This window comes from Muntiacus reevesi, chromosome 10 (genome assembly GCF_963930625.1).
Source record: "Muntiacus reevesi chromosome 10, mMunRee1.1, whole genome shotgun sequence".
Lineage (NCBI taxonomy): Eukaryota > Metazoa > Chordata > Mammalia > Artiodactyla > Cervidae > Muntiacus > Muntiacus reevesi.
This window is the reverse complement of record NC_089258.1, coordinates 58,108,258-58,396,615: the sequence shown is the minus strand read 5'-3', so window position 1 is coordinate 58,396,615 and position 288,358 is coordinate 58,108,258. Positions and strand designations below refer to the sequence as shown.

Here is a 288,358-nt window from a genome sequence, read left to right as displayed (position 1 = left end):
TTTTTTTCTTAAAGCAGTCACTTCTTTTTCAAAAAGTTCCTCTAGTTATGAACGTTGACTGTTTTCACACAAGTAGCAGAGGCTAATTTGAAAGAAAACTAACTTTTATGCTGCGTGAAGGGAGATGAAGTAGGTAAGTTCTCATAGTTTAAGAATGGAAAAGCACTACCTTTGGGGTCAGTTACGTTCTTGCAAAGTGTAACTCATTATGTAATATTTTCCCTGGGACAGCCCCCTCTTTGGGGTCATGAAAAAAACCTTTACCTTAAGTGATCAATTTGATCATCACCATTAAATAGCAAGACGGTGGTTTTGAACCACACACTCTTTCTAGAACAGGTGTACAGGATATATACAAATCTCACTTTCCTCATTCAAAATGAAAGCAGGCATAGAAAAGCAGCAAAGGATGTCAACTGACTGAACTCACCCAGAGGGAGAAAAGGGAAAAAAACTTATACTCTGAGGGGCTGGCTTTGAAGTGGTTGTTTCTTTATTAACCTAAGGGACACCCAGAATCTCTAGCATATCTCAACTAATCCAGGTTCTTGAAAAAAGTTCTGGATGTAATTCAGAAACAGCGAGCCCCCTGAGTGTAACATTTCCACAGCTGACTTGATTTGCTGGCTTGTGAGCCAGACATTAAAAACGTCTCCTGGATAAGCTCCACTGTGGCCTGGTACAAAAAACAGTCGCTCTTCTTTCCTCCACCCACGCTCCTGGGTGATACAGTCAGGAGTGAACTGGGGATTTGTGAAAAAGAGACTGATTCAACCTCCCCTTGTGAATTTAACTTCTAAATCTGATTTTGAGAAAAACTAAAGTGAGGCAGAAACAAAAGTGCCAGGGAAGAACTCAGCCCTTTGCACAGTTTCTCTCAGTAACCCCTTCCTAGCAGGTTTGTTTACAATCAAGGAACAGCGGAGACAACAACAAAAAATTATCTACCTTTGAGAGTTATCTAGAGATGATAGAATGAGCCCATTCACAACTGTTGGCCACTTAACAACAAGAGGTAAGTTATGCATATCAAGGGCTTCCCTGGTGGCTCAGATGGTAAAAAAATCCACCTGCAATGAGGGAGATCTGGGTTCAATCCCTGGGTTGGGAGGATCCCCTGGAGAAGGGAATGGCTACCCACTCCAGTATTCTGGTCTGGAGAATTCCATGGACAGAGGAGCCTGGCAGGTACAGCCCATAGGGTTGCAAAGAGGTGGACATGACTGAGCGACTTTCACTTCTTATGCGTATCAGTGTGGAAAAATAACCAAGACACTGTTAAGTGGAAAAAGCAAGTTGCAGATTAGGGAGGAATTGCTGAGTTCATTTGTGGGGGGAAAAAAAATTCATATCAATGTTTAACTTTCTGAAAGAATATGCATACACAGCTAATTGTCATCACTCAAGTCCAGGACACCACCACAGAAGCGCTGAGGACACTGTGTGCCGGATGACTCTTTGTTATGGAGGCTGTCCTATGCATTGCAGAATGTTTTATAGCAATTCTGGGTCCTCTGCCCTCTGCCCTAGTTGTGACAACCAATGTTTCCCATTGGCAACTGTCCCCTTGGAGGCAAAACTGTCCCCAGTGGAGGATCACTGCTCTGAGGAATGAAGATGAAGGGGAGATTTGACTTATCTCTCCTCTTCTGAACCATTTATTTTTATTTTTTGTTTGCTTCTTTGATTTTTGCATGAACATATACTACTTCTGTAAGAAAAAAAAAAAAGTTGATTTTTGTTTTGTTTTGTTTTTTTGGAACAAGGGAAGAAGTTTCCAAATTCACCTCATAGCTCATATAGAACCCAGAAGAAAAAATGAACTAAATAACTAATAAAAATGCTCCATAAAGCTGTGTTGCCACTTTGATTGATTTAGTAACTTCATGTAGTACATTTACTCTGAGGAGCTTAAGGCTCAGTTAAAAAAAAATTTTTTTTTCAGGAAACACATTCTAAAATTTTTATAGTAAAAAAAAAATGACAGTAACAGAAACAGTTACAGAAAGTGGCAGCCAAAATCAAGCTATTTAATGAATGCAATCAGGATGAGTATTCAAGGTTAGGAATTTATTTTCCACAGCTTAGAGCTAGCCCTCAGCAAAACTGCGAGAAATGGGCAAGGTCTTCAATACCCTTCCATCCTCTCCTGCCACTGCCCTCAATTATCGATTCATTTATTTATGCAAATATGCATGAGGATTATATGAGACTCTTAATTCTTTGGGATTTGAGAAGCACCGACTGCCTGGGGATAAATTAAATTATGATCTTATCCTTCCCGGTGACCTATGCACTTGAATATACTACTCAGAGACAGGAACGTTCTCCTGGGGCAACTTCAGAGACCAGAGTCTCCTGGCAGGAGTTCCAGGAGGAAGAGAGCTGCCCGCCAAGTTATTCTACAAAGGCAGCCGCCTTGGTGAGGCCGGGCGTGGCTGCGGGGCTCCCGGGAAGGGATGCGGGAAACCCAGGAGGAGAGGGCGGCCATGCTGTTGACTCAGCAAAGAGCAACTCTGGGGGAGGATAGGGAACCTAGAAACTTTAAAAAGAGAGAAGTGAAAGTGTCTGGTCCGAAATGAGAGGAAACCCAAGCAACACACCCAACAAGGTGAGGGAGGGGACGGGAAGGGAGGAGAGGGAGGAAGGCAGCCGACTATAGAAGACAGTATTATGACGGGGAAGGGTCCCAGGGAAACGAAGACGGAGAAGGAACGTGCCTCCCTGGTAGCGGAGCAGCAGATAGGAAGGTTAGAAGGTGGACTTGGTTAGACCTGGCACGCTCCTTAAGACAAAGGCTATTTCCTTAAAGCACAGAGCCAGTGTTGATTGTTAATGGTGGGGTAGATGAAGCACCGTTCCTGAAGGTCAGAGACATGGATAAGTAGGTTCTACTTAGAAAAAGAAAAAGAAAAAAGAAAAACTAGTATTCACCTTCTTCAAGTCACCATATTTTAACTTGACGGTGCTTATCCATTATTCAGCCATTCCTTTCACCAGTCTGCAGGCAAGACTTGAACTGCCATTTCCTGGTTCCGTGGGTGGTTAGGATAATGAGGGGTATTCTACCGCCTTGCTTCACTTCTGGCCTCCCTCCCTTTTGGAGGGTGTGGACTTTCTTTGCTCTGCTCCATAAAAGATACTGTCGCATAGAAGGCTGTCTGTGTGTGGCCCTGGAGCCCCTCCAGCCTTAATAATAACAGCAGCAGCCAGAAAAGGCAGAAAATGGATTATAAACCTCAATGTTAACGTTAGGACTAGCAGTGGCCATGGTGCTGGCACTCTTTGCTCCTGAAACAGAAACAGAAAGAATGAATGCTTAGGACTTGATATGAAATCATTATTTGCAAGAAGTTTTCTTCCTTCTTCCTCAAGTTGGTCACAATGTGGACTTATGAAAATATTAGGGTTCTTAATATTTGCAAAATCACAAAATCAAGAACTCTCCAATAAAAAAAGTCAACAAGACTTTTTATTCTTCCCTCACAATGTGATTTATGGCAGTGTTTAAATGGTTTACCTGAAATTGAAGCATCAAGAATTATGAATTTACAAACTGGAAGCTTTTATATAAACCACTTATAACAGTGGTGTCTGAGCTGAAAGAAATGGAGTTCCTGAAGGCATGTTCAATATTTCCAAGAGTTAAACAGAAATTGCAAGTTCACTTTCAATAAAGTTGCATGGGCTAATTGAAGTGTCAGGCACCTTTGATTCAGTGTGGAATTATATTAATGTAATGTGGCAACACTGGTTATCTCTTGCTGATCGGAATTTCTGTTACAGAGACAAGGAGAGAGAAAGGAGAAAACAGGGAAGGAGGGAAAAGGGAGAGAGACAAGAGGAACAGAGCCAGATTTCGTTCTAGACTTGCATCAGTCCTTGTTAAATTGGGTGATGTTTAATCTCAACGGCCCTCAGTTTTCTTATCTGTAAATATGGCATAATTTTATATCATGCCCCTATTAGTGTTGGGAATGATCCATGTAAGCATTCAGGATACTTAGAGAGGAATCACCAGTCTTTCTTGGGCGCTTACTACATCCTTGACACAATTTTGGGTGCTTTCCCTTTATTCAAGACAACATTATGAAGTTGCCACAATTATCCCTTTTCAGATGGGGGCTTGAGACACAGAACAGTTTTTAAAAACTTATCTAAGACCACACAGCTAATGAACTGGGGTCTTAAACAAAGCAAACTGGTTAAGAGTCCATGGCTCTTCATTACAAATCCACACTGTTAACCACTCTGCTTCATAAGCTTTATATGTATTTAAACCTAATGTGTGATGATTTCTAGCACCATTATTCTATGTCCTTGTTATTAAAAGTGAGAAAAAGACATTGCTATCAAAGAAGTAGTGCTTAGTAGACAACATTCTTCAGAGCTCAAGATCTGTGTTGGTTAAAATGATTAGTAATCATTGCTCCATAATGAGGAGCTTGACATTTTATGGTCAGTCATTAGTTTAGTTACTAGAATGACTTTGATACAGAGTGACCCTCCTGTCATTCACTCTTTTTTCCAGGCATTCACTCATTCACCAACCACATGTGGGGCACTCTACACTATACTGCTATTTTAACAGATTCAAATATAGTATTATTTTGAAGTTACAGTGTACCTATAATACACATTTTTATGCTCACTAAATATAAAATATACTTTTAGATTAGTAAGTGGATACTCTGAAATCACAAACCCTTTTCTTGATCCACTTTCCTCTTTGTTCTGTATTACTTAATTTTTAATTTATTTATGTACAACTACATACAAAAATGTATATTTTCACCCTCCTCCTTTAACTTATATGCAGAGTACATCATGCGAAATGCAAGGCTGGGTGAAGCACAAGCTGGAATCAAAATTGCCGGGAGAAATATCAATAACCTCTGATATGCATATGCTACCATTCTTATGGCAGAAAGAAAAGAAGAACTAAAAAGCCTCTTGATGAAAATGAAATAGAAAAGTGAAAAAGCTGGGTTAAAACTAAACTCAGCATTCAAAAAACAAAGATTATGGCATCTGGTCCCATCACTTCATGGCAAATAAATGAGGAAACAAAGGAAACTGTGACAAACTATTTTCTTGGACTCCATAATCACTGCAGCCATGAAATTAAAAGACACTTGCTCCTTGGGAAAAGAGCTATGACAAACCTAGACAGCAGGTTGAAAATCAGAGACATCACTTTGCCGACAAAGGTCCATCTAATCGAAGCTATGGTTTTTCCAGTAGTCATGTATGGATGTGAGAGTTGGACCATAAAGAAGGCTGAGCTCCAGTGAATTGATGCTTTGAACTATGGTGTTAGAGAAGACTCTTGAGAGACCTGTGGACTGCAAGGAGATCAAACCAGTCCATCCTAAAAGAAATCAGTCCTGAATATTCATTGGAAGGACTGATGCTGAAACTGAAGTTCCAATACTTTGGCCACTTGATGTGAAGAACTGACTCATAGGAAAAGACTCTGGTTATGGGAGAGACTGAAGGCAAGAGGAGAAGAGGATAACAGAGAATGAGATGGTTGGATGGCATCACCAACTCGATGGACATGAGTTTGAGCAAGCTCCAGGAGCTGGTGAAGGACAGGGAAGCCTGGCAGGCTGTAGTCCATGGTGTCACAAAGAGTCAGACACAACTGAGTGCTGAACTGAATTGAATATACAAAAAATGCATTTCTCAAATATATACAAGGTCACATGATTCTTCAGAGAAAATGTAATCTGAATTGAATGAGTGTAATATAAATAAAAAGGAAAAATAACTCCTAAATAATCCTTACATACTAGTACATAATACTAGTACATAGTACATTTGTACTATGTACTAGTACAAAAATTATATATGGCACATGATAATCCATCTCCCTTGTCCTGATATGCAGTCCTTACAAAACCAATTTGTAAAAAGTTTAAAAATAAAAAGCTTCTTCTAACTACAACCAATTACAATGCAATTAGCTACAGTGAATGGTCTATTCCTGACTGCCCAAAAGCAGGTTATTCAGTTTATGGATTAACCATACTCATTGTTCTACCATTTTCTCATTTTATGCTTCCCTGCTTCTCTTCTTTAGCTTTTTACCTGTTCATTGACATGTGAAGATAACAGGCTCAAAGAAGAGTTTGGAGGTAGAACACAATGAAGCACTTGGATCCCTCATTATTATCTCTCATGGGGCTCTAATGAGAGAAGAGAGACAGTACAATGAGCTACATTAGGTCTCATGTATCAAAGTAAAATATCCTCCTTTCAATAGTTCGATATCTTTACCTAGAAACGTTCTCCAGTTCAGTTCAGTTGCTCAGTTGTGTCCAACTCTTTGTGACCGCATGGACTAAAGCACCCTAGGCCTCCCTGTCCATCACCAACTCCCAGAGTTTACTCAAACTCCTGTCCATTGAGTCGGTGATGTGATCCAACCATCTCACCCTCTGTCGTCCCCTTCTCCTTCCACCTTCAATCTTTCCCAGCATCAGGGTCTTTTCCAGTGAGTCAACTCTTCGCATGAGGTGGCCAAAGGATTGGAGTTTCAGCTTCAGCATCAGTCCTTCCAATGAACACCCAGGACTGATCTCCTTTAGGATGGACTGGTTGGATCTCCTTGCAGTCCAAGGGACTCTCAAGAGTCTTCTCCAACACTACAGTTCAAAAGCATCAATTCTTCAGCCTAAACTTTCTTTGAGATCAAGAATTCCTACCTCCAAATTTAACAAGTGATATTATAACTAGAGCTAAGAGAAGGTAGGTGACCTGCTCCAGGCCACCCAGTTAGACAACATCATAGTCAAGATGAGAAACTAGGATTTGTCAGTGCCTCAACCTTCTCAATCCTCTCTTCTAATTTTCATCCAAACTCATGTTTTCCCAGTACATTATTCTTCTTCAGCATTTCATAGTAGTAAGGAATTGAATGAATTCAACTAAAAAAATTCCATTAATAATTACAATAAAATTAGTTTATTTGAGAACAGTTTTGATTCTTTCTTTCCTGTTGGTGGGATAAACCAGTGTTTATCCATCCGTTGTACAGCAGGTCCTTCCAAATCATTTAAACGAAGAATATAGATTGAACAGAATGGATGCCAAAAGTTCACTTTCCTCAAGAGCATTTAGTTTAGAGGTAAACACTTGAATGTTTTTGAAATGGCATATGAAATAGAAAAAGGAAGATAGGAAAGAAAAAAGGGAAAAGGAGGAGATGGAGATGCTAATGTTTTTACTTCAAGGACATGACAGTTTAATAGTATCATTGAGGGCCTTCTGTGGTAGCTGAGAGGTGAAGAATCCACCTGCCAATGCAGGAGACATGGGTTCCTCCCTGATCCAGAAAGATCCCCGACGCCTCAGAGCAACTAGCCTGTGCGCCGTAAATATTGAGCCTGGGCCCTAGAGCCCAGGAGCCAGAAATACGACTGAGTCCACGTGCAGCAACTCCTGAACCCCACATGCCCTAAAGCCCTTCCTCCACAACAAGAGGAGCCACCTCTAGGAGAAGCCCAGGCACTAGAGAGAAGCCCCCAGTCCACACCGAGAGAAAAGCCCGAGCTACAGTGAAGACCCAGCACAGCAGAAATAGATAGACAATTCTCAAAAATAACAGTGTCATTGAAAGTGATTTTTGGTGTAGACTCTTAGTTAGAATATCTTGTTAGAATATCTTATGATAGATACCTATGGCCTCTGCTTGTAATTATCTAAAATATATTCTTAGTAGATTGCAAGAGCAAATACCCTAAATTTGATACATTAAACAATCAGCTCCAAAATGAAATTCTTTCCCAGAGTTTGCCCACTGATGGATTTCTGCTTTAAGGAATATAGTGTAAATAATTCAGTATTTTAAAAATTGTCTGCAAAATTCAAGGAAGATAAATGATTATTATAATTCAATGTAATTAGTGCTTAGAACTATACATAAAATACATACTATATTCATGTATTATCTAAGATTTTGATGGTAATACTTTCCTAAACATTTTGCTCCTTTCATCCTCAAACTGCATTTATTTTAAAACTGGATTATTCAATTCACTAAATTTTTACTTATAAAATCTCTAAACTTGTCTTCAGTTGTCGATTTAATTGACAAGCGTTTCTTCAAACATTGCACCACTAAGAATTAAAAGCAACTCTTTTTATGTATCTTAAAAATATGAATAAGAAATGGAACAAAAAATACGCTTCATTTCATATGGATAATGCTAAATTAATTGTATTTTTCTAAAATTAAATTTTAATATCTCATAAGAAGCCAATGACATTTAGGGTACTTTTTAAATTTTTCTTCTTTTAAATATTTTTGTAGCATTGCTTTTAAAGATGCACCATTCTGTTTGTTAAGTATGTTTGTTTTTCTTTATTTATTAAGCTATCTGAAAACATGCATATAAGCTAGCTAGTCATTTTCAATAAAAGAAAAATAAGTGGAGAAATGATTATAATAACACTATAAGTGTTATAATTTTTTTAAGTAAAGTAAGTGTCTAAATATTTGAATTTTAGTCTCAGACAAAATTTCAAAGACTAATATTTACATAGTTTATTAAGTTATATTTCTGGGGACATTCATGTTGTTATTATAATTATTATTGTATTTTGACTATGGCATGCCTTTATAAGGAGCAACAACAACCAAGAAAAGTTAAAATAAGTACTTAACCAATTCCCAACCACTCTACTGAGGGCTTTTTACTTGTTTATTTTCACAGTTCTATGAGGTAGCTGTTTTTATTAGCCTCATGTTACAGAAGAATAAAAGGTTTACAAGTTAAACAACTTGCCCCACAGCTCATATTGAATAAGTGGCTGAGCTGAAATTTGAAGCAAGTTCTGGCTCTGAACTCCTTCCGCAGATAACAGGCACTTTGTCACTTGGCAACACAATATATAAGTTTACTTACAGAGTAACTTTATAAAATCTATCTAAAGGTCAAAATTCTTCAGACTTGTGTACCCATGCAAAAAAACAGAAAAGGTCATTCTCTGGATAACTGAAGAAAAAGCTTCTTTTAATCTAAATTGACTAGCTTACTTGATACGAATTTCCATATTATTAATTCAGTTGCCCTCTTTGCAACATAATCTTTGAAATGAAGAAATGGGTTGGAGAATAGGATTTTCTGTGCATCAGGCTAAGAAAAATGGATTGAATTGATTGAGTCAATGAAATAATTTTTTAGTTAATTACATTGAATATTTGGAGTTTAAGTGGTCAAAAATAAATTTATAATCAGTATTTTTCTGATTCTAATAAATAGCCTTCAACCCCACACACATAGTAATTCTGGGTATCTTTCACAATCTTCATCTTTACCAAACATCAAAAATCTCTCCCTCTCTCTCAAAATCTCCAATCTTCTTTTGCATTTCTCTTTATTTATTTATAATCACTGTAAGTTAGGGGAAGCAACCAATTCTCTATCAATGCTTTACATTTTAGATAACCCAACTGTTCTGCCCTACAATAATTAGAAGTCAGAGATGTAAGAAGGAGAGAGGAAGGTCACACATGATGCAGACACAGACCAGATAAAATCAACTTGGCATTTAAGACCAACAAAGACCTTCCAGGCAAATGCGTACCACAGAATTTTTACTGCTTCATTGCTATGGCAGGATTCCCAAACTTCAGTAAAAGTCAGAGATGTATGAAATCAGAGATGATACAAAAATGGAAATCCAGAGGAAGTCTACAAAATCTGAGGAATAGACTTGCCCTTTCTATTTCCTCTGGAAACAAAGAACACAGTAAAAAACTTTATCTAGATGCTAAGGGGCGAGATGCTCCCAAGAGCACACTGGAGCTACCATTGGTTTCGAGAATACTCCATCCTAAAATAAGTTACTGAGTCTTTAGAAAAAGGCAAAATAAGACACTAGGAGCTTCATGCTTTGAGAAGCAAAGATGGTCAATTAATAACAAAAAGGCAAAAACAGTTATTCTAAATATATAAGTGTCACTGGCAAAGCTCATTAACAATTTCTGGGAAATAAAAATTGAACCTGAGTAATAAAATAAAGTCTAAACTTTTTTGTCCTCTATGTTTAGTGTCAGTTACTCACAGGGGGGACGTGTGCAGAGGTCTCACACCCAGCCGTTCAGATGAGCATTCCTGGTATGAAACAGTGGCGCCAGTACCTCAGGGAGTGGGCCGTGTACTTGCTCTGAGAATGGATCCTCCATTCAAGATGGCATTTGGCGAGTGGCTCCTGGAGTCAAGATGAAGTTGGCATCCACATGCCCAGCAGACACCACACCGTGTGCAGAGATGCTGTGCCTCCCACTGCAACCTGGAGCGTAAGAAGTGCACCTGCAGTGGCGGGGGGCGGGGGGCAGGTGGGAAGTACTCCAGCCCCTCACCCATCCTCCAGGCTGACTGCAGACAATTGGATAAAGAATTCACCTGTCCATGTATGCTCTAGAGCAGGTGCCCCCAATCTCTGGGCCACAGGTCAAGACCTCCTGTCAGATTAACAGCAGCATTGGATTAGAAGCAAAGTGGGCAATAAATGTAATGCGCTTGAACCATCCCAAAACCATCCTCCCTACTCCTGGTTCTTGGAAAAAAGGTCTTCCATGAAACTGGTACCTGTGCCATGAAGGTTGGGGACCGCTGCTCTAGAGCGAGCAAACACCTCTCCACTCTCTGATCAGACAGAGAACAGAACTTTGCTGAGCCAGACTCTCTCTTGTTCTATTGGCTCCAATGACACATGAGCAGAAGGACCTTTGTATGCTGTGTCACACTGGACCCTTAACAAGAAAAACAAAATAATTACTAAGAGCATTACCACTTTAGAAAACTGCTTCAGGCTATGTCTTCCTGCTAACTGTTTGGACAAACATTTTTTTCTTTTTTATTTAATACATTTCCAAGTAAAGATGGTTCATCGTGAAATGGAGCAGGATACTATGGTCCTTGCCCCTCCATGTCCTCTGCCTGCCCTTTGTCTGTGGAAAACTTCAGTCAAAGGATAAGTGTACTCAGAGAAATGAGAACATGCAAAAACAAAGGAAAACAGCCCCAAGGAGACCAAATAATAATAATGTAGTCATTAAGTACAGTCAAGGACCTTTAGTTCCTTCTCAAGGGCCGTAGATAATATTCTGAGCCATCTCCTGTGAGCTGTCTTATAGATACTGAAACCCCTGCCAGGTGGAAGAAATTAACTACGTGATGAGCAGACTGTAGCCATGACTTAAGCTGCCACAATTCTGAGAATTGGCTTCAAAGAAATGGAAACAAACTGACCCTGGAACTGAAGATTCAGTTCAGTTCAATCGCTAAATCGTGTCCAACTCTTTGCAACCCCATGGACTGCACAGGCCTCCCTGTCCGTCACCAACTCCCGGAGTTTACTCAAACTCATGTCCATTGAGGAGGTGATGCCATCCAACCATCTCATCGTCTGTTGTCCCCTTCTCCTCCTGCCCTCAATCTTTCCCAGCATCAGGGTCTTTTCAAATGAGTCAGCTCTTCACATGAGGTGGCCAAAGTATTGGAGTTTCAGCTTCAGCATCAGTCCTTCCAATGAATATTCAGGACTGATTTCCTTTCGGATGGACTGGTGGGATCTCCTTGCAGTTCAAGGGACTCTCAAGAGTCTTCTCCAACACCACAGTTCAAAAGCATCAATTCTTCAGCACTCAGCTTTCTTTATAGTCCAACTCTCACATCCATACAGAAGATGAACGAACTTAAAACAACCAAGATGATGCTGGTCAGACCATCAATGACCAATCTGAAGATGACTGTCAGAGATGACTATGTTGTTTCTGCATGTGGCCCCCTTAGCCTATAAAAGCTCTTGCGCCATGATTGTCAGTGGGGGGAGTCAGTCTTTGGATAGACACCCGTCCTCCCCGCTACCCCCCACCACCAGTACCAACATCTGAAATAAAGCAAACTTTCTTTTCCACAACCTGGGCTCTTTAATGGCTTTTGAGCAGTGAGCAACCAGACCTCCACCTTTTGGTAACAATAGAACCTGGTTTAAATTTTGAGGTTTTCATGTAAGTCGGGAAACTTGATGCTTGGTGGGGAATATTCTTCTCTTTGCTTTATCTTCACAGCCATTTACGGGCTATCCTCCTACCACAAACACACATATCTGTTCATTTTTCATCACAAACTACTTCAGAGCACAAAGTGTAGCTGAGACCAGGAGCTGTTAGATTCTCTCTGCATGAAGCCGGTTGCTGTGCTAATGAGTCGAGTGACCTGTGGGCCAAGAGGATGTGAAGTGGGGCACAAGAAGGGTCAATACAACCCACTCCCTGCATCACTCAGATCCACTTGGACTTTCCATTGAAATGGGCCTGTCAAAGAACCTTTAAGGTGTGACCTGACCACAATCCCTCCCACAGACCTAGCATAGTAAAGACACGGGAGGAGAGGAAAGCACGTTTCAGTAGCCACTACTCCACACCTGACCCCTCCTCCAGCACTCATCCCAAATTGCCATCACTTTTGGCTACCCCTTTGGTCGCTCTTGATCTTGCCTGGTGGAGCAGCCCTTCATCCCTAAAAGGACCTTTGTCCCTAAAACAATCTAGTACCTAGTTGCCTCATCCTTGTCGGGTATTTATAATTATTGCTGGTCATGCAGGCATCCAGACATCTCACTGAGTTTCCTGGGCTCCAGGCACACTTCCTCTTGCCTCTACTGAGGAGCAGCAACTGTAACTCCTCATGGTAATGAGTATGTAACTGCTTTCTTTGCCTTGTGAAATATCCAAAATGACCAGGCAGTGGCCACAGTTTCAAATTCTGGGCTGTGCTTGTTGTCCCATCCAGGATAAGTGCTCCTGGGAACCAAGACCTCTCATCCAATAGAGCCACAAATTGGCAAGGACAGGAAACAGTAATTCTGCAAATGGGTCACTGGGAAGGATTCCTGAACCTTTGTATTCTGTTGGAGATGAAAATACACATGCCTCAACCCGAGGACAGCACCCAACCCTGTAAAATGTTCTCAAGTTGGTGTCTTAGATGATTCTTCGGTGAGTCATTTTTTCCCTCTGTTAGGCCGACTGCTCCCAGGTCGTGTTTGTACATGATGCAGGGGGTCCCAAGTTCATTTACCCAGTGTTGCATTTCCTTGCCAAAAACACAAGGGGGTTCTTTGATCTGAAGCACTGTTGTGAAAAACCAGTGCTGGTGAGTTAAGCAATCTGAAAGCCCTCAGATGGTGGATCTGGACGAGGCACTGCAAGCAAGGAAGGCAAGCCCAAGTCCAGCATTGACATCAGTTCTAGTAAAGAAGAAATATTGCCCCTGCCAAAGTGGAGGGCTCAAAGTCATCAAAGTGCAACCAAGTGGCCAGCTGGCCTCTTCACAGCAGTTCCAGCCTCAGTCTCTGCTGTCGACAGGCTGGACTGTGAAAGGCTGGGCAGTGAGTAACTAGCTCAGCCTGGGCCCAGGAATAGACCCCACACCAGCCACGAGGGCCCTGCTATCCATAGGCCTCTTGAATAAGAACTCTGTAGCCAAGGACAGAGGCCACTTAACCTACACTGGCTGAGTCTTCATATCCAACTGGTTATTCAAGACTCTTGGTGTTGATGCTCTCTGAGGGCATTACCTTAACTCACAAAGATACACACATCTTGTGCCTGTCCCCGATTATCCAGCAATGTGCTTTTCCCCCAGATGTCCTCATCTCCAATGTTCCACCTTTGCCCCTCTCAGATCCCTGACCAACTAGCCAAGCTATTCATCACAGCCCAAGAGTACACATACATCCTATGGTTCCATAAAATATGAATAATCTAGGGCCTGCATTTCTGTCCACTGGGAGGAGTTCCCTCCCTTACTGCCCTTTGAGGCTCCCCTGAAGCGGTTCTATAGAACCGCTTACAAGAGGTTCTCTTGTCCTTTTACAAGAGGACAGCTAGTCCATGGTTAGCACCGAGATAATGAGCCAGGAGACGCAGCTCAAGGTCACCTGTGTTTCTCATCACCGTGCTCCCTCCGTGCCAACCAGCAGGAAAACATGGAATCCTTCTCAGACGTGAGATTTCACCAGCTACTTCTTCTGCCACATCTTTTCTGATTTCAGGTAGAGAAAATTCTCCTCTTTTAAGTGCTCATGTGATTAGAATGAGCCCACCTGGGTGGTCCAGCATAATCCTTCTGTTTGAAGGCCTGTAGCCTGAATTCCATCCGTAAAATCACTTTTTGCCATGTAACGTAACATAGCCACAGGTTCTGGGGAATAGATATCTCGGGCGGGGGCCTACAGTACCTACCACAGGGACGACCCTAGCAGGTCTGGATAAGGAGCAGAGTAGGATACGAGTGTACTTAGAGATGGCAGGTGGAGCCACAGAAGCTGGAAGCTCTGAAGTTTCCTGTGATGGCCCCTGTTTTTCCAGCAGCTGGGAAACAAGGACAGGAGGTAAGGGTAGAGCTTAGAGTCAGAGGTCCTACAGGTTTGAGAAGAAAGGAGGCATGAAGTAACAGTGGGGAAATGACTGCACTTCATGTGTCATTTCCAGGCAAAATGAAGGATTCAGCTGATGCTCATGGCCAAGAATTGAAAGAGAGACTAGTCAGCCCTGGAGTTGTTGAGCCTGAGAGCAGTAGAATTGAAAAGAGAGAACAAAAGAAAAAGAGAGATGATAAACTTGATTACTTAACGAAAACATAGGAAAAGGAAGAAGCCCTATTTAGGCAGTAGGTAGCATTTGATTAAAAAATAAGACACATTTCAGAAAAATAAGGATGTCAGAGGTTCAGGAGAACTAATTTGGTGGGGATAAAGAGGGTTGGGATTCCCAGGTGGAAGGTAGTGGTAAAGAACCTGCCTGCCGATGTTAAGAGACACAGGTTTGATTTCTGGATTGGGAAGATCCCCTGGAGAAGGAAATGGCAGCCCACTCAAGTATTCTTGCTTGGAGAATCCCATAGACAGAGGAGACTGGTAGGCTTACAGTTCATAGGGTCACAAAGAGTCGAACACGACTGAATTGACTTAGCATGTACGTGAGGGGAGCTTAATAAATTCTATATCTGATAGTTTGTGTTTGATGGAGCAGTGAGGGCACCTGTCATCCAGGAAGAAATGTAGACTTGCAGACTGAGAGAGTGGTCAGCTCAGATACACAAAGTGGGGAATCTTTGAGGAGCTGAAAGCTGGAGCTGTGAGAAGAGCTCCATTTTCTAATCATCTCATCATAGGATTGCTATAATGATTATAGATAATGTTCTATAGATAATAGATAATGATAATGGGTAATGCTCTATCCATAGCATCTCGCATACAGTAAGTATTCAGTAAGCATTAACTCAATGTTATTTTCATTATTGTTACAAAATGGTAGTGCTAGAATGAAAACCCAGTTCTTTCTGACTCCAAATGCTATTTCTCACCTAAATGCTACATTTATGTTAAGGATAAACAAGCTACAGAACTCATTTCACATGGATTACCCCTCTTTTATTTGTCTTTTATTTTACTTTTAACAAGATCTTTGTTTGAAGGGCGATAGACATGTTACTGATAATACCAAAGGGACTAATTAAAATTCTGTAAACCCAATCAATATTTATTTATGGATATATAGATGTATACACATATAGATGTATGTAATGATGCATGCTAACAAGTTGAAATAATCAAATATCATTTCTGACCCCAGGGTATTTTGTGCTTTCATGGCAGTCTTTGTTTGGCATGAAAATATTAGCGATGTCAATTTGACATATTCAAGAGTCTCAGATCTCTGTTCCAGAAGCCATTTGAATTTTTACTCAGAAACCACATGAAGTACAATCGTAGGCAATGCATCGACTGGAGAATTCATACAAATTGTGCTTTCTATGGTCTTCTTATGAAATGTCATGAGCAGCAAAACATTTTTATTTTGAATGTCTCTGGCTAGGTACTAACCACTGGGCCATTATTCATAAAAGGCATGGAACTGCAAATTTGTGATGCCCAAGTCAGTTGTCACATCACAATTCAAAGCACCCTCAGTTGGCGTAGCTTTGGCTCCTTCCCCATGGGGCTAACCAGCTGCCTCCCATCAAGACAGTCAGCACCCTTCTTCAGGGTCTGCTGCCATTCTACTTGCTGGCTCTTCTCTGCTTCTGCAAAGATGCCCATCAGTCCAGGACTTTCTAAACCCATCAGCTTCTGTGCTCATGTGTCTTTTCCCCCCTCTTGCTAGAGGCAGATGCTTGCCTGATTTCCCTGATCATACATCTTTTTGTTTAACACAGAGGTATTTTTTCAAACTTGCTAGTGTGTGTGAAACAAACGGAGTTCCACACGCTTGCCGAACATTATGAATTGCTCCATCCCAGTAAATTTAAAGCAAGGCCTCTGAGGCAACTCCCTTCTTAAGTGAGTTCTAGAAGATGCTGTCATTCCTTTGTGCACATTCTAGAAACTTCATTCAACCAGATCAAGAATTTATACCATTAACAAGGGAGTCCAGAGACTTCTCTGGCGGACCAGGGGTTAAGACTTTGCCTTCCAGGGTAGGGGATGGATGCAGTTTTCATCTCTGAGAGGTTAAGATCCCATGTGACTCAGGGCCAAAAAAAAACAGAAGCAATGTTTTAACAAATTCAATAAAGACTTTCAAAATATGGTCCACATTAAAAAAAAAAATCTTTTTTAAAAAAGGGAGTCTTCTTCATTGTTTTTAATCCATAAAAGATGATGAGGACATGATGATGAGAGAGAATAGAGAAAAGTGTCTAAATGAACAGCCCCATCACATCAACATTTTAAAATCTCACAATACTATTAGTTTTTTCTTTCCTAAGAAGTAATGTTTTCATTTCCCTGGTGAGTGTGTGGTGTGTATGGGTGTGTTTGTGTGAGTGTGCTGGGTGTGTATATGTGTGAGTGTGGTGTGTGTGCATATAGGTGTGATCATGACCTAACCTCTTCCAATACTCTAAGATTTCTTTATCTCTCCACCCATACAAACCTAATTTCCAGAAAAAAACTAAAGTCATAGGGATTAAAGTGAAAATGCAAGTTAAAATCCATAGTATTTACAACATACTTTTATAATGCTTTATGGTTTAAAAGACAATAAAATATAATATCTGGTTTATGCCTGACCACCACCCAGAGTAGGGCACTATCTTCATTTTTCAGCTGATAAAACCAGCTCGTGAGGATAAGAAGCTTGCCCACTGTCACCTACAGAGGATTAGGTAGAACAGTAAGCAATTGACAATATTTAACCACAAATTACAATTTTACTTGGTTCAAACGAATAGGTAATAAGTAGGACTCTCGTCCAAAGCTTTTCCTCACATATCCCAATGCCTGGACTCTTAGTCTATGTGATTTTTTTAATACTATAACATTGGAAATGGTTAGATCATTTCTGTAAAGCACTTGAAAATTGTATTGCTGGCCACTTGTTATGCCTTGGCCTTAAGATGAACTTGATTATGCGGTCATAAGTTAAGAAGCTTTACACACTCACCAGAATAAGCAGTAAGGAAAAAGGAGGTAAAATATACAAGTTCATAGGTTTCATTTGGAAACAGAAATTTCATGACTTACTGTTTCATAGGAATAAGAACTAAATAAATGATGATATTTAAGCCATTAGATCAATGAGTGGAATATATATAATGGTTAGGAGAGACAGTTGCTGGGTTTCTAAAAATTGGGTTTATTAATTCCTGTTATGTGGATCTTCCAATTTCTACCATTTACACCTTTAGTAGTAAACACTAGGGGAAAAAAAGTTATTTTTACTTAAATTCCTAAGGTAGTCCATTGTTCTATAGCAATATTACTAAAGTCCTTGTTTATTCATGTGTCAACAAACTGGAAAAAGGAAATAAAAATTTGTAAATGAGGAGCATAAATATGTTAAGGCACATATTTAGCCAATACAGCCTGGGTTACAGTGATAATGGTTCAATTTCAGCTCAAGTTACACCACCACCATTTCTGGAAGGTAAGAATAATATCTTTATATAGATGCTGCAAGGTAACGTGTCTGTGTAAGTTGCTTCAGTCACGTCCGACTCTTTGTGACCCCATGGACTGTAGGCCACCAGGCTCCTCTGTCCACGGAATTCTCTACGCAAGAATACTGGAGTGGGTTGCCATGCCTTCCTCAAGGAGATCTTCCCAACCCAGGGATGGCACCCTGGTCTCCTGCATTGCAGATGGATTCTTTACCTCATGAGCAACCAGGGAAGCACTGCAAGGTAATAGCTTTAGGTAAAACACTGGATCGCAGTAGCATTATTATTATTTCACATAAAAAAGGAGCATTTCCAACTCTTTTAAAGTATTAACAATTAAATAATTAGTTCTAACAATGAAAAAAGAGATAGAACTCAGTGGAATTCTAAGATTACTTTTATCCAATGGAATGCTAAAATCTCACATCCCTGATGTTAAACATTGGTAACAAAGTTAGCAACTAGCTAGGCTATCCTCACTCTCATTTTGCAAAGGACATGGCTGACCACTAGAATGCAAACCAAGGGATTTTTTTTATCAGTTTAAAATTTTACCGCATTCTCTGCACTCAGTTCCTACCTCCAGCTTCCTTCATTATCAACTTCTATCACCATTAAATCTTGCATCAATTAAATAGATACAATAATAATGATCAAAACTGAGTGTTTTTGGCTCATTTTCTCACTTTTTCCTCCTTAGCCTAAAGATGTAAGGAAAAAGAAAAGACTTTATCTCGCCATATCTTAGCAAGAGTTCTAAAGCATTCCATTAGAAAATACACAGGATTGCTGGATGAAATACTAACAATACCCTTACAAATAAATGGTTGGGCTTGGAGGGAAAAAAAAAATGAAGAAATTCCTGGGGGACTAGAAATGAAGTTAAAACAACAGCCCTTAAGCCAACCATTGACCTGGGTGCATCTACCAGTTTCAGATGACCTTCAACTTTGGTTCGATTTCTACAATCGGAGACCTCTGCCAAAAATGAGGACCCAGGAACGCATCAATGATAGGGTGAACAGGGTAAAAACCACTGTGAGAGGCAGACAAAATTGATGCATAAAACAAACTGCAAAGAGACAATACAAACTACGCATTCCAACTATAACTCAATACAGATAGAGACTAGCAACGGTGACAAAAAAGGGTTGAAAAATCCCAGGCATTTGGAAATTGAGGACTGATACAGCTTCATCTGAATGACTGCTTCCACTTCTCAAGAATAAAGTTTGCTAAATGCCTCACCTGAAATTTGATTGCACTAATTAGCCTGTAAATCTGTTATGAAGTTATTGTGTGGCATAAGCATAATACTGGCTCTGTATGTTCTAATAATTCTCTATGTGAGGACTTATTTTTTTAAACTATATGAAAAATTTTCAAAGCAAAATGCAAATTAGTATTTTCAGCCAGGAGTCTTGATGTTTTCTGAAAAGAGAGCAGGAACAACCATCTAACATTAAATCAAGGTGGTTCTTCCATTTGATTCACTCATACACCTCACTCTTCCTTTTATTATAAGTAATTTTCTCTAAGTTATTCATAGAAGTTTCTCTGATGTTCTCTATAAATTGTCTTATCACCACAGACCTTCTTGAAAGATTACACTGCATGCTCTACTCAACAGACAAGACCTGCCGCCTTTAAGCACTGTAAAAATGAAGTTATTATTTCCTGAAAACCTAGTCACCTTTTTTCATTGCAACAGTTATTCAGTCACTTCGCTCACTGGGGTCATTTATATTCATTCATTCATTTACTGCACAAACATTTCATGATATAAACTATGTGTTTTGTATCTCGAGCCATGAAGGATACAGTGATGAAGAGACACATATAGCTCTAGCTATGATAGAGCTTGAGTGAAAGTTGCTCAGTCATACCTGACTCTTAGCAACCCAATGGACTATACAGTCCATGGAATTCTCCAAGCCAGAATGCTGGAGTGGGTAGCCGTTCCCTTCTCCAGGGGATCTTCCCAACCCAAGAACCGAACCAGGGTCTCCTGCATTGCAGGCAGATTCTTTACCAGCTGAGCTACCATTGTAGCGAAGACACATTATACATAATATGCATGAGTTATTTAGTTAACTAATTAAACATGATAAATCTGTTCTTAAAATTGATTTAAATTACAGTATAGAAAAATAGCACATGTAGTTTATCAAAGTTGGCCCCCAAAAATCTGTATTTACAGAGAACTAACAAGTTGACTTTGTATAGAAATAACAGATATCCTTTTGATTTCATAATATGTAATCACAGGATAAAGCAGCAAACTGTTGCTTGCTTTGCACAAATGTAGAAGTAGTCTTCCTTGAAAGAACATACAATAGCCTTTTGAAGTATGATGAGCTAACTTTAAAGATGAAGTGCCCAGAGGAACAAATGACCCATTCTATTCAAAGACATATTGTGCCCTTGGACAGTTGTTATAAGAGCGTGTAATCCCCCCTAGAGAAAACTGTGAGGATTTTCCTTCACCTCCACCAAGAAAAAAGTCAATTTGTCTGTACTGGGTATTCGACCATGACCTATTGGTATAGCATCATTCCCAAGATAATGCAACTCACAAATGTGCCCATTTGCTGGACTCGCGGGTTGGAGCCAATCTTTTAAAACTTGAAGTGGTGAGGGGAGCCTCTGGGGATTTACATAGTTGGGAGACAGAATCTAACCCTTCACAGTACACTGCCTGCCTACCGAAGTTGTCCAGGGCAATTCAGCAGTGCAGACCAGGGACCGCTGCAGCATCTGGGCAGGTTGACTGATGACAGGACATCCTGGGAGCTGGCACTTCAGTGCCATCCACGGCTCCCAGTCACTTCTTGAGAGACGTGGAGGTACATCAAGAGAGACAGAGAGAAATTCTGTATCTAACTGCAGTGCATTCCTCCCATCCAAGAAGGAGGGAGATGAAAAATGGTTTGGCTTTTCCACAGCAATCTATGCAAATGATTTATCTTAATTATTTTTAGATTGCAATATGTTGCTTCATATGTCAAACGTACATTAAAGAGCAATTAGCTTAAATGTCAGCATTAAACGATTCACTACTTAGCATTTCAGGCACAGAAGCAAAAATAATGAATCCAAGTGTCAGTGTACACCAATCTGAGAAGTTTCAACAGCAGTATCCTTTTCTTTCAGCTTTGAAACTGAAATAAGGCTTGCTGTCTTAAGTCCCACCCAGGAGAGAGTCATGAGGGAGTAAAAACAAAACAAAATCCAAAAGACAGTCACAGGAGTTAATTAACAGAGTGCCATAAGCCAATCAGGCCTGCCACATGCTTTTGTATATAAAGTTTTATTGGAACACAGTCTTGCCCATGGTTTACATACTGTAAATGCTCTCAGGCTGTAATGGCAGAGTTGAATAGTTGCAGCAGAAACCATATGGCCTGCCAACCTCAAATATTTACCATCTGGCCCTTAGCAGGAAACGTTTGCCAACCCCATGTTTATGAAGTGCGCATCATTCTATAAGGTGTATCCTTGGCATTGATGCCCAGGTACTGCACACAGGGGACCATGGAGGTGGGCATGGAGCCTCCTTGAGCATTAAGCAGAGTACTGAACAGTACCAAGCCACCCAAGACGAGGGTAAAAATCTTTAAAAGGTTTAGAATGAGCCCTGCCAGGCCATCACACAGAGACAGAAAATAGTTCCTGTTCCTATCAGCCACACTGGAAAACATCATAATCCCAAGGCATTGAGTGGAATACTCAAAAGGATATCGCCTTAACAGGAAAAGACATTTTTTTTACATACGCAGAATGAAATTAACCACAGACTATCCATTGCAGAAGAAAATGCAGAAAAATTTACTGAAAATCAATCCCAAGAAAAAAAGATAATTAAGTGAAAAAACACCAGTGAATCTATGGCACAAAATCAAAAAACCTCATGCATGTTTCACTGGAGTCCTTGAGAAAGAGGAAAGGAGGAAACCAAAAATATTTGAAGAAACAATGACCAAATATTTCCAAATCTGATTAAAACTATAAAACCACAGATTTAAGGAGCTCAACAAATAACAAACTCAAAAAACACAAAGGAAGCTAAATCAAGGTTGTCTATTTTCACTATTTCTATTTAAGATTGAACTAGCAGTTCTACTCAGTACGATAATGCAAGACGCAGAAATAAAATGCAATAGGATTGGAAAGGAAGAAGCAAAGCTGTCCATATTCACAATTGACAAAATTATCTATGCAGCAAATTCAGTGAAATCTACAAAAAAGCTCCTAGCGCTAATAATTGATTTCAGTAAGTTTGCAGCATGCAAGATCAATATAGAAAATCAACTTCACTTCTATACACTAGTGAGAGACAATTAGAAACTGAAATTTAATAAGCATTGCCATTAATAATAGCATCAAAACATGAAATACACAAGGACAAATATCTGTACACTGAAAACTACAAAACACTGCTGAGAGAAATTAAAGAAAACCAAAATAACATGAGAAATGTATTGTTTTATGGGAATAAAAGACTCAATATTGTTAAGATTTCAAGTACCCCCAAAAGAATTACAGATTTTATATAATCTAAAAAAAAAAAAGCCCCTCCTGGTAGGCCCTTTTTATAGAAACTTTAAAGCCAATGCAAAATTTTGTATAGAATTCAAAGGATCTAGAATAATCAAAACAATTTAAAAAAAAAGAAAACTGGAACAATGGAACAGAATAGAATAGTGGCTCCTCTCATTGCTAACATGAACCAATGCCCTGTAGCTGTGTGGCGGCATTTCGATTTTAAACTCGAAAGCCAAGGGTGCTGCTCTCTCAATACACTCTGCCTCACCGACAATCCTGTTGTTTGTATTTTTTTTAATTTTTAAATTTTTTTTTAAATTTATTTTTTGGGCTGCACGAGTTCTTTGTTGCTGCAGACTTTTCTCTAGTTGCAGCAAGCAGGGGTTACTCTCTAGCTGCAGGGCTTGGACCTCTCATTGCAGTGGCTTCTCTTACTGCAGAGCATGGACTCTAGGCATGCAGGCTTCTGTAGTTGCGGCTCCTGGGCTCTAAAGCACAGGCTCAATAGTTGTGACTCATGGACTTCCTTGCTCAGCGGCACGGGCATGTGGGATCTTTCCAGACTGCGGATCAAAACCATGTCTCCTGCATTGGCAGATGGATTCTTTACCACTGAGCCACCAGGGAAGCTCCAACAGTTCTCTCTTAATAAAGAATTACTAAATATTAATTCACCACACATCCTGATTCTCTGGAGATTCTCCAGTGGCTCAGACAATAGAGTCTGCCTGCAATGCAAGAGATCAGAGTTCGATCCTTGAGTTGGGAAGATTCCTTGGAGAAGGAAATGGCAACCCACTCCAGTATTCTTGCCTGGAAGATCCCTTGACTGGAGGAGCCTGGCGGGCTACAGGCCATAGGGTCGCAAAGAGTTGGACACGATTGAGGGACTTCAATTTCAGTTTTCATACATCCTGAGATGTTTTACAGTCTCAACTGATGGAAGACAAGTTCTAATTTCAATATTTATAACTCAAGCATACTAGTTCAAAGTTTATCATGACATAAAATCTTACATGTAGCAGCATATTAGAAAGAAATTTCCTTAAAAAAAGTAATAGCTATTTAGGAAAGGATTGACTTTCTTATGAGGCAAGAGGAGGAGCCTCATAAGGCTCCAGAAGGAGCCTGGAGGGCTACAGTCCATAGACGGGCAAAGAGTCGGACATGTCTGAAGTGATTTAGCATACTCTTAGATACAACATAAACTGAAGCCTACTTCACAGAAACGTTTATCACTATCTAAAGGTCCTACACTGGAGAAGGAAACGGCAACCCACTCCAGTATTCTTGCCTGAGAAATCCATGGACAGAGGAGCCTGGCAGGCTAAGTCCATTGGGTCACAAAGAGTCGGACCTGACTTAGTGACTAAACAAAACAAAGGTCCTACATGTAGCAAGGTGCTAAAAAGAAATTTGCTGATGTTTATAGCTATTTGATAAAGAAGCAGTTCTCTTATGAAGTACAATACTTTGTTTTTCTTTCCCTATAATATTCTTCTCCTATAAGAAATTAGTAGAGCAATTCAGAACTTTTGAGTCACTGAGGGTTTCACGACTTTTAGTCACTGAAGGTTTCAAACTGGAAGATTAATACCATCCCCTTCTACGTCTTTCTTCATTCCAATCTGCCACATCAGTTCAGAAAAACAAACTATTGAAATTTTGAGCCAAGTAAGTCATTGTTTTCAATTATAGGAAGTTTGCAAACCACCCCATGTGTTTGCTCAGTTTATTTAAATAAATGAAATTTTCTAAAAACTCAATTAGCCTTGCCATATTGTCTCTCCTTATGGATCTCCAAACATTTCATTAGTTGAGAATTTTACAAAGGCACAAAGATTGTTTTGTTTTTCTATTTCACAAGGAAAAAGAAAGAGAGTGAAAACAAAATCTCTAATTACCACTCTTTAGATTTCTTAAATAGATACAAGATCTCTTGAAAGACAGCTTCTTTCTCATCCAATTCTATGGTTACAACCTCTGTCCAGACCAGCCCGATTTTACTTACATTATCAAAACCTGCTGGAAAACAAGACCTCTGGCTGCTTTAGATAGAGATGTAAACCCTAGAAAATATTCCATGAGGATGTCTTAGCGACTCACAGATTAAATCAAAGGTGTCTAATAGAATCTTCAATCTCTTTCACTTTTAGTTTATTCCAAAACTCCTCTAACCCTGAACAGCTTTACTTATTCCTGGCAATTGGCCTATTATTAAAGCCTCAGTGACACCTAAAATACTGCATTGCTCCTAATAAACACTGGATTCATTTATATTAGATAAATATATAACAGCACAAATAAGTTTATATGTTTCATAACACACACAGACAGAGATAAACACAGAGCCAGAACAGAATATAGTTCTGGAAGTGGAGATGAATTAGATGTAGACAAGAATAGAGTTACCGCTACAGATGCTAAATTTACAGATGCTACAGATACAGATTGCAATTTATATTTTTTTCCTAAATTGGAAGGGAATTTAGAGATCTCAAATTTCCATAGAATGTAGGAATTCCTTCTTCCACATCTCTAATTTTGCCTGGAGCACATCCAGTGACAGACAGTGCATCATTTAAAACCACTGTTCCTTTGTGGGACAACTGAAATTTATAGAAAGTTAATCATTATAGTTAGGCTGAAAGCCATTTCATATTTTCTATCCATTAGCCTTAGATCAATCATCTGAAGCTAGAATGTCTGTTCTTTTATGGATGGAGGAAGGAAAAGGCAGTCTAGTAGAAAGAAAAGTGTGAAGAAAAAAAAAAAAAGAACATGTTGTGCAGTGAAATAACCACTGGGTAAACTAATGATTAATAGGTTATGAACTAATTTGAGAAGGCTCTTTCTGAGAATAATGACAAGAAGGATGTTTCATTAAGCTGGATGTGCCACTTTCTGGGCTCAGAATCTCATTTATAAAAATGATTTAACTCATCAAGGGTTTTGAGCTCAAACACTATCAAGAGGCAGAGAGGAAACATCAATGAACATAAGATCATAGGACTATTTGGGGACTGTGTGGAACTGAAAAACACTGTCCCTCTAATGACATTCATATTCAATTTAAAAACCACCCTACTGAGATCCCGAATAGACACATCTACACCATCTGGCTCTCAGGCTGCTCGTTCTCTCCCTTGAACTAGAGGGCTTTTCAACCGACGTATCTGGTTCCTTCCACCTACAGGGTCCACAGATTCACCGTAAGCTGACCCCTCACCACTCTGGTCTTCTCTGAGCATCCTGCTCTTTGCAGCCTCTCTCAGGCTGTTTGCAGTACTTGTTCAGAGGCATGGGGAAATGTATATGTTACCTGCTCTTTCTGCTTTTGTGCATTTCACCACTCCGACTCACTTCTTCCAGCACGTTATTCCCATCCCCTGGAAACTCATTCCCACTATCATTTTAAAAACATTCCTGCTTTTCCAAGAACATCTGTGTTTTGACAAGGAGTCTCAGGAAGACTCCGTTTAACCCAAAGGTACAGAGGTAGAATGATGACAATCCAGGCATGATTCAGGACAAGGCAGGATGAATATTTGAGGAGGGGGTCAAGGTTGTAGTTCTCAGTGTCCTGTAAACCCCACTGTGTATGTGGCCTTCCAGGTTTTTAAAACTGATATCAAATTTTAAAACAAGACATAAAAGTTTCCTGCTGGTGTTAAGCCTATGATTAAATTGGAAGCATCTGCCAAAATGTTGGTGACTATTTTTGAACTTTTTAGTTAAAACTAGCTGTGGTGAGCAGAAAATAACACTGAGTATAGGAAATTAAAAAGACACAAGGTCCTTCTCTGCCCCTTGGCATATTGGTCTTTTGCAAGAGACTTAATTTACCAGACACTAGTCTCCTAATCCACGAAATAGAAATATTGATGCACACGTTGCTTAATTCACAGAATTGCTGTGAGAATACAAATGAAGATATCATATTTAATTTGTAAACTATGGAGAATTATTTAATGCAACATATAATTAAAATGAATTTACTTGACCTCTGCTTCCATGATGTAGAAGCCAATGCTCCTACAACAAAAGTAGAAAGAGAGAGAGAAAGATGTTTTTAATGTTCATAACAACATCAGAGTAATGTTCATAGCAACATTAGAGAGCTGTGAAAAGAACAACAGTAAACCAACTACCATTCAGGAAAGGTGGAAATATTATAAGTGTACCTTGCGAAAAGTCAGGCCTTCACTGTTCTAGGTTCAGGCTAAGTGTAGGATAGGATAGGTCCCAACCAGAGATCATTATCATGGAAAATAGGAACCAGAAAAGCATTCAGCAGTTGGGCAATGCTAGAGGACAAATTGGAAACTTGAGGAGACCCAGAAATGCTGTTATTTTATCTCGGGAGACATTTGTTGAGCTCTGAGGCTACACAGATGGTTGTGGAGCGAGGCCTGAGCTCCTAAGAGGCAGATGAGATTTCCTGCCGTTTCTTAGAGCTTAGGAAGCACACGTGCCAGGGGAGAGAACTTCCTAAAGCACGTGATCAGTCTTTCCCTTAAGACTTTGCCGTTTCTTGAAGTTGCCTGGGAGAGGTGGCTTGGGAACTGCACTGGGAACTTTCACAGCAGAGAGCTGAGTCTCATGCAGGCTTTTAGTTCTGACTGAAGAGAGAAATCATTAATAGGCTTTCAATCCAAATACCATAGAGCCATATTCAAAGAATGGGAGCAAGCAAGACATTGAATTTTACCAACACTGAATTCACCTAGCCACCACACAATCCAACCTCTGATTGATTAAAGAGATGCTCCCCTTACTATAGTCCATGGAATCGCAAAGAATCAGACACACCTGAGTGATTCTCACTTTCACCTTCCCCTTGCTCTACATCTACTTGCCTACACTTGGTGGAAGACAAAGTCAGCTAGAGCTTCTCTGGTTCTTTTAAATATAATGTACAGCATAAAATAAAAAATTACTAGATATATAAGAGCCAAGGAAATATGACCCAGTCATCAACAGGAGAAAATAAAACAATGGATGCAGACTATTACAGATTATTTCAATATAAGAGTTGGCAAATACTTTTATTAAACAACTGTGATAAACTTGGTTTTTAGGGCAACGATATACACAACAGAAATGCCTAGATATATTGACCAAAAAGCATGTACATTGATGTTTATAGCCCTGCTGTTCACAATCATTAAAACTGGGACCACCCAAGAAAGAGTAGAATGGATAAATAAATCATGATGTATTCACACAAGAAAACACACATAGCAATGAAAATGAACAATCTGAAACTACTCATGATAATATAGATGAATCAATGTCAAGCAAAATAAGCCCAACCCCAAAGAATACATTCTCTATGACTCAAGTTATATAAAGTTTAAAAATCAAAAATTATCTATAATTGAGAAGTAAGAAGATAGCGGTTACCTCGGGAGTGGGAAAAGTGTTTGGAAAGAAATGCAAGCAAATATCCTCAGATACTGGTAATGTTACATTTCTTGATGTGAAGGCTGGTTGCCTGCAAGCATGCTCAGTCACTTTAGTCGGGCCTGACTCTTTGTGACCAACTGGACTGTAGCCCATCAGGTTTCTCCAGGCAATAATATTAGAGTGGGTAGCCGCTTCCTCCTCCAGGGGATCTTCCTGACTCAGGGACTGAACTCGCGTCTCTTAAGTGTCCTGCATCGGCAGGCAGATTCTTTACCACCAGCGCTGCCTGAGAAGCCCCTGAGGGCTGGATACTACAGTGAAAATTCTGAAAACCCATCAAGCTGTGTAGACTCAGAATATGTGCACCATTCTGTATGCACTACTGGGATGAATATTTTAAGACTGAAAAAATATATAAATAAATGTACTTATTAACTTCAACAAAAGTTCCCAAACTGAATATGTAGACACAGCCTCAGTACTTAGAGAATTTACTTACAACCTATTTTGTGTAAAACAAATTCGCCAGAGACAACAGTCCAAAGGCAATATTAAATGTCTTACCTGCCAAAGCCAATCATTTCTACAAATCACATTGTCATAGTTTCCCCTTACTTCTTTATTATTTGATTAAAAAAAAAAAAAACCTCTCAACACATTCTTTCATAGAAATGTTTTCTCATACCAGGGCATTTGTGTGTATAGTAAAACATTCCTCTAAATCTCTTGCAATTTTTTTGACTGTATAAAAAAGAGGTATATTTTTTTTAATTAAATGTCTTATTTTATATTGGAGTATAGCTGATTAATACTGTTGTGCTAGTTTCAGGCAAACAGCGAAGGGACTCAGCCATACATATAAATGTATCCCTCTTCCCCCAAACTCCCCTCCCATCCAGGCTACCACAGAACCTTGAGCAGAGTTCCCTGTGCTATACAGTAGGGCCTTGCTGGTTATCCATTTTAAACACAGCAGTGTGTACAGGTTCATCCCAAACTCTTTGACTATCCCTTCCCCTCACCCTTACCCCTCTCTGTAACCATAAGTTTGTTCTCTAAGTCTGTGGATCTGTTTCTTTAAAACTCTTAAAATTTCAAAAGACAGTCCAGCCCATGACCAAATATGTTACAGGACATTTAGAAGGCAAATGACAACATAGAGATGAATTTTTCTCCTAGGTATTTTAACTTGGTCATTTTGCCTGGCACTGTAATCCTTGACTAAAAGCCTCTAACTGAACATCATCCATTCATAACATCATGAAAGGCCTCTGTTATCCCACTTGTAGTTGGCTTGATCTGGATCTGCCAGAACTAGTTGCCACTACGTCAGAAATTCCTTGTATCAGGGATATAGAATCCTTTACAGGTTCAAAACTTACTCATTCAATTGTATATAACAATATAGTTAAACCTGAAATATTTGCAAACTGCAGCAATTTAAATCAATTTTATTATATATATATAATCTGCTAAAATGATAATTAGCAAAAAATTGTATTAGAGTAACAGCTGTCCTATAGATATTACCATGTACTTGTTTTTCAGAAAAAACAAAAACAAAAAGCATTTTATACATTTCAGAAAGCTGTACTGTATCTTTCAATGGAAAACATGTCTGTGCTTCCACAAAAACAGATACCCCGAGAATCTTCTCAGACTTAATGAGTATATGAGCCATTTTTAATTACTCTGCTCTAAAAGCCATATTTTTAAAGTTGATAACATTCTAGGGTAGAACAAAATGTAAATAAATAGAGAGAGCTGACCAGAATGCATCATGTATTGTGGAATATGTATTCTATTAGCAGGGTCGCTGCCAGGATTTTTGTAATTAAAACTCTATTGACCCATCTCTTTTTCTTCCAAAGCTGAGAAAGATTATTTACTAGGTCATAAATTTAAAGGTCATCAGATCTAAGACTACAAATGAGCAGAGAGCAGCCAGAAATTCTCTCAAAACAAGCATTTCTCTGATGAGATCAGAAGCACACAGCAAGAACGAGTCTGGAGGACATATTCCATATTTATAGTTTCATCACTAAATAAAAATACTTTTTTTATATCTAAATTCAAGTTTGTGTTGAAAACCATCTCTGAAAGCATATAAATATATTTAGCAAACACACCATAGTGCATCACTGTGTAATTTGTGGCCCTTTTTTCTTTCCCCCCTGTCATTTAGGAACTGAATGACTAAATGTAGGGCTTCACTGTAGCTACTACAGGGACAAATTTGTGGAAAATGCATTCCTTAATCCGTCTCTTATTAGCAAGATCATTAGTAGATTTTATAAATAGCAGCAGTAGGCTTGTTTACCAATTCTTCTTTTTCCTCTGTATATAAGATTACTTATCTGTGTCCTCAGCATTAAAAGTTTTCAAATGTCAAGCCTCATTTGAAAGGCACATATTATAAAATCTTTCCTCATGTTTCAAAAGTTTAACTTTCCCTTGAGCCAGAAAAAAAAACAGCTATGGACTCCAGCAATCTTGAGTCCACTTGACACTTCATAAAACCTGGGAAAATGCAAATAGTAAGGGTTAGATCATTTGTTGACTGTTACAAATTAAATTTTTTCAACATTTGAGAAACAAGTTAGACCACCTTCCAGGAAATGTCCTTTGAAAACAAATCTAAGCCTAAAGATGTATTTTTGCTACCAGCAAAGAAAACTTACTTCACCCTAAAAGGGAAAGAAAGTTGCATACAGATCTCCAGGTTTCAGTTCGTCACAACTGATCACAACTTAAAATATTCTTTCCTTGTATGTCCACAATTGAGTTTGTATTAGGCTCTTCTATAAGTTTGAAAATATAATAAAAAGTCATTTTGATTTAGGATCTTCCCAATTCACCCAGGGATAAAAATTAATCAGAAAATGTATGACAAATTTCTATCAGACTGAAATAAATTGTCTTTGCTCTTTGGAACACATTCATTTGGACTTATATATCATATTTTAAATATAATATTATAAAATCCTTTAGACCGAAGGACTAGCTTTGCAAGGAACAATTATACAATTTAATAATCTGTTATAACAGAAGCTAATAGTAAGCAAATGTGAGATATATAGAACATATTTATTTTTAATTGCAGACAATGAAACAATTTATAACAACTTCTTTGAAGTGAGTTGCCAACTTTAAATGAATTGTGAGGTTTTACATTGTTATTGTTGTTGTTTGAATTAACAGGAAGACAAAGTTCATGTTTAATGTTACAGTTAATGATTGATTTCTTACCCTGACATAAAATCTTTTTTTCTCTCTCTTTCTTTTCTCTATTCTTCAACTTTCTTTGGTTTTCAACTTTGAAGTATTTGCTTTATGAAACCAAGTAAAAATGCACAAGGACTCCTTTAAGTATTGACCCTACTTCTGGCAGATTTCTTTTGTTCCACACAGGACAATCCATTCTTATCCTTCATTAATTCTAATAAACTCAGACAGGTGGCTGGCCTTCTCAAAGGACTTGCTTTAAAAATGTAACAAAACTTGTGTTGACACGTATCAAATGAAGCGAAGAATGAAGCTACCTTTTGCTGAACTCAATTAGTGTGGGCAGCCAACCTTGATTATGTAGAGGAAGAAGAAAAAAAACAAACAAACATATTTTCTTCAATAGGCAGTAAGATCTGACTGGAATTATCCAGATTAGGGGGTCAAAAAACTGTGATTCACAGGCAAAATAAGGCCCACCTCTTGTTCTTTTAAATAAAGTTTTATTGAAACATGGGTGTGTTCATTCATTCACGTACTATCCAGATATCTTTCCTGGCACAGTAGCATAATTGAGTAGTTGTGACAGAAACCAAATGACTCACAAAACCTAAAATATTTACTATTTGGACTTCTACAGAGAAAAATGTGCCAACTCTGATCCAGACAAATCTCTCAACTTTTACTTCGTTTTTACCTCCATTGTTATTGTTGTTTAATCACTAAGTCCTGTCCAATTCTCTTTGATCCTATGGACCATAGCCCACCAGGCTCCTCTGTCTGTGAGATTCTCTAGGCAATAATAATGGAGTGCCTTGCCATTCCCTTCTCCAGGAGATCTTCCCAACTCAGGGACTGAGCCTGCAAGGCCTGCCGCCACTCCTGCATTGCAGGCAGATTTTATTTTTTTAACGCTGAGTCACCAGGGCAGCCCATTTTACTTCCATAGGAGTAGTCAAAACTGTGAGAAAATAGGCCTTTGGGCAGCTCAGACTAACACGGTTTCTGTTGAATTTCTGTGACTCTTTATTTTAAAGAAGATGCAAATGCAAAGCATTTCAATCAGGACTTATTTTCATATGCAGATGTATCTATTGGACTCCAGTTTTGCTAAAGTCTCAAAGAGCATGTGATAGCACCCTCCCTGTAAATTGCATCTTCCTCAGTTAAAGGCACTTACTGGTTTGATATGTGTGGGCTTTCTCTTTAATTGCTGCAGGGATTTGAATTGCAGGTGAATTAAAATTTAAAATTCTGATCATTTTGCAAACTTGTCATTATGCATGCTATAGGCAAGTTAGTAGATTTAGTTATGCCAATGATTGAGAAAAGATACATTATTGCTGCATTATAATGCATAAACAGGTTTTATGTTCCTCTGCATAATATTAGAAACTCAAATTTATGGAGTCACCGAGCTGTGATGATCATCCAGTTTTTAAATAAGGAAGCAATTGGTGATTTATATCACACATAAAGAAGTTTCCTTGTCAAGGCACTTGCTGATCCATGGCATATAATTTGGATAAACGATATAAACCTTTGATAGGGTCATTAGGAATTATTTGCATTCAGGGGTTTTTCTTAAGTGTTTTTTGTTGTGGTTAATCTCAGGTGGCATTTACCTACTCTCTCTCAACCAATTTTGCTTCCTCAGAAAATCCATTTCAATAGGTTTTACACCAGAACTTTTGAAATTAAAATATGTGTGTGAAAATTTAGGCATTGTGCAGCAACAGCTGTTACGTTATAATAAGAGGACTCACCAGAAGTTTTGGGTCTCCTAATGAAAAAACACTGCATCTCTGAAGAAGTCTTGTCAAAAAAAAAAAAGAATTAACTTCATCTATGAAGCTACCAATTTATAAGAGATATACAGAGGAAAGGAGTGAAGATGTTGAATCACATTCTGAGGCTTTAGCTCCCAAAATTTAGACTGAGGGAACTCTATCAGATAATGACCCAGTGTCCTAACCAAATAAATTGCAAGGAAAAAGAGTGAGATCAAGTGAAAACTAGAGACTAATAAAGACTTAAACATATCAGGCAACTGCAATGTATTTACCTTATTTGGGTCCAGACTCAAATAAACAATTAAAAATCTATTTTTGACATTGAGGAGATAATTACAAAATTGAGCCTTGGCTAAATATGTAATGAAAGAATTACTGTCAATTTGTAAGCATTATAACAATATTGGGGGTATGTTTTTTCCCAAATAATCCTCATTTTTAGAGACACATGCTGAAATTTGGAGGATGAAATAACAATCTTGGGGATTTGCTTCAAAATAATAATAAATAATAACAAGGGGAGAAAATTAAACTTTTAAATTTAGAAAATAATAAGAAAAAGGGTAAGATGAAACAAGATTGTGATGAGATAATAAGTGTTGACACTGGATGATGAGTACATTGGGGTTTATCATGCTTAGTCTACTTTTGTGTATATTTAAAATTCCCACACTAAGAAGTTAAAAATATATGTAGGATAAAATATAAAATAAGATACCTCTTTATAACTAATTTTACTAATTCTTGATGATAAATAAAAGACAAAAGTAATTTACTTAGGGATAGAATTACTTCTGGTACCAGCTTACACCTTGGAAGAAAAGCTATGACCAACCTAGAAAGCATATTGAAAAGCAGAGACATTACTTTGCTGACAAAGCTATGGTATTTTCCAGTAGTCATGTATGGATGTGAGAGTTGGACTGTGAAGAAAGCTGAGTGCAGAAGAATTGATGCTTTTGACCTGTGGTGTTGGAGAAGACTCTTGAGAGTCCCTTGGACTGCAAGGAGATCCAGCCAGTCCATCCTAAAGGAGATCAGTCTGGGTGTTCATTGGAAGGACTGATGCTGAAGCTGAAACTCCAATACTCTGGCCATCTGATGCAAAGAACTGACTCATTGGAAAAGATCCTGATGCTGGGAAAGATTGAAGGCAGGAGGAGAAGGGGACGACAGAGGATGAGATGGTTGAATGGCATCACCGACTCAATGGACGAGTTTGAGCAAGCTACAGGAGTTGGTGATGGACGGGGAGGCCTGGCATGGTGCAGTCCATGGGGTCTCAAAGAGTTGAACACGACTGTGACTGATTTGACGAACTTACACAGAATATGATTCACTGTCTGGTTAATGGTAATAAACAGAGATTTTTCTTAGGAAAAAAAAAAGCAAACCTAAATAGCTTTGTTTAATGAGTTTGAGAAGTATAGAATTTGTATTTGTGTTTATCTATCTGTTCAGTATGGCTTATATTTTGTTCTTAAAACTCAAAATCCTCCACACACTTCTACATAAACCTTAGAACACTTATCACGAGTCTCCCATGTGTTAGGCAGTTTAGCTTAAGTTCAGTGGGGCCGAGTTTCGTGTCTTCCTTCTCCATTTCCTCCTGGGAGGAGGAAGGATTTCTCTGCCAGAGATTAATTCAGGAAACGCCCTCAGAGAACCCTCACATACTTCCATACTTCATATCTCACATTTCCATTATATTCTCAACCTACCAAACTAGCATCCCCCTCTTGTCTCAGGCTGCTTGTTAAATCTCACCTATTATGTGAAGCTTGCTGCCCTTCCCCCGGTAAAGCTTCTGCGGGATGTGACTGCATACACCTGCAGACTCAACCAAATCAATAAGGACACACACACTTGTGCGTTAGGCTTCCCACGTGGCACTAGTGATAAAGAATCTGCCTGCCAATGCAGGAGACGTGGGTTCGATCTCTGGATCAGGAAGATCCCCTGGAGGAGGGCATGGCAACCCACTCCAGTGTTCTTAACGGGAAAATCCTGGCGGGTTACAGTCCGTGGGGTTGTGGAGTCAGGCAGGATTGAGTGACTGCGCACAGATGCACACACACACATAGGAAATATGTTGGCATTGATCACTCACAGATCTAATAAAGTCAACTAGACGGAGGAGGTAGATTTTTTGATCCTTTCAGAACATTTGTATTATGACGAATTTGACACCCTTAAGAGTGAACAGAAGCCTTTTCCCCATGTTCTAAAATCTAATTAGCAAGATTCCTGTGCCTTTTTAATTCCAATATTTTTTTTTCCTCCTATGAGCATAACTTTTGGACTTTTCTACTAATCTTCTTGGCCATAACTTTTATTGTTTAAGTTTTAAATGCCTTTCTAGAAAATAAAACCATGTGAGTTAATAGAGGAGAAAGCCTGAATTTCTGTGTGAGAGCAGTGAGCAGCTGGGTAGCCATCTGCTGCCCTCCATCACCCCTGACACCAGCAGAGGCTCAGCCCTTCTTAATTCTTGCCTAGATGCTCACAGCAGCTTCTGAAGTCGGTCTTCCTCTGCTGTGTGTGCTTAGTCATTCAGTCATTCCTGACTCTTTGTGACCCGATGGACGGTAGCCCGCCAGGCTCCTCTGACCATAGGATTTTCCAAGCAAGAATACTGGAGTGGGTTGCCATGCCTCCATGGGATCTTCCCCATCCAGGGATCAAACCTGCATCTCCAGTGTCTCCTACACTGCAGGTGGATTTTTTACCCACTGAACCATCCTACCTGTGGTAATTCTTGACCCTAAACTGTCCTTCCCAATGCTACTGGAATGACTGGTATTTTCCCAGTTTCGAATCTGTTATTGTCCCTCCATCACTTACAGTGGTATCAATAACAAACAGTAAAAGTTTCATTTAAAAAAATAAACATTATTCAAGTACTGTTGAACAATTAATTTGATTAAATCCTTGCCATCTCGCTAAAGAGTCTGTGCCTTGTGACCATTCCTCCACTAATTTGCACAAAAACGTGCTTACATATTTTCATGGGACCTGTGGGTTTTGTGTTTTCTGTTTCAAATTCAGTGACAAGCATACACCTTCTGTCTCAGAGCACAAGGGCTTGACTCTACCTGGTTCAGTTTTGTAATCTGCAAAGTGCAGGGCAGTTATCTTACACAAAGTGCCAAACATTTATCAAACAACTGACTGAATTATTACAGAAGATATTAGCCAGGAATTTGCCAGATAGACCAAGCATTCAGGGGCTTCCCAGGTGGCACTGGTGGTAAACAACTTGCCTGCCAATGCAGGAGACATAAGAGATGTGGGTTCGATCCCTGGGTTGGGATCTCCTGGAGGAAGGCATGGCAACCCATTCCAGGATTCTTGCCTGGAGAATCCCATGGACAGAGGAGTCTGGAGGGCTACAGTTCATAAGTCACAAAGAATTGGACAAGACTGAAGCAACTTAGCATGCCTGCACACCACATCATTCACATTATTTGTTTATTCATTCAACAAACACTTGATGAAGGTTTACTGTGTACCACACGGTGGAATGAGAGCCTGAGATATAAAAGGAAATACAGTTGCTAGAATTAAAGGAGCTTATAAAATAGCAGACTGACATTTAGCAAATAAATTACCATGTAGTGTGATATATCAACAAGGTAGGAAGTGATGGCGTGTGGCCGATAGTAAAGATTTCCTGGACTAGAGGATGTTATTTCTGAGCTAGGAATTAAAGGATTACTATGTGTTTATGAAGCTGACCTCTGTGTGTGTGTGTGTGTGTGTGTGTGTGTGTGTGCGTGTGTGTTGTATTCCAGGGAGAGAGAGTGATCTGGGCCCTCTGGGAGGAGAAACAGCAAGGCTTCCTTGAGGCAGGCTTAGTGGGAGAGAGGATACTAGCAGGAGGCATGATGAGAGATGAGGCTGAGAAGCTGTGGGCAGAGGTATCAATACTACCCTTTTAGTTAATGTTCAAAAACAAGTTCTTATAGCTTAGAAATAAAAAGCTGAAAAAATGATAAAGATGTTGTAGCCTTACTGCCTATTTTATAAAGGAAAAATAAAAGCAAAGCTAGATCTTGGGCCCTCTTTCTTCCATTCTGCAACTCTTTCCACAATGATAAACTGTCTTGAATTTTAAAAGCCAGCTCTATATATTTTGCTATTTGATTGTACAGATTCCAAAATATGGATAGAAAAAAAAAAAACTTAAAACTAAGTTTTCCAGGTGTGTATGAGTATAGAGACTTATTTTAAGTTCGTTTCAAAATTTGCTTCTCTATTGCTATCTTTTTGATTTAGGTCATACCTGAATGGTCTAGTGGTTTCCCCCACTTTCTTCAATTTAAGTCTGAATTTGGCAATAAGGAGATCATGATCTGAGCGATAGTCAGCTCCTGGTCCTGTTTTTGCTGACTGTATAGAGCTTCTCCATCTTTGGATGCAAAGAATAGAATCAATCTGATTTTGGTGTTGACCATCTGGTGATGTCCTTGTGTAGAGTCTTCTCTTGTGTTGTTAGAAGAGGGTGTTTACTATGACCAGTGCGTTCTCTTGGCAAAACTCTGTTAGCCTTTGTCCTGTTTCATTCCGTACTCCAAGGCCAAATTTGCCTGTTACTCCAGATGTTTCTTGACTTCCTACTTTTGCATTCCAGTCCCCTATAATGAAAAGGACATCTTTATTGGGTGTTAGTTCTAAAAGGTCTTGTAGGTCTTCATAGAATCGTTCAACTTCAGCTTCTTCAGCATTATTGGTTGGGGCATAGACTTGGATTACCGTGATACTGAATGGCTTGCCTTGGAAACGAACAGAGAACATTCTGTCATTTTTGAGACTGCATCCAAGTACTGCATTTCTTTTGCTGGACTCTTTGCTGACTATGTGGGCTCTTCCATTTCTTCTAAGGGATTCCTGCCCACAGTAGTAGTTGTAATGGTCATGTGAGTTAAATTCACCCATTCCAGTCCACTTTAGTTGGCAGATTCCTAGAATGTCAGTGCTCACTCTTGCCATCTCCTGTTTGACCACTTCCAATTTGCCTTGATTCATGGACCTAACATTCCAGGTTCCTATGCAATATTATTCTTTACAGCATCAGACCTTACTTCCATCACCAGTCACATCCACAACTGGGTGATGTTTTTGCTTTGACTCTGTCCCTTCATTCTTTCTGGAGTTACTTCTCCACTCTTCTCCAGTAGCATATTGGGCACCTACTGACCCAGGGAGTACATCTTTCAGTGTCCTATCTTTTTGCCTTTTCATACTGTTTTAATTCTGATAGACACAGTGCCTGATAAACTGTGGACGGAGGTTCTGACACTGTACAGCAAAACCATCCCCAAGAAAAAGAAATGCAAAAGAGCAAAATGGCTGTCAGAGGAGGCCTTACAAATAGCTGTGAAAAGAAGAGAAGCCAAAAGCAAAGGAGAAAAGGAAAGATACTCCCATTTAAGGCAGAGTTCCAAGAATAGCAGGGAGAGATAAGAAAGCCTTCCTCAGTGATCAGTGCAAAGAAATAGAGGAAAATAATAGAATGGGAAAGACTAGAGATCTCTTCAAGAAAATTAGAAATACCAAGGGAACATTTCATGAAAAGATGGGCACAATAAAGGACAGAAATGGTATGGATCTAACAGAAGCAGAAGATATTATAAGAGGTGGCAAGAATACACAGAAGAACTGTACAAAAAACGATCTTCATGACCCAGTTAATCACGATGGTGTGATCACTCACCTAGAGCCAGACATCCTGGAATGTGAAGTCAAGTGGGCCTTAGGAAGCATCACTACAAACAAAGCTAGTGGATGTGATGGATTCCAGTTGAGCTATTTCAAATCCTGAAAGATGATGCTGTAAAAGTGTTACACTCACCATGCAGGCAAATTTGGAAAACTCAGCAGTGGCCACGTGACTGGAAAATGTCAGTTTTCATTCCAATCCCTAAGAAAGGCAATGCCAAAGAATGCTCAAACTATTGCACAATTGGGCTCATCTCACACACTGGCAAAGTAGTGCTCAAAATTCTCCAAGCCAGGCTTCAGCAATACATGTACCGTGAACTTCCAAGTGTTCAAGTTGGTTTTAGGAAAGGCAGAGGAACCAGAGATCAAACTGCCAACACCCACTGGATCATTGATAAAGCAAGAGAGTTCTAGAAGAACATCTATTTCTGCTTTATTGACTATGCCAAAGCCTTCGACTGTTAGATCACAATCAACTGTGGAAAATTCTGAAAGAGATGTGAATACCAGACCACCTGACCTGCCTCTTGAGAAATCTATACGCAGGTCAGGAAGCAACATTTAGAACTGGACATGGGACAACAGACTGGTTCCAAACAGGAAAAGGTGTACAGTCAAGGCTGTATATTGTCACCCTGCTTATTTAACTTATATGCAGAGTACATCATGAGAAATGCTGGGCTGGAAGAAGCACAAGCTGGAATCAAGATTGCTGGAAGAAATATCAATAACCTCAGATATGCAGATGGCACCACCCTTATGGCAGAGAGTGAAGAAGAACTAAAGAGCCTCTTGATGAAAGTGAAAGAGGAGAGTGAAAAAGTTGACTTAAAGCTCAACATTCAGAAAACTAAGATCATGGCATCCAGTTCCATCACTTCATGGCAAATAGATGGGGAAACAGTGGAAACAGTGGCTGACTTTATTTTTTGGAGCTCCAAAATCACTGCAGATGGTGACTATAACCATGAAATTAAAAGACACTTACTCCCTGGAAGGAAAGTTATGACCAACCTAGGCAGCATACTAAAAAGCAGAGACATTACTTTGCCAACAAAGGTCCATCTAGTCATGGCTATGGTTTTTCCAGTGGTCATGTATGGATGTGAGAGTTGGACTATAAAGAAAGCTGAGCACTGAAGAATTGATGCTTTTGAACTGTGGAGTTGGAGAAGACTCTTGGGAGTCCCTTGGACTGCAAGGAGATCCAACCAGTCCATCCTAAAGGAGATCAGTCCTGGGTGTTCATTGGAAGGACTGATGCTGAAGCTGAAACTCCAATACTCTGGTCACGTGATATGAAGAGCTGACTCATTTGAAAAGACCCTGACACCCGGGAAAGATTGAGGGCAGGCAGAGAAGTGGATGACAGAGGATGAGATGGTTGATGGCATCACTGACTCAGTGGACATGAGTTTGGGTGGGCTCCGGGAGTTGGTGATGGACAGGGAGGCCTGGCGTGCTGTATTCCACAGGGTCACAAAGAGTCGGAAATGACTGAGCGACTAAACTGAACTGAACTGATTGCTATCTTTTAAGTATTTTATACTTAATATATTAAGTATTATATACAGATAAAAATGAAGATGAATACCAGATATATATGACTTAACTCCTATAATAAAACTAAAGTTATTTGAAGTATGGATAATACGTAACATTTTGCTTCTTTATGGACTTTTAAGTGTTTGGCAAATTACAGACTCATACTGACAGAAAACAATGTATGATTTTATACAATACATACTTGTATAGTTTGTATTGGTAAATAAAACTGATACGAACTGATACAGATAAAACCGATGACATCTTTGAGTTCTATGATTCAAAGATATTATTTAGTGTCTTTCATGTTTCAGGCATAGTAGTATATAAACAAAATAATCTTTTTTACCTCTTAATACCTACACAAAAATTGAAATTAGATAGCCTCCTTCTGCCTGTCCTCTTTGGGAGTTACATTTTATATCTGAAAACAACATTCTGTACCCAGACTTTATAAATTCATTCTATTTTGTTCATATCAGAGTCTTCTTCCATAACTAGCATTTGGCAAAACTCTGCATTGTATCTGTTTTATTGTGCATTTCACTAAACAGCTAGGTGGAGAAAAGATATAACAACACCCTAATGGAACATCTGGGACCATATAAAAATCACCATTTATACTTCTGCTGATGATTAGATTTACCAAGGGATCTTCTTCTGATGAAAACAGTAGAGAAATATACAGCCTCAATTCATCATAAACTACAACTCAAAACTAAACCTTGTGATGTAATCCTTCAACTCCCAATTCAGATAATTATTTAAAAATTGGAAGAAGGTGTTGAAAACATCTCTTAAATTTGTGGCCTGAGTCACATTCAGGCTTGAGCAGTAGCATTTGTAAATCACACCTTGAGATGAGATGAGGTGAGAACCACAAGACAGACCAATCTGATGAGCATCATCCCTTGGAGTTTAACCCACATGGTGATTCTCTGGGGGATGAGTATGGAAGTCCTAAAGCCACGATGCATGGCCAGGTGTGTAGAGGGTAGATGCTGGATAAAAGATAATGGCCAATTAGAAACTTGACAAGTGATGCCTTATCACCTATTTGATGTGAAAAATCACCTGTCATATTCTTGAAAGAATTTATAATCTCTGTTGCCAAGTGCGTTCCCTTTCAGAGAAATCTGGAAGGATGGAAATAGGTTTTACGTACAGTTGTGCCTGCCAGACTTTGAATTTCATAGATCAATAAAATTTCAAATATGAATTTAGGGATTAATGTAGAGCTACTGACCATTAAAAGCTTTTGTCAGGTAAGAAAATTTTTTAAAATAAAAAAAAATCATTATAATGACAATCATATCTCAAAAAAAGTTCTAGTCAAAATGGTAGGAAGGGCACAATATCAGATTAAGGAAAAATCTTTCAAGATAAAAAAGAGCAACTTGGTTTAAAATCCACCATGTTATACCAATTTTCCTCACTTCAGAAAATATCAATTTTCCTCACTTCCTCATCTTCAATTCACTGGAGAAGATTAAGAACAAATATTCTTCAACTTACAAAGGCATTACATCCTAAAAGACCTACCGTAAGGTAAAAATAAAAGACAGGTTTTCTTTTAAAATTCGAAGAGTGTTTTTGCCTGTATATCAATCAGAAAATAAATACTTTAGGAAAAGGTGGTCATAGCTAAGAGAAAGAAAAAAGAAAATATTGTAAGTAAGAATTGCATTTAACGTACTTAACCTACAGAACATCATGGCTTACTTGGGCCTACGCTGAATGTGCTCAGAAGACTTCCATTACCCTACTGTTCAGCAAAACACACAGTCTGTTTTATAATAAAGTACAAAACATCTCATGTGCTTTATTGAATGCTGTACTGAAAGTGAACCAGACTGGCAGTCTGTACAGAATGGTTGTGTCCGTAGCTTCCTCTCATGAATGAATGTCGGCCTGGGCTCTGTGGCGGCTGCAGTTACTGAGCATCACGATCGAGGAGGGGATGGAGTGTCACTAGTCGGGGGGATGATCAAAATTCAAAATTTGGAGTACCGCTTCTACGGCGTGTACTACTTTCACACCATCACAAAGTCAAAAAATTTTAAGATGAACCATCATAACTCAGAGTAATTAGGAACCACTGAAGGAAGGGAGGAAAGACCAAGAGGATTCAAGGAATTTAACAGAGTACGAAAGTGGGCCAATAATATCTTATTTTTGAAAGCACTTGTTTTCTAGAATTAAGAGCTAGTTTTTTTATTCACAGATTCCCTACTGGTACAGAGCTAAGCAGGTTGTATAGCCAGCTCAGGACTCTCATGAAAGCCCCACACTTCAAGTCTTAAAGGAACCGTAGATATTCCTGGGCGTATTGTAGCATTTATGCTAAAGCACTGCTTATTTTCTTGGCAAATAGTAAAACAGGACCTAAGATATTTGGGGCTTAATAATGCTGTAGCTTTCTTTGAAAGGCTCCTAGGAAAGATTTTTTAGACTGTCTTCCTAAGATATATTCAAGAAGAAAACTGCTGACTTTATGTACCACTTGACTACAGAGCATCAGCAGTCTTGTTCTCCCAGGTCTACCCAGCTGACGTTCTTGCAGCACCTACAATATCACCTGAGAGGCAAGTGCCAGGCATTGCTGATACCAAGACAAGTCCTGGTCTATAGGTGACTTAAAGCCAGATGCGCACATATCTGATACTCAGAGTGATAAAAATAAATAAATAAATAAAGCATAATTATTCCTTAACAACACTGCAAAATGGCACAGAAACTTATCCTTAGGATTTTAGTCCCCAAACTGTTTCAATGTTGGTTGTTGCTGCAGGACCCCTAAACCATCTTATTAGCTGACAATAAGAACAATGACGATTGTTATCCTGTGTGAAAAACAATACGCCCAAGCAAAAAACTGCTGATATAATAGGATGATTCAAAAATCTTTGGAATATATATATAATACTCCTCTTACCCTGTGTTTTCCTAAATTTTGAAAGTTTCCCTCTCTTATTATACTAGTTTTTAGCAATGTACAGTTTATGGCAGTAGTATGATCTGTATGGAGCCACCAAGATGTCAAAATAAGGATCATGAACACATCCAAATGGCCTCAAAGAATAATATGACCAAAGCACAACTAAAAATTTACAGGTCATATCACATAGGGCTTCCCAGGAGGCACAGTGGTAAAGAATCCACCTGTCAATGCAGGAGACACAAGAGATGCATGTCTGATCTCTGGGTTGGGAAAATCTCCTGGAAGGCACTGGCAACCCACTCCAGTGTTCTTGCCTGGAGAATCCCATGGACAGAGGAGCCTTGTGGGTTACAGTTCATGGGGCTGCAAAAGAGTCAGACACGACTGAGCACACACATGCACACATCATACACATGCAGTCAAATAGTGCATATGAAAGAGCAAATCCTATACACTATTGTTAGGAAATTATTGATAGATAATTCTTGAATTTTGGAGAAGCATGGTGCATACATGTTAAGTATGTGTCAGTAAGGGATCTGCCTTTACATCAAAAACACTTCTGAGTTAATGGTGGTGGCTTTCACATGCCATATATAATGTGAGTGTCTCGAGAACACTTTGGCAGAAATAGGACCACTTAACTTAGCACACTTTTTGTCCTTCACATATCCTTTATTAAGAAATAAATTACTGTACTAAAGAAAGGAGTTTGAGATATTAAATTAACAGATATAAGCTAAGCACTTCGGTTGGAAATGCCATCTTTGGAGTTATATCCTTTATAAATTGTTATTGGAAGTTCAGAAAAATCAATTTTAACCTTGTACAGGAAATAAAAGCAAAATAATTGTGAAGTGTATGGAGACAAAAAGGGACCATCAGCCAAAAAAGAGAAAAATGTGAACTTTAGAGAGGGAAAACAATAAATCTTAGATACACTGGTCCAATTTCAATAGTAAATGAGCTTTTGATTATTTATACTCTGTGTGCTTTTCTACCATTATTAAAACAATAAATAACATCCAAGAAGAGAAGCAAAGATTTCCATCTAAAAAAATCTTTTTTTTTTAAGAGAAAAAAACATAATTAATATTTTGGAAATGCAGGCCACTCTTTGGCCCAAATGAATGTACAGTGTTTGATGCTTGTAATTCACTTAGTCTTCAAAGAAGAATTCAGTTATTTTATGAGAAATTAATGTCCCATTGTGCATGCCTGTGTGCAATTCACTTCAGTTGTATCTGACTCTGCAACCCTATGGACTATGGCCCACTTCATGGAATCAGTCTGAAGATTAAATGAGAATATATTTGAATGCTATCACACAATAAGCATTCAAAAGGACCAATAGGAGAAGTAATGAGGGAGGAAAGGAACAAGTCAAGCTGACTGCATCTTGAAGAAGAAGGAAACTCCATCTTACACTTTCAGTGAGCTTTGGACTATGTGCCTGGTAGCAGTGGGGATAACATACCTACGGCCAAACTGGCCTCCTGGACTGATAAGCACCAGATTCCATACCAAGATTTCCCATCACCAAAAAGAATGGAATAATCCCCTGTGTAGTCAGTCACCATTGTATTCTTTATGGCACCCATCAGTGTAGGCTACAACTACAACTACTAGTGTAGGCTATAACTAGCTGACCCTTCTGATTATGAATCATGGCTGTAACCTGATTGTAGCTCCCTTTAACACTTTCCACACTAGGTTTAAGGAATTTGGGGATGTGGGCTTGAGCAGTGCACTTAAGGTATGTAAGGTTTTCACAAAAGTCTGTCGGGGTCCTTGGCTAAGAGGAGACTCTGCCTTGGGCCTGCCGATGTAATAAACTGCACCCCACTATCTGCATTGTCCTTCTGAGTGAGTTTGTTTCCCAAAACGCGTGGCTACAACAGTAACAGTAGGAAGAATTGTAAGGTCAAGATACACAAATCAGAATGAGGGAAAGGAACTGAATTAAATATTTATGGCATGAGACATGACCATCTGATTCATCATTCTCACAAGTGGATGGTGTTGCCAATGGGATTCAAACAGTCTATGCAGAAAGACATTCTGCAACCCATCCTATTAGGGATGCCCTTTCTAATAGGATAGGAATAGCTGAAGACTCTTCTCCCTTTGAGAGTGATTGGCTGGCTTGGCCATCATTTGCTTCTTTTACTTCCATTTTTCTAGGCCTCCACTATTACCTGGCCTCTCTTTTGATAGAAATCCTTGCTACTCTTCCCTTAAACATGCTAACACCCGAAATAGAGTTATAGTCTCTCAGACCCAAAAGTCATTCTCCTTTCTCCCTATATGAGATGGTCAATTAAGGAATCAGTCTTACAATTTGACTTCCTAGAGGTCAGTCTTTATCTCTGTTTCAAGTTGAAAAAGTGACACCCCCAAGAATAGTCAACAGGAATATCTCTGAAAATACGATTATTTTCACTTTTCACATTTTTATATAAGTGTAGTATGAAACCCAGTTTAAATCTAAGTTAGGATAAACCTAGGATTGACATGTCTGAACCTGTCTGGAAGACTAGTCAGGTCAACCTAGCAGAATCTATTTAAATGACAGGTAGGAAGTTTCTTTGAAACAGATGAACTCAGTGGACATGAGTTTGAGAAAACTCCAGGAGATAGTGAAGGACAGGAAAGCCTGGCATGCTGCAGTCCATGGGGTCACAAAAGTCCAACACAACTGAGCGACTGAACAACATCTTATGTTGAATTGGTTCATTGCTTTTCAAGTCTACTTTATCCTTCTACTTTTCTGTCTATTCATCCTATTAATTTTGAGAGTTTGATATTGAAACTTCAACTAAAAATCTTAATTTATCTACTTCAAAAAATAATTGTAATATATAGTGGAACTGTATGCAACTTTGTTCTGTATTTTCCAAGTCTCCTATAAATAGGTTATCATACTTTCACAATTTAAAAAAGAAAGAAGAAAAAAAAGGAGATTAAAAATGATAAGAAAAGGATAATGGCTGAGAACTCTGACAATAGGAATGATTCTCAAGACTGAAGAAAAACTCTGCCACACTTGAGAATTGCTAACTTTGCAAATGTATGGCAACCTGCAAGACATGAGGTAAAAGGAAATGAAAGAAATGGGCAGCTTTTGAATAGGCAGCTTGTCAGCATGAACTCTGGATGCACCTTAGACTAATGTAATTAGAAGTAGAGTTCAGTTCAGTTCAATTCAGTCGCTCAGTCGTGTCCAACTCTCTGCGACCCCATGAATTCCAGCACGCCGGGCTTCCCTGTCCATCACCAACTTCCGGAGTTTACTCAAACTCATGTCCATCGAATCAGTGATGCCATCCAGCCATCTCATCCTCTGTCATCCCCTTCTCCTCCTGCCCCCAATCCCTCCCATCATCAGGGTCTTTTTCAATGAGTCAACTCTTCACATGAGGTAGCCAAAGTATTGGAGTTTCAGCTTCAGCATCAGTCCTTCCAATGAACACCCAGGACTGATCTCTTTTAGGATGGACTGGTTGGATCTCCTTGTAGTCCAAGGGACCCTCAAGAATCTTCTTCAACACCACAGTTCAAAAGCATCAATTTTTTGGTGCTCAGCTTTCTTCCCAGTCCAACTCTCACATCCATACATGACTACTGGAAAAACCATAGCCTTGACTAGACAGACCTTTGTTGGCAAAGTAATGTCTCTGCTTTTTAATATGCTATCTAGGTAGGTCATAACTTTCCTTCCAAGGAGTAAGCGTCTTTTAATTTCATGGTTCAATCACCATCTGCAGTAATTTTGGAGCCCAAAAAGATAAAGTCTGACACTGTTTCCACTGTTTCCCCATCTATTTGCCATGAAGTGATGGGACCAGATGCCATGATCTTAGTTTTCTGAATGTGAGCTTTAAGCCAACTTTTTCACTCTCCTCTTTCACTTTTATCAAGAGGCTTTTTAGTTCCTCTTCACTTTCTGTCATAAGGATGGTGTCATCTGCATATCTCAGATTATTGATATTTCTCCCAGCAATCTTGATTCCAGCTTGTAGAGTAGGAGTTACTTATTCAGTCTGCCCCATAAATATTTGTTGGACATCTATGATGTGCCAAAAACTCTTCTATATACTGGGGATAGAGCAGTGAACAAAACTAAATCCCAGCCCTCACGGAGCTTTTTGTCAATAGGAGAAATGAATGACAAACATATTTATTGAGTGCTGTTAAGTACTCTGGAGAAAAATAACAGGGCAACTGAATCAGGGTGTCACAGGGTGGGTAGAGTATAGGTATTTATGTTCAGTGGTTGGGAAGACCTCTCAGACAAGGTAGCTTTGATCACAAACCTAAAGGAAGTGAAGACCTACAAGTTTAAACACAATGAACATGCTCCCAATAAAACTTACTGAAATTTTAAACATAAATACTAATAAATACGTACATAAATAAAACTGTCAGAAAAAGAAATATACTCGTTTGTTAGTTGCTCAGTCATGTCCAACTCTTTGTGATCCCATAGACTGTAGCCAACCAGGGCTCCTCTGTCCATGGAATTCTCCAGGCAAGAATGCTGGAGTGGAGAGCTATTCCCTTCTCCAAGGGATCTTCCCGACCTAGGATTTGAACCCGGGTCTCCTGCACTGCAGGCAAATTCTTCCCCAAGAGAGCCACTAGGGAAGCCCCCATCTTAAGGGATGACTTATTCAAAATATACACGTTTACTGAAACAACAGCAGAGTGGGTTGTACAGGTGATTCTGAGCACAAGTAGCTCCTGTCACTTACATGGTCTTCAGTACAAGTTCACCTGTATTAAGCTCTAGGAAAAGGAGCTGCAGTAAAGCAGTGAGTAAAACCCAAAAGACCCATTTATTACAATCCCATTAAGGATAAAAGCACTACTAGACCGTACTATTTTATCGTTTTCTGCAAGAGTGTAACTCAGTTTGGAGTGTCAGAATTATGAACTCAGGGAATGGAAGCAGGTGGCTGGACAACCACTGCCAGTATCCAAAGTGTGGACAAAATTTATTATTATTACTAATAATCAAGAAATAATGCTTTGAGTCATGAATAACCCTATTAAGATAATTTTCAGGGTCTTATTCAGTGCCCATCAAGAGCTTAGATTGTGGAACACTGTACATTCTTGGCTAGAAAATCGATAGTATAAAATCATGCAGAAATAGTCACTTGAGGATTATTTCCCACTTGGAATAGTTATCACCTCATGTTCTCAAACTTCTATAGGACAATTTCGATAAGTATAGCTGTAATTAAAAGTATATCTATTTACAGTCACATATAAAAAAATATTCATTTGAGGACAATTTCAGTTTGCAACTCTGCAGTGTAATATGAATTAAAGATCTAAATGCAAGACCAGAAACTATAAAACTCTTAGAGGAAAATATAGGCAGAACACTCTCTGACATAAATCAGCAAGATCTTCCATGATCCCACCTTCCAGAGTAATGGAAATAAAAACAAAAATAAACAAATGGGACCTAATTAAAGTTAAAAGCTTTTGCACAAGGAAGGAAACAATAAGCAAGGTAAAAAGGCAGCCTTCAGAAGGGAGAAAATAACAACAAACCAAATGACTGACAAAGAATTGATCTCCAAAATATACGAGCAGCTCATGCAGCTCAATACCAGAAAAATGAACAACCCAATCAAAAAGTGGGCAAAAGGACTAAACAGACATTTTTCCAAACAAGACATACAGATGGCTAACTCTGTAATGTAAAGTCATCATCCATTGTTTTATCTGATGTCCCTGACTTTCGTACCAGCAAGTGTGCTCTCCAGAAGAACTTCTGTGCTTCCATTTGGGGAGGACAATGGAAACAGCAGAATCTTTGTCTCTCCTTGGTTATGAACTCAGGACTAAATTTAGGACTTGGCTGCTATAATATACAAACCCTATACCTGACGTATGTACTTCCTCATTCTGTTTAACTAGAGTTCTTTTGTTTTCTTTTTAATTGTCCTGCTTATTACATTTTTGCATATTCAAAGCAGAATCAAATCTATGTCAGAAGAAATTGAGCTTAGACATCATACAAAACCAGATTATATTAAAAGCAATTAAGGGGCTTCCCAGGTGGTGCTAGTGGTAAAGAATCTGTCTGCCAATGCAGGAGGCAAAAGAGACAGGAGTTCAATCCCTGCATCAGGGAGAAGCCCTGGAGTAGTAAGCCACTCTACTAGATACTAGATTCCACTCTAGTATTCCTGCCTGGAAAACTCCATGGACAGACGAGCCAGGCTGGCTACAGTCCATGGGGCAGCAAAGAGTCAGACATGATAGAGCACACACAAAACCTATTAAAATTCTTGTCCCAATTCATAAATCAGTGGCAGGTATTTCAGCATCATTCTCAGCTGCACCATGGTCCATGTTCAACTAAACATGGCATGAGAAAGGGTCCAAGAACAATTTACTACCAAGTACTACATAGAAAAATGGTAACCTGGCTTCCGTGAGCAACTACACAGTGCAAAATACTTGGGTGAATTATTAATCTCTGTATATGGGTAAACTCCGGGAGCTGGTGATGGACAGGGAGGCCTGGCGTGCTGTGGTTCCTGGGGTGGCAAAGAGTTGGACACGACTGAGCGACTGAACTGGAACTGGATGGGTATAATTTGAATTCAAGAACTACTGTCTAAAAAAGATAGTTCATTCTTTAAACCAGTGATTGTTTCCACTGAACTGGTAACTTAAAGAGAAAAGTAATACCCTGTGTTCAGTCAGTTCAGTTCAGTTGCTGATTCATACCCGACTCTTTGCAACCCCATGGACTGCAGCACACCAGGCCTCCCTGTCCATCACCAGCTTCAGGAGTTTACTCAAACTCATGCCCATCGAGTCAGTGATGACATCCAACCATCTCATCCTCTGTCGTCCCCTTCTCCTCCTGCCTTCAATCTTTCCCAGCATCAGGGTCTTTTCCAATGAGTCAGTTCTTCACATCAGGTGGCCAAAGTATTGGAGCTTCAGCTTCAGCATCAATTCCTCCAATGAATAGTCAGGACTGATTTCCTTTAGGATGGACTGGCTGGATCTCCTTTCTGTCCAAGGGACTCTCCAGAGTCTTCTGCAACACCATAGTTCAAAAGCATCAATTTTTCGGCGCTCAGCTTTCTTCCCAGTCCAACTCTCACATCCATACATGACTACTGGAAAAACCATAGCTTTGACTAGACGGACATTTGTTGGCAAAGTAATGTCTCTGCTTTTTAATATTCTGTCTGGGTTGGTCATAACTTTTCTTCCAAGGAGCAAGAGTCTTTTAATTTCATGGCTGCAGTTACTATCTGCAGTGATTTTGGAGCTAAAAAAAAAAAATCTCTCACTGTTTCCCCATCTATTTGCCATGAAGTGATGGGACCGGATGCCATGATCTTAGTTTTCTTACTGTTGAGCTTTAAGTCAACTTTTTCACTCTCCTCTTTCACTTTCATCAAGAGGCTCTTTAGTTCTTCTTTGCTTTCTGCCATAAGGGTGGTGTCATCTGCATATCTGAGGTTATTGATATTTCTCCCGGCAATCTTGATTCCAGCTTGTGCTTCATCCAGCCCAACATTTCGCATGATGTATCTGCATATAAGTTAAATAAGCAAGGTGACAGTATACAACCTTGACGTACTCCTTTTCTGATTTGGAACCAGTCTGTCGTTCCATGTCCAGTTCTAACTGTTGCTTCTTGACCTGCATTCAGATTTCTCCGGAGGCAGATAAGTTGGTCTGTGGGTTGGTTAGGGTGCAGGAATTCTCATATACTTGTGATGACAGTGTTAACTGGTACAACTTTTCAAAGGCAGCATGCTGAGTGGTTAGCAATAAGAGTGCAGTGTCAGGTGGGTGGGAGGGGAGTTTGGGGGAGAAGGGATACATGTACCTGTGTGGTTGAGTACCTTTGCTGTCCACACCATCACACACTTAATCGGCTATGAAAGTGAAACTGTTAGTAAGTTGTGTCCTACTCTTTGCAACCCCGTGGACTGTAGCCTGCCAGGCTCCTCTGTCCATGGAATTCTCCAGGCAAGAACACTGGAGAATCCCTTCTCCAGCGGATCTTCTTGACCCAGGGATCAAACCCCAATCAACAGCATTGCAGACAGATTCTTTACCGTCTGACCTAAATCCCACTTCTGCTTTTTTTACTTACTGGTTGTATGATCTTATGTCCTTTAACCCTCATTTTTTATCAACTTTAAAATGGATATACTGATAAAATTAAATTAGTCATGCTGTAGTGAAGATTGAGATGTACTTACCTAGCACACTGTAAGCATTTATGTGTTCAATTTCTTTATGTATTAATATTACTTCTCAGTTTTGAGGTTTGGCAATACAAACAAAGCCTTTAGATTAAACATTAGCTTCTGACCCTGAAATTCCACTTTTCAGAATTTAGTCTAAGGAAATTAGGCCACCCACAATGTTTTAGTTGCCAGGATATCTCAGAATTCCAGTCATTAATCTGAACATCAGCTGTAGGTGTGTGTTGAGTCTTGAAACTAGACAGAGAAGGTACAAACTGAATCTTACTTGCTGATAATTAACCTTTTAGTGGTTCTTTCTAAGTGAAATAAAGAATTAAAATATTTGATTATTGTATGAGAATAATGTTATCTGGAATAGCAGTCTTGAAATTTAGAGGAAAAATTTTAGAAAACAATCTGCTATTTTAAGGTTTTGCTGAAGTTTTGAGTTTGAGGGTTTTTTTAATTCTCATCTCCAGTGAAGAAAGGCTTTTAGCTGACAATAGCTAATTAATAACAAGATTAGCCCCAGGGCTGTGTTTACTTGGCGTGATTCCCTAAACCCCCTGCATTAAAATCCACTGGTTTGTTTGTTAAACACGTAGATTTCTGTGTCCATTCTGGTCTGCTAAACAGAGTCGTGGCAGAGGCTTGGAAATCTGCACATTTTAAAAGCACCCAGAGGTTAAACAGGCTAAAGCTTTGGTTCCAGTTCCCCTGGAGATGAAGAGCACCAGTCTACCTAGGAGAGTAGTTACAGATCTTCTCTGGTTAAAAGATTCAAGGTTGTGGCCTTATTATTTTGGAAAAACAAGCATCAAAATAAAAGACTTTTTAAAGGGAAATGGAAGAATACAGTGTTTATTGCACTTTTCTGACTTCAGATGATTTTAAACATCACCTTTTGTGTTCACATATGTTTCTGTACATGTACATTTACAGGATTCTGTCGATGGGTTTTTCTTTAAAAGTAAAGAATGCCATATAAGCACTCCATCCTTTGAGGAGCACTTTCTTATAAACTCTTATATCCCTAACAAAAAATAACAGCTGTCCAGCCAAGCTCTGGCGAAAGGTTTCATCTTTCTCTCTCTTCTCTCTTCGTTGGTGTAAGCATTAAATTTATTGTCACAGATGAGTGCAGTTGAAAGATTGGCTTTCAAAAGGCAAATAGGGTCCACTCCACGGCAAGCATTCTGTAGAGGAGGAGGAATTCTGCATTCTTTCTACATTGTAAATTGTTTCTCTCTTAGGTTGTGTGAAATGACAGTAAGGAATTCCATGATTCATTTTTAACTTCTATACTACCATTTCAAGCAATTCAATTAAAAAAAAATAAAAGAGCAACATCTTACCCACACTCTACAGTTATGGACCTACTAACACGAGGCAGTCACACTGCGTCAGAGACTCCCATACATAATGTCATGGGAACCAGGTGTTTAAGGATGACGATGGTCAAAGAAAATGACTGATGGATGAAAGAGAAGGAGGTAGCAGTTTCAGCTGATATGAAATTTCCTAGTTGGCCAAACAGGTACAATGTGTGTGGGTATTCCATTCATATGTGTTAAATATGTGTGCCTATCTTTGTACAGTAGAATATGCATACATCTCATACTAATTATTAGACGTACATGTTAAGAGAGAATTGCATTAATGACAAAAATGAAAATTTATTTTAATGCAAATCAGAGTTTTACAGATTGCTTTTCCGTATTCCAGTATCCAAACTCTGAGTCTAATATGTAAAGTCTGAAACCATGTACTTTTTGGGATCTCGGTCTGTCTTGCACCAGCCTCAGCACCCTGACGCTAGGAAAAATTGAAGGCAAGAGGAGAAGGAGAGGAGGGCAGAAGAGGAGGAGATTGTGAGACATCTCCTATCTGAAGGACATGAATTTGAGCAAGCTCTGGGAGATAGTGGAGGACAGGGAAGCCTGGCGTGCTGCAGTCCATGGGGTCACAGAGAGTTGGACACAACTGAACGGCTAAACAATGGGCACCAACCGGTCCCACCCGTGCCAACCTAGCTCCCATTCTTCCCTTTCACACACAAATTCTCCACAAATAAAAAGGCAAGGACTTCTGATAAAATTTCTCAGCAACTGAGATTTCCTCTCTCCACGCTAAGCTGTCATATCTAGATGCCCCAATGCTGAGACTCCCTGTGGTTCGTAAAGCATCGTAAGCTACTACCCAGAGTCTACCTGTCTGTCACATACCAGAAGCATCCTTGGAGCATGGAAGAGTGAGAAATTCTGGCAAGGGGTCAAGGGGCTAGAAAGAAGAGAAGGACACCAGGTGAATGTTCTCCTGGCATTTGCGGATCTTGAGACAAAGAGATGGGGTGGGGGAGCCAGATTGGAGAAGCAAGGAAGGGACAGTCTATAGAGACAGCTTAAAAATAATAGCTAAAGCTGCAGATGTGTATAGAAGCCTTAGCACTGAACTCCCAGCACCTATATTCAGAAACCATCCTTTAGACAAGTGGGGAGGCTGCAGAGAGACATTTATCACATGTTCTCACCCAGTCTTCCCAGCGTTATTTGAAAAGTTGTTTTCAATGTTTTCACTGCCTTAATAACCTGCAGTTCTTATTTACAAATTTAAAATTAAATGAATCTATTGTACAATTTCAAATTTAAAGTTCTTTCAAAGACTTTGGCAAAATCACATTTTTTTTTTAACAAAGAGCCAAATAACTATAATTAGAGTTTGTCTTATTTTTAATTGAGAGAATTTTCTGTAGCTAGACATAAAATAGGAGCTGAAACAGGAGTAAGGAAATAGAAGGGATACGCCAAAGGCATCTGACACAACCTCCACTGGGCTACTTCTTAGCTTTCTCACGGACCCGCCTATCTCTCTGTTGATGGAAGATATGTAGATGCACTTTCGGTATCTAATATTCAACCTGGGTGGGAACAGAGTGTGCTGGCCTGCACTCTGCCCGGCTTTGCCCAGGCGTGGCAGATGCCTCTACCCTGCTAGGTCAGTACTGCCTAACAATTCAAGAAAGCTCCTGCGACATTCGCATGTCTGCACACAGAACAAGACACGATTATGTCATTCACTTGGAAATTCAATCTCACATCTCTAGTCTTCCTTTGAAGTTGCCTTTTCAATTTACCTTCATTCCTCCAGCCACCAACTTTATTACTTCCTCAGTCCCCAAACAGGAGTTCTGTCTTGGGCTTCTCACTCTGCCCACTCTTCTGGAACCTTCTCATCCCTTCCCATGGCTTCCATTATGATCTTCCTACCCAAAGCATCTTCACCTGTGTTGTTGTCTTAGAGTTCCCTCCTGAGTTTTAGACCCTAATGTCCAACTGTACACTAGCCAACCCCTCTGAATATCCAGCAGACATCTCCAACACCAACGTCAAGGATGGAACTCATTATTGTTTCCCACCCCCATGCCCCCAAAGGCTGCATTCCCCATATCAGCACGCAACACCATTACTATTTTCCTGGATCAACAACCTGGGGGCCACTCTGGGCTTTTCGTGCTCATTCACACAAGTATCCTCTCTCCCCCATAAATCACATCAAAATAATTACTTAATCCAGCCATCCTAAAGAATTCCACCACTCTTCACTCCCTGCTTCCAGCCTAGTCCAAGCTAACATCACCTCTTTCGTCCGTTAAAGAAACATGAGGTTTCCATATTCCCTTGCATTCTCTTTAGTTCCCACTGGAAAAATCCAGAGTGTTCTAAAAAGGTAAAACTCATGAAGTCAATACACCATGAAAGTATGCTAATAATTTCCAGGGTTCATGGATTCAAATCTAAAAGTCTTAATGTTGCATGAAAGTCTGCTTATCCTTCTTGACTTAATAAAGAACTATCCTTCTCTCTTTCTGTCAGCATTAGTTTCAATTTATTCTCCTTTACATGCTTTAAAGTACCAAGTTCCAACTTATCTCAGAAATGACCTTCATTCCAGGTGTGTGTGTTTCCCCCCGCCCCCAGCTTGAACTCTTGCTTTGGCCTGGCCACTTCTTAGTATTAGTAATAATATTATTTTGTAAGATTGGCCTGGAATCATATTCAATATCTTATAATAACCTGTAATAGAAAAGAAACTGAAAAAGAATATATACACAACTAATCACTTTGCTGCACACTTGAAACTAACACAAAATTGTAAATTAACTATACTTCATTTTTTTATGATTTAAAAAAAAGATTGACCTTCCCCTGCTTTCAAACTAGTTAGATCCCTGTGGCAAGCATGGCTATTTCCCTATAACAATTTCACTCAAATCATCTTTCACAATAACACAACCTAGATTATGTTCTATGTGGTAATGTGACCAGCTATTAGCTTCTGTTTAGAAGTGGTCATGTGACCCAGTCCTGACCATTCAGAGTTCATCAGAAGTCTCCTAGGTAGACTTACAAAAACAATTTGTTTAGGAGAAACTTGGTTGACATGTGTCTTTGCCTTTTGCACTTTGCCTTGGTCTTTCTTCTTTCTGCTTGAATTCATAGATGATGTCAGGATACGAGCTAAAACCCAACATTTTAGGACCATGAGGACAAAACTCACATTATGATGGTGGGACAGGAAAAGAAATGGAGCTTGAGTACTTTGTGGTTTCTCTGGACTCTGATATATCAGGGTGGAAAACCTCTTATATTTTTAAGCTTACTGTTTCGTTCATTACTATCTGCCTCGAATAATGCCAGACGCAATGTAGAAACAAAAGCTATGGAGTGAATAGAGATGAAGAAGAAAAATCAAATGCAGCAGTTTCTGAGGGTAGTGGATATGAACTCCTCCTAGACTCTATCTCTTCAGTCCTTTTAAACGCTTAAAGTGTTCAAGATTCTATGGAACCTTAACTATAAATGCTTGGACATGAATATCTAATGTTCTCTCACTGATCATTTATCTGATTTGAAACTCAAAAAGATTGGTTAAAATGCAGACATTTTATGGGTAAGGAAAGAGATCATTCATATCAATCCTCAAATTAGTTTATCAAGTCATCCATTTACAGCACTCTCTTATACCTGGGAAGACTAGGACCAGGACCCTACATAAATGTTCACAGGGAAAAGGAAGAAAATTGGAGATAATGAGAAGGGGGTGTCAAAATACAGTCTGAAATATAGTGAAGTGCTCCTGTACCAATATCTGTGTTGGCAAAAAATATGGATGCTTTCTAATTTCACACAGGACAGCTCTCCAAGGATCACCGGGTATAATCTGATATCTCCTTTACATGTGAAGCATTGGTTCCACTGACACAGCCGCCAAAGGAGTGATACCATTTTTACTAAATGAGATCCAGTTAAAAACAGCTTCAGGGACATCTCTGGTGGTCCAGCAGTCCATACACTGGGCTACCACTGCAGGGGGCCTGGGTTCAACCCCCTGGTCAGGGAACTAAGATGACTCATGCTATGCAGCATGCAGCGTGTCCCCCCCACCCCCCATCCCCCGGCTCAAAAAATGGCTACAGGATACCCAGGATAGTGATTCAGAGTTGTAGTTGTGGTTAGAAGTGTTGATGGGAATGAAAATACTTTTTCTTCCAGTTGCCAATCTAGGGTATCATCCAAGGAAATAATGACAGACTGCCATATAAAACTCAATTTACACCTGCTTAATAAGCAAAATGGGCTTCCCACATGGTGCTAGTGGTAAAGAATCCTCCAGACAATGCAACATAAGAGATTTGAGTTCCATCCCTTGGTGGAGTTCTTCCCTAGGTCGGGAAGATCCCCCAAAGCAGTAAGTGGTAACCCACTCCAGTTTTCCTGCCTGGAAAATTACATGGACAGTGCAGCCTGGCAGGCCACGGTCCATGGGGGTCACAAAGAGTCAGACAGACTGAGCACAACATGCATAGTAGTAAGTATAGGGCGGAAAAGGTAAAAAGATTAAAATAGTGTCTTCTGAAGGATGTTACTTAGCATGTGACTTTAAGAAAGAAACAAATGAAATTGTCACAAAGTTAATTCTTAGTGTCTAAGAAAAGAAATTGAATGCTTACTGAACTTCCTTGAAAACAGTCACTGAAAAGGTAGACAAGTAACAAGCAGACAGAATACAGAGAGAAAAGAAACAGGTGGAGAGTCTTCTAGCTCTTGGATGTTAAGTCTACTTTTAAAAAATTCTAACTATGTAAGGAATAAAGAATTTTTTTTTTTTGCCAGTGGCGAAAAAGTACAATATAATGAAAAGTAAATCAGAAATACTGACAGCTGACACATTATCACTTTAGGTGTTATACATGAGCCAAAGTAAATAAAATATAGGTTAATTGGGATTACAGTTTTCAAAAGTACTTTTGTTTGGATTTCAGAAGTGAAGAATCTCTGAATTCAGACAATTAAATTAAAATGATAGGCCTTTTCTTTTTTATTTGTTCTTTATAATGAAAGACATTTCACTAATGGTCTTCATTTCCTGAAGAGCTACAGCGGTTGTCTTCCCAGGTTAAGCAATGTGGTCTGTGAGTTTAAAAAAAAAAAGACATGTGGAAACGTCAACCTCTCTTAACAATCGAAGTACTGTTAGCAGCAAAGAGACAAGCCTCAACAAGACAAGCTAGGTATGGCATTTATCTTCCTTTTGGAGGAAAATAAACAATTTGGATTGATTAAAGAAAGAGATTGAAAATGTACTGAAAGACAAATGGAAGACCAAATAAAAATGTGACAAACACTTGTCCTTTGTTTGGGAAGGTAAACTTTATATCTTCCATCGGAAAAAATGTGGCTCAGAATCTAGCCCCAGCAAGCCACGGTAGGTGTTAAGGATCGCTGAAAGGCCAGTTCCAGGGGAAATCTGCCAGGCTTCGCTCCTGAAAAGGCTTGCAAAGAGTAAAAAGCCCTGAGGCCTGGCTAGCAGGTGTGTGACCACCTTCTCATCACAAGAAAGACAAGAGAAGAAAGAGTCTCTCTCAAATTTGTTTGCAAAATGATATTTCTAACCTACCACCCTAAATATGCATGGTTGATGATGACTTCAAAGTGGAGTCTCTACAGGCAAAGACGATACTGATTGATTGAGTCATTCGCGATTTAGTGGCTGATAAATTGCCTCTACGTGCATTGCGATGTCTGAGGCCCAATGTAAGATTTATCTGCATGGGCAAAATATTTTCAAAAGACTAATTCAGGAAAATTTGCAGCCTAAAAAATGCCTTTTTTTTTTTTTAACAGAAGTTCCAATGAAAGATTGATGAGGCAATAGGACAAGCGTCTGACTCTAGCAAGAGCGCACAGGCTTCCCTGCAGTCACTCTGAGTCAGTCACCTCGGGCAGGCATGGTGCACATCATCCAAGCACTGAAGGGAATGAAGAAAAAAAAAAAAGGGTCGACCAGATGAACATTGCTTTCTCCACCTCCTCAAACTTTCCTCCAGGTCTATACTGAGCACACGAAGTCAGGGATCCAAGATCCCCTTCTTGGGTACTAAGCCTGACTGCCAACAGCCACCTCAGGCATACACTTTCTCTTTGACCATAACGTGGTCAGAAGGGTAATGAAATAAAGATCTGGTTGCAGTCCTGGGAGAGAAGGGTGGCCGAAGTCCTTTCTCCTTCCCGGCCTGCATCATCTTCTCCCAGAAGAGTCACAGGCAAGTGAAACGATGACATCATGGGGTTTTAGGTTGGGTATCAACTCTAAACAATGATGCCAAGTACAGCAGAAGCATCATAATTATTAGGCTAGGCTATGAGGCATTTCCTGCTTCCTTGAGCCACAGTTGATCATTCCCTGATAATTACAGCCTCAGGACTTTATATCTACTTTTATTGCAACACTTAATGAGTTGAAGTTAAATGATTTATTTATATGTCCATCTCTTCACTGCCCTATGACGTGTTAAATTATGAGTCCTCCACAGCACAGCTAATGTCTTATAGGTCCTGTCTCCTCTCTCCGGCCCATCCCTCTCCCCCTCTGTCCCCAAACCAGCAAGCGTCTAGCACTTATGTGGCACTTACTAGACAGTCGTAAAACATTCACTTGTTGAACAAAGAAATGGACAACTCGCAAATCTGAGCCAACACAGTAAATGGAGAAAAGTTTCTAAAGAGAACATCAAAAATGACCCTGTCACCTTTTCATCCTCAAGTATTGAAATATATTAACTTCAAAGTCCAAAAATAAAGGAACTTGTATGAAAAAATATGGAACATTTCACGGGCATGTGGTTACATAGGTAGGCATTTTCCTCCAGGTATAATATTTTGAGTCTAACAATGCCAATAGCATTCTTCTGAATGAAATGAAATATTACACTTCTGTTTGTGAAACTGTTTCCCACTGGATATTTGAGCAGATGAGTACACTGCAAAACGTGTATGTAACAGCGGTCCAAACCAGGAGCAAACATTGCACCTGAGATCCAGGGTGCAGTAAGTGCAGCTAGGAAGGAAACAAAGAGCCAGCAAAAGAGCGAAGGCCCTCAAGTCTAATAAATGAAAGAAGGGGGACTCACCGGTGGTTTAAAGTGAAATCATGCTCCTCCAGGGAAGTGGGTACCTGAGCGTGTCCTCTGTCATTTTGCTTGGAACTTGGGAGGATAACTCTCAGTCCTGCTTAACTAAACTGCTGCTCCTCACCTAGCCCTTCCAAAATCAGGTATATCCTCACATCTGTGGACTAGCCGCTTAGAGGAACACGATAGAAAGGTGGTGTTGCTCAGAGGAGAAGCCAGAATCCAGCATCAGGGGGATAAGCCTGAGCTGGGCTAGGGGAGAGGTGGGGAGAGTGAGCTTGAGAAGGGGTGGACTCCCAGGGCCCAGGGAAGGGTGGGTGTGATGCATATACAAAGGCAAGACCCCCACACTCCCTTCTAAGAGGATTGCAGAATCACATTCATATTGCTTCCTCTCACCTCCTCTCCTTTTAACAACTGATATGCCAACAGGCAACATTTTACTTTAAAACTTGTTGCAGAGGCACCTCTTGTGGAAGCACTAGAGAAGAAAAGCAAACATCCACCTGTTCCGTCCCTCCTGTGTTTTTTGGCGCTGCCGATCTGAAGGAGAGGTTAGAGATTAGCAGAGGCAAGTAATGCAGAGGCCTTCCTAATAGCAATTCACAGAGGAGAGTCTAGAGAATTCCAAGCCTGGTAGAGAAAACTAAAAGAACACTTGTGGAGTAGAGGTGGTCCCAAATATGGGATTTTTTTTTAAGATTTTTTTTTTATGTGGACCATTTTTAAGGTCTTTATTGAATTTGTTACAATATCACTTCTGCTTTATGTTTTGGGTTTTTTATGCCAGGAGCCATGAAGGATCTTAGCTCCCCAAGCAGGGATCAAATCCACATCCTCTGCATTGGAAGATGAAGACTTCACCCCACTAGACCACCAGGTAAGTCCCCTAAAGAGGGGTTTTTATAAGCAGCAGTCTGAATGAGTACATGAAAGACAACTATGGATGTCTCCTTTAATTGTCTTTGCATATGTCAGGGAAGAAAGACTGCGATGAGGCAGAGGGTGGACAAGGGGTGCTGGCAATTCCTGTTCCCATGTCATTGGAGAGACTTAACAGTCATTCATCAGTTTCAAATGTTAAATACAGCTCATTTTGTTAACCAAAAATAGTCAAAATTCTAAGTTTCTTATAATCAAATGTGCCCATTTGGACAAAAATACACCTTTTTTCTCATTTTAGCATAAATGAATTTCTAGATTGTTTCATTAGAAATAAGCCTGTTAGAGAAAAAAATTACAGATAAAGCACTCAGTCTTTGGTTGTGGCATTTAATTTTGAAGCCTCTTAGCAGAGATCAGATGCCTTGTTTCTTCTAGTTTGTCTAACTCTTATTCATCCCTAGAGAATGTTAATGACTATATTTTTATATGCCAATTTGCCTCCTGCTGAAAATTGTCTTCTAATCCTCTTTAAAAATTCTCTTATTCTAATCAACCTCTGGAGGAATTTATTGTCTGAACAGAGGTGTTCTTGCTTTGATTTACACAAATCACTGTGCAATGTCAACAAATGCCTGGCTGATGACTTGGCTTGCACAAATTTGCCTGGAAATTATAAATACCAGGACGTTCCAAAGGAATTGATATGTCCTGTTGTGGCATTTCCTCCTGCATTTCATCTTGGTTTTTTAAAAAATGAAATGAAATGAATAAAAATTATTTCATTCAAAGTGTGTACCTAAAGTATTTTAGGTATTTTAATATTTAAATGATAGCACACTTGTGTCCACTTTGTTCTCCCTTATTCTAAAGATTAATGTGTAGTGATTTTGAATCTTAAGTAGTATAAATAACATGAACTATCAAACAAAAATGGGCTTCCCTGGTGGCTCAGCAGTAAAGAATCTGCCTGCAAAGCAGGAGACACAGGTTCAATCCCAGAATCAGGAAGATCTCTTGGAGGAGGGCACGGCAACACACTCCAGAGCCTGGAATGGGAAATAAACCTCTACTAGTAAAACAATCTATAAATTGATATATCCTAAAATAAGAAAAAGATGTATTTTGTCCAAATGGGCATGTATGATTCTTGCCAGGAGAATCCCATGGACAGAGCAGCCTGGCAGGCTATAGTCCACAGGGTTGCAAAGAGTCAGACATGATTGAAGTGACTGAGCATGCACACACACATGCATCGAACAAAAATAAAGGTTCTTAAAACTGTTTCTTTACAATCAGCTGTCCAGTATTAGACCATCTGAATGTGTTACCTGAACTTTCTTTTTTTTTTTTTTAACCTGAACTTTCAGTTATCATTTTAATTCTAGGGTTTTTGTTGTTGTTGTTCAATAAATACTTATTAAGCAAGTTCTATACTCGTTTGCAATTATTTCAGAAGAGAAGGAAAAAACCTTAACACATCATTCCTATTTCTAAAAAGCTTAAAAAACATTTGGAGCCATCTTGAACACATGGCTGTCAGGGTCTCTCTGAGCATCACCAGTGGCCCAGAGACAAAAAGTGGCTCTTGAGGAAGTTGGGTGGAACTAAAGACCTCACTTCCATACACACTGCTTTGATGTGTCCCGGGGACACAGTTCCTTGCTGGGGGCTTGGAAAAAGTAATCCCTCGCTGGACAGTTACAGCCCAGCTACGGTTCTCTTTCTAAGGAAGAAGATGAGAACAGATGTTGGTGATGAACTAAACATTTTGGCCACAAGCGTCTTTAAAAAGAAACTCTTAATTGTGGCTTGTGCTCTAGCACACATTCTTCTAAACAAGATTATAGAAAGGCTTTGCTCTTGAGGAAATCTCTCCCAGTTGTAAAGAAATAAGCCTAGAGAAGAGAAATAAATGATAAGTTTATTTCTTACTGGCTGAACTCTAGATAACTCCCCACCCCCCACCCCCCAATTTGGAAGGACAGATAAAAGTCCAATAGATTATATATGCCTATTAATTATTTACATAAGCAACACTCACTATCCCTCATTTATGTGATCTGAAAATTCTCTGGGTGCAATTAATTAAAAAATGAGATCAAAGTTACATATTCCCTTTGATGTCCTATTTATATAATTTATTTCTGTCAGTAGAAAGTAATCACAATGTCATGTGTGCCGTGTGAATACAAGCGAGCCCTTTCTGACACTGTTGTTTTTAATTTCTTAGCTTTTCCTCCTGAAGGGTATGTTCTGTGATGTGACATCTTGTCTATTCTCACTGCTTCCTTTTCTACATACAGACTTGGTGGTCTTTCTAACTGTTTAAGTGTTCTGGCTTATTTTTACTTTATTGACATAACTTCTCCAGACTTCACATTGTTCCCTTGAAGCTCTGAGATCTGGAGTCTATTCCTAGGTAAATAGCACAGTAAAGAATACACTGGTAGTATTTGTAAATGTGCTTAAATTGCAATCCTAATGCTTATTACCTATATTCACTCCCTATATCATGTCTTGGCATTTTCACAGGATAAAGTTGCACATTTAAAAAGCTAATTAGACATATTATTGAGTATTTGGAAACTAGTTATTTCTAATTCAAGCAGTTGCCTGCCAAAAAGTTAATAACCTATCAAATGTTCTGAAAATAACCAACTGTGAGTTATCAGCAAAACTCTGCTCTTTTAGTGCATCTGCATAAAGTTGATTTCAGGTTCGGCCCTGCCATGAGATAGTTCTATCATTTGAATACCTGTTACATCCCAGCAAATGGAAATAGTGCCTTTCCACCCTGCCTCATCAGGTGGTTAGAAATTTTTAAAAATCAAGGTTATTTCAGAGGCAGAATCATAAGCATCGTCATTCCTCAAAATGATTTCAATTTATTGACATATCTAAAAGAGTAGCAAGAATTAACAGAAGAGTTAACACCAAGAGATCACACCAATAATTGCTGGTAAAAATTCTGATTTCAATCTAAGGATTAGGAAAATCATATTAAGACATTTTTTCCTCTAAGGCAGAGAAACCAGAACATCTCAATATCAGTAAGAAATAGGACTCAGAATGAAAAAAATAAATTTTTCTAAAACTATCACTCATTTTAATTTGACCTTTTTTCATTAAAAATCAGGTAAGATTTAAAATCATTTAAAAATCAATTAAAATTGATTTTGAAATGGGAATCTACACTAACAGAATACAAGGACAACATTAGTTATTTATTAGTTAGGTACAGGCTGTGTTGCTGTAACAGAGACCCTGGATACAATAGTTTAAATAAGATAGTTTATTTCTTACACAGTAATAGTCCAGAGATGGGCAGACAGTCCAGCCTGGCAAGACAAATGAGCTTATATACTCATTCAGGGATTCATGGTTCTTCCGTCTTCTGGCTCTGACTTCCTTTATGGCAGCAGTTCTCAAACTTTTTAGTCTCAGAATTGCTTTACATTTTTGAAAATTACTCAGGACTTCGAAGAACCTTTGTCTGCAAATATTATACCTATAAGTATTTCTTGTATTCAAAATGAAAACAAGTTTAATTAACTCATTGATTTCTCATTAACTAAGAAATAATTCTTATAAAAATAAGACAAAAAAAAAGACTATATTAGTTTTCAGTTTCTATTATAATAAATCACCACAAATGTAGGGACTTAATACAGCATTATTTTTCTATGGTTCTGGAAGTTAAAAGTCTAAAGTTAAGGTCATGGCAGGGCAGCTTACTTCTGGAGGCTTCAGAAAAGAATCCATCTTCTTATCTTTTGCAGCTTCCAAAAGTTGCCTACATTATGTGGATACTGGCCTCTTCCTCAGTTTTCAAAGTATATGACTCCAGACTCCAGTTCTTTCATTACATCTCCTTTTTCTGCTTCTGACCCTTCTGCCTCCCTCTTGTAAGGATCCTAGTGACGGCATTGTGCCCACCTATTTAATCCACATCTCCCCACCTTCTTAATATCTGCACAGTCTCTTTTACCATATAAAGGAACATATTTACAGATTCTGCCCACTGGGATGTGGTTATCTTTTGGGGGGTGGGAGTTGTCATTATTCAGCCTACCCCCATCCCCCCTCCTACACACACAAGCCATTAATTTTAAAATAAATAACTGTATCTTCCAAGACTAAAACTGAAGTTTAGCCAGAAGAGTGACGTTGTTTTACATTTTGCAGATCTCTTCATTGACTTGATAACTAAGTCAATGAAGACAGCTGGATTCTCATATCTGCTTCTGCACTCAATCTGTTCTGATGTGTTATTTTGGTTGAGGTATAAGAAAAATAAAAGGGCTTTGCAGGTGGCACTAGTGGTAGAGAACTCGACTGCCAATGTAGGAGACACAAGAGACTTGGGTTTGATCCCTGGGTCAGGAAGATCCCCTGGAGGAGGGCATGGCAACCCACTCTAGTATTCTTGCCTAGAGAACTCCATGGATAGAGGAACCTGGTGGGCTACAGTCCACGGGGTTGCAGTCTGATGTGACTGAAGCAATTTAGCATGCACCCATAAGAAGAAAATTGATCTTCACACAGTCACATATTTGTAAAAAGGAGGGGTATTTTAAATGGCCTCTCAGATAATTGTGGATATGTTTATTTCACACTCTACCACAACTTGAAAAGCGGCAGTTTTTTAAAGGTTGGCTGCAGTAGAGAATCTGAAACTTTTAATGAAGTTTTCATATTCTGCCATGTGAAAATTCATGTGACACTTTGAACTCTCTTGCGACATCATATCGTCATTATTTGGAAAATCCTGATTCACTAGATTGTGCCTATCTTTTGATTATTAGAACATTTTATCATACAATATTTAAAAACATTTAGTATATCACCACTAATCTCATTAGAAAAGTCTTTAAACCTTGGGAAGCTATTAAGCTCCCTGGAGAAGACACAAGCTTTCCAATTCTAGGTTTGTGTTTTTTTTCTTTAAATCTTGAATCTTATCTGTGGCAACACGTACTACCACTGGTTTTCCTTGAAGCACTAGGCTTCCTTCGTTCATTTTCAAGAAAATGTCTGCCAAGGACCCACGTCTGAATAACCGTGGTTTGTCTGTGAGCTGTTTCTTCAAGTAAAAAATGGTGTGACATTTTAAAAAATACTAAGTGAACAGTCCATTCCTCATCTCAAACAGTTGCATGAGGGCTTCTCTTCAGGACAAGCATCACCCCTCCGTGGGCACAAGAGTTATGTGCATATTTCTTGGTTCTTTATACCTGCTATTGAAAAGTCATTTAACAATAATGACCATGTTGGTGCTTCATCAAGGATATTTTTTAATGAGTCTGCCATTTTTTTCTTCTGTGAGAGTACGGCAGGAGGCATGCCAGGACCACTTGTTTTAACTACCGCTTTGGTTCACACTAAGGCGCTGGCCTTTCCATCCGTCATTGCTTTAGTATCATCAGCGCCGATGTCAACTCAGTGAGTAAGGTGAAAAACAACCCAGTATTATTACTGAAATCGGTTTTGACAATGCAGACTCTCTGAAAGTGTCCCTGGGACCCGTAGAGGTCTGGGGATAGCAGATTCAGAGCAACTGCCTTAGGGTATTACCTTTGCCTGCCTCTAACTCAATGCTACCTCCACAATCCAGCTTTTTAGAAGGAAGATCAGAAGTGGAAAGCAAGTGATTTCTTCTCAGAGAAGTGACAGAGCAGTGATGCACACTCCATTAGTGAAGACTTAGTCACATGACCACACTGCACTGCTAGGGATGATGGGAAATGTAGTCTCCAGCTAAGCAACCCCGGGTTTAGAAAAAGCCAGATCACTATCAAGGGAAGAACACTATTAAGGAGACAAGGAATTTTCTGCTACACGAATCCCATCAAATTGTATTATTCAAGTTGCCATATAATTAGCTTTCTACATATTCATTTTAGCTCATGTGTATCTTAAAAAAAAAAAAAAACACATAAGTTTTCTAAGTAATTCTTCTTAGGAGTTAGGTTTTCCTGACAAACATCTATAAAAATGGTGCAAATCTGAGATTGAAAATAGTAATATTAATCCAATTGAGGCATTCTTAGAACTAGGACAAGTCCTTGACAGTTATTCCTAGGTGGAAATAAGAAGATAAGAGTGGTAGTGAAGCATAATTTTCTGTAGATGGAACAGGACTGAAATAAATATCAGGATACTTAAATTTATTTTTTTAAAGAAAAAAAAAGAAATGTGTTCTTTCTTATCCCATACGCTTTTCAAGACAAGAGCATTTATAGTAATGAAAGAAACATGGGCTTTATGTATATTCAGTTCACTCACTCAGTTGTGTCTGACTGTTTGCGACCCCATGGACTGCAACATGCCAGGCTTCCCTGTCCATCACCAACTCCTGGAGCTTACTTAAACTACTGAAACTCATATCCATCAAGTCGGTAATGCCAAAAGTCATCTTATTCTTTGTCATCCCATTCTCCTCCTGCCTTCCATCTTTCCCAGCATCAGTGTCTTTTCCAAGGAGTCAGTTCTTCACATCAGGTGGTCAAAGTACTGGAGTTTCAGCTTCAACATCAGTCCTTCCAATGAACACTCAGGACTGATCTCCTTTAGGATGGAGGTTGGATCTCCTTGCAGTCCAAGGGACTCTCAAGAGTCTTCTCCAATACCACAGTTTGAGAGCATCAGTTCTTGGGTGCTCAGTTTTCTTTATAGTCCAACTCTCACATCCATACATGACTACTAGAAAAACCATACCTTTGACTAGATAGACTTTCGTTGACCAAGTAATGTCTCTGCTTTTTAGTATGCTGCCTAGGTTGGTCATAGCCTTTTTAAAAGGAGCAAGCATCTTTTAATTTCATGGCTGCAGTCACCATCTGGAGTGATTTTGGAGCCCCCCAAAATAAAGTCTCTCACTGTTTCCCCATCTATTTGCTATGAAATGATGGGACCAAATGCTATGGCCTTAGTTTTCTGAATGTTGAGTTTTAAGCCAACTTTTTCACCCTCCTTTTCACCTTCATCAAGAGGCTCTTTAGTTCCTCTTGGCTTTCTGCCATAAGGGTGGTGTCATCTGCATATCTGAGGTTATTGATATTTCTTCTAGCAATCTTGATTCCAGCTTGTGCTTCATCAGGCCCAGCATTTCTCATGATGTACTTTGCATATAAGTTAAATAAGCAGGGTGACAATATATAGCCTTGATGTACTACTTTCCCGATTTGGAACCAGTCTGTTGTTCCATGTCCAGTTCTAACAGTTGCTTCTTGACCTGGATACAGATTTCTCAGGAGGCAGGTCAGGTGGTCTGGTACTCCCATCTCTTTAAGAATTTTCCACAGTTTGTTGTGATCCACACAGTCAAAGGCTTTGGCGTAGTCAATAAAGCAGAAGTAGATGTTTTTCTGGTACTCTCTTGCTTTTTTCAATGTTGACAATTTAATCTCTGGCTCCTCTGCCTTTTCTAAATCCAGCTTGAAAATCTGGAAGTTCACAGTTCATGTATTGTTGAAGACAGCCCTGCCACATCCATTAGCAGAATATTGGATAAAAGATTTACTGAGCATAGCCCTGCCCAACAGAAAAAGACCCAGTTTCCCACTCAGTCTCTCCCTTCAGGAAGTTTCCATAAGCCTCTTATTCTTATCCATCAGAGGGCAGACAGAATGAAAACCACAATCACAGAAAACTAATCAAACTGATCACATGGACCACAGTCTTGTCTAACTCAATGAAACTATAAGCCATGCCGTGTGGGGCCACCCAAGATGGACAGGTCATGGTGGAGTGTTCTGACAAAATGTGGTCCACTGGAGAATGGAATGGCAAACCACTTCAGTATTCTTGCCTTGAGAACCCCATGAACAGTATGAAAAGGCAAAAAGATAGGACAATGAAAGATGAACTCCACAGGTCAGTAAGTGCCCAGTATGCTACTGGAGAAGAGTGGAGAAATAACTCCAGAAAGAATGAAGAGACAGATCCAAAGCAAAAACAACACCCAGTTGTGGATGTGACTGGTGATGGAAGTAAAGTCCGATGCTGTAAGGAACAATATTGCATAGGAACATGGAATGTTAGGTCTATGAATCAAGCATATTGGAAGTGGTCAAACAGGAGACAGCAACAGTGAACATTGACATTTTAGGAATCAGTGAACTAAAATGGTGGAATGGGTGAATTTAACTCAGATGACCATTATATCTACTACTGTGGGCAGGAATTCCTTAGAAGAAATGGAGGAGCCTGCAAAAGAATCCAGCAAAAGAAATGCAGTACTCGGATGCAGTCTCAAAAATGACAGAATGATCTCTGTTCATTTTCAAGGCAAAACATTCAATATCATAGTAATCCAAGTCTATGCCCCAATCAGTAATGCTGAAGAAGCTAAGTTGAAAGGCTCTAAGAAGACCTACAAGACCTTCTAGAACTAATACCCAGAAAAGATACCCTTTTCATTATAGGGGGCTGAATACACAAGTGTGAAGTCAAGAGACATCTGAAGTAACAGGCAAATTTGGCCTTGGAGTACAAAACGAAGCAGGGCAAAGACTAACAGAGCTTTGTCAAGAGAATGCACTGGTCACCGCAAACACCCTACTCTGACAACACAACAGAAAACGCTACACATGAACATCACTAGATGGTCAATACCAAAAACAGATTGATCACATTCTTTGCAGCCAAAGATGGAGAAGCTCTATATGGTCAGCAAAAACAAGACCAGAAGCTGACTGTGGCTCAGATCATGAACTCCTTATTGACAAATTCAGACTTAAATTGAAGAAAGTAAGGAAAACCACTAGACCATTCAGGTATGACCTAAATTAAATCCCTTATGATTATACTGTGGAAGTAACAAATAGATTCAAGGGACTAGATCTGATAGACAGAGTGCCTAATGAACTATGGATGGAGGTTCGTGACATTGTACAGGAGGCAGTGATCAAGACCATCTCCAAGAAAAAGAAATGCAAAAAGGAAAATGGTTGTCTGAGGAGACATTACAAATAGCTGTGAAAAGAAGAGAAATGAAAGGCAAAGGAGAAAAGGCAAGATACACCCATTTGAATGCAGAGTTGCAAAGAATAGCAAGAAGTAAGAAAGCCTTCCTCAGTGATCAATGCAAAGAAACAGAGGAAAACAATAGAACAGGAAAGACTAGAGATCTCTTCAAGAAAATTAGAGATACCAAGGGAACATTTCATGCAAAGATGGGCTCAATAAAGGACAGAAATGGTATGTGTTATAAAACGCCGTGGGATGAAAGAGCCACCTCTAAGGACTGTTGGTAAAGGCCTTTAATGGGCGGTCGCTCTCAGGCAGAACTCCCGGGGGGGGGTGAGCAAGGGGACAAAGGGAGTCTGCGAGGTATGAGAGGTGGGGAGAGGTTTTATAGCCAGGGCCGGCGTCCAGGCCAGGTCCTTCCATGTAAGGAAGAAAGTGCGGGCTACAGCGGCGGTGGGTGTCCAAGGGCTCTGTGTCAGCTCCTGATTGGACCAGGCTGCAGGGGGTCGGTCCCCAGAAGTTTAGTCAGCCTCCGGAACTTGTCTGCGGCACTTTCTTTGGGGCATGCCTCAACATACCCGACCTTTCAGTATGGACCTAACAGAAGCAGAAGATATTAAGAAGAGGTGGCAAGAATACACAGAAGAACTCTACAAAAAAGATCTTCATGACCCAGATAACCATGATGGTATGACCACTCACCTAGAGCCAGACATCCTGGAATGCGAAGTCAAGTGGGCCTTAGGAAGCATCACTAGGGACAAAGGTAGTGGAGGTGATGGAATTCCAGTTGAGCTATTTCAAATCCTAAAAGATGATGCTGTGAAAGTGCTGCACTCAGCATGCCAGCAAATCTGGAAAACTCAGCAGTGGCCACAGGACTGGCAAAGGTCAGTTTTCATCCAATCCCAAAGAAAGGCAATGCCAAAGAATTCTCAAACTACCGCACAATTGCACTCATCTCACATGCTAGCAAAGGAATGCTCAAAATTCTCCAAGCCAGGCTTCAACAGTACATAAACTGTGAACTTCAAGATGTTTATTTACATAGAGAAAGAAAAGAAAGTTCTTTTCTCAGGTTTCACATTTGAAAAGGGTGATAAATAATACCTATCTCATACTGATATTGTGATGAATTAAATGAGAAGCTGTGTCAACAAAACTGTGATGCAAATCACTAGGCAAGTAAGTAATTTTCCTGGTGGAGCCAAAGCTGAGGATACTGAATTATCTGGGGTTTTCTAGTTCTGGCACTGCCCTTCAATGATTGAAGTCAATGTGCAACAGGAGTTAGCATCTCAAATATCCCCAGATAATTAGGTTACAGAGACACTTTCCAAGGTCGAAATGTCCTGGACCAGAGGGTAGACTTCATCCCTGATTGGTTTGAATCCAGTGCTTCTATAAATGTGCTTTAATAGCCTCTGCACATATAAGGAAATGGATCTTTTAGATCATATCTGTTAATCCACCCAGCACTCTCTCTGTAGGGATGAGAAATCAAGAGAGTGGCCAAAGCCAGAAAACAACCTGTAAGAAGGGATCTTGCCAAGTGCTCAGGAACACAGTCTCTCTGTGGAAGTAAATGCTAGTCATTTACTTATCCAGGGGGGTGTGTTTCTCCCCAGCAGCTAGGGAGCTGGCCTGGGGGTGGGGGCTGGGGGTTGTGCTTACTTAACAGATCCTTATCAACCCCTCAGGCCCAAACTCTGCCTTTTGTTAATGTAAACTGAGAAAATATCTACCACCTGCTCAATAATTTCCACACAATGTGAACCTTTGGGGACAAAGATGAATTTCTTTTCAATTGCTTGGGGATTCTGTGAATTGATCAATGAAAGACTGAATGCTTCGATTGTGTAAGAGAAATAGGGTTTATAAAGAACTTGGAGGTGGGGTTTGAGGCCATTTCCCTTTAGGACTGCCAGCAGGGTAGGGGCAGAGGCAAAGGAAGACCTGTCATTCCCTGGGCGATCCTGAGGATCTGGGAAGGCGAGGCCATCCTAGAGCCCCACGGCTACCACTACCACAAGTGCACTGAGCACATCAAAAGGAAGTCGGAATGTGAGAGAGATAAAGCACTAACCAGACCACTGCTGAAAACAAATGTGATTAGTTCAGTTTAGCCCTGACAGCCTTCAGGATGAATAAACAAAACAGGGAGTTCGGGTAGCCATTCATACTAATCGTGAAGAACAGGATACAGTGACTACATCTTGTGTGCTGCATTTTAAAAAGTCTGCACCAGCAACATGAAGGCTCAAAAAGATTTTCTCTTTCTAAAAGGAATGAAGCAAGCTTACAAGAGACAGGAAAATGGCTATTCCTTTTGACTTATATGTGATGACATGAAATGGAGCATAGAGCATAGACACACATAAATACAGGGGCAACCCCAGTTCATCTTTGCAGCGCCCGCATTCACAGAGGCAGCAACCACCAATGCTCAGAGCCCCTGGGGAATCCACATGTACTGGTGGTTGGCATACTCAGGATGGTTGGAGGACTGGGTAATAAGAGGACCTTGGCAAACCAACCACTAAGAGTTTCTTAAAAATCTTGAAGAGTTCCACAACGGCCAAAGGATAGTGGTATTGTCTTAAGTTGCTGTTGCAATAATGATACTACTCATTATTCCATAATTCAGTAAATAAAAATCAACAGGTTGTAAAATCAGAGTTTATGGAAGCACAAATAGGGAACCAGAGTGTATTAGGAAAGCATAAATAATTCAGAAGTGGTTACTACTTAAATTCTTTTTCAAAGTTTTAAGGGATGGTCATATTTCATAATAATTACAGATCTCAATGTTGATTTACTTTTTCTAGTACCATCCTGTCTCCTTATACTCTATTTGGAGAATACATGTAGCCTATTTTAAAACATTACAACTGAATGGAAGATTCTTCCCCTCTGCCCAGGTTGAAAATTGTCAAACATTTCCCCTCATTGTTTGCTTTAAAAAACACTCTCATTCAGATAGAAAACTAAAGATTAAGATTCAAAAACAATTCTAAACCTTCCAGATATGCATCGATTTGTAGTAACTTGCTTCTTTCTTTTTCCTAAACAGTTATATTCTCTGGACATGTGAATCCTACAGTTTCTTTCCATTCTTCTCACAGGTGTTCATTTCTCAGATTAGAGATCAGAATGCTTATTTCATTCAGCCCAGTGATGTCAAATTATTGGTACTCAGGAGATTATTATTCCCAAGTCAGGCAGAGAGAGTACTTCCTTTTCTCCATACCTGAAATGGAAATCACATAGTTTAAATGAAATTTCCATCAAGATTAGTGATTAAGTCAACATGTAATTATTTGGGATTTCAAAACTTTTTTCTGTTCTTTGTAAATAGAAAATCTACAAATGAAAACTTGTTAAGAAGTTGAAATCAGCCACACATCTCACTTCCTCATGCTGGCCAAAGGAGTCCACTCTATTTCTGGGTCTCCTGGACTCCTTGTAGGAAAGTTCCACCATGTTTAGGTCTGTAGACTGTCCCACTGCTATACCCCCACTTGGAATATAGTAAGCACCCAATTAATGTTGACGGTTACTATTATAATGATTAGGATCAAAATCTAGAATCTATCCCATTTCTTCAAAGACCGAACCTAGGCAACTTACTGTCTTAGCCATCTTGGGCTTTCACAACAAAATCTTGTAGACTGAAAGGTTTAAACAACAGACATTCATTTCTCCTAATCCTGGAGGCTAGGAATTCCAAGATCAAAGAGCTAGCAGATTCACTTCCTGCTGAGGATTCTCTCCCTGGCTTGCAGATGGTCACCTTCTCACTGTGTCCTCATCAAGTGGGGAGAGAGAGCAAGAGGATGGAAGTTCTCTGATGTCTCTTATTATAAAAGCACTATTCCCATCGTTAAGTCTGCCTGTGGCTCATATGGTAAAGAATCCACCTGTGATACAGGAGATACAGGTTTGATCCCTAGGTCAGGAAGATCCCCTGGAGAAGGGCATGGCAACCCACTCCAGTATGCTTGATTGGAGAATTCCATGGACAGAGGAGGCTGGCGGACTACAGTCCATGGGGTCTCAAAGAGTCAGACACGACTGAGTGATTGAGCATGCACATTCCCATCATGAAGGCCCCACCTCAAGACCTCAACTAAACCTAAATTACCTTCCTCACTAAACCTAATTACCTTCCAAACGGTCCATTTCCAGATACACTGGGGGTTAGGGTTTTACATGTGAACGCTGGGCGGGTAGGGAGCCATAATTCAGTTAACAACATTCAATTCCTGCTGCTGCTGCTGCTAAGTCACTTCTGTTGTGTTTGACTCTGTGCGACCCCATAGACGGCAGCCCACCAGGCTCCGATGTCCCTGGGATTCTCCAGGCAAGAGCACTGGAGTGGGTTGCCATTTCCTTCTCCAGTGCACGAAAGTGAAAAGTGAAAGTGAAGTCGCTCAGTCCTGTCCGACTCTTCGTGACCACAGGGACTGCAGCCTACCAGGCTCCTCCGTCCATGGGATTTTTCAGGCAAGAGTACTGGAGTGGGGTGCCATTGCCTTCTCCTTCAGCTTCTGACCCCCCCCCCCCAATTCATATATTTCTCATATGCAGAATACATTTATTCTATCTCAATAGCCCTAAAAGCCTTAACCAGCATCAAGTCTAAAGCCTAAGGTCCATAATTTCACATAAGTATCATCTGAATCACCTATGGGTGAGACTTGAAATATGACTGATCCTAAGACAAAATTCCTCTCCAGCTGTGAACCTGTAAAACCAGACGTGCTTCCCAAATTCAGTGATGGGCTGGGCATAGGAGAGAAGTCCTCATTCCCAAAGGAGGAAATAGAAACTAAGGGTGACGAATCCCTAGTAAACCCAGAAGGTAGCAAAGCAGATTCTGTTCTCTCTTAAGGCTCAAGAATCCTCTTTGGTTCCAGCTTTATCCTCTGAGTCCCCTGGAGAGGCAGTGTCACCCCCACCTCTGACACTGAGGAAGCTTGAACGAGGCGCCCTCTCCCCAGAGCTCCACGGGGCCTGCTCCCATGTGTCTCTGACAGGGGTCCCTCCCCTGAGGCACAGGGCAGGGGCAAGCCGATCACTACTCTGATGGTCAAAAACCAGGCTGACATTTTGTACCACATTCTTATTCTCTTTAAAGTAGGCTCTGTTGTATCTATAATGTCCTAAACTTAAGCAGCAGGAATTTCAAGTTCACCAGTAAGTAGAAGCTACCCTTTGGCAAAGATTCCCAATGCAAGGGAATAATCAGAAAGGACAAAGGTTAGTGATCCATTGTGATTTTTAGGTTTCCTGAAGCATTTCATAGCCCACTGTTAGATTAAGATGTGCAAATGTCTCTCAAAGCACTGCTCAGTTGTAAGAGATAAGACTCACTTCCTTTTGCTTTTCATGGCCTGGAATATCTGACTGCTCATGCTTTAAATTCTTCACCTGACAATGAATATACCCTGGGATAACAGTCATCTCTCAGGCAGCACACATCAAACATTTTTAATCCCTATCTTTGACATGCACCATACACCTCATGAATAATTAAGTAATGACTCACAATTGGCCCGTTTTTCTTCCCCTTCTTACTTTGCAGACTTCAAAGGACTTTTCTACAGGTAGAAGGTGAGGCTGGTGGTAAAAATCAACCTAAATTATCTTCTCCCTCAGTATACGTTTTTGCTAAGGAGAACTTCATTCTTCAGTCATGATGAGAGAAAGCCAAATCTTCAGCTTCAAAGCTTTCAAGTCTTGAACAAATCCCTACTCGCTTCAAACCATCATTCTGAATTCCACCTGCAACCACTCACTCATCTGGGCCAGTCTGTGTGCAGTTACTGAAACCGTCACTAACCAAAGTGGGATCCTCCTACTGAGCAAAGCTGTGCAAGTGGAGACCAGATTTTCCAAGGTCAAAACACGTGGTTTCCACAGCAGCAGGGCGGTGTAGGAACGCATAGGGAGATGGAGTCAGGGCAGTGTATGATAAAAGCTGCAGTGCAGGCTCTCCATTAAAAATTTTAATGGCTTGGTTTTCATGGAAAAAAAAAGCTAACTGAAAGTAATCCTTAGAACAAATCCTCAGCGAATCAATTCCCTTTGAAAAAAAGAAAAAGTCAAGTGACTCACTGCTCTGCGGTGATCTAGATGGGAGAGAAATTCAGAGGGGAATGAATATGTGCAGACATAGGGCTGAGTCATATTGCTGTGCAGGAGAAACTAGCACACCCTTGTCAAGCAACTATGGCCCAATAAATAAATTTTTTAAAAAAATGTCATGAGATACTGCTGCTGCTGCTGCTAAGTCGCATCAGTCATGTCCAACTCTGTGCGATCTCATAGATGGCAGCCTACCCCGCCGTCCCTGGGATTCTCCAGACAAGAACACTGGAGTGGGTTGCCATTTCCTTCCCCACATGAGATGCTGAATTGAATCCAATTGCAGTGAAAACTAAAACAAAGCATACTTCAGAAACGTGCTGCAGACATTCATTTAGTGTTGATGATGGCCTTCATCATCATTTAGGCCATCAAGGATGGCCTTCATCCTTCATTTAGTGTTGATATTTGCCCTTCAATGGGCCATGTTCAAGGGCTTCCCAGGAGGCACTAGTGGTAAAGAATCCACCTGCCAATGCAAGAGACACAAGAGATGCGGGTTCGATCCCTGGGTAGGGAAGATCCTCTAGGGGAGGGAATGGCAACCCAATCCAGTATTCTTCCTGGAAAATTCCATGGCAGAGGAGCCTGGCAGGCTACAGTCCATGGGGCTGCAAAGAGTTGGACGTGACTGGGCACAGCAACATGTTAGGTATTTACTTATTTTATGAGACTTTTGGATTTAACTTCTCTTATTTCATTATTTTAATCCATTGTTCTTAATAAGAGGGGGAAAATGTGTTCAATGCCCATGAATAGGATTAAATTAGCTTTCCTGCAAATCCATGTTGGCCGCTGGGTCTCACCTTGGGAGGGATCCCCATAGGGACTGACGTTGACACTTACTTGGTTGTTCTTGTATTCCACCAAAGGCACAGCACATAATCTGGCACCTTCCCAGACAAGTTCAAGATGAACATGGGCCTGGTGCACATCCCTTATGAGTAAACAATTAGTACCTTCCCTGTAGGATTGTCTTGCCCGTTAAATGTCATGCAGATTAAATGAGTTCATTCACAGAGAGTGTTCAGAACAGTGCCTGGCACCAGGGAAGCATTCAGCGAATAATCATCATTATTTGGTTAATACCGTTGCTCTTCCTGTTTTTGCGTCAACCCATGAAAGGACAATTAGGGCAACAAATCTTTGTGTATCTTTGGTCCTTGCTGAAACAGGTGACGTCCTGTATGGTGTGGGCACATCCAAGGGGAAGACACTTCAATAGAACACTTGATATTTTTACAATCAATTTCATGTGGAGATCTCAGAGAAAACCTTTCATAACACACAATATATGATTGAATAAAGGCAGCAGAGAGAGAGGTCACTGTGTCAAAATAAAAAACAAACTTCTATTTCAGGTTCTCAAGTTCTGAATGAGTGTGTGGCCAAAGCAGATAAAAGAAGCTGTAGAGAAGGAAAGACTGGAAGAAAGAGAATAGAGTATAAATTGAGAGAAGGAGGAATTTAGGGAAGTATCCTTTTTAATAGGACAGAACTGGGCATATAACATTTCATTCATTCACCATTCATTCTGAATTTTCCAAGAAAATCAAACCTGAATTCTCAACTGAATTCCACTATCCTCCCAAAATAATTCAGTCCGCCAAAGCACACCTTCCAGGGTTTACTAAATCTATATGCAGTCATTTCATTAGTCAAGGAATCCCATTTTCCCACTTATTCTTTCCCAACACCTGAATATGAAATACTTTACCATACCAGCCAATGAATGAAACTTGCACTTCACAATCAGGGTTTATGCATGATGTCTGAGTATCTCTGATTCCCTTTGACTTTAAAATTCAAATTAACTTACATGTTGCTGAGTTCAGAGTGTTTCCAGGAAGCACACTTTATTTATTTTTTTAATTTTTGGCTGCACCCCACAGCAGGTCGGACCTTAGTCCCCTGACCAGGGGTTGAACACCCCCTGTCTTCTGCAGTGGAGGCAGAGTCTTAAAATCACTGCATCACCAGGGAAGTCTCTGGAACCACATTTTGGTAGTAGCAGAGAACAGAGATGCTAGGCTTAAGTGGCAATGGGGTGGGAAGAGTGGGTAACAGGTGAATAAAAAGTCACAGTAAAGGCTCAGGACCCACAGACAAGTTAGTAGTCTTTCAAGATATTCAAACATTAGACCTAGACAGGTGTGCTGGTTGAATAAGAATGACAAGGTGCTGAGGTATAAAATCAAGATTAAATGAAGGCTCCAGATAATATCAGGGCTTCCCTTATAATTCAACTGGTAAAGAATCCACTTGCAATGCAGGAGACCCCAGTTCAATTCCCCAGTTCCATTCCTGAGTCTGGAAGATCCACTGGAGAAGGGATAAGCTACCCACTCCAGTATTCTATGGCTTCCATTGTGGTTCAGCTGGTAAAGAATCTGCCTGCAATGCGGGAGATCTGGGTTCAATCCCTGGATTGGGAAGATCCCCTGGAGAAGGGGATGGCTACCCACTCCAGTATTCTGGCCTGGAGAATTCCATGGACTGTATAGTCCATGGGGTTGCAAAGAGTCCGACACAACTGGGTGACTTTCACTTCACTGTGTAATATGAATATTCTCTAGGGACATAAAATGGGTAGCAGAGGCACCAGTTCCATTAAATCCTCAGGGAGAGGGCAGTTGTGTCCAGAGAGCAATTTGCTGGTGATCAGTTCACAGAGCTAACAGAAATAAGGGCTTCTGAGTACTTTTCCTTAAACTAAGCCCCACGAGTCAATCGCACAGTCCCCCTGGAGTGACTAATCATAAGAGAGGAAGAGATTCTCTCTCTGCCTTGGTGGAGTATAAACCCGGACTTGGAAAGGACAAGTGACATTGTTTTTCTAGAATCCATTTTTTAAAAATAAAGGATTTATTTTTTTAGATGTCCTTTTTAATTTATTTTTTAGATGTCCTTTCCAGATAAATCCTGTGTCTCTTCACTGTACTAAACCCCTCATTAACTAAAGCAATTGCATTTAGTTACCCACAAATGTTGGAGCCACTTGGCAGATGGTCCAGGATCAGTATGTGTTTCATGAGGAAGTTTGTCATGTCAATACCTTTTAGAGGCCCAAGTAACATCCATGCAACGTTCAATTAATATTTCAGTACTAATCCCAAGAGGCTTCCCTGGTTGCTCAGCAGTAAAGAATCTGCCTGCCAGTGCAGGAGATGCAGGAGACTTGGGTTCAATCCCTGCCAGGAAGATTGCCTGGAGGAGGAAATGACAACCCACTCCAGTAATCTTGCCTGGAGAATCCCATGGACAGAGGAACCTAGAGGGCTACAGTCCGTGGGGTCGCAAAGAGTCGGACATGTAAGTGACTAAACTGAAACTGGACTAATAATCTCAAGCAAATCTTTCATTTCTAATACCTTTGGACTTTGATCATCTATAAAAATTCATCCCCTTAACAATTTAATTTAATATCAGTGGGTTGGAGAAGGACATTTATTTACATATAAATAAGTGAAATTCAAGTCCTGGGTATTTGTATGTTAACTTCCTTCAAAGCAGAAAATAAAAATAAGTTGGGAAGTTGTGTGGTAGAGAAGTCCAAAAAGGAGGGGATATATGTATACAAAAATAGTAATACTAAAATTTTAAATTTAAAAAATAAAAAAGTGATATGCATATAAAACACCCACATAGTGAAGAATAGCCTACCCCAACCTACAGAATCAGGGATGATCCAGAACAGGAGGGAGACTGCCACTTCTGATCCGGTCCCACAAAAAAGAAGATGGGGAACAAGAGGCCTGGCAACTTCTGAGGGCAAAGTGTAGGGTCTTTGAAAGACAGACTGTGAATCTTTGATGAATGGATTGAATCTACCCTAGGAAGCTGTTGGTGTTTAGTTGCTAAATCGTGTCTGACTTATTTGCAAGTCCATGGACTGTAGCCTGCCAGGTTCTAAATGAGCATTCTAAATGAACTTAAACTCAATTTCCTCAGAGATCCAACTGTCAAGTGGTTATTCTATCTTCAGTTTAATACGTGAATAAACTGGGGCTCCGGAGGTAGACCGATTCACTTAAAGTCATACAGTAAGTACAGGAAATGAGATCTGAGCTTAGGCCTGACTGCCTGAAAAGTCATGTTCTTTCCAACCTACTATGTCACCAAATGTAAGATGTGGCCTCTCTGATGATTAGATTAAGCTTCGTTTAGTTTGCAGACATTCCATTCGTATGTTCTTCATCCCATATTTTATGATTCAGTTAATTTAGTAAACTTGAACGTGAATCATGAGTGAATTTTTTTTTTATGGGCTGCTATAAATAAAAAATAAACACCACTGTCTGTAGTGCTTGTTTGTTGACCAACTATAAATAGTTCCTCATTTTTTTTGCAAATTGAATGCCATTATGAAAAGATGATTATTTTTTGTTTCTCCACCTTGTGGTCTTTATCCCTGGTCCTAAATATTCTTCCAGGACAGAACTAGCATTAGGATCATGATGGTAAGTCAACCACAGGAATATCTTCGATGACACGGTTAACTGAGTTGGAATGTCTTCTGAACAGCTTTCGCTCTGCAGCTCCAAGTGTGTCGCTGGGCTGAGACCAGGAGGACATCAGAGGACCAAGGTTCTTCAGATGAGGGAGCAGCCAGCCTCCTTTTCAAGCAGTGAGCTTTCAGAGCTTCACTGAGGGGATTAGAGAATTTGAACCTTAGCAATGCAGCCTTCTTTTTTTTTTTTTTTTAAACACTATCCCATCTGTTGGCCTCATGCATGGACAGCTGCATGAGGGCCCGAGTATCAACATTCTAATGTCAAGGGGCTGTGAAATTTTACTATTATGACAAGAAGTCTTCAGGGCCATAATTAACAGAGGAGGGAATTTCAACCCAAATATTATAACGTCTTTAAAACTATGCCCATCTGCTAGCCTTATGTCCTCAGTTGAGCTTAAGTCCTGAAAGCAGCAGGAAAAAAAAATCACAAAACATAATGTTTTTCAAAAAGGTTTTTTTCTAGGGTGTCAGGGTAGTGAGGAAGGAGGGACTAGGTGTTGTTCACAAAGAACAAAGGAAGTCAGCAGAACTATGATCATTGGATTTCTAGTCTGCACTTTCTATTCCAGCACTGATTTAATGGGGTAGAGTTAGCAAAGTTTAAGTTTTCGTTACTGCTGTTGCCTCCTCTTCCCTTTCTCCCCCTTACCCCATTCCTTTCCAGGCTTCCCCAAAATTTGCAAACCAACTTTAGTTTCCTTCTATGATGTAGTCATATAGATAAGTGTTATAGCAATACTTCCTGTGGCCTAGGAGACAGTTCCAATAATCTGTCAAGGGTATAGAATCTAGCTGTGTTACATGGCTATCTTTCTTATCTTCTTTTTCTCTAGATCTGTATATCTAGGTTTTCATGTTTTTTCCCCTCAGAATTGAGATCATGCTGAAAGCATTTATTAAGCACCTATGCAAGGAACAGGGGATATAAAGATGAATAAGACATACTCTCAGGACTTCCCTTGGTGGTCTAGTAGTTAAGACTCCATTCTTCCAATGGAGAAGGAAATGCCAATCCATTCCAGTATTCTTGCCTGAAAAATCCAAGGGACAGAGGAACCTAGCAGGCTACAGTCTATAGGGTTGCAAAGAGTTGGATATGACTGAGCATGAATGCACTTCCAAAGCAAGGAACATATTCCTGGTCGGGGAACTAAGATCCCACATGCTACTCGGTGAGGCCAAAAAAATTAAGAATTAAAAAAGGAAAAACAGATCATCACATAATGATTTTTAAAAAAAGATGCAGTCTCAGTCCTAATGATGAGACACATAAGAGTTAAATAGATCATTTCAGCCCAGGGTGACAAGGCTACAGTTAAGGAGGGTCCAGAAAATAAGAGAAGTGGAAAGCAAAGGAGAAAAGATAGACCCATCTGAATGCAGACTTCCAAAGAACAGCAAGGAGAGATAAGAAAGCCTTCCTAAGTGAACAGTGTGAAGAAATAGAGGAAAACAATAGAATGGGAAAGACTAGAGAAGACAAAGGGAAGGGACTGTCATCCAAACTATTCAGTGGTTAGGTTCAGTTCAGTTCAGTCGCTCAGTCACGTCCAGCTCTTTGTGACCCCATGGACTGCAGCATGCCAGGCCTCCCTGTCCATCACCAACGCCCAGAGTTTACTCAAACTCATGTCCATTGAGTTGGTGATGCCATCCAACCATCTCATCCACTGTCGTCCCCTTCTCCTCCTGCCTTCAATCTTTCCCAGCATCAGGGTCTTTTCAAATAAGTGGTTCGGTTAAAACTGCATGTGATTGTTCCTTACCTGTAGGAATTACAAGAGAGTTATCTAGATTACCACCGTGAATGAGATGATAATGATCTAATGAATTTAAGCAAACTGTGACAGACAAGGAGTCTGTCTGGATGCAGTGAGGACAGGTGAAAGCTGAGTTCAGTTTTCTATATTTCCTACTGAAGGTATAATATATGCAAGGTTGGTAGAAATACAGCTTCAGTTCAGAAAGAGCAGTAGAGATGCAAATGTAGGATTTATCTGCATATAAGTGAAAACCTTCAGCGTGGAGGAAAGGATCCATAAAGAGTATATGAAATAAGAAGAGATGCAGTCAATGAACCCTAGAGACCTCATGCCTCAGCAGCCCCCACAGTGTCAAATCCTGCGGTCAACATGGTGAAGGGACTCACTGAACACCTGTTTAACCATAAATCAAGTTGTATCCACACTCAGAGGACGATAGATAACGTAGGCATCAGCCTTTCCTGAAGGGTGATTCCCTGTGTGTTGACTGAATGCATAAGTCATTCATCCATTTGTCAAATATTTGTTGAGCTCTCTAAGGCAGGTGACAGTTTAAGACCCTGGGGATGAGGGCATGAATGTAATGGTTGTTAGGATATTGAAATATTTCCGTGCTTCCCTGGTGGTACAGACAGCAAAGAAACTGCTGCAATGGAGAAGACCTGGGTTTAATCCCTGAATCGGAAAGAATCCTCTGGAGAAGGGAATGGCTACCCACTCCAGTATTCTTGCCCAGAGAATTCTATGGACAGAGGAGCCTGGTGGGCTACAGTCCTTGGGGTCGCAAAGAGTCAGAGACACGACTGAGCGACAAAAAGGCAGGTGACAGTTTTAGACCCTGTGGATGAGGGCATGAATGTAACAGTTGTTAGGATATTGAAATATTTTTGTGCCAGATATTATAAAACTGTAGTCCTCAGCCTCCCAGGAGACGTTTGACAATCTCTGGAGACATTCCTAGTTATCACAACTAAGGGGGCAGTGATCACAGAACCCAGTGAGGAGAAACCAGATACACAGTTGAGTACCCTACAATGCAAAGTGCAGGTTCCAACGACAAAGAATTACTGATCCCAAAATGCCAGCAGTGCCAAGGCTGAGACACCCTGGTATGTGTGTGTATATATATATAGTCACTAATATGAACTCCATTGCAAGTTTCCTCCTCTCTCTTCATCGCTTTTGCTTTATCCTCTCCGTCCCCCTTCTCAGGATCCAGCAGTCAAAGGGTTAACATCTGCCCCCAAAGGGACCTGCAGGACTTTGTTCAGATTTATGGCTCCTGCATGTTCTGATTGGCTAGTGCCCTAGCCTTATCAGTTGTCAAATATTTGGAATATTTTATAAATATTTATAAATTATGGTCTCTCTGGTCCATAAGTTTACCTGAATCATCTCAATGATGATTATTATTTTCTTTAGAGATCATGCCTTTTACTGAATAATTTGTATCCCCTGAAAAATGAAGATTTGAGACATCAAGCTGTTTGTGAAGGGTGGCGAAAATGCAAATTAGTGATACATGATGGTACAAGACAGCTAATAACATGCCTATTGGTAACACAAAGGGAAATCTGGACAAAGTCTGAGAATTTTAAAAGGAAACCACCTGGACTTAGTTTATCCCAAAGTATATGAAGGTATAAAGATTTAAATATAGCAGGTGATAATAGGAAAGAAACTTCCCTTAAACCATTGTTGAGCCAATAATTTTCCACCCTTAAACTTTTATTTAAATGTTATTAAAGGTGCAGTACAAATACTACTTGGCTAAGCTGTACAACATTGAAAAGCTTTAATATAAACATTTTAAAAATGAAATATCTCAAGAAAATTACATAGCAAAGAAAGTCTGTTTTGAACATGTTGCTGCTTTCAAAACATCTTCACATATTGACATGGTTACTGACTAAAGATAAACATAAAATATTAATCAGCCACCTACAGTGTTGCTTTCTGTTCGGTGCTACTGGGAATTAAACAACTGAATTATGCTCATTAAAATGCACTATAAATTAGAAAAACAGTTTTGTAAAGACATAATCTTCATGGTCATACAATTTAAAACAGGGCAGCATGCCTTTTTATTTACCTGCCCTCAAAGTTCCCTTTAATCTCACCAGAATATTCAGACCTAAAGAGGTGGCATTAATATGAAAGTTTTCCCCAAAGGAAACAGTGTCAGTATTATAACTATAAACTGCCTAAATAATGTACAAATGTGTGCTGCCTCCAAAGTGCCCTTCTATTTCTTTCATTATATTATTTTTAGCAGGAAGACACTATCCCCCTACAAAACTGGGTTTGTCCATTTCCCACTTAAAATTCAAGCCAACGTTTACATGAATATGTCATCAAGAATTGATATTAAAAGTTAAGTGAGATATAATTAAAGTGCTTTGAAAAGTATAAAGTAAAAAAGAAAAACAGGTATCTTTACTCTCACTGCCACTGTGGATGTTAAATCTTTAGAACAATACAGATCTGGTTTTGCACAAGAAAATCCACAAAGAACCAAGTATCTATTACCCTTCAAATAATAACCTGATTTATTGCCACCTGAAATCTTACCTGCTCAAATGGCCTTAACCTTGTCTACTTTTTACCTTAACCTTGTCCTCATGTTAGCTTTAATTCAATATTTACTTGCTGAGCACCTCAATTATACACAAGGTTCTGTTACGTAGCATAAGTAGTTTGGCATTTTGAGCTTTCTCAGAGACGCCAGCATGTTGATTACAGAGACAGAATGCATTGGGTGTGGTCTAACAACGCTATGACCCTGGAAATCAGGTAGATAACAAGCTCCATCCTAGGACACCTGGACAGCAACTGATTCCCATCCTATCCAGGTGGCTTTTGAACCACACTAACGATTCAAATTCATTTGGAACAAGGAGGTGCAGAGCGAATGCTTGTGTGTGCTCAGTGAGTTCTATCAAACTCATCCTGCCAGGCTCCTCTGCCCATGGGATTCTCCAGGCAAGAATAAGGGAATGAGTTGCCATTTCCCACTCTCCGGGGGGTCTTCTCGATCCAGAAATTAAGCTTCATCTCCTAAGTCTCCTGCATTGGCAAATGGATTCTTTGCCACTTACCTATCTGGGAAGGCAATGGCAAATGTTTACTAAATACTTGAGTGAGTGAGTGCATGAAAGTCTCTCAGTCATGTCATGTCCGACTGTTTGTAACACCATGGACTATACAGTCCATGGAATTCTCCAGGCCAGAATACTGGGGTGGGTAGCCTTTCCCTTCTCCAGGGGATCTTCCCAACCAAGGAAGCGAACCCAGGTCTCCCACACTGCAGTTGGATTCTTTACCAGCTGAGCCACAGGGAAGCTAAATGAATAAATTTGGTCTTTTAAAATTTAAAGATATTTTGTTTATTTTACAATACATCTTAGACATACTATATACTATTGATTCATTTAAAGTCCTTGAAATTTTAGGAAACTTATTTTTCACACATCAGTTCAGTTCATTTCACTTGCTCAGTTGTGTCTGACTCTTTGTGACCCTATGAATCACAGCACACCAGGCTTCCCTGTCCATCACAAACTCCCAGAGTTTACTCAAACTCGTGTCCACTGAGTTGGTGATGCCATCCAGCCATCTCATCCTCTGTCGTCCCCTTCTCCTCCTGCCCCCAATCCCTCCAAGCATCAGGGTCTTTTCCAATGAGTCAACTCTTCGCATGAGGTGGCCAAAGTATTGGAGTTTCAGCTTCAACATCAGTCCTTCCAATGAACACCCAGGACTGATCTCCTTCAGGATGGACTGGTTGATCTCCTTGCAGTCCAAGGGACTCTCAAGAGTCTTCTCCAATACCACAGTTCAAAAGCATTTTCACACATATACACACACAAATCCAGCTGGAAAGGAACATATTTTATAGAAATGCTCTTATTATATTTTAAAAATGATAGTTCATATTGAGATGCAAAATTTTAAGACTGTTAAGACAAATCAAACTTCTCTAATATTTTAGCTTACAATGATTTCAAATGTCTAAGTGCATTAAGCCTCAGCAACTAATAGTAAACAACAGTACACATAGGAAAAGCCAAGGACTGGATATTTCTGTAAGAATGAAAATCAGGTCACACCTAAACTTTCATTGTTCATTATTTACAGATTACTTACTGTCTCTATCCTCAGTTGCTACATCTGTCAGCTGTGAATAATAAAACTTCCAATGTCATAAGTCTGTTAGTAGGAATAAATAAAACTGTGTAGGCAAAGGAATGAGAACATTTTTTAAATTCACAGATAAATAGAATTTTATAGCTGGAAGGACCTCAGACATTTATTATGTTTTTTGTTTAGAAAAGAAAAAAAAAAAATGAACCTCAGAGGGAGTAACCTGAAGAAAGTCACACGCCTTGCAAGTGAAAGATCCAAAATCAAAACCTGATCTCAGGACATCCAGCTCAGTGCTATTTCCATCGCATCTTATGAGCTAAATTAACTTGGAAATAATTAATAGTAAATGTTGGTGTCATAAAACCATGAAGTTCTACCCTCAAGCTAGCCACTCATCAAAAAAAACGTATCTTATTTTGGTTTGTAATGCAAGCCCTCAACAGTGACTAATTTGATTTATTTTCTGGATTAGTTACCATAGATGCTTTGCAAAATGCTTTTCCACAGGCTTTTCATGGAAATAGCAGCTAAATATTAATACCCATTAATCTTTTTCTCAGATCAGAGAAGGAATTCTATTAAAATTCTATTAAAAACTTCCAACTATAACATCACGCAAGTATTCCTGCATCCTGAGTTCTTCTGTATTGTCTGCCCATCATTAAAACTGAGAACCCTTGAGAGAAGGAGAGTGACTGGGAACTGTTTCAGGCGTGGGGGGTGGGGGAGATGGGGGGAGGGTAGCATTAGTTAATCACTCAGTCATGTCCGACTCTTTGCGACCCCATGGACTGTAACCCACCAGGCTCCTTCATCCAAGGAATTCTCCAGATAAAAATACTGGAGTGGGTAGCCATCCCCTTCTCCAGGAGATCTTTCCAACCAAGGGATGGAACCCAGGTCTCCTGCATTGCAGGCAGATTCACTGCCGTCTGAGCCACCAGAGGTAGTGGTAGGGGGAGGGGTTATTCCAGCCTCTCTACACTTGCCCCTACCATTATTCCAAGGTCCTCTCCACCTAAGTGATTCTCAAAGCTGGCTTACTCTACAGAACCCATGTTGTACGTTTGTTCAAAAAAGAACTTGTTCGTGTATTTTCATTTTTTTAACTTTTTTTATGGATTTTTCAAACATACACAAAAGTAGTGATAACAAAATAATGAAAGCCACATATTTCCACCCAAGTTCCACAAGCCAGCAACATTTGTCCCTACTTTCTCCTCTATTCCTTCTCGCTTTTTTTTGCCCTCTTCTGGATCCCAATTATCATATGGTTTCATCCATAAATACTTCAGAATATTTAACAGATGAAGACTTAAAAAAGATGTAATCAAAATGACACTATCATACTGGACAAAATTAGCAGCAAGTCTTTACTACTGTTTAGGGCGCAGGAAGGCCGAGAGGAGCTACTCCACATTCAAGGTCAGGAGGGGCGGCTGTGAGGAGATACCCCTCGTCCAAGGTAAGGAGCAGTGGCTGCGCCTTGCTGGAGCAGCCGTGAAGAGATACCCCATGTCCAAGGTAAGAGAAACCCAAGTAAGATGGTAGGTGTTGCGAGAGGGCATCAGAGGGCAGACACACTAAAACCATAATCACAGAAAACTAGCCAATCTGATCACAGGACCACAGCCTTGTCTAACTCAATGAAACTAAGCCATGCCGTGTGGGGCCACCCAAGACGGTCGGGTCATGGTGGAGAGGTCTGACAGAACGTGGTCCACTGGAGAAGGGAATGGCAAACCACATCAGTATTCTTGCCTTGAGAACCCCATGAACAGTATGAGAAGGCAAAATGGTAGGATACTGAAAGAGGAACTCCCCAGGTTGGTAGGTGCCCAATATGGTACTGGAGATCAGTGGAGAAATAACTCCAGAAAGAAGGAAGGGTTGGAGCCAAAGCAAAAACAATACCCAGTTGTGGATGGGACTGGTGATAGAAGCAAGGCCTGATGCTATAAAGAGCAATATTGCATAGGAACCTGTAAGGTTAGGTCCATGAATCAAGGCAAATTCGAAGCGGTCAAACAGGAGATGGCAAGAGTGAATGTCGACATTCTAGGAATCAGTGAACTAAAATGGACTGGAATGGGTGAATTTAACTCAGATGACCATTATATCTACTACTGTGGGCAGGAATCCCTTAGAAGAAATGGAGTAACCCTCATAGTCAACAAAGCTGTCAATTAACAAGCTGTTAATATTTGCTGAAAAATGGGTTGTTTGGTCTTTGGGGATTTCCCTTATTCTGAATTTGGTAGATTGCATCCTCAAGGTATCAGTTTATATATGCTCTTCTGTCCCTCACATTTCCTGTCAACTCCTAGATCAAGATGCTTAATTAGATTCAGGTTCAGTTTTCAAGACACAGATATTTCACAGCAGGTAGTTCGTGTCTGGCTGCCTGCTCACTTTCAGTGGTAAGATTGATCAGTGGGTTCTGGTATCATCAGACTGCCCCATCCCTCATGAAGTTTACCCCTTAACCTTTTATCTAATGGTTTGAAGAGCCTTTGTTTATCACTGCCTAGACCCACTAGTTTATTAAAGTTTGCAAAATAAGCATTATCAAATTCTATCACTCCTTCTGCATTTTCTTTCTTTCCAGCTCTACTGAGATATAACTGACATACAACATCGGAAATGTTTAAAATGTACTGCATAATGACTTGACCTATATATATTGTGAAATAATTACCACAGTAAATTTAGTTAACATCCATTTCCTTATATAGTTACCAAAAACTTGGGGGGACTTTCCTAGCAGTCCAGTGGTTAAGACTCAGTGCTTCCATTGCAGGGGCACAGGTTTGATCCCCGGTTGAAGAACTAAGATCCTGCATGCCAAGTGGCACGGCCCCTACAAATTTTTTTCCTTGTGATGACAGCTTTTAGGATCCACCCTCTAAGCAGCTTTCAAATATACCACACAGTATTAATTATAGTCACCATGCTGTAATGACATCCCCAGTCCTTATTTATCTTATAACTGGAAGTTTGTCCCTTTTGACTCTACCAAATTTCCCCAGCATCCACCCTTGCTTCTGGCAACCACAATTAATTCTTTAGACCATTACTATTAATTCATAAAATTTTCTTTATATGTTTGTTGCGTTGTCATCCGTCACACTCATTCTTTTTGCTCCTGAAATTATCATGCAATGTTTATGCGCGCATGCTCAGTCCCTTGATTGTGTCCAGCTCTGAGACCCCATGGAATGTAGCCCTCCAGGCTCCTCTGTCCATAGAACTCTCCAGGCAAGAATATTGGAGTGGGTTGCCGTTTCCTCCTCCAGGGGATGATCCTGACCCAGGGATCGAATCCATGTCCCCTACGTCTCTTGCAATGGCAGGCAGAGGTTTTACCTCTGGGCCATCTTGGTCAACAGGTGCTCTCATATGAGCACTGGCATCTATGTGACAAGACCCACGTCTGGCAGCCTCCTTACTTTCCGGTACAAAAGGCCACAGAATCAGCCTCTCTGCTGCCTGTACTGCAGATTAGGTGCAGTGGTCCCAGGTCTGTGCCTCTCAGGGTTTCCTTGGTCATCGTGTTTGGTTAGCACTGTTGAAGACCATGCAAGAAGGCCCAGACTGGCACAAGAACAGCCAGAGAGAAACTTCAGTTAAGAAAGTCTCATGGGGGTGGCGAGCTGGGGGAGGCTTAAGAGGAAGGGGATATATGTGCATAGCTGACTCACTGTGCTATAGAGCAGAAACACAGAACACTGCAAGGCAATTATCTTCCAATTAAAGAAATTTTTCAAAAGCCTCATTAAGCTTCATTACCACCTCGGGGTGGAGGCCAGTCACTGCAGCACCCTCCCGCACTGGGCTCACTGCAGTTGCTTCCTGTCCTCTAAGTCAGGGGTCTCCAACCTCCAGAATCTAATGCTTGATGATCCTAGGTGGAGCTGATGTCATAATAATAGAGATAAGGTGCACAATACATTTAGTGCACTTGAATTATCCCCAAACCATCCCTCCACTCCCCTGTGCCCCTGGTCTGTGGAAAAATTGTCTTCCATAAAACACACATACATACACACAAATATACATCAATAAAAGGTTAGCATTTAAGTTTTAATCATAAAATATATTAATATTTTCATAAATGCCAGCAAAACATTAATTTTCAATTAACACACAAATGGGGACATCCATGTTGTTCCAGTGGATAAGAATCTGTCTTGCAGTGCAGGGGACACAGGTTCAATCCCTGGTTGGGGAACTCAGATCCTACATGCCACAGAGTGACTAAGATTAGGTGCCGCAAGTAAGACCCAACTCAGCCAAAAAAAAAGCAAAACAAGATAAAGAGGAAACACAGATATCTTTCATGGCCCGGCACAGCTGGTCAACCCAGCGGCCCAGCCCACAGAGGCCAAGTCGGGTAGGCGCACAAGAAAACCTATGTAACAGCCACTATGGAAAACAGTGTGGAGATTTCTTAAAAAACTGGAAATAGAACTGCCATATGACCCAGCAATACCACTTCTGGGCATACACACTGAGGAATCCAGATCTGAAAGAGACACGTGCACCCCAATGTTCATCGCAGCACTGTTTATAATAGCCAGGACATGGAAGCAACCTAGATGCCCATCAGCAGATGAATGGATAAGGAAGCTGTGGTACATTTACACCATGGAATATTACTCAGCCGTTAAAAAGAATTCATTTGAATCAGTTCTAATGAGATGGATGAAACTGGAGCCCATTATACAGAGTGAGGTGAGCCAGAAAGATAAAGAACATTACAGTATACTAACGCATATATGCGGAATTTAGAAAGATGGTAACGATGGCCCTATATGCAGGGCAGAAGAAGAGACGCAGAAGTACGGAACAGACTTTTGAACTCTGTGGGAGAAGGGGAGGGTGGGATGTTTCGAAAGAACAGTATGTATATTATCTGTGGTGAAACAGACCACCAGCCCAGGTGGGAGGCATGAGTCAAGTGCTCGGGCCTGTTGGGCTGGGGGGATCCAGAGGAATCGGGTGGAGAGGGAGGTGGGATGGGAGACCGGGATGGGGAATTCGTGTAGCTCTATGGCTGATTCATATCAATGTATGACAAAACCCACTGAAAAAAAAAAAAAAAAAAAAACAAAAAAAAAACCTATGTAACAGGTTATCATTACAACAATTTCAGTTTCAAAGACACCAGTTTCCAAGTCAGTGTCCTCCCAAGCTCTGAATTTCCATACTCTACACCTTGAATGGAAGAGTTAAGATATTTTTAAAAGAAGGCTTACATACCCAGGGAACAAAGATACTCTAAGCATAGCTACAAGGAATTTTCTACATATGCCAACTTCTAAATGAGGTTCAGCATCTGGGGCTCAGTAGGGTAAAGTCTATAAGTGGGTTGCTCTCCTTTTAACAGACCTACGTAATTTTATAACACTTGTGTAAATTGATTTATATTTAACATTCCTACTTTATTTATTGGTTTGCTTTGTTTTTAGCATTTGCTTACTGCTTTATAAGGTAGAAAAAAATGAATGATACACAGCAGTGAGTGGTAAATCAGAAAAGAAATTCTCAACTGGTAGAAGTTAGGGAGATTTTGGTCCCATGAAGGTAACAGTGAATGTAGAAAGCTTTTAAATAAATGAATGAGTGAACAAATGAATAAATAAACAGATTCTCTGCCTCATATTTGGAAAGTACAGATTCACTAGGATGTGAGATGGGGCCTGGAAAACTGTGCCTTTCAAAAGCTCTCCAGATTATTTGGCTGCTCTCCATAGAGTTTTTAAAGCAACACTACCCTTTTGCCTCCCTCCTGAAGGGAAACTAAGGAAGTGTGTAAAGTTTTGAAACAGTCACACCCACCCAATTATCCTCCTTTGTTGTCTCCAGTAAACAAACAAACAAAAAAAAACGAGAGAGAGAGAGAGAGAGAGAGAGAGAGAGAGAGAAACGAAATTGGACTCCATGTGTAACCTCTGAAAGCCTAGCCCAGCATTTTTAACAAATTAAAATCAGTATCAAATGTTCCAACAGAGTAAATAAATCAGCATTCAAGAAAAAGGAATAGCTGGTAAGCATGCTGACTGCCACTACGTGCCCAGGTTTAAGACCGATTCACAAATAGTTTGAACTGCTTATTTCTATTGTTTTGTTTTTATAACCTGGGAGAGTCTCAAAATTCCAGGCTTATTAGACTGCCACACAGTCTAGACTGGAGCTGCTAGACCCCATGAATTGCAAAACACATTACTAATGCAAGCTCCCTCCTTGACAAGATATATTTTATTGTGCTATGAAGAGCTCCAGTCATAAAAGAGAGTATACAGACCAGCACCTCCACATCCCCACCATCTAACTTTGCCCTATCTTGCCATCTAGTCCTCATTCTATGAAGAAACAATAACTTTGCAGTTACAGGTTCTTCACTCCTCTCTCATCTCATCCTTTTCACTCCCCTCTGACATGTAAATATTCTCCTGAATTTAGAATGTGTTATTTCATTCATATTTTAACCATTTCACTACATAATGCCCATAATACAGAGGAGTATTTGGCATTTTCTAAAATCTATGTAAATTACATTATACTACATGTAGCCTGCTGCAATATTTTTACCCTCATGACTGTTTTTAAGATTTTTATATTAACAAAGATGGTGTTTATTCACTCAGTTTAACTGCTACATTTTATACCACTTTCTGAATAGTCCACGATTTATTTATGCATCTTTTTAAATGACCATTTAGATCACTTTCAAGTGTCATTATTCAAATAATGCTACAGTGGACTGACACAGTGACCACCTTTTGATGGGATAACAAACAACCCCCAAACCTCAAAGGCTTACAACACAAAACGTTTTTCTATCGGTGGGACTATGGTTTGGCTACAGCTCTATTCTAAGACCATAAGCATGAAAGAGCAAAGAGAAAAAAGAAAGTAAATCAGACGGGGGAATCTCTGTAGGGTCTCTGAGCATCATTCATTTCCTTTCCTGTTCTTCCAGCTAGGGCAGCATCACATCACCTGGGGACTTGTTAGAAATGCAGATTCTTAGGCCTCAATCCAGGTCTACTGAATCTGACATTGAGGGTGGAGCCCAGCAATCTGTGTTTCAGTAAGTTCTTAGTGGTTCTGATGCCTGATAAAGTTTGCGACCCACCAGCACAGAAGAAGTAAGGGCTTACAGTAATTAACATTCTAAGATAAGTAAAGGGGGGACACGTGTGCTCCTTAAAGTGGGTAACTGGATACTCATTAAACAATGGAATCCTTCTACATTGCAAAGGTACGTTATAAAGTATTGCAAATTGTATAAACTGTGGAACATGAAGAGAAACCAAGAGATACTACACTATTTATTGACATATTTATAAATAATCCTGACTGATGTAGTAACTGAGTATATTGCTGCTGATTTATAGGAAGATTCTACTTTGATTTATGGTTTTGTTTTATTACCACTGACCTCTGTGTGATCCCATTTTGTGAGGAAGTTCTCTGGATCAGAGCACTACAGCATTGGTCTCTAAATAAATACTTCTACTGGAGTTCATTTTCTGGCTAATTTGCATCCAAATGGCCCTATCTGAAATACCGATAATAGGGCTAAAGATAGTTTAAAGATCCAAATCTTTGGAAGAAAGCTTATTATTAATAGAGTTTGATTTGAAGAGTTATATTGTTCTAGGAGATCAAATTTCCTATATAAAAATTTTCTAATCTATGTCTTTTAAAGATATAAAGTAGACTTTAAGATTATTGCTCAAATAAATAGAATTTGAATATGCTTTATATCAGTTAATAGATAATTTTTTTTTAAGAGAGAAAGCTGAAACCTATGCTATGTATCAGACTTTGTTAGGTACTAATACATGCTATTTCAACAACCTATTGGGGAAATATTATTACACACATTTTTAGATAAGAAAACTAAGGCTCTGAGCTCTTAAGTAATTTGTCCCTCATCACAAATAGCAGCCTACTCTAGGTCTGTCTGGCTGCAAATGCTATGAGCTTTTCATTGTATCACTTGTATACTTCAGCAAAACCATCTTTCCATAAACTTTCAACACATGAATACTGGGTAGAGGCACTGAAAAATAAGTCTTTCCACATGCAATGTGCAATATAAACTAGTCAAGCAAGAGGCAGATCTGAGCCTAAAATAAAGTCAATTGACAGGTAATTTCATAGAATGCAAAAAAACATTCACCATGTTTTAAAGTGGGTATTTCAAATCAGCTTTCCACATTTGACTATGTAATCTCATCCATAAATGAATTAGCGCTGCATGCCAAGATATTATGGGCTTCCCTGGTGGCTCAGATGATAAAGAATCCTCGTGCAATGCAGGAGACCTGGGCACAGTCCCTGGGTCAGGAAGATCCCCTGGAGAAGGGAATGGCAACCCATAGCAGTATTCTTGTCTGGAGAATCCCATGGACAGAGGAGCTTGCAGGGCTATAGTCCATGGGTTCGCAGAGCTGGACACGACTGAGAAAGTAAGCATGCACACACTCCAGCAGGACATCTCAGAACTAGAACATTTCTAGGGAAATGGGTCTGTAACTATCTATTCTACTTATCAGACAAAATTTAGAGACCTATCTCCCTGTTGCCTCCCTGAGACAACTAGAGACAACCAATGTACAAGTTCAAAAGAGAAAAAGTAAAACAATAAAGAGAGGTAAACCTCTTATTATTTAGGCTTATGTAGTCAAAGTATTCAATTTATTTCTATAACCTTTCATTTCACATCCAGGCAAATCTGATAGTAGGGAGTCAGCAGCAAATGAAATACACGTAAACACATTCAATGGCTGACTATTTAATCAAAAGGCAGTTTACGTCAGAGTCATTAAGAGACTTAATAAAGGAGGGTGTCCCCCCCCAAAAAATTAGAAGAAATAGCAATTTTTTGTCAAACTGAAGATTAAGCAATGAGTTTCTGCTAGGTACTATGGTCTGTGTAGTAAACATTAAATATTGAAGCCTAAAAAGACCTTAAGTCCTGGGAGCTGACCAGGTAGGTGGTGGTGGTAACAATATTGAATATAATACTATAAATAATTTATGAGGTCATGACAAAACTGTAGTTTTTCACAGAATCATTTTCAGTCCTTATCTGAGATGTAGAAAACTTCAGAGAACTGTTTCATCTGATGTGAAGAGCTGAGTCACGGGAAAAGACCCTGATGCTGGGAAAGATTGAGGGTGGGAGAAGAAGGGGACGACAGAGGGTGAGATGGTTGGATGGCCTCACTGACTCAATGGACATGAACCTGAGCAAACTCCAGGACAAAATGAAGGACAGGGAAGCCTGGGTGCTGCAGTCCATGGGGTCACAAAGAATCGGACACAACTCATCGACTGAAAAACAACAGTCCACAAAATTAATATCGTAAACCCTAGATCCCTAGTAAGCTACCAAGTTCTTTTCTAAACTCCAGCTACAAGACCCTGGTCTACTTTTGCCCTGACTTGAGTAATTAGCACATGCTGAAATTGTTTTGTTTATATGCTTTGTATCTCACTACCAAATTTAGAAAGAGTATGGGCTGTAGAATTAGATGATTATCCAATCAGCACAAATCTCTTCAATAGGATCACTCAGTTCATTAATCTCCAATAAAGTCACCTATTTAGGGCATTAAAATAGCCTTGAGTCACTTAACATCATGATATAATGATCCCCTGAGACTTGCCCCACATTAAATTCATCAAGAGGAAAAATTTTTCCCTATTTTTAAAGCTTCCCTCCTAAGTTCTTTCACTTCTACAGCTTGGGAGAATTCCATAAAAATAGACACATAGGCCAACAGAACAGAATAGAAAGTCCAGAAATAAACCTAAGCATATAGGGTCAACTAATTTTTGACAAGAGCACCAAGAATACACAACAGACAAAAGAGAATTTCTCTTTTGAGAGACACAGTGAGTCAAAATGGTGCTGTGAGAACTGAATAGCCACATACAAAAGAATTAAATTGAACCCTTACATTGTACTATACACAAAAATCAACTCAATGTGGAGTGAGTCTTAAACATAAGTCTTGGTAAAACTCCTAGAAGAGAACATAGGGAAAAGCTCCTTGATATCGATCTTGGCAATGATTTTCTCGGCTATGACACTGAAAGCACAGGCAATGAAAGTGAAAATAAACAAGGACTGTATCAAACTAGAAAGCTTCTGCTCATCAAAGGCAATAATCAACAAAATGAAAAGACAACCTACAGAATGGGAAAAATATTTGCAAGTCATTTATCTGATAAGCGGTTAATATCCAAAATACATAAGGAACTCATACAACTCAAGAGCAAGATAACAATCCAATGGAAAAAATGGACAGAAGACTTGACATTTTTCCCAAAGAAGGCATACAGATGGCCAACAGATACATGAAAATATGCTTGGCACCACTAATTATCAAGGAAATGCAAATCAAAACTATAATGAGATATAACCTCACACTTGTTAGGAGGGCTATTGTCAAAAAGACAAAAAGATAACAAATGTTGGTGAGGATGTGGAGAAAAGGGAATCTTTGTACACTGTTGGTGGCAATATACAACCATTGTGAAAACAGCATGGAGGTTCATCAAAATCTTGAAAATAGATCCAGTTATCCTTCTTCTGTGTATACATTCAAAGGAAATGAAATCAGTATCTTACCCATGTTCACTGCAGCATTATTCACCATAATCAAGATTTAAAACAACCTCAATGGATAAAGAAATTGTGGTACATTTAATGGAATACTACTCAGCCTCAAGGAAATCAGTCCTGAATATTCATTGGAAGGACTGATGCTGAAGCTGAAACTCCAATACTTTGGCCACCTGATGCAAAGAATTGATTCATTTGAAAAGACCCTGATGCTGGGAAAGATTGAAGGCAGGAGGAGAAGGGGACCACCGAGGATGAGATGGTTGGATGGCATCACCAACTCAATGGACATGAATTTGAGTAGCCTCCGGGAGTTGGCAATGGATAGGGAGGCCTGGCATCTTGCGGTCCATGGGGTCACAAACAGCTGGACACGACTGAGCGACTGAACTGAATTCAGCCTTTAAAAGGAGATCCTGGCATTTGTAACAAATGGATGGACCCAGAGGACATTATGCTAAGCAAAGTAAGTCTGACATAGAAAGAAAAATACTAGATGATCTCACTTACACATGGAAGCTAGACAAGTCAAAATTACGGAACCAGAGAGTATTGATAGAATGATGGCTTTCAGGAGTGGGGAGGTGGGAGGAATGGGGAGCTATTCATCAAATGAGAGAAGGGTCCAAGTTTCAATTACATAGGATGAAGAAGTTCTCAAGAACTTATATACAGCGTGGTGTCTACCGTGAATACTTCTGTACTGTAGACTAGAAATTTGCTAAGAGCCTAGATCCTAGGATCTGGAGAAGGAAATGGCAACCCACTCCAGTACTCTTGCCTGGAAAATTCCATGGACGGAGGAACCTGGTAAGTTACAGTCCATGGGGTTGCAAAGAGTTGGACATGACTGAGCGACTTCACTTAGATCCTCAGATGGGCTCTTACCAGACACATACAAAAGATAATTATTCTGTGAGGACATGGAGATGTTAATTAGCTTGACTGTAGTAATCATTTTACTATGTATATGCATACCAAAGCATCATGCTGTACATGGTAAGGAGCTACGATTTTTCTTTTGAACATAAAATATTGTCTTCAAGATGCTTCAGTGTCCATTGTGAATTCCTCATGCTAATGGGTCTCATGGTTTAACACATATAGAATCACCTACAAGGCTTCTTTTCTTAATTTTTGCTTTTTCTTTCTTTACATATATACACTGCTTTATTTATTTATTTTTGGCTGCTCTGGATCTTCATTGCTGAATGCAGACTTTCTCTAGTTGCAGAGAGCTGGGGCTACTCTCTAGTTGTGGTTCACGGGCTCTTCATTGTGGTGGCTTCTCTTTTGGGGAGCACAGGGTCTAGGGTGCACAAGCTTCAGGGGCTCATTAGTTGTAGCCTGTGAACCCCAGAGCATGCAGGCTTCAGGAGCTGGGGCACACAGGCTTACTTGCTCCGGGTATGTGGAATCTTCCCAGACCAGGGATCAAACCTGCGTCTCCTGCGTTGAGAGGCAGATTCTTATCCGCTGCGCCGAAAGGGCAGTCCCTGCAGGGCTGCCTGAAACAGGTTATTGTGCCCACCTCCAGGGTTTCAGACTCAGTAGGCCTTGGGCAGGACAATCTTTGGATTTCTAGCAAGTTCCCAGGTAATGCTGGTGAGGCTGCTCTGAGACAGCACTTTGAGAATCACAGCTCTATACTGACACCTTTGTTAACATGGAATACAGGCAAATAGTGAAGGGTAATAGCTGCCAGGAAACCACTCCTAGGATTGCCAACAGCTGGTTTGAGAGAGATAATTAATAGGCCTGCTTGTATCAGTTAGGGTCTCAACTGGAAACAGATGGCACGCTTCAAATAGGATAATTCCCGACAGCCAAGAAGTGAAAACCTTGTTAGGCCCTGGGGTTTTGCAATGAAGACCTAAGCATCCATGTACAAGATTGAACTCGGCCCACCTTCACACACAGTCATTTAGAACAGCTGACACAACGCAGGTTGCGAGGTTACCTCTGTATGCACGCTAGCCACAAGGCCCAAGGAGGTATCCTAGCTGTATGCTCCGACACTTTTATTTCTTTTCTCTCAGCACGCCTGGCAGCATTGCGCTCTTCAGCCCACTGTCGTCCTTCCCCAAAGCATGACTCAGGACTTCACCTGAGAAAGTCAAGTATCTGGGAAAGCTTTACTGATGTATACGAATTTCATCTGAGTAGTCTTATCTCCTTTCCTCTGATCAATGGCCCATTTTTCTTCTTCCTGCTGTAACAACTATTCTCACTTCAACATATATGCAGGGGGTTATTTTATATCTTTCCATTTCTATGTGTGAAGTTATGGGCTTCCCTGGTGGCTCAGAGGTTACATCTATTCTTCCATCTCTCCAGGTACCTGTCAAAAGGATACTCAGCAGACACACTGGCAGCTTTAGATTATAGATGATCTCTGTGTAGCCCTTGTTATTACAGCATTCTTCTTTACTTTTTGTTTTGATACTAAATACTTCTAATAATAATCTCTTTAAAAAAACTTATGTAACATATTTTTAGTTAATACACACAAAATGGATACAATTAGGGATCCATTCCCCTTCTCAGGACCAGAGTATTCTTGGACCAGCATATACCTCCTTTCCCATCACCAGTCTCCTCTCCCCCCAAGTAAACACCATCATTTTTTTTTTAAAAAGCATATGCTACAAAAAAAAAAAAAAAAAAAAAAGCATATGCTACATCTTATCTAGACTTCCATAAGCAGCATACTGTTTAGTTTTGTTGGACTCTGAGCAAACTTTTGCAGCTTCTATTCCTTACTCCATATTATATTTCTAAAAATTGTTTATACTGTTACATGTAACAATTGTATATTCATTTTCCCTGTGTAAATTTATAATGTGAAGATGCTTCAAATTATTCATTTCCCTGCTGCTAGACATCTGTGTCTTTTCTAGTTTTTGCTTTTAAGAACAAAGTGGCAGTGAGTTTTCTTGTGGATGTCTCCTACATGTTTCGGGGTCCCTCTTGAGTGTACTGAACCTAGTCATAGAATTGCTGGATTATAGGATACATACAGATTCATTTTCACAGGGCATTATGCATTTGTTTTCCAAAGTAACTGCACCAATTTACAACCCTACCAGTATGGCATAAGAGTTCTCATTGAGTCATATCTTTACCACCTGTGATATGATCAATCATCTTATTTTTTGCCAGTATAGTTTGTGTATAGGGTATTACCTGAGGTTTTAACTCCTGTTTGTTTAATCACTAGTGAAAGTATCTCTTCTTATGTATCATATCAGCTTCTTAGGGCTGCTGTAACAAATTTCCATACACTGGGTGACTTGAAACAACAGAAATGTTTTCCCTCCCAGTTCTGGAAGCCAGAAGACCAACATCAAAGCACGGGTGGAGCTGCGCTCCTTCTGAAAGCTCTCCGGAAGAATCCTTGCAGGCCTTCCTTGGCTTGTGGCTGAATAAGTCCAATCAAATCTCTTTCTTTGCCGTCATATGGCCTTTTAGCTCTGCGTGTCTCTCACCTGAATGACTCTCATAAAAATGCTTGTCATTGGATTTAGGACCTACCTGGATAATTTGATGTTTAGTCGCTAAGTCGTGTCTGACTCTTTGTGACCCCATGGACTATAGCCTGCCAGGCTCCTCTGTCCGTGGGATTTTCCAGGCAAGAATACTGGAGTGGGTTGCCATTTCCTTCTTCAGAAGATCTTCCTGACTTAGGGATCGAGCCTGTGTCTCCTGTGTCATCAGGCAGATTGTTTACCACTGAGCCACCTGAATAATTTAGGATGATCTTATCTTGAGATTCTTAATTATTTCTGCAAAAACCTTTTTTTTCCAAAAACGTCAAATTCACAGGTTTTAAGAATTAGGACATGGACATTAAGGATCAGGACATGTAGTTGAGGCACAATTTAACTCACTACAAAAAGAATTACCATTCATACTTTGTAAAACACAGGTTCATGTTTTTTTTCTCCCAATTTTCTATTGAATCTTTCTTATTTTCCTATTGAGCATTTTTCTTATTGATTTGTAAAACTTCTTTACATTAAAGATATTAATTTTTTGTCTATTTGGCAAACAAGTATTCTCTCAATCTGGGACTTACATTTTCACTTTTTAATATGGTGTCTTGATAAACAGAGGTTCTTAGTTTTTATGTAACTGAATTTGCCAATCTTTTCTTTTATGGTTGGAACATTTTATATCTTACGTAGTAAACTATTCCATAGCCACAAATAAATTTTCTTATATCTTCTCCTAAATATCTTGACCATTGTTCTTATACATTTACATCTTTCATTCATCAACAGAAAAATTTTGTGCACACTATATGAGATGAGGATCCAGTTTTACTTTTTTTCATGAATAATGGATAACGAATTCCCCCTCATCCTGTCTTGATCCATGTCTGGAGCCACAATAGTTATCTTAGGATAAAGTAACTACAAGCTTGAGGATGAAAGACATAATCTGACGTGATACAGGCACTTAGGATAGCACCAATATTTAAGTGACAGTCATATATCATTTAGAAAGAATAAGAAAATCCAGTTCAACATTCCTACTCAACTAACAGCATAATCTGCATGACATCCTACAAACCTTAACTGATACAATTTTATACACACTGAAGTCTATCTTTAGCCAGGTTTAACTATCATTGCAAGTAGCTTAGAGTAGCTGCTTTGCACTTGGGGTTACATATTTACCAAATGACATCACTGAATAAAGTGATGCCAAGAAACACCCAGGTTATTAACTCTCACTCACCCGCCAGGTGGATGAATCAGCAGTGCCTTGCACATTCTGGGTAACTGTGGGCACAGGTGGTTCCCTGCATGCCTCTTCCATCAATCATGAAAATTAGTCAACTGTGTGGGACAGTCAATTGAATCCATAATTTCAAGTCTAATAAATTTCACATGTACACACAAAAGTACAGCTACCTGAAATCTCAGAAAACCCAGTTTCACTAAATGCATCCATTTCACCATTGCCCTTTTTCTACACAAGGAAGGAAACAATTGCTTAACTGAAGTCAATTCATCATCTCCAGATCTCATAAACGATACAAGTCCTCCTTTAGAAAAGTCATCGTTGGAGAAGAAAACACGGCCCTGATTTTTCTGTACTGTGTTCTGACTGTTTTGGAATAGTCATTTGTGGGTTTAGAAACCTGTCCACACCTGTTCTGGCCAAAACAGTACCATTAGCCACCTATGACTATTTCCATTTACATGAATTAAAATAAAACGTTCAGCTCCGCATTTTGCACTAGCCACTTGTTCAGCACTCCATGGCCCCCTTCAAGACAACAAAGACAGAACATTTCCATCTTCACATAGAGTTCCTCTGCAGAGTGCTTTTCTAGACGCTTTCTTCCACTCTATTCACATTCACATCTAAATTCACGTCGTATTTTAAGCTCACTAAGTGCTTTCCGGTTCACGCTTTGACTGAGTGCTCACCCTCTGATTGGTGGAAAGGCATCATTCAAAGTGTCTTTATCTACTGTTGAGTAACACATTCCCCCAAAACTTAGCAACTGAAAACAACAAACATTTATTACCTTGTGGAGTTTCTGGGGTCAGTAATCTGGGAGCAGCTTGGTTGGGTAATCTGGCTCAGAGGCTGCAATCAGATATGCACTGGAGCTGGGGCCAGGTGGCTGTTGGAAGAAGCCTTCAGTTCCTTTTTCCTGTGGCCTTTCGACTTGCTCCAGAGTAAATAATTAGGAAGAGAGAGACGGAGGGGGCAGGGAAGGGAAGGAACGGAGAACACTGTCTTTTATGACCTGATCTCCAAGTTGACACACCATCACTTCTGGCTTATCCTACTGTTACACAGACCCTGGTTGGCAAGATACGGGAGGAGATCACACAGAGGAGTGACTGTCAGAAGCTGGCGATCATCTGGTCCATCTTAGAATTCAGCCAATCATGTTGCTCTTTAAGACGCTTGGGAACGTGTCAACCCACACAGCTGATAAACCTGAGAGAACATTAGAGGATAACATGCATCTAAAAGAATTCCCAGATGGTGCAGTGGTAAAGAACCCGCCTGCCAATGCAGGAGATACAGGAGTTTCCTGGGTTAGGAAACTCCCCTGGAGTAGGAGATGGCATCCCACTCAGGTATTCTTGCCTGAAGAACCCCATGGACAGAGGAGCCTGGCGGACTGCAGTCCATGGCGTTGCAGAGTTGGACATGACTGAACACGCACACACACACACACACCCTCTGACTTTTCACTCCTTTCTTCCACAGTACTCTGGCTTTACCCATCTGGGTGTTACTTCAACTTCCTTAAACAATTTGACTGTTTGTTTTTTTTTTTTTAAATAAACCAATGACACAGACTAATATCGTCACCCTGCAAATACTACAGCTGAGATTCAGGGAGTCACAGTAACAATTGCTCCTCTCCTTTGCTTTCTCAGGGAAAAAAAAAGAAAACAATAACAGGAGAGTAGAAGGAACAAGGAGCCTGTTCCTGACAAGCACTCTGTCCTAACCAAACTCTAGATTGGCTCCGCTTAGCCCCTTGACCTTGACCTTGACATCCATCTTTGTCAGTCCGGCATGGCCCAATTGTATCAACAAGTCTGTGAAGTTGGTTTAGCCAGAATGCCCCACCCCTGATATCTGACAAATTTTTTTTTCTCTCACCAAGCTCCATGCTGAGTCACTTCAGTCATGTTCTACTCTTTGCAACCCCATGGACTGTAGCCTACCAGGCTCCTCTGTCCATGGGGATTCTCCAGGCAAGAATACTGGAGTGGGTTGCCATGCCCTCCTCCAGGGGATCTTCCCGACCCAGGGATTGAACCAGCGTCTCTTATGTCTTCTGCATTGGCCGGGGGTTTCTTTACCACTAGCACCACTTGGGAAGCCCTTTCTTTCAGCACTCCCCACTCCCCGTGTAATATCTGATCAACCTGGCCTGCCTTCAGCAAGAAGCCTGTCAGGTCGGTTTATCCAGAATTCCCCTTTGCCCCTGATAGTCTCCTGTTAGTAATTTTCCATCCATGGACTCCCACCTTGCTCAAAAATTCCCACTTTTCCTTGCTGCATTTGAAGTTGTTTCTCTTTCCTGTTGCAAAAATGCCATCTGGTGACCCCACAGCCATTATAATGGTCCTGATTAAAGTCCGTCTTAGTGTCTAACAAGTGTCATGAGTACTTTTTTTTCAGTGCCTCTGCAGACAGCAAGTGGAGAGGAGGAAGTAAGAGGAAGATTTCTTTGTTCTCCGTCTCTCCCACACCTAACCACACAGAAGAGACTTCTACAGATTATTGCTCAAGAAAGGGTCAGAGGCAAACTGCCTCCCTTCCTAAAAATACAAAACAAACAAAACTGACAGTTTACACAGCACCTTACCTCCAACCATAGCACATCTTAATTTAAAATTTTTTAATAATTCTATTTCAAATCAAGGGCAAAGCGAAGAAAAAGTGGGCTATGGTGAATCTAAACTGATTTCACTTTTTGACTTGGCATTCAATATTGGCAGTCAGGGCTACAAGTGGATTCACATTCCAAATGCCATGGATTTACTGGCTGGGGGTATTCCAGCTGACTGCTTTATCCTTTGACAATTATTTGAAATCAAAGTTTGATTAACATTCACTGTCAATTCTAAGAAATTATTTCTGGAGTTTCTTAAACAAAGATACTGGAAAATATGCTAGAAATATTTTTGGATACTTGAGACGAAAGAACAGTAGGAATAAAGAAAAATCTTCTGGTCAAACAAATAAATTTTCAAATTTTTGTCTTTATTATGGTAGAAACATGGGCAGTTTGTAAGACTGAATCATGCTGCTTCTAAAAACTTTTTTCATCATTAAGGACTCCAAGGGTCCTTCCACTTGTCATTAGAGTCAGTCTCAATTCCTACTGACCAATGAGTTAAGGCGGTCCATCCATTTATCTTTTCTTTCAAAATAAGGCCTAGTGCTTTTAAAGGCTAGCTGCAGGAGATGATGTCAGGTAAAAGTAAGCCAAATCCTGACACAATCCAGCTTAAGTAAGATGAAAATGGATGCTCTCTCACACAAAGAAGTGTTGAGTTGGGATGGCTTTTGGAGATAGTTTAGGCTTCATCCTCAGCAAGTAATATGACAGTAGTAGTCCCAGGATGACATTCTGATCTGACAACATCCACAGGATGCATGATGTGTCTTGTGGCTCTCTCTTAGGAGGGAGGAATTTTTTTTCCCCCAGTGTCCTCCAGTAAGCATCCTGGATGCTTCCAGATATCTTATTGGCTACAATTGGTCTATTACTCATGACAAAGAGTACAGAACCACTACAATGGGCTTAAATAGATCATCTGTTAGAGAAAGGATGTTGGTGAACCATCACAATTCTTGTTTCCCAAATGGGAACCTCTTAGACTCTATATCGGGTTAGTTTTTATTACCAAAATATACTACCAGAAAAAGGATGTTGGTAGTAAAAAAAAAAAAAAAAAGTATAGATATGGAAAAGCATGAATTAAAGATGGAAAGGAGAATTGGAGAAAGAAATCCTAGTGGTTCCAGACCAGGAAAACGAAAGGCAGAATATAAATTGAAATGCTGATCATGAAAATCCTATGAGATAATCCTTGTCAGAATTTAGTGAGAATCATTAGTACATATTTTTTTGTTGCTCAGACCAAACAAGTTAAAGTCTGACAATGATTTCAAATCGCAAAGAAATGTGATCCAGAACTGGCATATCTACCTAGGAAAATAGGTAAGCCAAACAAATAATGGATGTATTACATATCTATTGTGAGACCAAATCAGTGGTACACTCCCTCAGTGATTAAAGGACGCTCTTTTAAACAATTTTTTGGTCCATATTTGGTACAGCTGGTACAAAGGAACATTTCTCTTCAATCATCATGTGAGTTTTTTGTTCTCCTCTTAGGTTGCTTCTTAAACAACAATATTGCTGACAAAGTCCTTGGTTCATAAAGAGTACAAACGCAGTGTAGGGTGTAAGGAGCTGGGGATGTTATGTTGACAAGTGTGTTAGCTATGAAGATAGTCAGCCTTGAGTTTCAGTCCAAAACATGACCCAGCATGAGTTATCCAATCTACCTCAACCTCACTATTTCATCTGGAACGAGGAGGTAGGTTATTAATTGCTAATACCCTACAGAATTTTGTAAGAACTACATGAAATGATACATATATACAAGCTGGAACAGAGTTCAGGCTATAATTGGCATTAAGTCAATGTTACTTATTACTATTGGTTCTCTAAAGCCTTGAAGCAGAGAGGGAGTGGTAGGGGGAGAAAGAGTGGGTAAATCTGAGAATAATGTGATTGTAGTTGTTATAGTCACTCTTTACTGTGTCTCTCACATCAGGTGAGGCAGGTTTTTGTTTTTTTGTTTTTTGTTTTTTTTTTAAGATCACTTTAGAAATGCATGTTTATGAAGGAAAGCAAGACTCCCAAAATTCAGTAATGAAAAGTACATTAGATTTCATGTGGCAAAGACAAGGCTCAAACCAGATTTATTGACTTTGGATCTAATGTTCTTTTTACTGCCTCTATTGAGAAAGTATTTCAACAGTTGCTGCATGATTCATTGCTTACTGTTCAAAAAGGTAGACTTGGAATCTTTCAGTCACTGAGCTGGGAAAGTGTCACAAGCTTTGGATGATACATATCCAGCAGAATCTGTTCCCAAACTACATGGGGAGGTTGATCTCATATCTGGAGGGACAGAAGGTCCAAACAAGCCTTTTCTACTATACTATTTATGCCTGGCATGAAGGTAAACGTTTTTGTTTGTTTTTAGTAGTTAGCCATCCAGTGTAACACTCCCAAATGTCCCCCGGCACCTGAATATTGGCGCTGGCATCTGGAATTTCACCATTAGAATACAATTTTATGACTAAGGTTTAGCTTTAAGAAAGCCCTTGTTATAACGGACTTGGAAGGGACCAGGAAAATGAACATAGACATACTCTAGTTAACCACTACTAATCCTTATCGGTTGGACTAGTTGTCTGTTCCAATGGTTCCCTTGGAAAGTGCAGTGCTTCTGTCTCTCTCCTGAGGAAGAGCTGTATTTGAACTCAAGGGATAAAATATGCCTCACCTTCAGGAAGTGTAGGGGGGAAGAGGGTGTAGATTAGAAAGCAGTAAAAAGGAGCAGAGAAGGTGGGAGGACAGAAATCAGTCAGCCTACCTACAATTATGTCACCCTAGGACTATTTTTAAAATGTCTTAGAATCCTTTCCTACTTTAAATTGAGTGACTCCCCCTGGTTTTCCTACTCAGCAATAGTTGGAGACAATGAAAAGGCCATTTAAGCCATGCTAATATTTCTTAATACCAAACACACCTAAGTCATTAAAGTTTGAATCCTTTATGATTTCACTTAGCATACTGTTAGTAACATGATAAAATCTGGGACATAAGTGAATCTTTCTGTGATAGTTGTTTTTTTTTAAAGGATTTGGAAGTAACTCAGTGTTGAATGTATCAAAACTATAATGCTTGATGTAGCCTTCCAAAAACAATAGCAAAGTCTGTAACAACATTGTCCAACAAAACCCTGTCATGATAAAAAATGTTCTTTCATTGGCCCTAAAGAACACAGCTGCCATTAGCCACAAGTGGATACTGAGTACTTGAAGTGTGGCTAGTGACACCAAGGAATTGGACTTTAATTTACTCAGCCACTTGTGGCTAGTGGTATTGGACTGTGTAGGTCCAGAGGTGGTTTTTATTTTTATTTATTTTTTGGTTGCACTGCCCCACCTATGGGATCTTAGTTCCCTGCCCAGGAATGGAACCCATGCCCACTGCAGTGGAAGCATGGAGTCTTAACCACTGGACTGGTAGGGAAGCCCAGTGTAGCTTTATTAAAAGTTTTCTGCTCTCCTCACTTTGTTTGTTTGTTTTCAAAAGGACCTATTTCAATTAATGCCATCATTATATACAAATTCCATTTGTATTTTTTTTCCTGTTGGAAAACGTTTCTTTACCTATGATAACTCCAAGGTGAGCAGAGCAAACCAAATTGCCTTGTACAGCAGCATCTGGGGCAACTTTATGTGTATCACTCATAAAATACTTGTAATGTGCGGTCAATCTCTAATGCCAACTATTGACATAAAGGGAGCGAGCCTGTGTAGATGAAAACAGTGAAGCAGGAGAGGCCTGTCCTCTGCACTGATGGGCTGGCCTTTCAGGTTAATTGTCCTTTGATTTCCTCCTCCCTCCTTGGAAATCTGGCACCTTCTGGGTGCCCCTGGGTCTGCAGACTCATGGTGCCCTTCCCTCCCTCCCACATCGAAATCATTTAAAATCATTTAAAACCTCCTTTTAACGCATCCTAATTGTATAGAGGAGAAACCCGAGTCATTGCAAAGAACCACGGAGGGAAAGAAAATGACTATTGATGAACTCCTAAGTGCTTGTGCTTAGTCGCTCAGTTAAGTCCAAGTATTTGCGACCCTACAAACTAGAGCCCTTCAGGCTCCTCTGTCCATGATTCCATGGACAAGGCATTCTCCAGGCAAGAATACTGGAGTGGGTTGCCATGCCCTCCTCTTGGGGATCTTCCCAACCCAGGGATGGAACCCAGGTCTCCTGCATTTCAAGCGGATTCTTTACCAGTTGAGCCCCCAGGGAAACCCCTACTATGTGCTTACTAGACACTTTATATGATGTTGGGGAAAAGGGTTGCCTGCTTGAATGCTGCTTCCCTGGCAAATAAATGACATTCAATAAACATTTTTAAATGGAAAAACACAAGAATGCAGTTTTACAATGTGAAACAGGTATCATGCCCTTATCAAGACGAGGGAACTGAAATGTAGAGAAGTTATATGACTTCCTTAAGGCTAAGTTCACCCAACGCGCCAACATTTAATCGTCTTTCCTCTAAACTGTTTAAGTCTTTGCCTTGCTTCCTGTATCCTAGGGGTGTTGCTCTTTGCCTTTCAAAGATAACACAAGCTAAATTGACCACTAGATATACACCAATGGCTGCAAAGGTATTAACAGAACCCGTTCCCAGCCGCCAGCCCTTTTCCAGGGGTCTTTGAATTTTAATGCCAACCTTCTGGGGACAGTGTAAACCCACAGAAATGGCTCCCTGGAAATTTCATGCTGTTGAGGAGAGATTTTTATTTTGGTACTTCAGCGGCATTAAAAAAATATATATATTCCACAGCAGATATTTTCCTGGAGTGGATGTTTCCATAAAGGAGTCTGGATGCTTCCATAGAAAGACGCATTTCACTTACAAATTCAACTTCAACAGCGTTTGCCTTTATCTGATCCTATATTATGAGTAGACGATTGATTCATTCGTGTATTAGCCCTTATCATGACAGATGACTTGTAAGAAACAGAAATTGGCTCCTCCCTCATCACCCCCCCCCCGCCCCGCCCCGCACCCCTCGGATCCTCGGATGCTTCAGAGTACGGTCTAAAAACGGAAGCGCTTTTGGAAAGGATTTGCACGTTAAAATATGGCTCCGTGATTTTTAACGCGCAGACCACAAACAGCGCTAGAGCCCGAGAAGTATTTAAAACACATCACATCCTGAAGTTGGAGGGCTGCAAAAAAAGTACAAGTCGTCCAGGCCAGTCTGGAGAGGCTGTTCGGGCTTCCGCCCTGCAAAAAACAAAAACAAAAACCGGGCAGGCGACACGTCGCGACGAAATCTCAGCGGCAGAAGGGGAAGAGCATCATCTGCAGTTGGAGGCGTTGGGAAACGCGGGCGGAGGAGGCCGGCGAGGAAGCCCGCCGAGAGGTGCGCGCCGCGGGGCCGCTCAGGTGCCGGGGCTCGGCGGCGCCCGGGGAGACGCGGCGCGGTGGAGAAGGGCGGACGCTCCGCCGTCTGGACCGCAAGACACCGCTGCGGCAGGGAGCCCGGCCCAGCCAGTCCGCTCGCCGCTGCTACTGTCCGGGAGGCGGACCCCGCCGGAGCACCCCGGTCCCCGCCGCGGGGCGGGGGGCGAGGCGGGGCGCTGACGTCACCTCCCCTCCCCCGCGGCCTCCGGGAGGGAGGGAGGGAGGGAGGAGCGCGGAGAGAGGCAGCGATCCGCCGCAGTTCCCGGCCGCAACTCCCAAACTCCGCGGCTCGGCTGCCCGGACAAGTCCCGACAAACTTGGTTTCTCTCCGGCCCTCGCGCACTCGCCTCCTTTTTCGCTGCTCAAGTTTTTTCCCCCCAGGACGGTAAGCCTCCCGAGATGCGGCCACCTGGGCGGCGCGGGCGGATCGCACCCTCGCTGGGGACATGGTGAAAATCGCAGGGAAGAAGCAAAGTTGGTACTTCAGACACGGCTTCTAACAAACATCCAGATCGCGTGGGGATTACGGAGCTGTCGGCACTTTAAAGCAGGGCCCCGAGGGCTCGGCTGGAACGGGTGAGTTCCTTTCGTGCAAGCCTTTCTGTCTTTTTAAGTTTAAACAGAAATGAAATGATGTGAGGGTGCTTGACTAGTACGGGGAACCGTGTGCATCCTACCGGCTTTCCGCTTGGGGAACGGGCACGGCACCCTCCCACCCCCCACCTCCCCCAATGGCTGTGCTTAACTCGGGCATCAAAGATCAGTATGCACAGGTTTTGGAATTCGTGAAATACTTGCAGAGCACTGTTCAAAAGAACTTGAAAAGCTACGATGTTTGTGCATTATTTCGAATGTAACTTATTATAGAAATGGTGCCCGGGGAGGGCGTCTTGGTCCGCGTGATCCGCAGTGGCGCAGCGCCCTCTAGTCCGGACACCCGGCGAAGCGCGCGCTCCCTGCGGGGTTCCGCGCGGACCGCGAACTTGGACCTGCCGGGTGCTTATATTGGACGTGGGCGTGAGGTCCCTGGCCGTCACCCTCGTCTTCACTTACCACCCACTCCGGCCCATTCTGTGTCTAATTTACAAATACCAGCTTGGGTGAACTGGATGCAGAAGCGGTGCTGGCAGAAAGCGTTTTTTTTTTTTTTTTTTTAAATTTTTGGGAACCCACCCCCATGCCCCTAATGTCCCAGAACCTCTGGGTACTGGGTTAGGGAGGGCTGACTATTCAGAGGACAAACGTGGAGCTTGAACTCCATCTCTCGTTCATGTGAAGGTAATTAGAGGGTAGCAAAGGCACCTCCTTTTCGTTCCTTTGGGGCTAAAGGATCAGTTAAAAACGTGGCAGCATCGGACTCTGAAATCTACATCGCTGGCTCTTGGCTGTTCCTGTGGCTACGAAGTGCGACTTCTTCCAGGCAATTAGGTTTCTCAGTGAACCTGGCCGGCAAATCGGGATTCCCCAACAGATGTTGTAGTTCAAGTAAGCGTTATTATTTATTAATGAATGGTAATTTTTCTCCAGGAATTCTTTTGCGCCATTTCAAAATCTTGTGATTGTATGTTATGGGATGGTGTCTTTTTAGCCTTTTTACTCACCCCCACCTATCCCCCAACCCCACATACTGCCCCTACCAACTGTTGGCGTTCGCGTGTGGCTGTGTTTCGTTTCGAGTTAGAATTCGCCCCGGGGCACCAACGAATTGAGCTTGGAGATCAGATCACCTACTTCCTAGGTGTTTCATGTATGAAACTGACCTGTAACCCCGGGAGCGCTTTGTGCAGTTATGGCCGTAGCCAAGTGTTTGGATGATGATGTTTGTTGGATGTGTGAATTTGTGTGTATTCTAAATAATACGCCGGGAATACACTACATACTCTTGGTGCCGCCAATCAGCACACTCATTCTGCAGGCGTGATTTCTCCTTCCCAGCCACGACCTGGTAGACACTTTTTTCCCCTAATCACTGTCTTTGAGATAGCGTAAGAGTAGGCTGCATTAACTTTGAACTAAGGCAGTTCCCTCTTTAACCCTAGACTCCCTCGCCCCCATTGGCCTGGTAGTTCCTCCAGCAGCCCCCTCCACCGGTTCTGGGGAAATGATCTCTCTTTGTCCTCACAGTGTTAACGTATTCTAGCTCCACAAACTTTCCGAGGTCACGTCCGCCCTCTTCCCCAGGCTGTTTCCCTACGCCCGGGAGCATTCCGGGCTGCGCTGAGCAGGCGCCTGGAGCTTTGCCCGCGCCGAGGATGGGCTCACAGCCCCGGGATACCCGGCCTGCGCGCTCGGGCTCGTGGCGGGGCGGGGAGTGGGGGGAGTTCCCCGAGGTTTCCCCTTCCCCCTAAAGAACCTGGAGTTTCACGTTATACTGCGTTCACTTTTTGCGGGGTGTACTCACCGGGTGGGAAAGAGCACGAGGCGGCACAAGCTGCCTTTTGTCCCCGCAGCCCTGGGGATCCGGGGGCGTGCGCCGGTGGAGGCCGGCCTTGGGGTTCGTAACCCGGGCCTGGGAGGTTCCGCGGTCTAACCTCTGCACAAAGAGGTCGCGGAGGAAGCGTTTTCACTTTCCTGGGGTTTCAGTGTAGATTGAAGAAGGAAGTAGCTTCCCATCAAACTGCATTCCTTTTCAGACCTTTTGTAAGACTTGATTCCGCCGAGCAAGGGCAGACCTGCAACCACGGCATTCAAATGCAGATTGAGGAATTCCCTCAAGGTACTCGGAAATCTAAAGGGGGGGGGGGAGGCGTGGGAAGCTTTTTCTTTAAACCCATAGCTGACTTTTTTTTTTGGGAGCTAAGCTAATGTTTCCCCTCTCCTAGCAGGGAACATTCCATATTAATTCCTTGCACAAATCTGTGCTGGCCATAACTAACCTCGGCGCTAGAGCGATTTGTTTTCTCCTCGCGGTGTCGCTAGATCTTCCTGGGCATTCACTGATCTCCTGGCAAGGAGCCGGTATCTGTAGCGGCCGGGAGCTGCCTGACCCCTTGGCCGGGCTTCGCGGCCCCGCGGCCCGGCAGGCTGGGGGACGTCCGGCCGCCCGGGGGAAAGTAGGGTCGAGAGTTTCCGCGCGGGAGAAACGAGCGCCGGCGCGAGCGGGCGTGGCCGGGAGCGGAGGGATATCCCCCGCGCCGGGTGCGTGAGCCGCGCGGGGGCTGCGCCGGGCGGCCTGGGAGAGCCGGGCGCGCGCGGGCGGGCGGCCGGGCGCTGCCTCGGAGCAGGGGCGCACCGAGAGCGCGGGCGTGCAGCTCGCAGGGACACGATGCGGCGTGGCGGCCCCAGCCAGGCGCCCGGCCGACCAGGACCCCGCCCGGGGGCGCGCTGAGGCGGCGAGGCGCGCGCCCCCGAGAACTCTGTGGCGGCCACTTGGGGCCAACTTTGCTGTAAGTTGGTAGGAGGCCAGAAGGGGCCCGGGGACTGTGGGCGAGGGGCGCGACGGCGCTCGCGGTGCCATCACCGGCCGATCGGTCGGGCACCTTGCTGCTTGCGGGGTTGGAGGGCTTCCACCCGGCTCGGCGGGGGTGGGTCGGGGGGACTGCCGCCCCGGAGTGTCCAGCCCAGGATCATGCCCCGCCGGCGCCTGGGAACGGAATGGAGAGAAAGAGACCCCCCGGATGGGTGGTAGGTGCCCAGGCGCCTGCTCGTTGGGAAAGTTCAGGGCAGGCCCCGGGGGGTTCGAGCGGGTGGCGCGGGGGAGGCGGAGAGGCGGGAGCGGGTAATTCGCGACGTGACCTGCCTGGTAATCACCGATTCAAGAGCTTGGATCGGGCGGGCGGGTGGCCGCCCCGGGCCGCTCCGGCTCTGGCCCCCGGAGCCATTGCTGGAAATCCGAGCGGCGGCCGCGGCGCGGGGCTCCGGGCGCCCGCGGGGCCGAGAACCTGCGCGCCGGCGCCCGGGAGCTCGGAAACTTCACGCGCGCTCTCCTCTCCGGTAACACGCCTGACTGCTGAGAACCTAGCGGATCTCGCTCCGCGGCTGCTGCTTCCGATCTGCGAGAGATTCCACGGCGTAGGTGTGATGGGAGGAGAGCCCAGCTGCTGAGGGATGGGGTTTTTGAAATGGAGTCGCCGGTTTCCTTGGATGTTGTGTGCCCTGGCGGGGTGGGGGGAGTGCTGCCGTGAGGTTTGAGTGGTAGCTGGTTGAAGGTAGGTAGAATAGGTGCGGTTGAGAAATCTCCGGACTAAACATTTGCAACTGTGTTTTCAGGGTGTTTCTAGCTTTTTTGGAAGTGAAACTTTAAAGCCTTTTTTTTTTTTCTTTCTTTTTTTTTTTTTTTTTAAGGAAGAGATTCTGGTTCTTTCGTGCGTTTTCTTCCACTAACTGCTTTCCTCCAGGAAGCTAACTTTCTCTAGTCTCTGAAGATATTTTTGTTCCCACGGATGTGAACTGCGGAACTTTGAAGACAAGGACGCAATTGTATGCATTAGGAAAGTAAACTCATAAATATTTTCTATGCAGTTAGAGGGGGTTTTTTGTTTTCTTTCTTTCCGCATGTGTCTGAACTGTGGTTTCATTAAATAGCTTTTGTTAAGCAACTCCCTGGTGCCTAGTAGAGGAGGGTTTTTTTTTTTTTTAAAGTTTAGATATTTACAGTGATTACGAAAATTGGAAAAGATCTAGAATGCAAGTGAACTTCAGTTATTTATGTATTTTTCACAAAAGCCGATTCTTAAGGCTTCATACATTCAGTTAGGTTTCAATAGTTTTAAGAAGATAGCTGCACGTGTTTAAACTGGATGATGGCGCTGTTTTTTCAGTTTACTGTTAGTTGTGCTTCTCCAACATATCCAGTACTGCAGTTACTCATAAAATCCAAGTACATAGGTGTTTCTCCAGCTGTATAGGTTAATTCTGATGTTGGGCTTTGCCTTCAGTGTTTCAGGACATCTCTAGTTCCAAAAGTGGAATTACCATCTCCCTTTCTTTTCTATAGGGCTGCCCTGGTGGCTCAGACAGTGAAGAATCTGCCTGCAATGCAGGAGACCTGGGTTCGATCCTAGGCTAGGAAAAGCCCCTGGAAAAGGGAATGGCTACCCACTCCAGTATTATTGCTGGAGAATCCCATGGACAGAGGAGCCTGGCTGGGCTGTAGTCCATGGGGTCACAAAGAGTCGGACACGGCTGAGTTACTAACTTTTCTTTGCTGTTTATTTAAGCTTTAAGATGGGTGAAAAGTGCTTAAAACATTCCATAATTTTTAAAAATAGCAACGGATATAACTTAGATTTATGTCAAACATGGTGTTTAACACATTCAGTGTAAGGTTTGGTCTGGGTAAAGTGTGTGATTGTGTACCTGTTTCTTGAAAAATGAATGCCTTAAATGAGCCAAATTCTTAGGCATTCTGAAAGGAAGTAAGATTATTAGAGGACTTCATAAAATATTTCAGGCCTCCTGTATATGTATTCATTTGTGTCTTAATTAGTCACTAAAAGTACTTCTGGTTGCTCAGTGGTAAAGGATCTGCCTGCCAAGGCAGGAGACTGCCAGTTTGATTCCTGGGTGGGGGAGATACCCCAGAGGAGGAAATGGCAACCCACTCCAGTATTCTTTCCTGGGAGATCCCATGGACAGAGGAATTTGGCTGGCTGCAGTCCATGAGGTCTCCAAGAGTCGGACATGACTTACTGACTGAGCGCGCGCGCACACACGTACTCCTAGTGGGTTCCCACCATGTTAATAGACCATTTAAATCCATGTTATGGACAGGTGCCAAAAAAGGGATCTAAAAATGATACGGAAAGTAATATGTTTTCCTTGCCCGGGTCCCATGACTTGCTCTAGTGTATGTGTTTGGACTTAGCTCCTAAGTCATCTCTGAAGTAGTCATTTGTTGAATGCCAGAAGTGAAAGAGATGTTATGGATTTTTTTAACTCTCTTATCCCTGTTTTCCCACCCAAGTTTGGCTGATTTTACTTGGAATCAGTAAACGGAATCAAATTAGTGCATTATTGTTGCATTAAATATCTCCATGGCCTAATTTGTGGCCTAAAGGACCTGATTTAATAGCAGGAAGCTGAAAGGCTGGGTGTCTATTTAATCTTTATGACTAGGAAACTGTAATAGGTAAGCTTTCTTTCGGACCAAATTATATAGTTGATGAAGCCAAGGTTTGTCTTTTTGTCTCAACTAATTGTTCAATTTGCAAGTGTTAGTTTGTCCCTAGGCGCTGGTAAGGAGTGTTTGAAGTGAGCGATGCAGATGATTCATTTAACTAACATCAGTAAGTTGCTGTTTTTTCCTCTTCTCATGTCTGAAAGCAACTTTTTATTTGAAAAATCTACTGAATTAAATGAGGAATCTATTTCGCAACATTAAAGTTTAAAAAATCATCTTTAAGTCCGAGATTTAATTATATTGCCCAAATTCTGGCTTACCTCGAAAGGTTTATTATATATGTGGAGATAAGTCTATAATTAAATGTCTTCTACAGGCCACTTAGGAAAATCAGTAATTATTTAATTCTTATCTTCATAGAATGTTCAAGCATAATACTTCATAATAAGCTCACTGATCTGGCGTCACCCGTAGCCACTTTGGAAGCATTTTGAGGTAGATGGTGACCCCTTTTTGAGCTGCTGGAAATTAGAGCCTTCTTCAGGGCACCTGTCTGCAATACTGTTACTGGCCAGGTGGTTGTGCCTGGATTTTCTGTTAGGTTTACAATGATGGATGTGTTAATTTTCCATGTTGTTCCTCCTTATCCCCCTCCCAGCAGCCTCGCTTCGGTCCTGCCTTCTGTTTTCCATCCCCGATCCTCATCCATCTGTCCATTGATGAATCTGAACAACTGTGGATCTCCTCTGTGCCAAACACTGAGCCAGATCCAGTAGACAGTGGTGAACAAAGCAAGTGTCCTGCCCTCAAGGAGCTTACAGTCCAGCAGGGGAGAAGGCCAAATGAACAGTGGTCTCCAGCGTGATAAGAGAGATCCATCCGGGTCAGAGTAGTCCTTCATAGCACCTCAGTGAGCTAGGGGTCTGGGATTGGGTGGGTATTAGGCTAGGGTGAGGTCTGCGGGAAGAGGGAATCCAGGAGGGAATGGTGCAGAGAGAGGACGTAGATGCAAAGCAAGTTGTAGAAATCTTAGCTGTGAACTTGATTTGTGGTTTGATGAATGGCGAGAAAAAAAGGCCAAAGCATACCAGTTCTGGGTTGATAGTGCCACCCCCCGCCCCCATTTTTACTGAAGAAAAGTATTAAGATGGCTTGAAAGGATTTAGTATGCACCCAGAAATAAACAAGACTTGCCCATTCATTTTTCAGTGTTGAGAATGAAAGCTTTTAAAACTACTGTCTGTGGCTATTATAATTTATTAGAAAAATGCAGGGTTTTTTCCTGTTGTGAATGTCACCTGGAAGCTGTGAATTGGTTATAGCTGAGTAACAAGCAGGCTTTGTACGACAGACAGTACTCTTTATTGACTCCTGTTAAGTGATTTTAGAGATCATTAAACATTTATTTAATATACAATATCTTTAAAAAGCTAGAGTCATTTACATTCCTTATTGTCTTTTGACAACTTCACGACAGTTCTCTTTGAAAACATAGTTATCTTCCTCACTATTTAGACATCTCTAGAAGATGCTTTCAAAATGTGACCCTATTCAAATTAAATAGGAAACTCTAAATTTCAGTAATAAGTTGAGTTCTAGTGATGTTCTCACTGAGGTAGATAGAAGATAGGAGTATGATGAGGGAAAACACGAAATTCTTGAATATTTCTGTGTAACTTTATTATAGTATATGGGATGGAGAGTGTGATCCTGCTTCCCTCTTAGATAGAGGGCTGGAATGGCTAATGATGTGCCTAAGAGTTGTGACTTTGAATAATAAATATGCAACATATAATAGAATGTATGAATTGCATCGTGCTGGGTCCCACCTAGTACTTCTGAATCTTCATTCAGAAGATTCAGATCTAAATACTAGATCTGGATACTTGATCTAAAACTTGCTCAGTATGTTCTCAGCATGGGGCTGTGTTCTGTTGTGTGAAACCTGTGTGGTCACAGGAATTGACTGAAACACTTTACATGGAAGTCTTGCTAATGAGGAAACATGAATGTATTAATACCTGACTTCTACCAGAAGAATGATCTTTCTTATTTATGGATTTTCAGAAATCTGTGCTAAAGATACTTAAGCTTTCGACCTGAGGCCCTTTTCCCTAAAGGCTGAACTAGGTAAACATTCTTTGTTTTCACTTTGGAAAGTTCACAGAAGAAATCCTGGATTACTATGTGTTCAAAGAGTGTGATCACCTGCTAAATATCAAGAGTGTAGCCTTTGGCTAAAATGGTTTTTGGAGTTTAATTTTCATAAGAATGAGCGCTAGGTAATACTGTACTTTTTAGATGAAATGGTATTGGTGTCTTTCTGAGATTTTTTGTGTGTATGTGTGTGTGTTTTCCAGCTTTGCTATTTGTTTTACCTAGAGTAGTAGCCACAGTTTCTTTGAAACCTGAGTTCTCAGTTAAATCACTGTAAGGTTAGCAGTAATTTCTTAGGCTTCCCTGATGGCTCAGTGGTAAAGAATCTGCCTGCCAATGCTGGAGACACAGGGAAACGAGTTCCATTCTTCCTGAGTCAGGAAGATCCTCTGGAGAAGGAAACAGCAATCTGCTCCAGTATTCTTGCCTGGAAAATCCCATGGACAGAGGAGCCTGGCAGGCCACAGTCCATGGGATTGCAAACAGTCAGAAACAACTTAAGTGACCCAGCAACAACAACATAATAGTATCTCTTAGAAAGTGGATTTTTTTTTTCCGATCAAAAACCTTTCATTTAATAATTTATTATGATTACAGTGACTTTGTATTAGCCAAGTTTGCAGAGTGAATTCAGGATTTTAAGAGGTCTCAGTTATGAACATGGCCCGAAAAGTTGATTCCAGCTGTGGTGTGTTCCCTGAGAACTGCCGTGGGTGAATTGTGAAGGGTGAGAGGTGATGGGAATCCAGCTGTGGGAGAAACGTGGGAGGCAGCAGAGGCTGCTGGGGCCGCTGGGCGTGGAGATGCTGTGGGGAAGAACAGCTGCAGTGCTTTGACAATCTGGAGCCTTCTCCTTGTGCTGTGGGGGTGAAGGGCGTGTCCAGGGTACCCATGGTGTAGGGATCAGCAGGGAACCAGCCAGTATAGACGAGTTGTTTTCAAGTTCTCATGTTAGGCTTCAGATCTTTAGAAAGATCCATTTACTTACCGTTGTCATTGTCACACCACTGCTTCTTGCTCCTGCCCCAGTGGCTGGTTCCTCTTCTCTTGTCTCCTCCATCTTGGAGGAGAGCAGGGCTCTGCCCTTGGTTTTCCTTTCTTGTCTGTCGGCGTCCTCTTTGTGGGTGATCTCATTTCGTTTTCTGCTTTTAAATATATTAATAGCATCTTCCACATTCCGACCACTGTTAGGCTTCTGTCTCCAGGGGTGGGCCTCTCCTGCATGTCTAACTGCCGACTGGAAATCATTACTTGGACAGCAATTGGCATTTCTGTCCTAACGTGTCCAAAGCTGAACCCCCGATTGTGCTTCCTAAAATCTGTTCCTCCCTCAGCTCAGGCTTTGCTCTCGCAGAACCTGAAGCCCACTTTCGGCTCAGCACACAATCTCCAGGATCTTCTTGGATGTCTCCCCTTTTCTCTCCTCCCGCCTCTACCCTCCAGTTCATCAGCGGGTCCTGAAATGGATCCAGAATGTCGCCCTCCTCCCCACCCCCACCATGACCAAATTTGGGGCAGAGCCACCAGGGTCTCTAACCTGTACTGCTGCAGTGTCTTCTAATTGGTCTCCCTCCAGTTTTTACCCTGGCCACCCTCCCTTCTGTCATCAACCCTGGTACCTGAGCAGCCCATTCAGTCCAGTTCAGTTCAGTCGCTCCGTTGTGTCTGACTCTTTGCGACCCCATGGACTGCAGCACGCCAGGCCTCCCTGTCCATTACCAACTCCCGGAGTTTACTCAGACTCATGTCCATTGAGTCGGTGATGCCATCCAACCATCTCATCCTCTGTCGTCCCCTTCTCCTCCTGCCTTCAATCTTTCCCAGCATCAGGGTCTTTTCAAATGAGTCAGCTCTTTGCATCAGGTGGCCAAAGTATTGGAGTTTCACCTTCAGCATCAGCCCTTCCAATGAATATTCAGGACTGATCTCCTTTAGGATGGACTGATTGGATCTCCTTGCAGTCCAAGGAACTCTCAAGAATCTTCTCCAACACCACAGTTCAAAAGCATCAATTCTTCGGCACTCAGCTTTCTTTACAGTCCAGCTCTCACTTCCATACATGACCACTGGAAAAACCATAGCCTTTGACTAGACGGACCTTTGTTGGCAAAGTCATGTCTCTGCTTTTCAATATGCTGTCTAGGTTGGTCATAATTTTCACTTTAGAGTCCAGCATATCACTCCCCTGTTCTCATTTTATTTGTAGTATTAATAGCATCCAAAGTCCTACAAATCACGTTTTATCCATGAAGCCACATTGATCAAAAGAAATGATAAGGACATAATTAGGAGAGGATAGCAGGTCTCCCTCGAAGAAAAACTAAATGATTTATGTTGCAGAACTCTCCGCCCTACTGGTGGACTGGGTAGTGACTTCCTTCCATAGGGTATTGTAGGGAAAGCAGGGAGCGAGTCTCCCACTGCAGAGAAAGCAGGCAAGCCCTGCTTCAGCCCGGTGACCAGGGTCAGCATCAGTACGGAGGCGATGTGATGAACATGGCACTTCACCCCCCGCTCAGCCTCCCCTCAACGCATAGCGCCAGGCTAATCATGCGAAAAACATCCGGCAAATTCCAGTCTGGGGACAGTCTGCAAAATACCTGACCAGTACGTCTCAAAACCGTCAAGGTCATGAAACACGAGGCAAATCAGAGAAACTGTTACAGTCCAGAGGAGTCTGGGACGATACGGTGACTGAGTGTAACGTGGCTGTCTTGGCTGGGGTCCTGGGACAGACAGAGGGCATTGGGACCAGACAGTGACTAACAGTGTGTTAATATTAGTTCATTAGTTGTGACAAATGTACCATCATCAGCTGAGATGTTAACAGTGGGGAAACGGTCTTTTTAGTTTTTCTGACGATCTAAAAGTATTGTAAAATGACGGGCATACTTAAAGAAAGAATTTCCCTTGCTTCGCTCCCCTCACCCACTGTGCCAAGCCACCAGCCTGTCTCTCTGTGGTTTCTCTAACGAGCACTTCTCTCCCGGACATGACTTTGAGCTTCAGGGGCCATTGGCACTGTCTGCAGACATCTTTTTTGGCCGGGGCTGCGGGAAGGAGAGGCTGTAGGCTTTTAGTTGGGTGGAGAGCAGGATTAATACTAAGGGATGCGTGGGACAGCTCTCTGCCCCACAGCCCCTCTTGCACAGTCAAGAATTATCTGCCCCGAATGTCCATACGGCCGAGGTTTAGAAACTCACATAGTTTTTCTCTTTTCCTTCCGTGCTTCTGACTGCCGTCTCTGTTTGTTTCTGCTTTATTTTTCTCCTTAGCACTCATCATCAGCATCTGTTTCCATGTTTGTTTATCTCTCACCAGGAACTGTACCTTCCGTGAGGAGTTGAAAGTTTGGTTCACTTATGTATCAGCAGCATGTAGAACTGTTCCAGACACGGTGGTGCGTGCATGCTCAGTAGTATCTGACTCTTTGCAACCCCATGACCTGAGCCCACCAGGCTCCTCTGTCCATGAGATTTTTCAGGCGAGAATACTGGAGTGAGCCTCTATTTCCTATTCCAGGGGATCGAACCTGAGTCTCCTGTGTCTTCTGCATTGCAGGCAGATTCTTTACCCGCTGAGCCATAGGGGAAAATGGGTATGGTAGGTGCTCATTAAACAGGTGTTGAATGAATCAAATAATGAAAGAAAACTGAAGTCATGATAATGTGTGTGTGTGTATATATGTATATGCTAAAAATTCACAGAGTAGAGAAAAGTGAAGGTGTAAACATTCCCCCAGCTGCGTACTCTCCAGAAGTTACTACTGTTAACAGTTTACTTCTTATCCATTCAGAGTTTCTCAGTCCTTTTTAAGCCCATCCATGAACTATGCACGTATTTATCTCCCCTTCCTTTTTGCAAACATAAATGGATTTGGTTTAGTTTTCCCTGTTACTATATCTGGACATCTTTACATGTCAGTGTATAGAGTGCTCTCTTACTCTTTTTGATGACTCCATAATATTTTATTTGTAGAATTAAGCAAAAATATTTTGCAGTAGAATCCTGGATTAATATTTTGTTGTAAAGTGGGTAGTGTTGATAGTAACACTGTGTTCTAAAATAAAGGTGCTTGTGCAAACATCATCTTTTTAATGGTTCTTTAAAGCATTTTCTTTACATTTTATCCCTGGTTTGTAAATGCCTCAGAACCAGGATCTTTGCCTTTTAAAATCATTCTATAAGTTGTTGAATTCCATGTAACTGGCACAGTCTGGGGCTTCCCTGGTAGCTCAGCTGGTAAAGAATCTGCCTGCAATGTAGGAGATGCCGGTTTGATTCCTGGGTTGGGAAGATCCCCTGGAGGAGGGATCAGCCTCCCATTCCAGTGTTCATGGGCTTCCCTGGTGACTGAGATGGTAAAGAATCCGCCTGCAATGTGGGCCGGACACGACTGAGAGGCTAAGCATAGCACACTGTCAGATTCTCAATACCTGTAGATTGAAATCAGTCATGAATCAATGTTGTCACTTGTTTTGATAAAATCCCCAGATTGTTGCATACTCCTCAAATTTCCCTTGAGTATTAGATCTGTGGACCAAATTAAGAGAGAGTTTTGGAGAAAGATCGTCTTATTTTGTTTAAATATCAGTTGTTCTAGAAGCCAAATATCTGTCTGCGTTCCTGACTTGATCTGCTGGGAAGACATGGTCACTAAAGAACAAGTTAGGCTGCCCGACTTCAGCGTGATTCAGTATCAGTTAGGCTTCTAATTGCTTTCAGCATATCAGCTTTTTTCTTTTTTTTCCCTAATGAAATGACTCATGGGGCAAAGTTGGCGGTCGCTGAGTTAAGCTCCTCTGAATTTAAGTTGCCATGCTAATTTCCCTTGGCTGTTTGGCCAGCCTTCCAGCCTGCCGTTTCTCTCTGCTTGGGGAGCTGTCCCATTTCCCAGTTTTTCATTGGAGAGGTCCTTTTCAGGGCCGCAATGCTGTCCTCTTGTGAAGCTGCCTTGATTTACCAAGTGAATGATGTTGGCCCCTAGGGAAACAGTTGGTCTGAAGGTAGTCATCCTGCTCCCCAGCCAGGCCGCAGCCCGGTGGACTTGGCTGCCTTCCCGCTGGTTCAGGGCACCCCTTTCTCAAATGTCCTCTTTCCTCCCACTTCACCCTTGGACCCCCTGCAGTGCCTGCCACCTTGCTGATCGGGCCCCCCTACATGTGATCGCTTGGATGATTTAGTTTTGCATGTGTTTGTGTTTTGTGTTCAGGGGACAGGTTAATCAGAGCCCTGAAGACGGTGGACCCTCTGAGCACTGGTTGTGGGCAGCAGTCCTCACACCCCAGTGCTGGTGCCAAGATCCGCGTCCCTGGTTGAAGGCAGGCAGGTCCTGTTGGACATCAAGCTCTTGGTCTTCTTTTTCTAAACAGACTTTTTTTGGCTCAGCTTGTTGGTTCAGAAATGACCTCAGTATTAAACTTGATGATATAATTATTTTAATACCTTTAAATAGTTACATAGTGCCAAATGAGATGCTAAGCCCTTGTATTATGTAGGGAGTGAACTTAATCATTCTTATAAAGAAATATAATTTCAGGATAAAGTTTGAAATGAGATTGTATGCTATCATTATGGGAGGTTATATAAAACCACCATTGAGACTTTTTTTGGTTGTTCTGATTTAGTTGTCCGAAGCTTCTCATGCTCAGGATACTGTAGTAGTGTTAAGTTCATGAGCTTTTGAGCACTTAATTTACTGTGAGAGTCCCTTGGACTGCAAGGAGATCCAACCAGTCCACCCTGAAGGAGATAAGTCCTGGGTGTTCATTGGAAGGACTGATGCCTGAATGTCTGACTCTTTGTGACCCCATGGACTGCAGCACGCCAGGCCTCCCTGTCCATCACCAACTCCCGGAGTTTACTCAGACTCATGTCCATTGAGTCAGTGATGCCATCCAACCATCTCATCCTCTGTCATCCCCTTCTCCTCCCACTTTCAATCTTTCCCAGCATCTGAGTCTTTTCAAATGAGTCAGTTCTTCACATCAGGTGGCCAAAGTATTGGAGTTTCAGCTTCACCATCAGTCCTTCCAATGAATATACAGGACTGATTTCCTTTAGGATGGACTGGTAAGATCTCCTTGCAGTCCAAGGGACTCTCAAGAGTCTTCTCCAACACCACAGTTCAAAAGCATCAGTTCTTCAGCACTCAGCTTTCTTTATGGTCCAACTCTCACATTCATACAGGACTACTGGAAAAACCATAGCTTTGACTAGACAGACCTTTGCGTACCTTGTTAGCAGTCAGTTATAGTTGCTTTCCCGAGAAGGAAACGTCAACCCACTCCAGTGTTCTTGCCTAGAGAATCCTGTGGACAGAGGAGCCTGGTGGGCTGCTGTCCATAGGGTCACACAGAGTTGGACATGACTGAAGCGACTTAGCATGCATGCATGCATTGGAGAAGGAAAGGCAACCCACTCCAATATTCTTGCCTGGAGAATCCCAGGGACAGGGGAGCCTGTTGGACTGCTGTCTGTGGGGTTGTACAGAGTTGGACACGACTAAAGTGACTTAGCAGCAGCAACAGCAGTATACTTGCCTTCAAGATTGAAATGCAGGAATAAATTTTGTTGTTACAGCTAGCAGATGGTCATTAAGATTGTTGGAGTCAATAAACTGAAAATTGTTCGTGACCTTAGTAATTCTAGAAATAGTAGCAGTGTTGATACTCCTATTGGAAAACCACTGCAGTTCCTCATCCTCTGTGTACATGGCGAATGCTATATTAAAATGTGAGGTCTGAAAGAAGCCTCAAGAAAAAAAATGTACACTTTTTGTTTATTTCCCTGAAGTAATGTTTCTTATTTGCTTGGCTCCTAGGTGCCTGACAGTTAAGAGATGGGGAGGCACTTGGCCTTGCTTCTGCTTCTGCTGCGCCTCCTCCAGCATTTCAGAGATGGTGATGGAAGCGGAACACTGGAACAGACACCCTTGCAGTTCACACATTTCCAGTACAACGTCACAGTGCATGAAAACTCTGCAGCGAAAACCTACGTGGGGCATCCCGTAAAGATGGGTATTTACATGACAAATCCACTGTGGGAGTTAAGGTACAAAATCATCTCAGGAGACAATGAAAACCTGTTCAAAGCCGAAGAATACGTTCTTGGAGACTTTTGCTTTCTAAGAATAAGGACCAAAGGAGGAAATACAGCTATTCTCAACAGAGAAGTGAAGGACCATTACACGTTGATTGTCAAAGCAGTAGAAAAAAATACGAACGCTGAAGCGCGGACCAAAGTCAGGGTGCAAGTGCTGGATACAAATGACCTGAGACCCCTCTTCTCCCCCACCTCGTACAGTGTATCTCTGCCTGAAAACACAGCCATAAGGACCAGTATCGCCAGAGTCAGCGCCACGGATGCAGACATAGGCACCAATGGGGAGTTTTACTACAGTTTCAAAGACCGAACAGACATGTTTGCCATCCACCCCACCAGTGGCACCGTCGTTTTAACGGGCAGACTTGACTACGCAGAGACCAGTGTCTACGAGATGGAGATTCTGGCCGTGGACCGCGGCATGAAGTTGTACGGTAGCAGCGGCATCAGCAGCATGGCCAAGCTCACGGTTCACGTGGAGCAGGCCAACGCGTGTGCCCCCGTGATCACAGCCGTGACCTCGTCACCGTCTGAACAGGACAGGGACCCCACGTACGCCATCGTGACCGTGGAGGACTGCGATCAGGGCGCTAACGGGGAGGTGGCTTCTTTAAGCATCGTGGCGGGAGACCTCCTTCAGCAGTTCAGGACAGTGAGGGCCTCTCCAGGGAGCAGAGAATACAAGCTCAAAGCCGCTGCTGGCACCATTGACTGGGAGAGTCATCCTTTCGGCTACAACCTGACGCTCCAGGCGAAAGACAAAGGAACTCCTCCCCAGTTCTCTTCTGTGAAAGTGATCCATGTGATTTCACCCCGGTTCAGAGCGGGGCCGGTCAGGTTCGAGAAGGAGGTTTACAGAGCGGAAATCAGCGAATTCGCTCCTCCCCACACCCCCGTGGTCATGGTAAAAGCCACGCCTAGCTATCCTCATTTGAAGTATGTTTTTAAAAGCACGCCTGGCAAAGCTAAATTCAGCCTGAATCACAACACTGGTCTCATTTCCATCTTAGAACCCCTGAAAAGACAGCAGGCATCCCATTTTGAACTCGAAGTAACCACAAGCGACAGAAAAGCCTCGACCAGAGTCCTGGTCAAAGTCTTGAGTGCCAACAGTCACCCTCCAGAATTTACCCAGACAGCCTACAAAGCATCTTTTGATGAGAACGTGCCCATTGGGACTACGGTCATGAGTGTGAGCGCTGTAGACCCTGATGAGGGTGAGAACGGGTACGTGACTTACAGCATTGCGAACTTGAATCACGTGCCGTTTGTCATTAACCATTTCACAGGCGCTGTGAGTACTTCAGAAAACTTGGACTATGAGCTGATGCCACGGGTTTACACTCTGAGGGTTCGGGCGTCAGACTGGGGCTCACCCTACCGCCGGGAGGTTGAGATCCTTGCCACCCTTACTCTCAATAACTTGAATGACAACACACCCCTGTTCGAGAAGATAAATTGTGAAGGAACGATTCCCAGGGATCTGGGTGTTGGGGAGCAGATCACTACCGTCTCTGCTATCGATGCGGATGAACTTCAGTTGGTGCGATACCAGATCGAGGCTGGAAATGAACTGGACTTGTTCAGCTTGAACCCCAACTCTGGGGTACTGTCATTAAAGCAGTCACTGATGGATGGCTTAGGGGCCAAGGTGTCATTTCACAGCTTGAGAATCACGGCTACAGATGGAGAGAATTTTGCCACCCCATTATACATCAACATGACCGTGGCTGCCCTTCGCAAGCCAGTCAGCCTGCAGTGCCAGGAGACGGGTGTGGCCAAAATGCTGGCGGAGAAACTCCTGCAGGCGAACAAGCTGAACAACCAGGGAGAGGTCGAGGATGTCTTCTTTGATTCCCACTCTTTCAATGCTCACGCGCCCCAGTTCAGAAGTACTCTTCCAGCTGGGATCCAGGTCAAGGAAAACCAGCCTGTGGGTTCCAGCCTGCTTTTCATGAATGCTACTGATCTCGACACGGGCTTCAACGGGAAGCTGGTCTATGCCGTTTCCGGAGGAAATGAGGATAGCTGCTTCATTATGGACATGGAAACGGGGATGCTCAAAATCCTGTCTCCCCTTGACCGTGAGACAACAGACAGATACACCCTGAACATCACAGTGTCTGACCTGGGCCTGCCACAGAGGGCTGCGTGGCATCTGCTGGAGATCCGAGTCCTGGACGCCAACGATAATCCACCTGAATTTTTACAGGAGAGCTACTTTGTCGAAGTGAGTGAAGACAAAGAGATAAATAGTGAAATCATTCAGGTGGAAGCCACAGATAAAGACCTGGGGCCAAACGGACTTGTGAGGTACTCTGTTCTCACGGACACAGACAAGTTCTCAGTCGACAGCGTGACTGGAGTAGTTAAAATCCTGAACACCTTGGACCGTGAGGAGCAGCACGTGCATTACTTAAAGATTGAAGCCAGGGATCAAGCCAGGGAAGAGCCCCAGCTGGTCTCCACCGTGATTCTCAAAGTATCCTTAGAGGATGTGAATGACAACCCGCCCAAGTTTATTCCCCCTAACTACCGCGTGAAGGTTCGAGAGGACCTTCCAGAAGGGACCATAATCATGTGGTTAGAGGCCCACGACCCTGATTTGGGTCAGTCTAGTCAAGTGAGGTACAGTCTCCTGGACCACGGAGAAGGAAGCTTTGATGTGGATAAGCTCAGCGGAGCCGTGAGAATCATCCAGCAGCTGGACTTCGAGAAGAAGCAGGTATATAATCTCACGGTGAGGGCCAAAGACAAAGGGAAACCCATTTCTCTGTCTTCCACTTGCTACATTGAAGTTGAGGTCATCGACGTGAATGAGAACCTCCATCCACCGGTGTTTCCCAGCTTTGTGGAAAAGGGTGCGGTGAAGGAAAACGCCCCTATTGGTTCTTCAGTCATGAAGGTGTCTGCCCGTGATGAGGACATGGGAAGAGATGGAGAGGTCCACTACTCCATCCGAGATGGTTCTGGTGTTGGCGTTTTCAGAATAGATGAAGAAACAGGTGAGTGTGTTGTCTTTATGCTGACTTGCTCTTCCCTCTCATTTCTCTTTAAACTAAATGCACCCTGTGTTGACTCCTTGACAGTTCCCCTTTGGCCCTTGGTAGGGCTCAATGCACATCCATGCTTTTTGTCTTGTTCCATGTGTCTTTGTGTAGTATGGAACCAGCGGAACCTGAATTGAAATCATGACCACCGATCCTGATCTCCAGGTTTGTTCTGTATTTTATCAAAAGCATCCCTGTGATTTTTCTGTAACTCTGAGAGGCCCTACTGAAGTTTTGCCAGCTGGTGCAGGTGCAGACACAGGCGACCACTCCGCTTCCTAGCGTGCTATTCAGACGTTAGTGCACACTTGCAAATAAGGGAGCCTACAGAGAGAAGACCTCGTGTACGTTCTCTAGGTTTCGTTTAAAGGGCAGATGTAGGCTCTGGAATGTGGAGTTGAAGGGACCTGGCTTTGAATCGTGACTCTTTCAGCTGTTAATTTGATGGTCTTGGACAAATGATTATCCTCTTAAAGTTGACTTCCTCCACCTATAAGATGGGGGCACTCCAATTTACTGAAAGATTTATGTGGGGATAAAGTGAAATAACATGTTAGAGTCTGTTATTTAGTGTCTTTTAGAAGTGGTGGCAATGCTCTGTTATGATATCCTTCCTCCTAGAATGAGGCCCTAAAAACAGAACATCTGGGACAGCCAATTTATGCTAGAGTATATATTTATTATTTTGCATTTTGTACATACCTCTAATTTAGCTGCTTTTCATGGATTTTATAGTTATATGTCAGTCTCCCCTGCTGGCGTGTGAACCATGTTATTAGTTTGCTGGGGCAGCCATAACAAAGGTCTGCCACAGACGGGGTGCTTAAACAACAGAAATTTATTTTTTCACAAATGCGGAGGCTGCAAGTCAAAGATCAAGGTGTTGGCAGAGTAGGTTTCTCCCAAGTCCTTTCTCCTTGGCTTGGAGTTGACCATCTTCCCCTGAGACATCACATGATCCTCTCTGTTTGTGTCTGTGTCCTCATCTCTTTGTATGAGGGACCGCCCCTTCATTTTAACTTCATTTTAACTCGTTTATCTCAGTTGGGGCCCTGTCTCTAAGGACAGTCATGTTTTGAGGTACTGGGGATTTAGGACTTGGACACATAAATTTTGGGAGACACACAATTCATCACAAAACTACCTTTAAGGACAGGCTTTTAGCGCATGTATTTTCTATCCTCAGCACCCACCAGATATTGCCTGTTAGAAGCTGCTTATTACATGGTAAAAGATTGAATGAGTAAATTAAAAATTGTTTTTGTTTTGAATGTCCTGCCTTCTGAAACTGCTAGGGCAAATAGAAGGAAACTGGGTAACCCCAGCAGTCATCGGCCATAGACGGGATTCGGTTTGTTTATTAATCTCACTGCTATTTCCTTGACGAATAGGTCCATTCTAAAAGGCATATTTTTTTCTTATTGTTTTAAACCTTCAAGTTTTTATTCAGTAACACCTCAAATAAGTTCTTCAGTCGGTACCCACCCCGGTATGCAGTTCCACATCTCATAGGTGTACAGCTCATGAAAAAATGTAATTAGTATCCTAGAAATAAGTGATTTCAGAGGTTACACAATTTTTAACGTGTTTTTGTTTACTCAGAGGATTCTTTCTCTAGTGAATTATATACCTCTAGTATGTGGGTATAGATCTGCAGACTACATGCCACTCATCTAAAATACCTGTAATGGTTTAATTCAAGAGAAAATAGCATTGCCAACAGCAGTTAGTAATCACCCACCTGAAGAGTAGAATGGATCTTTTCCCTTATCGTACTCTCTGATATGAATTAGTTTTCAGGTACAATGGCAACATAGAAAAATACCCAAAATTTAGTAACTGAAGCTGAAAGTATGAAGTGTTTTTATGAATTTCATAAGGACAATTTTTCCTACTTATTTTTTTCTTTTCCAAGGTGGGCTTTGAAAGCCTTGAAAGAGAACTGTCATAGTTGAAAGATGGAAAATAGAAACAAAATCTTAATTTACATTTCCTTTATGTCTTAAATTATGTGAGCACTTCCTTTTGGGTTTTTTTGTTTCAGTTGAGAAGAGCATTTCTATTGTTGCTTTTTAAAGACCTATTTAGAAGCTAGCATTTTTGGTCTATAAAGTGAGGAGACTGGAATATTCTTACTCTCGGGGGTGGGCGGATAGGGGAGAGGGTGTGCAGCCAGCCAGCTCAACAGGGTAGCATCCTGAAATAATTTTAGTCGTTTTCAAACTGAATGGCAGTGCCAGGCTTCCCAGGTGGTAATTTAGTGAGAGGCTGGGCATGGGTTGGGATTATGGGCACTGGGTTAGGAAAGTGTATGATCAGCTGTTAGGCATTGGTGGTACAAAGATTGAGATTTAAAGGTGAGAGAAAAATTGGATATTTCTAGGTCATCTCTTCTATAGTCCTTCTGTTACAGAGGAAAATGCAGCAGATTTATGTTTATATGCTTTTTGAAGTTGCATAAAGGTGATATAATAGTTCTTATGCATTTCCCTGGTATATGTTGCAAGAAATTTTCTTTTTGACAGTAGGATTATCAGCCCAAGTTTTTTTACAGAGATCTCCAGCAAGACACCTGGTATCATGGTGTCAGATTCCTTCATGAAAAGTCAGTATGTTTGTGCTATAGAAATCCTAAAATTAGATATGCCACTTTTTTGTTTGGGTTTTGTCTCACTGATTTTGAGGGCAGGTTGGAGTGTGGGGAGGTGCCTGGCAGATGAGGAAAAGTAGGGGCAGTTCTGAAACAGCAGTGGGAACCCCCTCGTACAAGGCAGGCAAACTCCAGCATGAGTTGGGGTTGGCCTGGCCCAGGTTGAGTCATTAGCATCTTTCTAGAAGGTCAGTATGGGCTTCCCTGGTGACTAAAGAATCTGCCTGCAGTGTAGGAGACCCAGTTCAGTCCCTGGCTTGGGATGATCCCCTGAAGAAGGAAATGGCAACCCACTCCAGTATTCTTGCCTGAAGAATCCCATGGATCGAGGAGCCTGGCGGGCTTCAGTCCATGGGGTCCTGAAGAATCAGACAAAGAGAACTTAAATCTCTGCTCCTCGCCCACTTCTGCTGAGCTCTCACCTTCTCCTCTAGTGATGCCTTTCACACGGGGCTGATGACTGTGGGCCTGTTCAGAGCTGCTGTGACTGTGAAGACCATGAACCTGCCCGCCTCATTGTCTCTTTGCTTCTTGCCTTTGACTTAACTTAAAACTACATCGTTGGCCGAATATGATAAAACCGAGTTTTTGTGGTGTTTTACCCATTTCAGTGTTGTTACATAGGGATATCATTTGTATGCTTTTCATAGAATAGAGGACAGCTGTCTGAATTTAGTTCTTACTATTTTTAAGATCCTCCCTTTTCCCTTAAACAAAAAATCTGCTTAAATTTGAAACATCCCCTGACAAGTTTTTTGTGTTTTGAAATGGAAATTCTGTGGACTACCTAAAATATGTAGTTGAGTGAACAGCCCTGTCTGCTCTGGGTGTTGTGCATATTTTGCTAATTGGCTTTGCAGGGAGGTAACACATACTTGCAGTGGAGGGGTGACAGTCATTTGACTCATCAGTTAATCTCTCACTGTGTCATATGCTTTTTCCTGGAGAGGCTTCTGGGTGTTAGTGAACCATTCTGACAAATCCAAGCCCACATGATTGAGGTTTGGAAGGGTTGAGTGTTGGGCGAAACATTTGGAAAGTCTGCCGTTAGAGAGTCAATCTCCAGTACTCTATAAAGGTTCTCCCCTTTTTGTCTCCTTAAAATCTGCAGTGAGGACTGTAAAGCAGGTTTAACAGAAATGTTAGAGGAGTAGGTATCTTGGAAACGTGTAATTTCACATTTCGGTTTTTATTTGCCCGACTTTATACTTCTTAGCATTCACCCCATTCTCACTTCTAGTACGTTCCTGGTTGCTCTGTCAGCAGCTTCCAAGTTGAGCAGAGTAGAATCTTAGGGCTTCCTCCTGGAGATTTGTGGAATTAATTCAGCTTAGTATTCTTGGCTGGTGAGGACCAAACCGAGTTAATTATTACTTGAGCACCAATAAAACGTTGCAAGTCTTTGCTCATTTTTAAAATAGGGTATGATTTTTAAAACTAGCGAAATGCTTGGCCAAGAGGTTTACTTTTTAAATTGTTAATAGGACCTCATATTGAAGCAGTGTTTAGTTGAGCCCTGTTCCACCCGTGTCTGTATTGTCATGAATGTCTTTTATGTGTGTTTTCCCTTCTGTCTGGAGCGCTTCAGTTGAGCTGTTACTGTAATGCAACCCAATAAGAGTGTTTCCCCCTTCTGACTCTTATGTATTTGGGGAGACTGTGTTTTTCACTAAGATAAAAGCAAATTTCTGAACTTCTTAGTGCTGTTAGAATACCAATTGTGGTTTCAGGATTGAAATTTACATTCCAGTGAAAAGACTTGGAATGAATTAACATGGAAGTACAGCTGTTTGCAACGGGATAAATCATCATTCATGAATTACGGGAGGGAGAGTAAGGACTACGTTTTTCTCAAGAGAACCCAGCTACAGTGTCATTCCAGGGGAGCGTTAACTGCACCATTCTTAGGTCTGGAGACTGGCTTAGGGGACGAAGGAGCAGCGAGTTGGCGCAGTGGAAACAGAAGGCAATTCCTGTCCAGGCTCACCTTATTGTTGACCTCAGTGAGGAGGGAGAATGCCTCTGGGGATTCGGTCTGGTTTGGTAGAGCTCCTGAGTGTTTTCATTATGATTTTAATTTATTCACTCAAGTTTAAAAAAGACCTTTTCCCATATTCTGCATACAGCCAGGGACCCATGATTTTTCCTACGGCCACTTCTCTCGGGAAAGAAAGTAGCGTGTAGAGGAGGAAGGAGGGCTATTAATGGGCTCAACCATGGGGACTGAGAAGCCTGTACGAATGGCTGAGGGCTGGGCGGTTCCTCGAAGTGTGATCTCCTGGGGTGGGACCAGTTACGCTGCTTGGAGCTGGTCTAGAATTGCTGGCAGCAGGAACTAAAATAGGGACTGGTGGGAGGCCCCAAGGGAGTGAAGAAATGTGCTGGTGAAAGGCCTTTTGTGTCGCCATCTCCTCCCTTGAGTGGCCGCAGCTGCTTTTCATGCTGTTGTTTCTTTCTGTTCTCCTCCTCAGAAAGGTGAGGAGAAAGGAAACTGGTTTTAGAGCCCCAGTGAGACCGAAAGTGGGGCTCTGTGACTCTTGAGTCAAAGGATGGAGGGCATGGGAGTCATTTCTGCTGGGGTGGGGAATCCTCTGGTGAGCCAGGAGGGTTTTAAGGTGAAAACAGGATCTCATTAGAAATCCAAAGGGAATTCCATTTTGGTGGGTTTTTTTATTTTATTTTTCACTTAAAAAAAATTAAATTTATTTATTTTTAATTAAAGGATCATCGTTCTACAGTATTGTGTTGCTTTCTGCCGTACATCAGCCTGAATCAGCCACAGGCACACATGTGTCCCCTCCCTCTTGAACATCCCTCCCACCTCCCACCCCATCCCACCCTTCTAGGTTGTTACAGAGCCCTGGTTAGAGTTCCCTGAGTCATACGGCACATTCCCATTGGCTGTGTGTTTTACATATGGGAATGTGTGTTTCCCATGCTAGGGAACAGGGGCTCAGCTTTCCTTTAGTTATTTGTACATTTAACAGGTTGATGCTTTAGGTGCCCGGGACGGTGGCTGGAGGAGGGGGCGGGGATGTAACCCTGAGCCCCGTGGTTCCGGGTGGCGTCCTGTTGCTGAGCAGCACGTGGTGAAGGTGTGCCGTGCCCTGATTCAATCCTGCTCGTGGTGTGTGAGAGCCAGAACCCGGAGGGACAGGCTGGAACCACTTGGAGGGTGCTCTCCGGCCTCAAGCCTTTGGTGAAAGTGACAGTCGTGACAGTGGACATTGTGGTAATAATGAACCACAGATGCTTACTGAGGTCACAGCCAGTGCTGCTCTGAGTCCTCTATGTGTGCTAACTTGTTTAATCCTCACGACTGCAACTCACAGTTGACTCACAACTGCGACGTCCCTGGTGCCTCAGACGGTGAAAGCGTCTGCCTACAATGTGGGAGACCCGGGTTCCATCCCTGGGTGGGAAAGATCCCCTGGCGAAGGAAATGGCAACCCACTCCAGTATTCTTGCCTGGAAAATCCCATGGACGGAGGAGCCTGGCAGGCTACAGTCCACGGGGTCACAAAGAGTCAGACATGATTTCACTTTTACTTTCACAACTACCAGATAGTTAGTCTTATCCCTGTGTTACCTATGAGGAAACATTCAGAAGTTAAATAACTTGCCTAAAACCACCTGGGGCTTCCTGGGTGACTCATTAGTAAAGCATCTGCCTGTGATATAGGAGACACGGGTTCAGTCGCTGGGTCAGGAAGATCCCCTGGGGAAGGAAATGGCAACCCACTCCAGTACTCTTGCCTGGAGAATCCCGTGGACGGAGGAGCCTAGTGATCTGCAGTCCATGTCGTCGCAGAGTTGGATGCGACTGAACACGCAAAACCACTTGAATGCTAAGTGGCAGGATTAGGGGGTGTGTGCATGGGAACCCTGCACTGAACTGCCGTCACTCGAGTGATCTCACCACGCTGTCTGTGCTTGTCGTGTCCAACTCCTTGCGACCCCCGTGGCCTGTAGCCCACCAGCCTCCTCTGTCCATGGCATTCTCCGGAGGGAGCCCATATAAAAACCACCAGTTGAGTAGGATTCTGGGCTGAATGGGGCTGGGCTGGGCTGTTCACTTCAATCCTAAATTTGAAGCTTGGTCTTGAAAGGAGTATTGACTCGGAGACTCTCCTTCCTTCATTTTTATTCTCAGAATGATGTACAGCTCTTTGGCACATTTAGTAGAACAGAGTTTCAGCGTTACGAGGTGGTGGCATTTAAACACTTTAAGATGGTTGCACCGAAGTGATCAGTATCGGGGGACTCGTGCTGAATGTAGACGGTAGTGAGCTTTGCTGGCTAGTGGCAGTGGACAGGTATCTCACCTGTGTTTGCAGTTGTGACAGTATGACCTTCCCATGAACAAAAACACCTCCTGCCTGCCTGAACTGTGTTGAACGCTAATTGAAGCCTCTTCTCATGGAAACATTGTTTTAGCTGGCTGTTGGGGTCCTGGTTAACCTTTAAAACCAGTTTAACCCACACAGCAGCTGGAGCCGGCTCAACCCACGCTTCCTCTTTGGATGGAGCTCCGCGTGTCATTGTCGTCTTGCGCTGTCCTCCTCGGCGCCCTGGCCTCAGCTGGTATCCTCGCCACCATGAGCTGTGTGGCAATGCCCTAGTGAACCTGTTCTCCTCCCCAGCCCTCTTGGCAGGGAACCGCCTTTATGTTCTGAGCGTGCTGAAGAGCTGAGTGTTCGTACTTTGAGTGGCCTGTGTGTCTAAAGATTTAATACCCCATTCACATCCAGGCTGTTCTTTGCATGTTGCCTGCCTTGCCCAATTATGAAAATTGAGTAGATCTTGAAACTCTAGTTGTTTGCTCAGGTTGGATTTTTTATTTTTCCTTAACCATTTAGTTGCTGTTGTTTTGACTTTGTGGATTATTTTCATTCACAAGCCTGGGTTTGTCAAGTTTTGAATTATCTATTAGTTTGTATTTTGTATGCTGCTTTGCTTCGCAGCTACCTTCATAGCATTTAGTTTTTTAAAAAACCAAACGTATTGGTGTATATAGTGATGCTCACCAGGCAGGACCCAATGCCACGAAGCACAGCCTTTCATGTCTTTGTTACTGAGAATAAATGGGCTTGGAAAGATTGTTATTCAAGGGCACATGTGGAACTTGTTGAGTTGGCAGTTATCCAGTTTAACAGCCTTGATAAAAGTGGAGGAAAGTATTCACATATATACTTCAAGGGCCAGTCTTATCAATTAACTTGCCTTGGGAATTGAAGTATGCCATCTCCTCTCGGAATGTCTGCAATCGTACTTAACCTGTTTCATTGCTAGGCTTCCATGTAGCTGACTAAACTGATCTGTTGAAAGAGATTCTGTAGAGTTATCTATTTATTTTATACTGGGGAAAGTCTACCAAATGTGATCTTTTTGATTTTAGCCTAGTTGATTTTTGCTTTTCTTTCTGTTTTTTTTTGTATTTTTTGATAAAGTTACCCAGCTATTTTCTGTGATTTCTTAAGACTCCTTTCTAATTTGAGCCAGTTTAGCCATATTGTACTCTTATTTCCTTCATCTTTATCACCATTGACACGTAATTGTAGTTAATATTCACTGACTGCTTTACCTGGTGGCCCAGGTAAAGAATCTCCTGCCATGCAGGAGACCTGAGTTCGATCCCCAGGTCGGGAAGATCCCCTGGAGGGGCGCGTGGCAACCCACTCCAGTATTCTTGCCTGGACAAGGACAGAGGAATCCCAAGGACAGAGGAGCCTGGCGGTCTCTGGGCCATGCGATTGCAAAGAGTCCAACATTACTGAGCTTAGAACTAACTTAACCCCACTGTGTACTAGCCCTATTTTAAGCTCTTTATTTTATTGTCTCATTCAGTTCAGTTCAGTCACTCAGTCTCTTTGCGACTCCATGGACTGCAGCATGCCAAGCGTCCCTGTCCATCACCGACTCCCAGAGTCTACCCAAACTCATGTCCATTGAGTCGGTGATGCCATCCAACCGTCTCATCCTCTGTCGTCCCCTTCTCCTCCTGTCTTCAGTCTTTCCCAGCATCAGGGTATTTTCAAATGAGTCAGCTCTTCACATGAGGTGGCCGAAGTATTCGAGTTTCAGCTTCAACATCAGTCTTTCCAATGAACACTCAGGACTGATGTCCTTTCGGATGGACTGGCTGGATCTCCTTGCAGTCCAAGGGACTCTCAAGAGTCTTCTCCAACACCACAGTTCAAAAGCACCAATTCTTCAGCACTCAGCTTTCTTTATAGTTCAACTCTCACATCCATACATGACCACTGGAAAAACCATAGCCTTGACTGGACGGACCTTTGTTGTCAAAGTAATGTCTCTGCTTTTTAATATGCTGTCTAGGTTGGTCATAACGTTCCTTCCAAGGAGTAAGCATCTTTTAATTTCATGACTGCAGTCACCATCTGCAGTGATTTTGGAGCTCCCCAAAATAAAATCAGCCACTGTTTCCACTGTTTCCCCATCTATTTGCCATGAAGTGATGGGGCTGGATGCCATGATCTTAATTTTCTGAATGTTGAGCTTTAAGCCAACTTCTTCACTCTCTTTCACTTTCATCAAAGGGCTCTCTAGTTCTTCACTTTCTGCCATAAGGGTGGTGTCACCTGCATATCTAAGGTTATTGATATTTCTCCCAGAAATCTTGATTCCAGCTTGTGCTTCCTCCAGCCCAGTGTTTCTCATGATGTACTCTGCATATAAGTTAAATAAGCAGGGTGACAATATACAGCTTTGATGTACTCCTTATTGTCTCATTAGATCATAATCATAATTCATGAGTAGAAATAGATGGGAATGTACTGTGTTCATCGAATTTTGAAGTGTTTATACACATATTTTTTAAACTAAGTAGTGTCATAGAAATTGGTGTGGTTTCGGTGTGACACAGGGCTTCCCAGGTGACTTCGTGGTAAAGAACCCACCTGCCAAAGCAGGAGACGCGGGGCTGACCCCTGGGTCAGGAAGATCCCCTGGAGAAGGAAGTGGCAACCCACTCCAGTATTCTTGCCTGGGAAATCCCATGGACAGAGCGGAGCCTGGTGGGTTATGTAGTCTGTGGGTTTAAAGAGTCGGCTGTGACTTACCGACAAAGCAGTCACAAAGGTGTGCTACATTGAGGGTATTCTGGGTAATACAGAGATGGTTCTTGACCAAGGGCTTCCGTCTCTTGTGAAATTCCTCATGAAAACCTTTCAAGTGCCTATTAACATGAAGCCCAGGCTCTCCAGTGTAGCCAGTGATGCCCTAGGGAACTCGCCTCCCTCCTCCTGTATCCTTTGCTTGTCCTCCATCATCAGCTCCCGCTCATCCTCTGCTGCGGCCACAGGGGGTCCCTCCTTTCCCCACCCGCCCACCTCTCTGCTTGCTGATCTCCTGTTCGGCCGATCTGCTGACTGATCTCCTGTTCGGCTCTTATTTTCTCACTCTGCTTAATAAATCTTTCTTGACAAGCTTTCTCCTTCATATAGAGCTGATTCTTTTCTTGCATGTGGCTTTTTTTATTTTTTACCCCCCACATTATTGTGAGTTTCACTCTAGTGTAATTGTTTATTTACAGTCCTTTTCTTCTCAGTTGTCAGCTCCTTGTGAGGGTGGATGCTAAACCTTTTATACTGGGTTCATGTCATAGGCACTCAGGAAATATTTCTTAGGTTGGCCTAATATGTTGCCTCTCCTGAGAAGCGTTTCCTGAGACCAGGTCATTAGTCTGATTGTCTTTACTCCCCTTTCTGTACGTATCTGACTCAGGGTGTTTTGTTTTTTGCTCTTTTTCGTGTGTGTGTCCCAGAACTCAAGGACAGAGCACGGTCTTACTCATTTTTCTGCTGCTTTTAATCACAGAGGCTGATGGAGCGCACGTAGCCTTTGTTCCACAAACAGGCTGATTGTACCAGATAATAATGGTATTCGTGAAAATGGTGTAAGACATTTCTTCTCCTACCCTCCTGAATACATGAGCCCAGATCTTCAAAACAAGCTTGTTTTCAGAACCACAAGAACTTGTCAGAATCTGCTGAAAGATTCACCAGTTTGCTTACCGAACCAGGGCCTCACAAAAGGCTACCTGTATTCAAGATCCTCAGTGTCCTTGGACCCTGGGTTTAAGTCCCTCTGTCCTAGAGGTTCCAGGGCAGCCAGTCCTCAAAAGTTCTCATGAGGGAGGACCAGAGATGGGAGGAGCAGTGATAGCAATGGTGACAGTAGAGATGACAGCGTTTGTATAATGCTCCACAGCCTGCGAGTGTCTCTACTTACAGTATATCACACTTAGTCTAATATGTGCTTCCGCAGTGGGTTTTATTTCTACTTTATAAATGAAGGAGGTAAACCTTTACAACGGACAAACAGAAATCACTTTTCTGTATGTTTGTGCATGTGCGTAAAATGCTTCAAGAGAATCTGTTACCCAAGTCTGTTTCCAAGTGAAGTAATAACCTGTAGTTTGTTGCAAACCTGTTATCTTCAGATATTCCTGTCTCCCCATTAAGGTTGATGAGACAAACGATTGTAGTAAAATGATAAGCAATATGTCCATCTTTAAATGAGCAACCCTCCGGACCAGGATTTGATATTTAGTATTGCCAGTTTATTCTTGCCTGGAAAGTTCCATGGACAGAGGAGCCTGGCCGGCCACAGCCAATGGGGTCTCAAAGAGTTGGACACAGCTGAGCACACACGGACATGCAGATGTGTGTGCACACACGTGTGTATACACAACAGCCAGCTCACTGTGGACATCCTCCATAGCTCAAATTACTAGTATGGCTTTGCTTATCAAAGTAAAACAGGGTGAGAAATGCGGACTTCTAATAACTGAACTGAACTTTCTTGACAGACTGGATTTTTATTTAAATGGCCTTAAAAATCAGAGCATTGGGGATTTAATAAACTATTTTAGTTTTGTAAGTAGTCTTTTATTAAAATATTTGGTGAATAATGCCCATTTCTAAGACTACTGTTTGGTGTAAAAGGAGCATTGAATAATTTTACAGTAAAAGATGAAATAAATGTGTGGCAATTTTCTGTTCCGTGTATGGGGATTCTCCAGACAAGAACACTGGAGTGGATTGCCGTGCCCTCTTCCGGTGAATCTTCCCAAGCCAGGGATCAAACCCAGGTCTCCCACATAGCAGGCAGATTCTTCACTGTCTGAGACACCAGGGAAGCCCTGTGATTTACAGGTATTGATATTCCTATCACTTCCAGTCAATATGTTTTGTCAGTTTTTGTAAACAGTGATTTTTAGAATCATTCATGAAGTAATATGTTTTCTTTATCACAAATTGAAAGCATTTTGTTAGTTGAAAACAGCTTTTTGAAAAGGACTTTAAATTTGAATTAACTTCTAAAGTATTTTAAAGCAGTTCAACCATAAATTCTTGGTTAAAAGATTCTCTGAGATCCATTTGCTTTTAGCTTCTCTTTCTTTCTTTTTTAATCTTGGCCATACCTTGCAAGACTAGTTCCTTGACCAGGGATTGAACCCTGGGCCACTGCAGAGCAGTGAAAGCACTGATTCCTAACCACTAGACCCCCGGGGAACCCCCTGCTTTTGGTTTTTTATTAACAGTTTTACTTGCCTGTATAGCCTGACAGCTGCGTGACACAAACTATCTCAAGCATCTTCGTTTATCTTTTCACAGTGCCTGGCACACAGTTAGTCATCAGTAAATACTTGTTCGGTGATGGTCATCTTTTGATAAAGCCAGTAAATGTTTGTTCCATGATGTTCTTCTTTGATTTGTTCCTCAGCTGAAGGTGCTCACATTTTTAGATGAAAAAAAAAGATGAGTTTGCCATGTAAAAAACAAGTTAGTTCACTGTTTGAGACATCTGAATGGAAATCCATTATCTTTAAAGGATAGAACTAAAACAGTTTAAGGATTCTTTCCTAAGAGAGTGATGACTTCATGCAGAAGATGAAAACTGATTAGAAAAGAGTGAACATGAATAGTATCCATGTTTGGTTTTAATTAGCTCAGTGTTGTTGGTTTTAGAAAGAAAGACTATCGCATCTACAGGATATAAGGTTTAAAGCCCATGAGTTTTCAAATAATGCGTTTTACATAAAGTGTATATTAGAACTATTCTAGCATATTTTTAAGAAAATCTGCTTTTGTCATTTCACTGACCGCGATAGTAGCTGATGAGGGCAGGGACTTGGTGGTGTTCTTGCTGTTGTTACTGGTGCCTAGAAGTGGGCCTGGCATGTAGTAGGCAGACAGTGACACTTGGTGGATGAGGACAATTTGGACTTGAAATAGATTACAGCTAAATAATAAAAGGAGACACGTAGGCTAAGTAACTATGATTGGGAAGGACCTTTTAAATTTGTTCTACCTGGAATATTGAGAGAAACTTCTAATTGGGATAGAAGGGTATCATATGTGCTATAGTTAAGACTGATCTTCCACTTAAAATACTGCTTTTTCCATATCTCTGAAATAATATAAAGCAAAAGAATTAGATTTACGGCCATAGCAAAATTTCAGTAGTGGTGCCAATTCCTTTTGTTATATTTTGCCTTCTCCAGAAGCAACTTCATTAGTCAGATTGAGTTACCAACACCTAGAAGTAGAAATCCTCACTTTTGTGGCTTCCTAGGTGAGGACACCTGCCTTAAGAATTGTTGTTTTCTTGGGCTGTAGCATAGCCTGTATAATTCTCTGGGTTGAAGAATATTTCTTGTTTTAAGTACTAAGAGATGAATATCCATTTCTATTGTCTGTTATTTGGCAAAAATTTGAACACTTGAAAGACTTTTAGATTGATAGAGCCTTTTTTTATTTGCGAGTATCGTTATTGATGAATTTCCTAGAGCTTGAAAGAAGTAATTACTTCTAGAGTGTTTTTGAAACTGTCAGCTTTCTGCAGTAGATTGAGCACATATAGACTGTACTCTTAAAAAGCCATTTGTTGTCTATTGTAAATCTCTTGGTTATTTCTGTTAAAGGGATACTGTTTACTTATAGCAAAACCTTTTTTAAAAGCATAGTAAAATTAAGGAGAAATTCAATGCTCTGACTGTAAAGAGAGTAATATATGCAAAAACCAAAACATATTCTCATTTAAGTGACTGCATCTAAGTGAAAAAAGTTTTTTAACTAACATTTGCTCTTTGTCTGTCTTTCTTGCTTATTTAGGCATCTGATTCCAAACCTTTCATCTCTATGAATAGATGGTTAGCAGTGGCCAATTCAGTTAACTTTTTTTTCCCCCTAACATATAAGTAACTCCTTAGCATGATTGAAGGAAGAGCAGAAAACCTTTGTGGAAGTTCTTCTCTGTTTTTGGGTAGAGATGTGTTCAGAGGAGGCACATTTGGTGCCTGAGAACAGTTGAGAGTTACAAGAAATGGAGAGATGATGTCTAGGTGAGGATTAATGAGGGAGATTAGAAGATTTAGTGGAGTAAATGCAGACAGATTCGAAGCTGAATTGAAACTTTCATCATCATTGGGCTGATTTGAAATACTGTGAGGGAAATCACGGAGAACTATGTACCTTTTTTTGGGAAGTAAACCGCCTTAAACTTAGTGGTTGCATACCACCACGGTTTATTTAGGTTACATTTCAGTAGGTTGGCAGTAGGGGCTGGATTCAGCTGGGTGTTTCCTTTGCTAATTTCGGCTGAGCTCTCATGAGTTGGATCATTTGCTGTCAGCATGATGGCTCAGCTTCTGGGAGTTGGCTAAGTGGTGGTTGAGGGCCAGGGCTATTGGCCCTATGTCTGTCATCACCCAGCAGACTAGCTTGAATTTGTCCTCATAATAGTCTCAGGGTTCTAAGAGCTTGAGAACGGAACCAGCAAGACTTCTTAAGGCCTGTGCTCGGAGGAATTCATCTGTTGCTTCTTCTCCTACATTCTATTGACTGAGCAAGGTGACTCAATGGGTAGGAAAATAGACTCCACCTCTCGACGGGAGGAGTTGCAAAGTATTGTTCATTTTTCAGTCCATTACAGTCACTGTACCTGACTTTTTTCCCTTTAAGGAAACTCCTTTTGCATATTAAGTGTAATAAGAATTTAAAGGCATCTGAAAATTGTGAAAATATCTATCTATAGTGCCTTGAAAATTTTCTCCCTTACATATTCATGTATACATAAGGTTTTTAATGCTGTTAAGATACTTCATAGTTTTAAAATGCTTCAAGCTGTTTAAAAGAACATTTTCATGTAAGCTAGAACTTGAGCAAAGATACCAAGAGTCTAAAGACATCAAACCCTTAGTCTTTATTCCCATTTATTATCACAAAGATTTCTGAAGTTGCTTGCCCCCAGGGGAATTTGAGGATCCCAGCTTTTGAACAGCATTTTAATGCCAAAGGCAGAGATACTGAGTGTCTGGTAAAGGGAGCCAGGAGTCTTCACAATAGCTTTTGGCTTCTGGATGTCGTTTTGTACGCCACTTGTCTTGTTGATTAATTTGTCACAAATTATTTCGTCCATTTATTACTTTTTCTTAGCGGAAGACTTGGGGAAATGGGAAATAGAGGGACGATCTGGGGAATATCGAAAGAGGGAGGGAATATATAGGAGGGTTGCTTTGCTGTCTCTTGGCTTCATGCATCTTCTTTATACTTCTGCACAGCTTAAGTAGAAATGTATTAAAATTAATTTAAAGATGTATTTTAATGCCACTTAGTATTATATTAAAGTTAACTTTTATTAGAGTTACGGGACAAATGCAACAGAATAAATTGGAAAATGCCCCCATGACATTTTAACTCTCAGGACGTGAAACCAACTTTTAAATGTACCGACTGGCAACAGACTCATAAATGGACTGACGACTAGGCATTGTGATGTTTCTGTCTGGAAATTTGGGAGATTAATGTCTTTGATCACATTGACTTATCCATGGAAAAGGAAATTTGTGGCTATCTTTTTTTTTTTTAAGAAGATATAATTAAACCCTGGTTAGTTTTGTTTTCTGCAAAGAGATTAGAAAAACAAGCTAGGAAAAATAATCTTCCTTAGAGAAGAAAAGAGTAAGTGACCTCAGTAAAGCACAAATATTTGTTCCTTGTTTATCTCTGTACAGTCATAATTAAATATCAAAATGAATGGTCTTGTTTCTAATAAAATTCTTTCATAGGAGGAAATTAAGGTTCTATAACAAGTTTAATTTAGGTTTCATTAGAAACCTGGTCTAGAGATGCTAACCTAAATTTTGGTATTTTAATAAATAGTGAATCTTAGAGTATATGGAAGATTGTTTTATCTAAGAGAATTTGCTGTTGTTTTGTTGCTGAGTCATGTCCAATTCTTTTGCAACCCCATCAACTGTGGCCCGATGGTTGCTCTGTCCATGGGATTTTCCAGGCAAGAATACTGGAATGGGTTGCTATTTCCTTCTCCAGGGGATCTTCCTAACCCAGGGATCGAACCTGCCTCTCCTTCATTGCAGAATTCTTTACCATTTAGCCACCTGGGAAGCCTCATCTAAGATACTAGCACTCTTAAATTCTCTATTTTGGGATTAGAGATGAACCTTCATTATAATATTAATGACATCGAATCAGTACAGTCTGTGTAACTACAAACAAATTCATGTCCCAGAGTAGACAATACAACCATTTATTGGAAATACCCTATTGTTTAAGCATTTTATTCCAATGCAAGTGCCTGTATGAAAAAAATGAGTCTGTTTTCACAGCTTATATTTGCACAATTGTATAAATTCTGCCAGTGTTTGCTTTTATTTTTCAAATATTTAATGAAAAATTAGTATACCAGTTGAGGCAATATTACTCAATAGGGCTGTCCATGTATATAAGTTGGTGCTAGTGGTAAAGAAACTGCCTGCTGATGCGGAGGGCATTAGAGACAAGGGTTCCATCCCCTGGTCAAGAAGATCCCTGGGAGAAGGGAATGGCTACTCACTACAGTATTCTTGCCTGGGAAATCCCATGGAGAGAGGAGCCTGGCGGGCTGCAGTCCACGGGGTCCCAAAAGAATTGGACATGGCCGAGCGCCTGAGCACGTGGATGCCACACACACACGTGAGATTAATTTTGCTAATACATTTTATTTAATCTAACATATATTTCAGCATGTAATCAGCATAAGTGTTGAGACCTTGCATTTTATTCACCTGAAGTCTTGAATTGATGTGTATTTGCACTTATATCACATCCCCGCGTGAACTTCCAGTGTCTCTTAACACAGTGCCGACGGAGAGATTTGTGTTCAGTTACTTTAAAGAATACTTGCCGCTTCAGGGCAAGGCCCAGTCACCCAGTGAGCTGACGGGCGCATGCCTGTTCCTCCGTGATTGGTGGGTGCAACTTACGGGGAAGGGTGGGCGGGAAGAGTGGAGTATTTCTCTTTGATGAGTTGAACGTCTGGGACGGTATTTAGTGAGGATGTTAAAAACCCGTTTTGCTGGTGTTGCAGAAAATTTCCTTGTCAAAGATGCTGATATAAAAATATTACAGTGAAGCAATTCTTGTGATGTTAAGCCAGTGTCAGAATAGATGGAAACTCATTTTGCAATCATTTGGCTTGGCCTCTCTCTCGCTTTATGTTAATGGACATTGGAAAACAAGCTCGCAGTTCATTTCAAATTAGAACTTTGCTTTCAATTAAAAACTGCCTAGTGATAGCTATTGTAAAATTCTCAGTCAATTAAGTGTCCTTTTTTTTTGCCCCAGGATAAACGTCTCTTATTAAGCCAGTTCCATTTTGTCTTTTTGGTGCATACTTGGAGTTGGTAACATAATTTAGTCCGATTTGACCTATGGGGCCCAAATCTTCTTCATGTGAACATGTATGATGTCTTAAGACAGTATTTTATAGATTGATTTTCCAAAGGCTGTGATTAGACCAGGTCTGCCATTTCCAAGTGAAGTGAAATCTGTGGTACTTCACAAAGAGTTCCTATGGACTTGTGAAATTGCTAACCTTTGTAACTTGTTCAGTCACTCAGTTGTGTCCAACTCTTTGCCATCCCATCTGCAGCACGTCAGGCTTCCTTGTCCTTCACCATCTCCCAGAACTTGCTCAAACTCATGTCCATCGAGTCAGTGATGCCATCCAACCATCTCATCCTCTGTTGCCCCCTTCTCCTCCTGCCTTCAATCTTTCCCAGCATCAGGGTCTTTTCCAGTGAGTCAGTTCTTCACATCAGGTGGCCAAAGGATTGGCGCTTCAGCACCAGTCCTTCCAATGAATATTCAGGGTTGATTTCCTTCAGGTTTGACTGGTTTGATCTTCTTGCAGTCCAAGGGACTCTCAAGAGTCTTCTCCAGTTACCACAGTTCAAAGGCATCAATTCTTTGGTGCTCAGCCTTCTTTGTGGTCCAGATCTCACATCCATACATGACTATTGGAAAAAACCATTGCTCTGACTATATATATGGACCTTTATCAGTAAAGTGATGTCTCTGCTTTTTAATACTGTCCAGGTTTGTCATAGTTTTTCTTCCAAGGATAAACATCTCTTATTAAACTAGTCCTATTCATGCTGTCTTTTGGGTGCATATTTGGGGTGGTAACATAATTCTAGTCTGATTTGACCTGTGGAGCCTAAATCTTCTTCATGTGAACGTGTATGATGTCTTAAGACAGTATTTTACAGAGTGATTTTCGAAAAGATGTGATTAGACCAGGTCTGCCATTTCCAAGTGAAGCAAAACCTATGGTACTTAACAAAAAAGTTCCTAGGGGCTTGTGAAATTGCTAGCCTTTGTAGCTTAAAACCTATACTTTTCATAATTCTCTCTGAGATGAAGGGCAATGATGATAAGCAGCCCTTCTGGAAATTTGCTCTTGTGTTACTTCAGTTTTAAATTCATCTCAGAGTTTAAAAGTTCACAGTTTCAGCTCTGGGGATTTTCTGTGTAAATTTTGGGATGTGTACCCTGGGATTTTTTTTTTTTTTCCTTCTGTCATATCCTAGTAATGACCCTCTTCAGGGTGTCTGAATGGACAGACCATTAAAACTTGCTATGCTGTATGTACCTCAACTGCTGACCTGGTATCTCACAGATCTACCTGTTTCCTTTGGGGCTTCAGCAGTTTCACATCAAAAGTTATGAATGAAGCTTAAGTAAATATGTTTATTTTGTGTTGGCTGCTGGCTGGGAATCCGCTGAAGCAGCTGGAGTTTCGCTGGTTTTTTTTTTTTTAACCCCTGCGGGGTGTGCCGTCACTGTGACAGGTAAATAGCATTCCTCAATAAAGCTTGAGCTCTCCTCCCGCCCCCCCTCGGGACTGTAGATTGGAGGGATTGTCCTGCTCGGGCCCTATTGATTAGGTCACAGGAAAACAGCGTTGCCCTGGGGCCACCTCACCGCAGGAAATTGGCTAAAGCCCTTGTGAAAGGGCCACATGCAGGTCTCCAGATTACCTTATGAACAGGAATCCGTTCAGGGAGCCGAGTCCTTATTAAGGACCTATTAACTTCTTCAGGCATTGAAAAGCACTTGGGAGCGAAGGAATAATAAAAGGAAATTGTTCCCCAAGCCACTGAGGGTGCATCTCGTCCCATCTCTGGGGGTGCATCCGTTCAGTTGCAAATTTATTTCCTGCTTGTGGTTTCTGTTAGCTTTAGAAGTCCCCTTTAAAGGTCTTGAAAGGGGAGTTTGAAAATGATTACATAATATTGATTCTTTTCTTTGAAGAATTGATTCTCCATAGCATTTGGGCAAAGTTGGCAGGGAACCACTTGCATTTTTAAAATGAGCTCTATTTTCCAATTAAAAGAAAGAAATATACAACCATTGTAGAGCTCTGGGAAAATGTAGGCTATTATAAAGAGAAAACACATCTTAAAGTTCTACTCTTTAGAGCATCACTGAAATGTTTTCCTAACTTGTGTACACACATCCCTATACAACTCCAAGTGCTGGATTCTTTAAAAAGTTAACTTAAACCGTACATATCCCTTTGTTGACTTTCTTTCAATATTCATATCCTTTTATGATTTTTAAATATTCTTTAAAAATTTTTAAATATTCTAATCTGTGAATCTAGAGAACTTGATTCTTGGTAAAGTAGTATGCCATCACAGAGGTTAATGGTAATATGTATAACAATACCCAATTTTTGAATACTTTTAAATTACTTCCTTGTGTGTGTATTGTTTCTCTGTTGCCCTAGCATGAATTGCAGGAAGTGGAATTACTAGGTCAGAAGAAATAAAAATTTTAAAAGCTTTTTGATACAGAACAAATTGCCACATGTTAATCCAGAAATGAAAGCTTCATCAGCAGTTTGAGAGAGTTCCTCTCTCTGCATTCTTGCTGCCGCTGACAGTCTGGGTTTAAAAACAAAAACCCAAAACATGCCAATATTGTTACTCCAAAAAACTTACTTCATTTAAGGAACTATCATAATTGAAATGGTGATTGTTATTTTGTGGCTATATTTCTGGTGTGTTTGAAGATTCTGATTTTTACAAGCCAACTTTTTGAGACTATACTCTGATTTAATTCAGCTTTTTTTTCCCCTTAAATAAAAGCTCTTTCTCCCCAGTGGCATCTTAATGCTTCTTTCTTTCTTTTTTTTAAAATGTATGTCTGCTGTGTGCTAAAGTTCCTGGGGGGTGAAAAATAACTCTAAAATGAGACTTTACTTTTTATTTCACTTGATCTGCTTCCTCTATAAAAGCATATGTTTAGTATGAGTTTCTAATGTTAGCTGTTGTGAGGCTTTTCAAATAAAAACTGTGATTTTGATGTTAAAACCAAGAATACAAGTTCTTCTCTCTTCCTTCCCTAAGTGGTCCTTGTAAATTAATTTACTAACACACATCCATAGTTGATATATACTCAGCAGCATAGGGATCGAATTAAACAAATTAACTTATTCATGGGATGATATGAGAACAGATTATCCAAGCTCTGTTATCAGGCAACAAGCAATTCCTTGACAGCTATTAACTCAAATTAAATACCTGGGAACAGCTCTTGACGCTGATAAAAGACACAGGATTCTGTTCAAAGAGAATTGTGTGAAGAATAGGTTTTTAGAAAACCAAAGTTTTGAGATAATGACTTAGGCAGTCGATCTGAGAATAAAATATTAACATTAGATTTGTAATTGAGGCAGAGTACTGCATTTAAACAGATTAGACCTGGATGTTATGAGGTTATTACTACATTGATTTAAATATGCCAAGGTGATTTTATTGAGCCCTTGGAAAAAAGAATACTCATTTGGAAATCCACAAATGTCTATTTTTTGTTAGCTTCCTGTTGCATACCTATAACTGCAGTAAATCCTAACGAGTACCTTTTAGAGTCTAATTTACCAATGAAATGATAAAGAGGGGAGGAAGTATGCAGAGAAAAAAGTCTTTACATGGTTTCTTCAGAATTTAGGTGGAGGAGAAAATTCACAAATAGTTATGTGCACAATGCCTTATGCATTGTGGGGGAGTTGTTCTAAAGGCGACAGTACTGAATGGATGCATCTTTAATCATCTGGAAGTAAAAATTCCATCATTTTTCTAAACCAGACAGTAGTTGTCTGTTTTAATGGAACAGTTGGTTGATTACAGCTCTTTGGGGCTCCATTTCCCAGTGCTTCCTTCCTGTATGTATTTGAATTCTAGCTTCAGGGATTGTCGTAAGTGAGTCAGAGAGTCAGCGGAGGTAGAGTAGGGATCGATCTGAGGTTGATTCATTTATTTTAGTAGGTTTTTTTTTTGGGGGGGGGGGCGTACATTGCACTCTCTTTCATCAAGGGAAGTAGACTTCCTTACAGCAGATTCCCACAGCCTGGGTGTTTTGAAATGGATGTGTGTACATGCTAGGTTGTTACCGTGTTTCCAAGTATTTGCAACCCTATGGGCCGTTGTCAGCTAGGCTCCTCTGTCGGTGGGATTCTCTAGGCAAGGATACTGGAGCGGGTTGCCATGCCCTTCTTCAGGGGATCTTTCCAACCCAGGGATCGAACTCACGTCCCTTACGCCTCCGGCGTTGGCAGGCAGTTTCTTTTGGAAAAGAAACTGGGAAGCCTGCTTCAAAATGGACTTGGATAAGTTACCAAGCAACCTGCCAAGTGGATCAGAGAATTCAGAGTCTGCCAGTGTTTTTTTATTCGAGAAAATAATGTTTCTTACCTAATTTGAAACAAATAAAATAGCCTATGGTAAAAGTTAACCCGAAGTCCTCACTGTGTAAGTAACCAAGTGTGTGTTGGCTTTCTGGAAAGCAGATTTCTGTTATCGTCACAGAATCCTATGTGTAGAAAGCCTTATACTGGCCAAATGTTACTGGCTGGAAAGTTACCAGCTAAATGCTTCAAAAAGGTCAAGAAGTTGTGTTCAAAAGAAAAGTTAACTGGATTTTTTTTTTTTTTTTAATGTTGACTGTGTAATCCTCATGTAAGGAATAGCTGGAGGCATTGAAGCCAGGCCGTTATTTGCTGGCTGCAAAATCTGTGATTTTAAGGAAATCTTTTTGCAGATTTTTCCTTTGAAATACGAAATTGCAGGTCTTCGTGTATTTGACGTTCTTACTAAAAAACGTGGGTGTTTAACTTTGCGGTTAACTGCCTCTCTTGCAGTGGTTAACGCTTTCTGTTGCAGTCCCATATTCTAGCAGCTCTTTGAAATTTTATGTAAGGACACAGACCAAAATGCTTCATTACAGCTTATTCATTCATGAAATGTCAGGCTTGTTCTTCCTTTCCCCTTGAGAAGAGCTCACATGTCTGCCTCTGCTGGTTCAGAATGCTTTGTTTGATCTGAGGGGAATGCCCTTGGACTGCCCTTCCTGTGTTGAAAGCAAGGTGAGGTGAATCAAAGTCAAGCCAGATAAGACAGGAATGTGATTCTCGGTGACTCCTCCGTCATTTCTGGCTTTGAGACTCCGGCTCTATACTTACCTTTCTTGCCCAGGGGATTAGGGCATTGGTTGACTTTCATCCTCTTAGATACAGTATTTTATGCACAAGCGGAGCTTGCTTGCTGCATTCCTAAAATTCACGACTTGACTCTGGACATAAAAGAAGTTGCCAAAAATAATGAGATCAACATTTTCAGTTAGTCAAAACTCGGAATAGTAAACGGAAACCACGCCTTCTTTATTTAATACGGTACCCTATCCAAAAGGGTTTTTTTTGTTGTTGTTGTTCAGTTTTTGTTTAGTTTTATTGTCATATACAGATGATTTGCCTGAAAGCATTTCACTGTGCTGCCTCTACTATTAGTGGGGTAATGGGACCTGTAATTTTTGGTTTTTTTCCATTTACCCCTCTTCCCCCCCACCCCTAGTTACCCCTTCTCCCCTCAAAAGTTAATGATTAACATGTGATCGTTCACTTGTGAAAGGATGTTGATTGCTTGGGAAAACGCTTGGTAATTATTTGAAGTTTCCTGAAGAAGTTTCTTAGTGATTTCATTCTGCTGAAAGTGGGCCAAGTATCATTTCCACCTTCTGTGCCTGGAAATGTGCAGGCGTGGAATGCAGGTGCCTTCTAGGTGAGAGGCACAGTAGCGGCTGAGTCTTGTCTGGGGGCCAGCAGGAAATTTACGCAAGCACTCTTTCTCCGTCGCACAGCCACAGGCCTGGCCTTCCTCAAACACCCATCACTCATTTCATGGTGCCAAGCAGAGACGCCCTAAACACACCGTACAGCGGAACCTTAGTCTGGGACTGGATCTAGTTCATCTGCATGAAGATTCAGTCTGTGTGTGTGTGTGTGTGTGTGTGCGCGTGTGTGTGTGCTGATCAGTGTATCTGACTCCTTTGACCCCAGGTACTGTAGCCCGCCAGGCTCCTCTGGCCATGGGATTCTCCAGGCAAGAATACTGGAGTGGCTGGCCATTTCCTTCTCCAAGGGATCTTCCCAGCCTAGGGATCGAATTTAGGTCTCCTTCATCGAAGGCAGCTACTTTACCATCTGAGAGGTTCCATTGAGACCTTTAAAAAAAAATCTTAATTTTTTTTTTTTTTTAAAAAGTCTTTCAAAAGTTTGTCTTTTCACAAAGAAGATAATGTAGCTGGAGGTGACTGGTGGGATGCACCTTCAGGCCAGAGAAGGGCATGACCCTGCCTCCCCCAGCAGAGGTCCAGCTTGCCTGCCCTCCCCGTTTGCTGCTGAGGCTTCTTTTTTCCATACCACCTGCTGCTCTACCCTGCGGAAGTCCCACTGTGAATTCTTATGCTCGTCCAAGCTTTATGCCTGGCTCCTCGAGGACCTCTGTGGTAGCTGGTAATCACTGGTGTCAAGGAAGAAAAGAAGAAAAAGGCTCTTACACTGTTGGTGGGAATGCAAACTTGTGCAGCCACAATAGAGAACAGTGCGAAGATTCCTTAAAAAACTGGAAGTAGAACTGCCATACGACCCAGCAATCCCACTGCTGGGCATACACACCAAGGAAGCCAGAATTGAAAGAGACACATGTATCCAATGTTCATCGCAGCACTGTTTACAATAGCCAGGACATGGAAGCAACCTAGATGCCCATCAGCAGACGAATGGATAAGGGAGCTGTGGTACATATACACCATGGAATATTACTCAGCCATTAAAAAGAATTCATTTGAATCAATTCTAATGAGATGGATGAAACTGGAACCTATTATACAGAGTGAAGTAAGTCAGAAAAATACCAATACAGTACAATAATGCATATATATGGAATTTAAAAAGATGGTAACGATGATACTATATGCGAGACAGCAAAGGAGACACAGATGTAAAAAACAGACTTTTGGACTCTGTGGGAGAAGGCGAGGGTGGGATGATTTGAGAGAATAGCATTGAAACCTGTGTATTATCATATGTGAAACAGATCACCAGTCCAGGTTGGATTCATGAGACAGGGTGCTCAGGGCTGGTGCACTGGGATGACCCAGCGGGATGGGATGGGGAGGGTGGTGGGAGGGGGCTCAGGATGGGGAACACATGTAAATCCATGGCTGATTCGTGTCAATGTATGGCAAAAACCACCACAATATTGCAAAGTAGTTAGCCTCCAATTTAAATAAATAAAAAAGAAAAAGGCTCCTTTCGGGTTTGATGGTGTGCCAAACCTGTTTTCCTCTTGGGTAATAGACTTTTCTCTTGGATATAAACCCTTGAAATAAGATTGCTGTTTCAACAGCTTAAAAACTACCATTGAAAGGAAGCTGATTTCTTTCAGAAGCAAGTTTTTAATTTCAAAGGAGTTTTTCTTTGTGCTTATACATCGTAAAAAGTCTGGATTAGAGATACTTTTGAGCTTCTCCTGGTGGCTCAGCAGTAGAGAATCCACCTTCCGATACAGGAGACACAGGTTCAATCCCTGGGTGGAGAAGATCTCTAGAGAAGGAAATGGCTATCCACTCTAGTATATTCTTGCCTGGGAAATCCCATCAACAGAGGAGCCTGGTGGGCTATAGTCTGTGGGTCGCAAAAGAGTCAGATACAACTTAGCGACTAAACAGCAGCAACAGTTTTTTGCAGTTTAGAAGTAAAATTAATGAACCTTTGAAAAGAATCTTGGGAGGGTTCTGCTTCATCTTCCTGTACTCAAGTCTTAGCTTAGACAAAGAGATCCTCTAATGTCCTTTATCTGCATATGATACTAACAGTTTTATACCTTTGAGGACAAAGGGATTAACTATAATATATAATTTTGTCTTCAAATTCTTTTTAATAATCATGTGTTCTAGTTTGATTTTTTCCTAGTTTTGATAATCACGTCATATTTGAAATGAGACTGTAGAGCATCTTCCTAAAGTAACTCTGTTCTTTACTGGGGCTCTGGATGAGGGTTTATAACAGGCCTCAGTGACCGCTTCTGCAGTCTGGATGCAAACATGTAACGTATTTTTTTGTACTGTTGATGTGCCTCTGTGTAAAGTGTGGACACAACAGTCTACTGGAGTCTCCTGCTCTGCAGTATCCCATTCAGGACACTCAGAGTGCTTCAGTCACCTGGTCTTCAAGTGATTCTAATATTTTGCTTCAAGCACTGCTTCAATATCATGTGGCTTCTGTTTGCTAGTTTGTCTCTGAAGTCATGGTAGCATCCTTGTAAAGTACAAAGTTAGGGATTAAGGTGTCATACCTGGAGAAGGGAACAGCTACTCACTCCAGTATTCTGACCTGGAGAGTTCCATGGACTGTGTAGTCCATGGGGCCTCAGAGTTGGACACGACTGAGCAACTTTGGGCTTCCCTGATAGCTCAGTTGGTGAAGAATCCGCCTGCAAAGCAGGAGACCCTGGTTCGATTCTGGGTTGGGAAGATCTGCTGGAGAAGGGGTAGGCTACCCACTCCAGAATTCTTGGGCTTCCTTTGTGGCTCAGCTGGTAAAGAATCTGCCCGAAATGTGGAAAACCTGGGTTCGATCCCTGGGTTGGGAAGATCCCCTGGAGAGGGGAAAGGCTACCCACTCTAGTATTTTGGGCTAGATAATTCAATGGACTGTATAGTCCATGGGGGTCACAAACATGACTGGGCGACTTTCACTTTCACTTTTCACCTCTATAAGAATCTTCCTAAATCTTGGCTTGGCTTTAGCTTCTCAAGCATCAGTATGGACTTAATAGTAGTCATTGCCTGTATTTTTTATACTAATCAAGTCATCCTTGAAACACATCTATCCTCCCTGTTTTATATGTCAGGAAACTGAGGCATTGACAGTAATAAATAACCATCAGTCACACATTTATTGAAGTGCAGAGTTGGGACCGTTAACAAGGACACTGTAAGAATGATTGATTATATAGCTTGAAGACTAGTATACTTTAGAGTGATGGATTTGAAGAACAGAGCCTACATTGTCTGAAAATCCCGTTGCCCTCTCTGGTTCTGAAATGAATAATACCCTCCGTCAGTGCTTGGGAAGTGTGGTTAAGTCAGAGTTGTGGAGAGCGGGGTAAGGTCGGGCTAGGAGTATTTCAAGCTCTCTAGTGGTTAACCTCGGAGAAGGCAATAATAGCACTCCACTCCAGTACTCTTGCCTGGAAAATCCCATGGACGGAGGAGCCTGGTGGGCTGCAGTCCATGGGGTCTCGAAGAGTCGGACACGACTGAGTGACTTCAGTTTCCCTTTTCACTTTCATGCATTGGAGAAGGAAATGGCAACACACTCCAGTGTTCTTGCCTGGAGAATCCCAGGGACGGGGTCGCACAGAGTCGGACACGACTGAAGTGACTTAGCAGCAGTAGCAGTAGCAGGGTTAACCTTGAGATTGTGTCACTGACGCTTGCTATTCCTGATACCAGTCATCTCCCACAAACCAGAAGCCACATTTCACTCCCACTGGAATTTGGGTTAAGACAGCCCTTCATTTCTCTACTAGGTACTGCTCTTGAAGGTAGGTTGGGGTTTCAGGAGATAGGGGTCCACTTAGGGCTTTGATTCAAGCTCTGCAGCCTAATGACACGTGTTTAATCTCTCGATCATGGCTTCCTCATCTGTAAAGTTAGAGGGTTGAATTAGGTGATTTTTATCACTTGTTTTTTAATTCTTTATTTATCTACTTTGGTTTGGTGGCTTAAGGTAACTAAGTACCATGAAAGTTCATAAAATGCTGTTTACTTAGGAAGTCAACTGCCTCCCTGTGCCTTTGTTAGAGGTATTTGGGAGTATGGATCCCATTATGTTTTCTTCCAGAGGAGTGGGGGTTGAGGGCCCAGGGAAAAGTGGTAGATGAGGAGAGAAACACTGCAGAAATGACGGCTTTATGGAAGCATGTTAAATGATTTATGATGGTATCATCAATAGTCACAAATATAATTCAGATCTCATGGTTATGCTATTATGAGTTCTCTTCTTTGAATCTTTGAATTAGCTGTTTTTCCCTATTAGAAAACATCAGTTCTGCTAAAGGAATCTTTTATTTTCACCCCTTGCAATTTCTTTTGAACAGATTAGGTTAGTCTGTTGGGTTATATTTCTCTTTTAAAGACAATAATTAAAGGCATGGCTATGCCAGCATTATTTCAGAATATGCTAGTAAAGTGAACATCTTTAAAATTCCTTCAATAGTTAGTTGAGACTAAATTTACAACCACAATTATTTTGCTTTTCTGATCTGGTACTTATATCATTTGGGAAATACATATGTATTATTTCCATTAATTGATATAGTTAGAAGTAAGTGGATTAGCTTACTGGATCTGTGAGTTATGCTTGAGGAGAAGTCACCAGATTATAAAGTGATCATTTATAAATTATTTCAGATTTTAAAAAATAGCTTGTTATAGCAAATCAACCAAAAAGTAAAATAACTGGAAAAGATATGATTGCTTTACTACATCTTTCATAAATGGTTGGATGAAGAGACAAATCTATCCAGGAGTTTAGGATTGAATCTCTTTTTAAAAAATCATTTAAAAAATGACGGAGTTGGTAAGAGAACATCTGGCCTCTTTCCTTTGAACTTATCTGATATTCTGTCAAGTGCTAGAAATAGTTGAGGTTTTTTAGAAATGCCAGTAATGTGTATGTCTCATGCTTCCCCCCACCTTGCATTTTGAATTTGTATTTAGTTTTGTGGGGGGGGGGGTGAAGAATTTTGGAAAGTAAAGATAATTTTCAAAACAAAATGTGAAAAACTTCCATTGTATTAGATTACAATTTACTTAACTATTAAGAGAGATGTGTTTTTAGTGTTTGGTACTTTTGGTCTGTTGTACCTTTAATCAAGAAGGTTTTATTTCTATTTATTTATGTTTTTATATCGTCTCTGAGACGTTTCAGTAACTGTTTAACTAGTTAATTGCGAGTAGTATGCGATGGTTGAATGACATCACCGACTCAATGGACTTGACTTTGAACAAATTCCAGGAGACTGTAAAAGGCAGGGAAGCCTGGTGTGCTGCAGTCCATGGGGTCGCAAGAGACATGACAGAGACTGATCAACAGAATGCTGTAATTAATTGTTGTGCACTTTTGACTGTATTTCTTCTAATTAGATTGTATATACTTTTCTAATATCTATGGCTGCGTGATGTCCCCGTACTTACTTTCTTAGTCTGTATCTTCTGTTGTTCCCCCCTTTTTAGCAGTGGTTAGGAGAACTAGAGAAGAAAATGTTTCACTTGTTGATGAAATGGTCATTACTACTTTGTTAAAGGACAACTTTGGTCTCAGATGAAGTTAAGAAAAAAAATAATATGAGAATACTGTGGTTATTTATTCTATACAGTTAATTGTTTTCCCAAATTCAGTTCTCTGCTTGAGTTTTTTTTTAGTGCAGACACATGATAGCTATTTGAGACCCCATCCATCTACTCTTGTATAGCCTCTCCCGTAAGAATTATGTCTCCATCATCTCTAAGGTAATGGATTACTGTTCCCAGTGTTTCAGAGCACTTCATGAAGTTTGTTTCCTATTTGCTTAGCATAGTGCAGACTATATAATTCTTCCCCTGTCTTTCGTGATTTAAAAAAAAAAATCAAATTAGGAATCTTCTGATCCATTGAAGTCCCTTCCTAAAACCTTTTCTTCATTTAAAGAAATGTGAATTCAGAAAATAGGTGAAGTTAGAGAGGGGATTATGTATAATACAAATTGATGTTTTGCCTTAGTATTCTTAGTAAGGTCTAATCAAATCTTGCAATGAGTTTAGGTCATTATTTATAGGTGTTTGATTTAATTTGTCAGCATAAAGCACAGTTCACCCACAGTTTATCCTAAGTCAGTGGCAGTGAGTGAGTTTGCAACTAGGTTAGCTTCACCTGCATTGTGAGTTCTTTTAGAGACTGGGATTTGGCAGCAAATTGGGTATTAAAAGTAGCTGAATATTACCTCTAAAGTGTAGCTTTTGAATTTGTACATTACTTTGAATTTTTTAATTTGAAAACTGCTGTATTTTTAAAATGGAATTTAATAGAGAAACAGGTTTTGTTTCATTCATGGATCAAAAGTAAAGGAAAATGCTGCCTGGAGTGGCTAGGAAAGGGGGAGATTTGTACAGTACAGGGGTTTTTATTTGCTTCAACTAGGATTCAGGTCATGTAAAACACGTGTACCCTTTGCATAGCTGAATGGCATAGCTGAACTGCATGCAGGTCTCAGGTTTTACTTTAAGAAAAAGAGTTGCACTTTTCTGCGTTTAGAATCTGTTTTCTAGAAACCTAAACAGACCTGAGGAGAAGGAACGCTTGCTCTTCTCCCAGCCCGGTGCCTTGCAGGACTCCGGAGACAACTGTCTGTTTTGGAAAGAGCTGTGTTTATACAGTGGCCACTGTAATTCTTGACTGTAGCCGAGGAATCTCATTCCATTCCTTCTTTAGCAAGGGAGTGCGTTAAGGAGCTTGGCATGAGGCGTAGTCCTCTCAGCTGACATTTGAATCCTTGAATAGTCCCTTGTCCTCTCCATGTTGGAGCACACTTTCCCGTACAAGTGTTTCAGCCAGTTGCTGCCCGGCTTAAGAAAACCTCGAAGTCACTCTTAACTTTTAAAGGTTGCTTTTACATTTCCGAAATTTCTCAAGTTCTAGTTGATACACTTTGGATTAATCCTTTATACATGTGCGCTAAAAGAAGGATTTTTATGCAGCACTTATGTAGTTCTTGTAGAAAAATTAGAAACTGTGAATACAAAGAAGAAAAATTTCACTTACCCTGTAATCTATCAGTCTTAGTGTATATATACATCTTCTCCCTGTCTTTTCTCAGAAAATGGAATTAATGTTATAATTTATTTTTAAAAATCATATATTACATGTTGCATCCTAAAATTCAGTCAGGCACTGATAACCTAGAAATGGATTTGCATGACTTTCGTGCAAGAGATAAAATAATAGAAAATAAATGTTCCGATAACTAGTCATTAAAATACTATGTTGCCCTTCTCAAAAAGGCAGTTTGAAGGAATACGTTACTATTTTGTTTAACTGCCTTTCCCATAATAATTTGTTTTACTTTTCTTGGTTTCTTTAGTTACTTCTTACTAAGCCTGGCAGTTTTAGGAACCCTGTGTTTGTTGAATGAATGAAAGAAGGTATAAATCAGTAATACCAGGTTCCAGAGTAATTTCTAGCAAGATCCAGGCCACCTTAAAAGATGGTAAATCCTTTTTGGTGAAACCAGTATTATAGAGTACAGTTTTTTTTTTTTTTTTTAATCTGTTATTGAAGTATTGGATATTGGTATAGGTTTTCTTAAGTATTGGAGTCTGGATTAAGATGTCACCAAGATTTCTTTTCCAAAGGAGGGTTTTATTAAAACAGTCAGTTTTTATCTGACACAAAATGTTTACAACTTGCTTTTAAGATTTAGAACTCCATCTCTACCTCTCAATAATTTAAGATTAATGACAGCACATTCACAACTAACTCAGTTATGATATTCTTACAGTGATATTCAGTAATTACAATGTCTATAACTTTATGCTTCATTTAGTGTAAATAAAGTCTGCACTTCTGTGTAACAAGATGCCATGATAAATATACTAATTTGATGGATACAGAACCCTGTCAATTCTTTTTTCTGTCCTTTTCCCTTTTTTATCCTAAACTGGGTCACATGGGATCCTTGAACTTTGTGTGGGGATCCGCTTGGCCCACATTTAGTTGGGTTTATGGGAAGCCCGTGGTGGCTCAGCTGGTAAAGAACCCGTCTGCCAATGCAGAAGACACAAGAGACACGGGTTCGGTCCTTTATACTTTAATTCTTTTCATTCCTCCCACTGTGGACAGGTGATGGTAAACTTTTGATGTGTTGATTTTTTATTTCCATCAATAGAGAGAGATTTATGAAGATCACCTGGTTGCTGCTTAGTCTTTAAGTCCAACTCTTGGTGACCCCATGGACTGTAGCATGCTAGGCTCATAGGATTCTCCAGGCAAGAATACTGGGCTGGGCTCCCATTTCCTTCTCCAGGGGCTCTTCCTGACCCAGGGATCAAACCTGCATCTCCTGCATTGGCAGGCAGATTCTGTTTACTACTGAGCCGCCAGGAAAGCCCATGAAGATCACCTTCCCAGGCTTTTGAGAAAAGAACTGTGGCTGGAAGAGTTGTCTGTGCCAGTTAAATCACATCTCTTCACCCGGTGAGAACAGGAAAAGCAGAAGGGAGCCCCCTGGTGGCTGTGAGTTTCAGCTGTGGACTAGTCAGCCAGGTGTTGGATTCTCGCTGCTCTGCAACTGGTTCGGTAACAAGGCAGCTTACTCAACTTTTGAGGCTTCGACAGGTTAGTGAATGTAAGTGCTTAGGTGACTAAGACTAAGGGAATTAAATTCATTGATGAATCTGTACTATGATGATGGCCTTGGTCCAGTGATTTTTCAGCTCTAACCCTCTGTCTGCATGTGGAAGATGAGGAGAGTCTGTCGAGCTTGCAGAATAATTGTGAGGATCAGCAAAGTGGCACATATAAACCATATGCTGAGTGTGCATCCAGTAATCATAAGGCAGAAAAAGTAATCCACGTTGAAATCGAAAACTTTTGAAAATGTGAAACAAACCGCTAGAAGCAGAGCTGTTGGTGTGTGATATGCATCCTCTGGATCCTAATCCCTCCAAAGGCTGTCTGGTGTACATAGTTTTATCGCAGTAGTATGTCTTCAGATGATACGTTTGATACCCAAGGATGATCCTTTTTAAACGAGCTTATCCATGAAAGTCCTCATTAACAATATTAATGATTCTGACATGGAAATCAGAACTTGGAACCATTTTCCACAAAGCATAAAAACATGATTTAGCAGGGCTTGCCATGGGAATGACTCTTTGCAAAGCTAAAGCAATCCCTGGACTTGAAACATGATGCTTAAAATCTGATTATGAACTTTAATTAATATGTTTTAGTAAGTTGGCAAGTCAAAAAGCTTCCTCAGCTGATTTTAAAGTTACTGCAGCAGCTTTAATTGAAAGAGTTGATAGATATACAGTTTAATTAAAATGATTTAAATAGGCAATCTAAATAATGAAAAAACAGATTGACAGTTACTGCATAAGAAGCTTTCCCTTTAATTGTTAACTTATGATCTAATTCAATGCAGTATACTTATATAATTTCCTATATATAATAAAAAAGACTTTTAAGCAGTCTTGTTCGTTTGTTTTTTAGTTCTCATTATAATGTACTTTGTTTCATAAAGTTGTACTTTGGTCTGGCCCTGTAAGTAGTTTCATATATATTAATAAATACTTTTGAATATTGAATCATTGAAGCTGTCAGTTGTTATCCATTGACTCAAATTAAATGAAAGAGATGAAAGTATATCTAAGCTATAAACAGAAAGTGAAAGAAGGTTATACTAGCAAAACTCTTAAAGGACAGTTGGTACTTAAGTTTGACTTGGCTTTTTATTGTATGCATGTTAAATATGACTTAAAATTCTTGGTTAGGGAAATTTACAGTTAAAAATTTTTTTAGTTCATTGATTTCCTTTATTGTCCCTCTGTCCTTTTGTTTATTCTGGACCTTCCCCCCTGCCCCCACACTGGGCATATACTTCTGTATTTGTACTTCTGGTGTTTGAAATAGGACTAAACCAAAGCAAGGTTGTACTCTATATATACAGTTTTATAAAGATTTACAATTTTGCTCAGTCTGTATATTGTTGACACTGTTCCTTGTAATTAATAGACATCACAAAATTAGCCACATCCCCTTTTTGTGCCCTCATGAAACATGCTTAATGTTTTAATGACACACAACAGCGAGGTTTTTGCAGCTTCAGATCTTTTGCGTAGATCCCCAAATGTTGGGAAAACAACAAAGCCAGTTTTTTCCATCTGGTCTCTCCATTTGTGCATTCTGTTGAATACAGGACTTTCCCAGGAAATGGCAGGCTGTGTTCAGTGGCCCTCATGCGTTTCTCCAATCAGAGGACACAGCCAGACTCAGACGTATCACAGAATGGCTGGAGCCCGACTCTTTGGGATTGAGCCCCAGTTCCACCAGTAATAAACTTAACTGTGTGACTTTGGGCAGGTGGCTGACATTGTTTCCTCATCTTTCCTCTATTAAACTAACTAACTACCCACTTCTTAGAGTTTCTAACTCTATTACCCACTTCTTAGAGTTTCTATAAAGATGAAAAGATGTGAGACATACTTGAAATCGTAGCTGGTGTATCGTGAGCTCTATATAATAGATAGATTTGCTGTTTTATAACAATATCACCATCATCATTACCATTTCACTTGACTTTGCTGTGTTCTTAGTCATAAATGGCTTCTCACAAAATAACACGGCAAGCTCCTGCTTTGGAAGTCTGGGTGATGGTAGCAGTCGGGACCATATCGTTCACCTTTGCGACAGGACTTACTCTCTTTAGCCGTGAGGGGACAGCGGTACTCATTGGACTGCTGTATGCTGATGTGTGCCTAGGGGCTTGCTTGGCCTGTGGGGGTTGTTTCTTGGTGGACTCATCCTGACCTTTTTTAAATTTATCAAAAGCATGGGATATTTATCCTATTTGTGTACTCTCGAGCATTTAAAATTTTAATTATGTATTACTCTCTTTTTAAAAGTATTAATTTTTTTTCCAGAGAATTTTTGTCTGCAAGACAAACTATTAAATATGACTCTGTCTATATTTTCCTTATATTTCATACTTACCAACATCAGTAAAAATACATGATAATATCTTATATCCTTGAGGTGAAAGGAAGTATGAAACTTTTATGTGACTACCAAAAGCATTTTTTCTGTGTCTTTCTCTAGGTGGACTGTCTAGCCATTTTAGCATCTGAAATGCCTTTAAAAGACTCTTATCTCATTTGTTCCTGTATTTTAGTTAGCAGTAACTATGCAATTTTGCCAAGCAACACAGAAACAGGCAGAAACATTAAATATATACATATTATATATTTACATTATGATCTACTGTACTTAATGTTTCTAAAAGAACTAAAGGGTTTTCATTTGTTAGATACTATTGCGTGTCAGGTTGGTATAGTCATTTTAAAGAGTCTTTGAATTTCAGAAATAGAGCTTTTTATATCAAGAAACTCAGTTTTATCACCGTTTCACATTAATGTTATCAAGGCAAAACTTAAGTGACAGCAAATCTTTCAATATTTACAGTAAATTTAGAAGTTACAATGTAAACAGATAATTGGATTGCTGTTTAAATCTTTAGCCCAACATAACAAGGTTTTTTCCTGTGGACACTCTAGGATGTCTCAAGGTATGGTATTCATAACATTATCAGTCTCAATCTTGTGTTTAATGAAAATGAGATTAAAAACAAAATTCAGAAAAGTTTTATCACTTAAAGAAGAAACAAATTGCATATTAATTACCCCTGATGGACATCTTTTGAAAAAATTCGGTAGATTACAGAAAAGTTGAGCAGCTAGTGTCCCCTGCCCCGCACAGTTTCCCCTATTATTGTCTATTTGTTATAATTAACAAACTAATGTCAATATGTTCTTGTCAACTAAGGCCCAGTTTACTCAGTTTCTTTGATTTTTATCCAGTGTGCTTTTTCTGGTCCAGGATTCTCCGCAGAACCCTGCATAACCTTTAGCTGTCATATTTCCTTACGTTACTCTTGTTTGGGACTTGTTTTTCATCCTTACCTTGTTTTTTGATGAACATCTGTTTTTCAACACATGCTTAATAAGCACCCCTTTACCAGGCCCTGAACAAAACAGGCAACAAATCCATGCCCTCAAAAGGTTTAGTTTTTAGGAGAGAGTTTATCGTTGACTCTTTAAAGACAAATGCCTTGTAGCACATTACTATTTAATATGACAATTGAGCGACTTCTGATTTTTCCATAATGAGCAGAAAAAAATGGAGTGGCCATTTGCAGATTAATTGCAGAAGCATAGCTGTTGTATCTCTAGTCTGTAGAAGATAGCTGTTCTTTTTAAGTGGGCATTGTTTTTACATTTGAGAAGACATTTAGTTCCAAAAGAGTTACTCTGTTTATGATGAGACTACAGAAATGGAGAAAAGAAGGGTCAACCCCTTGTTGCCTTCAGGGAAAATATCATCAAAAATTACATTTTACGTTGACATTTTTCTGGTGGTTGACCAAGAAGCTTTTCATACAATTGCTGCCATAAGCTTGGTTGCAGAGAAGTTAAAAAAAATAGGTGTGATAATATGGTATATCAGAGATGAGGGTAGGGTTTACAAGTTTATGTTGCCAGATTGTTGCTGATTATAGTACTTTTTAGTTGGAGTAGCTAAAGAAGCTGAAATAGCTTGGTTTTGTTGAAAGCTTTGGCACTAGAACTTGATATGGGGCCAACACCTGTTAAACCAAGAAAATAGGAAAATTCCAGGAAGAAAAGGTACTCTCTGGCCATGGAAATTTGGATCAGTTAAATTATTTCGGGCATTATAGTGACTACATACTGCTTTATTTTTGCCTGAAAGATTGCCGTGTTGAAAGCATCTTGCCGACCGGTGGCAGCTGGGGAGCTGCTGGACGTTCCTGTCCAAGGCCAGTGTTCAAGTTAACCGGCCATTGGCCATCAGGGATGGGCAGCAGAAAGGAGTTATTTTTGGAAACCTTTATTTACTTTGGGGCCGTTTACTTGAGCAATTAATACTGTATCCTACAGCCTTTCAATAATTGGACTGTGTAAGGAAGACACCATCAGTAACTGTCTAATCATGGGCCTGTTTAAATATATGGACATGAGTGAAACCTTTTTAAAAGAAATTTTGCTGTGAGCTATATTTTCAGCCACATTGGTCAAGCTCTTTGAACAGTTACATTGTATTTTTTCTTTCAGCTCTATTTTTCCACTGTACACACATTTAAAAGCAGTTTCCATAGTGACATCTGGTGGTAGTTTTGAAAATCCTAGAGAGTATGTTTGGAATGATAAATATTTTTATTTAATAGCTCCAGATTTCCGGCTTCTTTCAAATTTTTCAGCTTTTAACAAACTCCCCCTGAAAATGCCTTCATCGTATTCTTGAGATTGGAAAAACTGGGCCATCTCTTGTTTCTGTCACGTTTCATTAACGCTGAGAAATGATTCTTGTAGCATTGCTGGATGGTGCATATATACCAAGCTTGTCTGAACTTGTCTTCTGTGCTCAAAATGCACAGTGTCGAATCAGACAGCGGCATCCTTACCTTGCCTGCTGCTTGTGCACTGCTAACCTTTTGACAAGAAAGGTGTCATTTCCACCACCGCCATCTCACTGGCTTTCTCTGGTACATCACCGATGATCTCATCTGGCTGCAGGGAGCTCTGCGGCAGCCCTGGGTTATCACTTCTTCGTCTCTCCCAGCCCAGGCTTACAGATCATCTAGTTGGTTGCATGCCATTGTTGCTCTCCCAGACAGTGAAAGAGGAACAAAAAATAGGCCCAGAGAGGGAGGTATTTGAAGACAAGAGGGAGATCAATGGAACTCAGTGTATGGATGTATATATGTGCCAAATGGAGTATTACTGTGGGTGTGTGTTAAAAAAAAAAAAGCTCTTTAAAACCAGAGTTTAAGTATTTATAGTTTTGTTGGTTGTTTCAGGAAAGGTGAATTTATAACCCAGTGTGCAGAAAAGTAATTATTGAAAGCTGGTTTGGTAGAAGATTATGGACTGAGAAAAATGGAACTGGTATAGTTTTGAGAACTATAGTAGGTCTCTGAACACAGTAGGTCGATTCACTTCCAGCAATACCTGGGAGTCTTCAGTAGTTATTTTCCTGTGTTAAAGTACTTCATGATGGAATTTTGAAAACTTATTTCCTTTGAATGAATTAAGATAACTAAGTTACAGAAGAGAGCCATCTATGCATGCTGGTTGTGGCTCTAGGAAGGATGGAGAAAAGAATGGTGATAAGTGTATAAGGACTGAAATAATGACTGAAGGGATAAGGAATAAGTGAGTAAAGACTGAAAGAATAAAAACTGCTCTGGCCAGATTTCTTAGTAGTTGCTTTGTTCGTTGTCTCAGAAACGAGGACGCCTATAAAGAATAAATGAGATTCTGATGAGCCCCTGGTTAAGGAGGTACCTTACTCTGGACTCTTATAAAGAAAAGTGAAGTCGCTCAGTCGTGTCCGACTCTTTGCAACCCCATGGACTGCAGCCCACCAGGCTTCTCTGTCCATGGAATTTTCTAGGCAAGAGTACTGGAGTGGGTTGCCATTTCCTTCTCCAGGGGATCTTCCTGACACAGGAATCGGACCCAGGTCTCCCACATTGCAGGACTCTCATAAACACTCTGTAAAATTCTCTCTGCCGAAATATGGTCTATTCCCATCTACACTATGCTTTCAGAATAGTGGTTCGAATTAGAATCTGCAATTAAAATAGTGCTTAGGCACTGGACCCTGGACCTCTGTGACTAAGCGGAGCCCTGGAATCTTCTCTGCTTTATTGTCCTCTAAGTTTGGGAAAGACTCTGACCTCCACAATGGGAAGCTGCCTGTGGGTTCTCATCGTGGCAGCCCCCACCCACATCCGTGATAGCCAGCACCCTTGCTGTGGTCGTGTGTGTGACAGTGCATCTGTGGCTAATGATAACAGTACAGCCTGCTGGTGAAGAGCCAACGTTCTGGAATCAGACTGGCTCATTCATATCTCAGTTCTACCTTTTTAACTGTTGACTGACTACTTAATCACTGTGCTTCTCAATCACTCTAAGGCTAAGGCCATTTGCTTACTTTATCTAAACTTCTGCCTCCTCATTTGTGAAGCTTGGAAGAAAATCAAATGATTCCTGTGTTCTTTAAATGATTTAATACATGTAAGCACCTAATGAAGTCCTTGACATGCAGTAAATCCTTATATTGTTAAATTATAAATATAGCAAATTTACTCATGTTATTATCTAAGCATTTTTTTTTAAAGAAGAGATTATTCAATATGCCCTCCTTTCCCTTTGGAAGTTAAAAATTCACCTTATCTTTTAGTTACCTATTAGCTGTATTAAGTAATTTTGTTCTTTTACAAGGATATAATAAAATACATTAAAACATGAACGTCTCAGAAGTCACTATGAAATATACATAAAGATATACAGTTCAAGAATTCATGAAATATGAACACCTGAGTATCTCAATTGCTACTTCACGCAATTCTAGTTTCTCCCATATTTGAGTAGAGCAGCTTTAGTGTCTCGCTTTGAACTGATGGTAATATCTGGCGATTCCCTGGGCCTTGACACCTTCCCTCCAGACTGTGGCTCGGCAGCCAGGCACAGGTGGGGTCCCCTCAGTTGCTAGGTTGATTGGCAGAGAGGGCATTTCCCAGCAGAAGCATCCGTCTCATACATGTGCACTGCAGTCTGGACGCTTTCAGACCAGACTCCACGTGGGACTGAATAGAAAATCTAGAGCTGTTTTTGTCTGTGATTTAAATCTTATAACATATTTGCGTTTTCTGTCTCTTTTTTTTCCTTCTACCCTGACACTAAAAAAAAAAAGCTATTGTATGTGAATGAACACTTAATTCACGCCTTCTGAGTACTGATCTGCAAAAAAATGGACAGCATAGCACTGACTTGTCTTTTCAGACTTTTCACAGTAAATTTGGTTGACTGCACCTTTGTCATACTAACGGTAAAACTGATGGGATTTTGTTGGTACCCGAAGTCAGAGATTCCTGGTGTTTGAACTCCAGCTCTGCCATTGCCTAGGACCCTGGGAAAGCCTCATCTCTCTTAATCTGAGTTTTTCATTCACAAAATGAGGATAATAACACCACATATATGGGAAGATTAGATATAAGAAGTGAATAAAATAAGGCATGTAAGATAGTTATAGTGCCTGCTATATAGTAAAGATGAACAAAACTTTTCCTAATTATTGTTATTAAATGCCTACAAATGACATTGAGAGAGAGACACAGTTTTTAAAATGAACTAGTTGAGGATTAGAATTCAAAAGAGGTGAGTGCAAGTACCTTGTACCTGTCTTGAAATTTTCTAATAATACTTCACCTGCCAAGTGAATTATGTTACATTTTCATGACATGGCAGAAACAAGAGAAGCATTTGTGCATTCATTTGTTTATGTAATCCTCTTAGAACATTCAGTTATTCCCTGATGTCCTTTGTATCAATTGATGGGAGTGATAAAAAAGAAAAACTGGAAAAGATTACTTTCCCTTGGTTACTTAGGGCGCTCTTCTTTCAGGCTAATAACATATAATTTTGCTAATTTAGTGAACAGATTCAGTATGCATAGACTCATGTTTGGACAAGAGAAAAAGGAACACATGTTTGACTTATCTGCTGTACAGAGACCAGCTAACTCCTTTTTTATTTAAGAGTTCTGAGTCTTTGTTCCATAGTTTTAGGAGGAGATCCATTTTGAGGGTTTGCTAAGAATTAATGAAACAGTAGTCGGAATGCTTCTGAATAGCAGTACATATTCATTTTATGATAATCCAGTTCACATTTTAATATTTAGTAAATATTTTAATATTTAGTTCACATTTAATATTTGGTCTTTATAAGTTGGAAACCTTTTGGGGAGGGTTAGATATAATTATTTAGTATTTAAAATAAATGAGGTCTTTTTTTTTAATATTAATAACCTCAGATAAGCACATATTTAAATTTACATCATGATAAAAAAATAAGAAATACAGATATGTATTCAGTTAAAATAAATACTGCTTCATTTCTGAGCACAGATTAAATAGATATTTGTTACTTTTTCCATAGTAGTTTGCATTCAATGGAAAACTAGGGATTCTAGAGTTGTAGGATTTCCAAAGTTCAACCTGGATCATATTGAACAATGAAAATAGCCTTAATTCACAGTGATTCTCTTCCCTGGTGACTCAGATAGTAAAGAATCCCCCTGCAACGCAGGAAACCTGGGTTCAATCCCCGAGACGGGAAGTTTCCTTGGAGAAGGAAATGGCAACCCTGTCCAGTATTCTTGCCCAGAGAGTCCTATGGACAGAGGAGCCTGGTGGGCTACAGTCCATGGGTCATAAAGAGTTGGACTTGACTGAGTGACTAGTACACACACACACACACACACACACACACACTGCACAAGAGAAAAAAATGTAGTGATGTATTTTGGGAAAACCAAATGACAAGATCACACCATTGAATAAAAAGGTGGGGTTTGCCCAAGACAAGTGGACATTTCTGCTGTTAATAATCCTGAGATTAAGTATGCCTATGCGTGATTTCAGGGTTTGGGCCAAAATGTTACAGACATTCTAACCGTCTTCTTTGTAATTTTATAGCTCTGCCTCTCACTGGTTGACTTAATAAGAAATGTGTCCTAGTTTGGGCCCGTTTGAGGACTATTCTGTACCAAGTCCAGTTAAGATATACATTCATTCTTGTTCATTCATTTAATAAGTAGTTATATAAATAAAAAGTAGTAATGTGCTGGGTAAACTGGTATTTGACAAGGAGGCGGTCTCTGCCCCTATGGAGCTTGTAACACGGTGAGAGCATTGATGTTTTTAGCATCTTGCTCGTGTTGCCATTTGTTTAAGGCTATTCAAAGAAATGGAAGGATTTCAGGACGTAAGAGACCATATTTGCCCATTCATTTCTGCGGGCTCTTTTGAGACTTAAATCAGATAATTTTTGTAAAGCACTTCACGTGGTGCCTGGCACCTAATACCAGCGATGACAAAAACTTTTATGAGTGGTATTATGTGCCAAGTGCTGTATTTTAATCATTGTAAGTGTATTAGCTGGTTTTTTCAGCATACTGTTATTATCCCATTTTATAAAAGAGGAAACCAAGACACAGAGAGGTTCGTTTGCTTAAGATGGCTTAGCTGTGAGCCTTGCATAAGTCAGAGTTGTCATGTAGGCTGACACTTCCTCATAGTGACAAGTTGTTGTTGTTGACATACTGCTTCATGCTTTTGTTCTTCCCTTGCCTAGGTGTCATAGAGACTTCAGATCGACTGGACCGCGAGTCGACCTCTCATTACTGGCTGACAGTCTACGCATCTGATCAGGGCGTGGTGCCCCTGTCCTCCTTCGTAGAGGTCTACATAGAGGTGGAGGATGTGAATGACAACGCTCCGCAGACGTCGGAGCCTGTTTATTATCCAGAAATAATGGAAAACTCTCCCAAGGATGTATCTGTGGTCCAGATTGAGGCATTTGATCCAGACTCCAGCTCTGATGACAAGCTGACATACAAAATCACAAGTGGAAATCCACAGGGATTTTTTTCAATTAATTCTAAAACAGGTATGTGTTAATACTATTATGTATGAAATATTCATGCATATACCCGTTTGATTTGGGGAAATTTAAGAATTAAATTTCTTTATTTGCCACTTTTCTTTAGTTTTTGATAAATCATCTTCCTTTAGAATTATTCAAGACAAGCATTTATTCTCTGATGAAAATTTAGCCCCATTTTTTTTTCCTTTCAATTTGCTTTTATAAAACTACTTTGCTTCTTAGTAGAGTTTCACTTGCAGGTGAAAAAGCAAATATTGTAGTTTCATTAATAGCTCCTAAATTTAGTAATGTATTTTAAACTTAACTGCAGATTCTACTGCTGCTGCATTTTCCAAACTCTGCATTTTATGAAAACTATCAAAAGAGTTTATTTCACAGTTCACAGTGCTTTTTTTTTTTTTAATGTTGTTTTGGAATTTTTCCATAGAGCAGTGCTGTGTGTCTGCAGGCAGTAAAGGATCAGAATTCAGTAATTTTCAAATTGGGAGCAAATTCTTGAACTCACACGTCAAATTTTCCTTCTGACCATTTTTTTTTTCTCTGAACGTCCAACATTCTAAGAAGGTACTTCCTTGACTCCAAAGTCCTTATAAACTTCGAATGTTTGAACTTTTACATTTGACAGTGCATCAACTTTTTCCTTAAGTCTTGGTTCTCTTTATCCTATTGCACATACACATACACAGAGGTTCAGCATAGCTATCCTTTGTGTAGTAAAAAGTTAGCTACCATTTATGCATGAAAATTTGCAAGTGGAGTCTACAAGCTGTCTCGATCAGAGTTAAAACAGAACTCTCCACATGACCCCAAGAGGACTGTTCCTTTGTAGGAAGATAGAGCTTCTCTTGGAGGAGGTCATTGGCCTTTGAGTCTAGACTCTTCAGTGAGTCAATATTTCCCATAGAATCTAGTTTCCATAATCTAGATTATAAAGAGGTAGATTTATAACTTACATACCTCTGTCATGCCTTTGCTTATTATGTCTTATTTAGGGGAACTGTCCTGTTCAGTTATTGAGTTGTCTATTTGATATATCAAGGAAATATAAAAACCAAAATTAAGAAGGCATTCTCAGCTTCCTTGCCAGTCTTTGTTATTCCTTTTTTTTTTTTTTGTACTGTTCTTATTTTATAATTTACTTTGTTGAACTTAAAAGGAAGCAGTTTTTAAGGTGGAGAGAAGCTTGAATTCAATATCCATGTACTGAAATGCCTGTAGAAAGATGCTTGATAAGGGAGCATGTGTGTATGTAATATTTTGTGTCTTAAAAAAGGATGTTAAAAAATTAGTTTTTAAGCCTTTTGTCACCATATTCCAACCTGTCCTATAGACTGTCTTTCTTGATTAGTACAAGTAAACAAGATTGATTTTTGACTATACTTTTGCCTTGAGATTAATATGCTCTCGCTCTTTGGCCAAATTTTGATGTGTTTCTCTGATGGAGATTAAAAATGAGGTTTGGATTATTAGAAAACCGGTAGCTGATTAAGAATGATTGAGCCCTGTAAGAATTTAATTATGTGGGAGAGAAACAGGACTTGAGGGTCTTTGCTTTTGGAAGTGTTAGGAATAGGATACCAAGGGAGTTTCTTGAGCCTAAGAATGAGCGCTGGGATTAAGAGATTGTGTAAGAACAGCCTGGTGGCTCAGACAGTAAAGAGTCTAACTGAGGTGCAGGAGACCTGGGTTCAATCTCTGGGTTGGGAAGATCCCCTGGAGAAGGGCATGGCAACCACTCCAGTATTCCAGCCTGGAGAATCCTATTAATAGAGGAACCTGGCAGGCTATAGTCCATGGGGTTGCAAAGAGTTGGATTCGACTGAATGAATAACAGTTTCACTTTACTTTTTCATAAAGATTGGAATCATCATTACCTCTGGTTACTAAAGGCTTGTTTAAGCAGTGTCTTTTATACTGTTTCACAGCATTACTCATAACTCAGTTCAGCCTCATTTTTGGTGAAATAAAAGGAAAGAACTAAGAGCTAAAAAATTTAGAATGCATTGTCAAATATAAAAAGAAGAAAGATGAGATATTTATAAAAATTTCAGAGGAGGATTTCATAGTCAAGTAACTATTTGCTTGAAACGGGGACTGGTCACAGACCTTGAGAAATCTAGAAGCCACAGCCTCGAGGTAGTAATTCAGGAACATAACCACCCCTTTTAAACAGTTGCTTGTTTAGTTAGACTTTTAAATGTTTTCACTTTTCTTATATCATCTCTCTTTTAGATTAGATTAAATCCTCTGAAGAGACAGGCAAGCAAGCTATACATATGCCCTTTGCAATATCTGAGCAGATACCATATGTCTGGACATAATGTGTATTTGAGGACAGGAGAAAGAAACAGAGAAATTATATAAGTTAAAGCTACCGTGAGGAGCCTTGAAACCTCGGTTATCTGTCTCTGGCCTCTGAAATGATGAGGATACTGCTGTTGTGTTATGTCTTGAAGAAACGGGATTAATGTGGTATCGCCACTCCCTTTAAGTCTGTCTGTTCTGACAACTCTTTGGACGGGATGTTTGCTGAAACCTCAAAACTCTTCCTTTGGGGAGAAGAAATGCCATCTCAGACTCCATAGCTAGCTCCCAGACCCTTGGGCGGCATATAGATCCTGCTGATGAGACAGTGGGGGAAAATTCATGCAGATTCCCAAGAGGTTTTATTTATTTATGAGTTGAAGGCAGATAATAGTGGAGAATAACTATAGTTAGCACTCAGGAATATTTGTTGTGAAGCATGTAGTAAACTGTGTTTTGTAAAAATGTCTGATCATTCCACAAGTCACCTAAGTCTCTAAAAGTCTAGAAATAACCATATATTAGCATGGACACTGTAAAAGAAGATAGTAAATATACAGCCTCACAAGGTCCACCTCTGGATGCTTCTATTTCCTCAACTCAGCAGATAATTTGGGCATGACCTTCAGGGTCCAAATATATCCTCGAAGGATATATGTGCCTCAGAACTTTTAAAGCAGACTGGCTTTCAGTAGGCTGGTCAGTATCACTGGGGGCCGGATTGTGAAAGCTGGTGAAGACAGTCAGGTAGAAGAAAGTTTCCGTGATGCGCTGACCCATCACATCACCTGGGGTCCCAGAATCATGTTGCTTAATTATTAATGGCGGAGTGAGAAAATCACTGGGCAGGAAGGCATGAGATGTGGGCAATAGTGAGGTTTACCTCTGGGATCTTGGAGAAAACTGGCGTCCAGGTCCTGATGTTCTGTGAGTAGTGATGAGCATCTTTGCAGCTGGAGAGATGCCACGGCCTCTCCCATGTGCAGGGGTTAGTTACCTCTGTTAACACTGCATGAGATATCCAGGGTCTCAGTAGGTTGATAAAGGCATGCCTGTCCTTTGGATGAACAGATCTGATGAAGCAAAATGGGTCTACTTGCTTCTTAGTGGTTAAGAGAAATTTAGAAACCTGGTGATTATCACAACACCTAACAGACTAAAGGAAATCTAAATTCATTGCCATTCAAATCATTTTTTAACCCATCAGATGTTTACTGAGCTGCTGCTGTCTATTCAGCATGTTAAGAGATGCTCTGAGAGTTGGTAGTCTGCGTGCGTGAAATAGCAGAGAGAGACAGGTGAATGTGAGATGTGTGCCCAGGTGCTAATAAACGCCTCTGGAGGAAGTGGGAAAGTGATGATGACGGATGTGGTGGTGCAGGAAGGAGGATGAGGCAGGCCCCTTGGAAAAGTTAGGGTGCCGATACAGCAAGTAGTCAAGTGGATGGAGAGAGACGGGGTTCAGGGGTGTTCTCATTGGGACAATTAGAAGGAGTGGTGAGGCCAAGAAATCCAGTTCAGTGAGTGTATGAGAGAATGGCTGTGCTTGGTGGAAAGGCGTAAATACCAGAAGAGGTCAAGGATAATATTTATGTTATTTTTATAAATAATGACCTATTTTGGAGAGTCTCTGTGCAATCCCTTGGAATGTTCTGTATAAACTTAAATCAGGTGGCCTCACTGAGTCCTCCTGGAGAGGAGGAAACATCCCCCCAGAAACTTTTTTCTCTCCTGCTGTCATGGTGGGACGCCTATTTTTTTAAAAACGGAACCAAAAAACCTTGTCTAGGGCTGGGTTTGATCAGCTGAGTTGGGGATTCTCAGTGACAAGTTTGGATGAACGTTTTTGAATGTATTTTGTGCCTAGAACTGCCTTTCTGCGTCTCAGATGGTTCCCGTTATGTTGTTTTTAACTGGGGTGGCGGGGTGTTTCCTTTTAACAGAAGGTACAAGCAAAAGTCACTTGATCTTTTCTAATTGTTTCCTTTTCTAATACACACTTTGTTAACGCCAGAAGTCCTTATAACATTTTTTGTTTGATTATGCTCAGTATCAGGGCAAATCTGCTGCTTTTAACAAAAATCATGCAGTTGCTCGAGGTGGGAGAGAGGCAAGAGCAGAGAGCCTTAGATCGTCAGAGCCCTGGCAGCCTGGCTCCTGCATGCATATGCGTCACAGCTTCCTTGCAGAATGTCAAGGACAGAGAAGAAGGGGGCCGAACAATGGGGACCAGTGTGCACTCCCAGGCTCCGTTCTCCACAGGGAACCTCGGCAGACCGGAGCCGCCCCAGCAAAGTGTCTTTCTAGTCAATGCTATCAACGTGAACTTCTGAGGTCCGATAGGTCGCTTACAGTGGGCATGTAATTTCCAAGTGTTCATTCGGGGCCTGTGCATGCGTTAGAAACGACTGCAGTTTTACTCCCTTATCTCTGTGTTGGTATTTTCCAAGTTTTGGACACAAAGCAAGTATTGCTCTTTACTTTTAAAAAAGTTTTACTGGACTGTCGTTAACATACAGTAAATTGCACGCGGTTAAAGCCTGCGATTGGATGAGTTTGGACATAGCTACCCAGCTGTGAAACCATCCCGCAGTCAGACAGCACACGTACCCATCTCTCCCCCTAAGTTCCCCAAGCCTCTCACTTCTGTTGCTGCCTCCTCCCGCCCCCAGGCAGCCACTGATCTGCCTTCAATCACTGTATATTAGTTTGCCTTCCCTAAAATTTTCTATAAATAGACTCACAGAGTGTATACTGGGTTTTTTCTTTTTTTTTTTTGTAAAGGTTCTTACACTCAGCATACTTTCTTTTGAGAGTCACAGATGTTGTAGTGAGGACCGGAATCCGCTGAAATAATTCATACCAGCCAGTTCTAAACCTGCTTGAGCTGTAGCACCTTGCCCTTTCCACGGAAACCACAGGGAAGGTTGCGACCCACTCTTTCTCCTGCTCCTTCTGCCTCCTGACTGGCCCCAGTGCAGACCCGCTTGGCTGCGGTGAATAATAAACTCTTTTCAGTGACAGTGGTCTCCTGATCTAGTGGCCTCAGCATTCTGGAATGATAAGAAAGCCTGCATTTCCAAGCACTGTGAGGCAATTGCTGTTTGTACTTTCTTTTACTCATGTACAAACAAGCATGCATTACTTTTTTTTCTCGTCTTTTTCACAGGGGTGGTAGCATACTGTACACAGTGATAAACATCTTGGATTTTTCCCTTATTAGCATTAGAGGCTGTACCTTAGGAAAATTCTTTTACTGTAGTCATTGATGGGCTTGCCACCTTATTATAAGAGTGTAGGTACATATCCATGTACCTTTCATACCCATGTCACTGATCCGCTTATTTTACACTGTCTAGTAAATGTTTGTCAGAGAAGGCAATGGCACCCCACTCCAGTACTCTTGCCTGGGAAATCCCATGGACGGAGGAGCCTGGTGGGCTGCAGTCCACGGGGTCGCTATGAGTCAGACACGACTGAGCGACTTTACTTTCACTTTTCACTTTCACACATTGGAGAAGTAAATGGCAACCCACTCCAGTATTCTTGCCTGGAGAATCCCAGGGATGGGGGAGCCTGGTGGGCTGCCGTCTATGGGGTCGCACAGAGTCGGACACGACTGAAGCGACTTAGCAGCAGCAGCAGTAAATGTTTGTGGGTTTTTTTTTTGTTTTTGTATCTTCCCATTCATTGGGGGTACATCTTCCTGTTTGGGAACAAACACTGAAAAATAAATTTTTCATGGTTAAAAATAAATTCATCAGAAATGTGTATTAAGTAGAGGTGCCCTTTTTGAATATAGAGTATGTTTGTGGATGTGATTTCTGCGTGTCTACAAGAACATCTTCAAAGGGTTTAGGCTCTTTGACGACTATTGGATCTGTTTCCATCTGCTTAAAATTTTAAATGGTTTAAAAACTTTCTGGAGGTTGTTTCAGCTTACTGTTTTCCTAGCTTTTCCTCTATCAGTTCTGTAGAGTTAAAATTTCATGTGTTTTGGAGGCTGATCTCTACTCTAAATCTCTTATTATTAGATCTGGAGCACGTGGCCCCATTGGAATCACAGAAGCCACACGGGTCCCTCTCCTTGGGCTGATTTCTGTGAGACCGTCACATGCTTGTTACCTTTGAGAGTTGACCTTGAAGGAGATGGCCAAAGAGAAACCAGCAGCCCTTGGCTTTCCTTCTTTCGCTACTCTTCTGTGCTGTGTTCCGATCTTTCTTGTCCCACTCTTCCACCCCTGACCTCACTTTTAGATCAGGCTGAAATAAAACTTTCTCCGGGAGCCAGAAGGGCAGTGACAAGTATAGCTTATTAAGCATGTGGCACTTAATAAAGCACCCTCACGTAGTTGATCTTTACAAGAAACCCTGTGAGATAGGCAGAGACTGCAAATGCCAGCAGTCTGCTGTCTTCTCCATTTGTGTTTTCTCCAATTTTCAAGTAAATTATATGACTTCAGTGGAGAAGGAAATGGCAACCCAGCCCAGTATTCCTGCCTGTGAAATCCCATGGACGGAGGAGCCTGGTGGGCTAACATCCATGGTTGCAAGAGTTGGACACGACTGAGCAATTAAACCACCACTACATAGGGCTTGAGAGAGAGATAAAGGCCACCTGAGCTCAGAGCCAGGGAGACATGAGTTTCATGATTGCTGCTTCTGGTTGCAGGATCCCATGTTCACTTGATGGGCTTTCGGGTTTGGGATGTACATGTGGTTTCAGATATGTTTTTCCTGTACCTTCTCTGTTTTTTGCTGAATTACATGATGGTTGCTTTTTAGGCGAACCTTATTTCTAGTAATATTTTCAGACCGAAAAGCACAGAGCTTGTAAATAGCACTAAGTGTTTAAACTTCATTTTGTTAACCGTGTGTGGTGAGGATCGTTAAACCTTTGCCGTGAAGGGCCAAGTCTGAAATAATTCCAGCTTTGCAGGCCACAGAGTCACTTCACAGCCACTCAGCTCTAACACTGCAGAGTGAAAGCTGCCCTCGACAGCAGGGGAATTAATGAGAATCGCTGTGGGTGCCAATAAAACTTTATTTATGAGCATTGAAATTTGAATTTCATATACTTTTCGTGTGTCACAGTATATCCTTTTATTTCTGATTAAGAAGGTAAAAGCCATTCTTAGTTTGTAAGCTATACAAAATCAGTTCGGCAGTAGTTTTCTGACCTTTTATATGTTGATATATTTACTAGTTGGGCTGGTGGTACTACTGATTTATTTCTGAGAGGGTAGGCTACTTGATATTCCTGAAGTAAGAATTAAATTTATTTTCCATTACTCTAAGCAGTGAATATTTTAAAAAAGATGAGATCTGTATTTTGCTTCTCCAGGTTATTAAAATTGTTCTTTAAAGAATAGTAGTAGAATATTAGTTACCAAAGTTGAAATCTCAGAAAACATTTATCAAGTTAATGATAGACTATTATTCAGATCGCTTCTACTTTGAGAAATAGCTGTTTCTTGTTTGTTAGAAGATGCAATATTTTCAAGTTTTGAGATTTTCACACTTCTTTGTGCTATTATATCCTGTTAAAAATATTTCAGAGCTTGAAATTCCAGCTCTCGTAGTTGGTTATGTGTATATTTATCAGATCTTTACCATTTTCTCCATTTTTGTTCATCCCTTATTCTGCATTGAGATGTTCATGCTCAAATTAACCAAGTTACAGCTTCATATGCTTTGCAGAGGACAGCTTTATACAGGGACCTTTTATTCATTTGTTTATATGCAGAATAGAATAATGTAGCGTTATTTTATGTTCAATGTAAGAAATGTTCTTTAATTGCAGATAGAATAGTATATATGTGTGTATATATATACACATATATATATATAAAATATATACACACATCCATATATATATAGTGATGCCTAAAGCATGAGAAAGTCATAAAATGCTATAATAGTGAATAGGTATGCTGGGTAACCATCCATGTTCTAGGCAAGTGTCGTATTACAACTGTTTTTTCTCAGTCAAAGTAAATGGCATTTTATTGTGGCTGAACAAAGTGCAATAGGAAACAGCTATAGCTGCAAACAACTTCCGAGGGTTTCCGGTAACATTTGATAGCTGCACAGGAAGGAAATGAAGGGCCAGTCATTTTACAATGACAGGAATTCATTAAAAAAATAAAAAGTTTACTTATTTGTGGTCTTTTCCCAAATATTTGCAAATATTCAGGAAGACTCTATAGATCTTACCTGTTCTTCCTGCTTATTTTTTATTTTCCCATGAAGTATGTTATCCTTAAAGTCTAATAAAAATCAAATTTTATGCACTGCTTTTTCTGCACATATTGGAATAGATAAACTTTTTTACCCCAAAATCTGTTAATCTTGAATCCTTAAGATAAATTGTTTCAAGGAGTATTCTGTTCTTTTCTATGTTGCTGAATATCATTTGCTAAAATTACTTTGAGTACCAGTATTTTAAGATTTTGCATTTAAGTGCCTGAGTGAGATTAGTGTCTTTTACATCAACATGATGTTAACTTTATAAAATGGGTTGGGTTTCTCCCGTTTCTATCAGTGCTGTATCTGACATTTGTGGGAATGTCGAAGGCAATTCCTAGTAAATTGCATTTGGCTTTTGATCTTATGTTTATCTCATGTCTCAGCACCACCCATTTTTTCAGTGAGAAACAGCTAGTCAAGATAGACTTAAAGCCAGAAGAGAAGTCTGGCGATTTCAGGGTGCAAATTCTTGCTCAACCCCTGCTTGTGTGACTTTAGGCTGGTCATTTGATTTCATTCTTTGAGAGTTTTCCACGGGACTCTCAAAGTTTGAACTAAATGAGTTCCGAGCGCCCCTCCAGCCTTGACAGCCTATGAATAGAGTTCCATTTTTGGCTCCAAGCCTAATCCCGCTGGCACCAGGACTGCAGAGACAAACAATAGCTGCTCAGATGGCGGCAGCTGCCCAGAGAGCTCCAGACAGGCTGTGGTTACATGCAGCCTTAGAACACCACCTAAATAAAGACAGCGCCGTGCTGCAGAGGATCGCTGAGCCCAAGGGCCAGAGCTCCAAGGGGACGGATGCTGAGTGATAACTGTAGAAAAACTGGAAGTTCGCTCTTGGCCTGTCAGGCAGTCTGTATTTTTAGATGCGAACTCCGATAGCAATGCCCACCTCCTTGCCTGCCTTTGCAGGTCTGCTCTGCCTTTCCACTGCGGGCTCTCATCTCATCTTGCTTGTTCTGTGGTCATTCAGTCCTGGCTAAGGTCCTGGAGGGTCAAGGTGAGAACTAAGCGTGATACGGAGGATGTGGTTACTGCTTAGTACTTATTCTCCAGTTGACTTGTCTGAAAATTAGCAGAATTCATATGATTTCCATTTCACCTGTTGGAAGAGGAGTCTTAGAAATTTGAATAGGAAAACACTGTCCTTGGTCTGGTTTCTGTCCTCCCTCCTCCCGAGGTGTCCTCTGCCTACCTGCTCTCCAGACCTCAGTACTTTTTAGCTGTGCTCTTTGTAAATTGCAGTTAACAGCCTTGTTTTGCGAACACTGTCACTTTATTAAAAAGCTGGTTGGGCACAAAGATCTGTAGACTAGAAAGTCCCTTGGAACAGTATTTGTCATGTGCTCCACATGGAATTTTACAGTTAATGTCTCTTGCCTTCCTGTCTCACTGTCCTTTGCTTGCTTTAATACTTTATTTTAAAAATTAAAATGGTGGTGGCGTTCAGTCACTCAGTCGTGTCTGACTCTTTGGGACCCCGTGGACCCACCACACCAGATTTCCCTGTCCTTCACTGTCTCCGGAGTTTGCTCAAACTCATGTCCATTGAGTCAGTGATGCCATCCAACCATCTCATCCTCTGTCACCCCCTTCTCCTCTTGTCCTCAATCTTTCCCAGCATCAGGGTCTTTTCCAAAAATTAGAGTAAAAAATTAGAGTAACTGACATTTACTAATAATAATTACCGATGTAGTGCCTCCTTTATTTTCCATACATTTGATTAGTTCCTGTAGTTTTGTGATAGCTGAACAACTCAGAACAGGCACTGTGGAAACTTAAAAAAAAAAAAACCAAAATTGAACAGTATCAGCATCTCAAAATCTTGGCAAGTTTTGCTGTTTTCACTATTTAGAGTTAAGACAGCTGCTTGCAGAATTTGGATCTTAATATAACAGTATGTTTGCTATTGAAATACCGCTTCAAATTTTAACCACAGAAGAAGATTCTGACTATTGTGGATGTTAAAATTGGGTTTTGACATATATAATTTGAAATTGGAGATTCTCCAAAGGAATAGAGATGAGTTACATCATTTAAATTAATTTAAAAAGTCAGTGTTTTGTTCACACCAGCTACATTTCCAGTGCTCGGTGACCACGTATGCTGGGGCGGCTGCGCATGACGCAGTGCGCAAGGTGGAACTTGTCCATCATCGCCAGGAGTTCTGTGACCACAGCGCCTTTCCACAATGTATGTTGCTGTGGTTCATGCGTTTCTGTAAAATAAGCAGAAGGATGAAGAGTGGCTGCAGGAGTAATCAGAATAGTGGGAAATGTTAATTAGGTGAGCAGGCTTTTGTTCTCTTCCTTGATCTTTCTCCTTCCTCTGCTTATTTTCAAGTAGAATAACTGGAAAATGACTCAAAGCAAATTTCCTGCCAAGCAAGGTGAACGCATGACCACACAGCTTTTTTTTTTTTTTTTTTTTTTAAGAGTCAGGACTTTTTCTTTCATAGTTTTGGTTCTTTAAAAACTCCTTCTGCAGATCGCAAGTTATTTTCTCTCTCCAGGCAGTTGGACCTTAATCCTATTCAGAAATTCTGTTTTTTTGTTTGCTTTTTCTTCTCAGCTGCCATCTCATTGCATCCCTGGTGCTGATATTTCAAACCCTTCCTTCCAGAACCTAAGCCTTCCATTGTCCCTTCTTGGCTTCTTTCATTCTTAATGTGGCTTCAGGCTCTGATGCTCTGTGTTTACTCAACTCCCCTCACCCCTTTGCTCGGTGGTGTTGAGTAAGCAACTTAATTTCTGAGCCTGTAAAAATATTTATTTATTATGGTACAGGTATCGCCATATGTATGTATATGGATCGAGTGAGATAATACATTTAAAACTCATAGCACAATACTTGGGCATTTACTGAGCCAGAAAACAGTTAGAGATGAATGCATTTGATGCATTAGTTAACTTTTGTTTTGGAGCAAGGGCTTCCCTGGTAGCTCAAACGGTATAAGGAATCTGCCTGCAATGCAGGAGACCTGGGTTGCATCCCTGGGTTGGGAAGATCTCCTGGAGAGGGCATGGCAACCCATTCCAGTATTCTTGCCTGGAGAACCCATGGACAGAGGAGCCTAGTGGGCTACAGTCCATGGGGTTGCAAAGAGCCAGACATAACTTATCAAATAAGCAACAATAAACTGTATTTGCTCTCTCAGTCCATTTCTGTTTATAATGGCATTGGTCTACAAATGGGATGTTTTGTAGGGCAAGGAAATTTGTATTTTCATTTCTATTTTTAACTTAACAGAGTTCAGGAGAAAAGAAAGATAAAGACACAAGATTACAAGAGGCAGCCCTTGCCTATGCTTTTTTTCTGCCTTCTCCCACTCTTATTTTATTCTCTAAGGTGCCTTTTTGGACCTGTTAAATAACGAATGATTAACTGTTGCTGGTTTTTTTTTCTTAAACTTCACGTAAGTGACAGTTGAGAATTTTCAGAGAGTTGAAATACCAAAGTGCAGTAAATTATACAGTGTGATGTGATGGGGAGGGAGGATTAAAAACCCCAAGCCTCTCACCTGGGCTCCAGGAAAACTAAATTCTAATCCTGGCTTTGATGCTGATTTACTGGTGAATTGGAACAATTTAATTTGTCTCCGGCTCAGGTAGCTGAGTTTGATCATCTTAAAGGCTTCTCTCTATTTCTGAAGTAGCGCACTATTTCATGAAGTATAGCTGCTTCTGGGATTTAGTGGTAAACATTACAGATGAGCACCAGTGTTTAAAGAGAAAGAAATGGATACACTTACTAGATATTTCATCCCGACAGGGTTAATAACATGTATGTAGAAACGGTATACTCTGGATTCGCTTTTGAAAATAGATGTTTGTCAGGCAGGCAGGCAGGGTGGAGGATTAGCAGGCTTGAGATGTGAAAAATTACAGAGGTGAAGATGGAAGTGAACCGCATCATGAATTTCGAAGCTAGATGTCTCCTTGGATACCATTTCCGTCGTGTTCTGCTCCCAGTGTGGTGGCCTGCCATGAGGTCACGCGCCCCTCCAGAGAGCATCCCCGGGCTTCCTCGATGTTCCTGCTTCATTAGAGCATTTCGTTTTCTCTCAGAATTCGTTCTGTGTGGAAATCCACAGGAAGCACTCATTTTCTCCGAGGGGCGGCCCCGCCTCACACCTCCCCATGGACAGGCTTGCCCTGCCCTCCTTGATGTGGTGTTAGGGGCCAGGAAGCCGTGGCCCTCGGGATAGGCGTCCTTGGGGTGCAGGTGTGCAAACGTGGGAAGGAAGGGCTGGAACACCTTACATGTAGTTGGCCCGCAGCTCCTACTTTGGTTAGTCCACGTCTGGACCTTCGTCTTTCTTCCTTTGTGGTTATAATCACTCATCGCATACACTCTGTTAGCCTGCCGGACCGTCCCCTCCTCGTTAGAGAAATCCCTTTCCTCATCTTCTTCCTGCCTCCCTGGCTCTCGCTTGATCTTCTTTTCCAAGCTTCCCTGAAGTTACTTGGCAGAGGGAGACTTCCTCCTTTGCTTCTGAGGTTTCTTCATGGTATTCTAGACACTTCAATAAGGTTGGCCAACCCTCCTCTTTATTTTTCGGTAGGAGAAGGAAATGGCAACCTACTCCTCTATCCTTGCCTGGAGAATCTCGTGGACAGAGGAGCCTGGCAGGCCGTGGTCCATAGGGTCGCAGAGAGTCGGACACGACTAAAGCGACAAAGCATGCATGCACGCACTGTTCACCATTCTTCACTCTCCTTTCTGTACGTGGGGTGTAATTAAGTCTGTCTCCGCCTCTGGCACCTTCTCTGCGCTTCACATCTGTGCCTCTAATTGTCTTCTGCTGGACACCACCATGACCTGACCTAGACCACCTGCCTCAAGGCCTGACGCCTCTTACTTGTAAATACATGTTAAATGGTCCTCTCGTATAAGCTATAAATTTGTATCATTTCCAAGTTTGGTGTAGTCTGTGTGCCTCTTACTCCAATACATATGTTAAAAATCTACTCTTATGTTTTTAAGAAATTCATATGTTCATACATTTAAGTGTTTTTTTAAGATAATAGAGATACAACAATATAAGCAAGTACACGGGAAAGGCAGAGTCTTGTGGGACTTAAATGAGTGACTGCAGTGCCCATGTGGTGATGTTATGACAGAGCAAATAAGAGAGCCTGGAAAACCTAGGAGCAGAACCCCAGGCTAGGCTTGTCACGGGAGACCTTGGAAGTGAGGTTTAAACTGAGAGGCCGAGGAATGGATAGGAGTAGCTGGGATGATTAAAAAAAGGAACAGTAGAATTCATCGCGTTTAAATGGAATTAATATTCCATTTGAGTTAAGGGGGAATTTTAAGTATATAGAGCTTTCAGGTAATTCCAAACCTAGGTGATAGGTTTGCTTTTTGTCTTTCTGTGTTTAGTCGCTCAGTCATGTCCAACTCTTTGCGACCCCGTGGACTGTAGCCCACCAGGCTCCTCTGTCCATGGGATTCTCCAGGCGAGAATACTGGAGTGGGTTGCCATGCCCTCCTCCAGGGGACTTTCCCAACCCAGGGATCGAACCCAGGTCTCCTTCATTGCAGGCAGATTCCTTATCATCTGAGCTACCAGAGAAGCCCGAGAATACTGGAGTGGGTAACCTAACCCTTCTCTAGGGGAACTTCCTGACCCAGGATTCTAAGCAGGGTCTCCTGCATCACAGGCAGATTCTTTACCAGCTGAGCTATCTGGGGAACTCTTTTGTCTTTATACTGAACTGGTGATATGGACATAAGATCATCCTCATTAGCAGTCGGGCGTGCTGTAAGGAAATTGTAAAATGAGAAATCATATTTGCTAAGATACTTACTTATTGGTCACAGAAAGTTATTTGCTAAGATTTGCTGTAATAAATCATTGTGTTCTACAGAGCAGAACCCTGTTTTGCTATGAACACAACAAGCTGTGGCCTCTTGCGATGTCAGCATTAACAGCAAGTTTCTGATGGGTACATGAGGACGATTAGATGGGACTAATCACAGCAATTTCCTGTCATTTTTGAATTCCTTAAAGCCACAATCAGAAAGTGTGGTAAACTTTTGATAAGGAGAAAAAAAGGGGATTAACTTTAAAAGTTCTTTGACTAATGAAAATCAAGCCTGTGCAACAGTAAGCCACATTTTCACACCATTAAGCATTGTGAACCATTTGCCTTGAACCTCTTTTCATCTAGAAATATGGTTTTGGAAAAACCCCAGATTCTAATGTACAATATAGTCTTTTGTTGTCCTTATTAGAAAGAGAGCATTACTTCACTGAATTGTAGGGAAGATAATGTTGATGTAGATTCTTAGTGACTATTTAAGGGAAAAAAGACTTTGAATTAAATGAAAACACAAACCTTTCATTTGCAAGTTTAGAGAAATGTTTTAAATAGCCTTCAATTGGTAGTTTTGTGAAATTAGCTAGGATAATAGGAGAAAATCAATTAGAATGATAAAATCTGTTCTTAACTATGAATTGTTTGAGATATTTCTCTGTGGAAAGCCACAGAAAGCTGGGCAAAAGGAAGCTTAATCTTAGCGGTGATTTGCCACCTAAAGGCCTCACCTGATCCTCACATCTGATATCACAACCACTCAGTTTATACCTGTCCATCATCAACACAGTTTGCAGAGGATATTTTATTGGTTGGAGGAATTTTGTTTTTAATTTGTGTGAAGTATAAGAATATATTTCATTAATTTTAACAGCCTTCTAGGTGTCAACATATGTTGACAGTTTAAATAGATATAGATAGATATTCTTATTTGATAGGAAAATCAAAGGAATAATGGATATGGGGTTTAATTTGAGGATCATTTCATTTCTTCTCTTTTGGGGAAATTAAATGATTGTTATTTGACTAGCATTTACTGGAAAATCCCATTACTTTTTATGACAGTTCCTCATGTTTGAGGGTGGATGGCCCAGAGGTAATAAATCATAGTCAACATTATATTTTCCAGTAGTCCTTTTTGATATAGTTGTAGAAACGTTTTCTGTCGATTCTTAATCACCTCTACAGCAGTCACAGGAGATACGGATGAGGTTGAAATCCTGGATAATTTCATTTTACTTTTTATAAATGTTTTTTTCTGAGAAAATGTAATGTGGAAACCACTAAACAAATTTTTTAAGTGTAACTGATTTCTTCCACTTAATCCCTGTCATTTATCTAGTATGTTTAAGAACTGTTAAGAAGAGAAGGTAGGCTGTGTGCTGTGCTTAGTCAATAATTCGTGTCCGATGCCTTGCAGCCCCATGGACTGTAGCCCGCCAGGCTCCTCTGTCCATGGGGATTCTCCAGGCAAGAATACTGGAGTGGGTTGCCATGCCCTCCTCCAGGGGGTCTTCCCGACCCAGGAATCGAACCCAGGTCTGCTGCATGGCAGGCGGATTCTTTACCATCCCGAGCCACCAGGGAAGCCCTGAGAAAGTATAAAGTATGTTAATAAATAATACGTATGTTTGTCAATAAAATAATTAACTATACATGAATTAAAAATTTGTTCCTCTTGGGAACAGATTACGCATTTGCTCAAACTTCTACTCTTGGTGTGTGGTTGCAGTTACAGTATTTTGTAATGGACTTTATTATGTGAGGATTCATGAGCTCTTATCATTTCATAGGTCTCATCACAACCACAGCAAGGAAACTAGACCGGGAGCAACAAGATGAACACATATTAGAAGTAAGCATTTCTTTCTTTTTAATAATTCAAAAGATACTGTAATAATTTGAAGAATATTGTAATCATAAATAGTATGAGAAAGAGCGATGTCACATTAGTCATTCATAGCTCCTGCTATATTGTTATATTAGCTTCTAGTTATTAAGAAAAAGGAAAATAAAGAAAAACATTGTGAGTACAGTTCAGGTCTTCTTTACACTCCTTTTTACTCCCAGAAAATAAACAGATGCCCAAACACCCAGAGCAGCAGGTTACAGACGATGGCATCCTTCTTCGTGTGGTCCTCTCTCCCTGGGTAGAACCTCACGGCACACCTGTTACCTGTGTGCCTCACCCTGGAGCCTGAGATCTCTGAATGTCCAAGGCTGATGGGAGCAGGCGTAAGATGCTTAGGGCTTCAAAGATGATGTTAAGATATTGATGGGAAATAAGATTAGTTTGCTTATAATATTGTGTATGTTTTTCTGGAGTCCTTTTGTGGTAATTTATTTGAAGGCCAGAGTTGGCATGGATTTGACTGTCTTAAAAAAGAATTTGTTTTTTTGTTTCTTTAAGTCACACATGAAAAGCTTTGTTACTGTTGGTGGGTTATGACCCCAGACTTAGGAACAGTTTGATGAATGCTATAAAGCATAGTACATGGTGTATTTCTCTTTTTTCCTTTTCCCTATGGATCATGTGAAAACTGATTAAAAGGAAATATTTTGAGAAGTTAAAATTAAAATAGTAAATACAGTTCGGTTTTATTTTGAGAGTTTGGGAAGGAAAATCATGTACTTTAATTAAAGCAGTTAACTTTACTTACTCTTGACAAGTACCCTCAGGATACATTCATTCACACTTTTATAAACAACAGAATTTACACCTGCCAAGCTTTAAAAGGAGCATAGTTCCACAGGAAACTTCAGTCTACTTTAATGTTTTTAGTATTACATTGATTAATTTGGGAGGATCTGGGTGAGGGGAGAATAACTGATGTTGTTCCTTTTAATGTACATATTGAAGTGAAAATGAACATGTAATTTGAGAGTGAAATTGTTTCTTATGCATACAGAAGCATTCATCAGTGTAATCCTCAAGAATCTTAGATTTTCATGCCAAAACTCAATACATGAATACCTAGAATGGAAGTTATTTTGCATTTCTTTGACTGAAAACCTTCTTTAATAAGTTGGCCTTCAGTTTAAGTGTCTGTGTCCTCTCTACCAAAACTTCTGTACAATAAAAGAGAGCCAAGCAAAATGATTGCTAGTATTAAAAGACTTGCTCCTTATACATAATGTGTATTTTAATTGGCCGGTTTAACTTATTTTATTGATGAAGTTTAAAAGTGATAGTTTTTAAATGCAGCAGGTTAAGATTTTATTTTTAAACATATACAAGAGGACTCTTTAAGTACTTAGCAAAATCTTCCTTCATTTAAAAATACTACGTTTGTGAGAGCTTAACAATTTGGTGGCTGTCACATTACAGTGGGTGTGTGGGGAAGAGGGATGACGGGGTGAGGAGAGAGCCAGGGCTCAGAGCTGGTTCTATCCTATCCCCTACCCACCGCCCACCGGCCCGAATCCCTGTGTGAAATGAAGAGGTGGTCCTGCCCCCTTACAGGGTGATGGTCAGAGAACCTGGGTGTGTCAAAGTGCCGTGTGAACTGCAGAGGTTTATGCAAAAGCTGATTATCATTAGGAAGAAGACTCTCACTTTTTATACAGTATATCTTAAAAACATTTCTTGATCCTACCTTTAAAAAAAAAACAAACCAAACAGGTTACTGTGACAGACAACGGTAGCCCTCCCAAGTCAACCATCACAAGAGTCATCGTGAAGATCCTTGATGAAAACGACAACAAACCTCAGTTCCTGCAAAAGTTCTACAAGATCAGGCTCCCGGAGCGGGACAAGCCGGAGCGGGAAAGAAACGCCAAACGAGAGCCTCTGTATCGTGTGATCGCCACAGACAAAGACGAAGGTCCCAACGCAGAAATCTCCTACAGCATCGAGGAGGGGAATGAGCTTGGCAAATTTTTCATTGAGCCAAAAACGGGAGTGGTTTTGTCCAAGAAGTTTTCTGGAGCTGGAGAATATGATATTCTTTCGGTGAGTGAAGATCTAGTCTTTGAATTTCTTCCATGCTTTGACTGGTAATCCAGTCTCAGGTCTCTTCTCACAACTTTCTCTTCGTTTACTGACCTCAGTGCGGTGAGCTGACAGTGGGAAGTGTGGGTTTGTTTTCCCTTCTTCATTCCAGTTATTTCTGTTCAGCACAGCTTGAAAAGGTTGCTCTTTTTATCGGGCATTAAATACATGGAATAGACAGCATGGGATATTAAGTGTTTGAAATTGGTTCAGTGTCAGACCAAACCAATCCTTGCTTCAGTTATGGGATGCAACTTTTCACATGCGGCTTTTTTTCCCCTCTCTGCCCACATTCTATAGATTAAGGCTGTTGATAATGGTCGCCCCCAAAAGTCGTCAACCACTCGACTCCACATTGAATGGATTTCCAAACCGAAACCATCCCTGGAGCCAATTTCATTTGAAGAATCATTTTTTACCTTTACTGTAATGGAAAGTGATCCAGTTGCTCACATGATCGGAGTCATTTCTGTTGAGCCTCCAGGCATACCTCTCTGGTTTGACATCATCGGTAAGCGTCCAGGATAGCTCTCATTGTCCTGTCTAGGTCACACGGAGGGGAGCCCATTTCTGGTTTTCTGATTTTTGTGCACATCTCAGAATTTAAAATTGATAGTAAGACCTGTAAGTGGAGAATTTGTTTTAAATTGCATCATTTTCTTTGCAACTTTTTTTTACGGTAATATCCAACATATATTAAACTTGCTTAAAATAAAAGCACTGTGTATGTACCTTGTTAATATAAAAACAAGGTTTTAAAAAGTACATCAGAAGGACACAGAAATATAAATGTTTGGTCCAAAGGCACAGCTTCTTAATTTTTCCTTCTTGATGCATAACATATGGCACGTAACTATTTGTAGTGAATATGATTTGAATGTTTAAAATAACTGCCTGTGTGATTGTCACATGTCACTATTTTATAGGGAATATGCTTAAAATTTTTAATTTATAAGTGATAGTGTCAACTATGACTTTTTAAGTTTGATTTACCTCATTTTCAGTAGGAAGTAGGCTTCACTAGGTTGTTGTTGTTTAGTCACTGAGTCGTGTCCAGCTCTTTGCAATCCCGTGGACTGTAGCCCATCAGGCTCCTCTGTCCAGAGATTTCCCAGGCAAGAATACTGGAGTGGGTAGCCACTCCCTTTTCTAGGGGATCTTCCCAACCCAGGGATCAAACCCTTGTCTCCTGCATTGCAGGTGGATTCTTTACCACTGTACCGCCTGTGGGAATCACTAGATTAAATCAGGCTAAAAAAAAGTATATGCCTCAGCCAATTCTTTTTTTTTTCTGTCATTTAATTTAGCTAGACATAGAATGTCATACCACATCCTGAAAACAATTTTACATTAGACTTTGATATCTTAGTATTTTAATTCTTATGTCGACACAGTATTTTAATTACAAGGATAATTAAAATCAGAAGTATATTCAGAAATTTCTTTCCTTCTACTAACCCTGGGGTTCTTCATTTCTTTCTTCTCTAGTTGCTTTAGGTGTAGAGTTAGTTTATTTATTTGACTTTTTTCTTGTTTCTTGAGGTAAGCCTGTAATGCTGTGAACCTTCCCCTTAGCCCTGCTTTTACACGGCTGATTCATGTCAATGTATGACAAAAACCACTACAATATTGTAAAGTAATTAGCCTCCAACTAATAAAAATAAGTGGAAAAAAATAAAATAGAATCTTAAAAAAAAAAAAAAAGAAGAAGTATATCCAGGTCATCTCTAGCTGGAACCCAGTATCTCTTTTCCCTCTTCACCCCCGAGCCCTCCTGGCCCAGCTGCTGTCTCAGCGGGTTGAAGTTTCTGGGACATGGGGTTCAGGCTATACCCCTTGAACTTTCTCTCTAGATAGCTGGGCTATTTTCCCAACTTTGGTCTTTGAATGAAATTGTTGATCTTATCAACACCTATGAAACCATTACAGTTTAGTTTTAAATGAGTAAGAAGGACTCTCTTCATAGTCAACCGCAGTGAGAGCAGTTTGCTGGCTTTGCCTTAACTCCTTTCAGATTTCCAGATGAGCAGGCTGCCCCCAAGCAGCATCTCACTCCCCCTCCACCCGCCCACCCCACACCCATCGGCCTCCACCCCCCACCCTGTAGGCTGACTGCCCTGGGAGCCACTGTGACTGACTGTTCTTGTTCTGTGCTTGCCTCCCATGCTTGCTTCTTTTTGGCTGTGCCAGGAGACACGCTTGCTAGAGAAGTGTTTTACATCTTTCCGATGCCTTGTGACCTGAACTGTACAGCAGAAGGTAGCTGCTGAGATCACATAATTTGCCTCAGATTATGAGATCTAAAGAAAAACAGCCATTTTTCAAACGTTATTCTTCCCAGTGACCATCTTTCATTGCTTTTTCTTTTCATAGTGGTCCATGCTCACCCATTCCAGTTGCAAACATACTGACTTGCCACATATCCGTAGATCCTTGGATTTTTAGATTTAACTGAATACTGTTTTGTGCATGTGCCATTTTGCTTTTTGGTTGGATTTAGTAGTAGAACTTCATCATGATGTTTAGATTTTATTTTCATGCCATCTCATTTCATTGGTGTAAGTATCTCAAGTTCAATGGCTTTGAAAAGAGAGTTTTATCTGGAATATGATGAGGAATTCATTTGGGTAACGTTCATATTATAGAAAACTTTGCTTCATTAAGCTTTGTGTTCCGCAGCAATGGGAAAAATTTTCCAATAGTATAGAGTCAGGACTAACTGACATTAATTACTATTTTTTTCAAAGTTAACATTTGTTTTTAATAGTTATTTTATTAGATCTATATGCTCTAATTGTGACAATTTTTTTAAGTAAAAAAATTTTTAAAGTAACATTTTAAGTGGCCACCTTTGGTTACTAAATGATGTGATATGTAGCTACTGAGATATAAAGAGGTATTCAGAACCCTTGAAAGAACAAACTGAAAGTAATTCAGCAATTGGTTGGTAGAATTAGAAATGTTTTTTTGTTGTTGTTTTCGGTTCTTGCTTCTTCTCATTTAGTAGCTTCCTCAACAGTCATGGATCAGCCTTTTTTGCCTTTTTTTCTTTTTTTTCAGTAAGCAAATGTCCTTCCAGTTGGTCCTTGTTTTCTGATCTTTCAAAACGAAAGCTCCTTGGAATCACTTCGATCACTATATCAAAATTTTTTCTTTATTCTTTTTTTTTTTAAACTGCCACTAAAAATTAGAAAGCCACAAAATAAATGGTAGATTTTCATCCTGTGACCTGTTTTTACTTTTGTTTGTCCTAACTTAAACTAGGTGGCAACTACGACAGTCACTTTGATGTGGACAAGGGCACTGGAACCATCATTGTTGCCAAGCCTCTTGATGCAGAACAGAAATCAAACTATAACCTCACAGTGGAGGCTACAGATGGAACCACCACTATATTGACTCAGGTGGGTGAATGGCTGATGACAGAATCTTGGTCTAGGGGTCCACAGGCAATGCTGGGGACAGTTGATTCTGCCCTCTGAGGTTCCCATATAAGAAGTTGCTGTGTTGATACAGTTTATATACATGTACACACTGAGGATTTTTATTTAGGGAATGAAAATTCACCATAAACCCTGATTTAGGTTTTGAATGCAATTAGCCAGTTTAAAAAAATTTGAAAGTAGACTTAAAAAAGCCCCACACATTGTAATGCCGTCAAAATCTTTTTAATACTCATTTTGAATTGTATTAGTATAAAGTATATCACTGTTGAGAATGACTTGTCCCAAGTCATTTGCATTAAAGCTGGTTAAAGTGATCATCTTTTAAAATACCTTTTTGGATTGTTTTTTTCCCCTTGGCTACCTTTGGTTGTGTAAAATAACTGATTAAACTGTTCTAATAATTCCTCTAACATCTTTATTGTTCCTGTCTGATGACTAAGACATGGTCAGATCATTGAGTTTCAAATTTAAATGTCAGAGCCCTATAAATTACATTTAAATTCTCTTCTTTCATATCAGTTCCCTTTGATTCATGGTGAGGGCTGGTTGTAGAACTTGTTAAATACTTGCTATGTGCCAGGTATTGTTCTAAAAGCTGAATAGAAGGACACACAGTCCTGTCCTCTTTGAGTTTACATTAGAATGGTAGAAGCTGAAGGCTTGTGTATGACTTGCTGTGTCTGAAAGGTAAAAGGAAGAAATTAAATGTTAGAAGATAAAATGCTTATGAATTCCAATTTCCTGTCTTTAGATAATAATATTTTAAATCTTAAGACAGATCATCTGCTAAATCATTTAATTGTATTGAAGAATAAAAATTATGGTCTGTGATATCTTTTCAGTTAATAAATGAATAGATAATTTAAAGTCAGTTGTGAAATGACCTTATTTCTTTCTCCAAATGCTTGTGATTTTTAGTGTATTTAGAATTGATATATGAATCATGCTTTGGGGTCATTTTGAGATTTTCATGTAAAATTGCCAACAATATTAATTCAATCTTGTCGGTAACTGTTCTCATTGTAGAATCTAGATTCTAGAGCATAAAAATGAGAGTAAAAGCATCAAAAGTTGTAATGAATTTAGCAGGATAATTTTGAAAGGTTAAAAACTATAACTGTATGGAGATCAGTTCAAGTAATTGACTAACCAGAAGCCTAGCAAAGGAAACTTAAAAGCAAAGAAATGACCCTGGGTGCCAAGCGTTTTCATTCCTAAAGTTGGTATATCTACAGGTAGTATTTACCACTTACCACGTAACACCTGGTAATCGTATGAAATACGGTGACTAAAATTCCCATAAAGTCCAGTAAATATATTCTAGTCTTCATTTCTCAGGGAAACAGAACTTCTTCTATTTCAGTGCTTCAGGCATACTTCTGTAACTTATTCTGAGTCATTTGCAGAGGATCTTGATAATATCATAATGAATTGCTGGCAGGGAGAGCTGATCCGAGTATCAGAGAGCAGTTCCAGGGCCCAGGCTGACCTGTCCAGGTGTGGGCGGTAAGAGAACAATCAGTAATGAGGTTTTGATTCCTGGTCTGGGACTGAGTATAGGAAGATAGGAATCTGAGTGGGAGCAGAGAGGCAAGCACCAGCTGAAGAGGAACACGGAGATCAGAGCCAGGCTGACAAGGCGCAGTGGGTAGATTCCTGTTTGCCAGTGAACCAACAGAACAGGTTTTGCTGCATCAAGGTCAGGAGTGGCAGGCGTCCAGTCTGTGGATGGGAGAGCGTTGCCGTGGTTACGCGGGGTGCATCCTCACAGAGGGGGCGGTAGAGGGTCGTGACCTGGCGGCCGGTGCCCCATTGAACAGCTGCTGTCCTTGCCTCCCCGTCCTGCTGTTTTCTGTTGATGCTGACTGGTATTAAATCAAGGCACTTTGCTTTATCTGATATCTCAAGGTAACTTGCCAAATCCAATTTATACTTCTTTTTTTGGAAACAGCCTCACTTTCATGTTTTCTTTCGGTGTCTCTGGAGCATCATCTTTGCATACCCTGGGGCAGGCCGTTTGGGTTGAGCTGGGGCTCTGCCTCTTACACTTGTATGTGGGCAGGCACCCTCTGTGGGAAATGGGCACCTGACTCCCTCCTCATAGAGCTCCTCTGAGGGCGAAGCAAGATGACACTCCAGTGTCCCCTGTCCAGACTCTCAGGCCTGTCCCCCATGAGTGTTCCCCGTGTGTTCCCTGTTGCCCATGAGCACCGGTTTGGGCTCTTGTGACCCCTCTTGGCATCGAGTCACCTTCCTGCCTCCTTCTTCTGTCCCAGCGATTCAGCCTGCCCTGCCTGCTGCCAGACTGTCTGCCCAACTCGAAGGACGGGAGGTAAATTTTCCCCATCAGGCAGTTCAGAGCACACAGGCCATGCAGTTCTCAGCCTCTGCTGGGAGACGGCTCTGCTCCTGGACCCCCCCTCATCCCTGCTCCTGTACTGTGTCACCCCTGGTCCAGGCCCTCCTCTGCAGTCTCTTAGAGACAGGATGTTCATTCCACCCTTGCCTTCACGTCTTTGCCCAAGCTTTTCCTTCTACTCCAGTGTATTTCATCTGCCAACCAAAAAGCCGTGCAAGCAGAGTCTGCCTCCTCCTAGAGAGCTTCCTGAATGGCCCAGACCATCTCTGGACCCCTGAAAACCTCCTTGGTAATGCAGGAAACCTATGTGTGCAAGGCACTGCCTAGTGAGGTTGAAAGCCTCAGCAGGCAGGGACGCCCACAATGCCTTTACACCCTCCGTAAACACAAGTGCTGGGTGTGGATGTGCCCGGATAATATGTCAGTTGAGTCGCTTTATCAATAAGAATTGTTCTTATGTCAGCTGTCCCAGTTTAGGTGGGATCAGGAGATCTTGAAGAAGAATTAAACTATTTCTGCCCAGCACTTGGTGAGAAAAATGCATTTTAATGTATTTGTTGTTCAGTTGTTCAGTCGCTCAGTCATGTCCAGCTCTTTGCAACCGTGTGGACTGCAGTATGCCAGGCTTCCCTGTCCTTCACCATCTCCCGGAGTTTGCTCAGGCTCGTGTTCATTGAGTCGGTGATACCATCCAACCGTCTCATCTTCTTTTGTCCCCTTCTCCTCCTGCTATCAGTCTTTCCCAGCATCAGGGTCTTTTAATGTATACTGGAAGTGAATATATAGTGATTTAATTTATAGAAATTATCTTTATAGCCATGACTTTTGGATCATCATTGACCTTTCAAGGTGAGGTGTTTATAGTTTTAAATGTTTACATACATAACTTTTACATAAAACCTTTCTGGGGTTTGGTGGATGCACTTAGTATTCACATAGTTTAATGTTACAGATTCACCACTGAGGTTTTGGTATTCTTAGAACAGAATGGTAGTATCATCTTCATGAAAAGGGCTCTGGTCCACATACTTGCTAACCTCTGTTAACCCCAAAGTGGTTAAACACCTTCATGTGGTCCAGGGACTTTGGGCTCTTGTGCCATTCAAACTACTGAGCTTTATTCCATATGAGCTAGTGAAGCTCTGGTTTCTTGTTACAACTGAACCACCTTTTGTAATCTAGTGATTTCTACTATCGCTTATCCACATGTGTCTTTTCAATCTAAAAATTAATCTTACTGTCAGGGTAAAAAATTTTTTTAATTTAGCTTGGGACTCACTTTATACACATCTGTTCTTTCTTCCTTTAAGATTTTCATCCTATGCTGGCATACTTAAGAGAACTATCTCCAGTGTACTTAATATTGCTTTTAAGTGAGAAATGTGTTTACTATATATGTGTAGTTTGTGATCACAAAAATATAAGGCTTTTAAAGCACATTCCTAATTTTCCTTCTTATTCACAATATCTTATGGGTAGAGATTTGGAGTCTCAAAGATTAGAGCAAGAACTTCAGCTATTGTGACCTTTAAGTAGCATCCTCACCTCAGTAGCTTAATAGTTACAGGTGCAAATCTGATACAGGAAATCAATCTATGAAACTTGGTAAAGTAAATTTTTTATCTTACCGTGAGTAATCTAGAAATATCTCTTCTCTGGAGACCTAAGAGAAAGTAAGTCTGCATTTCAGAGAGAAATGTGTCTTAAATTTTTCTCTCAAAAATTAGTCTCAATAATTTAGAAAGGTCTTTATTGTCTTACTCATATTAATACAGATAATATGTCAATGAAAAATTTTAAATGTTTTTTATTCCAGATTTTGGTTGCTTTTATTTCTCATGTTTGAATTCTGTTTTGCTCAAAGTTAGTTTTTTTTTCAATGTGCATCTGATTTTTCCCAATTTTTTTAATACTAAAACACTGTAATTAGGAATATTGTTATGTGATTCATTTTGTCGTTACAGGTATTCATCAAAGTAATAGACACAAATGACCATCGTCCTCAATTTTCTACATCAAAATATGAAGTTGTTATTCCTGAAGACACAGTGCCAGAAACAGAAATTTTGCAAATCAGTGCTGTGGATAAAGATGAAAAAAACAAACTGATCTACACTCTGCAGAGCAGTATCGATCCATTGAGTCTCAAGAAATTTCGTCTTGATCCTGCAACCGGCTCTCTCTATACCTCAGAAAAGCTTGATCATGAAGCCATTCACCAGCATATTCTCACAGTCATGGTAGGGCTTTCTGTTCCTTGTTCTGCTGCCGTTTGGTTCCTGGAGGGCTCCATGTGACTGAGAGGTTTTTTTTTTAATCAGTTTTTAACCTTAACAGCATTGATAATATTCGGATTCTTTTAGGTACGTGATCAAGATGTCCCTGTAAAGCGCAACTTTGCAAGGGTGGTTGTTAATGTCAGCGACACCAATGACCACGCCCCCTGGTTCACAAGCTCCTCCTACGAAGGGCGGGTTTATGAATCCGCAGCTGTCGGCTCAGTTGTGTTGCAGGTTACAGCTCTGGACAAGGACAAAGGGAAAAATGCTGAAGTACTGTACTCCATCGAATCAGGTATTTTTGGAGCACTGCATAGGTTTATAACTTGGCACGTGTTAGAAAGATATTTCTTCTAAAATTACTTCTAGATGTTGAAAGATTTCTGTGTATAAAAACTGCTTAAACTGATTGTTAGGAGAAAGAGGAAAAAAATTGAACTTATAACTCATTAGAAAGCAAAGATAGAGAGTCCTAACTACGTTTGGGTAATGTTATCAAAGATTTCATAATGTTAGCATTATTCAAGGCTCTGAGAAGTTCTGCAGTGAAGAAAACTTTATTTGACCAATTCAGGATTTTCAAAATGATTTTAACTACACAGTCACGTTCCTCCACAGAGTACTGTTGGAATAAGGCTGGCCTAGTGATTTAACATTTTTCATTTAGTCAGAGAGTATTTTCTCTTGCGCAGAGCAGGAAGCTCCATGACGGGAGTGCTGACTCACGCAGTTCTCACTGGGTCCCGTCTCATGAGGGCTGCCATGCCGCTCCTACCCCTTCCAGGTTTCGCCTTTCTGCTGCTCTCACCCCCATGCATCTTTCACAGGTGCATTTCATTAATGGAAGAGGGTGGTTGCAGTAGGTCCCTGGCTTGGGACAAGGACTTGAAGAGATGTTGACAAGGCTAGGGCCCTGCTGGCGTCGGGCAGGAGACGGCAAGGGTGGGGAGGCCAGCTGGAGCTGTGGGCCAGGACAGCTCCAGGTGTGAACGGCAGCCCACTCCAGTGTCGTTGCCTGGAGAATCCTGTGGACAGAGGAGCCTGGGAGGGCTCCAGCCCATGGGGTCGCAAAGAGTCGGACTCGATGGATGCGACGTAGCACAGAGCAGAGCGCCAGAGGGCTGCTGCCGACTCCACGGAGGAGGAGCCGCTCTAAGTGGTGGCGGCGGAGGGAGCTGCTGTCCTGTGCTGCTTGCTGCTCCTGCTCCTCACTCTTTGGTGTCTTCAGACTCTCATTTTATGTGCCAGGTGCCCTGCCAGGAGCATTCATGCTTCTGCTTGGCAGGTAGAGGCTACCATCAGTCCACAGATGTGAGTTCTTGGGAAAGAATTCTGCCCCTGATGAAGCCGGGATCTGCCTTAGAGCATGTGATTTATCCAGTCAGAAGTTACCTTGCTCCAGGACTTGCCCGACTCATGCCAAATACTATGAGTATTAGTATTAATATTAGTGCTTAAATATGGAGGAAGCAGCTTCCAATTTCCCACCTCTCTCTGCTATTGTTAGTACAAGGCTCATACTCTCTTCCATTCTTTCCCTACGGTGATTTTAGAATATTGAGATCATCCAGTTAACCTGATTTAAAAAAAAAAAAAAAAAGTCCATACCTCTGCATGTTCAGGAATTGTGTATCTTTCTAGGCATTAGAATTGATAGGGGTATAACTAACTCTAGATCACATAATCCAAAGCTAAGCAAATGGAGAGCACTTTTTAAAAAACAGTGCTTGATCACTGTATTTTATGTGGTTAAACTATTTTTATTTCTTAATATATTTGAAGTTTCATATTTTCCCTGATGATGAACAAATTTAGGCCATTTCTCACAAATAAAACCTCATATACTGCCTGAGGTTGCAGTGTTAAAATGTATCGTAGTGTAGTTAGTGACTTGAATAAAGATTTTTCCACGGTTCAGAAATTTAACCATTAAAAAAAGCAGTGCATTCCATTTGTGCATGCCTGAGCACTTCAATAAAATAATTTTCTCCTAGACAAACTGACTGGGTTTGTGTAGGAGAAAATGCTAAACTTTCCCTTAGCTTTCACATAATTTTCAACAACTGGGTGTTTAAAATATGATCGTCGGTGCCTGACTGAAGGCATGCGAATTCTTTAAATGCCTGTAATGACTGATGGGATTAGTAATCTGGTATTCCAAGAATGGAACTGTGTCTCCACTCAAAAACCAGATAATACAAGGGGCCTATTAGGATATAAAATTTGGACGGATTTTAAATATTTGGTTGGATATACAATATAGATATAAAATCTATAAAATTATCATAGATTTGGTAATGTAAAAATCACACTATTCCACTTGATTTATAGGAAGTGACTACCACTAAAATACGATAGAATTACGTGTCTGTAAATTTGTTGACTAGAAGGAACTATAAAATGGTCACACAGCCTTCATTCAACAGTGTATTCATACTCACCTGCTCCTGACTTATGTCATTTAATAAAGCTCAGAAGAGTAGCTGTGAATTCTGGCCATAACATTGCCGGTTTAATTAGCAGCAATTGATTGAGCAAAAGGTTTGGTCTGATGACAAGTCTTTAGGGAAAAAGAAAGTCACTGAAGAATATTTTCATAACAGTTATGTGTTTAGAGATACATCAGTGCCATACTCTCAGCTATAGTATTTTATTTATTTTTTTAAAGTAGATGATTGTTTCTTCAAAACTGTTGTAACCTCTGGAAATAGAAGACACTCGGTAAAAATATGTATTGACTAGAACTGGTTTTCTTCCCCAAACTTAGGTTAAACGTCATTGCAGTTGCAGCTTTACAGAGCTTGCTGCAGTCAGGCAGCAAGCACCCACGGCGTGTCCTCCGTGGGAAGAGGCAGGTCCTAGCACAGCTCGCTGACGTGCCCTTTGGGGTGTCGGTGTATATAATAGTCACAGCTGACATGCACACGTTTGCATGTTTGTCCAGAAAACTGCCCTGTTTATACAGAAGGAACAAATTAAGACTGTTTAGAAATCAGCAATCATCTCCCCTGAAGTGTATGACCAAGGCCCCAACCTAGTACAGACTTTTGTCACTGCCCTGTTAATTTGTTCACAAATGCCATCTGTGTATTTCAGTATTTGGTGAATGTGGCTGTTACTCAATCAGACAAAGACACATTTTAGCCGTTCAGCAGCCCTCAGGGTTTTTCATGTAAACATGACGTTGCTTTCTCATCTGCAAATCTGATGGTTTCTGCTGTAGGATATGTATGGGTAGGATCCATATATTAACTAACCAGCTGTGTTCCTGTTTAACCTTCTTGTTATCATTGACAAGCTCAGAGCTGTCTTTTTCAAAGTAAAACTACTGCACATAATAAAGAGTGTTTCTGAATTTCACAATCCTGATGAAAATTTTTATCACAGATTTCCAGTTAGTCCTGACACATTCCTTTTTTTAGTTCTTTTAAATGAGGTGCTGCCTGCAATAAATGGTTGTCGGCAGTGATTGAAGCATAGCATCAATGAGGAAAAGAAAACCAAATAGATACATATGCATGTTCAGTCACTCAGTTGTCTGACTCTTTGTAACCCCATGGGCTGCAGCCCACCAGGCTCCTCTGTCCATGGGATTTTCCAGGCAAGAATACTGTAGTGGGTTGCCATGTCTTCCTCCAGGGCATCTTCCCCACCCAGGCATCGAGCCCAAGTCTCCTGTATCTCCTGCATTGGCAGGCAGATTCTTTACCACTGTACCACCTGGGAAACCCTGAGTAGAAATATAGCATTTAATGAATGTATTAATTTTTTTCAAGCTGCTGATCAACCTGTTGGGTAATTAATTTGTTTTCTTTCCAAACATGTCTAAAAGTTGTTTCATTCAACAAGTATTTGTGGAGTGTCTCCTAAGTATCAGGTGTTCTTCTAGGCAGAGGTGATAAAACAACGAATAAGACAAGCCCTGCCGAAGTGGAGCCGACATTCCAGGGGGAGAACAGATAAGAACAAGGTGGCAGTACGACGTGCTGTAGAAAAAGGCCAGGGTAGCAGGACAGACCAGCCATGATGAGTGGGGAGGTCAGGGACACCTCACCATCATGTTCTCCAAGAAGGAGGCATTTGGGCAGAACCTGAGAGGGTGAACGAATGAACGGGTGCATGGAGAGGCAGTGAGAATAGCTGGGGGGAAGTCTTTTCCAGGAGAGGACCCCCACCCCCCCCAAACCCACTGAGGGTGTGTTTACCTGGTTGAGGAGTCTCTTGGTGCAGATAGAATTCATTCACTCCTCCAAGTTAGACCTTGTGTCTTTGAAGCTTTCACTGTACAAAATAAGAGAAATGCGTATAGATGGATGAATATAAAATATGGTCGGTCAGCTGCTTGATCAGTACAGACACAGGAGAGTAAAGGGCGGGGATGCAGACGGTTGTCCGAGGTTTTCACGGCCCCCTATCTCGGGCCAGGCAGCCACGCAGCCACAGCTGTGGTCGCAGGAAGACACCCAGATCGCTGAGCAAGGGCCTCGAAATGCCGATGAGTGCCTGAAACACAGCTAGAGAGGATCCGGGGTCACTGGCTCTCGTAAATACAGACAGGCCGGAAATTAGTGTCTGCGAGGCCTGGCAGAGGCAGCGTGACCCCGTTCGTGGGCCAGGCTTCGGCTCAGCAGCCTCGTGGCCTGGAGGCGTTCTGGGCCTCGGTCCTGCTGCAGGTCAGGACATGGCCCTGGGGCCTGGACGCGGAGCCAGGCAGACTTAATGAAAACCAGACTGGGTCTGGCCTCAGGAAGAACTAGCACGGGTTTTTGGAAGGTGTATTAAAGGAAGGAAGTGAAGGCTGTTGAGGAAGTGTTTACTAGTAATGATGTGGGGAAAGGAGTGGTGCCTTGAGCCCCTGGTTGGCAGATTACTCCGGGTATTTCTGCTCCGTGAAGGGGCCACACTTGATGGCTAACCGAGGGGAAAGCAAGAGTTTGAGAAAGCAGTTAAGTGGCAAGTCAGCCTTGTTTTGCGTCAGTGTAAGAATTCATTTGGGGAAAATAAGTTCAATTCTATGACTCAAATAAATGATTCTGGACTCTTTGTTTAGAAAACAGGAAAGGAATGAAGGTTTTGTGGATGGATCAGTTCTGAGGACCCTCACACTGCCGTGATCTACACAGAAAGATAGTAAACTGTGTAGCTAGTAAACTGGCTTCCTCAGAAAAGGTTTCAGTCAGTGAATCAGAACCACGGAATATTGTGGAGTTGTATGTGTAGCTGTCGTAGACACTGTAGCTGTAAAAAGTCCAAAGAAAGCAAGTAAAACTGTCTTAGGATTTTCAGTCTTAGCATTATTGACATTTTTGGATCACAAAATGCTTTGCCGTGTTGTAGGGATTTAGCAGCATCCCTGGTCTCTACCCATTGGATGGTAGGAGCACTCTCTCTCCACAAGCAGTGGTCACCTAAAATATGTCTAAACACGACTGAACGTCCCTCTGGGTGAAATCACCTCCGGGTTGAGAAACACTCACCTAGAAATCAAATTGACCTGAAAAAAAATTCAGGGAATATTATTGAAATCTTCAAAACCTGGAAAGTGGGGCAGATTATATACAGGCTTCTTCATCAATTCCCGAATGTTTAAAACGAGGGCCAACCCTATTGAAGTCTGTTGAATTTATCTGAAGTCTTCCCTCTCATATAAGATTCTTGAGAATTTGCAAGCAAAAAATACATTCCAAAGGGGGTTTGAGGGACTCTCGGAAATGAGTAGCTTCACTGCTTTATGGAGGAGAATCAGCTTTCCCCACAACACATTCCTGGTTCAGCCAGAGAGAGTTTTAGCTTTAGCTGCATAGTGATATTATTTCTGTTTGTTCGTTTGTTTTTTGATAATTTATGGACAAAACTTGGAAAAGTTTGCCTTAGTTTAGGTGGATAAAAATGAAACACATTGAGAATTGAGACAAGTTGAATGAAGCCAGTTCCCTTTGAAGGTTGATCGGTCCTTGTATTTTTCTCTCAACATGCTTCTCTCTCTCCCCTCCCAGGAAACATTGGAAACTCTTTTACGATCAACCCCATCTTGGGCTCCATAAAAACTGCCAGAGAATTAGATCGTAGTAACCAAGGGGCATATGACTTAATGGTAAAAGCAACAGATAAAGGCGACCCACCAATGAGTGAAATCACCTCTGTGCGGATCTTTGTGACCATTGCCGACAATGCCTCTCCCAAGTTTACATCAAAAGAATATTCTGTTGAAATTAGTGAAACTGTTGGCATTGGGAGTTTCGTCGGAATGGTTACAGCCCACAGCCAGTCATCAGTGGTCTATGAAATAAAGGATGGAAATGTAGCTGATGCCTTTGATATTAATCCACACTCTGGAAGTATCATCACCCAGAAAGCTTTGGATTTTGAAAGCTTGCCCGTCTATACATTAACAGTACAAGGAACTAACATGGCTGGTTTGTCTGCAAACACAACCGTTGTAGTGCACCTGCTGGATGAAAATGACAACTTGCCAGTTTTTATGCAAGCAGAGTATACAGGGCTCATTAGCGAATCAGCTTCGATTAACAGCGTGGTCCTAACAGACAGGAATGTCCCATTAGTTATTCGAGCCACTGATGCCGATCAAGAATCAAATGCCTTGCTTGTTTATCACATCGTTGAACCATCTGTACACAAATACTTTACCATTGATTCTAGCACTGGTGCTATTCATACAGTCCTGAGTTTGGACTATGAAGAAACAAGCACGTTTCGCTTCACTGTGCAAGTTCATGACATGGGAACACCACGTCTGTTTGCTGAATACGCCGCCAATGTGACTATACACGTCATTGACATTAACGACTGCCCTCCTGTGTTCTCTGCATCATTATATGAAGCATCTCTTTTGTTACCAACCTACAGAGGAGTCAGGGTCATCACAGTGAATGCCACTGATGCCGATTCAAGCGCGTTCTCACAGCTGATGTACTCCATCACTGAAGGCAACATTGGGGAGAAGTTCTTGATGGACCGCAAGACTGGAACCTTAACTGTGCAGAACACGACTCAGCTGAGGAGCCGCTATGAGTTAACCGTCAGGGCTTCCGATGGCCGGTTCGCCAGCTTCGCGTCCGTCAAAATTAACGTGAAAGAAAGCAAGGAGAGCCAGCTGAAATTTACTCAAGATTTCTACTCCGCCGTGGTGAAGGAGAATTCCACCGAAGCCAGAACGCTCGCTGTCATCACTGCCCTTGGGAATCCAATCAACGAGCCCCTGTTTTACCACATCCTCAACCCGGATCGCAGGTTCAGAATCAGCCGCACGTCCGGAGTGCTGTCGACCACCGGCATACCGTTTGATCGCGAGCAGCAGGAGGCCTTTGACGTGGTGGTGGAAGTCACGCGGGAGCGGACGCCTCCGGCCGTGGCCCACGTCGTCGTGAAGGTCGCCATCGAGGACCAGAACGATAACGCCCCGGTGTTCGTCAACCTCCCTTACTACGCCCTGGTGAAAGTGGATGCCGCCGTGGGCCAGGTGATCCGCCACGTGACCGCCGTCGACAGGGACAGTGGCCGAAACGGGGAGGTTCATTACTACCTCAAGGAACACCACGAACACTTCCAGATTGGGTCCTCTGGGGAGATCTCACTGAAAAAGCCGTTTGAACCCGACACCTTAAATAAAGAGTATCTCGTCACAGTGGTCGCCAGAGACGGAGGAGATCCAGCTTTCTCGGCCGAGGTCATCGTCCCCATCACCGTGATGAACAAAGCCATGCCCGTGTTTGAAAAGCCTTTCTACAGTGCCGAGATCCCAGAGAATGCACAGATGCACAGCCCGGTTGTCCTCGTACAAGCCAACAGCCCGGAGGGCCTGAAGGTGCACTACAGCATCACCGAGGGCGATCCTTTCGGCCAGTTCACTGTCAACTTCAACACCGGAGTTATCAGCGTCGTGGCGCCCCTGGACTTCGAGTCCCACCCGGCATATAAACTGAGCATCCGAGCCACGGACTCCTTGACCGGTGCTCACGCTGAGGTTTTTGTGGACATAATCGTGGAGGACATCAACGACAACCCTCCCGTGTTTGCCCAGCAGTCCTACGCTGCCACCTTGTCCGAGGCATCTGTCATCGGGACGTCTGTGGTTCAAGTCAGAGCGACAGATGCAGACTCGGAACCAAACAGAGGGATTTCCTACCACGTGGTCGGGAATCACAGCAAGAGCCACGATCATTTTCACGTCGACAGTGCCACTGGCCTCATCTCGCTGGTCCGGACTCTGGACTACGAGCAGTCCCGGCAGCACCAGATTTCCGTGAGGGCTGTTGACGGCGGCATGCCCCCTCTGAGCAGCGATGTGGTCGTCACGGTGGACGTCACCGACCTCAACGATCACCCGCCCCTCTTCGACCAGCAGCTTTATGAAGCCAGAATTAGCGAGCACGCCGCCCATGGGCATTTTGTGACCTGTGTACGGGCCTATGACGCAGACAGTTCCGACGCAGACAAGTTGGAATATTCCATCCTGTCTGGCAATGACCATAAGAATTTTGTCATCGACGGCAAGACAGGGATCATCACGCTGTCAAACCTGCGCCGGCACGCCCTGAAGCCGTCCTACACCCTCCAGGTGTCTGCGTCGGATGGAGTTTTTAGGAGTTCCGCTCAGGTTCACGTGACTGTGATTGGAGGCAATTTGCACAGTCCCACGTTTCTTCAGAACGAGTATGAAGTGGAGCTCGCTGAAAACGCTCCCCTGCACACTCTGGTGACCGAGGTCAGAGCAACCGATGGGGATTCAGGTATTTACGGTCACGTTACCTACCACATCGTCAATGACTTTGCCAAAGACCGGTTTTACACAAATGAGCGAGGGCAGATCTTTACTTTAGAAAAGCTTGATCGAGAAACCCCAGCAGAGAAAGTAATCCCCATTCGTTTCATGGCCAAGGATGCAGGAGGCAAGGTTGCTTTCTGCACCGTTAACGTCATCCTCACAGATGACAATGACAATGCCCCGCAGTTTCGGGCAACCAGGTTTGAGGTGAACATCGGGTCCAACGCTCCCAAAGGGACATCGGTCATCAAAGTCCTCGCCAGCGACGCCGACGAGGGCTCCAACGCCGACATCGCCTATGCCATCGAAGCAGATTCTGAAAGTGTTAAAGAGAATTTGGAAATCAACAGAGCGTCTGGCGTAATTACTACCAAGGAAAGTTTAATCGGCTTGGAGAATGAAGTCTTCACTTTCTTCGTCCGAGCTGTGGACAACGGGTCCCCACAAAGAGAATCGGTTGTTCCCGTCTACGTTAAAGTGCTCCCACCAGAAATGCGGCTTCCCAGGTTTTCAGAGCCGTTTTACACCTATACAGTTTCTGAAGACGTGCCCATCGGAACCGAAATAGACCTCATTAGAGCAGAACACAGTGGGACTGTCCTTTACAGCCTGGTCAAAGGGAATACCCCCGAGAGCAACAGAGATGAGTTCTTTGTGATCGACAGGCAGAGCGGGAGGCTGAAACTGGAGAAGAGTCTTGACCACGAGACCACAAAGTGGTTCCAGTTTTCCGTGCTTGCCAGGTGTACTCACGGTGACCAGGAGGTGGTGGCTTCTGTCGACGTGAGCATCCAGGTGAAGGACGCCAACGATAACAGCCCTGTCTTGGAGTCTAGTCCTTACGAGGCCTTCGTTGTTGAAAACCTGCCGGCGGGGAGCAGAGTCATTCAGATCAGGGCATCTGACCTGGATTCAGGCACCAACGGCGAAGTCATGTATAATCTAGATCAGTCACAAAGCGTGGACGTCATCGAATCCTTTGCCATTAACGTGGAAACGGGCTGGATCACCACGCTGAGGGAACTGGACCATGAAAAGAGAGACAGCTACCAGATTAAGGTGGTTGCCTCAGATCACGGGGAGAAGGTTCAGCTCTCCTCCACAGCCGTCGTGGATGTCACGGTCACTGATGTCAACGACAGCCCCCCTCGGTTCACGGCCGAGATCTACAAGGGGACCGTGAGCGAAGATGATCCTCCGGGGGGCGTGATTGCCATCGTGAGCACCACGGATGCCGATTCTGAGGAGATCAACAGACAAGTTACATACTACATAACAGGTAACACGTGCAAACGGTTTAATTGCAAGTCAAGTGGTATCAGAAGCATGGATTCTGAGATACATTATTTGATGGCAATTGAGAGTTAAAGATTCGATTGTAGTATGTTTAAAATAAGTAGAAAGTAACAATCTCTTAAGCTATGTTTCAAGTTCTTTGCCTGAGCAAAGCCAGTCCTTGTTTCATTAGACAGATTTTGATTTTTATGATTCATTCTGTCAGACTTTATACGTAGTATATAAAAAAGATATTACAATTTAAAAAATGCTGTTTCAGTGTGAGCGAAAGTGTTACTGATGGTCTTTAAATTCTCTTTGGCTTCATGTTGTGTTCAGATACACATTTTAGTGCTGCTTCCTTTGTTTTTTTGGTTTTGTTGAGGGTTGGCAGGGCTTAGTAAACAGGAAATCTAATACATATAAATGGAATTATTTTTTAAAAACTTTTAAATTATGTATCTTTTATACAATTTGTTTCTACTGTACTTACTCTTTTTTTTTTTTTTTAATTTCAACAAATTTGACTGTCATCTCCTTCCTTTGATGTCATAGGTGGAGATCCTTTGGGGCAGTTTGCTATTGAAAATATACAGAACGAATGGAAGGTCTATGTGAAGAAACCTCTAGATAGAGAGGAAAGGGACAATTACCTTCTGACCATCACAGCAACTGACGGGACCTTCTCATCCAAAGCTATAGTTGAAGTCAAAGTCCTTGATGCAAATGACAACAGTCCCATTTGTGAAAAGGTAGGCTACTCCTGTCTTTAAGTTCATATATTACGAATTCAGATTTCTTTCTTAAACCTTTCAGCCAGACAGTCACATGGTGCTACTGCACGTGAAGTAATTCAGATATCTTTTACGTTGTAAGTTCTTAATGTTTAAGTCAAGATGGGGTTGATGGAGGCAGAGTTGGAGTAGTTTCAGAAGTACTTTTGGGGTATGTTTAAAAAGCTTGAAAACATCTTTCAAAAATACTGTGAATTATGGACAGGATTACAGTTGTATGTTAACTCTAAACATGCTCTCTTACATTTTCCTGAAGGGATTCCCTTCATCGGGTGGTGAGGTTATGGCGGGGGGGACATTAGGCCAGGAGTTCTTGGACACAGCTCTCTTCAGCTTCAGCAGACTGTATTTAGAGCCCTTGCTTTTGCACATACTGGAGGAACCCAGAAGTGCAGGGTGTGGCCTCTGCCCCTGCGGAGCCGATAGTTTTTAACACGAGGACAACATGGGTACCAGGGAAGAGCTGTTGTTCAGCATATGCGGTTGTTAACTGTGACCTGGCTGCTCTTTTGTAAGAAAAATAGTTCTGCAGACCCCTTGGATTTTAGTTTTATTCCTTTCCTGTGTGTTCTGTGACCCCAGTTAAATGATTTCTGTTGCTCCCTTGGCAGTCATGTTAACTTTCAATGTTCTAAGTTAACGGTATTGTTTACAATCTTTGTAGACTTTATATTCTGACACGATTCCAGAAGATGCCTTTCCTGGGAAGCTGATCATGCAGGTCTCTGCGACGGATGCAGATATCCGTTCCAACGCTGAAATTACTTACACATTATTTGGTCCAGGTGCAGAAAAATTCAAACTAAATCCAGACACAGGTAAAGGTGGAATTTGGGCAAAACAGATTCTGTTTCAACAAAGTCACATATTCAGGTGGTTTTGGATCACACAGATAGTTTGAAAATATATTTTGTTCTTGTGAGTTTACTCTTCTGCTACAAAAATGGCATCTTTTAGAAAGGTAAGCAGCAATTAACTATAAAATTTATGGTGAGATAAAAAATTAACAGCAGCAGTATCACCTACTTGAATCGAGGATTTAACATTTATAAGTTTTTTATATCACCTTCTTTAAAAAGAGAAAACAACTCAGAGGTTAAAGTATATCAAGCTTTCTGCTCTATCAATTTTCCATATAGTTTGTTTCATTGAACTTGTGACCATAAATTTATAACTTAGCATATTCATTAAAATGATTAATGATATTTTACCTGTCTTTAAACCTCTGGGATTGTTTTTCTCTTTGAATTTGTATTTTGTTAAAATTGGGGATCAAGCAGTAGTTTTCTATTAAGCTTTCCCCCCAAATTAATTATAGACATTTGAATCTAATTTTTGAGTCAGTTAAAAAATACCTTGAACTCGGTAAATTGGCAACTCTTTTGCTTTTTGACATTGTATATAATACAAGAGACCCCCTGCCTGGAGATCTTTATGGCTTAAAGCTTGCTCCTAGCAGGATTTGACAATCTCCAACTCAGAGGGCTCCCCTAGCTGTTGACTCTGTCACTGACAAAATTATTCTCCAAAGGAAGGCTATTATTCAGATTTTATAGATGTAAGAGGAAGAAGGATGTCTGCTGTCAGTTACATCTTCGGTTTCAAGTGAGCCCGTGGATATTTGTTTTTAGGTGAACTGAAAACATCAGCCCCGCTAGATCGCGAGGAGCAAGCAACTTACCATCTTCTCGTCAAGGCTGCCGATGGAGGGGGAAGGTTCTGCCAAGCGAGCATTGTGCTCACGCTAGAGGACGTGAACGACAACGCCCCCGAGTTCTCTGCTGATCCCTACACCATCACCGTGTTCGAGAACACGGAGCCAGGCACGCTCCTGACCAGGGTGCAGGCCACGGACGCGGATGCAGGTAAAGCCCAGATGATGCTCTTGTCTTCAGACTGTGGCCTGAGGGGCTGTTTTAACACATTCATCCCCTTTCATGTACCCAGCCTGATGCGTGTTGAGTAACTCACTGTTGTTGTGTTAGCGTTGGGGTTTCCTCCGTGGCCCAGTGGTTAAGACTTTACCTTCCTGTGTAGGGGGTGTGGGTTAGATCCCTGTTTGGAGAGCTAAGATCCCATACGCCTTGTGGCCAAAAAACCAAAACATAGACTATATTGTAGCAAATTCAATAAAGACTTTAAAACTGGTCCATATCTTTAAAAAAAAAACCTTTAAAAAATGTGTTGGCATTAAAAATTGAATGAAATCTTCAGAATAAGGAACTCATTTTTAATGAATATTCAAAATCTCGAAATTGTGCACAATGAACTTACTGTGATGCCTCTAAAATTCTAGCCTGTGATAACTGATGTTTATATCCCATTGAATTAATTGATAAAGGGTTGTTATTTTTTGGTGAATAAAGCATTTGTGACAAAGAGATTTAGTATCATAGGGACATAACAGAAGCAAACAACATATTGTTTTAGTTTTACAGATCTTTCAAGTTTTTTATGGAGAAAGTAAGGCTCTAGGATATACATTCACAGCATTTTGATAGCAGAGAATAGAAATAACTTCTTCGATCATTCTAACACTGAAGAGTTAGAATAGCAAATGTATTAATTTTCAAATAAATGTTTGTCACCGAAGCTAAGTAGGCTTTATTTTTAAAGATCTGGGTTTTAGAACAAAGTTCCTATATAATATGGTCTTAAAAAAAGTCAGATGACTATGAAATTATATTTGTTTTAACTCAGTGAATCTCTCATTTAAAAGTTACATTTTTTTAAAGATCTTAGTCAACAAGAATTTTTAGATAATGTATATTAGCATTTTCCCTTTTCATATGTATGCTATATGTATTTTTTTAATTTATTTTTTTATTGAAGGATAATTACTTTACAGAATTTTCTTGTTCTCTGTCAAACATCAACATGAATCAGCTGTAGGTGTTCATATTTTTAAGGAACATGCTTACATTTTTTGAAATAAAGCGTTCTGACATGATGTGGTGTCTTGACAGGACTGAATCGGAAAATCTCCTACTCACTGCTTAACTCCGCTGATGGGCAGTTCTCCATTAACGAATTATCTGGAATCATTCAGTTAGAAAAGCCTTTGGATAGAGAACTCCAGGCAGTATACACCCTGACTTTGAAAGCTGTCGATCATGGTTTGCCCAGAAGGTTGACAGCTACCGGGACCATTGTCATATCTGTTTTGGATATAAATGACAATCCGCCCGTGTTTGAGTACCGTGAATACGGTGCCACAGTGTCTGAGGACGTTCTCGTTGGGACTGAAGTTCTCCAAGTGTACGCAGCGAGTCGGGACATTGAAGCCAATGCAGAAATCACCTACTCTATCATAAGTGGGAATGAACACGGGAAATTCAGCATTGACTCTAAGACAGGTAACCTACCACTCAAATGGGAGGGAGCCCTTATTCTGCCAGAAAGGCTAGATTGCTCAGCACTTGACTGGTACAATGACAGGTCACATGTTGTCAGTAGATACCCTAAAAAAAAAGAAAACTCAAGTTTCCTTTGTGTTGTTATCTGAAGTGGAATTCATAGTGGTTTAGAAGGCTTTAAAACTGTAGTTCTACACACTAAAATCTTTTCTGGCTTGTCTGTTATAGATATGAGCAAATTTAAGGAGAACATTAAAGCATCATACTCTAGTTATTTAGTAAAGATATAAGATGTAATAAATCAGTAAAGATAAAGAATGGGAGATAGTAGAAAATTTTGCATAATGGCTCCCTTTTTGGTGCCCCTTGTGGATCTCATATGAAATAACTTCCCAAGTGAAACAGGAGTTTCGACCTCTTTGCTCTTAGATTCAGTAGGGGCACCTGATAATTCGTTAAATTGACTTCTTCATTATGCTAGCTGTGTATAACTGGCAAATACCTGGACTGAGTTCCTTAGTGAGGGACTGCCAGTGAGGTCAAAAGTCGCTGGAGCTCTTGACTCTGGCTGCATAAATACTTTTGTAGCCTTGTTAACCTGTCGACTGAAATAGCTATAAGGAAACTGCTCTCTCAAAAACGGCTCCATTCAAACTGTGTTTAATTGTATGTGACTGTTTCAGATGAAGGGTTGGTGTGTGATGATGCTCTCTTAAAATGTATTTTTAGCACATATAAAATTGTTATTTTTAGGACTCTTTAAGTAGGATAGACTGTACGGAGGTAAAAAAGAAAGACATTGAAAGACGTTAAAGGAATTATTAAATCAAAAAGGGATTTTAAAAAAAATGATAGAATGTAAACAAAGCGTTATTCAAGAGATTTTTTAAAAGGATATGAATTTCTGTAAAAGTAGGAGAAGAAAAGAAAATGAAAAGCCAAATAATAGAATTTTTATGTTTTCTTTCTGTTTTATTAAAGTCTGTAGTAAACTGTCATTTAGAAGAGATAACAAATGTAATCATTTTTATAACAGTGATATAGCAAGTACTGAGCAATTTAAGTTTAAAAGCAATTTAAATATTCCAGAGAGTATCAGGAAAGTAAAAGCAATAAGGAAAGTTCCCAGGATGAGCCAATTCCTGTTTTAAAATTGTTGAATTAAGAAATTAGAGAACATACATAAATGGTAAGTCAGCGCTTGAAGATTTCAGTCATAGGAGGAGAAAGTGGTGGCATTTTAAAGCACTGGAAGTGACTCTGATTTTCTGCTCAGGGGCCATATTTATCATTGGGAATCTGGACTATGAGAGCTCTCATGAGTACTACCTGACTGTTGAGGCCACTGACGGAGGCACACCGTCATTAAGCGATGTTGCCACGGTGAACATCAATGTAACAGACATCAATGACAACACCCCAGTGTTCAGCCAGGACACCTACACGGCGGTCATCAGCGAGGACGCTGTTCTTGAACAGTCTGTGATCACGGTGCATATCTTTCCCTCTGCAGTTTTCTTCTGGGTCTCGGCAAGAGTTTTTCTAGGGATTTATCCAGTTTTCTTGTTGCTGCTGCTGTTTTAACTTATTTGTTTATTTCTGGCTGTGCTGGGTCACTGTTGCTGTTCAGGGTTTCTCTAGTTGTGGCGCGTGCAGAGCACAGACTCGGGGGCTTCAGTCGTTGCAGCACGTCAGCTCAGCAGTTGCGGCTCCTGGGCTCTGGTCCCAGCCCAGTCGCTGTGGCATGCAGGCTGAGCTGCTCCCTGGCACGTGGGATCCTCCCAGACCAGGGGTCAGATGCGTGTGTCCTGCACCAGCAGGCGTCTTCTTTGCCACCAGCGACGCTCTCTTCCAGTTCTTACAGTGGCCTTACTCGAAAATAATTGGAAGATGAGGAAATGTCTTTTATTAGCCCAGTGACTGGCTCTATTTATAAATAACTGCCGTTGATACCAGAAATTTGCTTAATAGACTTCTGCTGTCACGTCCTCATCTGTCTCCTAAACAGGAGTGTGATGTTTTTTAGGTTATGGCAGATGATGCTGATGGACCTTCAAACAGCCACATCCACTATGCAATTATAGATGGCAACCAGGGAAGTCCATTCACAATCGACCCTGCCAGAGGAGAAGTGAAGGTGACCAAACTTCTAGACCGGGAAACAGTAAGTGGAGAAATTAAATTGTTTATACAGATTGTCAAATCAATAGGTAGAAGTACCAACATGTTGGGAAATGTCAAAAGAACCAGCCCTGTTCTCAGGAAGTGAAAAGCAGAATATAAATACCTGGAAAGCAGTTATTGTATGAAGATCTCCAGAATAAGTGATTTGTTTCATACTTGTGAAGTTTAGAGAATAAAAGTGTGTATTTAGGATGAAACTTTGTTGGCACCAGTGTTTGGAGACGCTTCGTGGAGCTAGAATCTGGATTTCACATAACAGCAGAGATTTGGGAGAGGCTAGTGTTGAGAGGAGAGAATTCCCCGTGAGAAACTGGCAGAGGAAAGAATGGAGAAAGGCAGTCACGGGGTGTGTTTAAGAGATTTTATTCAGTTGTGTTGGAGGAGAGCCATCTTACAGACAAGCGAGGGAGAGAAGATACATCAGGTGTTTTAGGAACAGATTTCAAGCCACAGACAAAGCCAGGATCCTAGGTTCAGGCTTCCATCGCAGGGGTTAGGTGGTTACCGACGTCTGTGCACCCAAGTGCAGCAACACGAGGGGATGCTGTCTGAGGACCAGGCCTGCGGCAGGTCAGAGTGTCGTGAGGAGGTAGGAGGCCCAGTGACAGTCGTTACAAGAGCCCGAGCGGGGACAGTAGCGTGACACGTGAGCGACGAGACAAATGCGGAAACTTGGAGTGAGGACCACAGAGCTGAGCTGTGGCCTCCACGGGGAGCGGAGGTGGCCGGCGCCTCGGTGCTGTTCAGTCCTGCTGTGACGGAGTACTGCCATCAGACGGGGTCACGGAGCACAGACCTGGCAATGGGGAGACGCGCTCGGCTGGGTTCTGGGTTCTGGGTGTGCTGACCTGGCAAGCAAAGTGGCATATTCAGGTAAAACTGTACAGTCAGTTTTGGGACATTGTAGTCAAACTGGAGACTTCAAAGCTGAAAATACAGAAAAGGCACGTGCCTCCGGAGATGATCATGGAAATGACCTGAGGTTTGGAGGTAAATGTGAGCGAATGAGGAGAGAGCCAAGCCCTCCCTCCCTGTCACCATCCCTCCATCCATCCACCTATCCACTTACTCACCCTCTCTCACAGACAGGAGGGGAGCTGCTGCAGAGGTGATGGAGGGAAGAAGTGAAAGAGCCTTCATTCAGGGAATTAGAAGGACGTCGGGGGTAATACAGACTGTGATTTCAGAAGGGTAGTGGGCACATTCAAGTTGAAAGGAATTTGGGGAGACAGTCCTGAGATATTTCATAAAATCTCCATTCTTTGATTCCTTTCCTGACCCATTATTTTTGAGCAGGGACTTCCCAAGAGATTGGGAAGCATGATTATTAATGCTTAGGACTTCAGTACTGCTGAGCAGAACAAAATGTAGTGTTTTTGACTTGAAACCGACTGCTCAAAACCTTGAGTAAACTCATGTCCATTGTCAGGTGGCAGGTGAATTCCCAAGGCCGAGTCGCCCTCTCCCGTGGGCGTGTCTCACAGGACTGGTACTTCACAGCACATCCTCTGGGGTTTAGCCAGCCTCTTGGCCTCTTCACTGCTTCCTCTGAAAGACAGACCTTAAAAGGAGCTGTCCTAGAAAAGCAGCCACCCCACTTAAGTCACCTTTTCTAGTAGGAAGTCTTAAAGAGAAGGGTCTTGGGAGATTGAGGCAGTTGACGGCAAGCCAAGTGCCACATTGAAGGGGAAGGTGATCTGGAGAGTCCCGAGTGTTGAGAATGAATGGGGCCTCGAGGGCAGGAGACAACTAGCTGTGTGTCTACCTCTAGCTGAGAGTCGCACTGGGGCAGAGGGAAGGTTGCACCCTTAGACACGTGTGCCCATCTTTTCTCATCATTTGTGTTCCTTTTCTCTTAATTTCTGTTAATAGATCGGCACGTTTTCAAAGTTAGAACACCTTCACAGGGCAAGTATGTTTCTGAGAGGCATCTGAGCTCCTCCTCCGTGTTAGTATCTTTTTCTGTCGGGCAGACACATTCCACTCTGCAGGTGGCCTGTGGTCATGCCCCCGTGTGCAGGCTAGGGAGTCGCCCACCTTCAGGGCTCGGGGGGCGGAGACCCTCAGATCTGCCCCTCTTGGGGTGTCAGAAGCACGCTTGAGACGGAACCCCTGTTCTTTGGTCTTGTGGAAATGGACACGCTTCTCTTTGTGTTTTCCCCGACAAGATCTCAGGCTACACGCTCACCGTGCAGGCCTCTGACAACGGCAGTCCCCCCAGAGCCGCCACAACCACCGTGAACATCGACGTGTCTGATGTGAACGACAACGCCCCGATCTTCTCCAGGGGGAACTACAGCCTGATCATCCAGGTCACCGTGGGTCCTGGGCTCCTGGCATGCGTCCCTGTTGAAATGTGTGCTCTCGCGGGCCTCGACTGTTCGTTCGAAATAGCTTTCCTTTTCCAAAGACCGCTTTTGAGAAAAATGGGAAGGGTGACATTACAGGGCTCTCTGTCGGTACTAAAAGATGAGCCATTTCCAAAATGCTTTCGTCTCTTCTTTTTGCTTTGGTTTTTAAGATAACCTCAGTAGCTTGGTTCTTGACCTTCCCTTCTACCCTGCGTTTCCTCCTGGCCCCACACAGACCCTCCCACTCCTCCGCCAAGCACCTCTCCCCTTCCCAGTCTCCCTACACACCCCCTCCCCTCCACTTCCCCCTTTCCCACCAGTCTCCCTCCCCTTCTTCCCAACACCGCCAGCCCCTCTCCCCTCTCCTCCTTCTAAATGAAGCAGCGATGTCTGTTTTCTGTAAACGTCCTATTCTGGAAAGCTTGCAGGGCGTCTTGTTGACAGTGGTGTGGTTCTCCTCCCCTTTGCAGGAGAACAAGCCCGTGGGGTTCAGCGTGCTGCAGCTGGTGGTGACGGACAGGGACTCCTCCCACAACGGCCCCCCCTTCTTCTTCAGCATCGTGAGCGGGAATGAAGAGGGGGCGTTTGAAGTCAACCAGCAGGGAGCCCTGCTGACGGCGGCCGCCATAAATAGGAAAGTGAAGGATCATTACTTACTGCGTGTTAAGGTATTCACGCCTTTCTTCATGTTTTTTTTTGTTTTTTTTTGAGAACTCGTGGAAAAGAGCCACTGCGGTGATCTATCTTCTCATGTGTAAACAGCTTATGCCTCGTGAGAAGACAGAACTGCAAAACTGAATTAGAATTACAGTCTGGTTTTCCTTTCTTTTTTTTTGTCAGATCTTCATTTTTATCCCACTGCACTTGGCAGGGGCATGTTTATTTATTCAGTTACCTTATCACAGATCTTCCCAAGTGGCAGTAATGGTAAAGAACCAGCCTGCCAATCCAGGAAGCATAAGAGATGCAGGTTTGATCCCCTGGGTTGGGAAGATTCCTCTGGAGGAGGGCATGGCAACCCATTCCAGAATTCTTGCCTGGAGAATCCCCATGGACAGAGGAGCCTGGTGGGCTACAGTCCATGGGGTCGCAAAGAGTCAGACGCGCCTGAAGCGACTTAGCACACACTTTAGCATAGATGTGGGTGGAACTAAGTTTCAGCATGAATCAGTGAAAGGGCCAGAAAGAAGTATTTATCCTGTGGTCTCTTTCAACAACCCGTACATGCCAGAATTGTACACGATTGATTTTATCACCAAGTCACTACTATTAACAATCTCTTTCCTGTGAATTCAAGCATCATACCCCCAATTCTGCTATGACCAGTTAATACACCTACTCTGAAAACGCTTTCTACCATGTCCCTTGATAATGCTTCTCATACAAAGAATTAGGTGTCTAACGATTGGTAGTACTTTAGAACTTGAGCAGTATAAATATATTTGTATTAAGAAGTTGTGAACGACGACACAGACAAAGGTGATTTTTTTCCCCTTCTTTTCTCGCAGGCGGCAGACAATGGAAAGCCTCAGCTGTCGTCTCTGACATATATTGACATTAGGGTCATTGAAGAGAGCGTCTATCCCCCGGCGATCCTGCCGCTGGAGATTTTCATCACTGCTTTCGGGGAGGAGTACTCGGGCGGTGTCATCGGGAAGGTCCACGCCACCGACCAAGACGTGTACGACACGTTAACCTACAGCCTCGACCCGCAGATGGACAACCTCTTCTCCGTGTCCAGCACAGGGGGCAAGCTGATCGCGCACAAGAAGCTGGACATAGGGCAGTACCTGCTCAACGTGAGCGTGACAGACGGGAAGTTCACCACCGCGGCCGACATCACGGTGCAGGTCAGACAGGTGACGCAGCAGATGCTCAACCAGACGGTCGCCATCCGCTTTGCCAACCTCACCCCAGAAGAGTTCGTCGGCGACTACTGGCGCAACTTCCAGCGAGCTTTGGGGAACATCCTGGGCGTGAGGAGGAACAACATTCAGATCGTCAGCTTGCAGCCCGCCGAGCCTCACCCGCACCTGGACGTCTTGCTGTTTGTAGAGAGGTCGGGTGTCGCCCACGTTTCCACCAGGCAGCTCCTGCAGAAGATCAACTCTTCCGTGACGGACATCGAGGAGATCATCGGTGTGAGGATCCTGGATGTGTTCCGGAAGCTGTGTGCGGGCCTCGACTGCCCCTGGAAGTTCTGTGACGAGAAGGTGTCCGTGGACGAGAGCGTGATGTCAACGCACAGCACGGCTAGACTGAGCTTTGTGACCCCACGCCACCGGCGGACGGCCGTGTGCCTCTGCAGAGGTAACGCACACGCGGGTGGAAATGGGCGCGTGGGTCAGTTCATGTTACAGCCTTTGATGGCGACACAGTAAAGATCCGTTTTCTTGAAATTCCTATTCATTAGCTCTCCCCCTCTCCTCTATTTTTTTTTTAAAACAAAGAGGGAAAATGCCCACTTGTCCATCGTGGATGTGAAGATAATCCATGCCCTGAAGGATCGGAATGTGTCACTGACCCCAGAGAGGAGACGTATACCTGCGTCTGTCCCGGTAGCAAGTCTGGTCAGTGCCCAGGTGAGAGGTTCAGTTAAGATAAAAAAGTGAAAAAATGTAGAAGTGTTAGTCCTTCAGTTGTGTCCGACCCTTTGCGACCCCGTGGACTATAGCCCACCAGGCTCCTCTGTCCCTGGGATTCTCCAGGCAAGAAAACTGGAGTGGGTTGCCATTTCCTTCTCCAGGGGATCTTTCCCAATCAGGGATCAGATTCAGGTCTCCTGAATTGCAGGCAGATTCTTTCCCATTTGAGCCGCCAGGGAAGAAATGACGTCTAATTATTTAAATTGCCGTTTTTTCTGGCTACTTGTGAAGGTTGTCTTTTCATTTGTTCATGGCAGCACGTCCTCTTCTGTGACTGGCCAGTTCATGCTCGCTGCTTGCTTGTCTGGATGATTTGTCTGTTTCTTATTTTTAATGGATGGAGCTCTGTATAATTTTGAGCATTAACATTATTTACATGTTAATAGACCCCACTGTCTGTATGTCACTGGTCTTTTGATTTGTTTAATTTTTATTTTCTCATTTCTGCATAATTTTACAAAATAGTTTTCATCTCTGGATTGATACTAGTTTCATCGTTTTTGTCGAGTGTGAATTGTTTTACGTCTTGCTTGAGAACATTTTGCAAACCACCTTGAGGCTACGTATTTTTCTAAATTGTTTTCTAATGATTATTTAATGGATATTTCATATCTGGATCTTTTATTTATCTTAGAATTCATTTCTCTGTGATACAGTAGTCTAACTTATTCACTCCAAATGGAGATCCAGTTTTGCTGTTGCTCTTTGTGAAAAAAATAGACATTTCCCACTGAATTGAATCTTATACTGTATAATCTTAGATCCCAAACTTGAATTAGGGCATGGTGGTGAGGGGACAACTTACACAAATATGCTTAAACTTGGTTCTGATTTATTTCTTCTCTTTGTGATTCCCAGGGACTGCATCCATAACGTTTACTGGAAACAGCTTTGTGAAATACCGTCTAATGGAAAATGAAAACAAGTTAGAGATGAAGCTGACCATGAGGCTTCGAACATACTCTGCCCACGCGGTTGTCATGTATGCTCGAGGGACCGACTACAGCATCTTGGAGGTGGGTGTTTGTGCGTATTTGTATCTCAGATTGTGGGAGTCTTTAGACACATGAATTCCATTGTAGGTTCAGATGGCCCATTTTTTTAAAAGAATAAGATAAGCAACATGAAATGATTGAGTTCTTTAAATGATTCATTGATACCAACACATAAGTTCTGTGGGGTGAAAAGCTCTTTTGGCTCAACAGTAACATAGACATTTACTTTTGTTTTTCACAAACATTTTCAGGTTCCTGTGACCATTACATTCAAACTCTGATATGAATCTTATTGATATTATGGAGAGCTTACAGAAAGGTCCTACATACACTTGAAGTGATGATCAGCTTACCTTTTTTTTTCTTTTTTTTTTTATCAAGAGTGATTCATTTTTGACTTTAAACAAAATGTGATGCTCTTCTGTTCTGTTAGCAGTTGTCAGTCACTTACACAATGACTTTTAGTTATGTAGTTGGAACTTTGATATCCCTGAGAGGCCTATTTTTATTATTTGTACAGTAAACCAAGGAGTACGTGTTCTGTAGTACTTAAGTGCGAGGCCTTGGGCTTCCTTGGTGGCTCAGATGGTAAAGAATCTGCCCACAGTGGAGGAGACCTGGGTTTGATCCCTGGGTCAGGAAGATTCCCCTGGAGAAGGAAACGGCTGCCTTCTCTAACATTCCTGCCTGGAGAATTCCATGGACAGAGGAGCCTGGCGGGCTACAATCCATAGGGTCGCAAAGAGTCGGACAGGACTGAGCGTCACTTGCACTAACTTTCTGCCTTCAGGCGGCAGACCCACCCCCTCCTTTAGATGCGTGATCCGAGGCCGGCGCGGCGATTCCGCAGGAGTAACGTGCACAGTGATTGTCTCTGTCGCAGATCCACAACGGGAGGCTGCAGTACAAGTTTGACTGTGGCAGCGGCCCCGGCATCGTCTCGGTGCAGAGCATCCAGGTCAACGACGGGCTGTGGCACGCCGTGTCCCTCGAGGTGAACGGGAACTACGCCCGGCTGGTTCTGGATCAGGTCCACACCGCCTCGGGCACAGCCCCGGGGACACTGAAAACCCTCAACCTCGACAGCCACGTGTTTTTTGGGGGCCACGTCCGCCAGCAGGGCTCGCGGCACGGACGGAGCCCCCAGGTGGGCAATGGTTTCCGGGGCTGCATGGACTCCATTTACCTGAACGGGCAGGAGCTGCCCTTAAACAACAGACCCAGGAGCTACGCGCACATCGAGGAGTCGGTAGATGTGTCTCCCGGGTGCTTGCTGGCAGCGACGGAGGACTGCTCGAGCAGCCCCTGCCAGAACGGGGGCGTCTGCCACCCCTCCCCGACGGGAGGTAAGCCTCACAGCAGCGCCTCTCCCAAGCAGTCCATCCACGTGTATGCGCTGGGGTGGAGGTTTCCTGGCATTTCCGCTTTTCCTTGTCATGTGCAGTCAGTTTGGTCGCATACTGCAGCTGGTGTAAGTGATGCTCGAGTGGAGCTGGGCTTAGGGTTCATCCTGGGAGCGGCTGGAGGGGACAGTTTCTCTCCTGCTGAGCGGTGGCCACACTACGTCGCATTTCCAGACACGTGTCATTCTGCACCAGTAGTCACAGGAAACCACAGCTGACCCTGAATGCCTTTGCAGCCACAAGGACGCCAACCAGGGGGTTGGAATTGCTTCCACATAGTTCTCCCTATGGAGAAGGCAATGGAACCCCACTTCAGTACTCTTGCCTAGAAAATCCCATGGACGGAGGAGCCTGGTGAGCTGCAGTCCATGGGGTCGCTAAGAGTCGGACACGACTGAGCGACTTCACTTTCATGCACTGGAGAAGGAAATGGCAACCTACTCCATTGTTCTTGCCTGGAGAATCCCAGGGACGGGGGAGCCTGGTGAGCTGCCGTCTGGGTGGATGTACAGAGTCAGGCACGACTGAAGCGACGCAGCAGCAGCAGTTCTCCCTAAGCTTCTTTTTACCTGCCGGCCCAGCGGGGGGCCTGCCAGTCTTGCTTACTTGAGATGGGGGTGGGAGTGTCATTTTCCAGAAGGCCTTGGGCACCCTGCTAAGTTAGGATGACCTTGATCAGGTCATGAGTTCCCTCTTAAGTCCTTCGTATTCAGGTGGTACCAACAGTGGAAGGTTTGGTGATATAGGCAGCTTTGTACCCAGAGGGTATGGGGAATTGGATATGTTTGACAAGTCTTAGAGAGCTAAATTTTCACTTAAACGTAAAAACCAGTACCCTGAGACTTCTTTTTCTGAGTTACTGAGTGATAGTACTGTTGGTTCCCATTTGCCGGTTTAGGTTATTACTGCAAATGCAACGCCTTGCACATCGGGACCTACTGCGAGGTGAGCGTCAACCCGTGTTCCTCCAACCCCTGCCTGTACGGCGGCACCTGCATTGTGGACAACGGAGACTTCGTCTGCCAGTGCAGAGGACTCTATACTGGTCAGAGGTGTGTGGGTTCCCAGACTTCCATCGTCCATTAGAGCAATACCGCTTTCAGTGTCATCGTGTGTGTGCGCAGTGTCTACATTCATTTGCTCCTGTAGTTACAGAGAAAACATTGGGTTTTTATGCTTATTTTTCCCTTGTCCTTCAGGTGCCAGCTTAGCCCCTACTGCAAAGATGAACCTTGTAAAAACGGCGGAACATGTTTTGATAGTTTGGATGGTGCGGTCTGTCAGTGTGACTCAGGTTTTAGGGGAGAAAGGTAACTGACTTCCTTCAAGATCTGTGTTTGCAGCTCTCTGTAGGGTCACAGTGATTGGCAAGATGCAACAACACTTACTTAATTTGGACTGTGTTGCTTTAGAATTTGAATTCAGAGCTCATAGTGACTCTTTGTATAATTCATCTTTTCATTCTTTTAAAAAAAATATTGAGCAAGTGAACATGATATAATGCTTGAAATACTATATGCTTTGAATATAGACTGCTATACTTTAAAAATGTTATTTATAAACAAGGAACCTATGGGTACTTGCAGGAAGTAACTGTGGAAACAGTAAGATTGTTTTTTTAAAAACAGATGCGCATGGGGTTGTTACCTATCTATGAGATAGATGACTTCTTTTTCATTGTTCATGTAGCATCTAAAACATTTCTCAACTCTTTAGGTATCTTTTGTGAGCCTTCCATAGTCTGAGAGACGATCATTATTTTTGGTGAAGAATATGCGGCACTAGATGCCTGTTGTCGACGTTGAACGAAATGGTTTTCTGTTCCAGGTGCCATTTCCCCTTAGACTTTCCACCAGGTTCAGTTTAAAAACTTAGTGCTTGTTCAATACAAGTGCCTGGTGCCATGCATCTAGAAAAGCCTTCACCTGTCACTTTTGTTAGAAGGCTTGAAGTGTGACCTGCCTGCATGAATTCACATAAGGTTTTGTTCTAGTAGTAATTCTGAATTTTACCGTCCATCACGTGGTCTTCATTCATTAGTCTACTTGAATCCTAGTCAGTACTCAATATAGTTGACAAAAATGTCCCAGTAATCAAAATTGTAATGCCAGGTGAGTATAGGGGTGTTAGAGGAGGATGCGTTTGAGTGGTGATAGGGAGACCCGCACAGGTGCCAGAGACGCCCGCTGGGAAGGGGAGGGAAGGAGGGGGCCTGAGGGGGCTTTCCTGTGGGCAATTCTGTAAGGGTGAGGAGCTGAGGAGGGTTTTCAACATGGAGAAACATTTTAAAATGAAAAACAGAGAGTTTTCTGGCCTTTCACATGCTGTATGGAGCTGTCATATTCCCCCATGGGAAAGTTATCGGAGAAATTTAATCTAGCCCTCTTGGAATACATTTATCGGCATGCACTTTTCTAAATATCTGGATCAGAAATCGAGACAAACTGATGTTTAGCCAGTGAGTTTGATTCAGTTGTCTGTTGAATCCTGAGAAAAATGGCAGCTAGACGTTGATGTGACGTGTTTATCTCCCAGACGTACAGGGTGTAAACTCAAATGAGTCATTACTCCACAAAGGATTTTTGTGTAGTTATTGTCGATAGTGTGTTTTGGCTGTCCTGTGTCTGGGTCGGTGTTGCTAAGTCACTTCAGTTGTCTCCGACTCTCTGCGACCCCATGGACTGTAGCCCGCCAGGCTCCTCTGTCCATGGGATGCTCCAGGCAAGAATCCTGGAGTGGGTTGCCATGCCCTCCTCCAGGGGATCTTCCCGACCCAGGGATGGAACCCAGGTCTCCTGCACTGGCAGGCGGGTTCTTCACCACTCGCGCCACCTGGGAAGCCCGGGTCAGCGTTGGGTGAGTCTTATTAGGAGGGATGATTAGCCTGTAGCCTCTGTGGTGCTGCCAAGGCCTCTCCTGACCCTGGGCTGTCTCGGCAGGTGTCAGAGCGATGTTGACGAATGTGCTGGCAACCCCTGCCGGAACGGGGCCCTCTGTGAGAACACACACGGCTCCTACCACTGCAACTGCAGCCTCGAGTACAAGGGGAAACACTGCGAGGACGCGGCTCCCAACCAGTACGTGTCGACCCCCTGGAACATCGGCCTGGCCGAGGGGATCGGCATCGTTGTCTTCATCACGGGCATCTTTCTGCTGGTGCTGGTGTTCGTCTTCTGCCGCAAGATGATCAGCCGGAAGAAGAAACCCCAGCCCGAACCCGAGGACAAACACCTGGGACCCAGCGCGGCTTTCTTGCAAAGACCGTATTTCGATTCCAAGCTGAATAAGAACATTTACTCGGACATACCACCCCAGGTGCCTGTCCGGCCCATCTCCTACACCCCAAGCATTCCAAGTGACTCTCGGAACAACCTTGACCGCAACTCCTTCGAAGGGTCAGCTATCCCCGAGCACCCCGAGTTCAGCACCTTCAACCCGGAGTCCGTGCACGGGCACCGGAAAGCTGTGGCCGTCTGCAGCGTGGCCCCCAACCTGCCTCCCCCGCCGCCTTCAAACTCTCCTTCTGACAGCGACTCCATCCAGAAACCTAGCTGGGACTTCGACTATGATAGTAAGAATGGTTTTCTCCATCCCGATAAAATGTCTCTGACCTCGCGGCAGGGTGGCGTCTCTGTTAGTGATGAACGTGCCCAGACTCCACAGAGCTCTGGTACAACTGGGAACCTTTTCCTGGCATCCCAGCCCTGACCGGCCACATTGTGGCCGTGATGTTGCTTTAATTTAAGAAATGAATCTGTGTTCCATTCATCTGGAAAGATCATTTCGTTTTCGTAATTGATCTGGATTCGCAACTCTAATTGGTGGGGGGATTTTTATGACAGAAAAATTGGGAGGGCATTGGCATGATACGATTTTTTTTTTCTCAGATGTGGCCAGAAGAAGCGACAATATTTAAGTGGCCTGACGTCTATGGGTTGCCTTGAAAAAGCTATATATTACCATTTTCAAATAAAATTTTAATTCTCCATGTTGTCTGATAGTCTCCACCACAGGCAGCTTTATTGAGAATTTCTATTCTGTGAGTCTGCAAGCTGTATTTGTAGGTTTTGCATTTTGTATTTGGTTCTGTAACAGGAGATGTTTCTTTTTTTCTTTCTTTCAATGTTCTTTTATTGAATAAATCCCAGGCAGTCCACGAGTCACACTTGCTTCCTGTAATGATACAGCAGGGAAGAAAAGAGAGTTTCCTGCCTTTGTGACATGTAACTGTTTTTCCATCATCTCCTTTTAGCTAAAGTGGTGGATCTTGATCCTTGTCTGTCCAAAAAGCCGCTGGAGGAGAAGCCGTCTCGCCCGTGCAGCGCCCGGGAAAGCCTGTCCGAAGTGCACTCCCTCAGCTCCTTCCAGTCGGAGCCGTGCGACGACAATGGTGAGTACGCAGCGCCCACCGTCCGCGGCCCCGCTCGCTGACACAGGTCAGGGACATGGTCGCTGGCTGCATCTCACACGCTCTTCACACTTCACTTCAGGCCACAGTTAGACAGCCTTGCATGAACATCCTCTGGGGGCGATGCCGAAAACGTCCTTCATGCTTAGGAATCTGTAGTGACTGGTCATCATAAGAAAGAAAATATGACTGATTGAAAGATGAGCTCTGTCTGATCGGTTAGTTCTGCATGGGCCTTTCTTCCATGACAGTGAATGCTATAGAAGTTATGTGGATTTAAAAAAAAACAAACAAGCTCGTCCCCGCTTCCTTGAGCACACCCGCGTGCACACACGCGTGCACCCCGCATCCCTGCGAGGAGATGCGCCGGTCTGACACGGGCAACTCGAGCAGCACCTGCGATTGTCACACGGTTCTATTTGTCTCTCCCCACCGACTCCCTTGCGGCCTCAGCTCCCATTTGGATCAGAGCGTACTGACTGAGAACGCAGTTTAAGAGATTGCTAGTAAGTTGGATTATATTTCTAATGAAGAAAGTCTGACAGTGGGATCTTGGCTGCCGGTTTTGTTTCTTTGAGGGTGAATGGCGTTGATAAGCAGCTTTACCATATTAGCGCATACCAGTAGAGAAAACTGTCAGTATCCAGAAACCCAGTAAAGTGAGTTTTTAGTGGAAACTTTTGAGTGTCAGAATTAGTTTGATTGTAATTTTTTTGCATAAAAATGCCATGTGTAAACAGTTGAAAGTTTGTTGATGGAAGGAAATAACGCACTAATAATTATTTGATTGTTTGTAAATGCAAAGTAGTCCATAATACACTGCAGAAACCATTTTGAAACTAAGGATGGCCCATATGTATGTTCCATTAATTCCTGAGCCATGTCAAGCATGTTATATATGATATGAAGGTGCAACAGTGTTTATTATTTAGCAGTAAAGTATTTGGACAGAGCTCTGCTTATCAAACCAACAACAAAGTAGAATTCTTTCATTAGGTTTAATTCTAAAACATTATAGAGTTGCCAATTTACATAATACTTTATATCTTTGTCCTTAAATGCTCTTCATAAATCTCAGAATTTTGCCAGTATTTTCTTTCTTTTCCTAGGTTTTTTTTTTTTAACTGAAACATCATTCTTCTTAATACTCTTAGATACTTTTAATAAGCTATGGTCAAACTAGCCGTGAAAATTAATTGCCAGATAATACAATGTGAGAAAAAAATATATTATCCAGGAGTGTCTTTATTTTAATCTTTATCATAATTTTAATCATTATCCATCAAAATTAAAGTCTGTATTAAGAGTATATTTAAATCATACTTCTAGTTTTCTAAGGCTGTTTTAATAGATTACATAGTGGCTTAAGACAAGATAGATTTGTTATCGTTCTGCAGAAGTGTGACGCTTGTCTCAGCAGGCTGAAATTAACATATTAGCAGGACTGTCTCCTTTCTGGAGACGTCAGAGGAGAGACCCTGTGCTGTACCTTTTCCAGCCTCTAGAACCTCCCCACATGCCATGGCTCATGGCCTCCATCTGTCAAAGACGGCAACACTGCACCTCACGGGTCTTTCTGCTCTGGTCCTAGCTCTCCAACCGCAGCTGGGAAAGCTGCTCCCCTTAAGGACCCTTGTGATTACGTGGGTGCTTCACAGATCATGCAGGGCAGTCTCTTCCTCTCAGGCTCTCTATCTTCATCACATTAGCAAAGCCCCTTTGGCCAAGGGTGGTAACTTGTTCCCAGGGCGAGGATGTGGCCTTCTTGGAGGGCCATCCTTCTGCCTGTTACGTGCACACTTATTTATCTTGGCATAAATACCTTGAAACAGTTTGATACCGGAATGAAAAGGGAATTTACACAGGAAACAGCCCTGCAGACAGTCTGCATTTCTCTGCTGGTATGTTAGCTCACCAGCTGTTAACTCGTCTGCAGAAAGACAAGAAAATTGGGGTGGGAGTACAGAGAACAGAGACAAAGCCATTTTTGTATTCATATTGCATATTTTACCTTATTATGCAGCTCTTAATTTTTTTCCTGCAAACAATGTATGAGTGTATTAAACGGACCCAGAAAATTGGCCTAGCCAAGTATTTGACTCTTTGAATGTGAAAGCTTTTGCCCATGGGATGTTAAAATCAGGGTTGTTTTGTCCTGACTTGATTCATAATTGTAATTGTGAAACAAATTTATGGCTGAAAGTTCTTTTCCTAAATTACAGTATAATGTGGTTACTCGTTACTCTACTCCTTTGATTAATGATAACAAATATATAACTTGATTGGGAAAATCTGAGACATGTAAGGAACAAGTGCAAAGATCATACATAACTATATAGCTATGTTTAAGTTTCACATTGTTAAACTATGAGGTAGAAACTGTATAATATGCAGAAATCATATCTAATGTGGTTTCCTGACTCACCGAAGGCCTTTCTAACTTACTGCTCTTGTGCCTTTCACAAGCTTCCCTAGTGACTGTAATACACCTTGTCAATGCTGTCGTTGACACGGTGACTGAAGAAGGTACAGTTGTGTGTGTGTTCGTGTTCAGTGACTGTCCCTGGAGTGCTGTGTTTTTGGTGTGGTAGTGTTGTACAGAGTCCTTGTGTGATGGTTCCGAAGAGGCTGAATACTTTTATGCTGTGCAGGTGTGTCCGTCCATAACCCAGGGGTGTTGCAAAATATCGTTATATATGTATGTTACCTATGTCTGTGGTCTTTGTTACTTTTTTGTGGTTCACAGTGAATTTACACAGTTGCCAGAAGTCACTGGTAGGGTCTTGACAACTGCCTTTACATGGAACAGTATGAAGAAGTGAAAAGTAATTCTAATTATCTAAAAAAATTTTTAATATAGTAAAACTCAGTAAAACACAGCTTTAATAATTGCCTATACGTGACTCTTCCCTTTTGTATTTTCCCTGGTATGGTCAAGGAAAATTGTAGAACATGATAGAAGGCAATATTTTTTTTTTTTTTAGAAGGCAATATTTTTATATTTGGTTGAGTAAAAAGTCATCTCATAGGAAGCTTTATCTGTTCAAAATTTTAAGAAATACCTGCCTTCAATTATTTCAAATTATCCCTCCATCAGTGCACTGGAATTCGAGTTATCACATGCAAAGTACACAGGTATTTTCGGACTAGAAATCAGATCGCCGTAGGGCTTGTGAAAAGCCTTATTGTTAGGCCCTAACTCCAAGATTTCTGGTGGAGCAAATCTGGCTGGGGCCCAGAGAATGCACATTTCTAACCAGCCCCCAGTTAATTCTGATGTTGCTGGTCTAAGAACCACACTTGAGAACTACTGGCCTAGACCACTGGGAGCCCACGAAGCTTAGGGAATCCTTTCTGCTGGGACAACAAATAGGTTTGCTGAGACATAGGTGAGAGAAGAATGGTTTCAAGCCAAGTTTGAGGGGTTCAGCTTACTCATTTCAGTTACCAGTGAACCTTATACTTAGTTTCCAGCAAGTTACCATGTCTTTACTTGGCGTATCAGAAGGGGATCTATATTTTGTCTACTGAATCTTAGTTCTCCCATGATGAAACCTTAATATTTATATAATATATTGACTGAGTTTAAAGAAACAGAATTCGGATAGTTCTTTCATGGCAATCTCTTTCGTTGAAAAATATCTTTGACATATTAAATATAAATTGAGTTTAAAATGGAAAACTACTTTAAGAATAATGGAATGGCTGTTTAGTAAACAGAAGTTGTCGATCCTCTTTTTGGAAAGAAACTACCACATTTTTAGCAGGCTTTTTAGAATAGTTCCAGAGATAAACATTAGCTAAATACTGGCTTACTCATGTTTTAGAAATCACAATTTTTTCAGTTTTTGATTTAAATTCCTAGAAGAGAACCATCAATCAAATCTTATTTGTTCCAAGTTACTTTTTTTTTTCCCCCAAGTTACTTTATCACTGGGTTTTCAAGAGCATCATTGAATGCACAGAAAGCATGGGTCTAGTTTAGAAAATTACTCGTCATCTATTTCCACAATAAGAATTACAATGATAGTCAATGGTTAGTGCTTGACCTACATTATGTGATTTAATCCTCGTAATAACTAAGGGATTTCCACCTCCATTTCGAAGAGAAGAGCCTGAAGCTTAGCAGGGTAAGCCGCCTGCCCCACCGTCACGGGATTCACGTGGACTCTGCCCCATGCCGGAGTTCTGTGTGCAAAACAAGGACTCCAGGAGAGGGAGAGGCCAGACAGATTGGGCTGGGCTCAGGGTTAAGGTCTGCTGATGGTGTCTCTAAGGAAAGGTGGACAGTGTGAATATAAAGTCATGTTCAAATAGGGCAAGGTCTGGTGAGGTTTTCTCTTAGCTGTTTATCAGTATCTAAGTGTGTCTGTGGTTTCTCTGAATCATGGACATGTGAAGGATATATTGTGCTGTAAAGTTTGTGTCTTTCATGTGGCTATAGCTTATGTATTTTGCATTATCTCCTAAGCAACCTGATATTACCCAGCCTTAGGGGGAAAAAATGATTTTGTAATATTTCTCAGTAACATGAGGGGGTCATTTAAATTCCTTTCACCAGTTTACATTTTATTAGAGCCTTGTAGACTCTATTTCAATTACTCCTAACAAAATTTTGTGTTTCAGGAGTATCTTGCCAGAAACAAGGGAAAGAAAGTAAAATCCTGTCCAAGTTTCCCGGCTGCGTCCCTAGTCCATCATCCCTCATCTTCTCCCTCCACTCCCACGTCCCATTTTATTTGTGCTACACAGATTTCTCACCGTTGGGGATTTTCATAGATAATGGCTTAAAAGGCACAGTACATGGCTGACTGGGCCTTTATAAAACAGTTTATATTATGTTATGGACTTATCTTTATTGCCTTTTCAGCCGTCTTTCTCTTTTAATTACAAGTGTTTTCTTTTCTCTCTACTCTGCAACCAAAAGAGTCTTTGGCTGCTCCTGACCTCAGCAAATCAAGAGGTGACTTATGCATGCCAGTTGTTCATTGATTTTTCACTAAAACAAATGGGTGGAGCCTTGACCCAGTGCTGACTTGCTGCACGTGTCTGCACCCTAACGACTGCCTACCTGTCTGTGGCCTGCGTTCTGAACGTGCCTGCCTCACCTTCACTGGCTGCCAAAGGATTTCAAAAATCCTGGGGTGGGGGGGGCTACCCCTAAATTGGAAGGATTTTTTTTTTTAAATAATTATACCTTTATGTAGTTGAAAATGACCCTTAGTCCTTTTTAAAGAAACAAAATTACTGTAGTTTATCAAAAATTGTATTACATTTGTCAATGTTTAATTGCCTTTCGTTTGATTTTGAGGCATGCTTTGCTATGTTACTAAATTAATATGATTTATTGTCTTTCCGAGGACCCATGGAAAATAGTACAATTGTAACATTAAATTTATGACATTCTAAAGGAAATTTAGTTTTAAAATTTTGCATGCTAGTCATTACTTTTTTATTATCTGAAAGACACATTCGTTGGTATCTTTTTTTAATCGCAAGTAGTGCAGATCAGGTGACATTCTTGAGCCGCCTTTCTGCAAGGACAAAATTTCTTTATCAAGGTCCTAAGGCTGAACTAACGCTCTTCGTCATAGAAGGCAGAGGGTGCTCAATGACTGCAGGAAAGCTGAAAGGATGATTGGAATCGTTTGAAGAAAAGTGCATGTCCTCTAGGCGCTAGCATACTGCTTCTGTTAAAAACTTAACGTTTCTTTGAAAGTTAGGTACTTACCTAAAACTGTAAGCCCTCATTTCAGGAGCAGAGCCTAACTCATAGAGGGTCTCAGAACCGGCGCGGGAGGGGAGGGGGTCAAAGCAGGAACCGAGGCTGCCCACGACGGTGGCCGCCGGTGCGCGGGGACGGATGCCTTTGCGCCTGTGCGTGCTGCATACGCTGGGCCCTTTTCCGCGGCGCACACGCTGGGGAGGAAACACGTTGACATCTGGTTTTCTCTTCCATCAAGGGTATCACTGGGATACGTCGGATTGGATGCCCAGCGTTCCTCTGCCGGACATCCAGGAATTCCCCAATTACGAGGTAATCGACGAGCAGACCCCCCTGTACTCGGCCGATCCCAACGCCATCGATACGGACTATTACCCCGGAGGCTACGACATCGAGAGTGACTTTCCGCCCCCGCCAGAGGACTTCCCCGGCGCGGACGAGCTCCCGCCCCTGCCCCCCGAGTTCAGCGACCAGTTCGAATCCATACACCCGCCCAGGGACGCGCCGGCCGCGGGGAGCCCGGGCTCCGCCTCCCGAGGCCGGCAGAGGTTCCACCCGAACCAGTACCTGCCCAGCTTCTACGCCGTGGACCTGTCCGAACCTCAGAAAGCCGGCGCTGGCGACGGCAGCGCCCGCAGAGAACCCTACGCCCCCTACCCTGCGGGGTACCCCAGGACCTTTGAGGCCCCCGCCGTGGAAAGCCTGCCGCTGTCGGTGTACGCCTCCACGGCGTCCTGCTCCGACGTGTCCGCGTGCTGCGAGGCCGAGTCGGAGGTCATGATGAGTGACTACGAGAGCGGAGACGACGGCCCCTTCGAGGAGGTGACGGTGCCTCCGCTGGACTCGCAGCAGCACACGGAGGTCTGACCCCGCAGGCCCGCCCCCACCCCCGCCCCCCCAAGTGCCTGAACCCCAGCGAACCTAGAGCGATCCCTGCAGCGGATGCCCTGCCCTGCACCGTTCTCTGCAGCAGCGCTTGCGCCCCTTCCTTCGGGGAGCCGCCCCCGGGCATGGCTGCACTGAACCCCCGCCCGCGCCTCCTGACCTTCTTCGCCATCGCCAGTGTCCTGACCTACTGTCGTTGACGTCCGCCGCACCATTTCCTTTTTTTTTTTTGTATTTACATTCGTCCCGTGTTAAAACAATGAAGCGAAGATCAGCTCCCCTTCTCTCTCTTTAGCATGATTCATGTATTTATATAGATTTGATTATTTTAATTTTCCTGTCTTTTTTTTTTTTTTTTTTTTTGTAAATTTTATGTACAGATTTGATTTTTCATAGTTTTCCCCTAGATTTTCAAGATAACTTCGTGCATTTTGTTTTTGACCGGATTTTGGTGGTGTTCGTGTCATTTACCCTAGCACCCTGATTTTTTTTTTTTTTTTTTAATATAACCAGGGTTTCACTCTCTGTCCTTTTCAACTGAAGTAGGACATTTCATTCATACATTTCAGTATAGTCATTTATTTCCAGCTGTACATAGGATGAGGACAGACCTGATCCATGAACATGTCTTAAATAAATGGGTTGCTGTATTTTAGGGTTATAAACATTTTTCATTATTGGAAAGTGTAATGAGGACCTTCTGCAGAATCGTTTAGAACCAAAACCACCAGGACACAATTTTTATAGTGTCTGTATATTTGTGATGCAAGGTCTTGTAAAGGTTTTTACTGAAAACTACCATTAACCAGTCTTTCTTACTGACAATAAATTATTAATAAAATACTTTAGCTTTGCTGTCTGTTTCTTCCTCCGTATTTATACTCCTGTTCAGGATTCAGTTAATGAATTGAGAAAGAAGGGTGGATGGGCATAGATGGATAGCTTTTTTTGGCTTAAATGTGGAGTCTCTCCCAGTTGCCAAAACCAGACTGCACTTACAGATGTTACCACTAGGTGGCAGTATATGGCCACGTGATACTGCTCAATACAGGTGTAGAGGCACAGCACCCTTTCATATAATAAACATTCTCTAACTAAAATTAAAAAAAATTTTTTCTTATATATTATTTTATTGCTATTACTTGGCCATAATTTCAATGCATGTATAGTTTTCACCTATGATTTATATCACAGACAAAGCTGTCTGTGAAGCATTTTACTTTTCTCTTGTCAAAGAACACATCCTACTTCTATAGGATTTAAAGTGAAACCCAGAAGTCATCTTCCATGTGTATTTATAGTCAGAATCCATCCCTCTGTCCCACAGCTACTTGTTCAATACTGACCACGTGCTAGCCCTGTGATAAGAATGACAAAGAATCAGGCGTTCCTATAACTTCTAAAGACGCATTTTCCCTTTTATTAAGTGACATGTTATTTAATACATATAGTTTAAACGTCAAAGAGAGCTAAAATATGTACAACCAAAAGCAGCAAACTCACATTTTGCTGTAACCACTTGTAACTCTTTAAGCTGTTTTTCTCATTTTTCCTTTGAAATTTTTAAGTGTATATATTATTTCTTGAGTCACTAATTTTAGGAATTGCAGAAGATCATGTAACCTATCAAACCTCTAATTCTCTTGTTATCCTCCCACTTGTTACAGCTTACTTTTTTGGCTTCATTCATTCATAATGTTTTCATTGCTTTGATGATGTAAATATTTACCACAGAGGTAAGTAGTATATGATGTTTCTATCTACTTTGCAACTTTCTTTTTATCTTAATTGCCTTAATTTTTCTCTTATTTTAAAAAATTTGTTAGTTTCTATGTATTTGAAAAATATTTTTGCTCACCTACTGAGTGTTGTTCTATACGGACAAAAATTGCTCTGTCATCTTAGATTTTACACGAAGGGAGGGTGGGTGACAAAGGGAGATAGTAAATCACTAAAATACGAAGCAGTGTATGGAGTGGTGATCACTAAGGAGAAAGATTAGTATGTGGGAAGGAAAGCAGTGGGGAGGGTTGGGGATAGGAGGTGAATTTGTAGAAGACCTCAGGGGCGAGCTGACATTTGAATAAACAAATGAAGTTGATAAGGGGGAGTGATGCCAATGGGGCTACCTGGGGCACCAGCATTGCTGGCAGAAAAGTTAGTGTAAAGGCCTCAAGGTTCGAAGGTTAAAGAAAATAAGGGAAAGAGGTGTGGTCTCTCGTAGATTTATAAAGTGCCTCTTGGGACGTGGTCAAAACTATGAGAGGACCTCTGCTGATATCCAGAGGCCTTTTACTTTAAGAATCCATTTCTCCAGAGACAGGACCTTCCATTTCTGCTTGAGAAATACTGTTGCTCTTATTTTAAAGTTGGCTGGATGGGAAGACTGGTGGTTTTATCATGCACTTAGACCCCCAGCTCTCATTTCAGGGAACAGTCCTGCTCAGGACCGAGCTGAGAGGCTGGGGTCTGACAATGTGTATACAGCTGAAGCAGCCCGTACCCCTGGGACTCATCCCATTCTTCACCCACTTTCCAGGGAGAAATCATTGCAGGTTGCACGGTCCAGGCTTCGAGGTCTGATTCCTCCTCTGTGAAGAAGGGATTCATCACTCCCCTCACCACCCATCTTCACACACCCTAGTGTACTTTACAGTCACTGCCTCTTAACTTGCAACATGGGGTTGCTTTTTAACTTTTTCTCCCTTTCCCTGTCTTTGTTTTTCAAGAGAAGAAACAGTGCTCTGCCATCTTCAGCTGGAAGCCTGGAATATGCTCTTAACCATGGATTCCCAGTGTCTAGAAGAACATCGGTGTGTTAGTTTCCTGTTGCCCATTGCAAGTTAACCATACATGTGGTGGCTTAAAATACCCCCCATTTATTAACTCCAGTTCTGCAGGTCATGGCATGACCAGGATCTCTGCTCACATCTTGCAAGGCTGAAACCCAAGTTTTCATCTGGGCTGTGGCCTCCTGAGGTCTGGGTCCTCATCCAGGCTTGCATCTTTTGGGCAGATTCAGTTCCTTGGGGTCACTGAGATATGAGTCCCCATTGTCTTACTGACTGTACAACGAGCTTCCAGCTTTCTCACTGACCGTACCCACTTTTTTGGCAGCCTATCTCAGGTTCTAGCTCTGTGACCCTCTGATAACTTTTAGTAGCTTACGCTTCAAAGCGAGCAAAAGAACTTCCCTCATGCTTCCCATCTCTGACCTCGAGGGGCCCAATCCCTGGTATAAGGACTCACCTGATTAGGTCAGGCCCATCCAAAATACTCTGCCATTTGACTAATTAAAAATCAACTGATTAGTGACCTAATCATGGGGATTCCCATTGTATTTGCAAATCACATCTTTGCTCAAGGGGGAAATTATACTATTACTCCCCAGGGCGGGGTTCTTGTGGATCACCCTGGAAGTCTACCCACCACCATCGGCACTCTGTCAGTTTTTATTTTGACAATACTTAGACCTTCTAAAATGTTATATAGACCGTATTTTAAACTGAAGACTATTAGCATTTTATTTTTTTTAAAGGCATCATCGAGAGCTAGTTAGAAATGAATAAACAACTTATTTAAGGTCTCAAAATGATTAACATAACACCAACTATATGAATTAGTGTTGAACACTTTTATTACAGAAAAATTAAGCAACCACATAGAACTAGCATATGCTTGTCCATTTTTTCCTTAAAGACCCTATATTTCCATTACCCTTGGTAGGTATAAGTCAGGGTCTGTCACTTTCCCCAACTAGATTTCGTTTTGACTGCCTGTTGCCCATTTAGAGGTCCCTTGCAAAATTCAGATGCCTTAAAAAATTCCAATGCTTTTTCAGTATTTCTGGGCACTGCTAAATGTCATTTCCATCTGGATTCGGTGTTTTATATATATATTTTTGGTGATATATTTGTATTTGAAGGCCACTTGTTATTTGCCACATTCTTTGTCTGCTACCCTTGGAAATTGTGATTTAGTTTAAAAGGAAAAGAGATTGGCAGGCTAAGTATCCATTAGAAAAAAAAAATGCTAGTTAGAAACATTTAAACTTTTGAATTTTTATTTTGGACTTATTTTTTTCAATTGAGTCTCTAAAATTTAGATTTGTGTGTGTGTGATGGGAAGAGTCTATTTACACTAGGTAACTGTGCTCGTCACATTCATTTTTATCAATAACTGTGTGGAGCTATCATACAAATCTCCTGCAGAGTGTGAGAGACGTTTTCCAGGTGCTGAGAGACACCCAGCGCCTTTCCAGAAGCTGCCTTAAGCTTTTTGGGTTTTTTCTATTTGTGACAAGAAACAGGCTGCCTAATTTCGCACATCCCTTCCCAAAGAAACTAAACATTCACCTAGGATTGGGGGTTGATTTTAAAAACTTGGTGAAGGAGGAGGATGGAAGGGTGACCCAAGACACACTCCCTGCAAATGAGTAATACGAGTGCAAAAGCTGTGGTCTACTCCTTTTAATGAAAAGACTGAATTAAGCTGTGAGGAGTCAGTGCTTTGAGTTGCCAAAACGACCAGTTACAGAATTTTGCCTGCTGCGATTTACTGATCATTAAAACGCAAATTAGTAGCCAAGTTATCTACAGAGGTTAGGAGAAGCTTTGACTCTTTTGAGTTCCTTTCCTTTAAGAACGTTGCTGAGGGACTTTCCTGGTGGCCCAGTGGTTAGGAATTCACCACGCAAGACAGGGGACACGGGTTCAACCCCTGGTCAGGGAACTAAGATCTCACATGCGGAGGAGCAGCTGGAGCAGAATCACTGAAGTCCGTGCGCTCTCGAGTCCAGGTGCCGCTACTAGAGAATCCAGAGTCTGTGTGCCCAAGTGAAAGATCCTGCATGCCAAATATTTAATTAAAAAAAAAAAAATGCTGCCGAAAGAGAGTTCCTCTCCTGTAACCTATCTGCATGTTCACAGAGGATTGCTGGGTGTGTTCACCCCTGCTCCTCTCGCATAAATAGCCACTGAACTTCTGCTGCCTGCCAGCCACTGCCAGGCTCTCAACATCCTTCCTGGGGTCTCTCTTGGCTGCCTCTCATGATTTCTTGTGAAGCAGTTTAGTTCAAATCTTTTAATGTTTAAAAACATCTAAATTTAACCATCACAAGAGATTAATCAGGGCTTCCCCAGTAGCTCAGTCAATAAAGAATCCGTCTGCAATGCAGGAGATACAGGTTCGATCCCTGGGTCGGGAAGATCCCATGGAGATCCCCTGGAGAAGGAAATGGCAACCCACTCCAGGATTCTTGCCTGGAGATTCCCATGGACAGAGGAGCCTGGTGGGCCATAGACCACAGGGTTGCAAAGAGACACAACTGAAGATACATACACACAGACCCAGAAACAAATCCATTCTTGTTTTGTGTGTATAGTCTGATTTTATTTTCCGAGTGTGCTACCTAAGTTTGATTTACAGACTTAGTACTTTGTATCCAGTTTTGCTCCCTCCTTTTTGCCATTTCACCATGTAAATGATGCTTTTTAGAAAATGCCTTTTTAAAGAGTTTCATAGAGCATATGAAGAGCATAATGTTTTTATGCTTTTATAGAGCATAATGTTTCATAATATGGATTTCCAAACCTATCTATTTTACTATGCTTAATGATGTTTATGACTTCTCACAGTGGTCCCAACATTAATGTCTTTTTTAATCCAATATTAATGTCTTTGTAGATTCATTTTTGTTTCTCTTCAGGACAGATTTCTAGGTACATGAATTGTTTTCAAAATATTGCCTACAATAAAATTTAGACCTAAGACAACACAAACAGCAGAACTTTGATGGCATTTTTACATTTCCTTACAATCGACCTAAAGCTCTTGCTGTGATAAGTCACTTCAGTCGTGTCCGACTCTGCGACCCCATGGACTGTAACCCACCAGGCTCCTCTGTCCATGGAATTTTCCAGACAAGAATACTGGAGTGGGTTGCCATTTCCTTCTCTAATGATATTTCTATGCATGCCTTTTTCCCCTGCCTTTTCCACATCACAGCACATGTAGAAGATGATGATTTTATGGTGCAGTGACGTGAGGCACTAGGCTTCTCTAAACCAGAGGTCTCAGCCGTGTATTCCGGTGCCCTGGGCTCCTCCCAATCACCCAGCGGGCTGGAGGGCCAGGACCATGGTGCCAGAAAGCCCTGGTCTAGGAGATTCTGAACAATCCTGCTCTTTTTCCTGTTTCTGTGAATTTATTTCTGTGAAAAATAAAGTCTAGACAGGAACTGAGGATCGTCACAAAATTAGCCTTCATTTCCATTCAGTTTTCAGGGACTCCATATCAATATAACATCTAGGTTTATAGTCTATAGGACCTGGAAAAGTATCCCCACCCCCTGCTCAGCACCCCTAGCCTCTTTTCAGTTGATGGAGGGGATCCCTTCTAGCGGCCATTCCCCCCTTTCACCAGCTTACCAAATCTGGTCAGTCACTTTTTGAAGGTCCAGTGTGGGCTGTTCTTTCTCTTTTGTAGACTGGCATTCATTCCTTGAGGGTTTCCCCCGTGGTTCAGCTGCAAAGAATCGGCCTGCGAAGGCAGGAGACCCCGGGTTGGGAAGATGCCCTGGAGGTGGAAATGGCAACCCATTCTAGTATTGTTGCCTGGGAAACCCCATAGACAGAGAAGCCTGATGGGCTGCAGTCCATACGGTCTCTAAGAGTCAGACACGACTGAGCAACTAAATGATAACCAGTTCATTCCATGAACTTTCTGATTGCTCTCCATCCAAGGCGTGTGGTTCAATTAGTGCATCAGCCAAGAGAGCGTTGTTTGTCAGAATGTAATTTTCTTACCAGCAGTTTACAGCTTCGACTGCAAACAGAATGAGGCACTAGAAAAGAATGACAAGTAATTTTTTTTTCCCTGAGAAAACCTCTGCTTCTGTGAACACTTGGGTCATTAATGTTGTCATCACTGTGCTGTTGGAAAGAGTGACCACAGAAGAGGCTCCATTTTCGATGAGGCTGGACATAAAGAAGAAAGAAATGGCATAGCATTTGAGTGAAAATGTCATAGGACCAAATACATCTTGAGCAGAGCTGCGACCTTTCGCAGGGTCTGTAAGAAAGTGATGAGAAGTATGAGCTCAGTGATTTCTAAACCAGAGCCATTAGCCAGTTATCCTAAGGGGTAAAGTGAAGTTCTCAAAATGTCTCATGACTCTTGCTTCCATTCATTTTGATGTTTATGGATATTATCTAACAGTTTAAGGATGAGGAGAGATGATAGGAAAAGGAACAAATCATCTCCCCAGAGGATATATCAAGCCCTTCATGCCTGCCACAGACTTAGGAGCATGGTTCCATTTCTTGGCCACAGATTTTAAATGTGAATCCCACTGCAAATTAGGATTACAGATGACATTTTAAAATGATGCTCTTGTGATCTAAAATTTACCTCCAATGAGTATTTTTCCCTTCTTTCAAAAATAAGCCTACTTTCAAACAGATGGTTTAAGTTAGGCTGGATAAAACAAAACTTCATTTGTAAAACTTACTAAAAACATGAATTCTTTTAATTAAACTGAATATTCAAAATACAAAACTATTCTCCAACTAAAAGCACTTATTGGACTGAGATAGTTATTAATAATAATAAATTCTGAGTTTTTATTTTAATGATAAAAACACTGAGTGTTTACTTCTAAGGGGGAGTTTCACAAAATTAAAAAATATCCTCAGGTCATGGTTCTTCCATATATTGTTTATGCTGTGGTTTTGAATGGTCCATACTTCTGGAGACCCCGTCATGCTGAATGACAAGGCTAGGTTTGTTCTTTACTAGAATAATAACATCAAACCTTGCTGAGTCTATGCACTGGGCTTTCTTCTCTGAGTTTAGCAAGATAAGCTTTACAACCATGGTGTGGGGGAGTATCTTTTATCATCTCCCCATTTATATAGAGAAATGAAGATATTTGTCCATGATGACAAAGACGCCACGTGGAAATCCCCCTTCATCCTTGGGAGCCCACCCTCCTCTTCATGGGGAATAAGATGAGAACATTCAGAATGGGTCAAGTTCACAGATTCCTACCCTGTGGCCCTTCATTCTCCCACCTGCTTCTTTGAACAAGATAAAAATAACATTCTCCATTTCGTCTTTGCCCAAGTAAGTACTGGTGCTTCCAAGGCTCGCATGCCCTTCCTCACTCTGCCCCTTGTCTGATTCATTCATTCATCCTCTGATTCACTCAGCTCCTTTCATCTTGTGGGTTGCATTAACATATATTAATTTAATCTCTACCCTTTGCACATAAAGTGAACAAAGCTTACTTATGAGTAGTCATGACTTTTGACTGAGAAATATTCCAGGGTGGTCCAGGGTCGTGTGCTATGAAGCAACACATTTAATAAAAACTGAACTACGAAACTTCAGCACTCTTCTTTCCCACTCCTAAAAAAGCTCTTAAAAAGCTAGAATTCTCCCCACTCCTAAGAATCTAGAATTCTCCAGACCAGAATACTGGAGCAGGTTGCCATCCCTTCTCCAGGGGATCTTCCTAGCCCAGGGAGTGAACCCACATCTCCTGCACTGCAGGCAGATTCTTTCCCATCTGAGCCCCCAGGAAGCCCCAAAAGCTGCAGTATTTGTCAATGCTGAAATAATAGTCACATGCTTGGGGTAACAGAGAGTAAATCAAAATCAGAATGGTCTCCTTATGAGTTTTCTGTATGTTAACTTGAAACTCAGGCAGCTCGATTCTGACCCCTATGAATCTGGAGGACCTTGGCAGTGACTGTCGTGGGGGCGTGGGGATTATTATCTGTAAGTAATCTGCAGTTAAAGATGTAGTAACATACACATCTTCTCCCTTCGTGGATTTCGGGTGCTCTGATGCCTTCACAAAAGGAGACAGGAACACGGAGTGAAACCTCTTATCCTCTGTCAAGGTGTACTCTGGGGACAAGGCTGATTCATCCCCCGGCTTGGAACATTAACGCAGCCAATGAAGTGGGGAGGAAATGGCTTACTTCAGGAGCTCTGCCCTCCTCACTGTGAAATCATTGTGATCTGTCAAAGTGTTTCATGTGGGGAGTGAGCCCCATGTCATGAGTATCCTTCCCCAGTATACACACACACACACACACAGAGTGCTGTTTCATCTCCCTGCGTGTGGTAAAACCTCTTATTTACACAACTGTGCTTCCTGAGTTATTAAAGTTCAGACTCACTGAAATTTTTCAGAAGTGCTTGGTAAATATTTAGCATGAAATTGCTCGTGGAATGCAGGCCCAGGGCCTGATACAAGCTGCTGGAGCCCCGTCTGGGGAAACCTGATTCTTATTTAGAGCAAATGGGACTGAAATCTCTAACTAGGGCTTTTGATGAGGTCCTATCTCTGCCAGCGAGGAACTCGGGGCTTGTCTTCTCTGTTACAACGAGGAAGAACCAAGCTGCCCTAATCCTTTACAAATGTCTGATGCTTCAAGCTGTAGGAAAACCCTTCATGACCATCAGCTGTGGGGATCTGTGTGCCTGTGTGTGTGTGTGTGTTTGCATTCCACTTTGTATCTGAGTACAGCAGGGAATATTCTAAATGATATTGAAACAGAGCAAGACTCTGTGGTCCTCCCGCCTACCTCCACCACCTCTGCCTGCCTTTTGTCCATGGAAAACTTTAGCCAAAGAATATGTTTAATTTCGTTCGTCCTCAAGGGCTATAGATGATCTGAGCCATCTCCTTGGAGCCATTCTGTGGGCACCCCACCAGGTGAAAGAATTTAACTGCATAATGCCCAGACTATAGCCATGACATAAGCCGCCACAACTCTGAGAGATGGAGTCAGAGAAATGGGAACACATCGATACTGGAACTGAAGACAGCTACACTTGACCAGATCACCACACGACCAATTTCAAGATGACTGGCAGAGCTGACAGCGCCGTTCCTGCATTAGCCCCCTCCCTCCACCTAGAAGAGCTCTTGCCCAGTGATCATCAGTGGCGGGACCCGGCCTTTGCAGGGATGCCCCCCTCCCCACTGTTGCTGGCCTCGGAAGTAAAGCTAGCTTTCCTTTCCACCAACCTTGCCGCTTTATTGGTTTTTGATGGGTGAGCAGCCGGGCCCAGACACTTTCAATTACAGTTTCTGGTGCCTCACGTGGGGCTGCTGAACTGGCTCCAGGGTTTTCCTGAATTCAGTCGAGACCAGGACAACATGCGGGGATGGATGCAAGGAACCCCTGCTCCTGGCTCACCGGCCCCATGAGGAGGTCTTAGGGGGACGTTTCCAGCAGCTGCTGAAACCACTTGTTTCGGGGATCCTGCCCGCTTCTCCCCTGCCCCGCAGCGGCTGCCAGCGTCCTCTCTTCTTTGCTGGAACGGAAACATGCGTCCGGACGAGCTGACAAGCTCCAAGGCTGAGTAAGTCCACCGGTGTGCACCCGGCTAACTTCTCTTTTGAGGACAAACTGCTGTTCGCGCGTTTTGCCAGTTGGTTCTGAAGGCCGTTTGTGGGAGGTATTGGCTTGATTCCCTTCCCATCACCCTCTTGGCAGCTTTGTGAGCCTCCTGTCTGGTGGTGTGTGAGCAGATATTCCCTTTGTGTGACAGGCATCTATGTTGTCTTCTGTAAAATGGAAAATCCAGGTTCAATTCATTAGAAAAATTTTAGCTATGAGATTATGACTAAAGAGAAAATTTTTTTTAATGATTTATGAAATGGTATTCTTTAAACTCTGGGGAAATAACGGTCAAGATGAAACTCTTTTGAAACTCCAAAACTGTTTCCCCTCCCCCCCCCCTTGCATATGCAGTTAAAGAAAGCTAGTTTGATAAAATACTGTTTCAAAATCCTGACCCAAGAGAACAAAACTAACCTTAAAAGAAAGCTTGAAGGGAACTCTTCTGTCCTCAAAATACACACACAGTCAACTTTGCTCAACTTCAGTCTTTCTTGGGTTAATTAGTAGAATTTCAAAAGATGTTTGGGTTTATTAAATACACAGTTTGTACCACATTAAAGAGAAATTATGCTATGAGAAAACCATAAGTTTTTAGAAGTTATGGAATATGTACTTAAGTTCACCAATAAGTAGATGCAGGTGTAACAGTTCAATTGCTTGCTTCTTGGTTTTGTTAAGGCTTTTAACCTTAACAAAAGGCTATACTATACAATATGATGTAATTACAGCTACTAAAATGATAAGGGAAGCATTTCAGCATGCAAAGCAAGTAGAATATGTGGTGTCAGTGAGAGAAGGTATAAAGAATGAAGGTGGGTTTTGTTGAGAAATGATAATAATATTGTCCTTGAGCTGTTGTTCCTGGATGGGGAAGAATATGCAATAAATCATATAGAAAACATTCGATAACTTTCGGATCATACTGCTGAGCTGGGTAAGAAATTTAAAGAATGCTAATGGAAATCTGTGGTTTTGCTTCAAACTATTTTTGACCCCAATGTTCAGGATGGAAAAAAAAATTGTCTAGTGGAGTTATCACAGAGTATAATTACTTATGAGGTTTGTCACAGCTGGCTTTAAGTTTACTGGTAAGAGCACATGTATGATGCTTATGGGACAACTGGGCAGTTTTATTCACAATTGCCAAAGTCTCGGAGGCAACAAAGATGCCCTTCCATAAGTGAATGGATAACTAAACTGTGGTACATCTAAATAATAGAATAGTATTCAACATTAAAAATAAAGGTGCTATTAAGCAATCAAAGGGCCTGGGGGAAGCTTAAAGACAAATTCCCACGTGAAAGAAGTCAATCTGGCAGGGCTACAGCCTGTATAATTTCAGCCAGAGGATGTTCTGCAAAAAGCAAAACTATGGAGACAATAAAAAGATCAGTGGTTGCCAGAGGTTGGAGGGAAGGAGGGAAAAACAGGTAGAACATAGAAGATTTTTAGAGTGAAAATACTCCGTGATTTTATAATGATGGACACATGTCATTATACAACTGTCTAAACCAACAGACTGTTCACCACCACGAGAAAACCCTAATGTAAACTACAACTTTGGGTAAGAATGGAGTGTTACCGTGGGTTTATAAATGATAATAGAAGTACCACTTTGGTGTGAGGTGCTGACCGTGGGGGAGAATGTGTAGATGGCAGGGGAGTATACAGGAAATATCGGTCCTCGCCTTCAGTTTTGCTGTAAACCTAAAATTTCTCTCTTAAAAAAAAAGACAATTAAAATCCTATGACTCAACTCATTTGAAGTATCTATTAGTTTTCAAATTCCCTCCTCAATGCTCTCACTCATGGACTCATTTCACCTCTGTTAGCTCATATATATATACCCACAGTGTTCACTGCCATTTGAAGAGTAAGGACTATATTTTATTTTTTCCAACGGTGCGGTTCTCCCTAGGGTGCTCATGGATGTCAGCTGAGCACTGGTAAGACTCATCCACAAGGCTTATCCTAGGACTTGGCCTCTGTTGCTTGCCAGGGGCTTCTTCTAGCAGCTTCCGAATAAGGGGCCTCAGGCAGGAGGGCAACAGGGGGCAGCCCACCTGTGTGCTTTGGGCCCCGTGTTCCATATAAAAGTACCAGTCCCCAAAGCAGGATGCTAAGGATGTTCCAGAGAACCATCTTGAAAGGTGTGATGTTTGGCAACACGTTCCAGCATAAGCTAAAAGGATGCCCCGCTGACCCTTTCCTTTCACACAGGTAACAGCATCCAGGCTCCTCTACCACAAAGGATAGGGCAAGAAAAAAAGGAAAGGCAGGCAGGCAGGTCCCATGTTGCTTCTTCTGGGAGGATCTCCTGGACCAGAAGGAGGTCTTCTAAACGGTCCTCTTTGCGTCAAAACAAACAAAAACAGCAGGTGGGACAAGGCAGCATGCCCCTCCGGTTCTCCAGGGCTGGAAGCGATATTGTACTTAAAAGGAGAGGTGTTGCAAGAGAGTGCTTACAAGCCCAGGTGGCGCTAATGGTAAAGAACTCGCCTGCCCATGCAGGAGACATTAGAGACTCAGGCTTGATCCCTGGGTCAGGAGGGTCCCCTGGAGAAGGGCGTGACAACCCACTCCAGTATTCTAGCCTGGAGAATCCCATGGACAGAGGAGCCTGGGGGGTTACAGTCCATACAGTCACAAAGAGTCTGACATGACTGAAGCAGCTTGGCATGCACACATCCTCGGACCTGCTCCCTTACCTTATTTAAAATAGCACAAAAAGAAGCCAAGGACTGTATTTTAAACATTAGAGCCAAGTATGTCAATTTTTCTTGAACAAGTACATTCACGAATGAAAGGAAATTGATTTCAAAAACTGTACCCTTAAGACATGGATACAGAAAAGATACAAAAGTAAAACCTGGGATATAGGTGAATTGGTTTATTTCCTGGATAATTTTATCAGTCTTTGGCTGATTGATTGAAAAGTTCCAGACTGCTGTTGGCTTGCCTCATCTCACACTGTTTTGGAATCACTCCCACAGCCTGGTGGCTGGTAGTTACATATTGAGGTTGCAGATTTCTTGGATACCTCCAGCGGTCAAAGGAGGCTTGTTTTTAAAAGCTGCAGGGTGAGTGTGTGCCTTGCAGATGTCTGCAGGGAGAGCGTGGGGATTTGGCAGATAAAGGTGTTTAGGTCTGTACTGTTCCTGGGAGAAGTCTGGTAGAGAATGCTTGCCTGAATTGAACAGCTATAGACGCAGGTTTGTGGCTCCTTTAAATCTATTTAATCCCTGACATTTGAAAGCGCAATGAGTTTATGATTGCTGTGAGCCAGTGTTTGCAGTGGAACCTTCCATCATTCAAGCCAACAGCCTTCTCCATTCTTCCTACATAGTGGAAGCAGGTAAAGGCGTGCACAGAGGTTGAGGGCAAGAACTTGTCGTTTTAAGGACAGTGTTCAAGAAGTCCCTAAAACAGCTTTTGGGGAAAGATGATCACCATTACGGATGGCCTTTGCAGCATATGAGGCAGAGGTGAGGGGTTATGGTGCAACACCTGTCTGCAAAAGTTCCTTGAGCTGGTTTTCAACTCTTACCATCTAGGAGGTTAGATGAGTTACTTTTTATAACATCGTATTTTATAGATAAGGAACCTGGGGCACATGATGGTTATCTAACATACCGGGATCTGAGGTAGGGTTGGAGCCCAAGCAGTCTGGCCCTGATTTGGGGAAATGCCCCAGAGGGGACAGAGTTTCATGGAGCATGAAGGGTCCCTGCACCAAAGAGCAAGGGCCCTGTGGGAGAAGGAGAAGGTGGGATAATTTGAGAGAATAGCAATGAATCATGTATATTACCATATGTGAAACAGATCGCCAGTCCAGGTTCGATGCGTGAGACAGGGCGCTCCGGCCAGTGCACTGGGATGACCCTGGGATGGGATGGGGAGGGAGGTGGGAGGGGGTGTCAGGATGGGGAACACATGTACACCCGTGGCTGATTCATGTCAATGCATGGCAAAAACCACTACAATATTGTAAAGTAATTAGGCTCCAATTAAAATAAGTTAATTTTTTTTTTTTAAGGCGGCACAGGGTCCCCTTGGGGCGCAGGCGGCGGCCCGGGCTGCCCGCACGGGGGCGCTGTCCGCACAGTCGCGGCGCCGCGGGCGGCGCCCGGTGTCCCGGGCGGGGCGGCAGGTGCGGGGTCCGGCCGCCGCGGGCGGGGGAGCCGGGGTCATAAAAGGCGACGGAGCGGGGGGATCTCGCCGCTCTGGGGACGCACGGGCGCCGGCCCTGCCCGCGCTATGGCGGGGCGGCTGTGGGGCTCGCCGGGCGGGACCCCCAAAGGCAATGGCAGCAGCGCGCTGCTGCTCAACGCCTCGCAGCCGGCGCCCGGCGGCGGGGATGGCGCGCGGCCGCGGCCCTCGTGGCTGGCCGCCACCCTCGCCTCCATCCTCATCTTCACCATCGTGGTGGACATCGTGGGCAATCTCCTGGTGGTCCTGTCCGTGTATCGGAACAAGAAGCTGAGGAACGCAGGTAGGGGCTCCTGGGACCCGGCAGGCTGGACGGGCAAGCCCCCAGCTCTCCCCGACGGCAACCTCTCCCCTGTTCGGCCGCCTTTGCAAGCACGCAGCCGCCTCGAGCTGTCAACTGGCTCTTTGCTAGAAAAGTTAAACTCTTTCTTAAAACCTGGGGCCTTGAGTCATGTTTAAAAATAGCGACTGAAGTACTTTTTCTTTAACCTGCCCATCTAAGATATGTTTCCATGAAACCACTAAGAAGCCTTCAATTTCTAAGTAGGAGTCAGATTTTCTTTCTTTTTGGGAGGGGGGATCCCACTGTACAATTTTCAGTTTTTGAGCTTTATTAGATTGGGAGAGACCACATACACATTGCAGAAAGTTCCTTTCAAATCAAATCAATGAATAAATCAGTTGCTTTTTTGACATGTAACTGATTTTTCCCAGCGTTGTTTAAATATAAGAAAATATGTAAGCTGGCAAGATGATAAGGAAAGTATTTTTAGTTCTGTTGTCAGGAAGAGTTTTCGGTTTTTAGCATATAATTAAAAAAGAACCATAGGCACCTATACCTGCTTGGGAAAGTGACTGTCATTCTCCCCTAGTTAAACAAGCTTACATCTTAAACATAGATATTGATGTAATAAAGAGTATGTTTTTATATACTATAATACTAGAGCTAATTTTGTGCTTGAGTTGAACTTTTTTTTTTTTTCCTCCAAGCAGTAAATTGAAATTGGTTTTTCCTGGGTAGGAGCCCCAGAACGATTTGTCCGTGGGACACTGGTATTCGGACCTCTAAGTGATGACTAGATGGCTACTTCTGTATTTGGAGGCAAACTTTTAGGGGGTGGGGATGGGAAGGAACCATGTGCTTACAAATTTGTTAAAAGCAGTATTTTTGTTCTGAGTGGTAGTCAATCAACAATTTGGTTTTGTTGAGTTCCTTTCCAAGAGGGCTCCCTTTTTTCTATAATGCTTGGCACAGTCCGTAGTTTAAGAATTAATCAGACCTGGTAATCTGAGTTGAACTGGAGTTGGTCCATTGAATAGCCTCACTTCATTGACTGGCTGAAATGGGGTTGCCAAAAGGAATTCTGCCTTCAGGAAGAGGCTCCTAAAAGAAAATATAGACTGTAAGCCCCTTAACACTGGTCTTGGCGTTGATTTTTTGAATCCAACATCAGAAGCAAAAGTACAGCAAAAGCAGATATCAAACTAAATGTCTTCTATACAACAAGAGAAGTCGTGAAAAATGAAAAGGCGTCCTATGGAATGGGAGAAAATATTTGCAAATTATATATCTGATAAGGGGCTGATATCCAAAGTCTGTTAAGAACTCATACAATCAATAGCAAAAACCCAAACATCTGATTAAAAAATGAGCAGAAGATCTGAATAGATATGTTTCTAAAGACATACTGGTGGTCAACAGGTCCAAGAAAAGATGCTCAATATAGTTAATCACCAGGGAAATGCAAATCAAAACCACAATGAGCTAGAACCTCACATCTGTCAGAAAGGCTATCATCAAAAAGTGGTGGTAAGGATGTGGAGGGAAGGAACCTTTCTACACTGTTTGTGGGAATGTAGACGGTGCAGCCACTATGGAAAACAAACAATTTAAAATAGAGCTACCGCATGATTCAGCAATTCCAATTCTGGGTATTTACCCAAAGAAAGCAAAACACTAACTTGAAAAGATATATGCACGTCTATGTTCTTCGCAGCATTGGTTACAGTAGGCAAGATATGGAAGCAATGTGTCCATTGACAGCTTAATGGATAAACAAAATGTGTAAATGCACAGTGGAATATTACTCAGCCACACAATAGAATCCTGGCGTGCTGCAGTTCATGGGGTCGCAAAGAGTTGGCCACGACTGAGCAACTGACCTGAATGGATACAATAGAATGAAATCTTACCATTTGTGACAAGATGGATAGACCTTAAGGACATTATGCTAAAGGAAATTAGTCAGGGAAAGACAAATAGCATATTATCTCTCATACATGTAAATCCACCCCTTCCCCCCAAAAAAAACCAAACTCATGATACAGAAAACAGATTGGTGGCTGTGGGTAGATTGCCAGAAATGGGTAGAGAGATTGAGACAAATGGGTGAACTGGTTTTGCTTTTTTTTTTTTTAAGTTAAATGGAATTTTCTTAACAAAAAAACAAAAAAGGAGGATATGAGGAGACCAGAGCTGTGAGTCTGGTATGAGAATTCTCTGTCATATCCCAGGAGCAGAGTTGAGAAGCCTGCTTTCTCACCAGGACTGATTTCCTACCAGTCCCCACTGCACCCTGAATCTCCGGGTTCTGGGCGTGCTTGCTCTGGTAATGATGGGTTAATCTGCAGTGCCATAGTCTCATTGCGTCAGTGATTATTTTGACTCCTTGGGTTAGGGTTTAATAACAGGACTTTGCTTTCGACCCTAAATTGTCAAGCATGGTGTAATTCTCAGATCTTCCTCCAAGAGCTCACCTCACTTCATTGATATCAACAGTTGCAGCACTTGGAAAGTTTGAATCCTACAGAACCTTTCATTTAAAAAAATATATCCACATGTCTGGAACAAGTCTACTTCTTATGCTTTACAAAATAGAACTTAGGCAAGGTGCTGTCCTGTCACACTGCTTTGTATTTTGATTGTTTGCTGAGCAATTTTTTGATAGAGTTTATAAAACATTGCATTCCTGTAGCTAACTGGGAGACAGACCTGTGGTGAGCTTAAATATTTGAAACATCTATACTTTTGTAATTGGGGCTTTTTATTCAAAAGAACCACTATTACAATTCAAACTATTTGAGGTTTTCTAGAATGAATGGTGAACTTCCTAGGTGGCTCACTGCTAAAGAATCTGCCTGCCAATGCAGTATACACAGGAGACGGGGGTTTGATCCCTGGAGAAGGAAGTGGCAATCACTCCAGTCTTCTTGCCTGGGAAATCCCGTGGACAGAGAAGGGTCGTGGGCTAGAGTCCATGGGGTCACAAAAGAGTCGGACATGATTTAGTGACTAAACAACAGAACGGGTGGTAATCTGAACCAGTGATAGAGATCACTGATTCAAATATGAGTTTTGGGATCCTTACGAAAAATTGTGATTGTACCGTTCTTCAACTTCAGTTAAGTTTGTTTTATTGGTATTAAAGATGAAAAGATAGACAGAAGAGAATGGAAGAGGTGAGATAAGAAAATAGGAATGCCAAGGCATCTTAAACTTTGAACTAGGACTTTCTCTGGGGAAAGTGGTATAATGGCATGATTGTCTAAGTCCCCCTCCTCCTGTTTATCAAAACCAGAACAGATGCAGACACCAACCCCCTGCCAGCCACCAGGATCTTAGGTGCTGACAGACTGTCTGCTGGGCTCCTGTCCAAAATTTGATATTAAGAACCAACAGTATTGTATTTGCATCTTCTGAGCAAATTTCATAGTGTAATGGAAAGATTTCTGCACTGAAACATTGGCATTCATACTTGCTAACTACCCTGTTATCTAAGAAATCAGTTAAGATATCCAAGCCGCACTTCCCATGCTTGTCAAGTACAGAAAATATCTCATCTTTTAGTCTCACAGATTGTTGAGGCTACCTAGTGAGATAATGCATTTGGTAAAGGATACTTTGCAAACTTTGCGTGTGGGAAATGATGCATACGTTGAAAAGGATAAAGCAGGTGTAATTATGTGTTTTTTCCCTACATACACCTAACATAGGCGTATTTACTTTGTTAAAATAAGCTGTAGACTTATGCGTTTTTCTACATACATGTTATACTTTAAAACTTTAACTAAAAAATAAAGCAAGATTGATTTATTTAAAATTTAATTATCTGGCAGTATAACCTCTGTGGAAAATAGGCAATAAATGGAAATAAGCAAAAATAACGTGCTCTCACCCATGGCTGATTTGTTCTGCATTGGAATGCCACAAACCTCTGAGGCTAGTATCTGCACCCTCAAAAATTATAAGCAGTGAATTAGAAGGAAGATTGACACATATAATTGACACATATTGCCACATGTTTGCACCTGGCAAACAGCATGGGTAGAAACAGACTCATTAAAAGCAGTCCTGGAAAGCTGAACAAGCATAGCTTTTTATGGGAACTTTGTACAGAAACAAATAACTGCCCAGCATTAACCACTCCCAAGAAGAACAGAGCACAGTGATGGATTTGTTACCTGGGACCCTGAGCCATCAAGGAAAGACCCAGTCACATTAGGATGTTCTGCTTAAGAAGACAGGGATACAATAGCTTAGAAAGATACCTTTCTAAAGAGGTTTATTTTTATTTTGCAGTCTGGTGCATAGTGGGGTAAACTTTCAGTAGAGTTAAAAAAAAAAAAAACCTTTCCCAGAGTGACTCCAAGACTGGGTGATCGACACTGGTATTCCACTCCCACACTTGTCTCTTTCAGATCGATATTGGACATTATTCCTGTCTGTCCTGTGTCACCACGTGGAAAGGTGCACAAACTATGGAGGAAACATGGAACCTCTGCCTTGACTTATGAATTTTACACTTGGATGCTCCACGGATGCTTTGAGGTCTTAGGAATGCCTACCTCTTATTTTCAAATTCAGGTGTAGCTTAGTAAAATGCATAAAACATAAGTGTACAGCTTGGTGTATTTTAAGATATTTATTTACATTAAGTGACCATCACTTTTGGGAAATGGTTTGAAATAAGGGTGTTGATAGATGGCAGTATTAGTCACAGTTCAAACTAGAATTTATGCAGAATCCAAGTACTGAAAACCACCAACCTGAAGTTTTTCTGTCATCTATCAGCAGATTGTTGCCTGTGTTGAACTTGACTCTTTGCTTGTATCCTTTGCTCAGACGATGAAGGATGACACCCATCTCCACTAACCGTGACCACACTCGCCACCTGGTGATCAGTTCTCCAGCCCAGGTCCCATTGAATGTGTCCAGAGCCGCCTTGATTGAGCCCTTGACCATTCTAATCACTTGCGTTAGCTTTTCTTTCCCCTTCCCCTCCTTTCTCTTTCTTTGCCTTCTCTTTTGTTCTTCTCCATCGTCTGTTTTTTGCTCTTTGGTCTCTGATTTCCTTCAACCACATAATTAGATTCAGCCACTTAGTAAAGGTCACACCTGAATCTCTTTTTCCTATTTGTGTCTGTTGGGCATCAGCAAAAAATAGCCCTGAACTTAAAAGTGTGTTGTATTATACAAGTTCACTCTGTGGCTCAGACGGTAAGGAGTCTACCCTCAATGCAGGAGACCTGGGTTCAATCCTTGAGTCGGGAAGGTCCCTTGGAGAAGGGCATGGCAACCCACTTCAGTATTCTTGCCTGGAGAATTCAATGGCCCGAGGAGCCTGGTGGGCTATGGTCCATGGAGTCTCAAAAGAGTCAGACATGACCGATCGATTAACACACTATGAATTTCTTAGAAGAATATTGTATATGATATTTTGGTTCTTATGCTAGCTAGTCCACAAGAGCATTCAGACCAACAATATGGCTGAAATAATCTTCAGAATTGCTAGGTCACCTGAAACTCATGAGCTTCTGAAAAACAACCTACCTTGTCTGAATTCTGAGCCTCTTGAGATCCTGTGAGGATGGGAGAGAGTGGTATGGATGGGAGTGGGTGGGAGCTTCCCTTATTAATTCAGAAATGTCAGGAGAGGATTCGGGTTCATGACATGATAATAGAGAGTGGATTTAGAGTCAGGGATAGAGTGGAAATGAGTATAAGTATGTGCAACTGCTCGTAAGTTGAGAGCTCCTGTGTTGGAGACCGGTAAATCAGATCCTATAGGGAGGTGTGGAAGGAACTTGGGAAGAGAATGGGCCCAGAACCAAGGCCCTGGGCCTTCTTTCCTGAGTGGATCTGTGTTTATCCATCATCTCTTTGGACTGTTTGCATTTCAGTAAATTGATGGACAAGATCTCTGAGTCCTTTCTGGTTCTGAGTCCTTTGATTTACATGATTGTGAAACTGACTATGCAGCTGGGAATCATAGTGCTATGAAACTGACTAGCAATGGAGATTTGTGGATGCAGTGCTGTGTGTGCAGATGGTGATAACTGGCATCGTATTCTTACAAAAGTGTGCCTCACTTGTTCTAAACTATCTGGTTCATTTGTCATATATTTGCTGGAGGGAAAATATCTTAATGACATCTTGTTTCCCCACTTTATTTCCCAAGAAATGTTTACAAATCTTAGAAATTTTCCATATGGTTTTCCCTCCTTGGAAGAGCATGAAGTGACCAACTACCCAGAATAATTCAAGCCTGTTCTGATGGGCCTCTTTCTGGTTGCAGAGCAATGGATTACTTCTCTGGGACATAATGAGGTTCTCATGAGTTTGGGCAGGTTGAGCCAGGGACACATATGAGGAGCTGACCAGAGAGTATGTGAGCAAGCAATCTTAAATGCCTCTGGGTGGGCCACTGGGGAGAGATGGGCTTCTGCTGGCCTGTCGTGACCCTTTCAAACTGTAACCGCTCGGGAGGAACAGCCTCAATAGATGGCCAGCCTGGTCATTCAGTTTGCAACAATGTACACCCGAAAAACAGCGGGTTCACATAAGCAAACGCCTGCCTCTCACGGAGGTGTTCAAAGGCGGATGTTAGAAGTGGTTCTAAAATAAAGAATCAGACAGTCTCTCTGGCACTCTCAATTTGGAATGTCTGTATGGAGGTCATGAAAGTGGCTTAGTCACATGGTTTCCTGGTGATTTAAAAACCAGAGTTCTGTGGACTCTTTAAAGCCAAAGAAAAACGCAGCAGAATCTAAACTATTTATATATGAACCAAGTGCCCAAATCCAAAAAGAAAAAGAAAAAAAAACTCATTTTCAACACTTCTGAGTCATTTTATCCTTTCAGGAACTTTCTTTAAAAAAATATTATTTATTTAGCTATGCCAGGGCTTCTTTGGGGCCTGCAGGACCTAGTTTTCTAACCAGGGATAGAACCCAGGCCCCCTGCACTGGGAGCATGTAGTCTTAGCCACTGGACCACCAAGAAGTCCCCAGGAACTTTCTTTTTCAATATGTGCCGGGGTCCAGCCTCGGCAGGATCCAGGGGGTACCCTCGAGATGAACAGCGTCGGTGAGAGAAGACACGTGAGACCAGCCTTGATAAGGGCCAAGTCTGCGAGGGAGAGAGAGAGACAGGGAGATAGGGAAACCAGACGGGGGGTGCAGCAGAGTCTGGCAGGGTCTGGCAATGCTTTATTTTTTACTGTAGCTTTTATACCCTAAGTTAGTACATCTCTAAGGGGAAGATAGGTTAACATTACATCAGCTTGTCCTTCACGAAACCAGGGTGTTTTCTTCATACTTCTTTGTTTATGAGGGTCTTGTACAGTATCTTCTGACCTTGGGGTCTATTAACATTTTATGCAGGTCAGGTGAATGTAAACCTATTTTCCGTTTCTATGGTGACCTTAACTGAAAAACAGCAGTCTCATAGGGCAACAGTACAGAGTAGAAGTATAACCTTGTTAACACAAAAGTTAATCCTTCTGCAGAAGTTGTCAGTTGAGTTTCTCTAAGAAGTTTACCCCACATTGACTCTGCGACTTTGGTGAGGCAGCTTCTACCTAGCACTCCTGGCTGACAATTAACAACCATCTCATTGTTACCACACTAGGGCTAAGCTCTTATTTTTCTAGATCTTTAACTATATTAACAATGGTTTCCATAACACAGCCTTAGCACATTAAGAGCAAAAACACAGCAAGCAAATATTAACCCAATAACCACCTTTAGAATAATTTTTCTTATGTTTTCTAATAGGGCTTCCTCACTCCCCAAAGGGCTGTATGTCTATTAGGGCCTTTATATGATCAGGTTCTTTATGCTATTTTATGATTAGGGTATTATAAACAATCATGCATATTAGTACCAAGGGCATAAATGCATTTGCCAAACAAACTAAAATATCAGCAAAGGAGTTTAAATTAAAACACTCCTTTCACCCTGGGTAATCTCACAAAATACCACCACATGGGAAAATTATTGATTAAAGTTCTAAATTGATTCTTATTTGGGAAGAGATCGGGGAAGGCCTTCTGCCTGTGTCACAGAAATTAGGGAGTAGTCTATTGAAGCAGGCATCAGAAAGACAGATATCATCTTTAAGGTGAGCGCCGGGGGCAGCTTTTCGGAATCCCTGAAAACCTGATCCGCCTTGCCTGTCAGGTTTTCTCCCTCCATGAGCTTGTCATGGGTGGGATCTCATGTGCCAGCTCCCGGCAAATACACATCCATTTTGCACCTTACATTCTCTTCCCACTGTAAACGATGCTTTCCTGTGATATGCTGCATATCCATGACATCAGGTATAAGGTAACTAAAACAGTAACAAAGGCCTAGATTCTAGGATATACAGTATTCCTCACTGTTCGGTCTGGTGTTTTTAATGGTAAATCTAAACCGTTTGTAATAAAACCGAAGCCTTCTTTTTATTGCTCTGGTTCATACACAATTTTGCAAAAACCGCTGGCCATCTTTGGTCAACATTTCCAATTAACACATGAATATTTTACAGCATCCATATCACATTACCAGCCCCGATTATGAAAGGAATTCAGTTTTTCTACCCTATAGTTATATTTTTAGGGTATTTATAAATTTGTGTTTGAAGCATTTTTCCAGCCTGAGAAAAATTAAAGCAGGAAGCTGCTGGATTTATACTTTATGTCACACTTTCACAGACAGCAAATTTGGTCCAATTTCTGTGGATAAAGTGGAAAAATAACTTCTTATTTGGAATGTCTACTACTTTGTACTTAACAATTTACTTTGTACGGCAATTTACAATTTTCAAAGTACTTTCCCACATTTTGTTTTATTTGTGCTTATAACAACCTCCTCAGGTAGATAAAGGAGACTAAACCCCAAAATTCATAATAAATGATCAGTGTTTCTTACCCCAGCACACAGCCCTATGTAGTACAGTGGAAGGCGCATAGCAATTCATGTCAGAAGACCCAGGCTGAGTCTTGTATCTGCAATACTTTTATTTGCAGTATGTTTAGAGCCCAGTTTCTCAATCTCTCTAAACCTCAGCTTCTCTCTAAACTGCATCTGTCCAGTGGGGGTACTTATCTCACAGGGATGCTGGGAGGATAAACTTAGATCCTGCCCCACCCATCCACCTGTCTACCTATCACTTTGAAGTCATAAAATACTTTACAAATAAAAGTATTATTATGTTATCCCTGGTGGCTGAGGTGGTAAAGAATCTACCTGCAATGCGGGAGACCCAGGTTCAATCCCTGGGTCGGGAAGATCCCCCAGAGAAGGAAATGGCAACCCACTGCAGTATTCTTGCCTGGAGAATCACGGAGGAGCCTGGTGGGCTACAGTCCATGGCATCTCAAAGAGTGGGACACAACTGAGCAACTGACACTTTCTTTTCACGTTATTAGTAGTGTGTATTCTGTGAGTAGTTCTTTTAGGTTGTTTTTATTTATTATTGCTCAGTTTTTTTAAATCTATTTTTTAAAAGAAAGTGGATGCTATGCATGGCAAGAAGTGTAATGTCAGAAATTGAAGATTTAGGATCTAATTCTCCTGCAGCATCATGCAAATTTATGTAAATTCTCTGATGCCTCAGTTTTCCCGTTTGTGATGAACATTACCTTTCACAACAAAGTAGGGCTGAGATTCTGATTATTTCAATATCCACCCTCTGAGAGACTGATTATCTCAATAGCCAAACTGTTCTTTAAGTTAAAATGTATTAGTCCTGGAAGCTACAAAAACTTTCTCAGACAAGTATGTTATTATTGAGAAAGTTATGATCTAACTTTTATGTACAAACTTAGAGAATGTTTTCAGGCTAATGAAGTTAATGTTTAATAAAATCCCTAATCTGATGTATTTCTTCTCAGACTGTTGTTTTCTCCCTGTTATTCTCCACGATGTTTGAAATTATTGACTCAAGGCAATATGTTACCTTTAAAGACTTTTTATTGATGTTTTCCTTTGCATGCTTAAGCATTATTTTTTTTAGGTATTTTAATACAGGACTCTAACTTTTTCCAGACTTGTCAAATTCCCTGGAAACATTAGGGCAGTGGTTTTAGACTGCTAAATACATGATTGAGTTTGGGTCCACATGGCTAAATTTGGATCTTGCATTCTTCCCATTATTCAATCTCATAAGAAAGCAGCAATTTTCAGCATTAAATTAATCATGGAAGAGATAGAACTTACTTTTGCCAGCTTTCAGAATCATTTTTCTCTTGGCAATTTAGAAAGTCAACCAAGTATAAAATATAAACCTTCTGCTTTTATTTCTTACTAACATTCAAAGGTTCTGCTTTAAAAAAAAAAAAATATTTGCTTTTAAAAATGTCTGCCTCAGAAGTCTTAAATCTCCATTGAGTCTTGAGGCTTGTTTTGCTCATTCTTTATCAACACTTTTGAAAAATAAAAACTAGAACATTTGAGGTGAATAGTAGGATTGTTAAAAGGTACCTTGAATTTTCCTCTTTTTCCTAAATATTTTTTCAGTTGTCTAACAGAAATGCCTTAACTTCTAAAAAATAAATACAAACACTCAGGATTTTCTAGGCTACCAAAGAGGCAATTAATGGTTTTTATTTACTTATTTGCATTTTATTTTTATTTTTTAAATATAAATTTATTTAATTGGAGGCTAATTACTTTACAATATTGTAGTGGTTTTGCCATACATTGATATGACTTCACCACGGGTGTACATGTGTTCCCCATCCTGAACCCCCCTCCCACCTCCCTCCCCATCCCATCCCTCTGGGTCATCCCAGTGCACCAGCCCCGAGCACCCTGTCTCATGCATCGAACCTGGACTGGTGATCTGTTTCACATATGATAATATACATGTTTCAATGCTATTCTCTCAAATCATCCCACCCTCGCCCTCTCCCACAGAGTCCAAAAGACTGTTCTACACATCTGTGTCTCTTTTGGATCTCACATACAGGGTTATCGTGACCATCTTTCTAAATTCCATATATATGCGTTAGTATATTGTATTGGTGTTTTTCTTTCTGGCTTACTTCACTCTGTATAATAGGCTCCAGTTTCATCCATCTCACTAGAACTGATTCAAATGTATTCTTTTTAATGGCTGAGTAATATTCCATTGTGTATATGTACCACAGCTTTCTTATCCATTTGTCTGCTGACATCTAGGTTGCTTCCATGTCCTGGCTATTATAAACAGTGCTGCGATGATCATTCGGGTGTGGTTTGTTTTTAAAGATGCATTTTTGCATGTTTAGGACACTGCATGGTGTCATCAATATTATTTGCTCTCATTCACAAAGTTGATTCCTTAATCAGCAACCTAATTTTCTCAACTTTCAAATAGATTAGCTGACCTGAAGCCGGAGTACTCTGGGTGTTAGTTCAAGGAATTTTAGTGAAATTTAATAATGCTGCAAATGAAGGATAAACTTCTGGGTTTTCTGATTGACATTCTCTAAAATTTTTTTTTCTCCTACAGAGCTGTACATTCTTGGCAATCACATTGAAGAAATTAGTCTTAGAGAGATGGACAAAAAGAGAAAAAAAGAATCTACTTGAGTCTGAATACTATTTAGACTATTTTAGGGTGAATTTGAGTTGTTGAGCTTATGGTTTAAAAAGATGCTTACTTGCTTTGATGTTGAGCACTTTTGGTGCTGATTGAATTGAGTATTTATTTAAATAAGTATTTATTGAATACCTTCAATATGAGACAGAGTAAAAATCCTTATTGGTTGTCAAAATGCAAGCCACAATGCTAAGCATATGTAAAAAACGGCTCCTATCTTCAACCTTCAACGGCTGTCAGTTCAGTTGCTCAGTCATGTCCAACTCTTTGTGACTCCATGGACTGCAGCATGCCAGGCTTCCCTGTCCATCACCAACTCCCAGAGTTTGCTCAAACTCATGTCCATCGAGTTGGTGATACCATCCAACCATTTCATCCTCTGTCGTCCCCTTCTCCTCCCACCTTCAATCTTTCCCAGCATCAGGGTCTTTTCCAATGAGTCAGTTCCTCGCATTAGGTGGCCATAGTATTGGAGCTTCAGCTTCAGCATCAGTCCTTCTAATGAATATTCAGGATTGATTTCCTTTAAGATTGACTGGTTTGATCTCCTTGCAGTCCAAGGGACTCTCAAGAGTCTTCTCCATCACCACAGTTCAAAAGCATCAATTCTTTGGCGCTCAGCTTTCTTCATAGTCCAACTCTCACATCTGTACATGACTACTGGAGAAACCATAGCCTTGACTAGGTGGACCTTGGTTGGCAAAGTAATGTCTCTGCTTTTTAATATGCTGTCTAGGTTGGTCATAGCTTTTCTTCCAAGGAGAAAGCATCTTTTAGTTTCATGGCTGCAGTCAAGGTACCTTTAAAATTTTGTTCTTTTATTTTTAATAAAAATAAAACATGGAGTATAAAGGTGTAAGACTCAGAATATAAAGGTTATATAACAGGAAAACTTTTCAAATTGATTGGTAGGTAATAGCTGGAGCTTAAAGTAGTCATGAGCATTTTTAAAAGTGTTACCTCAGGATGAAAGAATAGAAGGTAATAAATAGGGAAATGTGAGAGGGTTCCCTTTTCTCCACACCCTTTCCACAAAAACCACTACAATATTGTAAAGTGATTAGCCTCCAACTAATAAAAATAAATGAAAAATAAATAAATAGGGAAATGTGAACTTTCCTTTAAGGGCAAATCAATGAGAGAACATCAATAGAGTCAATAGTAAGAGTCAAGAATAGAGACAAAAGCAGAGCTTTGAGGAGAATATATTGGCCCCATATCTTGTGAAGAAATTAATATAGCCTGAAGAAATACCTCTTGGGAAAGGTTTGAGGACCAACCTGCTAACTTAAATTCATAAAAATTTTCTCATGTATCTATTAAATGGCAGATAATAAATGTTTATAGTCAATGATTTGTATTTTCTCATGTAATTTTCTGTAACACTTAGGAATACAAAACTCTCTTGTGATCCAGAAAGGGATAATGTACTTTTATCTTTCATATATTCAGTTTCTTTTTTTTTCTTTACTTAAATACTTGTTGGGTGTCTCCTAGGTGCCAAGTCTAGGATAATATCGGAGGTTGGGACATAGTTCTTTGGCAAAACAAACACTATTCCAGTTAATTAATTTTAAGATTTGGTTTACATTTTAATGTATACTTTTAAGAATTTTATTTGCTAGTTTTTTTTTAAGTTTTAATTTAATTTGTGCCCTTTGTTACTTACTTGACTTATTCTACTAGCTTACATTAATTATTTCCTCTATTTAGAGTTTGAAGTACTTTCAGTTATTCTCATTCTTTTACCAAACAAGCTTTTCCAAAAGGTTGCTACATGTAACATATATATATGTCTATATATATCATGCATATACTATATAGATGCATGCTTTTTAAATATTCTCTAAGTACATAAAAAAGAACCAAATTTTGAAGTTGTAAAACTTAGTTTTATGAGAATCTTATTTTATACTTTTGTACTGTTAACATTTTTTATTTCTCCTCATTTAATTTTAGCACATAAAAAGGGCAATAATATGATTGTACCATTTCTAATATTTATTTACTGGCCATGTTGTGTGGCATGTGAAATCTTAGTTCCCTGACCAGGGATCAAACCTGTGCCCCTTGTATTGGAAGCATAGAATCTTAACCACTGGACCACCAGGGAAGTCCCACCAGTTTTAATATTGACAGGATTTTTTTTTAAATTAATTTAGCAATTTAGAGTTCTTCTCTAATTAAACAGAGATATTATTAAATGGTATTAATTTGACTATTAAAGGTGGCATTTCCCTGGCATTTCAAAACTGGGAAAGGTGTCTAAGGAAATAAAGACTACCCCCAATGGCTCAGCGGGTAAAGAATCTTCCTGTTATGCAAAAGACACAGGAGACATGGGCTCAATCCCTGGGTCAGGAAGATCCCCCAGAGAAGGAAATGGCAATCCATTCCAGTATTCTGGAAAATCCCATGGACAGAGGAGCCTGACAGGCTACAGTCCATGGGGTTGCAAAGAGTCAGACACGACTGAACTAACACACACACATCCCAAGTAGAGTTAACAGAGTTTCTTGATTGCCTTTTTTAAAATGTGGTTCAAGAGACACGTGCACCCCAATGTTCATCGCAGCACTGTTTATAATAGCTAGGACATGGAAGCAACCTAGATGCCCATCAGCAGATGAATGGATAAGGAAGCTGTGGTACATTTACACCATGGAATATTACTCAGCCGTTCAAAAGAATTTATTTGAATCAGTTCTAATGAGATGGATGAAACTGGAGCCCATTATACAGAGTGAGGTGAGCCAGAAAGATAAAGAACATTACAGTATACTAACGCATATATGCGGAATTTAGAAAGATGGTAACGATGGCCCTATATGCAGGGCAGAAGAAGAGACGCAGAAGTACGGAACAGACTTTTGAACTCTGTGGGAGAAGGTGAGGGTGGGATGTTTCGAAAGAACAGTATGTATATTATCTGTGGTGAAACAGACCACCAGCCCAGGTGGGAGGCATGAGTCAAGTGCTCGGACCTGTTGGGCTGGGGGGATCCAGAGGAATCGGGTGGAGAGGGAGGTGGGATGGGAGACCGGGATGGGGAATTCGTGTAGCTCTATGGCTGATTCATATCAATGTATGACAAAACCCACTGAAAAATAAAAAAATAAATTAAAAATAAAATAAAATAAAATAAAATGTGGTTCAAGTATTCCATTTCTGTTTTTAAAGTTTCATCCTTCATTCTGTGATATAAAAAATAGTGCGGACACGAGTAATTTGTAGTCAGCGTAAAGATGATAGACTAGATCAATACGGCTATAATATGGGTGTTTACATATTACAGGTCTCTCCCTAAGCCATCCTTCTAAGAAGAGAATGACCAGATCTAGAAAATAAGCAGAATTCTTAAGCAAGATTTCACACCTTTAAAAACTGGCTCAAAATTGGGCTAGGGCAAGAGGGTCAGGTGTATTACCTTTCTTTTCCTCCAGTTCTTTTTTGTTCTTTTAATTGACACATAGGTGATGTGCAGTGGTGCGTTTCTGTACTGTGTTACTTTATGTTGAGCTCCTTATGATGTTCTTAGCCTCTTTTATTGTATAGAGGCTGTATTTATCTAACAGTTAAGACCAGCTAATCGTCATCTGTGTTCACAGTGTTAGGGAGTCATGGCCAAATTAAGGAGCAGGATGGGGAGGTGCAATGTGACAGAGAAAGAGACTGAAGACCCCAGGAAGGAAGTAGGATGGAGGTGGCCAGAGGGCCAAGCTGTCCTCCCACGCAGCCATGTGTTGTAGGAATAGCATCTTCTACTATTCAGGCAAGGTAGTCTAAGGACAGGTCTCCCAGGAACAGGGTGTTATGTTTCAGAGACTTTAAGGAGGATGAAGGCCGAGAGAAGGGGTCAGGAAGAATGTGACTGATGCCTGGAGAGAAGTTTGAGCAATGTGGTGTGAGTAGCACCCAGGTATTCTAGAACGTGAATTCAAAATTGGTGGAAAGGAAATAGAGGGGTCAGCCTTGCTTGAAAAATTGGAGCGGAGCGGGAGAGGCTGATAGCCGGAGGGACAGGAGGGTAAGAGCAGGCTTGTTTGGGGACTTCGCTGGTGGTGCAGTGGTTAAGAATCCACCTCCCAATGCAGGAGAGAGACACGGGTTCGATCCCTGATTCGGGAAGACTCCACACGCTGCAGAACGACTAAGCCCGTGCTCCACAACTAGAGAAAAGCCAGCACACCACGGCGAAGGCCCAGTGCAGCCAAGAGGAAATTTTTAAAAAGGAAAAGCAGGCTTATTTGCCTGGAGTAGGCCCCTGCAAGGTTTCAGGGATCCAGGCAAGAGCCAGGGCAAAAGAGACACTTCCTCCAGCCCTGGCGTGTGTCTGCTCCGGGGAGCCACCTTTTATGAAGCTGAAGGCTGTTTCCACCACAGCCAAAGAGAAGTAAGGAACACGTGTTTATCCCAAGCCAAGCACGTTGCGTGCGTTCTCTTGCATCTTCACCACGGCCATTAGTATCGTGACTTACTACATATGAAGAGACTGAGGCTCTGATTCACCCAAGGTCCTCTAGCAAGCGACATAGTCAGGATTCGAACTCAGGTGTGGCTTGTTTCTGAGCATCTGGTCCACATTCCCTCTGATAATCTAAAAAGACACATTTCTGAGATACTGTCCTTTGAAGTTCAAGAATGTAAGACAGGGCCGGTGTGCTTTGATGTGCAAAATAAGCCCTTCTGCATTCCCTGCGCTGCACCCTATCACCTTCAACATCCCCACTTTCCCCTGTCCTATCATTAATGTTTAATATGCACATGGAATTTTTTTTTTATATCATCCAGGTTTATAAACAGATTCTTCATTAAACCAGATTTCTCAGAGCTGAGTCTATGAATTTGCTGCGTAAAACAAATAAAAAATGTTTCCAAGAGTAGCTGAAGCTCATTTCCCCCTCCCCTACATTTAAATTGATCTTTACCAGTTTGATGTTAAAGTCCAGGCACAGCAGGGTTTTTTTGGGAGGTGGGGCATTGAAAAAAATCTTCATGAGCAATGAATTCAGTGAGTCTCTAATCGTGCTCTGCACACGGGTGAAGTCCAGGCTGAAAATGAAAGAAGGAATGAATGTTGGTTTGTTGAGAAACCCAAATTTGGGCAGGTAAGAGCATGCAATTTCTGCTCTGGACAGGTGTTGTTTAGAGACTAGGGATATATTAGCTCATCCAGGAAACTGTTGTTGGTACCTGTTATATGCCAGGCACCGTGCTGTCAGGGAGGATTGAAAGATTCTTTCTCACGGTCCTGAATCTCAAATACAGTCTTAGAGGAAGACAGACCTCCACGCACAGGTGGAGGTGAGATGTAGGAAGCATGTCCATTCCTAGTGAGGATGAAAGAATTGAAGAGTGATGCTGAGAAGCATTCAGAGTCTATAACTTGTGCCCAAAGAGGTTGGTTGGTTGGTTTGTAAGATGTCATAGCAACTAGCTCCTCTTTTTGCACCGAGAAGCTGGTGACATCTTTTGAAAAACCACCCAGACTCAACATAGAGCTGAAGGTCTGTCTTATTTTGCCTAAAAGCCAAACTTGAGAACAAGGTCAGAGGTTCAGTGCTCATGCTTTGTAGAAAGTGTGCACTCAGGATGGAGCAGAAGTAAGTGAGGGAAGGAGACCAGGCTGGGAAAGAGTCAGGCAAGGGTGAGGGCGCGGGTGAAGCCTAGACTTGGCCTGACCTTGGGGCCAAGGCCTCTGGGAGGAAATCCAACCATGCGGTTGTCACCACTCGAGGCAGGAGGGCTGGTCATTCATTGGTCCACTAAGGGCATTTCCCTGGAGAAGGGTGCAGCTGCAATTAATGGAAGCACCCAACACTCATCAGATTTTCAGGGATGAATGCATTTCATTTATATATATTAAAGATGCTATATTTATCATGAAGAGTTGGGTCACATGACTGTGGAGGCTGAGGCATCCCACAATCTACCATCTGAAGCTGGAGGCTCAGAAGAGCCAGGGCCGAGTTCTAGTCTGAGCCTGAAGACCTTCGAGTGTCTAAGGCAAAAGTCCCAGTCCAAGGTCAGGGGAAGACAGAGCTCAGCAAGACAGCCAGCAAGGCTGAGTTCTCCTTTCCTTCAAATTTCTGTTTTCTTTAGGCCCTCAGTGAATTGGATGATTGCCCATCCACACTAGGGAGGGCCTCTACTTCACTCAGTCTACTGATTCAAGTGTACTTTTTTGAAACACCCTTAGAGACACACCCAGAAATGTTTAACCACATATACCAAGATAGTGTCGAGTTGACACATAAAATTAACCATTCCAAGCCTGAAGTTCACAGACAGAGCAGTTGAGAAGAAGGATGTCTAGAGGGAGAGTGAGGGCAAACTCGAACCTTGGAGGGAAGGACTGGAACCCAGTAAGCCATTAACAGAGATTATTTTAAATTTCAGAGTGCATCGTTAGGCTGGTTGTATAGACTCTTAGATGTCTGTAAAAGCAGATAGGTTGTATCTATTACCCAGAGTTACCCAGAGCTGAGATGGATGCGATGACCTTACAAGGTGTCTAATTGTGATTACTCTTATCTGGTAGCATTCTTAAATGAAAAATAGGAACTATCTTTCCTCCTCTTCCCTGTCACACCACACACACACACACACACACACACACACACACACCACACACACACACACACACCACACACACACACCACACACACACACACACACACACACACACACCACACACACACACCACACACACACACACCACACACACACACACATACACACACACACACACACCACATACACACACACACACACCAGCTGTGACAAAGCCTCTAGCTGAGCTCCCCAACAACAACATCTGCATAGAATCTATGGCTTCATTTTTTCTTCTCCACTTGTAAACTAGGATCATTTCAAAGAAAAGAAAATGAATCACTTGATTATGGTAATTATTTGAACAGAAAAGAAGCATAACCACTAAAAAATAAATGGAGCAGAGGATTAAAGCCATGAAAGAAATTTGTGACATCACTTATTATCTTATTTTAAAACTTAAAAAAATATCTATATCAAGCCCATTTGTCATCATAACATTCTGGGTAAAAATGTACTGTTTTGATGACAATTTAATCTGTAGCTGAGTTTCATATATTCTACTCATTTTTAAGGTATTAAACATGCTGAGTCAAAAAATTTATTGAAATATGCCCACGTTAGAATTTAAACATTTCATTGGTAATTGAAATTGAACTGTGGGGAAAATAAATTTGCTTTTATGGCTTCAATTTGGCTCAGTATAACCAATTTTCAGAGAAAATTGTTTTCATGACAATCTATCTGAAATTCCTACTTGCATTCCTACTTACTTACTTTTTTAGTCCCTGCAGCTTTTTTACTTCACTTCTTTGCAGCATTTTTCAGGATGGAATAAAATTTTTCAGGCAGAAATCTCACAAAGGTTATTTTATTTCAGATGTTGGGAGAAGACAATTTAATTTATTTCCTCAAACATTAGAGCAAAAGTCTCAGCTGGGTACTATTCAGGATACAAATATCAGGCAGACAATCTCAGGGGACTACAGTGTAGAAACAGAAGAAAGCCAAGTTTGCAAGTAAATGTAATCAAAGCAGAACACACACCAGTCTGCCTGAAATGATCTTCCCACTCTGTCCAGCCCCCCGTCCCTTCCTCTCTGTCTCATCTCCTGTACGTACTCATGTTGTACTTCTTCCTTCTGTTTTAAATTGTGTTTGTTTTTCTGAGGTCGAGGGTCGGAGGAATTCTGCCTGTTCATTCCCATTTCCCTCAGAACCTATGCCCTTAATACATTTTTACTGAATGGAATTTATTACAACATTACCTAAATTGAAAGTTGTAAAAATAAAGTGATTTAGGAACCTTGAAAAGAGAATGCCCTTCCATGTGGTTGGGCAAACAAGTGAAGGTTCTAAGCATTTCTTTTAACACAGACTGGGAGGGATGGGGAGCAATGAAAAGTTAGAGGAAGAGCTGCTCAAGGCAGAAGCAGAGTATGAAACGAAGGAAAACAAACCACAAAAGTAAATACAGTAAGTCCCCTACATACGAGCCTTCCAGCAGCAAACTTTTAAAGCCGTCAACATGCATTCACATGTCCAGTCACCTAAGTTAGTTCTCTTTGAGGAGGCACTGATAGCTTTGGAGACACAGGACCTGAACATAGAATGGTCCACAAAAGTTGTAGCCGCCTTTCTTCCACAATGCACTTCAGTGCTACTCTGTCATCTATGATGAGAATAAAAAGAGCTACTATCCAGACATCACAGGATTGGTTTTTTCAAGAGAGGAGATAGAATTGAATCCAGCAAGGAACCAGAACCTGTGCCATCCACATCAGGCGTGAGTGAAATTGCAGCTTTGCCCTCCGTCACCTACTGTCGACAATCAGCTCTACCATCTCCCACCTCCTCTCCCGCTCTTGTTGGTAATTCTTTTTGCCTGTTCACTTGATGCCAGCCCCTGTGTGCCAGCTGCTGAACTGGACTACTGTATTTTTCAAGTACTGTAAGATTAAAAATGTTTAATTCCTTTTATGTTTCTTTTTTATGTATTTTGGCTTCCCTGGTGGCTCAGATGGTAAAGAATCTGCCTGTAAAGCAGGAGACCTGGGTTCTATCCCTGGGTTGGAAAGATCTCCTAGAGAAGGGAATGGTAACCCACTCCACTGTTCACCCCTAGAAAACCCCATTGACAGAGCTACAGTCCATGGGGTCACAAACAGTCAGACATGACTGACTAGCACTTTTATGTATTATGTGGGTGAAAAGTATTATAAACCTATTACAGTAAAGTCGTATATAGCCAATTCTATTAGTTGGGTGCCTAGGCTAACTATGTTGGACTTGCAAACAAATTGGACTTAAGAACACGCTCTCAGAACAGAACTTGTTCATGTGTAGGGGACTTACTTTAATATACTTGTAAAAGAGCTTGTAAAATTTGACTAGAGTATACTTTAACTTTAAAATATGTTGAATTATTGTGTTCATATAAAATTGTTACTTACCCTGATTATCTAGAGTTTAATTTTTCTACCTTAAGTTGTTTATAAACTCTAAAAACATTTCTCCCTTTTCCTTTGGATTGAGGTGAGAGAGTTATAGAACATTTACCGATCAGCTATCATGTGACAGACGCTGCTCAGTACTTGACAGAGATGGCCTCATTTAGTCCTCATCATACCCTGCAAAGATAATGCCATCATTATCCCCACTTACAGAAGAGGAAATTGAAGTTTGATGTGATAATGTAACTTGCCCCAATTAGACAACTAGTAAGGGGCAAAGCCAATATTCTAACCTAGCCGCTGATAACGGGATGCTTTTTCTCATAACTATGCTGTGGACGAGGGCTATGCTGTTGTCCGGGAACGGGAGTGTGAGAACCTATGAAGAGTTAGAGAGAGATAAAAGGCCTGGAACTTAGGGAAGTCCTGACTGGCTTGAGAAAAAATAAAAATGCAATATGAGGTTTCTCAGATAATGTAGATGATTCCAGAATAAAAGACATAATGGGAGTGTCCTGAACTCAAGATTTTTTTTTTTTTCTTTTTAAAGCACAAGAGAAACCAAAGAGTTAAAAAGAGAACAGTTTTGACCATGGAACATGCGTTGTTTGGGGAATCTGGGAGCTTGGAAACATTGGAGTTGATCTGATACGGACAATGAAGAGTTCAGTTCCTGGGGAAATGGCTTCCACTTCTTTTAGAATGTGGCAGAAACTGTGATGTCAGGTCCCCCGAGTGGCAGACCCAGCTCTTTTTAAAAACTGTGAAAGAAAATCCATGTGACCCGCGTGAAACTGGCCCTAACCACAAAGGCAATGGCAGCCCACTCTGGTACTCTTGATGGAAAATCCCATGAACAGAGGAGCTGATGGGGTTACAGTCCATGGGGTCACAGAGAGTTGGACACGACTGAGCGACCAACACTTTTCACTTTCTTTCAGTAACTGTGATGTGGGGTCATCCGAGCAGCAGACACAGCTCTTTCTTGAATGCCTGTGAAAGAAAACGCATGTACACCCGTGTGAAACTGGCCCTAACCCATGTTTTCTAAACCCTTCTCTTTTAGGGAATGTGTTTGTGGTGAGCCTGGCAGTTGCAGACCTGCTGGGGGCCGTGTATCCATACCCCTTGGCGCTGGCGTCTATAGTTAACAATGGGTGGAGCCTGAGCTCCCTGCATTGCCAACTTAGTGGCTTCCTGATGGGCCTGAGCGTCATCGGGTCCGTTTTCAATATCACGGGAATTGCCATCAACCGCTATTGCTACATCTGCCACAGCCTCAGATACGACAGACTGTACAGCGGCACCAATTCCCTCTGCTACGTGTTCCTGATTTGGATGCTGACGCTCGTGGCGATCGTGCCCAACCTGTGTGTGGGGACCCTGCGGTACGACCCGAGGGTCTATTCCTGCACCTTCACACAGTCCGTCAGCTCAGCCTACACCATCGCCGTGGTGGTGTTCCATTTCATCGTCCCGATGCTCGTGGTCATCTTCTGCTACCTGAGGATCTGGGCCCTGGTTCTTCAGGTCAGATGGAGGGTGAAACCCGACAACAAACCAAAGCTGAAGCCCCAGGACTTTAGGAATTTTGTCACCATGTTTGTGGTTTTTGTCCTCTTCGCCATTTGCTGGGCTCCTCTGAATTTCATTGGTCTTGTTGTGGCCTCCGACCCCGCCAGCATGGCACCCAGGATCCCCGAGTGGCTGTTTGTGGCCAGTTACTATATGGCGTATTTCAACAGCTGCCTCAATGCGATCATATATGGACTACTGAACCAAAATTTCAGGCAGGAATACCGAAAAATTATAGTCTCACTGTGTACCACCAAGATGTTCTTTGCAGATAGCTCCAATCATGTAGCAGATAGAATTAAACGCAAACCCTCTCCATTAATAGCCAACCGTAACCCAATAAAGGTGGACTCCGTTTAAAAATGCAGAGCATGAATGGCAAGATGTGAACACTGCTCCAAGCCTTACTCATTTTCATTCCCTCTTGACAGATGCCTAGAAAAACAATGTGGAGGAGAAAACTTGCAGTCTTCAGAGTTTATCTCTATATGTCTGAGCTAATGTGCTGTCAGCATTTTGAACAAGTCTCTGGTTCTACTTACCAAGAGAAACATAACATACATTCATTGAAGAGTATAGTTCAGGGAACAGAGTGGGAGTTAATTTTAAGAAAAATGCTGAATGTATTCAAGTGGAGAAAGTGTGCAAACTTTTCTTTTATTGCCAAGTGCCACCAAGGTAGTAATTGCTTTTTTCCCTCCACTTTTTGAATATTTCTAGTAGAAAAACAAGCAATGTGTTTTACTTAAAAATGAGTACATGGAACAAAAAAGGGAAATTGAGATGAGTAACTCATTACACAGAGAAAGGCTGAAAATAAATCAGTGAATAACTCCACAAGCACTGCCATCACCAAGTCTTCAATTGGCTGGATTAGCATTGAGGAGCTTCAGTTATGATAATCACAGTGATCCTCTCTATTAAAAGTTGTGCATTCAACTAGATAAAGAACAAACTATGTGATGGAATTCTTTTCAAATGTCAATGACCATAGTATTTTAAAGCACTAACTACATAGAAAACTGTTCAACTTTGTTAGCCATTTGGTTTATTATTATTTTGTCACTGAATATCATTATCATTCATGTCACTGACCAACTGTTTTGAATTTTTCTCTTTTAATTTATTGAGTCATCTAATCAGTTAAAAGGTTCTACAAAGGTCTGTCTAGTCAAAGCTATGGTTTTTCTGGTAGTCATGTAGGGATATGAGAGTTGGACTGTAAAGAAAGTTGAGCACTGAAGAACTGATGCTTTTGAACTGTGGTGTTGGAGAAGACTCTTGAGAGCCCCTTGGACTGCAGGGAGATCCAACCAGTCCATCCTAAAGGAAATCAGTCCTGAATATTCATTGGAAGGACTGATGCTGAAGCTGAAGTCCCAATACTTTGGCCACCTGATGCAAAGAACTCATTCACTGGAAAAGACCCTGACACTGGGAAAGATGAAGGCAGAAGGAGAAGGGGAAGACAGAGGATGAGATTGTTGGATGGCATCACCGAGTCAATGGACATGAGTTTGACCAAGCTCCGGGAGTTGGTGATGGACAGGGAGGCCTGGCGTGCTGCAGTCCATGGGGTCGCAAAGAGTTGAACACAACTGAGTGGCTGAACTGAACTGAACTAAATCAGTTAAAAATGCCAAAGAATCAAAGAGTTGTAGATTCTTAGATATATGTGCTAAATGCAATGAATGTGTTCTTGATTGATAATCAATTTGGGCAAGTGAATTGCTAAACCAGAAAGTTTTTCTTTTATAGGTAACTAAAAACTATTCTGTAATAGCTCAGTATTTCATTACCCTAATAATACTAAAAGTCTAGAAGAAGAACAAAAAAAAAGCATGAGTAAACTATGGTTTCATAAACTATGTTTTCATAAACTATGATTCAAAGTTTAATCCAAATAGCTATTTGGAAGTACTATGAGGTTTGTGGCATGGAGTGCTTTGCAGGAAATTAGAACCAGACTTTCTTTTTTTTTCCCCCAATTATTTTTATTATTTGGAGGCTAATTACTGTACAATATTGTAGTGGTTTTTGCCATACACTGATGTGAATCAGCCATGGATTTACATGTGTTCCCCATCCTGAATCCCCCTCCCACCTCCTTCCCCATCCCATCCCTCTGGGTCATCCCAGTGCACCAGCCCCGAGCACTTGTCTCATGCATCCAACCTGGACTGGTGATCTGTTTCACACTTGATAATATACATGTTTTGATGCTGTTCTCTCAGATCATCCCACCCTTGCCTTCTCCCATAGAATCCAAAAGTCTGTTCTGTACATCTGTGTCTCTTTTTCTGTCTTGCATATAGGGTTATCATTACCATCTTTCTAAATTCCATATATATGCGTTAGTATACTGTATTGGTGTTTTTCTTTCTGGCTTACTTCACTCCGTATAATGGGCTCCAGTTTCATCCACCTCATTGAAACTGATTCAGATGAATTCTTTTTAATGGCTGAGTAATATTCCATTGTGTATATGTACCTCAGCTTTCTTATCCATTCGTCTGCTGATGGGCATCTAGGTTGCTTCCATGTCCTGGCTATTATAAACAGTGCTGCGATGAACATTGGGGTGCACGTGTCTGTCTCAGATCTGGTTTTCTCAGTGTGTATGCCCAGGAGTGGGATTGCTGGGTCATATGGCAGTTCTATTTCCAGTTTTTTTTTTTTTTTTTCATTTATTTTTATTAGTTGGAGGCTAATTACTTTACAATATTGTAGTGGCTTTTGCCATACATTGACATGAATCAGCCATGGATTTACATGTGTTCCCCCTCCCAATCCCCCCTCCTGCCTCCATCCCCATCCCATCCCTCTGGGTCTTCCCAGGGCACCAGCCCTGAGCACTTGTCTCATGCATCCAACCTAGGCTGGTGATCTGTTTCACCCTTGATAGTATACTTGTTTCAATGCTATTCTCTCAGAACATCCCACCCTCACCTTCTTCCACTGAGTCCCAAAGTCTGTTCTGTACATCTGTGTCTCTTTTTCTGTCTTGCATATTGGGTTATCGTTACCATCTTTTCAAATTCCATATATATGCATTAGTATACTGTATCGGTCTTTATCTTTCTGGCTTACTTCACTCCGTAGAATGGGCTCCAGTTTCATCCATCTCATTAGAACTGATTCAAATGAATTCTTTTTAATGGCTGAGTAGTATTCCATTGCATATATGTACCATAGCTTCCTTATCCATTCATCTGCTGATGGGCATCTAGGTTGCTTCCATGTCCTGGCTATTATAAACAGTGCTGCAATGAACATTGGGGTGCACATGTCTCTTTCAGATCTAGTTTCCTTGGTGTGTATGCCCAGCAGTGGGATTGCTGGGTCATATGGCAGTTCTATTTCCAGTTTTTTAAGGAATCTCCACAATGTTCTCCATAGTGGCTGTACTAGTTTGCATTCCCACCAACAGTGTAAGAGGGTTCCCTTTTCTCCACACCCTCTCCAGCATTTATTGCTTGTAGACTTTTGGATAGCAGCCATTCTGACTGGCATGTAATGGTACCTCATTGTGGTTTTGATTTGCATTTCTCTGATAATGAGTGATGTTGAGCATCTTTTCATGTGTTTGTTAGCCATCTGTATGTCTTCTTTAGAGAAATGTCTGTTTAGATTTTGGCCCATTTTTTGATTGGGTCATTTATTTTTCTGGAATTGAGCTTCAGGAGTTGCTTGTATATTTTTGAAGTTAGTCCTTTGTCTGTTTCTTCATTTGCTATTATTTTCTCCCATTCAGAAGGCTGTCTTTTCAACTTATTTATAGTTTCCTTTGTTATGCAAAAGCTTTTAAGTTTAATTAGGTCCCATTTGCTTATTTTTGCTTTTATTTCCAATATTCTGGGAGGTGGGTCATAGAGGATCCTGCTGTGATTTATGTCAGAGAGTGTTTTGCCTATGTTCTCCTCTAGGAGTTTTATAGTCTCTGGTCTTACATTTAGATCTTTAATCCATTTTGAGTTTATTTTTGTGTATGGTGTTAGAAAGTGTTCTAGTTTCATTCTTTTACAAGTGGTTGGCCAATTTTCCCAGCACCACTTGTTAAAGAGGTTGTCTTTTTTCTATTGTATATCCTTGCCTCCTTTGTCGAAGATAAGGTGTCCATAGGCATGTGGATTTATCTCTGGGCTTTCTATTCTGTTCCATTGATCTATATTCCTGTCTTTGTGCCAATACCATACTGTCTTGATGACTGTGGCTTTGTAGTATAGTCTGAAGTCAGGCAGGTTGATTCCTCCAGTTCCATTCTTCTTTCTCAAGATTGCCTTGGCTATTCGAGGTTTTTTATATTTCCATACAAATTGTGAAATTATTAGTTCTAGTTCTGTGAAGAATACCGTTGGTAACTTGATAGGGATTGCATTGAATCTATAGATTGCTTTGGATAGTATACTCATTTTCACAATATTGATTCTTCCAATCCATGAACATGGTATATTTCTCCATCTATTTGTGTCCTCCTTGATTTCTTTCATCAGTGTTTTATAGTTTTCTATGTATAGGTCTTTTGTTTCTTTAGGTAGATATACTCCTAAGTATTTTATTCTTTTTGTTACAATGGTGAATGGTTTTGTTTCCTTAATTTCTCTTTCTGTTTTCTCATTGTTAGTGTATAGGAATGCAAGGGATTTCTGTGTGTTAATTTTATAGCCTGCTACTTTACTATCTTCATTGATTAGCTCTAATAATTTTCTGGTAGAATCTTTAGGGTTTTCTATGTAGAGGATCATATCATCTACAAACAGTGAGAGTTTCACTTCTTCTTTTCCTATCTGGATTCCTTTTATTTCTTTTTCTGCTCTGATTGCTGTGACCAAAACTTCCAAAACTATGTTGAATAGTAGTGGTGAGAGTGGGCACCCTTGCCTTGTTCCTGACTTTAGGGGAAATGCTTTCAATTTTTCACATTGAGGATAATGTTTGCTGTGGATTTGTCATATATAGCTTTTATTATGTTGAGGTATGTTCCTTCTATTCCTGCTTTCTGGAGAGTTTTTGTCATAAATTGATGTTGAATTTTGTCAAAGGCTTTTTCTGCATCTATTGAGATAATCATATGTTTTTTATCTTTCAATCTGTTAATGTGATGTTACATTGATTTGTGGATATTAAAGAATCCTTGCATTCCTGGGATAAAGCCCACTTGGTCATGATGTATGATTTTTTAATATGTTATTGGATTCTGTTTGCTAGAATTTTGTTATGGATTTCTGCATCTATGTTCATCAGTGATCAGACTTTCTTGTATTTAAAAGTTATGCAAAAATAAAAACAACAACAGCAAAAACAAACTATCACATTCTAGAATGTATTGGTGTTTTGCAACTATATGCAGAAGAAAAAAGTGATCTGGATATGTTTGCTAATATCTCTACAGCTATATAATCAGAGTCTCCTTGGAGACTAGGGTCAATAACTGTAAAAGATATCTCTGATAATTTGCTTGATCAAGCATATTTGGGAAATACTAAATTATTACAGATTTTATTTTCTTGGGCTCCAAAATCACTGCAGACAGTGACTGAAGCCATGAAATTAAAAGACACTTGTTCCTTGGAAGGAAAGCTAGGCAGCATATTAAAAGGCAAAGACATCACTTTGCCAACAAAGGTTCGTATATAAAAGCTATGGTTTTTCCAGTTGTCAAGTATGGATGTGAGAGCTGGACCATAAAGAAGGCTGAGCACCAAAGAACTGATGCTTTTGAACTCTAGTGTTGGAGAAGACTCTTGAGAGTCCCTTGGACTGCAGGGAGATCAAACCAATCCATCCTAAAGGAAACTGAATATCCTAAATATTCAGTCCTGAATATTCATTGGAAGGACTGATGCTGAAGCTGTAGCTTCAATACTTTGGCCACCAGATGTGAAGAACTGAGTCATTGGAAAAGACCCTGCTGGTGAGAGAGATTGAAGGCAGGAGGAGAAAAGGCTTCAGAGGATGAGATGGTTGGATGGCATCACCGACTCCGCAGACATGAGTTTAAGCAAACTCCAGGAGATAGTGAAGGACAGGGTACCCTCGTGTGCTGCAGTCAATGGGGTCTCAGAGATTCAGACAGGGCTTAGCAACTGAACAACAACAACAAATTATAGTTTGTGGTGACAAGTTATAGTTGATGGTGATAGTGATGGGGGATATGTGTGTGTGAGTGTGTGTGTATGTTTGTAAGTTATCTCTAAAACTTTTCCCATCAAGTCACGTATGTGTTAAAGGTCTAGTCAGAGCTAAATTAAATAGTAAAGGTCATTTTAAAGCTACTGTTCTAAATTTCAGATAGCTGAACATTCAAAAAGATTAACCATGGTAACTCTTTTTGAAAGATATTATACTTTGTTCTTGATGCTGAGGATGAATTACTGTGTTGGGAACTATGTGTAGCATGATTTCTTGCTCTTTATAGCATTTTATTTTGTAATTTATACAGTAGGAAAAATACTGCACAGAAACTATGCCTTTTAAAAATTATCTGCCAAGTAGAGTATCTCAACTGAAGATCAAGTATGTGACTTTAAAGTCTAGAAATGTTTTTCTTCTCTATCATCAAAATATTAGCTAGTTAAAAGAATGATAATGAAAAAGTAACTCATAAAGATCAAAGACTGAGATTTCCTCTATTGAAATCACATTGTAAAAGACGTGTAAGCCTTCGAGACACAGATCAGCGGTGTCCTCACTGTAATATTAATAAAAAGAAAATGCTTCTCTCCTGAAAAAAACCTCAGATAGGTAGGTAATCCGCTGTGCCTGATTTCCCCAGTGTGTAAATCACTTTGTGAACTGTTTGAAAGATTAACTCTTTAAAGACTACTAGATTACTATTGATCCAATGATAAGTACTGTTGTATAGTACAAAATGAATAGCTGGCAATGTGTTGTGTTATTAAAGGGAGCACATTTTCATCAGGTCTGCTATGTTAATTAGCTATAAGCCTCTGATAAGGTAAAGTTCTTTAATCTATCAGAATTACTTACCAGTGTAATAGTTTTTGTCAACCTTCTCTCTGTCTGTCAGAGTACTGGTGGTAATATGAGGGTTAGCAGTGAAATGAAATGACATTTGAAGTGGCACAATTTACAGATTTTATGAGTATTTGGTCTGTAGGTTGCATTTCACTGCCTAGGCTGGTTGCTTTGTGAAGCTGATAGCAACACCTATGTTTAAGGTGAGGAAATACCTTTTTTTTTTTTTTTTTTTTTTTTTTTTTTTAACCAGAATCTGGTAAAAGGTCTACACAAGGTCCACACAAGACTGATGTAGGATAAGAATAGTAAAAAAAAAAAAAAAAAAAAAAAACCCAAAAACTATCGTTGTCTTTTTTAAAAGTCAATTGCTAGAATCATGTGCAATTTCTATCATAATACTATTTACATTCCTACACTAATATCCAGCTGTAGTGGACAGACTCCAGAGTCTGACCATTCCAATTTACATCAATCATTTGCACATTAACTCTGGAGTGCTCGCCTCAATTGTATTTCTTTCTGAAAAATTTAAATCACACAGAATTCTGGTTTGCCCCTGTTTGCCCCTACTGAATCTCACTTTTAAACATATGTTGTATTTCTTATACCTGTTGGAGCATATTAGTTTGGGACTTTTATTGCCTATGTTTCTTTATGTAAGCATCATAATCACACAAAATAGGATTGTTTTTGTTTAAAACTAAGGAGTTAATAGAGTATTGTGCTTTGAAGGAGGAATAATTTCAGTTTTCTACTTTATTTCAAGTTCTATTACCATATATTTGGGTATATAAATCATTTGTGTGCATAAACAACATTATTTCTTGACAAAGCAGCAGAACTACTTGATATTAAATATTCTGGGAAGCAGTGTGACACTATAACCAGTCTTGGATATTAAATCTATAATTGCCCTCATTGAGTAAACACATTCAGCTTGAATGTTTTGTAATAATTTTGACCATTTTTTGGACTGCCTCTGATGCATTATCAAATATTTCATTGTGAATAAGCAAACACATGGCCCATAATAGATGCATATCAAATTTAAATGACTGAATGTTACATTTGTGAGTTATTTGAGCATAAGTGCTTCCCAGGTATCTCAGTGGTAAAGAACCTGTCTGCCAATGCAGGAGACACAGGAGATGGGATTTTGATCCTTGGATTGGGAAGATCCCCTGGAGGAGGAAATGACAACCCACTCCAGTATTCTTGCCTGGAAAATTCCATGGACAGAGGAGTCTGGCAGGCTACAGTCCATAGTGTTGCAAAGAGTCAGACACAACTGATCGTGCACACACACAATCTTCTTTGAGCAGTCTTGTCTTTTTTAAAAAATAATTTTCAGAGTTTTTTTTTTCATTGTTTTACTTTTCTTTACTCTTATGCTTGAAAGTAAATCTTCATTTTAAAATTATTTTGTACAGAACAAAACTAGATTCTCTAGAAGAAGGAACAACAGTTTTGTTATTTTTTGTTGCAACTTTTGTAAAACTCTCAAAACAGCATGTTGGTGAAAATTTAGGGGAAAAGGGAGATTTTAGTTGGGTCTAATATTTATGTTACTGTTGAGTGATTACTTGTTTTAGCAAGGGTCTTTTGGAACACCAAAGACTGAATGTAAAGGAGAATTGTAAAATATAGGAAAAGGCCAAAATATTTGGCCAAACTCTTAACCTACATATAATGTAGCGATAACAAATAGGGTAAAATTTTAGGAATAAAATAAGCAGGTACAAGGAGATGGTCTGGTAATTGTAAGGTTTTTAGATAGATGTGATCTAAACTTTCGTGACAAGTTCCTGAAATATGGGATATATCCTAACTGGCTTCAGCTTACACTACCTACCCCTGGAGTCACTGCACAAGATGTGCGGTCATCTTGTTTTGCTTTGCTTTTATTCTCCGTGGCATGTGGGATCTTAGTTCCCCAACCAGGGTTCAAACCCACAATCCCTGCAGTGGGAGTGTAGAGTCTTAACCACTGGACCACTAGGGAAGCCCCTCAATCACCTTACTTTAAAGTGGCAAAGTGAAGTTTAAATTCCACTACGAGACATCAATCATAAAGGAATATATAATTACAATCACAAGACTTAATCATTTTTGTAGTATGTACCATCTTCAGAGCAGAAACATTTTAAATTAGTAAAGACGATTATTTCAGTCAGTTCAGTTCAGTCGCTCAGTCGTGTCTGACTCTTTATGACACCATATACTGCAGCACGCCAGGCTTCCCCATCCATCACTAACTCCCGGAGCTTGCTCAAACTCATGTCCATTGAGCTTTCTTTATAGTCCAACTCTCACATCCATACATGACTACTGGAAAAGCCATAGCTTTGACTAGACAGACCTTTGTTGACAAAGTAATGTCTCTGCTTTTTAACATGCTGTCTCAGTCAGTCAGTCAGTTCAGTCATTCAGTCATATCCAACTCTTTGTGGGGCCATGGACCACAGCATGCCTTGCCTCCCTGTCCATCACCATCTCCTGGAGTTTACTCAAATTCATGTCCATTGAGTGGTAATGCCATCCAACCATCTCATCCTCTGTCGTCCCCTTCTCCTCCTGTCTTCAATCTTTCCCAGCATCAGGGTCTTTTCAAATGAGTCAGCTCTTCACATGAGGTGGCCAAAGTATTGGAGTTTCAGCTTCAGCATCAATCCTGCCAATGAACACCCAGGACTGATCTCCTTTAGGATGGACTGGTTGGATCTCCTTGCAGTCCAAGGGACTCTCAAGAGTCTTCTCCAACACCACAGTTCAAAAGCATTAATTCTTCGGTGCTCAGCTTTCTTTATAGTCCAACTCTCACATCCATACATGACCACTGGAAAAACCATAGCCTTGACTAGATGGACCTTTGTTGTCAAAGTAATGTCTCTGCTTTTTAATATGCTGTCTAGGTTGGTCATAACTTTCCTTCCAAGGAGTAAGCGTCTTTTAATTTCATGACTGCAATCACCATCTGCAGTGATTTTGGAGCCCAAAAAATAAAGTCTGACACTGTTTCCACTGTTTCCCCATCTATTTCCCATGAAGTTATGGGACCAGATGCCATGATCTTAATTTTCTGAATGTTGAGCTTTACACCAACTTTTTCACTCTCCTCTTTCACTTTCATCAAGAGGCTTTTTAGTTCCTCTTCACTTTCTGCCATAAGGGTGGTGTCATCTGCATATCTGAGGTTATTGATATTTCTCCCGGCAATCTTGATTCCAGCTTGTGCTTCTTCCAGCCCAGCATTTCTCATGATGTACTCTGCATATAAGTTAAATAAGCAGGGTGACAATATACAGCCTTGACGTACTCCTTTTCCTATTTGGAACCAGTCTGTTGTTTCATGTCCAGTTCTAACTGTTGCTTCCTGACCTGCATACAGGTTTCTCAAGAGGCAGGTATTCCCATCTCCTTCAGAATTTTCCACAGTTTATTGTGATCCACATAGTTGAAGGCTTTGGCATAGTCAATAAAGCAGAAATAGATGTTTTTCTGGAACTCTCTTGCTTTTTCGATGATCCAGCAGATGTTGGCAATTTGATCTCTGGTTCCTCTGCCTTTTCTAAATCCAGCTTGAACATCTGGAAGTTCATGCATTGCTGAAGCCTGGCTTGGAGAATTTTGAGCATTACTTTACTAGCTTGTGAGATGAGTGCAGTTGTGAAGTAGTTTGAGCATTCTTTGGCATTGCCTTTGCCTTTCTTATGTAGTCTAGGTTGGTCATAGCTTTTCTTCCAAAGAGCAAGCGTCTTTTAATTTCATGGCTGCAGTCACCATCTGCAGTGATTTTGGAACCCAAGAAAATAAAGTCTGCTGCTGTTTCCATTGTTTCCCCATCTATTTGCCATGAAGTGATGGGACCAGATGCCATGATCTTAGTTTTTTGAATGTTGAGTTTTATTTAGGAATGTTTTTATTATTGAGTTTAACATGAGAGAAAGTGTTTGTGTGTGGGTATCTGTGCATATATGTACATACATATTGTGTGTTTTAGCTAGTTGACTGCTTTTTGTTTCTTCTTTTAATCTTAATGATTTCAGAGAATGTGAATGTTCTCCACAGCTTTGAAAAGTGAAAAGATTATTTGGGTATTGTGCTCTGTTGTTAGTAATAATGAAATGATGCTTTGTCCGTAGGAAGCAGTACCTTTACTATGAGAACATGTTACTGTTCTGATTACAAGAGGGCTATGATTAACATGACTGTTTCAAAACCAGTTGGTTATTGTTGCTTTGATATATTAGGTACTGATTCTGTCTTTTAATGGGTCATCCGGTGCTCTAATTCCTGATAAAACTGTTTCTTTGAAGTGAGTGATGTGAGCATATCTGTCTTATTAACATAGAGGGGAGAAAATAGTCTTGTTCATTTAAAATAGAAAAAATTTTACCTTCTTTTGCCACGATGAGTGTTTAGCACTCTGACCATTGAGCTAAAGTTTAGACAAACTCAAAATAGAAAGTATCAACCTGAGTTCTGATATTTTTTATACTTGTCACCATTTTCTTGTTGTTTGAGTATAAATTTAAATAAAAACCTAAAAAACCTGCTTTTTAAAAAAACAGTTTATTTTTATATTTTTGAAAAAGGAACCCATCATGTAATATACTTCATATTTTTCTTTACTTCCTTTTACCTGTCTGTACCTAGTAACTGCCAAAGATGAAATTCAGTGGGGTGTTTGCTTGTATTTATTTGTTCTAATAAAACTTATATGTGTGTATATGCATATATATATCTGTATACATGTAAAGATGGCTGATGTCTTGTCATTATTTTCAAGGTGGTTAGTAAGTGTTTCCTGTTATTTGTTGGAAATTATAAGCTGATTAATGATGGAGGGTCATTTGATAGTTATTTAAGATATATGCCTGTTTGTCAGCAATAAGCCTTTCTGTTTTTGGCATTTTACTTAGCAGAATATAAATTACATAGCTATTCATATGTGTGTGTGTGCTCAGTCATGTCTGATTCTCTGTGGCCCTATTGACTTTAGCCCCCCAGGCTCCTCTGTCTATGGGATTTTTCCAGGCAAGAATACTGCAGTGGGTTGTCATTTACTACTCCAGGAGATCTTTCCAACCCAGGGGTTGAACCCTCATCTTTTGTGTCAACTGCATTGGCAGGTGGATTCTTTATCACTGCATCACCTGGGAAGCCCAAGTGTTCACATATCATATATTTATATATTCTTGTCCATCATGGAAGGGAACTTAGATTAATTGAACATGATTTTCTCCAGCTTGATTTGTGCAACCAATAAGCTGTACTCTCTTCCAAATATAAATTTGTTGCACTATTTAACAAATGTGTTTCTATAAAAAAAATTTTTTTTAACCCCAAAACATTTTCTCTTGTTCCATATACATGCATGGAATTTATTTCTTTATTTCTTCCTGAAGCCTCTGGGGGTAGGGGAAAGACAGCTTATATTCTAGACCTTGGCATGACTGTTTCATAGAAACATCAAAAGGAAGTTCAAGGCCATGTTCAAGTCAGTCCTTGACTTGAATATATTAGTTATTTGTTACTCTGTAACAAACTACCCCCAGACTTACAGGCTTAAAGAAGCAACACTTTTTAACTCACAGTTTCTGTGGGTTGGTGATTCTGGTCTTTGGCTGATCTGAGGAAAGCTCTTTAGGTTAAAGTCTCCCAAATGGTGCAAGTAGGTGTGAGCTGAGGATGCAGTCATCTCAAGGATTGACTGGGGGAAATTGACTTCCCAGTATATCTACCTGGTTGTTGGCAGCATTCATTTTCTTGGGACTGTTTGGACCCAGGACCTCAGTTTCTCATTATCTCTATTTGGAAACCATCTTCTCTTCCTCATCCCATGTGCCTCTTTCTTAAAGCAGGTCCCAAGAGACCGAAGCAGCCAAATAGAGCCAGAGAGAGGGAAGTGAAACCAAAGAAAGTCAACTGCTTTTATAACTGGTGTCTGAACTAACATCCCATCACTTGTGCTGTATTGTTGTTGTTAAAAGCAAGTCACTGGGTCCAACTAATGCCCAAGGTAGGTGATTACTTTGGAGCATGAATGGCAGGGGGTGGAGATCATTGAAAGCCACTTTAGAACTACCTATCACATCCAGATTCCCCTAGACCCTCTGGACATGAAGAAATGGTCCATTTCTCATGTGAAAGTCTGCTGTTCCCCCACCCCGTCGCCTAAAGGTGAGGCGGAAGCCTCTACCTTGAAAGACAGCAAATGCCCTGCTGAGGCTCTATCCCCATCTTCCCTCCCCTCCACCTTAGTCATAATTAGAGTTAAAACACATCACCAGACTAGGGAAGTGCTAGAAATAGTAAGAGAGGAAAGAGGGTGCAACCCAGAGAAATTCTAGAACATCGTTCACATGTGAATCAGAGCTCGTTAGTGCATGTCAGGCTGGATCCTGAGGATTCTGGTTCAAGGAGAAGGAAACTTAGAGTTTATCAATATGAGAACATTCTCTGTTCTTCTGGGTGAACACTGAACACCCTGATAGGGGCTAATGGGTTGGTAATGTGGTTCTTAAAAGCTTGAAGAAAGTGATAGCCCATATGAAGTGTGAAACAGAATGCTCAAATTTCCTTTGCAAATGCTACAAGAAGGTGTAGAAAGATTCAGTGAGTGTATAGCTAGAGACACTGGATAGGGAATGAATGTTTTAATGGGCAGAAAACCAATCAGATGACTGTGCTCCCCAAGACCACCAGTAGGAAACTTCATAGACCAAGTGTGTTAGCTGCTCAGTCAGGTCCAACTCTTTGCAACCCATGGACTGTAGGCCGCCAGGCTCCTCTGTCTATAGAATTCTCCAGGCAAGAATACTGGAGGGGATTGCCATTCCCTCCTCCAGGGGATCTTCCCGACCCAGGGATTGAGCGTGGGTCTCCCCCACTGGAGGCAGATTCCTTATTGTCTGAGCCACCAGGGACGCCCATAGGCCAAAGCTATCAGAAATTCACCAGTGAGAAGGTCATCACTGTGGTGCTCAGTGTAGGTGTCCAGTTCTATAAGCTCAGCCAATGTTAGGAAATGTCAGTACAGAACTGGACTCTGTGATAGCATTGGGAATAACAGGATGTCAAATAATAGTGCCTGGAGACTCCCCTGGCTGGTCTAGTGGTTAAGACTTCGCCTTCCAATACAGGCGGTGCAGATTCCATCCCTGGTCAGGGAGCTAAGAGTCCACATGCCTGAATGCCAAAAAACCAGAATGTAAACAAAAAAAGCAATATTGTAACAAATTCAATAAAGAATTTTAAAATCATCCACATTTTTAAAAAATTAAAAAAAACCCACACTGTTAAAAACAGTGCCTGGGTAGGAGCATTTAACCACTAGCAGCAAGGTGGGCCAGAGTCATGTAGAGCCTGGAAAGGTTGGGAAGAGCAGCTTTCTGCTCTGCTGACACTAACTTCTCTGTTGCTGCTTTTCTTCAACTAAGCTGAAATCTGTGTTATAATTCTGAACACCCATCATCTCGGACAATGTTGAGTACATCGTAAATTCTCAGATGCTTGCAGTTTAGAGTAAAAAACAAAAGAGCTCTCTTTTCTAGCTGCCTAAGCCAAAGAAGAGTTTAGAAAAAATTTAGGAAAGAGAGACAAAGTAAAAACAAATAAAGGAATATGCTGAGATATTTCCTAGTAAGTCTGTCTCAAAAGGTGGGATTGTTTTTAGTCATCTCATTTTTTTCTATCACCGTTTCCCCTAATCAGTCTCTGTTCCAATGATAGAAATAGGGGATGATTTTTTTAACAAGGGGGATATTTGGTAGTATCTGAAGGCATTTTTGTTTTTTGGGCTTCCATGGTGGCTCAGATGGTAAAGAGTCTGCCTGCAATGTGGGAGACCAAGGTTCAATTTCTGAGTCGGGAAGATCCCCTGGAGAGGGAACTGGCAACCCACTCCAGTATTCTTGCCTGGAGAATCTCATGGACAGAGGAGCCTGGCAGACCATGGGGTGTGGGTGGATGCTGCAGACACCTAGTGAGAAGAGGTCAGGGATATTACAGTGGATGGGACAGACCCCTGCACAGAGAATTATCCAACCCCATATGTTAATAATGCTGAGATTGAGAAAACTTCTTCATCGCAGTCACAGGATCAGTGTAGCAAAGACATTCAGAACTTGGATGCTGATACCATGGTACCTGAGTTCAAACCCCAGCTCTGCCACTGACGGACCAGCTGCGTGACCTTGGGCAAATTACTCAGCCCTTAGATTTCCTCATGTTTAAATGAAGAATATGGCTCTTTTTGTTCTGTACAAAATAATTTTTTAATGGAGATTTATTCTCAAGCCTGAGAGTGAAGAAAAGCAAAAGGGTGAAGAAGGAATTGTGAAAATGATTTTTTAAAAAAGGAAAGCCTGCCTCAAGAAGACTGGGTGTGTGCATGCTCAATTGTGTCCAACTCTCTGCAATGCTATGTATGGACTGTAGCCTGCCAGGGTCCTCTGTCCATGGGATTTCTCAGGCAAGAAAACTGGAGTGGGTTGCCATTTCCTACTCCAGGGGAATCTTCCTGACCCAGGGATAGAACCCATATCTCTAGTGCCTTCTCCACTGGCAGGCAGATTCTTTACCACTTTGGCCACCTAGGAAGTCCCAAATGAGTCAATAATCATACTTAAAACAGTACCTAAGCAGTGTACTTAAAACAGTGTTTGCAATACAATAAGATTATAAGCTTGTTAAGGAAAACACTCTTTCCATGAGTTTTATGTTCTGTAAGTTGGAGACGCTATCCATTCTGAGGGTGTTACCCAGTCTCATTATCAAGGAGAAAATCTGAGCAAGATGTTGTGTACAGAGTTTAGCCTTGATTGACTTCATTGCCCGTGGCTGAACGACAGACAGATCCCTGTTTAGACATTGATACCCGTGACCATCTGAAAAGTAAAAAGCGTGCTGTGCTGAGTCGCTTCAGTCGAGTCTGACTCTTTCTGAATTCGTGGACTGTAGCCCACCAGGCTCCTCTGTTCATGGGATTCTCCAGGCAAGAATGCTGGAGTGGGTTGCCACGCCCTTCTCCAGGGGATCTTCCTGACTCAGGGATCAAACTCATGTCTGTCATGCCTCTTGCATTGGCAGATGTTTTCTTCACCACTAGCACCACCTGGGAAACCATAAACAGTGTAACTAGTTTAATTCAACTTTAACATGCCAATTCAACCTTTCAGCATTTCTCTGAGAGGACTGAACTGTAGTAGATAAATCAGTGGGTGAACAAGCTCTTTCAAGTAAGAGCTGATATGTTGATTTGAAGTTTTCACTGAATCCCACATAGGGAGAGCCGCATGTTGTCAGCCATGCAAATGGCCAGGTCCAGTTCAACAGAAAGGACACTTAGAGGTTCCTCGGACAATTAGGATAATTAATGGAAACTACATAGAATAAACACACTCTTCTGAGAGGAATCATTTTCTGTGGCTTTTTCCAGGTTTTCAATTTATGTCTTTTTATTATTTTTAATTTATTTTAATTGGATAATTACTTTATGATATTGTGATGGTTTTTGCCATGTATCCACATGAATAGGCCACAGGTACACATGTGTCCCCCCATCCTGAACCACCCTCCCACCTCCTTCCCTACCCTCGCCTCTGCGTTGTCCCAGAGCAGCGGCTTTGGCTGCCCTGCTTCATGCTTGAACTTGCATATGGTCATCTGTTTTACATATGGTAATGTACACATTTCAATGCTATTCTCTCAGATCATCCCACCCTCATCTTCTCCCACAGAGTCCAATAGTCTGTTCTTTAGCTTCGGTCTCTTTTGTTGCCCTGCCTATAGGATCACCAGGACCATTTTTCTAAATTCCATATGTATGTGTTAATATACAGTATTTGTCTTTTTCTCATCTCATAAAGCAAAGAGTATAGTGTGTCTGCGTGTGTGTGTTTAAAGTACTCATCATATCAACTTCACATCTGAATTGCAAAAGTACAGTGGTTGTCTACAAGTAGGTGAATTTCCCCTGTATCATAACGAATTTTCTTAAAATGTGGGTTTTTGTCTCCTGATTCTTTCTGGGAGCTGGACTCACAGGAGCGTTAGAAAGACTGAATCTAAAATGTACTGTATTATAACTTTTATAACCTAAGGATAAATATAATCAGACCATGCCTTAGTCTTTCCTAATTCACCTTAAGTATAAGACTTCTAAAAATAGTTGGCAACTGGCTTCCATTTCCTTTGCATTTAAGTCTCTGTGTTGCAAGAGAGGGTAAAAAAATAAATTAAAAGTAATTAATATGTGTTTTCATCATTGACAACAATTTCTCAATGTCCTGTAGGAATAGTCAGATTCTGGGAGCAGCTGAAATCAATATTTTAGGGGCTCATTGTTTCAGTAATCATGCTAACAAGAGTCACTATATATTAAGAATAATCATTAATTGGAGTGTGAGATAACAAAACATAATCTAAGGGGAAACAATAGTACTACACACAAAGCTTGTGATATATATTGTTCTCTAAGAAACGATATTGGTTAATTATGAAAATTCAGGGGTTTTTTTTGTTAAAAGATATTGTAAACTTCCCTTTTTTTAAAATTTATTTATTTTAGTTGGAGGCTAATTACAATATTGTAGTGGTTTTTGCCATACATTGATATGAATCAGCCATGGGTATACATGTGTTCCCCATCCTGAACCCCCCTCCCACTTCCCTCCCCATCCCACCCATGGTATACTTATAACTCCAAGATGTGTCTCCAAGAAAAGAAAGAAGGCCTCCTTTGAAGGCCTTGATTGTAAGTTCTAGGAGAGGGAAAATTCTGTTTGCTGCGGTATAGCAAAATGAATGCTGGACGTGTAATTTTAATACTTGTGTCGGATTTAAATTATAGCTATATATTTTATTCATGTTTCTTTATGTGAACAAAATAAAATTATTCAACACTAGTTCCAATATAATTGTATGATTTCTTAGTTGCCAGTAAAAATAATGGTGTATGTTTCAGAGTGAAATCTTAGCTGTGCTAAACCATGAGGGAAAACATTGATGAGTAGTCTGTTTTTCTGGTTAATGATTTTTTCCTCCATAAAAAAACCCTTAAACTTAAAAATATCTAACCCCTTTTAATGAAAAACTTCTAAAGTCTTATATCATTAAAAATGAAGAGAATACACGCATGTGATTAAAATTTCAAAAGGAATGGGAAGGTATAAAATACCACTTCTACTCCCAAATGCTCAGTTTCATTCAGTTGTAATCACTATGAACAATTTATTGTGGATTTTTAATGTGTTTTTATATGAATATAAACTATAGTCTTTTTAGAAACATAGGAATTCATATTATAACTGTGAGTAAATACCAAGCCTGTCACTTGGTTCATTTTGAAGATTTTTCTATATCAACAGAGTTCCTATATCCTAATTTATACTCTAAACACCTGCCATTCCCATTATATAGTTCAGAGTTTAAGCCAGTCCTCCACAAACAAAAATTTACAATTTTTTTCTATTTTTCACAAGTAGTGAAAATGCTAGAATGATCTTACTCATACATATTCCCACCCTAGGTGTGTGTGTGTGCATGTAGATAATTGCCTAATAATGAAAGTGGTATTTTTATCTTAAAATGGTAGCTTTTTCCAACATTATATACAAATGCCTATTTCATGCCTTGTCAATACTAGGTTTTATTTATCTGCTCAGTTTTTACCAACAGGAACTGTAAAAGGCAGTAAATTACATTATCTTGGTTTTCATCTTGCCTGAATTTACACGGCCATACACTAATTGGCCATCATTACACCTTTTAATTTTCTATTAAATTTTGCTTCCTTTTGATGTGGAGGAGTACTGAGTACTTCTCTAAATGACTTTTTTCCTCTAAATGTCATGTGTTTCGAACTTGAGGAAAGCCTGTGTTGTACTTTGTTTGTATGAGCAGGCTGTCGGGTGGGCTGACCGTATCTTTCGCCTTCAGTTGCTTTCATCTCTTTCTTGCCCTCTGTGATAGTATTTCTGGTCCTTCCTTGCTGCCACCAATTTACTTTGCAGCTCTGATCGTTGTTTCTTGCTGTTTCTAATTTATTACGTTTCCAGTGGCATTCAGTCTTTTATTTCCTTTCCTAAATCTCCAGTCTCCTGTTGACCCATTTTAACTTTTTGTTTGCTTGATTCCTGCTCTGTTTGTTTTCCAGAGTACAAAAAGTGCATTAAATATATAATTCTTAGCTCCTTTGTATGTTTCCTCCTGAATGTGGGCCTATCCTGTATCTTGTATATGATACTTCTTCCTGTGATGCTTTTGCATATTTACTACCCTCTAATGCCCAAGATGTTTATTCCTTGGAAGGAAAGTTATGAGCAACCTAGACAGCATATTAAAAAGCAGAGACATTACTTTGCCACAAAGGTCTGTCTAGTCAAGAGCTGAGCACCAAAGAATTGATGCTTTTGAACTGTGGTGTTGGAAAAGACTCTTGAGAGTCCCTTGAACTGCAAAGAGATCTAACCGGTCCATCCCAAAGGAGATCAGTCCTGGGTGTTCATTGGAAGGACTGATGCTGAAGCTGAAACTCCAATACTTTGGCTGCCTAATGCGAAGAGTTGACTCATTGGAAAATACCCTGATGCTGGGAGGGATTGGGGGCAGGAGGAGAAGGGGCTGACAGAGGATGAGATGGTTGGATGACATCACTGGCTCGATGGACATGAGTTTGAGTAAACTCCGGGAGTTGGTGATGGACAGGGAGGCCTGGCATGCTGCAATTCATGGGGTCGCAAAGAGTTGGACATGACTGAGTGACTGAACTGAACTGAGTGCCTAATACCCAGCAGCACAGCAAGATCTCCTTGGAATAGTTTTGAAAATTCCAGTGCCAGGGACCATTCCAGACCTCACTGACCAGGCATGGCCAGTTGCCCCAAGCTCTCCTTAGGGTTGGAAGCCAAAGGAGGGTTGAGAAACTTGCCTCTTACAGTCCTCCATGCATCATTTTATATAACGGTATTGAATATCTGTGGCGTTTGGTATTCTTGGAGGGGAAGGGTTCCTGGCATCAATATAGGACCATATCCCAGAAGCATTTGATTTTTTAAAAAATATTTATTTATTTATTTTTGACTGCACTGGGTCTTAGCTACAGCACGCAGGTTTCTCCCTAGTTGAGGGGTGCGTGTTTAGTTGCCCCACAGCATATGGGATCTTAGTTCCCCAACCAGGGATTGAACCCCGATTCCCTGTATTTCAAGGTGGATTCTTAACAGTTGGACCACCAGGGAAGTCCTCCAGAAGTATTTTTAAATCACTTAACAAACCACCTTACGTAAAATAAACAATAAGAAGT

The 288,358-nt window shown here is 41.4% G+C and overlaps 2 protein-coding genes across 7 annotated transcripts; both read left to right on the top strand.

The window, feature by feature from the left end:
- Positions 1–110,169: 110,169 nt before the first annotated feature.
- FAT1 (FAT atypical cadherin 1) lies at positions 110,170–231,501 on the top strand. 6 transcript variants are annotated; one of them, XR_010664647.1, is made up of 29 exons: positions 110,170–110,300; positions 124,766–128,051; positions 169,440–169,754; positions 185,923–185,984; positions 187,752–188,081; positions 188,421–188,631; positions 191,385–191,524; positions 195,890–196,165; positions 196,289–196,499; positions 202,201–206,268; positions 206,820–207,016; positions 207,723–207,876; positions 208,690–208,923; positions 210,025–210,414; positions 211,691–211,905; positions 212,441–212,578; positions 214,767–214,910; positions 215,420–215,617; positions 216,458–217,259; positions 217,400–217,531; positions 218,453–218,610; positions 219,473–219,935; positions 220,891–221,044; positions 221,192–221,302; positions 222,932–223,563; positions 224,245–224,382; positions 224,854–224,906; positions 229,328–229,363; positions 230,364–230,424. XR_010664647.1 is itself a non-coding variant. In XM_065947604.1 (28 exons), exons 2-28 carry the CDS (start codon positions 124,784–124,786, stop codon positions 230,990–230,992), a joined length of 13,806 nt encoding a protein of 4,601 aa, XP_065803676.1. In that variant the 5' UTR covers positions 110,170–110,300; positions 124,766–124,783; the 3' UTR covers positions 230,993–231,501. The 6 variants fall into 6 exon arrangements, 5 of the variants coding, with proteins under 5 accessions (XP_065803676.1, XP_065803680.1, XP_065803679.1 ...); XM_065947604.1 differs by lacking the exon at positions 224,854–224,906 and having other exon boundaries at positions 230,364–231,501; XM_065947605.1 differs by lacking the exons at positions 110,170–110,300; positions 224,854–224,906 and adding an exon at positions 112,926–113,110 and having other exon boundaries at positions 230,364–231,501.
- A 14,187-nt stretch (positions 231,502–245,688) lies between these two features.
- On the top strand, positions 245,689–268,428 carry MTNR1A (melatonin receptor 1A). Its single transcript, XM_065947522.1, has 2 exons — positions 245,689–245,923; positions 267,560–268,428. The coding sequence occupies exons 1-2, from the start codon at positions 245,689–245,691 to the stop codon at positions 268,426–268,428; spliced, it is 1,104 nt and encodes a 367-aa protein (XP_065803594.1).
- Positions 268,429–288,358: the final 19,930 nt, after the last annotated feature.

Coding starts and splice junctions, on each gene's coding strand:
- FAT1 (XM_065947604.1), top strand. CDS start 124,784: ATGGGGAGGCACTTGGCCTTGCTTCTGCTTCTGCTGCGCCTCCTCCAG. Junction 218,611..219,472: donor CCGACTACAGCATCTTGGAG/GTGGGTGTTTGT, acceptor TCTCTGTCGCAG/ATCCACAACGGGAGGCTGCA. Junction 229,364..230,363: donor TGACCTCAGCAAATCAAGAG/GTGACTTATGCA, acceptor TCTTCCATCAAG/GGTATCACTGGGATACGTCG.
- MTNR1A (XM_065947522.1), top strand. CDS start 245,689: ATGGCGGGGCGGCTGTGGGGCTCGCCGGGCGGGACCCCCAAAGGCAAT. Junction 245,924..267,559: donor CAAGAAGCTGAGGAACGCAG/GTAGGGGCTCCT, acceptor CTTCTCTTTTAG/GGAATGTGTTTGTGGTGAGC.